Source organism: Sceloporus occidentalis, unplaced genomic scaffold, assembly GCF_023333645.1.
Source record: "Sceloporus occidentalis isolate IW3139 unplaced genomic scaffold, rSceOcc1.0.p SCAF_138, whole genome shotgun sequence".
Lineage (NCBI taxonomy): Eukaryota > Metazoa > Chordata > Lepidosauria > Squamata > Phrynosomatidae > Sceloporus > Sceloporus occidentalis.
Window position 1 is genome coordinate 1,823,861 of NW_028317118.1, and position 251,140 is coordinate 2,075,000.

A 251,140-nucleotide genomic window follows, 5' to 3' on the forward strand; every position below is an offset into this window, starting at 1 on the left:
CCTTCCTTCCTTCCTTTTTCTTTCGGTGATGGCGGGAACTACAACTGGCCACACTGGAACTCCATAAACATAATGCCTCCAAGTTCATCCACAGATATATTTGAGAGTAATTTTTCTTCAAACTCCCCATATCAGATTTTATGCAGTCCTTCTCCATTCCACTGTGATTAATAGCAAAAGAATAATAGATTTGGATGGCTCTAGAATACAACCCAGGTTTCTAGTCTTTAACACTGAGGGAAACGTTTAAGATGGGCATTGAAACCTGTGCCAGACCCTACTGCCTTGTGGCTTACAACTGTGCCAAATGCACCATGCCAGCTTAACGTGGGGACTAGTTCTGTCTGGACTATTGAAAAGAAACCTTAGTGAGTGTGTTTTTTTGTCTATTGCAACCACTGCCTTCCCCTGAGGCTGAGAGAGTGTCACCACGGGGGTTTCCATGGCTGAGTGGGGACTCAGACCCTGGTCTCTAGAGCTGTAGTCCAATGCTCAAACCACTACACCACCCTGGTTCTCCACGTACATTACCCTGGAGCTTATCAGGGGAAAGACAGGGTCGGAAAGTAAGACTGAAACAATAAACACAAATAAATAAATAAATAAATAAATAAAAATCCTGCCTCAGTGCTAAAACTGAATTTTGGAACTCTGTTGGTTTACTGTAAAGGCCTCAAGAAGATTTAAATTGCTTTTTAAATTTTTTGTGGTAAAGGTTTTTGAAAGTGTTTTTATCTTGTGACCCACCTGAGGTCCTTTTCTGGGAGAAAAGAGGCATAAAAATGAAATGAAATGAAATGAAAGAAAGAAGGTAGTCTAGAGAGGTGTACCAGAAGGCTATTATGTCTTTCCAGAATGATTCCTTCCAGATTGATGCACTGGGAGCCTAAAGCTGAACAATGTAGCCTTCTGATATCATCTGAATCCATGGAATTGTCAGGCGTCAAACCACCAGCAACTTCAAATAACTTCATAAGAAATTGCAAGCAGGACTACTCCAAGTCATGTTGCTGCCTGAGACAAAGAACTAGATGCTCCCACTCTGTTTCCATGCACAGAAAGCATTCTTACTTTAACTATGATGTCTGGACAGCACCTACCACTGCATCAGAAGTGATAGGCTGGCTTGATAGGTGTAGGTTCAGTGGTAGGACACATACCTGGTTGTAAAGGATTCCACACTACTTAGATGAGGCCAGGGGAAAAAGCATAGAAAAAAAATCAGGAAATACCATATCCCTCCTTCGTGGAGATGAGAGGAAATTTTCCTTCCATCCCTTTTTTTCCTGGGCCTTCCCATTTCTGGAAGCCTTGTGAAAGAGACGTATCTTGCTAACTGCAAACAGCCAGCAACAGGCACAGAAGCTGGGGTGGAGGAGGAGGGTTCCACAAGCCCATTCTGGCACACAATCTGTGTTGCCCACACTATGGGCAACAGACCTGCTTTTAAATTCCTGCCACCTTGCAGAGCACTGATGGATGCATACCAACTATTTAAGAAGCCACAGGTAGTTCCTGATTAGAAGGATGCCATGGAAAAGTTATTTGTAGGGGTTCCAACTTGCGGAATCCCCCACTAGTCCACAAAAGTAACTTTTCTAAGCTCCCGGCTGGTTCTAGTGGGACACTTTGAATAAGCCATGTATACTCAAGGAAGCAGCAGCAACAGAAACAGTGAGGAAGGGTGGAAAAACGATCAGTTCCACACCCCAAGCAAACAAGCACGGCTGCAAAGACTGGGTTGAGAATCGCTAACAGAGAAGGGTGAAGAATGCTTGGCCTTCTCAAGGTTGTTGAACTGCAACTCCCATCAGCCCTAGCCAGCACAGCCAAGTGTGAAGGGTCACGAGTGTTGCAGCCCAAGCTTGCAGAAGTGGTTTTTGGATTAAAACCCCCAGAATCCCCCTAATTAGCACAGCTACCTGGGGGATTCTGACAGTGGTGGTCCAAAAAAGTAACTAGCCCAATGTCTGGTTGTGGTCCAATGATGTCTGGAGGATCAAAAAAAATTTGTCCCTGTTTTGAATTTTCAGATGCTCAAATCAGGAATGTGCATCCAGGGATCCCCCACCCCACTTCCTGCTAAGACCATCAGATGCATAATAACACAGAGCTGCTGCACCTTTTGTAGCTAAACCACTAGGCATCATGGTCCCTGTTCTCTTTTCCAGCTGGACATCTGAACTCCCAGCCCACTACCATGTTGGAAACAGTTGAAATCCCTATCTCCTCTATTAAACATTTAACGGGGGAAGGGAGCAAAGAGATTCAGCAGCATTTTTCTCCAAGTGAGAAGAATAAAATAACCAAGCAAATAAATTAAATGAAAAGAAAACCCACGTCAGCTGGGGAGGGTGCTGCACACAGCTGAAAGAAACAGCGACTCTCCAAAGAAGCTCTTCAATACCTCTGCTCAAAGAGCAACCAAAGGGGACCAAAGATGAGCTGCTGCCACAAGTCTCTAATGTAGTTTGCAAAGGGCAGCATGGAGGAAGCATTCTTGCCAGATCATGTCCAAAAGCTGCTTCCAATGTTGTCCAACCTGCTCTTTGTTTGCAACCCTGACACAGAGTGGCATGCTCCTCTCGCCGTTCAGGTGTTGTGTCTCTTCTGGAGATTAACATGAGGCCGATGGACTTTTGTCGTGGGGCTTTCCCACATCGGCCATACCCCTCTAGCCTTCCATAGACCGAGGAGGAAGAGGACGTGGAAAGGGAAGAGGATGCGAAGAGAGGAAGGAAGGCATAAAAAGGCACCATCCCTCTGAGCCATCTGTCACAGCCTGAAAGAAAACAGAGAAGAGACTATTCAAAATGAAGACAAATATGGCTTTTCTTCAGACATTCACCTCCTGCCTCTTTTATCACTTTAGTCCAGGGCTATAGCATCCTCCAAATGTTTGGAATGACAAGTCACACATTGACTGGTTAGTGTCCATGGGAGTTTTGGGAACAGTGTCCTTGCTCCAGACTGTGACTGAATTGTGACTGTTCCTTTGTTCTCAACAACGGGTTGAAGGGATTCAGTGGTGGCCCCTGATCTTTGGAATTCTTTCTGAATTCCATAAAAGATTAGGCAGATACAGACTAAAATCCTGTTAGTGACCTACGTGAGGTTTCACATGCATATTCAGTCATTTTGTTTTTGCATAATGTCACCTTCTCAACCTAGGAAGCTTTCAAGCTCCATGGACTCTGCCATGGCCATTTACTGGCTGGGGAGGAGACCAGACAGCATGCAGCTACAGTTTTGCAGCTGGGGAAATTAAAAGGAGGTCTCTCTCCTTGACTCACTGGAGAGCTGCAGAATAACCTCATTTCTCTTCCTCCAGCAACAGAATTGCAGCCAGACGCTGCCCAGTCATCTCCCCTACAACCAGTAGCAATGGGGTTTAGGGGAGAAGTATGGAGCTGCATGCGCATAGCATTATGCTGTGCACGCTTGTCCAATCTCTCTCCTCTCTTTCTGGAGGGCAGAATAAAGAATGGTGATGTTGAATATGGTGGGCCTTTGGGTTTCTGCTGAAGTTTGGTTCCAGGACACTCTGTGGATATCATAATCCGTGGATGCTCAAGTCCCATTACATACAGGGGCCGAGTCAAATGGTGTCCCTTATATAAAATGGGAAAAATCAAGGTTTGCTTTTTGGAATGCGTACCTTTTTGGAATATTTTCCACATATTTTTGGAATCAATTATGATTGATTGTCTGATTTATTTTGTATTTTGTGCTTGTCTGTGCGGCTTTTTTTTGCATTGTAGTTTACTATTGTATTTTACTATTGCATTTTTAGTACTGTATTTTAGTATTGTATTCTAGTATTGTATTTTAGTATTGTATTCTAGCATTCTAGTATCTGAGAGCCAGCATAGCGTAGTGGTTTGAATGCGACTACAACTCTGGAGACCAGAGTTCGAATCCCCACTTGGCCACAGAAGCAGGGTGGCCTTGGCATGTCACACACTCTCAGCCTAAGAGGATGGGAATGGCAAACACACTCTGAAGAAACTTGCACAGAAAACCCTGTCATGGGTCCACCATAAGTCATAATTGACTTGAAAGCACACAGCACACACATGCTGGTATTGCATTTTAGTATTGTGTTCTAGTATTGCATTTTAGTATTATATAATATTGAAGTAGTAGTGGGAGGGTGGGCTGTGGGACTTCACAGATGACCATGCAAAGAATGACAGTTTCAAGTTACTTGTTCCTTCTTATGGTCTCTATGATTCAGCCACATTATCAATGGACACAGAGTGTCATGCAATTGAAAACCTAACAACTGCCTGTCCCAAGGCTGTATCTGCCCTGGAACTGGTATCTAATCTGTAATGGTGAACATGATGTTGACAGTTGAGACCATTTTCCTGCTCTACTGACACAATGCAAGGGATTCCTCCTTAGGAACACAATGCAAGCTTGTACCTCCAGTCAGATGATCTATCGTGGCCACACAAAGTGGTCTCTTGGCCATTTGGATGGCTAGGACTCTCATAAAGGTTACGTACAGAGAAAATCTCTGAAAGTATACTGGAAGACCCTCTCCAGGCTGTGAATAGCAAACAACCTCAGAGTCTTCCACAGCTCTTGATATTTGATTAGTCACAGCCACACAAACATCCAAAGTATGCAGTACACTGGCAAAATTTGAAGAAGGATTTCAGAAAGTTACGTAGCACAATATCTTGGCTGTCGTGACAAGGCTGATGCTGTGATGGACAAAAAGGATCTGACACACTGAGCAAAAACATGCCTAGCCCTGCATATTGAGCTGTGGTGGGGCTACTGCCAAAATGACCCCACAGCTCTCTACGTTTCCAAATGATGCATCCATGTATGGATGCAACAAAGGATGGGAGTATCCCAATCCACATAATAATCTGGGAATCAGCTTGATAAATGTAAACATGGGGCCACACAAAATTCTTGAGCATTCTTACTCATAATGAACGTATCACATTCTTTTTAACTACAGCGCGCCCGCGTCATATGCGGGCGCGCTTTACGCAGCTTGAGCATACGCACTCAAGCCGCGGGGCACACACGGGGCAGCACGTCCCATTCAATTGAATGGGCCGCCGTGCACGAGCCCCATTGTTTACAATGGGGCTTGAGCATAGGCAGAATTCGCCTTACGCGGAGGGATCCGGAACGGATCCCCATGTAAGGCGAGGGCCCACTGTATGAGCAACAAATGTAGAGTGTAATCCCAACTTGCTAAACTCAACTGCATTGACCTCAGTGGAGGATAGGGAGACTTGGAGATGTCTCATCCACAGGGTTGCCGTGAGTCGAGATTGACTTGAAGGTGGCTAACAACAACAACATCATCAACAACAACAAAGACCCCTGATGGGCACAGAGGGTTTTCAGTCCTAGTAAGAGAGAACACCTCCAGTTATTATCTTTCAATTGGAAAAAAGAAACAGAAGGAAAAGTACACAAGTGCAACTGTCAGGTTTGTTTGGTCCTCTGAAAAATTAATAACCAGCTCGACTATCCTACTATTGATGTGAACATAAAAAGCTGGGCATGGGGGGAAAAATTTGGGAGGAAACTGGAAGTTTTAACAAGTGCAGTTCCTGCTTGAAGGCCCCTTCCTTCCTCTCTCTTTTGAAAATCTTTGCTGGTGAAACACAGCAAGGAGCAGAAATGGCTTACAGTGTTCCCTCCAGCTGTGAGCAGACAGTTGGCTTAGCAACAGGGGAGGTGGCAGTTTCGGGGAGAGCCTCAAATTTATACCCAAGGGACATGTGTAAAGAGTCAGAGCAAAAAGAAGAACCGAAGGCAGGCTTCGGTCACCCTGGTTAGTATTTCTAAAGGCTGGTATTTTGTTGTTGTTTGGCTGCTGATAAACTCTGAGCCCTTGACCTAAATCCATGCGCATGCCGAGACTCCAGGCTTAATTGGAGCCAAATCTCCACCTTGGGAAACAGTTCGGAATGCCTGGCTCAGCAGTGGAAAATGTGAACTTTCAAAGAAAAGAGGGAACAGATCCGTAGAATGCATTTCCATCTGCCATGGCATTTGCTTTATGGAATGGCCACTCAACTGTATCTGCACCCATGCAGCTGTTGTTTTCATAGAAACACAGAGTTGGAAGAGACCACAAAGGCCATCCAGTCCCCGTTCCCAACAGCTCTGTACATTGTTGTTGTGTGCCTTCAAGTTGTTTGTGACTTATGGCAACCTTAAGGTGAATCTATCCTCGGGTTTTCTTGGCAAGATTTGTTCAGAGGAGGTTTGCCCTTGCCTTCCACAGAGGCTGACAGCATGTGACTTGCCCAAAATCACCCAATGGCTTACTTACATAATAAATCAAGCAACCATTTTATATACAAGCCCATGGCATCACAGGCACTTCAAATATAAGAAAACAGTAACAACTATGAGATTTTTGTGAACTTTGCCCATATTTATCATCTCAAATCCAGGAATGTAAGATGAACCCTGCTACATCTGACAAATTCGAGGTAGTCTCTCAGTGGCCAACCAGATGCCACGAAGAAACCTACATTGTCATTACCATGAAGGCAATGTAGCTTCTGTTGTATGTCTCTGAACATGGAAGTACCATTAATCCATCATGGCTAGTAGCTGTGGAAAGAGCAATCATACTCCCACCAGTGTGGGCTAACTGATTCCACAGGCCAATGCCAGACGCATACAAGATACCCACACTGTGCAGTCACCATAAGAACCCCCCATGCCTCCTTATCTCTCTCATGCTGCAGAGCAGAAAGCCCATCCCAGTTTAGTTCTTCATACAGTTATTGTAGTCATGAGAGTGTAGTTTGACACTGATGGCCAAGCCAAGCAATGGTGGCAAGGCCAGGCATGGAAGAAGGTCTTACTCTGCTGACTTCCAGAAGTGGCCAGGGTGGGAAAGGCGACGGTTCCGCTTTGGCAGTTTCTCCAGCATCTCCATGAGCTTTGTGAAGGTTGGTCGTTCCTCCTGTTCATAGGCCCAGCAAAAGAGTAGAATGTCCTGCAAGGCAACAGGAGAATAGGGATGCAATGAGAAAACACACTCATCTATGTAGCCAGACAGTCTTAGCAGGACTCACACCATTCACAAATTTTCAAGCTAGGTTTATGTCACTGCTATAGAAAGATGGGAAGCTCCATCTTTCTTCATCCCTTTCACTTCTTGGTTCCTGCTTTCCTTAGTCCTACGGTACATTGTATCAGGGTGCAGCAGAATAGATGGCAAGGAGGGCCATTCCTCCAGTTTGGTGAAAGTGCAGCTCAATTGGGCTCTTTCTCCAGCCATCACCTGGAAGCAGCCATTCCATCAGGCCATTTCGGGAGACTCCATCAGCTCTGGTGAGTGACCTGCTCCATCATGCTCCTCTTTGTTCTGAACTAGTTCCACTTGCTCATGATAACTCTTCTATTTGTTGTAGAAATGGTTCCCCCCCCCCCCCCCACTGCTTTTCCTTGAGTGTCATAACTGTTGGATTGTAATAGTTTGGAGACAGGGACTAACTTGCTTGAACTGATTAGGTTGATCGTAAGGCACTCTGAGAAGCTTTGCAGCTAAAAGCAAGGTCAAAATGTTCTTTAAAAAAACCCAGCAACCCAGCTGCTAAATGGCACCCACTGGTTTTTCCAAGAAACAATTCCATTTTTGCTTCCCCCTCCCATCTTCTGCCCACTAACATCAGATCCTGGAGACAGAGAACAAAGCAGAACGTTTTTATGGCGGGTTATAGACCGCCGCTTTGAGGCGGTCTGCTGCCGCCGCCGTTTGCTCCGTGTGGGAGCCGCAGCAGCCACACCGCGTGGCTCCCGCACGGAGCAAAAAAGGAGGTCCAAAATGGAGCTCCTTCTTGCGGCGCCTTTGTGACGTCGCGAGGCGCCGCTGGCGCATTCGTGACGTCATAGGCGCCGCGACATGTCTGGACGCTATGCGTCTGATACGTAAACATGGTGGCCCCCATGTGGAAGGGGCGCCGCCATGTTGTACGTATGGAATACGTACTAGGGTTAGGGGTGTGTGGAAGCACCGCCCCTTCCTAACCCTAATACGTATTCCATACGTATTTTTGGCGGTCTGTAACCCGCCTATATTACTCCATTTACTTCTCTTCTCTCTCTCTTCCCTCTCTTGTCAAAACTGAGATTGTAAACACCCTGGGACAGGGATATATTTTTTACTTACAATACATCATAACTAGTCATTGACCAAAATAAATATATGGATGTACATGTTTCAGTGTGGTAGCAAGGGGCCCAAGGCTTTGTAAGAGATATATTTTTTTTACAAAGAAAGCTTTGTCGGAAAGTAAGGATCCAAACTCAAACATCACCAGATACATTCAGTACTAGCCACCCTACTACATCTTAGAATTGTCCTTGAGGGACTGTGATGACCAATTTTTGATGGCTTTCAGTGTTTCTCTCTCTCTTTCTCCCACCCCAACCCAAAAGGGACCTACCGAGATCTCTTTCCCCATGCCAATCTGGCTGAGGTTCGGCTTCATCCCTCGGCCCACTTGCCAAATTATTGCCTCGGCTGGTTGGATCTTGAAGGGCCATTCTCGGGCATGCAGCTCATACCAAAGGGTGCTGTTGAGACAAAGCAGTACAAGGAGTGAACATACTCATGAGTTGCCATCCGTTCCTTCTTCGTCCTTATAACCCCCACTGCCAACACATTACGTACAGATCATTTTCTGCTGAAAGTCTTCTTCCCAACTTCGAAAAGAACCTCCACAAAGTGCCATCTATTCATTTATTACATGTATTCATTTTGCATGTATTTGTCATCTATTAATCCAATTCTCTGGGTGATGTGCAACAATTCAGCCAACAAAAATGAAAGTACAAATCAAATCAAACATTTAATCCAATCAACTGCATCAATACAAAAAAAAAAAAAATACATGAAAAGGGCTACCATAAACCCACACAAGTAGAACTAAAGCCATTAAATGTTGTCAAAACAGAGGTTTTAAATAATTATCAAGGACTGGTTTTAATATAAACCTTAGCTGTATAGCATTGCAAATGCTGGAAAATGTTAAGAGGCCTGAATGTCACTATATACATCAATTGAAATTGGAAAGGAAAATATTCTCAGAGTTTGGGATGATCCAAACTTAAGCACACACACACAAAAAAATGAGAAACAAGAATCAAAAGATGTGTCTATCCCTAATGCTGAAAGGTGCTGAGAATCGCCTGTGCAAGATCCCCAACACACCCACACACCTAGAAAAAGGGAACAACTGTTATATCTGCTGGAGTCTGCAGTTTTACACAGACTTGAAGGTGCTTAGAATGGCATTACTTTCTGAAAGCGGAGGGGGAAACCAGCCCAAGTCCCACCAGCTGAAGGCCTCTATACATGTTAGAGAATTTCAGGAAAAAAATGTTAGAAAATTCCTGCACAAGAAAGCACTTTTGTATAAGATCTTATGTGAAACCCATGCGTTAGTACATAATATGTGATGATTGTACGTAGGGCTTTTCTTGCGGCACATAATAAAAAGTTGCCGTAACTGTGCAGCTGCTCCTGCAGCTGTGTAATGCTTAGTATAACAGCAGATGAGAATCTTCCTCTCCCCACTTTCTTAACAGCCCCCACTTCTTAATATGCTCCTCTCTTACTATCCAGTTTAAAACAGAGGCTCCAATAAATGAATTAGCCTGGTGCAGTGTTCCTTGAATTTATCAACCTCCTGATTTTTGGGACAGCAATGCCCATCAACCTCAGCAATAGGTCATTTTGGCTGGAAATATTCCCCTTCCCAACTCGTTTTGTATCCAGTTTTTTTTTAATTGATAAAGTTTCAATTCTTAAAAAAGTTTGCTAGGGATTAGTCTGATAAAAAAAAATCCTATAATTATTTCCTCCTTTTTTGGGGTTTAAAGCACACACGAAATGAAACTGCTGCGTTTTAAGGGGGGGAGTGTTGGATGAAAACACATGATCAGATAAGGAGTCAATATAAGCTCATCACTTTAACGCTCTGCTCTTCAAGGTGCCCATCGCAGTGGCATGCAGGAAAAATTAATCCGTCAGATAAAAAGTGGAGTTGGCCATGTGCCTGAGAAAAGATACCATCCACAGGGCAATGGAGCACTTTTTAAAAGTGTTTCTTTTTCTTTTCTGTGGAGAAGGGCAATTAAAATCGGACAAGTGAAAAAGACATTAAGGGAGAACATGGGGTTCTTAAATACTTTTTTTTTCCGGTTAAAGAGATTGCTCCAAATAATTCTCCTTCTACTTGGAAATCAACTGTTCTTTCCTTGACCTGTCTTGCCCCTAGGTTTGGAGGCAGCTCCTCATATTGACACAGTATGGGGATGCTAGCTTCAAATTTAATGGACCAATGGCTGCATCTGTACTGCAGAAAGAATCCAGGTTCATACTGCTTTAACTGCCATGGTTCGATGCTATGGAATTCTGGGAATTGGGAGTTTGTTGTGGCAACAGAGCTCTTTGACAGAGAAGGCTCAATATCTTACAAAATTAAATGTTTCACAAAACAGAATTCCATAGCATCGAGCCAGGGCAGTTAAAGTGGTGTCAGCCTGGATTATTTCTGCAGTGCAGATGCAGCCAGTTAACCTTTCAGAATGGAGAGTGGGACATGAACACTTGGAGAACCCTAGAAGTCAGTTTAGAACAGACTAGTCTCAGATTTCCCACTTGAAGAATATGGATTATCAATAGTCAGCGAATTCACATTTCACATTGAACATTACCGTCTTTAGAGTGTGAATTTGCCCAACTCATAATCTTCAGTATGAACTGAGCCTTTGGGTTGACCAAGCTGTTTTGCAAGTATATTTTCAAACCATTCCCAGTCTGAAAGAGCCCTTCCTTGAATGGTGAAGCCAATCACATAGAAATCAGTGTGCTTCTGCTTTTAATCCATGTACCGATGTCACAAACTAGGAGAAATCTCTCAGGGGAAAAGGCAGGGCTTTCTTTTTTATTCTGGAAAAAAATTTGCAGAGCCAATATCAGAAACCATACCCTATCATTGTTGTCTTCTTTGCTATAGCAAAATACTTACCCAAATGCAAAGACATCTGAGTGCTTGGAGAAAGGCAGCTTGTCTTCTTCTGTATCAGGTGAGAGTTGGTGGATGATCTCTGGAGCCAAATGGCACAACCAGCCATTCTGGATCCGCAGTTTATCCTCTCTTCTGAAAAGAAAAGCAATAACCGATCAATGAGGCTGTGCTGGTCAAGGTAATTTCACATCAGAGAGAAAAATGAAGTCAAACTGGTATCTCCCCCAACCCCTACCAAACTCTCCAAGCTCCTTTATGAATTGGTACTCCTTCTCTGTAATGAGATTCAGATTAGAAAATGGAGGCAGAAAACTGGGCTCTTTTCTGGAATAATCTCTCTGGAGGTCTCTTTGTGTGTTTCACTGTAATTGTAAATTGGTCTTGGAGTCATCTAACATTTTAGCTAGCCTGACAAAAGGAAACCCAGAAGAGGGACACATAAACAATAGGAAGGTACTGTGATCAATGTTGGATGTTGACTCTATAGGGTAGGATTCACCCATAAGGGGCAAGGAGAGGGACCTGTGGTTCTCCATATGCTGTGGGACTCATACCTCTATAAGCAGTAGCTGGTATAGTCAGTGGTGAGATTCTGGGAACTGTCAGTCAGCCATACCAGAGGATCACCAGTTTCCCAACGCTGCTCTCAAGATTTAGGTTTGGCAAGGTAAAGGTGAGGGGGTGGATTCTGCTGAGGCCTTGGTTTGTTCTTTGTATTATACCAACAGAAGAGAAAGGAGCGCTGACACTTCCAAAACCTTTCCTGCCATCACAGAAGGTGCCCACAGGGTTCACTCAGCACCTGCTTGGAAGCTTTTGCCTTTCTGCAATGTGCCAGCCCCGCTTTGCTCAACTCCCACCTAAAACCATGAGCCTCCCATCTCTCCTTATACCGGCAGACAATTCCCAAATGACAGACAGGCCATTTAATTTTGCTTGTCACCTCTGTATAATTAGCTGTCCTGCTAAATCTATTTCCCAGTCACCCAGTCATTGCTATTGATCCTGTGAAAAGCCACCGTTTCCTTCCCAACTCATGCCATCCCAGTGGCTTGTTCCCGGTCTCATCTAGAAGCCCTTCCCCGCATCCTTCCAAGGTACCTCCACAGTAGACTAGTACCAGTCTTGTCTTGCTATACTGGAATCTGAAAGGATACTTTAAATATTGTTTTTAACCTGTGTTTTTGACTTTTTAAAAATTCTGTATCCCCTTTTTATTTGTGCTGGCCTATGACCATAATAAAGATCCTATGCAACGCTGAAGAGCAAAGATATAACTCTGAATACTGAAGTCAGCACTGTCCAAGTCACTGTATCAACATTGTATCACCATGTATGGATATGAGAGGTGGACAGTGAAGAAAGTGGATAGGAGCAGTCTCATGGCAATCTCTGCTGTGGCAGCAGCAAGCTCATGAAAGCTAATTTGTGGCACTGCCGTGCGCCGGGACTTTCAGAATCAGGACTGAGCAGCGCAGTCCCACTGCTGCTGTACTTTGAAGGCCAAAGGAGTGAATGCTCCTCAGCCGATGCAAATGTCAATCTCCCACCAGAGACTCCTTTTACGTTTGTGGCCGCACCATAAGGATCTTAATTGAAAGCTGCTGTTAAATTAATCACCAAGGTCAGTCGAGAGGGGCAAGGGGACTTGCCCTTTCCTTCCAACATGTTTAGTTCTCCCATATCTCTTCTCCTTGTGCAAGAGAGGAGAGAGGGAGAGAGAGAGAGAGAGAGAGAGAGAGAGAGAGAGAGAGAAGGAAAGCTCCTTGTATGTGCAGACATGCATAACCCTTGGGGGCGCACATGTGTGATTGCTAGCTACCAAAATGTTGTTTTATCTGAAACCCATGGCTGGGACAGAACCATGGGTTTATACTTGTTTGTCCGATTTATACTTACTTCCATCCTTTAAAGAATCTTCCCTTTTGAAAAAGCTTGGGCTTTTTCTTTCCCCTTTTAGGTTCTTTTTTACCGTTTGTACATTTTTGCACATTTTGTGTAACCCAAGAGTATACATTTCTTTAAATAATGAATACCTTGACTTGCATCTCAAATATTATTCCAAATTAATTTTTATGATACTCCATCTTTATGAGTGGAAGGCCAACTCTTGCTAGTGAAGAAAAGTTCACAGCCTCCATTTGCCAAAGGCTTGAAGGTCAAAGGAAGCCATGGAGAGGAAGGTTTAAGGAAACATCCAGATGAATTTTGCTAATCAAGCACATTCATGAATTTGCCATTGCTTGTGACGCCACCTACGCAAAATGTGCACAGTTCATAATATATTCTGAGTGCACAATATCCTATAAAGGAAAGGAGCCAGCTGTTGAAATGTTATAGTAATGGTTGCTTCTGCATGCTAACTTGACAATCGAGTTACTTAAGTTACTTCAAAACACACTGCCAAAATAATCCAGTTTGAGGCTGCTTTAACTGCCCTGGCTCAATGCTAGGGAATTCTGGGAACTGTAGTTTTGTGAGACATTTAGCCTTCTCTGTCAGAGAGAGCTCTGGTGCCACAGTCTCAAACGATTATTTCAGCCATGTACTTTGAGCCTAAGTCATCTACTTTTGGAGTAAATAAAATGTACTGTTTACACTTTATTCTTTAGTCAAAATGATGATGGTGGTGGTGATGATGATGATGATGATGATGCTTTTTATTTCTTTCCCACCTCTCTTCATGGCTCGAGGTGGGATGAGTCAAACTACAACAAAGTCCTAATTCTGAAGCAAGAGGATGTACTAAAAGCCGGCCGGCATCACCCCCCAAAAAGTCCTTTTCTTGCTTGTCAAGAGACAGACATCTGCATATGTGACATAATCAGGAGGACGTCTAATGAGCGTAGCAGTTGGTCAAATGGATATGAATAATTGTCACATCTACTCTCTTTCTAGCTAACAGGCTGCTCAGCACAAGACAAAGATTATCTTGCATGTACCACTTTAAAGGCGAGCAAAACCTTTAAGGTGGTGGTGGTGGGGGGAGAACAGCAGACCAATAATACGCAGCTCTAAGACGCAATGTCCCAGACTTGGGCAATGGAGCACAAAAAATTGGGGTCACCCTGCTTGCTTTCTGGTGTAAAAACCCGAGGAACCAATGAGAGTGCACTTCAGTAATTGGATTTGTTCAAGACTTCAGAAGCTTAGGAATTTAGAAGTGACAGGAGACATTCTTATAACAGAGGGGAAAGAGAAAGTGAAGAGATGGGCCTAGAATGTGTCAGCCAAAAAGGTACCCAAATCTTTGGTTTTAACTGTTGCAGCCCAGGCTGCTCCCAGACATTATTTTGGTTGTGGAGAAGGGACAGACATCTTGTTTGTTCCTGCCTCCCCCAGCCCCAAATTCTGTTGAAAGTGACCTATTGGACTGACCTGGGTCTTCAATACGGATGAAAAAACAGCCCCTCTCTGATGCCACCACAACAGAGGGCAGCAGGCTAGCTCAGGGATGCCAGGTTGTACCAGCACAGATAGATCAAACAAAATTTGACTGCCAGTACAGCTGACTTTGGCATGGGTGATGTTACTCCAAGGTCTGGTCCTCTGCACCCTACTCTTTGAGGCATGTAGGCGAGAAGACAACCCCAAATGCAAGAAACTAGCCATGCCATAGAAGGAGATCTGTGACCCTGTTCGGAGATCCAGGAGGCTCACCATGAGAGAAGCTCAAGAGTACATTGTCAAGATCAGTCAAGATAGATTAATCAATACTGGACTCTGCATAAAAAAGAAATTAAAATGGCGGCCCGATCAAGCTTCCCAGTGCTGCTTGGAGCATCCGGCCATCCAAAATAAATAAATGGGCCCATGGCAAGCAGCAGACCCTGCCAGGGCACTGGGGTAGCAGCAGTTGCCCAAGGATGCCAATTGACGGTCACTTGAAAGGCAATTCATCGGTTCTCTTAGCAAAGTTCCCTTTTCAGTTACTCCGAAGAAGGATCCCACTACCACAACCAATTAGCGCTTCTTGCTCTTCTAGGGAGAGGAACCCTGCAATTTTCTTTGTAGACTAGCAACCAGTAAAATGGGAAGGTGAGGTTTTGATGGGAGCACTAGCAGGCCTCCATTGAAGGCCAAAGCACAACAGTGCAACTCACGAGAAACACAAGACGCTGGGTTGCAGTAGTCTCTGCTGGGGCTGAGTCAGCCTAGGAGAGGGTGGGCTACACCAGGACAGACATCTGCACATTAAGGTCATGCACATTTGTAAACCTCCCTCACTGAGTCATTAAGTCTCATTCCAGAGAAAGCTGAGGGACCAAGGTTGCTCCTGAACGTTGCTTGTTTGGACCATAACTCCCAGGATGCCTGGCCATGCTGAGTGGAGGACACTGGGAGCTGGAATCTAAAAATGTAACTTGTCCAAGCTCTGTTCAGAGAATACGGCAATGGCCTTGATCTGGATTCTATTTCACAGCATATTACCATCCATCAAGAACGTGGAAAAATGAGCATGTAAGTTGTTGGTGAACTTCTTTTTTGCTTAGACTGTACCCAAATTTAGTTCCATTTCTATTTCAATCCAAACTAACGTAATTTGCATTTCTCAAAGCAAAACACAGCTATACTTTAATATTCATATTTTGTGATGCAGCTCTGCAATTAAAAACGGTTGACGTGAATATTTTGGGGTTAAGCACGCAGATGAATGCCTACTTTGGTGAAAATGATGCATTTAAAAATTTAAAAATAGCTTAGGAAAAGGCATATATTAGGAGAAATATGAAAAAAAAAAGTCTGAAACTGACATAGAAACAGGATGAAATGATCCTGATTCAGGCAAAACTGAGAGAAAACAAGTTTCTTGCCCAGAAAACAGACTATTCTGCACAGAAAATGCTGTTTTCTATGCAAACCCCTAAAAAAATGTGCATGTTTTTGCACAGAATAAATTCTGTACTGCAAACTGCCTTTGAAAGCTGTTCCGTTTTGACAACTTTCTCAGAAAGAAAAGGAGAAAAGTGAGGAAATTATTTATTCTAGCCTGCCAAAATGAAATTTATGAAGATTTAAATCTCTAATCTTCTGTCGCTCTGCTTCAGTGCCGATGCTTCAAGATAAAAAGAAGGCAGGGGAAGGGAAAAAAAAAAAGAAACGTGGTAGCACTTTCAAGACTAACTGTTTTTTATTGGAGCGTGAGCTTTCATTGCTATAAACCCTCTTCTTCGGATGCAGTACAGAGAGTTTAGATCCATGGAGGTAAAGTAAGGTAAAGCAAGATCTATGAAGGTAAAGTAAGGTTCTCATTTAGTCTTGAGAAATCTGCTGTGGCTCACTCCCCAAATGCCAAATGCTTTAGCTATAGGACAACCTGAAGCCTTTTGAATTGTTCTCGCACAACAGTCAAAGCCAAACTATTACTTATCAAAACAGAAGCCTAGTAATGTTTTTTTGGAGGAAAAAAATTGGCTCTGATGCAGACAGGAGGAGAGTGCATTTTGTACTACTGACCAACTAAAATGTAACTATTGCAATTATATTTGAGAAACAGTAACAGATGATAAACTGTAATGACAGTAGCAACTCACTACTTGGGGCATCTGAATTAAAACTGTAACTAATTATTTTTAAAGTAACTTTCCAGGCTACAGATCTCATCTACAGAAATGGGTCCCAGAAGACCAGAAATGGGTCCCAGAAGACCAGAAGTCCAAGGAACAGCCTGAGAAAACATGGAAGCGAAAAACTGGAGAGGGTATAAATAGACAACCATGTTGTGTGTATGTGTTGAGTGGAGAGGGGATAACAAAAAAATGTTAAACCCACTCAGGGTGCAGTTAACCACTTCAACATGACAACTGATACACCGGCAGAGAAGGAGGGAGAGAGAAAATAGGCAGGCCATTATCTCTTTCTTTAATCCGGTGCCTTTGACACACCATAATTACCGAAAGATTAAAATATGTGCTTTATCTCACAGGAGGCTTTGCAATAAAGCAATAATTAACTGTGCAGAAATCTTCCCAATAGCTGGAGTTTTATTTCATTTCATTTGATTCCTTTTCCAATTTGGGAAAGTACAATAAGTTATATCTAAATCAGGGACCACCGGCAGTGAAGTCTGCCTGGAAGTGGTCTCCGATTCTGAGCAAATTAATGGAGTTTCTGGAAAAGAGATCAACACGGAAAGATAAGAAAAAGATCTCCCTGGATGCAGACTTGATATGGTTTGCTCAGTTCAGACCTACAGCTACAGACAGGATGACCTTGGCATCAATTCATGAACAGTGACATAACCCCAGCCAACTTGTAGGTACTGTCCCTATTTTCATGTAGTGAAAAAACCTATCACTGGAGCAAGAAGACACAGGTTCAAATCCCTGTTTGGCACTGAAACTCATTGGGAAAATGACTGCTGTGCAACAATGCAATGGCTGGCCAACGCAACTCGCTTCACACAACAAAATGGCCAATAAGAATGATGGCCATTGCCAGGGCTTGTATAAAACAATTCATTGCCTAAAGCTGTGGTCAGTAAATATCTGCTAGCAGAAGTATGTTATACAACCTCTGCACTGAGTGACAATGTACAAAGGCGGGATATAAATAAATATTTTATTACTATTATTATTATTATTTGGATCAATGGTCAATGCACATGGCTGACAACCCATTGTGCCGTCACCATATGCAGCGTGTAAAGGCAATGCATAGACACAATATGCATTCAGACACTACTCTGTGGACCTCTTTATCAACTGATTTTTTTATCCACGGATTCAAGCATCCATGGACTGAAAATATTTTTTTAAAAAAATAAATTCCAAAAAAGCAAACTCTATCATGGTGTTTTCTTGGCAAGTTTCTTCAGAGGGGTTTTTGCCATTGCCATCCTCCGGAGCTGAGACAGTGTGCTTTGCTCCAGTGGATTTTCATGGCTGAGTGGGGATTTGAACCCTGGTCTCCAGAGTCATACGTAAACCATGACACCTTGCTACTTCCAAATAAAGCAAAAAGACTCCTAAGTGTGACAGTTCTTTAGATTTCCTCTCTCTTACACCTTGACAAAAAATTCTCTTTTATGGAGGCAAATGGCCCTTTCCAAATGTGGGGCTTGGCATGACCTTCATTGTGCTGAAGAAGATCACCATGGATGAAAAACTGGATTTAAAAAAGAATACTACATGTACATGAAATTTACAGCCGAATGAAACGGCTTTTGTAACCTACCTGCCTGCTTGCAGAACACCTGATATGCTGAAGAGGCCAAAGTCTGTGATCACCACCTTCCCGTTGTCGTAGAAAACGTTTTTAGATTTCAGATCTTTGTGGAGAATCCCCTTGGCGTGTAGATAGCCCATGCCCTGAAAACAAAGCAAGAGGGAACAAGGGGAACTGAAAGACTGGTATGGAAAAGATAGGCCTGGGTTTTCTCTAAAGACTCACACACACATATATGCATCATGTATTTGTTGTGGCCAAAGCAGATATTTAATGAAGTATAGGAAATGTAATCCGCAGTGTGTCTTGTAATTCACAGTGTGTTTTAGAATCAAAGAGTTGGAAGAGACCGCCAACATCAGTTAGTCCAACCATCAGCCTTCCCCAAATATTTTGCTGCCTGAGGTTGAGAAGTCAGAATTTCATATACAGAAACTGACTAAACTGACATCTGAATTTTATGCCAACACTGATGACAGGACAGCATTCTCCAATGCAGATGAAGGTTTCCACCTAATTTATAGGGCAGACGATTTGACACATACACTTCTTGTCTTCCAGCATCTTGCTTCTGTTTTGGTTCCCAACAGCATCTGCAGCTAGAGGTGGCTGTCTTGGGCTGGATCCGCACTGCAGAAATAATCCAGTTTGACAGTGCTTTGAAGTGCTGTGGCTCCATGCTATGGAGACGCAACAAACTGCAGTTTTCAGAATACCATAGCATGGAGCCATGGCACTTTAAATCGCTGTCAAACTGCATTATTTCTGCAGTGCGGATCCAGCCTCAATCGGCCTAAATGTAATTTGCACTTTCATCATAGGTGCCAATCTAGTCATTGTATGAAAACATCTGAAAGGGAAGCAGCTATGCTTCTGAGGCAGCCTGTTCCACTGTTGCACAGTTTGTACCATCAGGAATTTCTATCTCATGTTTAGTTGAGATCACTTTGTAATTTGTATTGGTTGGTTCAGCTCTGGAGCAAAGAGAACAAATTTGCTTTATCATTGGTATGGCAGCTCTCCAAATAGGTGAAGACAGATACCATATTGCCTTCCCAAAACCTCTGCTGCAGGCTAAACTCTTTCAAAATTTCCTTTTTCTGGAAATACACCCTAGCAGTCTGAGTGGGGACCCTTTACTAAGCAGTTGCGCTCCAATATTCACACCAATTTTTGTTCTCCAATCAAAGCACACAGAAGTGTGCACAAATATTAGTTAAAACAATGCACAAAGTGTATGGTGTTAACATGTGCATTTACTTTTATAATCTAGCTTCACTTACATGTACTACCCAGAGCATGGGAAAGTTACTTTTTAACCTATATACAACTCCTAGAACCCTCAGACAACATACATAATAGGAGACACGGTCGAAAAAGTAATTTTTTCCAAGCTCTGTATTTCAGAGGAAGGAATTGGCAAGGCCACCTCTGAGTATGTCTTGCTTAAGAAAACCTTATGGATTTCATGGGGTCACCATAAGTCAACAAGTGACCTGAAGGAGTGTGCGGGCGCACATCTTTGTGGGTTTGAGAAGAACACATATGGTTAATGATCATCGCTCGGTTCCATCCATTAGTTTAAAAAAAACCCACAAGGAAAAAAAAGACAAACAATTTATCATTAGCTCTAGGTTTGAAAAGAAAAAGAAAGAGAGGAGGAGGGGGGAAATAAAAGCAGAGAAGATGATAAAGATGAGGATGGCAGAGACCTCATCACTCAAAAAAACCTTCTATTGCCCAGGATGCCAACAATGATCGCTGCCCACTTGCCCACCCCCACAACCCCCTGGCACCTTCCCACATCTTGCATGGAGCATTGATCGGTGTGGGAGGCAAGACAAGTAGCTCTTCACCTTTTCCTCGCTGTGAAATATTCACATTGGTGCTAATTATCCCAAGTCGACTTGCAATGGACCCACTGAAAGATGAGGCATTTTACTTATGGATTAGCTGTTTTGTGCTCAGATTTCTACCCTTTTCCCAGCCATTGACATCCAGCAACCCACAAGGCCTCTTACATAGATGTTAACAATGGCAACAGATTATCCCTGCTTTGGTCACGTCCAGATTTTGTTACTAGGACTGGGGGGGGGGTTTGCATTGATATATATATATATATATATATATATATATATATATATATATGAATTTATCCAATTTGTAGTCTGCCAGACAATTAATGAAAGCAGCTGCACATCTTTTGGCTTTCAAGAGGAAAATGCAAGTACCAGATTCTCTCTTTCTTTCTCCTTTTCAAAACCCATGCAAATCGTATGCACAATAACAACATAAAAGAGAAAACGTTTGGGAAAATGGGCAGAAACCCTTATAAATGGGAGGGGGGGATTATGTAAAATATGCAAACGTTAACATGCGTCAAAAGCAGCACGCATTAGGGAAAGTGGGGACTGATATAACAGCACATTTCCCAACCTGAGATGAAAGAAGAACTGAAGAAAATTTAAGCGGAATTCAGAGAAATGCGACAAAGGTGAGAATGAGAGCGTTTCACATCCTATTCATTATTTCAGTGTTATGGAGTGGGATCAGAAAGTAACTGCAACAACAAAGAATTCTCTCTCCTTTATTCTTGGCAAACATATCCTAAATACACAAGAGAACTGATCTTAAAAAGGGGCAGGCTACATATAGACAACCAGCATAGTGTAGTGGTTTGAGTGTTGGACCATGACTCTGGAGACCAGGATTTGATTCCCAGTTCAGCCATGGAACCCATTGGGTGACCTTCGACAGGTCACACTCTCTCAGGAAGCAATGAAGTTATCCCTTGTTAAATTACAATCATAATGTAATTTAATTATCCTTTCATTACCAGAAAAAAGGGACTTAATAAGAAGATACGCATTCCTGGAGATGTCAGATCTAGTCATGGTGACACATGCCTTTGTCACATCCTCTTTGGATTATTGTAACATGCTCCACATCTGGCTGCTCTGGGACTGTGTTTGGAAATTTCAGCCATCCAAAAATGCTGCGGCCAGACCGTGGACTGGTGCTGGTTACTGGGAGCCCCTATTGCGGTGGCTAGTACAGTGGGCCCTTGGTATCCATGGGAGTTTGGGTCTGAGCTCCCCCCCCCCCCGATACCAAATTATGTGGATGTTCAGGTCCCATTAAATACAATGGCATAGTAAAATGGTGTCCTGTATATAAAATGGCAAAATCAAGGTTTGCTTTGGATGCTTGAATCCGTGGATACAGAATCTATGGATACAGAGGGCTCACTGTAGTCCATTTCTGGGCACAATTCCAAGGAGTGGAGTCTCCTTCTTCGGAGGTCTTTAAACAGAGGCTGGATGGCCATCTGTGAGGAGTGCTTTGGTTATGAGTTCCTGCATGGCAGATTGGGGTTGGACTGGGTGGCCCTTGGGGGTCTCATTCAATTCAATGATTCCCTGATTCTAAGAGAAAGAGTTGGCAGAGAAAGAGAAAGGAGGAAAGAGGATATTTGCCTGCTTTTCAGTTTGACCCCACCCACCATCTGCATTACTTGCATTTTATCCAACGTATTACCCAACAGCACTACCCAACATATTACAAATGAGGGTAAGTGGCAAAAAGAGAAAGAAAGAAAAAGTTTAAAAAGTTGCTCACTTCAATCCTAGAGTATGGGCATTTTTCATCATCTCACTATCAAGACAATATTTTAATGAATTCAGTTATTGCTGTTATGTATTCATATTCATTGATTTTCAGGCACCTCTGGCTGTGAAAAAGTGAGTTATAGTTTAAATAAATATATTTCGATAAAGAATAACAAAGCATCCACCCAACAGTGCATGGGATACATTCTGAGCTTTGTCCCCTGCCCTTGTCACCTACCTTCACAATCTCTTGAGCGATCTGCCTTGTTTTGTTGACATCCAGAATGATTTTGGCATCTCTCACCACTGAGTAGAGTGTCCGTCCTTTGCACAAGCTGAAACAAGAGAACCTGAATTGATTGCATGGATGGGATTGGGGCAGGGGAGAGAACTAATGCATCTGGACAGAGAAATGGGAGGAAGGTTACATTAAAAGGGAAGGATTTGGGTTTGGATGAGGAGGACATGGTGGTGGGCAGAGAGAGGGCAGAGTCCCTTGCATGCTCCTGGAACCTTGGCATGCTTCCTGTTAGATAGCATTCAACGTTTCCATAGATATGAGCCAGGAGGTGTTCAGAGAGAGCCTTGGGGAACTAAGGTGATTATCACATATGGCTTTTAACTTGCAATTCAAGTTGAAAAATAGTGCCTTTGGTGATACTTATTGCATGGCGTCACCTCCGACCTGTAGCTGTGGTGTCTCCAAAGCATGGTTCGGGCATCCCTTTTTATTGATGGGGAAAACCCATCAATAAACTCCCAACTGCACTGAAATCCTCAGGTGTAAAACTTCAGTGCTGTGGCAGTTACGATACTGGCAATCATCTAGTGTTAGTGAAGCTGAGAGAGTGTGACTTGCGCGAGGCCACCCAGTGTGTTTCCATGACTGAGTGGGGATTTGAATCCTAGTCTCCAGAGTCATAGTCTGAAGTTCAAATCTCTACACAACCCTAGCTCTCAGCATGCCAGTTTGTTGTTGTTAACCATCGCCAAGTTGATTCCGACCTATGGGGACCCTATGAATGAGAGATTTCCCAGTCATCCTGTCATTAACAGCCCTGTTTAGGTTTTGCAGACTCAGGGCCATGGCTTCGCTGACTCAGTCCATCCATCTGGAATGAGGTCCTCCTCTTTTCCTACTGCATTCTACCTTACCAAGCACTATCGTCTTATCTAGGAAATCATGTATTCTCATGATGTGGCTGAAATACAAGAGCCCCAATTTAGACTCCTTAGCTACTAGGGAGAGTTCAGGCTTCATTTGCTAAAGGGCCCATTTGTTTGTCTACATTCACCTTAAAAATAATGTTCCAAGCTCTCCCCGTAACACTTTCGCACTGCTCTGATCCCCCCTCCTCCGAATCTGCCACAGGAGGCATTTTCTCACTCTTCCTAATGGGAGATCTAGCCTGGACTGAGCCAGGCTCTTCAGAAAAAGCATCTATGCCAGGTAAGATTCCCCACTCTTCCTTCTTTTTATACCGATTGCTGAGAAATCTATTTGTGGAGTGTTAATTACCAAATACAGCTGCTGGAGTGGGGAGGGATGGACTGAACCCAATTAAAATTTGTATTGACATTTGAATCATGTAATGGAGTCCGTGGGTGGATTGTGCCTCAGTTCCCCCCCACACAAAAGAGGACCCCCCATACACACATACACACACACGGATTCTAATGCCCACCTACGCTCATTCCAGGCAAGCCAAGTAAGTGTGAACGAAATACATGAACCCAAATAATAAACCACCTAAAATAAAACCAGCTCAGAGGATCACAGGTATGTGATGCGATCAGGTTCAATAGCTCACAATAGAAGCGCCGCAGCTTTTACAACTGATCTGCCCACCCACCTCGGCAGCCATCTCAGCTCTTCAGCTTCTCTCTCTTGCTCCTGGTGACACCACCCTCTAGATGCCACCCACAAAGGACTGTAGGCAGTGGACACACGACAAGTGAACCAAACAACAACAGAAGAGGCAAAACATTTCAAACTTAAGTTCATTGCTTTTAGTTTCCTTTCCAAGCAATCTAGACGGGCTCCAAACCAGATACTAAAAAGCACAGCTCGGGGTGAAGGAAGTGTGGCTCTCTCAGTGTTTTGGACCATAATCCCCATACTACTTTACTAGTCATACTGGCTTGTTCATCTAGGCCAGTGGTTCCAAAATGGTCCTCCGGATATTTGGGACTTCAGCTCCAAGAATTCCTGTCTGTTGGCCAAGCTTGCTGGGGTTTCTGGGAGTTGGAAGTCTAAAAGGCACAGAGGACCAAAGTTTGGAAACCACTGTTCTAGGCATTCAAGTCCAAAAACATCCAGAGGTTCAAAGGTTTCCCCTCCTTGCCATGCATCATGAGGTATAGACCTTGACGGCATCTCATTTAAAGGAAAATCCCTTAATGTGCCCAGACGGTACTGTTATACTAATGTTTTGCTTATTTGTATTATTCTCATAGGAAAAACAGTTGATATACAGGTCCAAACTGAGACATGCTGGGACCCTAAGTAACATCATGTTGAAGAGACCCCTTTAGATTTGTTGTTGTTGTGTGCCTTCAAGTTTCTGACTTATGGCAACCCTATCATAAGGTTTTCTTAACAAGATTCTTCAGAGAGGGTTTGCCATCATCATCCTCTGAGGCTCTCTTAGGATTACACTCCCCAATGTGTGGTATTCCGAGGCCCTTCTTAATGTGAAGCCTTAGATCAGGCGGTGGCAAATTCCAAGGGTCAGGGGTTTACATTAACCCCCTTGAGATGCTGGAGGCCATATTCAGCACTCCTGCGTAGGGAGACCAGGGAACTCATAACCCAAAATAGTACCCCCAAAAGTAATTTTTCTAAGCTTTGGTCTCTACTTAGGTGGTTGTGATGATAAGAGACAGTGGCCATTGCCACAAACTCCTTGGAAGGCTCAAATGAACATATAATATAGACACAGCAGATACTACCAAGATGGCTTCGAGTGGTGCAATATATGGGTCCTCCTCTTTGGTTTGGAGTCTGATTTAGCAATTTAGATCTGTACCAAATTCAGGTCAGATTGATCCAGGCCTTGAGTCCAAATCAAGATTCAGGAATCTGGATTGCCAGTCCTCCTGCTTTAACTTTCACTGGAAAAACAGAAATGACTTATATATATATTTGCACACATCCACCTAAAATTGAGAACCATGGTAAACTCTAAAGAGGGGATTCATTCAATCCACTTTTAGACATAGCTCCAGAGGTTTTTCTGTTAGTCAAATTTGCTCTTCTTCCAACAAACAAACAAACCCAGCTCAGTGCTGACTATTGATTCCACACTGCTTTCTCTTGGCACTGTCCCCCTAGAACATCAGTCAACTAAATCTATTGAAATTTAACTAAGATATATGATAATAAGGATAATGACAGCATAATTGAGCAAAGGACACCTTTTTCGCTTTATACTAATAGCAAGCCAATTTATGAGAGTCAGTGATGCAGTATAAAGTGTGTGTGTGTGTGTGTGTGTGTATGTGTGTGTGTGTGTATAGTATGATTTATTGTAAGCAGCAATCCAAATGGTGAGAGTGTCATGGTCTCATATTGTTCACATCTCTTCCAGAGTTGCCACCTTAAGCCTCTTCACTACACTGGCTCTCCATAAAACTTAGCAAGACCAAAAACCATCCAGCCCTCACAACAGCTCTTTCACAATATGCTACTAATGTTGTATCACCTTGGCATCTTTTTTAATTTGGCCCTGTGGGAGACACACTGTCTAGGTTTTTAAAACTTATTTTTGATGGCCACCTCTCCAGAGCCATCTGTAGCACTCTGGATGCCGTTCTGCTGTGAAACAGAAATGGGTCAAATCCAACACTCTCCAGGTTTCGTACAAATCCATTTGAATCAGCCTGAGTCACTTTGTTATCTGGAATTCATCCAAATCGGCTGCACAGCCCTAGCTTAAAGTTGGCCTTCCATACTGGATAATGTGAAATTGTAAAGTATAAAAACCAAATCATTGTGAATTATTAATAAATTTTGTATTATCTCTAACTTAACAGAGCTTGGGGAAAGCAATCCCTTGTAATTAATTCCATTTTGCAATAATGAAAAGTAGGACAAAGTCACGTGATGAGTGTAACTTTAGGAAGGATGGCTTTGGTCCTTTTGTGCTTAACTACATTTTTTAAATTTAACAGTTATAGAGGTATGGGCCTCAATAAACAGTAGGAGAATACTGGCTGATGCAGTAGCTCATGCTCTGTTATGGGTGCAGAGAGGAGGAGAAGGTGGATGGGTGAATGTGTTTTGTATCATAGATTTTTAACATTGAAATTTTAATTTTTTCAAAAAAGGAACTGTTTTAGTTACTTCTGAGAAACTGGAAAGTAAACAGTTACTTATAAAAATGTCAAGAATAATACCGAGCAGGGGTCCAATGTCCATGCAGAAAATAACCTTTGCCGCCCACCCATTGCTGCTCTGTGTTCCTTGTCACAGCTCATTTTGCCAGCGATGGGACAGTCAAACCATGCCAGCAGGCTGTCTGTGAGGCCATCCCATCATCCCCTCCCCGGCCTGAAAGCCTGTTCAATTCAAGACACCCAATGAGGCGTCCGAAGGGCATTCAAACCAACTCCGAACAGAGCTGCAGCAGGAAAAAATTAATGAGACAAGTAATGGAAATGGTCCATCTTCTCCTTGTGAGGAAACTCAGAGCTCTGAACAGACTGTCTATAATAATAGTAGTAATAAAAACACCAGTGCAAAGGGTGGGGAGGGGGAAATAGGGAGCCCACCGTTTATGCTTTACATTTAAAAAGTGTCACACTTGGATAAAAAAAAACATGGACAAAGAGGAAGCAATGGCTTCACGATCAAGCGGGATAGTTAGGCAATGACATGGACATTCTTTGACAAATGATGCAGTGGAATCTATGCTACCTTTTCCTACTGAGGAAAAACCCACCTGGCCACTGGCAGAGGGAGGTTGGCTGCATTGTTCAGCTAGGGTTAAAAAGATACGCAATGTGTCCAAACTTCCTGGGAATGTCTTATATTCCCCAGCGGTGTGTGTGTTGTGGACCTTCAAGTCATTTCTGACTTATGGCGACCCCAAGACCACCCTATCCTGGGGTTTTCCTGGCAAGAGTTGTTCAGAGGAGGTTTGCCTGAGGCTGAGAGCATGTGTCTTGCCCATTTACCCTGACATGCTCTGCTTATAAATGGGAATTTGCATCCGTTAACTGAAAACAATATCCAATGGGTTTCATGGTCCAGTAGGGAATTGAACCCTGGTCTCCAGAGTCGTAGTCCAACACTCAAACCACTAGGCCATGCTAGAAGTGCTCTTTTTTTAACCTTAGCGTCAAAGGCCTCAGATCATTGGTGCACAATATTCCAACAAGGGCCACACAGGTAGAATTCAAAGCCTCACCATCCCTTCTCCTTTTGTGTCGTGTCTTTTAGCTTGTAAGCCTGAGGGCAGGGAACCGTCTATTATCCCCTCTGTTGTAAACCGCTCGGATTCCCAGTGATTGGGCGGTATATAAATAAAACCTATTATTATTATTATTATTATTGCCACGTTAGTCTGTACAATCAGTATGTAGAGAGGCCTTTGAGACCAACTGAAAGAAAGAAGTTGGCAGCATGAACCACACAGAGCCACACTGTCACTCTTTCCCATGCACCCCTCAGTTAGCTGAGTAAACCTTCTGTGAGGCTGGAATTACATGGACTTGCAGCATGCTTATACCAATATTCTGCTCACTGCAGGAGTGTTGCAAAAGGGATGGGGGTAAAATGAGGGCATTTCACCCCCTAAGTAAGAATTCTGCTCTCCTCAATGAATTTTCCCTTTTGTCTCCAACTTTCCAATATTGCAGGCGCTTAAAATGTCAGCTGAACCTTTGGAAATACAGTTTAGGCTTCCAAAGTAAAGGGGCAGACAAAGGGACCAAAGGAGTGCAAACGCAGCAGATAGAAGGGTTTGAAGTGTAAAGGATTTTCAATCCCTGACCCTCTGGAATGCTAGCAATTTTGGGAATAAATGGAAGGAACATTTCATTCTTAACTGTGGGAGCAATACTCTCATTCTAATTCTGTCCCTCCAACCCCTGTTTAATTCAACAAAAGGACTTGGGGAAGGAAGGGAGGGCTGCTTTTTTCAACCACAACATTTCTTCCTCCCACACTGTCCTTTTTGATAACATCCTAAAAGAGAAATATGGCAATAAAATATCACTCAAGGTGATATTAGTTAGGTCTCAGTGAAAGAATGCATGTAACATCCAAGGTGGCAAGATCATCGTAGCATTCGGAGGATTTTCAGCCAACAACAAACATTGCAAGGGAAGCCACAATAACCGCAACAATAAAAAGTTTGTTGGATCCAGAGGGTGCAAAAAAGAAGAGAGACAAGGGCACTGCTGATTCATCCTTCCAAGGGCTCTTCATCAGAGCATGAGTAACCTGCTGAGAAAGGATGGTGGCAAATATTGCTAGCACAGAGACTCCTTGCCGCAAAAGAAATGAGATGCTCTCGGAAATAACTGCACCGCGTCTTGTTTGCGACTCGCTGACAGCACCTGTTGCTATTGAGAAGGGCCCACCTGCAAGATCTTTTCAAGGTTTCTCTTCATTGGTTCTTTCTCTTCATCAGGTTAATTTTTTCCCCTTTAAGCGCCTAAGAAAAGGCCTCAAGGAGGGAAGAATCACAGCAATGCCTCTGCTTCCCCCAGATGAAAATGTTATTTTTCGGAGGTACTATTGACCTAGGTCTCCTTCAGCGCTCACAGTTAAAAGGCAGAACTGTGCAAAAAGAAAAGAAATGCAGACTCCCTTTTGTCAAGGCACTGCCTGATTCACTCTTGAAGTAGGCCCTTCATAATCAGATCATTTACCCTGACATGTTCTGCTTATAAATGGAAATTTGCATCTGTTAACGGAAAAAAGCCCAGCCTCAAACCCAAGTGAACTATCATGTGTTCGACAAGCACCCCATCCAAGGTGTCGACACTGTTAAATCTCCCAATTAGAAGCACCTGGGCAATGCATGCCTTTCTTTACAGCCAATCCTTTATAGACAAGGAGTGTTTGTATGCCAGGTAAGTTCTCTTTCCTCCTTTGCTGGTCCTAAATGTAGCATGCCAACATAGTTTTTTTTTTTTTTTTGTCTTGAATCTGCAGGTACTCAAGTCTGTGGAAAAAAGAGGCAACTGGACAAAATGTTTGTCACACTACAGGCAGGTAGAAAGAAGAAGGCACAAGAGGTTTGCCAAATAAAAGTCTCTGTTAAAGCCAAGGCGATGTGGTGAAGTGCAGAGCTGGAGGGAGGGGGCACCGAGAATGCAAGGGAACTGAGAAAGCATGACAGTGTTGGCTACTAAGCTCATAGAATAGATCATCCCTTCACCTGTTTCAGAGCCCAGGCAATCCAAGGTCTAAGCCAGCAGGACACCAGCACAAAGCTGGTTCAGATGAGGGCAGCCTATAGGCAGAATCCAAAGCACTCTAGGACCCGTCATAAGGGGTTCCAATGCAGAAGGTGTCATGGAACCAAAGAAGGGTTAGAGCCAGTATAAAGACATAAAATCATAGAGTTGGAAGAGACCTCAGAGGCCATGCAGTCAACAGCTTTGTGACACACTACATATATTAAGACAAGAGTCTTGGTTAGTGCACATACAACAAAAGGAATCTTCTCAGAGTTTTGAACTCAGCACTAAGTGACCACTGTAAAGATCTTAAAGGCCTGTATCACCTTATGCAACCTTTGGAAAACTTATGAGGGGGAATCATGATTTGCATCTTTTTGGATCTTATTGCATTCCACCCCACTCCCACAAATGTATAAATATGCTTTATACTGGAGTCCTTAATACCACCCAGTCCTGGATCTTAAGAAGTGGGTTTACATCCACAAAAGCTCTCACAAAAATAAAATTAAGTTAGTTTTAAAGGTGCTGCCACACTCCCTTTTTTCCTCCCCTTTCCTTCCTCCTTTTTATGCTGCAAGAGACTAACGTAGCTACTTCTTTGCAAATTGTCACTATGGCCTGTTACAGACTGCCAAAATAAAGCTGCTTTGGGTCTCTTTGGAGGCATGCTATTTAAATGATGCCTGGGTCCTAAGAGTCAGGAAGTCGCGCCAAAGCCACACTCCATTCTTAAGCACTGGAGTGCAGCTTTGGTGCAGCTTCCGGATTCTTAGGATGCATGCATCATTTAAACAGCATACCTCCAAAGAGACCCGAAGCAGCTTTATTTTGGCAGTCTGGAACAGGCCTTAGTTGTTACTGCAACTGCTTTGTAGGAACAGCTCCCTTTCCAAGCCCTGCAAAAGTGGTTTCTGCTGGACAGCTCCTCGGCTGGCGCAAGCATACAGCTCTCTGGACTCAGCTTCTCCTGGACAGATCCTTAGCAAGCTGAGGACTCCCACTAAAATACTTTTTGCATGCATGCATGTCTACATGCGCTTATGGCTTCAAATTGCCTCTGACGACCCCATGAATTACATAGTTTTCTTAGGCAAGGAATCCTCAGAGGTGGTCTTGCCAGCTACTTATGCTGAAATAGAGCCTATAGCACCTGGCATTTGTTGGTGGTCCCATCCAAGTACTAACTAGGACCGAACTACTTAGCTTCCAAGACCAGATGGGGTCTGGTGCCTTCCTTTTTCCTGATGCCATTTTCTCCTAGTGCTCAGAGTTGGTGAAACTAGGCATCAAGTCGCTAGAGACCTATGTGGGGAATTTTTGGCCCTCTAGCTGTTCTGAATTGTAACTTCCATCATTCCTCATCACGGACTATGCAGTGTGGGGCTACTGGGAGTTAACATGCAAGACATCTCAAAGATCCTGTTCTAGAGAGTGATTTGCATCTGCATGACTAAAACAGGAGGCCCATAGCTAATATTTCATTATCCCACTAACCCTATTCTAAGGTGGAGTCCTGAAAGGTATCTACTGCTAGCACAAAATTTGGAAAACCAATGGTTTCAGTCCTGTCAGAAACCATGGACGAAGCAAAATGATCCACTATGCAGACACTCCCTCTCATAGAGATAAGCCATGAAGAGATAAGCCACGAAGAGTAGTCTAAACTTCAAGACTGATCAAAGACCTGAATCCAGTGCAAACCCAACACAGTCCACTGTGCCACAGAAGATGTGCTTCAGAAAGGCTAGCCTGTAAACCAAGCAACACTGCTTTCCCAATAGCACTTATGCTACTGAAGAACTAAGCAGCACTATCAACAGACTGTAAGTATGCAATGGGAGGGGAGGGAAGCTCATTTTAGAGATGTCTGTAGCAGCCTGCTACCTCTGTTGCCTCCCCCACCTTCCAAGGGAATGGCCCATTTTGGAGGCACAGGAAATTTGCAATGAGTTTGAAGATTGTTCAGCCAAGCAAACAAAATCCCAAATTGCTTCGAGGGGAAAAAAAAGAAGAAGTTCTGCCTTCCTATGTGAGCCGGGGGTGGCAAGAAAATGAATCAAGCTACGGAGCCAACGCAACTTGTATGGGACCAAGGGGAGAGGGAGTGAGCAACCGCCCTTTGACATTTTCCAGCTTGATGCAAAGGGGGCATAATGTGGTCCATTAAATGACAGCAGAGTGTTAGTGTTTTCAAAGTAGAGTTGTTTTATCACCTATGTGTGGCAGCGTGGTTTGATTTCTAGTGGTGGCATTAGTTGCTCCTGGATGACCATTCCTTTTTTTTAGGTTGGCAATTGGCTAACAGCCCAGTCTCATTGATTAATGCTTCATTTGTGGGAGCCAAGCGTATGAGATAATTTCTTCAAAATTGGGGTACCTCTTTCAAGTGTTTGGAATGAGACATCCCACCAAACTGGAAAAGCTAACACCTTTCTTACTGAGTATAGCAGACAGGAATGTATGTGTATACATGTGAGCCAGAGGCCTGACCATTTCTTAGTTGGAGAAAACAGACAAATATTTTTTTTTCCTAATGCTAAAAATATGGTTGCTATTAAGAATCTAGATGGACTCAGAATGTATTTCACCTCCATCCAACTCAATTAGCTTTTACACCAATAGGGCAGGTAGAAAGTACTCTCCAGGCTGGGAACAGTAGTACCTATTGAATCTGTTTGGTGCAGATGGGAAAGAATTTTGTTTCAGTTCACTTTTCAAGACATTACCAAATTTGCAAACCTATTCATGTTTGGAATAGAAAGAACTTGATTTGAAGCAATCTGAATGTGGGGGGAAAGAAATCTAGTGTTTTCGCCCATCCATCCCTAGTACCAACTCCTGCTTCTGCATCATTACACCCCTCTCTTGACAGCATGTTGGTGGGAGGTTAGTCTTGCACCATTTCACTATAACATTGCAGGGGGTTGGACAGCCCTTGTGGTCTCTTCCAACTCTACTACGCATATATCCTAGTTAGTAGAACCCTGCACCTTTTCCATCAGCAGCAAAGCATTGGCTAGATTAAATTTCAAGCATCTCAAAGGCAAAAAGGGGGCTATGGGAAAAACTCATCATGTCCTTATGGACTTTCTGTGGTGGGGCTTTGACGACAGATGCTAAACTCCAGAAATAAAACAGCCTCAAAGATGATTACACTTTCCTCTTTTCCATCCCTATCTCTATGTTCTTGCTTACCCGATGAAAATGCAGTCACAGTGGATACTGTTTAAACAGTGCAATTTTCATGAGGAGAGCCTTTCCAGGTGGCATGAAAGATAAGTCCAGCTAACATTTACTACCAGCTCACAGAAGCAGGATGGGACCAGGAGAGACCAACCTACACATTGTGGTTACAGTTTCTTTTGGAGAGGCAGGCCCTTTAGGAAAAGACAGTATGCTTGGAGTGGAAGGTGTCTTGTCCTCCGCAAGGAGGCTTTCAGAGGGTGAAAGTATTGCCCCACAAGTCACTTACCCAAGAAAAACAATAGGAAAGGCAACAGGTGAGGGTAACCTTCGCTTATCTCCTTCTCATACACCACGGAGAACAAATAATGGCAGAACATTCTGGTGCTTCTGCTTCCATCTGAAAGACTATGCTTCTAATTGGCTCTGCAAGGTCTTAGTAACAAGCAAAACAGCGCTGACCCCTTCTTTGCCTTTGAAGACTCTTAATATATTCTCTGCTCTGGTTTTTCCCTGCCTTATAGGTCTTTGTTGGGAAAAGGCAGCAACAACAAAGTTGTGGGGTTTGTTTGTTGGAAGAGGCAAATCTTTTGATTAAAAAAAATAATGCTCAGTTGGAATCGGTCTCTGGCTGAAGAAAGGTTGCTTGCTTTCTCTCACTCCCTTGCCACCCTCATTCCATTGCTTCTTGACCACAGACTACACACACACACACACACACACATATACACACACACATATATCCTGCCATGTTCCCAGTTTGGGACTCAACGTGGCTTACAAGAATCGACTTAACAAGTACCTTAACATCATTAAAAGTAAGATAAAAAAAGTTAAAACCAAATTAAACCATTAGAAAAATTTAAAACCAGATAAAAACATAGATCATCACACATACACACACACACACACCAGTACAACAGTTAGCAGGATCCAGTTTGTTGTTTAGGTGAGACGGGTCTTATATAGTCACTCATCAAATGCCTGTCAAAACAAAAAAGTCTTTACTTGCATTCTCAGCCTCAAAACCTCTGGAGTACTCTGGAGGAGCCTTAGGTACTTCTTTGGTACACATTTGAAATGGCTGCTGTTGCTGCCTATGCTGAAACTGGATATATTGTGTTCGGTTTGGGGAAAGAGAAAGAAATGAGACATCCTCAGTCCTGAACTGGAGCACTCCTACTCAAGCTGCACCATTTTAATGCAGGTCTCATTTGCAAACAATACGGGATTCACTTTTAAGTGTGGCTTTTGCTGATGCTTTTGGTCCATCAGCAAATGGTACACCCTATTACTCTACGTGACAGTGAATGCAGACAGCCCCATACAAGCTTATCCCTTTCCCTCCCCGGCTGCAGCTATAGGATAAATCAGGAAACCCCACCAAATGCTTCAGCATGACACCAGCAAAACTTGCAGGCAACTCCAGTTCTGTCAAGGCTTCTCGCTCCCCTATCCAATTTTTCTCACCAACTGTCAGATTGAAATGGCATCTCCCCAGAGGTGGAAGTGTGCTCATTTAATGTATGTATTAATAAGCATATTGACTTTTTCTCCTGTTGTCAGTCTCTATCAAGATTTATGCCCCTTCATGGCCTCTTATTGACTGAGGAAAGCAGTATTCCCACAGGTCAATCAATCCTGATCCAGACCACAGATGGAAGTCAATAGCTATTTATTATATGATGTATGGGCTTCATTACTTTAAACGCCATTAAAGGAGGAACATGGTAGAAAGCATAAGGAGGAGAGCAAAGTAACATTGATAGCCAGAGAAGGCAGGGTTAGAAATCTTTTTCAAAACCCAGCCGAAAAACCCTAAGCCTACCAGATGTTTTTGACTACAATTTTCACAATCTCTTGCCACTGGAAATGCTCTCTGATGGGAAGATATTAGGATCAGGAAGATTGCCTTAAGACTGGGGAGTGGGACGGGGGCTTGGCAAAGTCCCCCCACTCCAGACACCAGAGTGATCCAGGAAAATGGCAGTCTGAAGTGAGCCTGGAGGCACAGGAACGGCTGACAATATTGACAGGATGGCATGTCAAAATGGCAGGAGAAATTGGAAGGCAGAGTGAAGGGTCAAGTCAGAAAGATAAGCCAGGTAAGAAAGGTCAAGGAAGAAGCCAGGGATCACAGCTAGTGATCAAGTCAGTACTGTTGGAGTAGTAGGTGGGCCACCCAGAAAGCCATAATTCAGGACTGAAGAATAAACAAGGATAAAGAACTGGTCAAGAATACCTTGTTGCTGGAGCAATGCTCAACTGGAGCAAGGATTCCTCTTGTGGGCCTTCTTGTCCATGAGGATTCAATAGCCAAAATGGATGAGCAGGAAAAGTCTAGGGCAGTGATTCCCAAACTTTAGTCCTCCAGGTGTTTTGGACTTCCAACTCCCAGAAGCCCCAGCCAACTTGGCCAACAGTCAGGAATTCTAGGAGCTGAAGTCCAAAACATCCGGAGTTTGGGCATCGGTGGTCTAGGGTCTGAAGGTACTTTGTCAAGAAGGTTGTTGCCTTCTGTGTAAAAGCACCATTTCTGAGGAAAGGATTGCCTGGGGCCAGGATAGTCTGTGCATTGCAACCTTTGGGGATGACAGTTCCAGGGTATTTCTTTCAGAGATCTTGTGGCTCAAGACTGGTTTCCAGATGCTAGTCTTTCCCAGCTAGGAAAAGCTAGGGATGGAACCTGAAATTTTCTTTTCCAGAGCTAAGCGTAAGCTATACCACTGAGTTGTGATCTCTGAACTGCCTTCAAACAAGTCAGATCATTGGTCTGTCTAGGCCAGCATCACTTACCACTGACTAGCAGCAGCATTCCAGGCTTTCATAGAGGAGCCTTGGCCAGCCAGACTCGAAAAGCTGGGAATTCAACTGAGAACCTTCTACAGTATATACAAAACTAATAATCTACCATAGTTCTTCCCATGCTTGGGACTTGGCAAGCATTATTCAGGAATGTTTGCTGCATTCTCTGTTCTCGGAGTTGTCTTAGAGCATGTAAGCAGAAAATTGGGGTGGGTGGTGGGTGGGGAGGAGCTGAAAGCTAGACAGGCCCTGAGCTACGAATGACTTCAAGGGTTAAAGCTGACTTTTTTACATTGCAAAATGTGCTGCGAAGAAACATGTAGCCTCAATTATATCCGAGAACACAAAGGTCAGGTGCATCATAGACTGTGTGACACCAAAGGCAGTCATTGCAGAACGTTAGGGGCCAAGTCTCCTTGCAATAGTTCACAAAAGGACCTTCTCCCAGACCTGCCACCATAAAAGTTCTCTCCTTGCACAACTGCTAATGCACAGCATATCTAATAAAATTATTTCCATGTCATTAAAACATGTTTTCCTTACAAATGGGGAGGGGGGGGGAGATAACAGAGAGGAAAGAGACGTTTCATCTTTGGCAGCCTTCTTGAGACGCTCGCTAGAAGAAACAAGCTCGTGTCTCCTGGTATTTCTTTGGCATCGCCATAATTAAATGGGCGATAGTAAGACATACAAGAGCCTAACAACTCCTCATTAAGCCTGGCTTCCCTGAGACCAGCTGCTGGAGGCTAACAACTTTCTCCAAAGGGGAACATCATTAGTGACATGAATGGGATGGGAAGCCAGCAAAACAGGATGTAGAGCAGCTTCCATATTGCCAGAGGGCCAGTTTAACAAGCCCAAGGGAAATGATGGCATTTAATATTTCATCAAAGGCCTCTGTTTAAACACTACGTTTCCTTTTATGATTGTTTAATCAACGCAATGGCAAGGACCGTGATAGAATGTTGTTTACACTTTGGGTGCCGAAGGCTGATGCCGATAGAAAGGAGCACGCCACAGACAAATCCAGAAGAGCACCCTGACTTGTCAAAAAGACAAAATGCACCGCTGGGCAACATTGGTGCCCAGCCCAAACGCCACAAGTGTTCATGTGTTGGAGTTCTCCAGAACTCTTTTTGATCAGCAAAAAAACCCCAAAAGAAAACAAGGGATGGGGGAAGAAACAGAAAGAGTCCAAAATGAAGCCACATGTTGTAGCCACAAGGCTGCAAAAAGCCATGGCCTTGTTCTGAAGAGACTAGGGACTTGGGCTCCCACTATAGAAATATTTTCTTGCTGCTACCTTTTTGCAATTTGCAGGGGTCTCTATCCTCATTTTATTTGGACTTTCCTCCTGACTGTTCTCCTGGTCACTGCCAGCATCACTCATATCAAGCTCAAACGTCCCAGATCCCAATTCTGGGTCCAGTTTCTCTTACAGCTTGCTTCCTTACTCCCTGATTTTTAGACGTCATTTAATGTACACCCCACATTTCCCCCTAGAACCGGGCTTACAAAACTAATTAATCCAGAAAGAAAATGTTGATGAAAACATACCATTGTTCAAGTGCAATGAAACTAACTATAGTATTAAAACCTTACTGAAACAAAACCAATTTGACAATTAGCCACACAAAGAAAGCAATAAAGGCAGCACAACACAAATCTATGGAAATCCTTTTCTTAGCAGTCCGTCAGTTGCTAAAATCCTGAAAGAATGGTACTAAAAAAAAAGTCCTTGCCTGCTGGGGTAAGGGAGTAAGCAGCCTAGTCTCTTTTGGAAGGGAAATCCATAGCCTGGGAGCAGCCACTGAGAAGGCCCTGTCTCACGTCACCCCCAGATGTGCCTGAAAAACGCCTTCTCTGAAGATATCACAGAATAGAGCCAAGCTGTGTAGGGACTTATGGATCATAACCGGCACTTTGCCTTGTGCATGGAAACAAAGTGGAGCTGTTTCAACAAGGGAGTTCTCTGCTCCTTGCAACTAGTGCTGGTTAACAGTCTGCCTGCACCTCTTTGGGCCCGCTGAAGTTTCTGAGCATTTTTCAAAGATACGGCTCCATACAGGATCTAACTATGACAGAAATTATTTTGCCTAGATCAGACATCTCCAGGAACTTGTACGTTAGTTCACTGGCTTTACCTGTGCAGTTGCAATGGCCAGCTCGCTTCAGTGACATTTCTAGGACCGACAGTCAAGTGACCCAGCCTGACAAGAGGAATAGAGTCTGTCCTGACCTACTGTCACCCAGTCCTTGCCATATCTTGAGCTCTTTAGCCCCTGCACCCACCTTTTCTTCCATCCTTTCCCTGCCTCTTGCCTGTCCTTTCCTTACATTCCTCCATCCTTTCTTCAGCCCCTTCATGGCGCTGAGCTCCAGGAGCACAGGAAGCAACACATCGCAGGGCGGAGAAAATCCCATCCATCTGCCAATGCAGTAAAAGTGCAACCATGTGCAAAAAGCTGCCACAGAGAAGGGCTGTATGGCTAGAGGCAAGGTCGGCTTTGCTTGGAGTTTCATGGCATCTCTTCTGCTGCACTCGGAGTGCTGAGCAAGACTTGTGATCACAGCTGTTCTTGCTGAAAACTAATTAAGATTAATGCCAAGCTTCTCCTTCGTTATTCCCCAAGGAAAAATCTACTAACCATTCTGCTGTAGTCCTGCCCTTGCCACCTTTCAGAATTCCCACTACATCACTTTGGAGGGGAAAACATCTCATCGAGACAACTGGTGTTTACAAGTTCTGTGAAATGGACAGATATCTTGCTTCCCTATTAGAGAGTGATTTTTGCATTAAGGATATTGGTAGAACAAGACCCTGAAGACGCTATCCTACCAAAGATTTCTGATAGGGGAGAAACCCCCAAGGACTAACATCACTGCCAGCTCCATAGCCTGAATTTGTTCTGCTCTCTTTCTGACACTGAAGACTTCCAAGGTATCTACACTGCAGAAATAATCCAGTTCCACACCACTTTAACTGCCATGCCTCAATGCTATGGAACTGTAGTTTGGTGAAATATTTAGCCTTTTCTGTCTGAGAGGTCTGGTGCCACAACAAACTGCAATTCCCAGGATTCCACAGAATGGAGCCATGACAGTTAAAGCAGTGTCAAAGTGCATTAATTCTGCAGTGCAGATGCAGGCTTCCTCTTTGAAGCCCCTTAGTGAGCAGGAGGTACCTGAGCTCTGCCAGAGCCAACATCTCAAGACAAAAGACTGGCTTGTTTAAGCACCAATTACTAAAAACTGACCTGTCCATATGTCTCTTTAAAAGCTGTCAAGAGATTCCACATTTGCTGGAACCACATTCTTTTTTCCTGCTCTTGGATGTCTCTATCCCTCTTGACTTTCTTTTATCCATTCACAGCTGTCCATGGTCCTGCATTTTTGCCTGAACTCTCGCTCGGCTTTCTGAGATTCCCCGCTTCCAGACTTCTCCTGGTGAGAAGCAAGCAAATTTCTCTGGATTCTTTCACTCTCAGGGATAATGGCATTAGGCCTTGGCATGGAAACAGTCCATGCCATGTTGAAGCAACACATGGTCAAGAGCAATATGCATGATGGAAGGAGCAAGGAGAAACCATAGCAGTTAGCTTATTGTGAATACTTTGCTTCAGAGTGGCTGTTCCAACTTTTAGATGTGAGCCCCATGGGAGGCTGGGGGGGGGTTGCAGGGGGGGGTTGTGCACCCGACTATGATAGATAGGTCTGAAGCTTCTAAACAAAGCAAAATGTAAAGCCTGCAAGCCAGAGGTCTGTCCACCTTGACTTAAAACATACCAAAAAGAAGAAGGAACACAATGCACTTCACAATTCATGGCTTAAAACAGCAATCAAGAAGTCTGAAGGTTTGTTTTGACAACATCATCTCACCCAGCTAGAAAAGAGGATTGATAAATAGTATGAGCATCTATGTGCATGCACAGACCCCCAACTCCCAAACCAGCACCACATGAGTGCACTCATGTTTTTTAAATGATGCAAACACAATTCAGTGGTAGCAGTCTAAGGAGGAATATCAAGTCCCAGCTGAAGAGAAGAAACACTCCACTGCCCAGCCTGCGGATGTTCCCATTACACTGGGGGAAAACTGATAACTTTGACTTCAGAAAGAAGGCAGGGAATTGGAGGAAAACAGAGCAGGAAACTGCAGAACAAAATTAAGGGACCAAGCTCCTGGCTTGCTGTCAAGAAAGAGAGCTTGGAAATGTTTAGGATCCTTCTTAGTTGAAAGAGGATTCCAAATCCTATGCAAACATGTCCAGTGGGGATTCTTGAAATACTGTTTTGCACTCTCCTTTCCTTGACAGGTGGGAAGTCAGGTCAACCTTTACAAACTCAGTGTCTTTTGGAGAAGAAAGCCCTGAAGCCTTAAAAAAATTCAGCTCCTATCTGTTTATTTTTAAAACATGCAAATTGCCCATCACTGTTGACAGGTGAGCTGTACTCATGGAGAGAAGGGCCTGTGTGTCATAGAAAACACTGGGGGTGTAATGCATCTCCATACACACATTGCATCTCCTGGCAGCGGGTGCCAGGTTTTGCAACTAGCATGATATTCCCAAACACAGAATGTTCCAATGACCTATGAGGTGACTGGTGACCATTTCCTTCTACAACAGAAATGCAAGAGACATACTGGGTGGTGCAACTGGCAGGAGTTGGGGACATGACACCTTCCCCACATCACCCCAGTAGTGAGGAACAACTGTACTGGATGAGTCAAAGGTCTACCTAGTAGTTAGTTTTAAAAAGAAATATATCCATAGTATTTAAGAACAAAAGCATAACCAAGAGCAAATCAACAGCTACTGTTGATAAAACCAGTAGCTACGTGGGTCATGGGGTTCATGGGGACATCTGGATGTTGTGGGACTGGAAGTCCCAGCAGCCCTCACTAGGATATACAATGATGAGGAACCCTGGCAATTACAGTCCAACCACATCTGGACAGCCACATGAATCCCACTCTGATTTTTGGTCTGGAGCAGGGAGACGACCCAAAGGGAAGGGAACTCAAAGAAAATATCCCCCAAAGTCTTCTGAAAAAAGACAAAGACTCAGCTCAGAATTAATAGAGCGAGGGTGCAGGGTGATTCTCCTCTTGAACTGCACTAAGTAGCTCTGCCCAAAAGAGCTGGAGCAGCACATCTGTGAAACTTCTTAAAATCTAGGCTGGCTTATTTAGAGGAAGGTATGTTTAGAGAGACAGCCAGCATGGTGTAGTAGTTTGAGCATTTGACTATGACTTTGGAGACCAGGGTTCGATTCCCTGCTCAGCCATGAAAAGTCATTGGTTGATCTTAAGTGAGTCATACACTCTCAGCCCCAGAAAACACCATGGTAAGTTCACTTTAGGGTCGCCGTATGTTGGAAACGATTTGAAGGCACACAACAGCAACAGATGTTTAGGGAATGCACCATGCGGCATGCTTGATGAACCACTACACTGATCACAGGTAAAGCTGAATGCCTGAGTGTGGACACATGAAAGGATCAGGGAACTGGTGGCACTCGAACACATATCTTACCTGGTGATGATAGCAAGATGAGGAGGGCTCATGCAAGCACCCATGAACAGTACCACATTCTCGTGTCGTGTCTGCCTATAGGCCATGACTTCCCTCTTGAAGGCTTTCAGTTGATCTTCATTGTCCCGCTCAATGTCAATGAGGCGGATGGCCACCTCACCGTGCCAGCGGCCATGAAACACCTGTCCAAAGCGGCCCTTGCCAATCAGCTCGCCAATCTCCAGCTGCTCAAAGGGGATGTCCCACTCTTGCAAGAAGATGCTGGTCTGGCTGGCTTTGCGTGGGAAATTGCGGGCAGAGAGGAGAGAGAGGTTCATCTCCTCAAAATCATCCTCTGATTCCTCATCATTTCCCTGTTCGTTCTAGAAATGAGATAAGAGAGGGACTCATTTTACATTGATAGAACTTAACCTCCCCCTATGGCCTACCCCCTTCTTCCTCTGGACATGGTCCCAGACATGCACATTAATGTACATCGGCAACACAGCATGATTAAAGCCAGTGCTGCTACCAGGTCCAATTCCAAGGTCCTACTCCATAGAACAAGCAGCAGGGATTTCCTAATGCAGCAAGGCTGGTTTATCGCACTTTTAACTAACTGAAGTCATGTGCATCATCCTCTAAAGAGGAACTCCCCCAGAAGACTATGAAGTCCTGAGTGTACAATTGTTACTCATCACAAATACACACAAACACATAACTCAGCAATCCTAGTTAGCATGTCTGAGGAACCAGCCCCATATCAACCAAAGCTTGGACAAGTCTATGGCACCATATCCCAAATCCACAAGCCACATCCCATGACTCTCCTATACCTATTTAAAACAAACCTGGTTCCAGACATGTCACAGGAATGAAGAATATGTGGCCATTTAGGTGTAGCTGAGTTGCAAATCCCAAGTGGCTCTGGGCAGTGTAACTAACAGTGAGAGAAGATACCATCCATAACATCTAGAGAGCCACAGTTGATCACTTTGCCCCACAGCCTAAGAACACTAGCTAAGAAGGTTGTTCCAAAAAGACAGTGTGCCAGTCTCTGCCCCATCCAAAGCAGTTTGAGAAGAACTCAGATTAGCACAGTTGCATTAAGGGATTTTCTGCAAAAGCCTAACGTTGTTTTTCTAAAAACACTTTTGTAAAGACCTGTGATTTGAGCTTTCTTCAGATGCAAGGAGCACATGACCTAGGGAACTGGAGCTAGAAGCTGAGTGGAAGCAATAAAGTCATAACAGGAGCTGGGATTCTATGTGAGTTCATTCAAGAGAGCAGTGTACCAGGATCTGTACAGGATACTAAAGTAAAGGGAAATCCAGAATCATGAGTGGGATCATAGGAGATAACACTGTTTGGTCCTCCTTCAAATCAGGGGAGCCTGGTAGCACAGATTCTTTCAGAACTGAAGAACTCTGAGTAACAATACTGTAATAGTCTTGGATAAAACCACCAATTCATGGACTGATGTCTCAGTAACAGACTCAGAACTGATGTCTTACTCTTCACTAGTTTAAAATCAACCTTAACACAGGAGTAACAGAGTAGACATGGTGTTCCTGAGGCATGCATGCATGCTGAAGTGTCTGAGGGGGTGATCTTTCATCCATTCCTTTCATTTATTCTTCTCTTTCTGATCTGACCTGAGATGGTCAGGCACTCTCTCTTCTGCCAGTGACTGTGCCTCTAGCAAGTGTCCCAGGTATTTCTCATGCAGAATATAAAACCTTATGGGCTGCAGAGGATGGTCCCATCAGAACCGATTGCACAGATGGTACTGACAAAGATTCAACAAGCAGGGTAAATAGTTGTTGACACTGATGGTAGCAATCTGGAGCAAATGGCAAGAGAAGTCATAAAGGCAGACTTTCTTAGCAGCAAGCTCAGCAAGTTGTAGCTTTCTTCCAGCAGAGGGCTTTTAGCCAAAGCTCTGCCCTGCTCTGCCCATGGGGCAATGATTGGCAATGGCAACAAGAACCAACCTTATGTTCTTTCCCCAGGTACAATAAAAAAATGGCCATCCGTACGGTTGAACCTGTCACCTAAAACACATATATGTCTTGAACAAACCTTTTGAGGCCTTGAGATCCCAAACAAGCTGTGCAAACACACAAATAGAAAAACCTCAAACACCTCACAAGCAAAGAAACTAAGATGACAATAAAATGAAATAAATGGGAAATAGTAAGAGAAGTAGATGGAAGCCAGAAACCACTTAGCTACTCACTTGAAAACAGAAAAGTGTTCCTCGAGATTCAACTGCTACAACAGACAGAAAGTAACTGAAGGAGCTAGGCATTGTGTGTTCAGCTAGTCCAGCAGTTTTAACAGCAAGGAGGTCACACCAAAGAGGACTCCAAACAGGACAACGCCAAACAAGCACCTTACTCTGACAATAGCCAAGATGAATGAGGCTTCTTATACTGCTGGCCCAGACTACTCTCTCCAGTTTCCACCCTTTCCTTCTTTCTCTTTTTGTGAACTATTTATTGCAACACCCAGAAACATACAAAAAACACACAATAATTTTCTGTATCTAAAAAACATACAATGAAAAGACACACCTAACTAACCCAGTTATCTAAAACTCAAAACACAAAAACACACAAAGCAGGGACACAATGGCTTCCAGCACACCTGGGGATGGTTCTTTTACATTACTTATCCAACTTCCCTTAATGTATTTAAAAGTTAATATAATACTCTCCTCTTCATCTACTCTCCAAAATAAGCACAGAGAAGACAGTGAGAAGCCAGAGCATGACTCAAAGACTCAAATTTGCCAAACAGTGACCTAAAGGGGCAGGAACATGGAAAGCTGCCTTGTTGCAAGTAAGTCCATTGGTTCATCTAGCTCTAAACCAGGGATGAGGAGCATATGGCCCACCAGATGTTGCTGGACAACAAAGCTTATGATAGTGTTGGTAGAGGCGAAAGAGGAATAGGAAAGAGCGCTGTAGCTCAGTTGTAGAGCACACACTCTCAACGCAACAGGTCCCAGGTTCAATCCTTGGCATCTCCAGGTAAGGTTGAGAAAGACTTCTATATTTTAACACAGCTGTTGCTTTTCAGACTGGGGAACATGCATCCTCTCAGATGTTTCTGAACTGTAACTGCTATCAAGTCTGCAAGCTTAGCCAATGATAAAGGATGATGAGAGTTGCAATTCAGCAACCTCTGGAAGGCCACACATTTGCCATCCCTGATCTACAGTGACTGGCAGCAGCTCTCTGGGGCTGATCATTCTAGGGGTCTTTCCAATCCCTACTTGTATGTATGTGTGCGCCTTCAAGTTGCATGTCGACTTGTGGCAACCCCCATAAATTTCATAGGGTTTGCATAGGCAAAGAATACTCAGAGGTGGATTTGCCAATTCCTTCCTCTGAAATACAGCCTAGAGCACCCTGTATTCATTGGCAGTCTCACATCCAAGTACTAACCAGAGCAGACTCTGCTTAGCTTCCAAGATCAAATGGGATCTGGTGCCTTTGGGGTGATCTGGGAACACATGTTTGCAAAGCATGTGCTTTACCACTGAGCTCTGGCCCACTTCTCACCTCACCCCACTATCCTAGAAGCCATGGGGGTTCAATCCACTCAGGCCACCAATTTGCAAAAAAAAAAAAAAAAAAAAGTAACAGAATACATTCTCCCAGATTAACCTTGTTGCAAAATTTTAAGCCAGCCGCTATGAGACGCATATACCACCATCAGCTATTAAACATAACAGAGGCAATGGGCAGCTGTAACTGCTTGCAGGAGGAGTCAAGAGATCCCCAAAGGAGCCCAAAAGTTGCTGCTGTTGGTTAGGCCTCTCTGCTGAGGTCACCATAACAAAACTCATTTCCAACAGTCTGCCTTTTATTTCAGCACAAGAACAGAAAGTCAGCAGATCTTTGCGTGCAGCTTACCTCGGAGGTTGGCTCCACTTCAATTTGAAGTAATGGATTTCCTTCCAGGCTTTAAAGAAAACAAACACTGCAAATTACTAAGACTTGAAAGCCAGAAGCAATGCTGTTTAATAATCGGCACGGACAAGACCATGAGCTTAAACCAGACATGCTCTTGTCTAGCCACCTACGGTGAGTAGGAAGCAACCCCAGGCAACCAGACAGAGGAGCTTTCATACAATGAGAGTGTTGATGCTTCCTTTCCTCTTCCTGAACATTGTAAGCATGTGTGGCCAGTTGGACCTGCACTTTTTTCTGTGCGTGAACCAGTTACTTTTATGGAAATACTTAGAAAACTGCCTTAGACTGAGGCCAATGCAATGTGGCCTTCAAAGTTGTCTTTGGCCCTCAAATTATTATATATTTATCCTGCCCCTTTTGCAAGAAATTTAAGAGAGCACATGTATTTTATCCTTGCCACAGCCCTGTGGCATAGGATAGGCTAATTTCTAATAAAAAGTTCAAAATGACTGAGTAAATGCCCATGTTTGATTTCATCTTTGAACCCAGGTATGTTTAATCCATGTCCAATTCTCTATCTGCCAGGCTAGACTAAACTGGACTTTAATGCTGGCTTCTTCTGTTCAGCAAAATCAGGATGAAGGAATACGTCTGTAACACGCAAAGTTCTCAATTACAAATGAGAAGCAGCAGGGTAGTAATTATTGTTTGTTGAATTGCAGCCAGTTCAAGTTCATTTCAGCCCATTAGTTCTGTTGCCCATGATAACTTTACATTCTGGTGGTTTTTTATCCCTATTCTTTTTTGTCAGTATATATCTACAATGGAGATCTCCCCTGAGACAGGCAGCAAGGACAGAGCAAAACAGAAGTACAAATGAGTGAGAAACTTGTTTCCGTGCATTTTTTTAAAAGTAAGAATTAACCACCATCACGTTTGCACATTTATTCATATTAAGGTTGAAATGAACTTGAGATTTTAAAACATTTAATGTGAGAGAAAATAAAACTGACAGATTGACCTATCCAGACCCTGGACTTGCTAGTGTGAATACTATCTCCAGCTCTAGGCCCTATACTTTAAGAAGGATATAGACCAACGGGTCCCAAACCTTGATCCTCCAGATGTTTTGGAGTTCAGGTCCCAGAATTCTTGTCTGTTAGCCATGCTGGCTGGGGTTTCTGGGAGCTGAAGTCCAGAACAGTTGCATAAGGAGAAACATCTTAATGGTTAGAGCTGGGATAGAAAAGAAATTTGTTAGGTTGTCATTTCCCTGAAGAAAGTTCCATTTGGCATCTCCTAAGACACGACAATGGAATGGAGCATGTCTTGGAAATTCATACATTTTTGGCACTGATTCTGTGTTTCAGTGATAAAATATTCAAACAAAACCATGCATAAATTTACAAAATGTACACGCTTTAAAAAGTGTAAGGATGAAAAGTGCATTGGAAAAAAATGTACATAAAAGTATACATTACAAAATGCTTCAAAAATGCATATACTGTATTTGGGGGCACATATGCACAAAAATTACATATGTATTTTCACGTGGAAGACAAAATCTCGCAAACCGATTTAAATTTGAACAGGATGAGAATATTAATGGATTCTGCAAGATCTACAAGGCCTTCTCCTCCATGCTGTGATTCAACCAACTTCAACATTACACCTGATCTGATTCTTCCAACCATTCTTCTTTAGTCTTCATGGCAGATGTTGTCAAACACCTTCCAAGTTTTCCTGGACAGAACTGGGGGGGGGGGGGGGGAGCCTTGGTGAAATGGTTTCAACTCCAGAAGAATTTATAATTGCTGTTTCTATAGCAAGCAATGCCAAAGAATGACAGAATTCTCAAAGTCTCAAAGGTGCTATGAGATCTCTTTGCATCTCCATCAGCAGGGTTATACTATGGATAAAATGAGATGGGGAGAACCATCTAAAGATGAGATAGAAAGGTGCTAAATAAAATAAAATAAATCAGACCAGAAGTGCCAATAAGGATTGTGATGGTGCATTAACCTATGTATTTTTTTCTACCTCTGTGCTTGTTAGTATGCTTAAGCTGTTCCCATGAGGCTGTGGCTGCTAAGTGCAACATGCTGCAGCCCAGGGGGATCTGTCATAGCTAAAATGACAGATTAAGCTTGTACGACAAGCAGGAATTCTCCAGCAAAATCTTCCATGCACTCTCCAAAAAACAAAGGGGGGGGGGGGAATGATCCAACATCAAGACTTTGGAGAAACTTCAAGAATCGAGTCCAACTCAAGCCACTCCCCAGAGAGAAAAGTCTCATACTTTGGTGGAGCAGAAAGCATTCAAAATCAATCCTCAGCCGTCAAGAGTATCTCAGAAAGGAAGCACAAGTAAGCAAGAGAGCAAACCTGGAATTCATTTGCTTGCAAATTACACAAACAGCCACAAAGTTGGAATTGGCTTCTGTAAGGACTGGATGCAGGAGAGAAACGCAATCATTTTTTTCCAAACAAGAATCAGGTTGGCAATGCATGCTAAGCCCCAAGTTCGAGCGATCAAGGATTTTTTAATCCCCTGCACATAAACGGCTGCCACGCTGAGCTTTCTCCCTTCTCAGAAGTCAATTACTCTTGCCTAAAAGCCTGGAAAGAGTCTTTCCAACAGGACTGACAGGCCTGTCACGTCCCACATCTTCCCCATTTGGTCCTCAGTTTGACCTCTGCAATGCAACAGAACCCTTTGCAAGTTCCAAGCAGAACCAAAAACCAGGGATCCATCCATGCAGCTGTGTTCTGCCACTTCTTCTCAGGACGTTTGAAAAGGAAAATTGAAACAGCATGGGGTATGTGACCGGAATTCACAAGGCAAGGTGAGAAAAGAAAAAAAAAAAAGAAAGGTCACTTACATAGGGTTAGAATTCACTGGATGGAGGACAACTTGGGGTGCTCTAGTGGGCGTCTCAGGCACAACATCTGAAAGAAGAACCCCATTCAGAACCAAAAGGCAAACGCAACACATCCACATGTTTTGTAAGAGCTAAATGTGTTAAATAGGTTTGTAGGGCAAGCACCCTGTTGTGATTTCTAACAAGCCAATGTGGTCCTGTGCCAAAGGAAAACAATCATAATCTCAGTCCGCCCCATCTTGGTCTGCGTCTGGGAACAATGAAACATGAAAGGCATTTTTAGTTCGGCTCGGCAGAGTCTCCTAATCCCCAGCTAACATATTGTCTTGAGATCATTCGCCACGGCCAGAGCCACAAAGAAATTCTGGAAAGCTGTTTGGTTCATTCATTCATTCCGTTTACATCCCACCTTCCTTCCAATAAGCCCAGAGTGGTATATGTATGGCTCTCCTCCTCCCCATTTTACAATCACAATCTCCTTGTGAAATAGGTCAAGCTGAGACAGAGTGACTGGTCCAAGTTCAGCCATGGCCTGCAACCAGGATTTCCCTGATCCCTTCCCTCAGCCAAACCTATCCCACAGAGTTGTTTGAGGATAAACGGCTGCCTTGAGTTCACTGAAGGAAAGTCAGGTGATAAATATTATTAATACCCAATATAAAAATGTGTATTTCAAACAAAAATGATTACCAAAATGTGTTGGGAATAAGGCATACAAAACTGCATGTGCCTGTGTTTGTGTTGTTTGCCTTGCAGTCGTTTCTGACGTATGGGGACCCTACGGCAAACTTATCTTGGGTTTGGCAAGTTTCTTCAGAGGGATTTTGCCATTGCCATCCCTTGAGGCTGTGACAGTATGACTTGACCAAAGTCACCCAGTGGGTTTACATGGCCAAGCAGCGATCTGAAGCCTGCTCTCAGTCATAGTTCAACACTCAAACCACTGCCTCAAGTACAAAAATAGGTACAGTTGGCTCTTCATATCCACGGATTCTTTATCCATAGATTTAAGTATCCATGGCTTGGAAATATTTAAAAAAAGATAGAAATTTCAGAAAGAAAACCTTGCTTTTGCTATTTTATATGATGGACACCATTTCACTATGTCAATGTATATCACGGGACTTCAAAATCTATGGATTTCAGTACCTACAAGTGTGTGTGTGGGGGCAAACCCCAGCAGATATCAAGGACCCACTGTATTTGAAGAAAAGATGTACAATTTAAGTGCTATTTTGGGGGTTCTGAGATATATAAACTTCAGAAAATAAAATGTATGGATGGCTAGACCCATATAAAACAGAGATTGGAAACAAACTAATCCATCCAGCCTCTGCTGCCTCTTGTCACCACATGGATAGTGGGAGCAGCTGGACAAGAAGCACCCATGTTTATCTCAAGACACATGGAGACTACAAACAAAGGTAGCCAGCACAATCCTGATGGCTCTCCCACCTTCACGCATTTACTGAACATCTGAAAAGGTCAAGAGTGAGAGGCTGCGTTTAGTGCAGTGTGACAGGACAGAAAAATCCAAAGTGCAGCCAATTATCAGAAGGTGTTTACAAGCAGAATACATTTGTATCTTTGGTTTGTCACATTGATACCCTGCCTTTCCTCCAAAGAGGCTAAAGAGGAGGACATGGGCATTTCCACTTTTGTTAATCCTCATGGCAAGCCCGAGAAGTCAAATGAGAGGCAGCAGGGATGGCTTCAAGGTCGCCCAGGGAGCTTCATAGCCAAGTGGGGATTTGACTCCATAAAAAGCTGTTCACCTCACACCAGATCTGTCAGCAGAGCTTGGGGAAGCAATAGCCATTTTAGAGAAACTTACCTGGGAAGATGAACTGCTGTTTGTACTTGTAGTACTGGGAAGCTGAAAAGGAGAAAAAGACACAACTTACAAAGTACACGGAGTAACAAAGAGGCTTGAAGCCCCTCTAAGAAGTCAGGCAGCAAGATGTCAGAGAGAGAGGTTGAGAAACCTATCTGGATTTGAAAAAGGGTTGGCTTGTATATGCAATCCATTGTTCAATATTGCCCAGACTACTGAAGAGCAGAACTGGAAATAATGCAGGTGGCCATTACTTTCATTACTTTCATTATTTTAATTATTTTAATTATTTTAATTACAGGCCAAGACGAGTCAAACATTTAGGAGCTATCAACATACAGCACTCAAACTTTGATTATTTTAGCTGAGGAATCAACAACAAGCCAAGAGCAAAAACTTCCCAAGTGATTAACTTTCGCTCCATCCAGTTGAATGTTATTCATTTCTATTGCCCTACTTCATAAAGAGCAACAAGGATCTCACTGATTCATCCTGCCAAATTTCCCTTCTCGATCTTAATAATTCCTCCTGATTTGCACAGTTAATAAGAACCTTGGGAAATAAAGATCCATGACAAGGGGGCACAGATTTCCAACACAGCAATCACATCAGTGCCCGTAATAATATATTATTCTCACAGTTCGTTCAGAGAAACTGTAACAGTTCAGCAGGTAGAAGAATGAAAAGTGCCTGCAGTGTAAATGCACCCCTGCAGTGCTTGCATCACAGATACACTGATGGATTTAACTTCACACCACAAATATTTAAAATGGGCAGGTTGAGAGAAGGTTTTGAGTCCATTCCCAGGCTCCAACAAACACTATTACAAAGCATGTCCATTGTGGGAGCTATATTAAATTAGACTCTGTGCTATTCTGAGTATTTCTGGACTAAAGAGAAGATTTCCCTTCCCTGGCTTGCCTTCACAAGGCCATCAGCCCACCAAGTGCTTCCGGACAGAGCTTCCTTTCCACTCACTGTTTCCTCCAATTGTCTATTCCAGCTCCTTAATGTGGACTTTCATGGACTAGGTAATCCAGTTGATAAAATGCATCATGTTTTATCTAGAATTTCGAGACTATACATAGTACCTCTCAGGGTGGGATTCTAAAAAGTGAGTTCAGTGGATGATTAAATGCAGAAAGTACCTATAGTGAAAATTATATTATTAACATTACCCATTCATAAAACTGTTGCTGATAAGACGAACAGCCAAGCACTGGGTATCCCAGCTGACACAGTGAGACTGGCATCCCAGTCGTGGTATACACTGACCTAAGTCCACCCTATGCCTGCACATATTTTTTTGAGGAGGGGTCTTATTGTAGAGGTTGATATTCCCCTCCATTCTCTGCAAAGATTCTGTAGGACTTGTTGATCCACTACATCCCTCCATGGCCATTCCATGGCTGTTGGAGTATGAGGAGATCAGAGAAGTAGTTGACTATGTCCCTGTAGCCAGACACATCCAATATCATCAGCTATCTCTAGAGGACCATGACAGATCTCAGCAGATGAGATAAGCATTCTGTGTCTAATTATGGAGACATAGGCCTTGTCTGTATGGGCCAAAAGGCCTGTTGTCCTCCTATTCTGGCATCATCCTGTTCAGATGATGCACAGCCCAAACCTCGGTTCTGGTGCCAACTGTCCAGACACCATGTGACACATTCAGCACCGGAACCAGGATATGACACTATTAACATGCATTAAAATAACTTGCCTCTTATTCCAGATCCAGATCTTCTAGGAAGATCTGGAGACCTTCATTTCCACAGAAGACAGCAGTCTGCATGGGCATCCCCCTAAGCTGCCTGATGCATCCGCTGCTGTCACCAGTCACTTGCCATGCCATCAGAATGAGGTGCCCAGCTATGTGATTATCTCTGGACCCCTTGTTCTGACCTCAGAAATGAGTGACCCATGGTGGTGGCAGATGCTCCAGACAGCTCAGTGGGACACCTATGCAGACAGCTGCCCTTGTGAAGAAACGGAGGGCCAGGTAATGGGGGAGAAGTCAAGGCAGCTCCAAGGCCAGAATCCTCCAGGTCCTCTCTTATTGCAATTGCCAACAAAGTGGCAGACTAGAGCCTCCTAATGAGTTGTAATTCTGTTGTCTCTCTTTAATCTTCTCTTGAAGTTACATATTTTCAGTCTACTGTAATAAACAGTTCCAAGTGCAACTGCCTGGGCAGTTCACCTGCCTGTCATTTCTTTTAGGCAAACTGCAGGCTAACCCACAAATGTCCATCACAAAATCACCTTCCCCAGACATCTGAGATTAGTACTGGTTAAGATGAGCATACCAGGAGACAAGATCACAATGACTATCAAAGGCCATGAATTATAATCCCTAAAGAACCAGACATAACAACTCATATTAACCAGTAATGCCACCAATTTCCTAGCTCAGGCTAGACATTTCTCCTGCTTGCAATGCTTAGTTCTATTGCAAATCAATAGAGTTTCCCCAAGAAGCTCATTAACACAAATCCAGCTCCAGAGTGAACTTGTGCAGCTCGTAATACTTGGCTGTACTCTGAATTGAGCATTTCCTCGAGAAGCTCGTAAATAATATCAGCCCAATTCTGAATTGAATTGATCCTGCTCATAATGCTTTGGCTGTATCACAAATACAGCAACAAGAAACTCATAAATACCCATCTAATTCTAAATCAAGCTAAAGGGAGTTTGTTTGTCCCTAGCTGTAGCTTCATGAAATGGCTCCAGGTAGCCACTCCTCCCACCAAGCTGTAAATCTAGGGTACAATTTAAAAGTGCAGAAGTGATTCAGGCTGTATTTCTTGGAGCCTTCTTGAAATGCAACCAGGCACGTCTGAAAATGGAAACTGTTTGGGGGCTTTCAAGGACACACAGGAGGGCTGGATAACTGTACAATTCCTAATGCTTCTTCTCCTGCGGGTGAAAAATTGCTGTCTTGGTTTCCAATAAAGGCCATACATTTTACTGTGTTGACTTGCTGTGGAGAAGGCTGTTGAAAGAAGAGTGATGAGAACTGCCCTCATTTTAGCATGGAGAGGCAATGGAGCCATGAAGGGCCAAGATTAATGGAAGAAACAAATAGATTTGCCCTGTCTTGTCTATGTGCAGCGATCAGAGAAGGAAGAACAAGGTGTTATGCTTTATAGGGAACATAAAAAAACTGCCTTATACTAAGTCAAGCCATTGATCCATCTAGTTCAGGACTGAGGCTGAGACTGAGGTTTCAGACAAGACCATTTCCAACCCCAACCTAATATGTTAAGACTATAGGTTGAAGCTAGGACCATCTACATGCAAAGCTCTACCTCTAATGGGAGCTATGGTCCTTCCAGAAAAGGTTTACGAATAGAGGAATCTGCCTTATTCCAAGTCTGGCTATTTGTTCCTGTCTAACCAAGTATCATCTACTTTGTGTTGTTGCTATTGCTGCTGTATGCCTTTAAGTCATTTCTGACTTCTGGCGACCCTAAGGCAACCCTATCATTGGGTTTTCTTGGCATGTTTCTTCAGAGAGGGTTTGCCATTGCCATCTCCTGAGACTGCGAGAGTGTGACTTTAAGATCTGGATAGATAAATGACTAAAAGGGACACAAAACAGCAAGAGCCGTCAAGAGAAGACATTAAATGGTGCGGCACAAACTGGCGCAAGTCACCAATCTGGAAGATTCCCCCAGGGATTTTTAATCGGCCCTAATAAAGTATTGCCACTGCTCTGGGTTGTTTAATGTATTTATTTCATTAGGAGACTTATAACCTTTTAATATGTTTGCATCACAAAGGGTGGCTTGCAAGAAACGAACCAATAAAACTGTGGCATCAATTTCTAAGCTGAAAATAATATAACAGTTAAAATCAAGGCAGTTGCAGCAGATAAAAGCAACTATAATAAGAGGTTCACCACACAAAAGCCCTGTCAGCTCAGCAGGTCAAATGCTTTCTAGCATAATAATAATAATAATACTTTAAAAAAGAGTTCAAACAGAAGAGAGAAATAGTGAAGTAAGATATTCCATTAATGCAGCACAATCACATTTAGGGGTTTCTTTATATGTTATCTTTCAAAATTACACTCAAAGCAGCTCGGAAGAATAGTAAACCAGCCACCAATATTGAAGGATATAAATGTACCTCACACATTTGATAATACAGTGCTTACACCCCTATCAAAAACCTGACAAGGGACAATTAACATTTCCCCAAATCTATGAAAAGCATTCCTTTCATAAAGAACAATTGCCACTGTTTTTTAAAAAATGCACATTTAACTAACAGGACTTTTACAAACTTATCCAAATCACTGACATACCCTTTAACTTAAAAATTAAATAAGAACACTGTCAAAATGTTACCATTTAAGGCAATGAAATTCACTAAATCAAAGCATCAGCCACTTGTGAGCTATGAAAAGAGATGACAGGGTCCCAGTAGTTACCCAGGACTCATCTCCAAAGCAGCAACTCAACAAGGGTTGCATCCGCACTGCAGAACTAATCCAGTTTGACACCACTTTAACTGCTATGTCTCAATGCTATGGAATTCTGGTAACTGTAGTTTTCTGAGACATTTAGCCTTCTCTGCCAGAGCGCTCTGCTGCCACAACAAACTACAGTTGCCAGGCAGGACCACACATCTCTTGTACAAATGAACATGGCAGTCTCAACGAATGTACCTGGCAAGTTGAACTGCTTCTGTTGCCGCGTACACTGTGGGGAAGGGTGCATGGGAGAAGGCGGTGTGGCGCTGGGTGGCAGTGGAGGAGCTGGCGAGGAAGGGGTGGATGATGTTGTCGAGGAGGGATTGCTGCTGGAATCAGGCTGATAGGGTACTGGAATGTGATCCTGCAAGAGAAGCAACAATGACCAGGCGTGCACATAAAAACAGAACATTCATTCTTTTGTATCTCCTCTCTCCGAAGACATCCTTGAGATAACAGGACGTGTCAAAAGATATGAGAGTCTTGGAAAGGAAAAGAAAGAAGAGCGAGTGGAATGGGTGTCAGAAAGGGAGAGAAGGAGAAGAAGGAAGGAAGGAAGAAAGAGAAGAGGCAGCAGAAAGAAAATAGACTAGTCTTAGGACCCACCCACCCCAGTGAGCATGATAAAGTCATGTACATTGGCATCAGTGTATAGACCTCCTTGTAAGATGGGTGCACGGCTGAGGGATCAGACCAGGATCCCAACTCAAGCAGAGGAGTGCTATATGCATAGGCATGGAGAACTCCTTCTGGCACTTGCCACACTTGCAACTTGTTAGGCTGCAACCAACATGTACAGCACTGTTCTCTTGGGTAAAATTCCAGTTCCTTGCAACGATTCCAGAGTGTGTGTCTGTACACTTGACAATTGCTATAAAATCAAGACCCCATTAAATACTGTATATACGCAGCTATAAGTTGAACTCATGTATAAATCGAGGGCGGGTTTTGGAACCAAAATTTTGAATCTGTGGATAGCTTGAGGGTAAAACCTAGGGCATGTAACAAAAATGTTAAAAATGAGGCAAAGGAAAACAATGCCAAAGAACTTACAAAATTCCAGCAGACATAACTGTTTGTGCTCATAATAAAAGCTGGATGAGAGAGTAGAGGGGGGGTGTCAGTCCTTCCAGGATAGATTACACATTTGCCTTTAACAGGGGATGGTTCCTTTTTTAAAATAAGAGTTAAAGTGCAGTATGCACACTGACCCATCAATAAGTTGACTCTGAGGGGGTTTTTTGGAGCATTTTGTTTTGGCTAAAATGTCTAGACTTATACATGAGTAGATACAGCAGTTCGTTTGAATGGGAGGCTCTTCTGTGGTGCACTTGTGGTGGTGGGTGCAACTCTAAAAGAGCTTTCCAGACTCTTGAGATCAGCCTGTTCCAAGTCAGGCTTCTCAATGTGCTGGTTTCCAGTTTCTACCCTCCTCAGTCAGCTTGGTCTGAAGCAGATTCAGCTAATCTGTCTATGCTTAAGAGTGCACTATTAAGGGCAGATATTTGTCCTTTTCGACATGCTGATAAAACTGGGGCTCCATCGCTTATACTGCACATGCCATTGTCTGGACCTTCTTAGAAATCATCCCCCTTACACAGCTTTTGTTCCCCAAGTAAAAATCTTTTAACCTTTCCCCATAAGAAATCTTTAAGAATTGTCTTTTCTAGCTATCAAAGATCCCTCTCACACCCCTTGATTTTCTGAATTGGGGTAACAGTCAGTGAATGCTCGGGCTGCCAAAGGTAAGAAACCTTGAAGTGTTCCTCCAGTGTCTAAGGGGCCAGAACCTTTCAGCTTAGCTTGCCCAGACAGAAAGAAATTCTCACTAGTGCAGCTGGCGGTTGAATAGCAAAACTCCAGCCTCTGCTATTGAATAATCCCCCTCTCATGGACAACACTGAAAACATTTGGGGCAGGGAGGAAGGGAGCAAAAAGCACCCCCTGTTCTCCAGAGAGAAAGTCCAAGTCAGCTCAAGTTACTCTCCATTGATCATTCCTCATGGGCCATTTAACTTAACGGAGGCAACAGAGGGCACTTCAGGGTAAAGCCGACAGACGGGAGTTTTGCACAACACCGCACATTCTTAACGCAGCTCCGTGGGGATTACTGCCCGCCAAATGCTCAATGCGGCTGTGCAAAGGAGCTCCTTCTAACACAGGCAAAAGACATTGACAGTGGATAGGTAGAGATCAGAGTTGACTCCAGATTGAGGGCGGGAGTGAAGCTTCTGCAAGATTTCCCTCCAAGGAACAGAAGAAGATGCTTTTTTACTGAATCAGAAAATGGGGTTTTCCACCCCAACAATGCCTACACTGATGGGCAGCAACCCTCCAGGACAGTGGTTCCCAAACTTTGGTCCTCCAGATGTTTTGGACTTCAGCTCCCAGAATTCCTGACTGCTGGCCAAGCTGGCTGGGGCTTCTGGGAGTTAAAGTCCAAAATACCTGGAGGGCCAAAGTCTGGTAATCCCTGCTCTAGGATTTCAAGCTCTTTCAGGTTCTTAGTCTAGGTCTACTTGGGGACTGAACCTGTGAGCTTCTGTATGCACAGCATGTGCTCTACCCTGGAGTTATGTGCTCTTCACGGTGTCAGGGAGTCATGGTGGAAAAGCTTTCTTTTTGCTGAGGACCACACGCTGTGGGTGGGGGGGTCCTTCCCTTCCCTTCGTCTCTTTCATCTAGTCCACTTTCTCACTTTCTCTTTTTAATATATATAGTTCTCTGCCTCTTCCTCCCTATCCAATATGCTGCAAGGGAGGGACAGATGCGCTTGTCAGAGGTCTAAATCTCAGGTGGTTTAGAATCTGTGGTTCTCTAGATGTTCATGGACTGCAAAACGCATCAGCTAAGCTGATGGGATAATGGAATCCAACAGCATCTGGGGGACACAAGTTGCTCACTCCTAGCCTACATAGTTCCCTGGCAAAGGGCTTTTGAAGTAAGACCAGCAAACAAACGTAGCCTAAGGGCCATAGGTTGACCACCTCTGTCATAACCAGTTAGTTTCCAGGTGCACACTGGAACAGTATTTCATGCCTCCATTCGAAACTTTATACACTACACAAACATACTACATCACAAATAAATTGCTTTCTTCCTTACTCTTTAGCACACAAATACATGCACACGCAATGCATACAATTAAAAAGGAAAGGCAACATCTGCACCATGCAGTCTGTTTTGTACAATCGAACTCTCTATTTCTTTTTATAAGTAAAGGATATTGTGCTGGCCAAATGGCCGTAATAAAGTTATTATTATAGTAAAGGATATATGCATCTGGGAGGGGATTGATGACTTAGAGATAGAAGGCAGGACAAAAATGTTTGGGTAAAAATTAAACAACTTAGAAATACCGGTGTGGGGGTATACTACAGACCCATAGGTCAGATTGAAAACTTCAGTGATGCCTTCCTAGAAGAAGTGACCAAACATTCAAAAAGGAGAGAGAAAATAGTAACAAAATACTGCAATCGCCCTGCTATATGTTGAAAATCAAACTCTGCCAAGAATGTAAGGTTCAACAAAACTCTCACTTGCCTTGCTTGGTAATTCCATTTTCCAGAAAATAGCAGAAGTGACCAGAGTGTCTTGGACTTGAGCTTCACCAGTGGGGAAGAACTGGTCACTGAGGTGGATGTATTGGAATCCTTGGGTGGAAATGATCATGTCCTCCTGGGTTTTGTCATATAGAGCAAAGGGAAAACCAAATGTTGTTGGATGCACTGAATTTTAAGGAAGGTTATTTCAATAAATTTAAGGATATACTGGGTAGGTTTCTATGGTCCAAAATACTCTAAGACAGTGCTACGCAAAGTGGTGATCTATGGACTGGCACCAGTCCATAAGCCCTCAGTTGTCAGACCATGGCAAGTTTCCAAAAAAGGATAAAATAGTTGTAGCCAATGGATACAAACATGGTAGCAGTTCCTTACATATTGGGAAAAATAATTGCCACTTCCCCACATAAGATAACCTAAGAAGCGCTGCTCTAAAAGAAGCAAATATATGATGGATGGGAGTTTTCTAGAGGTGAAATATGGAAAGTGCTATAACAAACAATTCCAATGTGGAAGAAAAGCGTCTAAAGAAACAGGGTGGATGAAATTTAAAAGCAGCATGTATAATGGTCCCTTGGTATCTGCTAGGGTTTGGCTTCAGGGCCCCCCATGGATACCAAAAATCTATCGATGCACAAGTCCCATGATATACAATGGCACAGTAAAATAGCGTCATATAAAATGGCAAAATCAAGGTTTGTTTTTAGAATGGGGGGGGGGTATTTTCAAGCTGTAGATGATTGAAACTGTGGATAGGGATGGCCAACTGTATAAGAAAGGGATGAAGGGTCAAATCACACAGGAAGAGTCCAAAACAAGTACCGTAGTCAGCATTTGTAGAGAAAATACGGTCAGGAAGATTAAATCTCCAAATGAGCTCAGGCTTGCTCAAGAGGTTAAAAATACTCAACAGCACTCTTTGGCTATCTTTGGCGCAAGAGGAAGAATAAGAAAGCAACAAGTCTGCTCCATGGAGATGTTATGTGCTAATGGGTGACAGAGAGAAAGCAGACTGCTCAACATCTACCTTGCCCCTGTCTTTTGCCAAAAGAAAAACAGTGCTCAACCACAGGGGTAGAGTTCAGAGACATAAACGTGTTAGTCTGGGATATCAGTAAGCAAACAGATTGTGTAGCACCTTTTTGCTTAGCTAGTCTCAAAGGTGCTAAAAGATCCCCTTGCAGTCCAATGCTCAACCAGCTGAAAACAGAACTAAACAGTGTAGTGAGAGGGATGCAGCCCAAGATAGGGGAAGATGTGGTACAGGTACAGGAATATCTTACTATTTAAATGAATTAATATCTCCAGGGCCAGATGAATTCCATCCACAGGTGCTATAGAAGGTTGCAAAATGTATTCTCAGAGCCACTGTCTATAATTTTAAGACTTCGTAGAGAACAGGTGAGTTCCCTGCAGAGTAGAAGTGGACAAATATTGTCCCTCTCTCCCAGAGAAGACCTGGGCACTAGCAACTGGTCAACTTGACACCAATACTAGGAAAGGTTCTAGAAATGATCATTAAGCAGTCAGTCTGTGAGCACTTAGAAATAAAATACTATGAGCCAGCATAGGTGTCTCAAAAGCAAGCCATGCTAGACTAACCTTATCAATTTTTTAAAAGAGTGATAAGTTTGGTAGATGAGGGGAATAATGGATGTATTGTATCTTTATTTCAGCAAGGCTTTCAATAAGATTCCCCCATGATATTATTGCAGACAAATTGATAAAATCTGGGTTAGGTGATACTACTGTTGGTTAGATTTGTAGCTGCTGGGTGGACCAAATCCAAAGAGTGTCCACCAATGGCTCCTTGTTATCTTGGAGAGATGTGACAAGTGGGTTGACACAGAGTTCTGCCATAGCATTTGTAAATGCTTTGAATGAAGAAATAGAGGAGATGCTCATCAGTTCTGCAAATGACACCAAATTAGGAGGGCTAATAGAAAAAGCAGGATTTGAGAAGACTTCAACAGAACTGGGCTAACACTAACCAAAAGAATTTCAACAGCAACAAATGTAAGGTAATACACTGAGAGAAGGAAAATCAGATGTACAAATAGAGAATGGGTGGCATCTGGCTTGACAGCACTATGTGTAAAAAGGATAGAGGGGCCTTAGTAGATCACAAGTGATGTATGAGTCAACAGTGTGGTGTGGAAACAAAACATGCAATGCAAGTCTAGGCTGCACCAACAGGAGTACACTGTTTGGGTCAAAGGAAGTAATAGTATTACTCTACACTGCATTGATCGGACTTCACCTGGAGTACTGTGTCCAGTTCAGGGTCACGCAGTTTAAGAGTAATATTTACAAACTGGAATGCACCCAGAGGGTGACCAAGATTATAATGGGTCTGGAAACTATATGAGGAACAGTTATGGGAAAGAGGAATTATTAGCCTGGAGAAGAGAAGTCTGAGAGATGATACGACAATATTCATCTTTAAATATCTGAAGGGCTGTCATGCAGAAGATGGAACAAGCTAGTTTGGGCTCATCCAGAGGAAAAGAGCCAAACCAACAGATCCAAATTATAAGAAAAAGGGATTCGTGCTAAAAATTTGGAAGAACTTTCTCACCGTAAGAGTTGTTTGATGGTGGAAAGATTACCTTGGAAGGTGCTAGACTCTTTTTTATTGTCTGTAAACAAAGGTTAGATGATCACCTTTCAGGAATGCTTCAACTGTGGGTGCCTGCACTGGCAGAAGGCTGGAGTGAATGGCCCCTGGGGTCCTTTCCAACTATATCAATACCATGATTCACCTGTGTCTTAAAGGAGCAACATATGCTACAGGGAATGGAGAGATTTTATTTAAAAACAACCCTAAATTTACTACTAAAATTATAATGATGTGAACCTAGATTTCCATAGTGGCCACGAGAGATTAAATTTTACACCTCAAACAATGACATTTGTTCTTTTATCAGCTCTGAAAAGTAAAAAACAAAACAAAACACCTTGCTAAAGCATTATATCCAAAGAGATTGTAAAGGAAGACTTGCTTCAAATATTTAAATACAGTCACTCGTTCCCATCATGTCTGAACATGTTTTCGAAATTAGAGAGAGATGGGGGAAGAGCAAATCTGCAAAATAGCCAGGGAGATGGAGGGGGGGCAGTGAGGAGAGAGCAGTTTGTATAAATGCCAAGCAGGTGGAATGCAAATATATGCAAATAAGACCTATACAATGTGTACATCAGGGGCCTCTATTTTGAGACGCTGAAGAAGCTAGCAAATGGTTTCATGGCAACTCGGATGGCTGGCAAAAGTCTGCTTCTTCTGTTCCGCCACTGTAACTTTAGTATAGTGGAAACAATTCAAGGAAATTCAAAGTCTTGATAACATCATGGCTGGAGGAATATAGGAAATACCTGTCTCCTCGTTCAGGAACTCGGGAGAATCTAGGAGCTGCCTCATACCAGGTCATTTAAGCCAATATTGTCATTGTGTGCCTTCAAGTCATTTCTGACTTCTGGTGACCCTCAGGTGAACTATCACAGGGGTTACTGAGCAGAATTTATTCAGAGGGGGTTTGCCCTTGGCCTCCTCTGAGGCTGAGAGAGTGTGATACATCCAAGGTCACCCAGTAGGTTTCCAAGGCTGAGTGGGAATTCAAGCCCTGGTCTTCCAGTATCCTAGTCAAAATATTTTAATTGCTTTCCAAAACATCTGGATGCTGGAAACTGCTGGCGTAGGATACAAAACACAGACTCTTCCTATCTGCTGTCACCTCACCACACACAACACCGAGTTCCATTTTGGGAGAAAAGTGGGATATAAATCCTATAGATAAATAAATCAATCAAACAAAACTGAGCATGAGACAACAGTACAAGACACAACATATGCAAGCACTGGAACCATGTGATATCCTTCCTCCTTCCTTGTGACAGCACACCCTCATCGCTATAAATGCAACTAAATATTCTCGTGACATTACCCTTTGTCAAATTACAATGATAAGGTAGCTTAGTTACGTTTGAGTTACTGCACGCCGGAATTAATTTTGTAATATCTGTATCTAATGGCTTCCAAATTCTGCTACACTCCCAAGCCCTGCCTCAGTGTTTGGAGCCTTTCCAGACTGAGAAACCAGCCAGAGTCCAAACATAAACTTGAGGATGCAGCTCTTAATTTTTGTTTTTACCATATAGACTTGATATTGCTCTGTTTTGACTCACCTTAGGTCAGGTTGTGACACACATCCCTGGATGAAAACCAATGCGTACAAAAAACCACAAGGCTTGCTAGGGAAGAAATGGCATGCCTTCCTCAAAGGGAAGCCGTGACACTGAAAGCCTTGAGAATTCTTGGAGGCATGTTGATGGAGTGCTCTCTTAAATATTAATAACAAAGGAAGCTGCCTTAGACAAGATCAAACTATTTGCCCATCTCGCTGGACCACTGTCTGTTCTTTCAGGGAGTGGCTTTCTAGTGTCTCAGGTAGAAAGAAGTTCCGAGCCATATCTAATACCTGATCATTTCAATTGGAGGTGCCAGGGATTGAACCTCTTACATGCAAAGCGTGTGCTCTGTGACTGGGCTCTAGATGGTCCCACCTTGAAGCCGCCAGCGCAAGAAAAGACAAATGGCAAGGCTTTTGATGGGTGATGCAGAGATGCTACTGAAAATGGGCATGGCATTCACTTCCTTCTCCAGCTCCACATGGCTGTCATTCACTTGGGTTGGAAAACATGCACGATCACATCACACAACATGGCGTTAAGGGATTATGCATCTTACAGAGAGCAGGGATCCAACACACACCTGTCCAATGGTGGCCCCATATCATATATAATACCTTCATCTGTCCTTGGGTTCCCAGTCCCTATGACTCTCTTTGTTCACCTAGTCGCTCTTCCTCTTTTTCTCTATTTGTTCCCCAAAGAGACCTTGCCAGATTCTTCTGCTGATCAACCAGCCTGCTGCACACAACTCCCCCATCCCTACCCCCAACCGCTTCCAATTTAGCGTCTACTAGATTTGCTGAAATATATACCAGCCCCTTTGAGATTTGAATTGGCATGCACGCCTGGAAACCCACAGAGCCATCTGCAAAGCTCTGGCCCAGCAGATGGCTGAACAGACCAGCAAGTAAACTGGGAGATGCTATTTCAAAGCAGGAAAAAATAATAGTAATAACTGGCCAATTTCCTCCACTCCACCCCAATTTTGTTGCACTGCTCCTGTTTCCATGGCAGGCAAGGAAGGCTCTCATTTTCACTCAATCCTCCCCCAACTCCAGTAATGGGAATAAACATGTATCCAGACTAGGGCATTGAAATGTCTCTTGGCACCTTGGGAGACTGGGATTTGGCCACTGACTAGGGCTGGATAACGTAGCCGATTTTCAGTTCACGACAGTTGCACTTATCTTGGTTCCTACATCTGTTCCTTCTCATTTCCACTTGAATTTATGTGCCATTTAAAAATCACAGGAAAGGCCATACGTATTTTATAATGAAATACTGATTTCAGCATGAAGTATACCTTTCAGCAGAAACTATGCGTTGTATGCAAATGTTATTGCGAAATACCTTCAAGTCATTTCTGACCCTATGGTGAACCTCTCATGGGGGTTTCTTGACAAGGTTTGTTCAGAAGGGGGATGCCACTGTCTTCCTCTGAGGCTGAGAGAGTGTGACTTGTTCAAGGTAGCCTAGTCGGTTTTCATGACCCAACATGGATTCAAACCCTGGTCTCCAGAGTTGTAGACCACTCATAAACCATGCTGGCTCCCATTGCAAAATACACATTTTTAAAAGCTAAAAACACCCCCACACAATTTGGAGAAGGATGAAATTAGGAAAATAATCATTCTCTGATCTACACATCTGTTTGTGAGAGGTAAATCATTTTGGTAGGCTTCAAATGAAGCCTGAATTGAACTTGCAAGTCCACCTAACACTGAACCTGACTTGCCATTTCTAGTAGAATGGATGCAACCTTCTGGGAGATCAGAAAAATTAATCACTGCTTCTAATAGGAAGTCCTTTTGTCATTTACAAGAGCTATAAGAAAGTTGTTACTAGTGAGCTATTTAGAATTGGACTGGGACCTGGGAGGTCCACATTCAAGTCCTTATTGAGCCATTAAACTCATTTGGTGATCTGGAACCAGTCACTCTCTCTTTCAGCTTGACCTACCTCCGAGGAGACCATCTAAGAAGGTCCGAGCTTCAATAAACAAAAGGTGGGATACCTGGCTACCTCCTATTCCACTTTTTATTCTCCAAACTAACTTTAAGGTAGGTAGAATTGAGAGACAATAACTAGTCCAAGGTCACCCATGGAGTTCCATTGCTCTGAGGGAGCTAGACCTGGATCTCCCAAGCCCTAGTCCAACACTCTAACAACTGCACCACACAGGCTCCCTGGTTCCTAATGCACATTCCCTTGAATTGCTTCTGAGACCAAGCCAAAAAAGTAACTTCATGGAAATCAGCTTCAGAACATCTCACCTTGTTGATTTTGTTGGTTTTGGGAAGGGTCTGGCTGATGTGCAGATCTGAATATCTGGGGGGCTTTCGTAATGGATTGTTAATATCACATGGCACAGATTCTGTCCGGACTAATCTTGCTGGATCAAAAAAGAGAGAGAAAGAGAAAGATCAAGGTTTTAATTCATCACTTAGTGCAAAAAAGAAAAGGACAGTTTTCTGTGAAACCCTGAGAACTTATTATCTCAAAACCAAACTAGTAACAGAAGTTCTCATCTGCTTAGCTGTATAGACAAATCTATAAATCTGTAAAGCTGCACACCAGTAGATTTCAAAGCCTCTTTTTTGGGCTACATCCCCTAGAATCTCTCAGTCAGAATAAAAAGTGACATTTTCATGTGCTAGCATACTTTGGGTCTACTCGCCCTGCCCCCCCCAGATGTTGCTGGACTGCAGTTCCCATATTCCTTTACCATTTACTATTTTAGCTAGGGGCTGATGACTGCTGCAGTCCAACAACACCTGGAGAGCTATATGTTCCCATTCCAGCTCAGGGTAATGGTGGTTATCTAGTTTCAAGCTGGATTATTTCTCAACCATAACACATGACATCCTTTTAATTGGAGATACTGGGAATTGAACTGCAGACCTTCTGCAAGCAAGATATGTTTTGGTATCACAGAATAAGAGTCCTTCTTTCCCTCCAACTTGTCCCACTGCTATGTTAGACCAAAACAAGCCCTAGCTGTATTTCTAAACCCATCATGCGTCAATCAACATGTGCTGGGGGGCAACTTTCTTGAGGCTTGTACATTTCATCTGAAATTAGACACAAGATCTCTTTAAAGAACTGTAAACATAGCCTGGAGCCACACAGCAATGTCATCGCAATAGTCCCTGCAGCCACAACCCCAAGGCAAGTCCAAAAATCCAGGCAGCTGTGTTGGCCCATATAAACAAACAGTTCTAGCAATTTTCACGTCCATAAGGAGTCAAATTGTTTTGTTTAAGCTAATGGATCTGAATTGCCTATTCAAGACCAATGTACCACAAAATCATTTGCATTACAGCAAGGACAGCTTACAATATACTGTCACTCAGAAAATTAATTCCCCCTGCCCTCAACTATTGTGAGGATTGCAGCAAAGCTGAGAGAGAACAGAAAACTCAGGCCAGGAAGAGCAAAGCAGAAACAGAAGATATTCTGTTACCCCAGTTCCTCAACACTTAGCTCCACCGTAACATTGGATCAATGCCTCAGTGCAGACTTGCCCAAACCTGAATCCCTGATATTGTTTTGAATACAGCTCTCATTATCCTTGGCAACTGGGTCATGCCAACTGGAGATGACTGGAATTATAGTCCAAGGATTGAGCTTCCATGATTGAAAAGGCTGGCCTAGTAAGTACTAAGGCATAACTCTCTGATCAGTTTGGTTCCTGAGAAAAGGGCATATATAAACTGAGATCATTCATTTGCAAGGACCTGACAAAGAAAGAAGTGGGATTTTCATGGTGCTAGCTTATAGTGTGAGCCACAAGATCTAGAGGCTGTAGTACTTCTTGGACAGCACAAGGACCCTATACTAATCCCAATCTCTCATGAATTTAAGCAGCTACATGTAAACTAATGCAGACTATAACAAACATTGTAAATAAGCACTGAAAATATGTGTAGGAGGAGGAGATAATCTCCCTCTTTTACCTCCTCCAGAGAAGGATAAGCATTTTGGATTGTATCCATTGCACATGCATATTTTGGACGCTTTTCACCCGATGTTTTCTTTCTTTGCCCTTTATCAGTGCAGAACCAAATTCCCTCTACCATTTGGTTGCTATACCATAGTTGCACAAGATTCCTTTTTTTAAACATTGTTGTTGTAATATTTTTGCAGTTTGTTATGACCTTACCCGTCACAAATCGTTTTTTTGCCAACTGTTTGTTGGCTGCCCTTTCCAGATGGTTAATTAATATGTTGAATGATCAGGTCATAATACAGGCTGTTGGAGTGCTCCAGGCTTCACTGTGAAACTGACTCTAGATGCCAGCTATTTGCTTCTCTGTCTTTTCAGCCAAATTCATGCTGGAACCTGGTTTCTTCTCCTATGGCTTGTATAGTTGCACATGAGATAGTTTTACCCCTGCTTGAGCCTGGCCTCCCTTTAGAGATCTTGCCATTCAGGGATGGGAGACTTGCAAACCTCTACAGCAGACTCTGTCCACCTAAGCCTAACCTTTGGCTTACCCTAAAAATCAAAGGCACAGAAAAGTTTGTGTTCAAACTGGATCTTTGTGTGAGCAATGACAAACTCACTGGGCATTCCATGGTTCCCTATACCTCAAGGCAGACATTTGGGGAGCTGCAGCAATTCTGGGACTCCAACCATCTGCAAGAGCCTCTCCACTGTCATTATGGCTAACTGCTGCCCTTCTGCAACCAAGGAGCAGGCCAGCAGCAACAAATGCCAGCCACTGAAGAACAAACCTGTCTCCTCTTTGTATTTTAAATCTTATCACTGATGGCATCTGATTAGACACAATAAGCAGCTCATTAAAAGCATTTAGCAAATACAAGTATTCTCAGTGAAGGTGTATTTAGCAAGCAGAAAACAGTGGCAGCCTCATTAGAGATAAATGAAATGCATATTTCTGAGTCTAGATTTTCAAGCATCCTCCCTCCAGGTAATCATTTTGGCTTGGGGAACACTTTAATGAAAAGGCAAAGCTGTTCCTGGTGAGAGAAGCCTCTCTTCTGGGGCCTATAAGTCTTCCTCTCCATATGCATGAAGTGCTCTCCTGCAGAGAAGGGAGCACAAGCAGAAATCCACCTGCCTGGCACTTGTTCTTCAGTGTGGTGAGAAGAAATGTTTCATGCCCCAGGAGCAATGAGAACTTGGTGAGATCTCCTTGGAGGATTCAACTGCTGTCATGAGTCCAGGGTCCAACACCCTGTCTTTAGGAGATAGACTCGGTTGGGAGAGGAACGTTTCTCCTAGAGTCAACCCCAGACAAAAAATGGCGGTCAAACTAATCTTTATGTTCTGCAATTTGTGAAAAACCCAGTACAAATGGGAAGCCACACATGAAAACAGACAAGAAAAAGAAGCAAAATAAGACCTTCAGACTATAGAGGATGCTGCTCTTACCTCCACGGTGGATGATCAACAGGTGACAAGGTGGGGCCTCTTTGGTGCATTTGTTGTGGCACTTTAGCCTAAAAGATGTGAGACAGGAACACTTTGAGAGACAATATGGGGATGTAGCTGTTACGAGTTTTAGAGCAGAAAACGAGAGATCTGAATTCATAGCTCAGCCATCAAGATCCCCAGTTGACCTCAGAACAGGCTACAGAATAGAGTCTTCCAGATCAAAATAGGATATTGCCTGTGCAGAAATAGTACCTTGTGACTCTAGAATTGACTGAAGTCCAGCACTGGACAACACCAGTGGAAGCAAGATCTAAAATTCAACTTGGAGAACTGAAGAGAACTCAGTTCTCAAAATTCAAGTTTTTCCACAGCGCAGTCTATGGGCTTTTCTGTGTTATCTTGAATACAAACCTAATTGTTTAGTTTTTGTAAATATATCCTTGCCTCATTTACCCAAATAGTAGTCTATCCTGCATAAATCCAACTCCTCTTTCTTCTCTTTGGAAATCTTGGGGAGTGGGGGGGGGGGGGAATCATACTCCGCATGTCATACCCCTGAGCTGTGGTTGGGCCATTGGAATAGTAAGGACAACTACTAATGGCCAAAGAAAAACAGAACCCAGCTGCAGCTATTAGCTATAGTGGCTCGGTGAGGAGGAATAAAACCTACAGAAAAGGAGACATACTTGCAGTTTTTACATTTCAGTCCAAACAACATTCCTTTCCCACAAACGGTACATGTCTGAGACATCCAATACTTGGTGGAAAACCTGCAGTGAGAGAGAGATTGACCTCTGCTAAGTCCTAAGCAAAATTATTTCCCCCAGAATGGCAGCATTTTGTTATTTAATCTATCAGATTGCTCTTTGCTCTCCCCACTCCTTGTATCCCAGTTGCCAAGACCATGAGCCCTAGAATTGCTTATTGATTCAGGCTCAGTAAGCCAATGCAAACGGATGATATAAGCACTTGCCATTCTTCTGTAATCCAAGTGGGACTTTTGAATGTGTACAGTATGTTGCGATGCCTAGCTTGCTCATGGCAAACAAGAACACTGGAAATTCAGTCAGTCAATCAACTTTAGGCCATTTGACAAAGCTTATATCCAACCAGAAGGTCAACTAAACTATCAATAGGAATGGAAAAGGTATTCATACTGAGCAAGATTTTTTTAACAAATGTACTCGGTTCATGGGCTGTAAGACTATTAACAAAAGACTTTTAACAAAATATTTCAGTTTCCCATTGTAAAAAGGAAATTAAGAACTTCACCCTTTTCTCCCTTTCCTTTTCAATTATATGGAAGTAAATACACATCACTAAAATACATATAACGTTATTATTTAAAATGTGCCCTAGCACACTTTCATAAATACAGGAAATGTGTTAAAGTATGAATACATCCAGAAAAATACATTAAAATCCATACATGAGGAAAAGCGTGTACCAAGATACATAGTAATGTCAATGGAACTTGGGACAGGATGAGAATGGGATTCTGAGGAATGCAATGAAATTAAACCTGACAAATTTTCACATTCCTAGCTGTTATTACAATGTGAATACAAAACAGGTGGTTATTCCTGTTACACTACTCTTCCCAGAGTAAACCTCTGATCTTGTGTGAACATTTTCCAAATGCTCATGCTGGACGATAAGAATTTTCTGCTACCTCCATTTATCCATCCATATGAGACAGCCAAAAGTAATGATATGTGAGCATCCAGGCATTGTGCTTTATTTAATAAAATAAATGCCTCTTAAATGTTGTCGAGGAGGGACACACAAACCTTGCTTCTCACATCCACAACCTCTCATTGTCAAGAAGGAAAGGCTGTGGTGGAGGAGGCTTCTAGTCACGTTTGTCTGAGCACTGGCAGAAGCCTACAGGCAACTAGGAATTTTCTTTTATCACACAAAGGTTCCCAATCATACAACGGAAAGTACTTGTACTGAAACAAATGGGAATAGAAGCCAGGGCCAGCCCTGCTAGTGGGCAGGCTGAACACTCACTTTCAGCATGAAGCTGAAGGGGTATTGAGCTGAGGTTAGTAGTCACTTCACTACAAATACATACACAAAGTTGGCATTCTCATTAGAAATAGTTTGGATCCACGTCAGAAGCACTGAAGGCGCTAACCTCTCCAAGCCTGGCAGCACAACCTCCCTTAACATTAACATTATTCTTACACATTTAAAAGCGTATCTTGGCTTTTACTACCTCATACCTGTGTTTGATTGAGTTGCCTAGATCCCGTCGGGGAATTTGGGGGGACCAGCGAGGTACTGAGAGTGTATCTGCAAGACAGAAATCAAGAAGGAAAAAAGGGAGATGAGTAAGGGAGGGATTCAATATTTTTCTGACGTGGAATGGTTTAGCTTTTTATGTGTCAATGATGTTGTTTCAGCATATCTCTCTCTCTCTCTCTCTCTCTCTCTATATATATATATATATACACACACACACACACACACACACACAGTGGGGCAAAAAAGTATTTAGTCAGCCACCAATTGTGCAAGTTCTCCCACTTAAAAAGATGAGAGAGGCCTGTAATTGACATCATAGGTAGACCTCAACTGTGAGAGACAAAATGAGAAAACAAATCCAGACAATCACATTGTCTTGATTTGGAAAGAATTTATTTGCAAATTATGGTGGAAAATAAGTATTTGGTCACCAACAAACAAGCAAGATTTCTGGCTCTCACAGACCTGTAACTTCTTCTTTAAGAGGCTCCTCTTTCCTCCACTCATTACCTGTATTAATGGCACCTGTTTGAACCCGTTATCAGTATAAAAGACCCCTGTCCACAACCTCAAACAGTCACACGCCAAACTCTACTATGGTGAAGACCAAAGAGCTGTTGAAGGACACCAGAAACAAAACTGTAGACCTGCACCAGGCTGAGAAGACTGAATCTGCAATAGGTGAGCAGCTTGGTGTGAAGAAATCAACTGTGGGAGCAATAATTAGAAAATGGAAGACATACAAGACCACTGATCAACGCCCTCGATCTGGGACTCCATGCAGGATCTCACCCCATGGGGTCAAAATGATCACAAGAACGGTGAGCAAAAATCCCAGAACCACATGGGGGGACCTAGTGAATGACCTGCGGAGAGCTGGGACCAACGTAACAAAGGCTACCATCAGTAACATGCTACGCCGCCAGGGACTCAGATCCTGCAGTGCCAGACGTGTCTCCTTGCTTAAGCCAATACATGTCCAGGTCCGTCTGAAGTTTGCTAGAGAGCATTTGGATGATCCAGAAGAGGACTGGGAGAATGTCATATGGTCAGATGAAACCAAAGTAGAACTGTTTGGTAGAAACACAACTCATCGTGTTTGGAGGAGAGAGAATGCCGAGTTGCATCCAAATCCGAGTTGCACACCGTACCTACTGTGAAGCATAGGGGTGGCAACACCATGCTTTGGGGCCGTTTCTCTGCAAAGGGATCAGGACAACTGATCCGTGTACAGGAAAGAATGAATGGGGCCATGTATCGTGAGATTTTGAGTGCAAACCTCCTTCCATCAGCAAGGGCATTGAAGATGAAACGTGGCTGGGTCTTTCAGCATGAGGGTCTGGATATGTAAATAGAGCAAACACTGCCTGGGCAAAGAAGGAGTGGCTTTGTAAGATACATTTCAAGGTCCTGGAGTGACCTAGCCAGTGTCCAAATCTCAACCCCATAGAAAACCTTTGGAGGGAGTTGAAAGTCTGTGTTGTCCAGCGACAGCCCCAAAACATCGCTGCTCTAGAGGAGATCTGCCTGGAGTAATGGGCCAACTTACCAGCAACAGTGTGTGCCAACCTTGTGAAGACTTACAGGAAATGTTTGATCTCTGTCATGACCAACAAAGGACATATAACAAAGTATTGAGATGAACTTTTGATATTGACCAAATACTTATTTTCCACTATAATTTGCAAATAAATTCTTTCCAAATCAAGACAATGTGATTGTATGGATTTGTTTTCTCATTTTTTCTCTCATAGTTGAGGTCTACCTATGATGTCAATTACAGGCCTCTCTCATCTTTTTAAGTGGGAAAATTTGCACAATTGGTGGCTGACTAAATACTTTTTTGCCCCACTGTATATAAATTCAAAGGCTGAAATCCAGGTGTTAGTCTCAACTAGAACAGGCCCAGTTCCAAGACTCCTGTTGGCCACTACACCAACGTAAGGATCTACTAGGCTAGCAAAAGCTGCATCCACACTGCAGAAATAATGGTTTGATAATGCTTTAACTGCCATGGCACCATGTTATGGAATCCTGTGATCTGTAGTCTGTTGTAGCACCAGCGCTCTCTGACAGAGAAGGCTAAACTTCTCACAATACTACACATCCCAGAATTCCATAGCATTGTGCCATGGCAGTTAAAGTGACTGGTCACCATTGAAACCTGGGCCTCCAGGTTCAGAGCTGAATCCAGGAGTAATGTGAAATTGCAAGCCTGTGTTTTCACAGGGACATACCTAAATAAACTCTGGTGTAACTCATTGTGTCCAGAAATCGCATATGTATCTGTATGGAATCTATCTGAATGCAATTCCAGTGCCATATGACAGACAGAATACAGCTGTTTTTGGAAGGCCCTAGAATTTGTTGGAGAACGTATCTAAACATGCAGCATCATGAGGATTAAGGAGCTATTAAAATAAGAACAGAGGAAAGCTGTGCAGAGGCTTGTCAGACCACAAAGTATTGAAAAGTCAAAGGGGGTGAATAATTAAGGCACTGTATTTGCAATTTCACACAGACAGGCTCATGTACCTATATTCAGGAACTAGATAACGGGGCTGGTCAAAGACATCTTGCAACCCAAAGCAAAGGACAGTGTGATGCCCTGCTCCATTCCATGTACAAAATCCAATTGGACCTACAGAGGATAATTGTAGGTGGCCTTTGTCATTCCTGGGAGGGCTCAGTGATTGCTTAATATTTCTTAAGTGCTTGATCACGTAATACACTTCTTATTGATAGTTCCTTTGGCTGTTCAACTACATAGGAGAAATCTTGATGGCCCAGTTTTCCCAGATCATTCCAAGGGGGCTTAGCTCTCAGTCCCCCCCCCCCCCTGTTCTGGGGTCTATGCACACCCAGCTGTCCCCAGTATCACCCTTTCTGCAGGGTGACCAGATGTCCTCCTTTTCTGGGACATGTCCTACACTTCAGCCTTCTGTCCAGGAGGAATTCCCTAGTGTCCTCCCTTTTCAGAATGACTAAGATGCATGGCTTTGGTCATGCCCTCCATTTTTCTTGCAAGTTCTACATTTTGCAGCGCTTTGTCCTCCTTTGCAGTTAGGACATCTAGTCCCCCTGCCCTTCTGTGATGGCTGCCTTATTCTGCTGAATGGCAAGATCAGTGTTGCTGAATAATATGCAGGCACCGCAGAATCAAAATAATGCCAGTAAAGGTTGGCTATTCAAAAACAACACAGTGCCTTTTGGAAGCATCCCAAGTTTTACTTCAGCTCTTCCAAGCCCCTCTCATGGGTTTGCTCTAAGTCTGTCCATATTTAGACAGAGATTGGAACACGCAAATGAGAATGGTTAAGCTGGGGAAACAGTGCATCTCCCTTCAAATACACAGAGGTCTTTGGCCTAAAACAGACTCTTCCTGTGCTGTGGCAGAACAACCGCTAGTGTTAGTCTCATGTTTTTATTCCATTGCAACAAAACCTCTAGATGCCCAGATGCTCGACATTTCTTCCTACCCGCTTTGCTTGGGACCAACTGGAATAAAGCCTTCTGTGATGTTCTTTTCTGCATGCAATAATGAACAAAATGTATTACTTGCTCTAGAGACTGCCTACTTATAAAAAGACAACCAGACACAGCAGAGAGAGATTCATAATTATTAATAAGAAATCAGTATGACTTTCCTGGGCCAAAATACCACATAGTAGGGATATAAGCCTGGGCCATTGAAATCTGGCCACCTGTAGCCACCAAGCAGGCTCTACTGATGACCCCAGGGTTTATTAGGTATATCTATCAATCCTTCTGCAAACAGACTCCCGAGTATTTTTTTTATATAGGCTGTGAAAATGCCTCTGTTTGCTTTCATATCCTATTTTAATATTGCCAGTTGAGGTGTTTTTAATTGTGTGCCATTTCGGAAGGTTACATTTGCATGCGCCTTCCTGTGTGGAAACTGGCTCTCCCTTTGCTGCTTAGAAGGAGCAACTCAGAGAACATCTCCCACATGAGCTTGAACAAAAAGAGCTGCTGGCAGAAAGGATTGCCAAAGACCTGCTTAGCTGGTCTCACTTTTTAATAACTAATATGAAGGAGATGACATAAATACAGTTTAGAAAGGGCACACAACACTTTCAGGACACTCTCCCTCCCCATTCTCTCGCTCTCTCATACACACACACAAGTGCACATACACCACATCTTGCAGGCATTCACATGCTTCCCTTTCCTACCCATTGAAATCTAGAAATCATGGGGTGGAAGGAGTGGACATACTCTACTCTTCACTAGTGACACCAAAACAGCAAACCTGATGAAGGCTGTGACAAGGTTTTACCTCCTCTGCTGCCCCATACTAGGGATAATCCTGCTCAAGACTGTGGTCTTGGTGTAGGTAATAGGCAGGACCAGCTCTACCATTAGACCGAGTGAGGCAGCTGCCTCAGGTATTGCAAGCTGAGCCCTTCTACAGGACCTTTCCTTCTGCTGGGCAATACATTAGTGTATGTCACCCAACTCTTCTTGAGGCCTCTAAACTAGCCTGCTGCCTCAGGTGTGGGAGAGAAATCTATCTCATTCGGAGCACTGCCAGAAAGTTCAGCTGCCAGCCCATCCACAGCTCCCAGATGTGGAATGTTGGGGGGGAACGCCATTGTGTCTTTTGCCTCAGACAGCAAAATGTCTTGGGCAAGTCACATGCTTTCAGCCTCCAGGGACAGTAATGGCAAGCCCCTCTGAACAAATCTTGCCAAGAAACCACCAAGATAGGTTCATGGCCTTAAGGTTGCCATAAGTTGAAAAAAACATGAAGGCAACAGTGCTAAAAGTGATGGCCAAGAGGAGGAGGGGGAAGAAAAAAACTATATAAAGTGGTGGGGGGAGAAGAAAGAGAAATAATCAAGCAAAGTCAGTTATATCCACCTCAAAAAAGTGGAGTGGTCTCCTGACCAATGTCAAGCACTGGAAAGAGAGTGTGATGTAGTAGTCTGAGTGCTGGACTGGAACCTAAGAGATCTGGGTCCCCACGGGGCTAGTGAATTTTCAGTCTGACAGAAGAAAATCATATATGCCATCTCAAACCTACTGAAGGAAAGATGGGATATAAATATAACTAATACATAAATAACTAATTCCCCATTTAAGGCCATCTGAACCAGCAGCCATCACCACATCTTTCAGCAGTAACTTCCACAAATTAATTATATATTGTGTGAACATGAAACTCTTGTTTCCCCTGGGAAACTGAAGAGCATTACGTCCATTGGAAAATCAATGCTTCAAAAGCCAGGAGTTGAATAAATGTTATTTGCTGAAAGCTCTGGGAAAAGGACAATTTACACCACTCAGGATCTGGTTTGAACAAGTACAATGGGAACCTTTTATTTTCAGAAATGCCATTTGCTCATCACTAAATCACATTATACAAATGAGACACCCTTTCCCTTTTCTCCCCATCATCCTTTGTGAACCAAACACATGGATAATTACCGTTACTTACCTGAAGTTAAATTAAAACCTCTGCTTTATCATCCACGATTTATTTCCACTAACTTTTGGCTGGCCTCAATTAAATCCTGCTATTTTACAGAGCAGGGAGTATGGCTACGGCATTTAATTACTTTCTATAACATGCTCATTGCCAAAAAATTATTATTAAACTGTATCAGGAATCATAACCTCCGAACAAAGCAGTGAGAGACCCTCCGTGATTTGCAGGTAATTATTTTCATTACAAAGATGATGGATGAAAGATCTCAGATATTAACAATACCCCTACTGTTTGCGGTGCAGTGCCAAGAGAGGGAGGAGAAGGCAAGGCTGGAATGGATGAGCCCCGATGGGTTTCAGAGAGATTTTTCAAGTTAATTTGTGACTCTCCTTTCTAAGCCACAAGGAATGGAGCTATAGCCATTGTAGATTATCACACTACACTTTTAAGGCGTCCATTTTCCTCGTATGAATAAGGAAATCTGTCACAAAGGAAACCAGTCATATCCCAAGAGGTGAACAGAGGGAGGTCTAAATCTATTTGTGATTTACTATAGTTCAAACAGGATTTCCATTTTTAATAACAGCATCAACAAAATGTCTTCACCCCCACTCAGAACTAGATGGTTGAAATGAAGATAGCATGGGAGACTTTTGAGCACTCCATTCAGTTGTTGGACTCAAAACAAATCCCCGTGGTGCAAAATGCCTTGATTCTAAGTGCATGCCTTTTGCATGAAGTTTTCATTGGTGGATCTCAGGGTTCTAAGGGAAAGTATAGTAATTCCAGGGATTCTAGGCTGCTCAGTCCTGAACTTTAATGAACATCTAGCAATGAAGGTACAGTGAAAGCACCAATGGATAATGCCACACTGCCAACATTCAAACCACTATGCCATGATGGCTCTATTCCTGAATTAATGGAAAGGCTTCCCTGAAGCCAGATACCTCCCTGGCATTTTTTGGGAAGGAAGAAACTCAAACTCTGATGCCCTCCAATTTTAGAACTGTAAACCCCATGTTTTGAACAGCAGCAGCAAAAGTATAAGAATCTCAGCAGTGAGGCCAAAGGCTGAGACAGAGTTCCAGGCTCTGCACATTACAGTTTTCTCTTTAGAGTCAAAAAGATTTCCTTGACAGAAGCAGCGGCAGAGAAAATGAGCAGCCTGGCAGAAGGGAGAAGGTGACCAAAGGAGGGTCACGCATTTCCCTCTTCTCCTTTGACAGAAGACACACCAGTAAGCCCTGCAAGCCACGGCTGTCGCCCATTGATAGACAGGTGCAAAAACAAGGCCTGAGACCTGAACGGCACCCATGCTCCTTGAAAGTGAGCAGGGCCAAGTAGGTGACGTGAGCGGCACAAACAAACAGCCGGGGCTGTGACACAGACACCGTACCAGAGAGCCCTCCGTTTCTCCCTGCCATCGTGCTGCAATGAAAGTCTGTCTAGGAAAGCCTCTCACTCTGCAGCCCAACAATCCTCATCCCGTGCAATTACAAAACAGGCTCCAATCCATTCGGCAGGACAGATCAGTCTTGGTTGTGAATTGGGAAAGAGTGGGATGTACTTGGAATGAAGCCACACAGAAAAGTGTTTTCTGTGGCCAGCAATTCAACTACACAATCCCCATGCGAGGTGCAGCTAGAGGCTCCCCAAACGCAAGCCAGACCCCGTTGGATCAGATCAAAGCTCCACCTTGCAGATGAAGACCGTTCCATCTGCAAGCTATATGTGTCCTATAGGGGTTCCCCATTTTCGCTGAAAGTTTCTGCTGTTATCTCCAGTCGGCAGATGTAAGGCTGCATCTGGATTGCAGAAATAATCTGGTTTGACACCAAAAGCTCTGGTGCCAAATCAAACTACCACTTCCAGAATTCTATAGCATTGAGCCATGGCAGTTAAAGTAGGGTCAAACCAGATTATTTCTGCAGTGCAGATGCAGCCTAAGACAAGCAGGTACTGAAAGGCAGTTAAATTTGAAATAGGACTCATCTACACATAAGTGTAATATGAGATTTGGTAATACTGATGCTTAATTGTCTTCACTTTTCTATAAGTGCATCCTTTTATATTTCTGGGCAGGCCAGGGTCAAACACAGACACCAGTTCATAACATTATACAGTTGTCCCTCCATATTTGCTAGGGTTAGGGGAACAAGAGCCCCATGAATATGGAAAAGCCGCAAATAACAAAAACACCGTTTTTACCTGAGAGGACACCTCTCTAGGAATCTCTAGGTCCTCCAGTGCAACTCTGTGGTCAATGTCCAACATACACTGACCATAGAATGGCATTGGAGTAGCTACAAATGGTCTTTCAGTGCAACTTTTAGTTAAAGTTGACCACAGAGTTGCACTGGAGGACCTAGACAGTCCTAGAGAGAACATATTAATGCAATCCGTGAATAATCAAATCCGCAAATATCAAAGCCGCAAATATGGAGGGATGACTGTATGTACCTTATAATGAACCACCCAAGGTGATAGGTTCACTTTAGGGTCACCACAAGTCAGAAATGACTTGAAGGTACACCGCCACAATCTTTGGCAATAAAATTTGTATGCAAGGCATAGTTTCTGATAAAAGGTACACTTCATGATGCAATCAATATTTCATAAGTCAAATTATAACTTGGAGGCATGCAAAAACAACATTGGCTAAATCAATGGTTCCCAAACTCTGCTCCTTCTGATGTTTTTGACTTCAGCTCCCAAAATTCCTGGCTGTTGATCAAGCTAGCTAGGGCTTCTGGAGGTTGAAGTCCAAAAATCTCGAGCATCAAAGTTTGGAAACTACTGAGCTAGAAGGGATGGGCATCTTTATCCAGTGACTCTCTGTTAGCTGGTGTAAGCTGGACTGCCTGCATGTTTTACTGGAAGTTGACTTCCCGAGTTCCAGTAAAGCAGGAAACCACTTAGACAAAAGAATCAAAGGGAAAGCCAACCAAATCCACCAGGGATCTGGGAAAGAGTCAGATAGATCCATGCGGGAGTGTGTTGTCTAGCCATTAAGCAAAGCACCTCACCCTGATGTTTCATACACACCCAGCTCTTAACCTACTGATCTGTTGTTCCAGGCTGCAACAAAACAGTTTATCTCAGACAACTTGGTGTCTCCTTGAAGTTGATGTTCAGAGAAGGGTCAAAGGAGGTGAACACAGCAGCAACAACAACAACATGAAACAAACAAACATACATCGGTGTTATTTCTGAAATCAAGCCCTTAAAAAAACAAATAGATAATTTGATAGGAATGTAATAATTTAGTACAACACGACACAGATCAAAATGGAGTTGGACTATAGAAAAAATCTGCAAATTTTCCAGTCCTTGATGAGAAAGGGTACCTTGACCTGTAGAGACACCACGTGAAAAATTGTAAGATATTTTTGTCCTTGAATGACATGTTTCTCCTTCATTCTTCCATTTTCAGTATTTTTTTAACACTTAAAACATTGGCCAAGGTTGCATAGAGCTTATCCAGACCGGGGGTGGGGGTGGGGTGGGGGGGAGAAGCCCCTGGAAGTACTGAGACTTTCCCATTCTTTCTGCTTTGATTTTATCTGCACATTCATGGTTTTGCATGCAATTTTCTTTCGTGAAACATCCCAGGTTTCCCTCCCTCCATGCCTTGAATTCTCCCTTCTCTCCCTCCCACTGTCACATCTAGACTCCGGCAAGGTTTCAGAAGCTGACTCTCACCAATTTTCACAGAGCCCTTTTTAAGCTCTTCAGGAAAGATAGTCAAAGCACTTTAGCAACATTACACTAGTTAAGCATTGGGATAATGTTCTTTTATTCCTAGCATTCCTCTTTCCTTCATTTGAGCTCTGTTGAATTTGCTGTCCTGTGAACAGTCTCTATGTTTCTTGGTGGCCATCATAGCTAGCTCCAGGATAACATAGCAAACAAGTTAAGGAGAGGGACATTTCATTTCAGGAAATACAGGGTTAACTTCAACTGACTTGAGGAGTGGGAATCAGAAGTCCTTGGCTGCATTCACACTGCAGAAATAATCTGGTTTGACCCCCACTTTAACTGCCATGGCTTAACGCTAGGGAATTCTAGGAATGGTAATTTGTTGTGGCACAAGTACTAAGCTGGATAGGATTTCTGGGACTTGAAGTCCAAAACAGCTGGAGGACCAAAGTTTGGGAACCACATCCTGTATGGAGGGGTTTTGATCTGACGGCTCATAAAAAGACCAATGGGCAAGATAGCTACCCTTTCCTTTATGGGGGAATGGGGATACTCTTTCAGGTGCTTCCAGTAAAGATTCCCACCCCTTTTTTGGCCATGGCTGATCCTTAGGATCAGTTAGTCTAAAACAAATCTGCTAGAAGACTTGAAACTTGGGTCATCGGAACAGGGTTCTTCCTCCATGTCAGATGTCCTGCATAGAGGCTCGAGACTGGTCTTCATTCTCAGTTAGGTCAAACATGACGCCCTGTGTATGTGTCGTACGTTTGATGAACTAATTTATTTTTACAACGCTCGCATCCTGCCAGTGGGTCGGAAAAGATTTACAAGACAGCTTACACCATTTTAAAAAATCATAATTCAAACACAGACAACAATCAAGACCAAGACAGTTTTTTTAAAAAAAGAACAATGGTAATGGGGCAAAGAACAGAACGCAACAGGAAACTGAAAACTAATTAAATTCAGCAGCAGGAAAAAACCAAAGGAGAAGAGCAAAGAAGCATATAGAAAAAGAAAAAAATGCCAAATTTAGACAGTCGCAGAAGTCTGCTGGGGGGGGGGGGGGAAGCACCAGTGTCTTAAGATCAGAGAGAGAAGGGAGTGAAATTCCCTACCCACTAGAAGGGAGTGCTCTAACCTCAGAGCCACTGCCAAAAAGGCCACTTTAATTGTAGCAAAAAAGTCATAACAAAGAAAACCTGGCCTTATGGTCCTCCATTCAAATGTTAAATTCAGTGCCTTGGGCCCAGCCATAAATGGCCATATCATGTGACAGATGGTGAGTGATGGACTACCTAAATCACTCTGCTACCCTTGGGACTGGTGAAAAAGACTTGCCCATCGCTAATGTTGCTGTAAGATTCAGTTACTAGATAGCTAGTTTGTGAAGTGGGCAAGGGCTTCCATGTTGGAGGTTGCACTGAATAGGCACCAGGCTTTCTTCCAGTTTTAAAGGAGCTAGCCAAGATGCTGAACCTATTTTGTGGCTAGGATTTGACATCTTAGACAGTTCTTTTAAAACCTGGAATAAAACCCACTGCAGATTCCATGCACCTTGGGCTTGGAAACCAGTGGTTGCCGCTAGCTAGTCTGGTATGCATCTGAGTTGGAATTGGAGGGAGTCATCTTTTCCTTTCCCTCAGGCAGCAAAATGTCTTAGGCTAGCTGTAGGCACCGCAGGAAAAGGAGCAAGGAAGCTACAATGCAAACAAACTTCTCTCATGCCCACAAATATAGCAACAGCCTCTGGGAGAAGAGGAGGCCAGTGCTGCCTGGCTGCTCGCTTCTGGAGAGATTTCAACAGACAACAACCAAAAGGCCCCCAAGCGTTATGTTTTTAGGACTGCTATTTAGCTGGGGAGTGAAAGCCTGTCCCTGGCACTGAGTTGGAGCTTTGCTTGGCAATTCAGGGCATGCCGTGTCACAAACAACGTCAATGAAAGAGCTGGGAGGAAAACCTTAGTATTGATGGCAGACAGCGACGCTGACGTCCTGACCCCCTTCCATCTGGACATCCACTCCTGTTAGTTGGCATTTGCTGCATGGCTGTTTTTCTCTCCGACAAATTGACAAGGAAAGATACAAGGATGACACATGTATTGCAGAAGCCAGACAACACTGACAGAGGCCACACGTGCAAGTACACATCCCGGCATGCCATATTAATTAATGCCACTACCACTAGGCTTCGTAGCCAGTGGCAAGAGTGCCATATGCAAAGGGAGGGTGGATTGGTCAACATTCTGAAAATGCCCCACTCTGATGGAGGGTGGCATGACGTGTGAGAAAGGAGTCACCATTCAGCCTGTTTCATATTCTTTTCTTCTCCCCTGCCCCCCAAGAACAAATCTGTAGCTTTATAATGGTGTTGCTTTCATTCCACCAAGCGGAATGAAGTGAGCAAGACCTGAAATTGAAGATGCCACAGCTGCTAAACCTCTGCTGCAATCATTCCTCTCCATCTTCATTCCAGAGCTAGGCAAAGTTACCTTTTGGATTAGACCTCCTAGAATTCCTGAGGCAACATAGCCTTGCTAGCTTGCAGATTTGGGGAGTTACAGTACCCCCTCCAAAAGTAATATTTTAAAATTCAGCTTCCTTCCATCCCAGCAAACCCCCCTGGCTTACTTGTTGAGAAGGTGCCATCTGTGTGGACAGGAGGGGTAGAAGGAAGGAAAGGTGGATGTCCAACAAAGAAAGATCGCAGAGACCGTTCTGAAAGGAGAGGAGAGCGCTGGGCAGGAATGTTTTCGCAGCTCCCCACGCTGTTGTGGATCTTGAGGTTCAGAGGCTTGTTTTTTTTCTTCGTTCTGCAAGACAGAGAGAAAAACAGAGTTGTAAGGGACAACAGATACTAGAAGACATGGTCATCTTACCACAAGTGTGCAAGCAAAATCCAATACAAGATATAAGAACAGAAAAGCACCTGTCTTGCACCAGTCCATGAATCCACTTTTATTTTAAAACTTTTTTAAAAATGTCACATCTTACCACAAGTTCACTTTAATGACATGAAACTATGGTACATGCAAATACATTTAGACAGTGTGCATGATATTGTAATTTAATGGTATAATTTCAATTTGGTAGTTGTTTACATCACAGTTATTGCCATTACATTTGATGATGATGATGATGATGATGATGATGATGATGATGATGATATTTGTATCCCGCCCCCCCCCCCAAACTGGAACTCAGAATAGCTTACAATTTAAAAGAACAGTACCATTAAAAACAAACAAAGCGATTTACAGTAATAACAATTTTGAGTAACATTAGCACAAAAAACATTCCTAAGGAATGGTGTAGTATAGGAGGAGGCCAATGGGGGTGTGACACCATGAGTTACTGGACCGCGTGACGCTAACCTTAGTGGTGCCACTGGGTATACTACCAACAATTTCAATTTCAAAAGCAATTTCAAGGAAGGTTGCATCACCAGGCTATTTCTGGAAGCCCGCCAAAGCCCAGTTTTGAACTACAAGCTCATTCTTATAAGATCTGTGTAGTATTCTGAACTGGTCAGTGGCAGACGGTAGCTTCCATGTCAGCAGGGTGGTAAATTCACTCTGGGGTTTTGTGCAGATTTCAATGAGCCATCCAAGGTGCCAATCCTATTTTGGGGATAGGCTTCAGAGCCTTTGATAGCACTTTTAAAATTCATACTAAAGTCATGAGTGGGTGTACTGTCCCATTGACACAGACAGTCAGTACCAGTTTCTTGTTTTCCTTTCCAAACAGTGCCTGTTTCTTCTTTCTCCTTTCCAATGAGAGGTAGTGTACAATTGACAAAAAATGACTATGCCACTCTTATCTCCTTCCAAATCACATTCCTTTTATAGGTTCTTGAAAACACCACAAGTAGTCTTTAGGGAACATGTCCTTTCAAACTGTCTAGATAAGTACAAAGCATGCATGCTCCATACCCACAGAAAATGTATGTGTCCCTGGGCCTTCAAGTCACCTGTCGACTTACAGCAACCCCATGGATTTCATAGAGTTTTCTTAGGCAAGAATTATTGAGAAATGGTTTTGCCAAACCCTTCCTTTGAAATAGAGCCTACAGCACCTGGGATTTGTTGGTGGATTTCCTTTCAAGTAGTAACCAGGACTATACCTGCTTATCTTTCAAGATCAAAGGGGACCTCGTACCTTTAGGGTATTTAGGCCTTGTTGTGGTCTGCCTCCAAGTCATTTTTGACTTATGGTGACCTTAAGGTGAATCTATTATAGGGTTTTCCTGGCAAGTTTCTTCAGAGGGGGTTTGCCATTGCCATCCACTAAGGCTGAAAGAGTGTGACTTGCCCGTTGGAGCTTTTTTTAAAATGCTCCAGTGGGGAATCTAGCCCTGATCTGCAGGGTTGTAGTCCAACGTTCAAACCATTATGCCATGCTGGGCCTACAAAGTGGAAAACCAGGAAGAGTGAAGGAACAGAGGATGGAATGGGGTATGACATGGTTGAAGGAATGCAGTCCTGGAAGAAGGACTCCACACTGGTATGTTTAATTGCAGGTCTCACTTGTTCTGTAAAATGCTCACCAAAGTTGACAACAGTGGAAAGGAGAATTTCTGGGAGCAATGGTGGCGTTGTTTCAGCGAAACCTTGGCCTATGCTCCTTTCACCAGAACGAAGGGACCATCATTCACCCGTGGAGAGCCTAATGGTCTCTCTTTTACATGCAGTGCATTCTGCCCTCGTGTGGCGGAAAGGAAACATGGAGACACCTCGATCCCCATGGTAGGCAGAAACTGGCCATCTCTCCCTGGCTACTTCTCCATTAACTCTTCCCAATTTATCTTGCCTAGGCAGCAATTCCTGATTTATGTCAAGCCTGGAACAATACATCTTCAGGCCTTCCCTTGCCCGATACCCAAGTGACACGTGTTTTAGGAACTACTGCCCAATCCATCTCTGTCTCCCACACAATTCCTTTCCTTTCTTGCAAAGAGCTCCCTGCCTTCCTTCCACGGTGCAGTTCAGCCAAGCAGCAACACTGAACTTTGAGCAAAAACCTTGTTAGCTTTCTTGATTGAGGGAGCATGTTGCTGAAAGCAAAATGTGATGGAACACACTATTAAATGCTTCACTGAAATAGGATCTCTTGAAGCGAAGGCTGGTTAAGAGATGGACTCCCTACCCCCAAATGGGTTATTTCCTCTGGTGTGGAAGAGCCTGCAAGAGGCCCTTGTTGTGATATAGTGGAGCCAAGGCTCAAAGGGCCACAGCCCCCGGATTCTTTGGCTTAACAGTACCTTGTAGCATATTTTACTTCATGATTTATAACCAAGGAGACTCATTTGGTAGCACTCTTATTTTTGACAAGTTCTGGAAAACTACAAGCATGGGAAAAGTTGATAAAAGAACTTTCCTCCAATGTACTACAAAGGCGGGGAGGGATTAGACTTACCCTCTAGAAATAAACACAAACAAACATGGCAACCCATTGGAAAAGGAGACTTATCCTTAAGCTTAGGCAATTTGGAAGAGTGCAGAGGTGGAAGACTGCGTTATAGACCAGGCTAACAAATAAAAGCATTAGGAACTGTGCAGAATGCTCAAACTTTAAGTAGATATCATGCAATCTGCCTCAACTAACTGGAAGATTTAGATTGCAGTCCCTCGCACAGTTAACTGAGAATGAATCTGGCTCAGCTCATTTCGGAGTGAATCCATGAAAACGTTTGCTGCAAAATACTAACATGGCTTTGTTGTTACTGTATTTGTCATCAAGTTGACTTGGAGATTTGGAAGCCTTATGAGTGAGAAACCTCCAAGAGCCCCAGCCATCAACTGCCCTACTCAAATCTTCCCTGACTGAACCAATCCACTTGGGCACAGTCTTCCTCTTTTCCTATGGTTGATTGCACCATTTGAGCCATTTTTGATGCTGTTTGTGTGTATGCATGTGAAAAACAGGACAAAACATGTGACATTCTGTGGTGACCCCTTGGTATGTAGTACCAATGTGTCTCTTTTCTCCACTTCCTTTGTAAAGCTTTGAAAAGTTACATTTTGCACTAGAACGTCCATGTACCCACAACCAACATGGCTTCTGTCCATGCTTGGCTGGCAGATTCTGGAAACTGTCATCCCAAAAGGTAACCTTCTCCATCTCACCACTGTTTGTTACTCCTAATTTTCTCATCTAGATTTAGAATGCAAACACGTTTCTTTTATAAGCACTGAGGAGAAAGAGTGTCCCCCGCTCAGGAGGTCACGCAAGGGGAAGATAACAGTGCCAGGGACAGGCATTTGGCTCTCCTGACCAACAACAGACATCCTTCCTGCACGCCTGTTTGAAGCACATGCCCTTCAGCACTGTGGGCATCTGGAGAAAGCCCTGGATAGGAAATGACTGCATTGCAGCACCTCCAGTGCCTGCCAGGCCTTACAAAACAATGCAGCTTGCAAAGGTGGGGGGGGGGGGAAGAAAGAGGAAAAACAATTAAGCAACCTCTTTTTAATGTGCTAATTGTTTCCTAGCACAGGAAAAAGTGGCATTCATTTCTTCATCTTGCGCAGGACAGGGAACGTACAGGAGCTGATTGCTTTTTTTTAACAGAAAGGGCAATTGAATCAAAGCAGGGTTGCATGATCTCAGGACTCTATGGCTAGTGCCCCCCCACCCCTCCATGACCCTCTGCTGGCTGGCATATGGCCATTCATGTGGTCATACAAGAACCACACTACAGCCAAGTAACAATCTCTCCTCTGACCTTGTCTTGGCATCACACCTCCAGGAAGTAAGTCCTGCTGCCATTGACTCCCTTCCCTATAAAGGAAGACCAGAGAACTACTAAGCAGCTGGGAGGCAGAGGAGACACTTTCCTTGCTGAAGGACCCAGGTTCCAGTGTCATGTTCCAGGCAAGGCTAAGGCTGGATGAGCCCTAGAAGTAGGTTCAACATCAAGACAGTCTGAGTGTCTACACTGGCAGAGTTGGAAGAAGAGTGAGGAATCCAGCTGAGAGCAAAGTGGCAAGGTTCATCCCTCTTGCCATACAAGAGCTTTTAGAACCACCACGGTCATATTTCTCATTCTCCCCTCTTCCATCATCCATCACAGGGACTAGAGGTCATACAGTGGGCCCATGATATCTGCTGGGGGTTGGTTCTAGGACACCCCCCCCCCCGCCATGGATACCGAAATCCATGGGTGTGCAAGCCAAATACAGTGGGTAGTAAAATGGTGTCTCTTATATAAAATGGCAAAATCAAAGTTTGCTTTTGGGAATTTAGACATTTCAAAACATATTTTCAAGCTGTAGATGTTTGAATCCATGGTTAAAGCATATGTGGAAATGGAGGGCCAACTGTACACTCTCGTTTGTCTTCCAATGAGGATTCCTCTATTCAGTTAAAGGAGGAACAAGCATGAGGATTCGGAGAAGACTCTTGCAAGAGAATGCAAGAGTCCCTTCCAACTCCATAGGTCTATGAGTCAATGAAACCTATTAGGAAAATGCAGGTTTTGCCATAGCTGTAGTGTGATTCCAGAGGTATTTCAGGTGAGGAAAAGAGTGACCACAATCTGACAGGCACTGAGACTTTCCCTTATTCCGCCAGCACCAGAGGCAACACCAAAGCTACATTTTTCCCAGGCAAAGTTGTTGTTATTGTTCTTAAGAGGAAACTGGAATCCATTTTGGCCCCCTCTTCCCAAATAATTAAAATTTCTTCCTGGACCCATTATCTGTGAATGGGTTTGCAAATTTCAAGGGCCATTTCATATCAGCTCTACTTTACTGTTAGCCATGGAGAGAACATTTTCAAAAATGGGGTATAATTATATAATAGCATCAGAGGAGGAGCTGTGATGGCCACCTAGTATTTGTGGGCCTTGACCCACCCACCCCTTTTCATTTCCTACCATTGGTCTGAATAAGCCCTTCACTTTCATCCTGCACAATTCCTGTTTCAGTCTGACGCTTTTATGCAGCACTCATTCTACAAGCAAGAGTCTGCAGAAACCTTTCCTTTACATATCACCATCTATCATTCAGTTTGGGATCATTAGCACCAACAATTCCAACATTCGCACAAACATGCCATAAAAAATGAACAACAACAAAAAGCAAGTGCCATACTTTCAGCAAATCTAGCATTTCAACAACTCCTTATCAGCTTTTCACTGGCTTAGCCTTACAAGTCAGAGTCAGTTCCTCATCCATGCCTAACTGTCCTCTGGCCTTCCAACTCCTATGGCACTGGGCCCTAGAGGGCTACCTTGGCAGCGATAAGATACAATACCAATATTATCAAGCAAAGAAGCATGGCATCCCTGTTTTAATTTTTCACAATGCTTCCAACATTATGATCTCCCACGGCATTGTGGGAAGTTTAAATAATGTTTTAACAATGGCATGGGGGCAAGACAATTGTCAGTACATCAGTGACTTGACTCGGATACTGGGCTCCCTGGCAGGTGCTTGATAACACCATCTTCTGGTGCTGACGTCTGTCCTGGCCGTTGCTGACTGTGGAATTCTGGGAGTTGTAGTCCAAAAAAGTACTTTCTCCAGGCTCAAAGGATGACTTTCTAAGCTCTGCCATTAGGCAATGGATTTTGGTTTCCCACCCCACACCTATAAATCAGCCACAGATGAAACATTTACTGAGAAAATCATTTCCTAGTGAGCAGCACTGATGACAGCTCTCATTATTAGAAAGGATGAGTGATTCTCAACAGAGATTTCCCCCAGAACCCCCTCCCTCACCTTTCTCTGGAAAATAAATTTATAGGAGGAAAGAACAAAAAAGATGAATGATGTTCAGTATATGACATCATTCATCTCCCTCTAATGCCTAAATAAGTAAATAAATAAAAAGCTGGCCAAAAGCCTGGGGAAAGAACAGAGTAGGTGAAGGGAAGGTCTAGTTACTTGTGAACTGACCCTCTCAGACTCCTATCCAAATATGAAGCTGTGAATTCAGACATCCTGATTACTATGAACGTATCTGTTGCCGTTGTAATTTTTGGAGGGAAGATAAAGAAGAGGACAGCTGGGAAATCTCACCTTCCAGCCCTTGGAATGTAATACCTGTCAGAGGTAGAGGTAAGGAAGGATGAAGAATTTGATATTTGCCATTTCTGATACAGGTGGACCATTTCTTGCCACTGTCTTGATAAAAATCCTCCTTCCCTTTGCTCTACTGCTGCTGTTGGTTAGTACTGGAGAACCTCCCTATTCCTAAAGAGGTGTTCTCTCAGTTAAAAGAATAGTGTTTTTTTATCTGCGGTTTTTCCACGTTCATGGGGGTCCTTCACCCCTAACCACAGTGAATGTGGAGGGACCACTGTACAATGCAGGAGTGAAAGGTCAATTCTCTCTGTACATGTCTCCATCCTGATGGGGCCTTCCCTGTTACGTACTCACCCTGCGTGCTTTCACTGAAATCTGTCTGCACTATTTCAACAGGTATCTGCAGAGGTATGGCCCAAACCACGACCCCTGGATGGTGTCCTAAATATGCATGTCCCACCTCTTTGATGCCTGTCTTTGATGCTGGAGCTCATCAAGGCTTATTAATGCCTCCAATTATAGGCTTGAAGGACTTAGCGCTTATCTCCTACTGAGTGGCCAAATGGAATGCACACTTTTGAACTTTTAACTTGCTCCGTGTTAAATCGAGTTATTTAATCTTTTCCACATTTCCCTTTACACACAAAACCCCAATCAATTAAGCAGACTGGTGCCTCTGTGCCAAGGCTAAGCCCCTTTGTGTCTTGATGCTTGGGAAGAGGATGAAACTAGCTAGCAACTAACTAGTAAGACCAATAAAATTAGCTTACACATTGTAAACTGCTTAGGGAGTGCTTAGGTGCACTGATAAGTGGTATAGAAATGTACTTGCTATTGCCACTTGCTATTGCTGGCTGTACCACAAGCCCAGAGAAAGACATGTGCCACTTCCTGGGTGCAATCTAACATTGTTCTATCATTGACATTTGTTGCAACAACAAACTCCAGTGCAAGATGAGCCATGCCTCAAAATTCTCTATTTTCCCAACTGGTCCTCTCCAGCTGTATTGGACTACAACTGTTACCACCTGCAGTTATTACGACCATGTTGGCTGAGGAGAATGGGAGATGTAGTCCAGAGCAACAGGTTGGGGCAGGCTACTGTTTGAGTGTGGGCACCAAGTGTGGAACCTCTGGAGGACAGGATATGGCTCCAGTGCTTGGGGTTTCTCACCCCAAGGGATCATAGCTAGGAATAACCTCTAGTGCAATGATGGTAAACCTTTTAGAGGCTGAGTGCCCAAATTGCAACCCAAAACCCACTTATTTATTGCAAAGTGCCATGTCCCTCTGGCTTTCCAGTAACAAACTCTGGCAAACTCTGTGCTTGGGCGACGGCACATGTGCCCACAGAGAGGGCTCTGAGTGCCACCTCTGGCACGTGTGCCAGAGGTTCGCCATCACTGCTCTAGTGAGATCTTCTGAAGCTGGTGTCTAGACTAGCCCTTGCTCAACCTGGTGCCCCTTAAATGTTATGGATTTCAGTCAGGATGACCAATGGTTGGATTTGATGGGAGGTGTGTCACAAAACATCTGAAGGGTGTTGGGGAATAGTGGCCTTGACAACACTGAGCACAGACACACATCAGACTGATTCTGGGAGTTGCAGTCCAAAAAGCAACTTTACCAAGGTCTCCCTCACACCTGTGATCTCACTTTGGTAGGTGGCAGATTTATATGCTGGATGGAGAGCTGTTGCTCACTGACAGACAGAACTATCTTTGAATGCAGAACATTACAGGTTTAGGTCTATACATCTCCAGATAAACAGATCACAAGCAGCTGTCCTTACAAGTCCTGCCTGAGCCTTTAGTGAAATGCTGCTATTCCTGCTAATTCTTAAGCTACATCAGATTTCCTCCAATGCCAGCCAGGTGCAAGGATTTATTTGAATGCTATGACAAACATCTTAATAGGAAGAACAGTTTGGCAATTGGATCAGTTATCTAAAGCATCAAAATTGTACTTCTTCTAAGGTGTAACATTGCCTTCATTAATTCTCACCTTGAATGTTCTGTAATGAAGGCATTGCCGTGTTACTCTGTTTCAGCATAAAGAGCAATAAAGAAACCTGGTTGCACCTTTGAGATAGAGAAAAATAATTTTCTAGCACAAACCTTTGTGTTGTGATGAAGCGAATTGGATTCCACAAAAGCTTATGCTACAAAATAGCTTTTCTCAGTTTCAGAGATGTGCCAGGATGCCTTCATCCCTCTTCATTCTAAAATGAACTTCATGTTCCTTTTCATATTTCTCTTTTGGGATGGACTACGGGTCCTTCCATTTTTACTGTTCTGTTTCTACATATCCTATTTCAATGTTATGGGGCAGGGAATGTGTAGCCTTGCAGAAGCTGTTGGACTGCAACTCCTATCCTTCCTGGGCTGCATACACACTGGAGCAATAACCCAATTTGGCACTGCTTTAACCGCCCTGGCTCAAGGCTATGGAATTCTGGGAGTTGGAGTTTGTTGTGGGCCCAGAGCAGAGCTCTGCTTTGGGCCCACAAAAAACTCCAACTCCCAGAATTCCATAGCCTTGAGCCAGGGCGGTTAAAGCAGTGCCAAACTGTGTTATTGCTCCAGTGTGGCTGGAGCCCTGGCTGTGCTGGATAGGGCTGATGACAGTTGCAATCCAGTTTCTGAAGATACAGGATTGCACTAAGAGCTCCAATTCTTTTTGACCCATTTCCGAAGACATTCACAAAGGCGGGTAAATTTCTGTGAAAAACACAAAGGCAAGTCCTTGGCCTACTCCAAGAAATCGGAACAGTGCAGAGTAAACTGCAACTATTACGACTGTGGCATGTCTTACCCGTTAATATTCTGCAAGCCAGGAGGAAGTACTCTGGCCTATGCCCTTCAAAGATATCTGTCGCCCATCAATCAGCCCCATCATAATTTCTCAAAGAGAGCCTTCCAGAACCTGATCTGACATTCACTCATCATTTGAGACAAGAGATGCCATTGATCTGTGGCATTTCACAGCTTCCCTGCCTTGGCCTCCGATTCTGCATGAGCAATCATTTAGCACTTGCTGTCAGGGACAAAACATCTATAGACAACCAGGTTGCCTATAGTTGATTCTGTCCAACTTCCTGCTCAACGCTGGATCCACAGTGAAAGACACAGCTGCGAAAACCTTGCCAAATAGCTATCTAGCCTCTGTTTAAAACACTTCCAGCAAAGAAAGGGCCACTGTCTTCCTTGGTTGTCTGTTCCACCATTTAGTTAGGATGTTTCTCCTGGTGTTCAGCTAATGTTCCTTTTGTCCCTCCTGAATCTCTCATCTCTTCTGAACTCGCTCCAACTTCACGGGAACTTTGGGAAAATATTGCACCCAGGTGTGCGATTTTGTAGGTGAAAAAAGAAATTTAATAGGAGTTTTCCACATCAGTACATCCAAGTCACCAAACCCAATGATCTCAAAAGTCTCCTCCAGGCAACAGCCTGTTTGTTTTTCAATCTATTATTAACAAGTCCCACTTTGCTCCAGAGCCAGCTGCTATACAAGGCAAGTAGGTATGCGCAAGGATTCTGCTTTACTGCGCACACACCTGCACTAAACAGCATTTTTGGTCAATTTTGAAGAATGGCAACTATCCAAGTTTCTGAGTTAAGAAAAAAACACCCTCCCTAGTTTGATAAAACCCAAGAAGTTATGAAAGATGGCTATAGAGCAGGGATGGGTAACTTGTGGTTCTCCTGATGTTGTTGGACTGCAGTTCCCATCATCCTTCACCACTGTCCTAAGCAGTCCTATGCTGGCTATTACAAAAGGGAATTCCAGCAATCTATGAAGATCCACAGAGTGCTCAGTCTCTCAGCCTCAGAGGACAGCAATGGCAAACCGCTTCTGAAGAAACTGGCCTCAAAGACCATGGGATTGGCTCGCCTTAGGGTCGCCATAAGTTGGCAACGACTTGAGGGCACTTAACAACAAAATAGAAATGTAAGAGAAACTACAGAAAGGGAATCAGTCTGCAAAGGAATCTTGTAGCACCTTTGAGACTAAAAAGGAGTTGGTAGCCTGAACTTTTGTAGACCTGCGCCTACTTCCTCAGAAATCCTGTGAATGATTTGTTGCTGTTTATTGCTTGTTTATTCCCGGGGATAATGGCACTTTAATCGCGATGTCGCGTGAAAATGTTAATCGCGATTGCACAATTTTCACTCAACTTTCACGTGATTTTCGCTGTTTAAACCCCTGATTTTCCCTGTGTAATGAAGTCCTATGCCTCTGGTTCGACTCGAGGGTGGCTAACAACAACAGGTTCAGAGAAACCAGTAAAAGGCCACTAAGTAGAACTGAAACTTCCTGGCCCAATAATAGCAGGGAACCAAGTATGGAAGAAATGTCCTTTAAGAAAATCTTTCCCACTCTTTTCAAAGTCTATAAACTTTGATTGCCTTTACTAAAACTTTTTTTAGGTTTCTGCCAGCTTTATGGCTTCATTATACACTCAGTCGGCTGAACCCAAGCTGTTTTGCAGCCTGAAGCAGAGAGGCAAATGGCACCCCCTCCCCAACTTAAGGTGTTTAGTATTCAAAACCAGGCAAGTTGGCAGGTGAGGTGTAAAAAAAAAAGGGAGGGGACCCACAGGGACATTTGCTCCCTCCTGGATGTAAAATAATAATAGTAACCACAATATGTTAAACAGTGAGGCAGTGTGGCACAGTGGTTTGAGCGTTGGGCTATGACTCAGGGTTCAAATTCAAGCTTGGCCATGTAAACTCACCTTGGGCAAGTCACATGCTCTCAGCCTCAAGGGATGACAATGGCAAGCCCCCTCTGAACAAACGTTGCCAAGAAAACCCCATGACAGGTTCACTTTTGGGTTGTCGTAAGTTGGAATCAACTTGAAAGCTCACAAGAACAATACCAGAGTTAAACAACTAACTATTTTCTGCCCTTTCAGGACACTCCAGGGCGCTGCACTAGTTTTAACTATTTTACCGTATCATTTATAAAACACTGTCCTCTCAAGCAGACCTATGGCAAACTCACATTTCCATTCTGCAGCCAGAGGACTTCAGCAGATTGATGGAGGAAAACCTACAGTAAATCACACAACAGACCAACAGCAGAGTAGAGAATTATGCACATGATGCAGTGATTCAGGGCAGACAAGGTGAGAACAGAGCACCAGGAGCTCTTGAATCCTCTCTATGGTTAGCTGCAATCTTCATAGTAAATGAGGTCGAAATGACTCTTCCCAGCAACAATGTGAGCTATTCCTTGTATAATGATAGCATTTTGGCTGCCTTGGTCTTTGAATGGCAATTAAAACCCATAAGTTTACAAAATTCTTGCTCCTAGAAATGTAAATGTCTAGAACTGATGATCTGGTTAGACTCCAATGTCAGCGTATTTGAATTCTTCAAGCTATCAGGATTGCCATGACAAGCATGAACACTTCAAAATTTACCACTCCATCCATACTTACTCCCACAATAACTAATTGGGTCTAAGAGTAGCTTACGGCTATGGCTCTCTATGAAACGTGCATCCCTTACCAAGGAATCTGAACAGATGGCTTTGGATTTTGGACTCTTTTGCTTTTGGCTGCAACCACTATCCTCCTGCCACTCTTTCACATTCCAAGTAGGATAAAAAGAGTCACTGCTCCACATAGGATCAAAGATCGCTTCAGGTGGAAAGAATTTACAACCTCTCAATAGGCTTGCAACAGAAATCTGGAGCCAGAGCCACTGAACAAGGCAGTGACAGGGATATCTGTTTCTGCAGCATCCTTGGCTTGCTCATTTATTACTTTCCCTACATGGCCTTTTAAGAGCCATTCTCCATATTTACCTCCATTCACATGACAATGCTCCCAATGACCTAGGTATGATGAATTCTCTTTCCTCCTACCCATCAAAAAGGCATTTGCAAAGAAACGGTCACTGCATATCCATTTTCTAATTCAAATGGCTTGTGCATGGAAACCTTTTCATCACATAGAAGCCCTGACATTTCTTACTGAGGGGAAACTAAAGAAAAAGGCAGGCAGGGGTAAATACACTTTGCAAACTCTATTACACAAATTACTAAACCAGCAAAACTCTTACTAGCCTGCCCACCACCACTGAATATATGATGTAAAAAAACAAACAAACTGGAATTGGAATTGGAATTCTCACTAGGACTGGGAAATACCCCACCATTCACACACTTGCCTTTCCCTGAGGCTGAGAGTATGTGACTTGCCCAAGGTCAGCCAGTGGGTTTAATGGATGAGCCGGAACTCGAATCCAAACACTGGCTTTTACCATTTACAATTATGACAAGGTTAACAATAATAAGCAAATCACAAGAGCAACCCAGGCTAGATTTTTCCCAGCCAGTCGGCAACTATACTCCAAATGAACGAACAGCTAATCGAAGCCTTGGACTGTCCGCATGTTTTCTTTTCTCCTCTGCCCCCTTATGAAATATTTCCTCTTGCTTCACCTATGCAGTGTGTGGTTGAGTAAGGGCCTCTTTGTTCAATAAAAGATGGAAGCAGCATACCAAAAAAACGTATTTGCCCTTCAGGCATGTTGTTCCCAAATTAATGTTATGTGGTAAGAAAAATAATAATAATTTTAAAAGATATGATTTAATGGATGGGGGAGGAAAGTTAAACAGCAAGGTTGACTGGTTTGTGCTGTTTAATTTAGTGGCGTGTTGCCTTCCAATACCCTGTGGATTCTATTAAAAAGCTTACTGGAGGGGAGACAATTCATAATCCCATAAGTACTTCTCCCCCAAACAAATCTGTTTTTTGATAAACACAAGGAAAGGTACAGACGCTTTGATGGAGCAATTTCAAAAGAGTCTTAAACCAAGAAGCGGTGGCAGGGGGTCTCCTTGGCTTAAACCAGTAAGGGAGGCATTTGCCCTGAATACCTTGACTTATGGCTAGACTCCCCCGCACCTCTGTCCTCATTATATTTATTTCTATGTCATAAATTTTATTGATTTGTGTATGGATACGGGTGAGCTTTTTTAAAATGTCTACCCTTGTAGCCAAAAGTTGCACCAAAGACCTTTGAGCAGAAGAAAATATGGATCAATAGGAAATTTTCGTTGAGACGTAAATGAAATTCATGAAAAGCAAACCAAGACAACACAAACAAACAACATGCAACCAGTTAAAAATCCCTTCAGCAACAAAAGATGTCCAATGTCAATGGTCTGAATAAAAATAAAATAAAATGCCTTTGCCTGACAACAGTAGGATGAGAAAGAAGGAGTCAAATGGGGCTCCCTTGGCAAGGAAATGAAGACTCGGCTGGCAGAGCATGGCCTGAAGCCTGATCCTAATGTACAATGGTCCCTCCACATTTGCTGGGGGCTAGGGGTGAAGAGCCCCATGAATGTGGGAAAAACACAAATAAAAAAACACTATTCTTTTTACCTGAGGGAACACCTCTCTAGAGATCTCCAGATCCTCCAGTGCAATGCTATGGTCAACTTCTGGCAGAGTTGCATTGGAGGACCTAGAGATTCCTAGAGAGAACATATGATTCAAAACTGCAAATAATTAAATCCGCAAAAGTAAAAGCTGCAAATATGGAGGGCTAACTGTATTTTGTATTGGTGGGTACATGCCATACCTAGGCATAGATCTTTCAGTTCCACTAGCTGAAGTATCATCATAATGCCTTTTTGGATCAAGAAGTACGGGGTGGGGGGGAGTGTCAGTAAACTATCTAAGGCAAGGAGCTCTCCTTCCTAACCTTAGAGCAGAGGGGTGCAAACTCCAAGGTGCCACAGACCAGTTTTGATCTTGGGCTACAGTACCATTCTCAAATAAACCGGCAAAGGATGGTTCCACCTTGCTTTTAAAAAGCATTGCTATTTCCTGCAGGCTTCCAGGAGTAATAATTGGAGGAGAGTTGGGCATCATATGTTGGCATGAAACTGCATGTTGCCCACAGGTCACAGGCTGCCCATCTCTGCCGAAGCATTATTCATACCAAGTGCACGCTGAGCAGAAAAAATCCCAGCTATAAGCTTGAGGTTAAATAAGCACGGGAGTGATAAAAGCCACTGAGAACACCGTCGAGTTCTGTCCTTTTCTTGTGCTTCAGTGGGACAAGACCAAAAGTGGAGAAATTGCCCTCCGAAGCTCAGGAAAAGGAGGTGCTTCATATCAAAGGCTCCTTGGTTAATTATTGAATCGTTTGCTTGTCCTATCTCCCCCAGGGCGGCTGAATTTCAAGGTGGAAGTCTTACTGATCTATTATTCTCTTTTCTGTTGCACAAAGTGTAACTTCTTAACACACTTCATATTAGAAAAACTCAGGAATTCTTTGAAGGGAACAGTAACAAACCCAACCAAACTTTTTCTCCTCCCTCTTCCACCAAATACATAGGCAGACCGAAGGAAAGGCACATAGCACCCAACTCTAGAATCTTAGGGGTATCTGGGGAAAATTAGGACTTGGAGTAACAACAACAACAAAAAAGATGAAATGATAGACCAAGCAAGAACCACATGTCAAAGGTGGGAGACTTCACCTTGGCAGGGAGGAATCAACAAGCAATCTGTCATATTGCATGAAAAGTAATTAACATGGTTTTCCACATCATTTGCATGAATGTTTCAGAGCTCCTTGGTATCTGCTGGGGTTTGGTTCCTGGACCCTCTGTAGATATCAAAATCTGGAGATGCTCAAGTCTCATTAAATACAGTGTTGTACTAAAATGGTGCCTCTTATACAAAATGGCAAAATCAAAATCTGCTTTAGGAATTTATATATTTTTTGAATATTTTTCAAATCGTGGATGGTTGACTCCATGGATAAGGAATCCAGGGATATGGACAGCCAACTGGACTGTGCTGTTATACCACAGGGCAGTTGCTCCTAAGCTAGGGTCCCCAGATGCTGCTGGACTTCAGTTGCCAGAAGCCTCTGATAGTATGGTCAAGGTCTGGGCATTCTGGCAGCAGTAGTCCAAACATCCAGGCACCAAAGTTACCTGTAGAAGCTGTCCTTCATGAGGATTGTTTCCGCAAGTACAGTCAGCCCTTGATTTTGCCATTAGGGACACCATTTTACTATGGCATTGTGCTTAATGGGACTTGAGCATCCATGGATTTTGGTATCCATGGGGAGTCCTGGAAGTGAACCACTGCAGATACCAAGGGCCCAGTGAGACATTCTTTACTAAGCAGTCAGTCAGCTGGGGCTAGGTGGCTTCTCACCATCCCTGACCAATTCAGAGAGGGCACTACCAGTTTCTTTAAGAAAGTTCTGCAGATGTTTTGGGCTTCAGCTCCCAGAATTCCTGACTGTTGGCCAAGCTAGTTGGGGCTTCTGGGGACTGAAGTCCAAAACACTTGGAGAGCCGAAGTCTGGGAATCACTGCTTTAGGGCAAGGTTCAACCATCTATACACATATATCCATACACAAATACACCGTCATACACCTTGAGAGTCTCTGATCAACAATGCCCTGTTCCTCCTTCAAGATGCTTGGTTTAAGAAGATCCTGGTCCTCCTCCAATAAGATAGTGGCATGACACCCCATGAAAGCTAAATTAGAAGGTGGTTAAAAATCATGTGGAGATATGTTCAGCATAGAGGCTTCATTCCACTTTCATGGAAAAGTGCAAGAATTAAAGTGGCATTAGAGCAGCATTAGCATTTGCAGAAAGGAACTATTTAACATTCAAATGCCAATGGTGCCCATTGCTTCCATGGGGCCCCTATGCCAAGCTCAGCTCCAGCTGTCTCCACCTCTGCCTGGCACATGCAGAGCTAGTGGGCAGTGTAAACAGATCTGTACCCGATCACCATGGAGATGTAAATTCCCATCTAAATTCGCAATCATGCCTTCCCTCTTTAAAGTGGGGAAAGAAGGCCCAACTTCTCACCAGGGGACCCAACAGAAACGCTTCTTCCCACAATCTCTGCTCCTTGTGGCAGAAATGCCACAGTAGTAATTAACATTAATTACATCTACCTGTGGAGCGCAAAGGGCCAAAGCTCTTGAATAATTGCAGCAAAAGCACAGTCGCATTTACTAAGTGGGCAATGGCAGAAGGGCAGGCGGAGAATGCAGAAGATATTCTAAACCATATTAAAAAAAAAATCCTTCTAACACTGTCCTTCCCAGATATTGAACATAAACCTGGGAAATCCATGGATTTTGATATCCACAGGGCATCATGGAACAAAACCCCAGCAGATACCAAGGACCCACTTGGTACATACATGCGGTACTGGGTCTCAAACTACATATTCCTCTTCCCCATATCTACTGACTAGAGCAGCGTTTCCCAAACTTTGGTCCTACAGGTGTTTTAAATTTCATCTCCCAGAAGCTCTAGCCAGTTTGGCCAACAATCAGGAATTCTGGGGGCTGAAGTCCAAAACATCTGGAGGACCAAAGTTTGGGAAACAATGGACTAGAGGAAGCAGTCAGACACACCCCAGTTTTAAACTAAGTCCCCTGCTATGTTCAGACTTGGGGACCTCTGGCTAGTTCAAACCTGATTAGTCCAAACAAGCCAGGATCTCAAACCATGGTTTGACTTGTTTGGATTAACCAGAGTTTAAAACAAACATCCGAACTGGCTGCTGTGTCATTTCCCACTGCTTATTTTGCAAAAAGCAGGGGAACAGAACTGAAGGTAATGGCCTGGAGTTTACAACAATAAAATGCCTAGATTCCAGCTGTTAGTCATAATGCCAAAGTCTGGAACATTAGTCCAAGAAAGAATCTCTAGGCTTTTTGAATTCCATGGTCTGTAATCGTCAACAGAATGGCAGTCTGGAAAACAGATGAGCCCGAGAGGAAGCACTGGTAATAGAAAAAGTGCCTTATGACTTCCTTGGGTCTTTTTAAGCATTACATGGGCACTTAGTTAGCAATCACCAACCAGCATCAAGCCAGAAACACAAATACTAATTGGAAGGTCCTGGCGCATGTTGCTCCAAAGACCCAGCACTGGGCCATTTAGAAATAAACCAAAGGACTTCAGTTTGTAAAAGTGTAATTAAATCGTCATCTCTGCTGAAAAAGAAATCAGATGAAGTGGTTGTGAAGACATTTGAATACACATACACCAAAAGGTGCACACAAAATAAACCCTTGCTTATAATTCAATAAGCAAGTATATTCATCGCTCCTGGCCTGGTTTTCTGCTGGAGAACAAACAGCACATGGGCAGATTCGGGTACCATCTTTAAGAACGCCACTGAAATGGGAAAAAAGAAGCAGGAAAACCACTAGTCAATCTATGAGTAACATGTGTAGTGGTTTGAGCTATGACTTGAGATCAGGGTTCAAATCCCCGCTCGGCTATGGAAACCTACTTGACCTTGGGCAAATCACAATTTCTCAGCTTCAGGGGATGGCATTAAGCAAACAATAAAAATATGACCACAGATGATTTACCTAGTTTTAAAGTAGACAATGAAGACACTGAAATAGTTCAAGATTTTCTATATCTTGGGTCAGTCATTAATGGAGACTGCAGACAAGAAATCCTAAGGAAGCTAGGATGTGGAAGAGCACCTATGAAGGAACCAGGCAAGCTCCTGAAGTATAAAGGTATGCCATTGAATACTGACGTTAGGATTGTCCGTGCCATCATATTTCCCATTTCTATGTATGACCTTGAAAGCTGGACAGTGAAGGAAGCTGACAGGAAGAAAATAAACTCTTTTGAAATGTGGTGCTGGAGAAGAGTTCTACGGATACCCTGGACTACTAAAAAGACAAATATAGTGGGCCCTTGGTATCCGCTGAGGTTTGGTTCCAGGGATACCAAAATCTGTGGATGCTCAAGTCCCATTAAATAAAATGGCATAGCAAAAATGTGTTCCTTATACAAAATGGCAAAATCAATTCTATTTGGAAATTATATTTTTGAGTATTTTCAAGCCATGGATGGTTGACTCTGTGAATAAAGAATAGGCCCTAGAGCAAATCAAGCCTGAACTCTCCCTAGAAGCCAAGATGACTGAACAGAGGCTGTCATACTTTGGCCACATCATGAGAAGACACGACTCCCTAGAAAACACAATAATGCTTGGTAAAGCAGAAGGCAGTAGGGAAAGAGGAAGATCTCATTCCAGATGGATAGATTCAGTCAAGGAATCTGCAAGACCTGAGCAGGGCTGTTGTTGACATGACTTGGAGGTCTTTCATTCATGGGGTCGCCAGAAACCAAAGTCAACTTGATGGCAGTTAACAACAACAAATAACCTCTACCAGCTTAGAACCCATTCTGAGTAATGGCTTCAGACCAAGGGTATTCCTTGCTCTAGCGTCTTCCACACCTCTAACTCCCGGTTTTGCCCTTAACTCCTTAATCTCAAATTCTGGCTCCAGATTCCTGTTCCCCCTCCAAATGCTGCCTATGGCTTGAAGTCCCAAATCTTTTGGTAGTACACCAGGCATGGGGTCTCACTCACATTAAATACTGCCTCCCCTTGAATTTTTCTCTGTACTCAAATTAGAGTACACAATGGGAAGCAGGCAAAACAGCAATGAGAGCATCTGCATAACTCTGTGTGCGCACACACAGAGACACACACTCCAACAAATCCTCTCCTTATAATGTGGAAATTATGATCCTGAAACACTAATGGATTCAAGAAAGTTTCGGTGGCTGCCTCCTGAAAATCATTAAGTCCTATTAGAGTAAATTAACCTCCACTCTTCCACCAAGTAGCTTCTGGGTCCTTTCCAGACCTCTTTCCTTTCTGTATAGCAAGCAATGAGTGCTCAGTTGGACGCTGGAGAGTCAAAATGCACCTCAGTATTTGTTTTCTCTTCTCTCGATTAATTTAGCTTAATAAACTCCACGGCCTAGAGGGGATTCTCCTCTCGCAACTGTTGGTGCCATGGGCTCGCCTCACACTCATTGTAAATTAAGGTAGCCTGACCTAAAGTGTCAGTGTCCCACTGGAAGTAGGGAGTAGAGATGTCTCGCCAAACGGAAGAGAAGCAAGAGGGCTCAAAGGCCCCCTCTTGCAATTAGCAGCTGGAAATGCTTGATCACCTTCCGCCCAAAGTGGCACTCCTAGCGCTTCACTTGAATGCACCTGAAACGTTTAATTACAGAGAAGAAAAAGACAACAAGAGTTGGAGAGAGAAGACGTAAGACTCTTTCCACAGGCACATGGACGCCCAAGCCTCTAATTAAAAGGTGGCATCACATCGGGCCCCGGGGATAAGCCACAAGGGGAGAAAAGACAATCCAAATCGTACAGAGAGACAAGGGGAGAGGAATCTCTGTTAGGAATTATGCCAGGATTTCGTGCTTTGTGGAAGGATTGAGTGCTTTGCTGTCCCTTGGGAGTCCTGAAGCCACACTGTGATAGGTTCCTCCTGGGGTTTCCAGAATCAGAAAGAACTTGAAGGCATACAACAATAAACAACAATGAGCATTAAGATACAGAAGGAAAGATTTTCCAGGTCAGGCCAACAATCCATTTAGGTTACAACCCTGCTTCTTGCAGAAAAAGGTATTCGGAGTGGATGAAAGCAAACAGTCTGATTTTTGTGTCCCCGCCCCTTCTTGCAAATGATGTTCAGGGGCAGAACTTACTCTCAAAGGGGGGTTATAACTCCTTCCCCATGGAGAACAAGATAGATGGATAGATCCTTGCAACAAGATGCAAGGGAAATATAAAAGAAAACAGATTGCTAGCTTTCAGAAATGATTGTCAGAAGGAAAAGAAAAATAATGGCTGGGGAGGATGGGGCTGGAGTAGCTGTAAGGTGTTCAGCCTTCTCCTCATTGTACAATAGATCATTACAAGGACTGGAACCCGTCTCCTTCAAGGTGCCACATTTTGGACTTAATGAGCTGGCAACCCTATCAAATGTACCCAAGTGTGCAGCACTGCCACACACTCACACGTGGCTAATGTGCTGCTGCTTTTCTTCTCATTAGAGACAAAGCGATTCGTGAAATTGAAGGCAAGGACTTCATTGCCTTGGATCCCATCTTGAGATAATGGCGCAGGAACTGAGAAAGAAAAGACCATAGGACGATTCTCAAGGTGCGACTCAGATTTATAATAGCACCATGGGGATGGGGTGCTTTCCCATTTGGATCCCCATGACTTCCAAACTTTGCACCTTCTGTTGCAATAGCAAGATCACTTCAAACAGGAGGAGTTGCATCTCTGTGGTTACAGCATGCACATTTCTTTAGCAGTTGCCTTTAATGTCCCTAACTCAAGGTAACTCAGTGAGCTGGTGTGGTGCAGCGGATTAAAGTTGGAACAATTATTAAGGAAGGTCAAAGTAGAAAGTGCAAAGGCAGGCTTAACGCTGAAGAAAGCATTAAGAAGTACCATTTTCTTTCTTTTTCTTTTTTTGAAAAAAAACAAAACAAAAATAAGGATCACAGAGGAACCACATACATTCAACCTAGACAATGAGGAAACAGAAATAGTCAAAGAGTTTCCATATCTTGGATCAAACATCAGGTCAGGAAAGAGACTGCAGTCAAGAAATCAGAAGAAGACTAGGAATCGGAAGGGTAACCATGAAAGAACTAGAAAAGATCCTAAAGAATAAAGATATGCAACTGAGCACCAAAGTTAGAATTGTACAAGCCATTGCATTTCCCCATCACCACATACGGGTGCAAGCGCTAGACAGTGAAGACAGTGGATAAGAAGAAAACCAACTAATTTGAGATGTGGTGCTGGAGAAGAGTTCTGAGGATACCATGGACATCCAAAAAGACAAACAAAAGAGTCCTTGAACAGATTACACATGAAATTTCCTTGGAAGCCAAGATGATGAAGTTGAGGTTGTCATACTTCGGCCACATCATGAGAAGGCACGACTCATTACAAAAGGCAAGGATGCTAGGAAATTTGGAGGGAAATGGAAAGTGAGGAAGACCACATGCTAGATGAATGGACTCCATTGGATGGGTATGGATTTACAGACCTAAGCAGAGCAGTGAAGAATAGGGGGGCTTAGAGATATCTCATCCACAGGATCACCATGAATCGGGGTCAACTCTAAGGCAGTTAAGAACAACAAAACAACTTGGGAGATAAAGAAACAAGGCCACACTGAACTATCAAATTCATTGACTGATCTTGGGCCAATCATTCACTATCTGCTGGCTTCCCTTACATGGTTGATATTGTCATCCACTGTTGCTGTCCTCCAGCCATAGGTATTCAGAGGTACACTAGGCTGAAACCTGGAAGCTGTTCCCTTTAAATTTAGCTTTTATTTATTTGCTTATAGAATGTGTCTTCTGCTCTTGAACTGTCAGAGCAGCTTATGTATCAGTAAAAACCAAGAGAAGATAGCCATTGCCCTAAGGCTATGTTTACAGTATTTATATTTTTTTTGGGGGGGGGGGGGGATACATGATACGAAAGAAAAAGGGAATGAAGTGGGGAAAGGAAAAAAAGAAAGCTCAGGCACAAGTTGTTAATGTTCTGAGTAGTGATTGGCAGCTAAATGGAATCTATGTTCAGAGGATGAAAAGCTCTTGCTGTGATGGGTTTTGTGTCATTGGTGTTTTTGGCAGACTTCGAAGAAGTGAAGTCAAGGGTAACCTGAGTCAGACTTTTAAAGAGAGGTCAGCTACACCACTTAGGTACAATGGCCTCAGGTAAGCAGTTAGCATTTTATGTGTATCTGAAGAACCAGATATTTTGTGATTTGTCTGCAGTCTGAAGAGAGAGAACTGGCACAGCCGCATTGCTGGGACTCTTTGAATTTTTGGAAATAACCTTGCACTCTCTTTGACAGAGTTCTACGCATACCCTTCTCTGGACAGGGCTATATTCCTATGTACTTTGGATTCCTTTAAAGAAAGCAAGGGGGAAAAAACTCAAAAGCGTAAGGCACAAATACCCCCAAGCTGATTTTTCAAGGTATAATGAAGCCAGTAGAAATCAGAAGGGAACCAAAGGCTGAAAGGAGGGAGGGAAAAACAAAGCTGCAATCTATACGTAGCCCAACCATTCTTGTCAGCAGAAGAGACAACTATAGCAAAACCCATGTGGGGATATAAGTGGAAAATATATAAAACCCACAACTCTGTAAGCAAACACAATGCCGGATACATCCTGATAACTATACTTGGAGAACAGGGGTGGAGAACATGTGGCCCTTTGGATCTTTTTGGACTCCAACATCCATCAGCCCTACTCCATCATAGCTAATGATGAGGGCTGATGGGAGCTGCAGTCCTACAACATTTGGAAGGTCACACATTCCCCTCTCAGGTGCTGTACAGGAGGTTTTGTTCCTGCTTCGTAAGAGTTAAGAGCTCCTCTGCTTCTCATTTCTGTATTCCATTATTGCTCTAGCCAGAGGCCATTAAAAAACAGTTTAAGTATGATCATCATAGTGCCACAATGCTAATAATATAGTTTAATATACCATGTCAGACACAGACACCATTCCATTAATTAAGACAAAAGTATAGCTCATAAGCTGAGCTAGGTCCTGCACAGCCCATAGTATACTTTATTGATTGAAAATATTTGTCTTACCTTCAAGGGCAGCCCAAGACAGTTTGATGTCTAAGGAAAAGGTCAGAAACATCCCCCTCTCCTTCCCACATCATGAAGCCAACTGGGATGGGACCCTAATCTTAGTGTAACACTGGTAAAGGGACAATGTCCTCTTCTGGCCCCAGAGCCAGCCAGCTAAAATAAGGGTGAAGGAGAGGACAGGCAATAGACAGAGCTGTTTTCTGCCAGGAAGTAACTTCAGATCCCAGTATTCTTGACCATTGGTCATGGGGCTTTTGGAATTTGAAGCCCAAAACAGCTGGAGGGCCAAAGGTTGAGAACCACTGGTGTAGATATTGACCTAGATGGACCAATGATCTCAATATCAATCTCAATTTATACCATGTAGCTTCCCAAATTTAGAAGATAGACTGTGTGTATAAATTGAGGAGGAAAAGGAAGAGGAGAGACCCAGGGAAATTCTCGTCTCCATTTCATCTGAGAGAGCAAGAGAGATCTCTTCAGTTACTTCCTTGTTACGATGCAAAATATATACATTTATACATATGCACTATACTAATGATATCTAATTGATAGACAATACACCAACAAATTCATATAACATACAACTACTTACAGCATTTCTGTGATTCATGATGCCTACACCACCAAGACTACAGCATGAAATGGCATGCAACTAAACCCAGAACAAGAGGTAAATAAGTGCCTGTGATAATTGATAATGCTTGCCATCTGTTAAGCATGGAAATTAGGCAGGAAAGGCAAAGTGTTCCATTAAAGCAAAACTTCTACATTCACACAGATATTCTTAACAAACTTTTAAGATCTTGTTATACATTCATACATGTTCTTAAAGAAAACAACTAAAATCTTGTTTTGTCATTTAGGCCATAAGGAAAGGTGGTATTCCTTATGGCCTGAATGACAAATAAGAGAGTAGAATTTCCTGGGGTCTCCAGTCCTACTATTCCTCATCCTTGATTTATACACACCGTTTATCTTCTACATGATAAATCCAGCAAGCAGGGATTTGTAGCTTTACAATAAGGGGAGACTTATCTGTTTAAGAATTCTCGGACTCCCCAAGACAGCTTCCCATTTGGACATTGTTATTGGGTACCTCCCACAGACTTGTTACAAGTTGGACTTTTTATTGTTCACTGTTTGGTTTAATAACTATATTGGCAATTTATGTTCCCTATATATGTTCTCTAACATAGAGCCTTGCTACTTGCTCATGTAAAAGCATACCTTTTATAGCTGTATATGTTGCTTACCTGTTTCATGTTTTGTCACACTCTCCGACCAACACCAAAACAGACTTATGAGGAAACTATATCCTTCCTATGTACACATGCTGGGCCACAAAGTTTGCACCATTTCTCCCTCTTACAAAACAGAGAAAGGGAAATGATGCAACCTGAGTACTCAATGGTATGAAGAGTTATCAGTGGGGCAAGCTATTATTATGGTGGAGGTCCAATAGTCACCAGTTTTATACTGGTAAATTTTCAAGGGTCAGCACTCATTGTGATGATCCAAACAGCTACACCTCCAAGGAAAAACCAAATTGGAAGCCGATCTTTCTTCGACCATATCAACCAACAAATTCTAGCAGTTTTCATCTCCACTAGAAGCAGGTTAAGTTAACAACTTAACTTCCCATTCAAGTCCAAACCACTTCCAAATACTTTCTGTTTTAATGGAAATAGACCAGACTACACTGTTACCAGGAAAATCCATCCGACTCCCCCACATACTGTGAAGATCACAAGTAAGCCTAAGAGGGAGATGGAAAGTTTTTGGAGGGATGATAGATGGCATCATTCTCATATAGTCCCTGCTTTTTGACCCTGTGATCCCTTGCTTCACTAACCATCTGATTCACATACAGCTTGTCTGCTTATTTCAACACCACCGACACTGTGGCTGTAGGCACTGGGGCTCAATATTCCTTATAATAACTGTATATCACGCCTATCTTATCTCTGTTTTACAGCCAGTGGGTTGAAGCTCAGTGATAGCAGCTTTGATAACAGAACCTCAATCCATTCCAGGTTGAGTCACTTCTCAGTTTATGAACTTCTACTGGATCTCAGATCCACTCATTGCACATGTTTGAGACCTACAAGGTTTCCTCATCTCTGCAATACACGTTTCCACTTACTTAGGTGTGTGAGCCTCCTCCACCCGATTGCCTAGCTGGAATTCATGGGATTTGCTGCGATGTAAAGCCGTGAAGCCTGGGAACAGGTGGATCAGTTTTCGAGATGAGGGCGGTGGTGTGCCTGGTGGTTTCACCTTGTTCCTCCTCCGGATTGGTGGGGTGCCAGGTGGAGTCATGGTGGTGACAATATTTGGGGTGCGTGGTGGAGTACGGGCAGCATGCCTCTGACGTGGGGAGGGGGGCAAGGAACGGTGGCCAGATTCCAGTGGGGGACACAGCCCTGGAAAGCCTTCCACAGTCAGTCTCTCCACATGAGTATACGCCGGTCCATGTGACAAGGTCGGGTGGCAGTAATGCTGAATGCACTTTGACTGAGCTTTGGGGCTTGGAGAAAGATGAGTTCGGATCCACTGCATGGTTTCCGTTTGGCACATGGGGTTATTCTCCTTGCCGGTCTCAGTTGTTGTTGGCCACTGAATGGTCCAGTCTTGCTTGGAAAGACTACCTCCTGTTAAAAACAAGAACAATCAGATATTGGAAACAAAGCTTGTAGAAGTGACTATGTGCTACCAGGACAAGGGTGAGCAACTCTGGTGTTCCCCACTACCAACCTACAATTTCCGTTGCCACCGCCAAGTCTTTCTAAAATTCAGGAGCAGATATACTTTTAGGCTGCTTTTCGGGTTTAAAAAAAGATTGTATGGTTTGTTTCAAAAGAAACCTGTATTTTCTGTAGGCTTCTGGAGTAAGAGTCTCCTTCAGAACAAGACCCATGCTACCTGGACAGCTTGTTCTGAGCAAAAAATATAGATTAAGAGTACTTCTGTTGCCAAACTGGATAGCAGCAGGAGGTCTGTGTAGCATGGTTGGGGGATACATGAGTTCTGTGGGCCATTTGCTTACCACTAGGGATCCACAGACCTGTTTGTGTGTTTGTTCTTCAAGTATTTCTGTATCCCTTCTCATCCTACCTATTGTACCTATTGGTACAATGGGTAAAACATTTAAAGCATGAAATAAAAACTGTCAAAAACAGTTTAAAACCACTCCTTCAAATAATTTCCTTGAGAGGGAGCTCCACAGTCAAGAGTGCTGCCACAGAAGCCTGCTTTTCACCACCATGACAGTCACTCTGTAGTCCCAGTCTAGACCAGAGTCCCTTCATCTGTTATCTCCTTTTGTAAAGCCATAGCAATCAGCCACTGTATTACAGAAAATGCATTTTCACTCAGCACCTCTGAGTCCATCAGACATTTTCAAAAGAACAGAAGAAGAATGGTGATGGACCAAATCCAAAGGCTAATCTATCATCATCCTGATTCCCCCAGTGGCCAGCCAAATGTCTCTGGGAAACCTACAAGCAGGACACAAGTGCAATAATTCTCTCCTACTTCTACTCCCTACCAACTGGTGTGCACTGCCTCTAATCCTGGAGGTGAAATATAGCCATCATGACTAGGAGTCACTGATAGCTTTATCCTCTTGCATCAATCTGTCCAATGCTGCTTCAGAGTTCTCCTAAACAACATCCCGAGGTTTCTAATGAGGACTCTATTCTCCTTCCAAGTCCTTCATTTTGCCTATGGGTCCCCCACCACCACCACCACCAGTGACAAAGGCAAGAACTCTAATGGCATCCTTGCCAGCATCCTCCATAATATCCTAGACCTAGTCGTGTTCCTGAACATTATCTTAGGGGGGAAGTAGAAGTGTCCTGGTACAAGAAAATAAATAAATGCCTGCTTTTTTGTTGTTGTTGAAAATCTTACAGAGCAGCCTTTCTTTTTTCTGGAGTGGGGAAGTGGAAGAGAGAAGAAAAGGTTGGGAAAGTTTATCAGAAGAAAAAATATCTGGGGGAAAATTTTGTCCTCCCTTCACCCTTTCTTTCTCTTGCCATCTCTTCTCTTCTTTCTCTCAATGCACCCATTCGTAGACACACTCACTGCTACTCTGGTGTCTGGTAAGGAAAGGAACATAGGGAGTTTCACTTCATTACCAAAAATGTTATTTGATGCAGTTAATAGAACTCGCCTCTCCACACATATAGAGGATCCAAGCTCTTCACTCCTGACGCTTTTGATCTGACTTTTCTAACAACTCATGAATGTTAAAAAAAAAAAAGAAGACGATGAAGAAGTAATATTTGCCTTCTAAAAAGAAGCTGGTAACTACCCCGACTCCTCCTTTTTATCCCATTTTGGGTTATTAATTGATAGCCTAGTTATCTCGGCATCCTTTTCAAGGAAATCAATTTATTTCCACCTCTTGAGAAGGGTGAGGAAAGGAAAGAGTATGAGCTGCAGAACAGAAAGGGAGAGAAGTTGATTAAAATGAGGTTTCTTTTTTAAAAAAAGAAAGAAAGAAATGTGAGGGGAGGAAGTATCTTCCAAATTGTTCCCTCTAAAGCTGATGAAAGGAGGGGGAAATCAGCCCAAAGGAGAAATGTCTGGCTCATACATTTTGGTGCCGTCAAGACAGAACTTTGAGGTAAAAGGCCAGGGCTCTATTCAGCAACAGGGGTAAGGAGAGAGGGCAGAAATGCAGCAGGGTTGCTTTACCACATTTTGAAAGGAGTGAAAAAATAATATCTAAGGAGCCATTGCACCAACATCATTGCCCAGAGTCTAAAATGATCTAACCTCTCTTTGTCTCAAGTGCAAAATATGGAGAGAAGGAGTTCCCCAAAAGACAGCAGAGGCCTGGTTTGAAAAGGCAGAAACAGAACACATGGAGAGCTGGAAGGAAGAGATGTGAAAGATTTAACAGATCAGTGACTGCCCCAAAGGAAAAGACATAGCAGCCATGAGAGAAAATCTTGAAAAGAAGTTGTAATTAATTTGTTCAGGAAGGTGACAGACATCCTCAGAACTGGACATTCTCACAGCCCTGTAACCCACAGATCAGAAGAAATTGGGAAGCAAACCTAGGCCTCTAGCATGGAACATGGGGATAGCTAATGGTTGACTTGTGGAAATATACATTTTTGTATGCTCTTCAAACTCTTTGCAAACTGCTTGGTGAGTTGTTTCCTCCTGTTTCCAGATTGTGTATGTATATATATGTATAGTGTGTGTGTGTATGAGAGAGCTATACACCAGAGTACAAAGGTGGTCACAGACAGTCTTACAGAACCTTGGATATTTCAGGGAACAGATGACTTATTACAACAATCAACCACTTATTGCAAGGATAAACAATCTGGTGCTCTCCAGATGCTTTCGATTACAATTCCCATCAAGCTGCCCAGTGGTCAGGGAGATGGAAAGGTGCCTGCCTCTCCTTTATTGCATCGGTTGTCATGTGCCTCTTCTAATGAATTCACGAAGACATCTATTCCGATCATAGAAGACAAACTATTCTGTTTATATTGCATGCCTGACAGTACAATGCGACAATTCCTTCTGCACCGGGGAATGTAATGAACCATATTTGTGGACTTCATGGTTTCAGGATAATGGTAGGGAAGATGGAATTAAGGTAAGATAAGATAGATGGAAAAAAGAGTTGAAGGGAGCATGTAATGACAGTTTGAGGGAATGGGAATTGTCTCCATTGAAAACTGAAAGAAGAAGAGGGAAGGAGGGATTTGGTGGGAATGGATTTAGGGCAGAAATGGGGAGAAGGAAGACCAGGATCTGCTTGGTTACATTTAGAGCAAGAATGTGAAGGGAGCTGCTCTCCATGGCACATAGGACCTTCCCAGTGATCCATCAGACCACAGAAAGCAACCAGAAGGAGAAGAGATGGAGTAGAAGGAGGAAGATTGTGATGTAATAACCTGATAAACAATCCCAAAAGAGAAACACTCAGGTAGTTATGGGTCAACAGCATATGTTCCTCTCAGGAAAATGCCATCCAGCCCTGAAAGTGGTAATTACCACTATTCCATTTTACTAATTAATTATGATTGATGGGTTACTAAACATAGCAACTGAGTGGAATGTGTCCAACCAAGCAACCAGGATGGGCCTCTCTAACATTACTGTCCAATCTGGGGCTATTAAGTCCCTCAATCCAGGCTCCAGGCATGTCCTTGCTGTTCCCTGTATCCATCTATCCGCTATTTATTTTGATGACTATGTCATTAGATGATTGATGAGCCCCTTCATAAGAATCACTTGATGCTTATCCTGGTGCGTCATGCCTAAAAATATCCAGGTAGAGTCTGGGAAGCCCATTTTAAAACTGACATAAAATTCACACAAAAGCATGCATGATGCCTTTCAGAGACTTGGCAGCAGTGGTATTGTTGAGGCGTCACCTTGCCAGAGTTGCTGCATTCAGATTTGGCATCATACTATGGTTTCCTGTCAAACCACTTTTGCAGATGTTCTCAATGCTTCTTGCTATATCCTTGAAAAGCCAAAGCAAACAGTAAAAGACAGATGTGTCTGCTTTGGTGTGACCGTTGTGGAGGCCTAACCAACATTATTCACGACAATAACAAGGGTGGGAAAATTTTGGACTTCTGCTCCTGGAAACACCAGCCAGCACGGCTAATGATATGAGACTTTGAGAGTTGTAGATCAAAACAACAGGTAAACTAAAAATTCCCCACTCTTGCTGTATGCCATGAACAATGTTGGATAGGCCACATGTCCAGCTTGTACTATCCTTCTCTCTTAAGGGAGATGTGGCTCAGTAGTGGAGCATACATTTTGCCCACAAAAGGCCCCAGGTTCAATTTCCCCTGAAAGTATAATCAGCTTTCCTATTTAATTTATTTATTTGATTAATTAGATCAAATGAGCTTTACATAACTGTAATTGCTTATTATGGTTGTCTGGGGAAGGGATGAAGAAGCAGGTTTCCTTAACATGTTCCTGTGAAATGTATTTTACAAAACTGAGAAATGAAGATTTTTCTTCTAAGAAAAGAAGCCTCTTCCAGCAGGACTGTCTAGGAAAGCTTCAATCTGAAATGCTGGAGAGCTGCTGACAGTTCCTAGGCTAGATAGACCTACAGTGTTATATTTAATAAGACACTCTTAATTGTTTATATGCTTTATTGGGAAGGAATGTACTGTAGTTCAGTGACAGAGCAGAGGCTCTGCATGCAGAAGGTCCCAGGTTCTATTCCTATTTTCCCCCCCAGTAGGACTGGAAAGGTTTCCAGTTTGAAAGCTTGAACAGTCTCTTCAAGCTAGAGGAGACAAGGCTAAACTTAATGGACCGGAGGTTTAGCTCAGTACGAGGCTGCTTCTGAAGTTTCTTACTGAAAAGAAGAACCATAGCTCAGTGGCAAGAAACATACTTTGCAAGAAGAAGGACACAGGTTTTCACATTCTCCAGCCACCCTCCTCCTGCCACAACCATTATAGCTTGTGACTGCTGGTAAAATTTTAATTTACTTGTTGACTTTCCCCTATTAAGCATGTTAAAGGATTTCTCTCTCTCTTCCCCCAGAGACTAGAGAAGCCAGGACTACTAAGTGAATCTTACTGACAGTAGAATGGAGGCAGATAAGAGAAAGTCCATCTTCAGAGAGTGTAGAATTCCATTTATGGGAGTCACTGCCACAAAACCAGTGCTATATGGCTTTAGACTATACAAATCAATTTGTGAAGGGGAAGGAAAGTCTATCATAGATGCTAAACAGGACCTTCATATTTAGCAGTTCATTTCATCTTTCCTCCAAAGAGGTCAAAACAATGTACGTGGCTTTTCTTCCTCCATCTTATTCTCACTACAGTCACCAAGTGAGTTTCATGGCTGAGTGGAGATGACAATGCAGGTCTTCCTATTCCTAGTCTATCAGTTTACCCTCTCCGCCATGCCACTTCTCTTAGGTCAGAGGCATAAGACAGATCAGGAGGGCTATTTTTTTCATGCTTTAAGTTTTAGTATCAGTGCTTTACTTGTCCTCCAAGCTTGTGTCCAGCTCTGTGCGGAGAGACCTTCCTAGCTGGTGGCCATTGCTGCATACTTTCCTTCTCATGCAAGTTGCAACCCATAAGTGTTTACAGTGATCCTCTTGTAGGCTTATCCAAATTCCTCAGGTAGCCAGAATAAGATCTTTCAAGGTAACACTCTTGCCCCCCCACACACACCCTTTTATACAACATTGTGACAAGTCTCCAAGCACTTTTTAGCTTTCTTCCCTGACAACAAACACAATGTTACTAGGGCAACCTGGAATTTTAAAGGAAAGGAAAAGTAGAAAATGTCATGAAATGGCTGCTGCTCACTGCAACTTCCAAGCTGCATCCAACCTTCAGGGAAGGAAAAATGTCTTAGCTCTTGCCGGTCAATAGACCTTGAACGGGGAGCCGGGCAGCTTCTGTGTAACAGACAAGATAGCTAGGCTCCATCCATCAACTCAAATGGAATATGGTAGGAGAGAGAAATCTGTTTTCCATATTTTAATATGTTCCAAATAAAGATTTGTAATAATGAAACAACCAGTAATAACTTGCTCATGGAAAACTGCACAGAATGTCATGTTAAGACATTGGCTGGACAAAGTTTGGTGATCAGTGCTAACTGAGAACCTAACCTTCTGAGCTAGTTTTGGCAAGGGTCAAAATAAAAGAAGATACTTTTGCTGAAATCTGGTCGCCGTTGCTATTGTCATCTTCTCAGGGACCTCCAATAAATTAAGTAAAGTTTTCGAAGAGTATCTGGCAATAATTTCCACATGTTCATCCTTATTTTGCTTTTTTAAAAATAATCAAGCTTAAGCAAATTGTACTGTTTTAGATAGAACTTCTCATCCTCTTTTTTTCTGTTTCCTTTTCCTAGTTTTCTGTTTCCTGTTTTCTTTCATTTTGGATTTTTTTCTCTTTATTCAAATGTTTATTATAACATTACTTTTTAGAATTTGCAGAAATGTTATGTGTGTAAAGAAGGACTGAGCTCACTACTCTTATGTTAGTTTGCTTTATTTGTGCTTGCATATTCATATTAAAGGGTTTTCAAATAAAAGCCATTTGAATATGAGCCAGCCTAATTTACACTTCGCAAACTAATACACAAAGTAGAACAAATTAAATCCTATGGCTTTTTGTACATAAGAACATAGGGAGAGCTGTGCTGGATCAAACCACAGACGTATCTATGCCAGGTTTCTATTCCTAAGTGGCCAATGAGATGCCTATGGGAAGCCTACAAGCTGGGCATGAGTAACTGCACCCTTCTGCTCATGTTCCCCTTCAAGTGATGTACAGGGACACTGCCTCTGGTATTGGAGGGAATAAATCATGTCTAATAGCTATTGATAGTCCCATCTGCTATGGTTTTGTCCAATCGTCTTCTAAAACCATCCAATCTGCTGGATGCTACCGCATCTTATGGTCACAGTTCTCACAGTTTAACTGTGCCCTTCCCTGAGAAGAGGACAGATTTTGGCTGAACGTTAGGAGAAACTTTTCGTTTTGATTGCTTTCTTTTATTTACACTCCAATTTATTTATTTTCTGCCCCCTTCCAAAAAAAAGCAAAGGCACTTGAGAAGCTAACGATAATAAAATATAGAAAAGAAATCTCCATTACAACAGTGCATAAAAGAAAGTGTGCTGAAAGCAGTTTGAAACACAACTATAAAAGCCATTGCCAACAACCAAGCAAGTAGACCACCTCCAAAAGAGATCAGCTTACACTCCAAAGGTCTACCGCAGTAAAATGTCTCGGCCTAAAAGCAGGGGTGTCACTAGGAGGGTGTGAGGATCGAACCGGATGATACCTCAGAGGGGACTCAACACCTGATGGGGTGGTCACTCACTGGCCGTCCCAAGACACACACACACACCCGCCATCCTCCTCCATCACTGTCACAATTGCCTCTCTTTCCTTTCTGGCCAACAGCCCTGCCTAATCTAGAAGGGACTGCCAGGCAACAGCAGCACTTTTCCCAGATGCTTGCCACACCATTGCTCACTTTGTCCTCCTGCTGCCTTGCCCTGCACAGGGCAAGGCAGTGGGTAGGAATGGAGGGCAAGGCAGTCCACTGTGGCTGCTGGTAGGGGTGGGGTACTGCTGCCACCACCTAAAAGCTCTTTCTGGGTCTGGCAAAACTGCTGACCAGATGGTAAAGGGAGGTGATGATGGCAGTGGCTGCCATGCACTCTTTACCTTCTGGGGGAAGAATCCTTGGCCGCCATTTCTGCCGCCACCACTAGTACCTCCCTTTCCTTGTCTGGCCAGCAGCCCTCTCAGACCCTAAAGGGGGTGCCAGGTGGCAACAGCACCTCCCCACCCCACCCCCACTGGCAGCAGCAGTTAGACAGCTGAGGTGCCCTGGTTGGCACATGGGTAGTTGTGAGGTATGCCAGAGAGTTTGGCTGGGGCAGGGAGAGTGGGTAAGGTGGTCAGGAGGAAGAGGGTGGGTGGCAAGCAGCCCTCCCTGCCTCCTATTGCTTCTCCTTCCACTGCCCTCCCATCCCATTCTCTCCCATGTGATACTGTTCAGGACATCAGGACAAGTGGAACTGCGGCAATGGCAGTGTCAGCGTTCTCCTCCTCTTCCATATCCTTCCCTCCCCGCATCTGCAGGGCTGGTGGGCATCCCTGGAGGCCTGAGTCCAGGCCCCTCTCACCCTAATCTTTGCTCCATGTGAAGAAGGAGGCAACCAAGACCGGATTCCTCCCTCTGCCAGCAGGTCCAACTCAATGGAACTGTGGGGTGGCTGCCTGCCCGGGATTGACAACACAAGTTACCACACTAGGGTGACACCAACTCCCAAAAGACAGACGAAAAGAGAGGCTCAAGCTTCATTTCCCTTTCCAATACATTTGGGACCCAGGAGTTGCCACTGAGGAGGATCTCTCTCAGATCCCAGCTTAACATACTTTCAATGGCAACAGGACCAAAAGAACAGATTTAATAGCCCCCGCCCCCCCTTGCTGCTGAATTTTAGTGGAAATGTTCATGGCTGTATATGAGGGGTACAGCAGTTTTCTGAAATAGTTTTCTACCCCTACTTTAAAGTGTTCAAACAGCAATTATTACTGAAGGTGGGGAAATGTGGTATAACAACTTGTGCAGATGTACATAGGATGTGGCATTCGTGATCTGGCTTGTGCAGCCTATGTGGAGCTATTGAACATTTTCAAAATGAAAACCGAGGGGTGGGGGCATTGTAGATCATGATAAGCCTTGAGCCCAATCTTCCTGATGGTCTCATGCTATCTCTTTCAGGAGCTGGTCATGTACCTCCTAATGAAGAGGCATTAGCTATTACATAAAACTGACAAATGGAAACCCATCCATTTCATCCATCACATCTTCTGGAGTGATAATGGATTTTTCCCTCCCTCATTCCTGGATATTTGTCTGACACTGGCATTCATGAGCTAAAACTGATTAATTGCCCGGTGCTGCTATTGCAATATGCTTCCCTTGTGATTAATATTCACCATCTAAACAACGTTTAGAAAGTGTTGGATACCCTGAAACATTGCTGTTTGCTAAATCTACCCCTTCTCCCCAACAGCTAAGCATTGTGCAGGGATGAGTACCAGCAGCCCTCTCCATCCCAGTGATTTATGGAGTGGAGAAATGGTAACAGAGCAGGAGGGACCTCATTTCCTTTCCCCATCAACAACACACTCCCCTCAATGACAATGAGGAGAGGAGGACACTTTTTGAACAGAATTCACGCTTTTACATATAGACAAGGATACTGAAGCAGCCAGCTAAAGATAAGGAAGAATTCCTCTTGGTAAGAGCTGTTCAGCAGTGAAACAGTCTGCCACAGAAGATGGTGGACTCTCTTTCTTTGGAGACTTTTAAAGATTAAATGGTCGTCTGTTAAGGATGTTTTAGCTGTGGATTCTGGCACTGGCAGGGAGTTGAACTGGATGATCCTTGGAGAAACTTTCAACTCTACAGTTCTACAACTCGGTGAGTTTATGTGATAGGGTTAGGGGACCTGCACCCCACAGGCTGAATTCAGCCTGCCTGCCCCATAATCTGGTCCGCTATAGGGTCTCAGGCAAGGTCTTGAACCCTCCGACATGTGGAACCTGGTTGAGAATATTTGCCTTCTTCTAGCCTTCCTGAATCAAGGAAAGGTAAGGAGTAGGCGCATCATGTAGAGGTGTGAACAGTGGACTATGACTCTGCAGTCCAGGGTTCAAATGCCAGCTCAGCCATGCAAACCCACTGGGTGACCTTGGGCAAGTCACAGTCTCTCGGCCTCAGAGGATGGCAATGGCAAGCCCCCTCCAGAAAAAAAAAAAAAAAAACTTGCCAAGAAAACCCCATGATAGGTTTGCCTTGGGGTCACCATAAGTCAGAAACAACTTGAAGGCACACAACAACAAACAACAAAGGCAGCTAAGAGGCCTCCTATTATGAACTATTGGGAAAGGGCTGCCCTTCTCACAACACAGCAGAGAAGTCAAGATACCTGGGCACAGAGAGGAAAAGATACTTAGGTTACCCAAAGTTTAAACACACATACATGTTGGACTATGACTCTGGAGACAAGGATTCAATTCCCAGCTCAGCCATGAAACCTACTGGGTGACCTTGGGCAAGCAAGTCACACTTTCTCAGCCTCAGGGGAAGGCAAGTGGCAAACCTCCTCTGAACAAATCCTGCCAAGAAAACCCCTGATAGCTTTGCCTTAGGGTCACTGTAAGTCAGAAATGACTGGACGGCACACAACAACAAATGTATATATGTATGTCTCAGTTGTCCATCATCAGAGAAAAAATAAAGGCATCAGATTTTTTCATTATTTCCCAAATTATATACAATCGAAAGTGCGCAACTAAAAACTAATTTGTTTGAAAACTGCACAGAAACATGCTTTCTCCAACAGGGAAAATGTGTTTAAAATGTTTACACTAGAGAAAATGGTTACCAATTTACAAATGTTTCTGTGCAGGAAAGCAAAGCAAAGTCTTCCAATTTCATATGGAACTCAGATAGGACAAGAATGCTGGTGGGCTTCTGATAAATCATGCAGAGTTTGAACATTTTGCTTTTTTGGACTACAACTCCCAGCATCTCTAATTTGGGGGTTCTGGGAACTGTAAGCCAAAAATTCTCGATGAATGCAATAGAAACAAAACTGACAGGTTTTCACAGACATCCAGGAATGGCTGTGGAGAGTAGCTTCTTTTTCCACGTTCAGACTTCAATAGCCTTTCTCCTATGTCTAGATTGCTGGGCTTTTTGATAGATGGTGAGAAAAGGAAGCCACCTCCATGCAGCACAGAAACTCAGCAATCTGTCTATAGGAAAGGGAAAAATTCAGCAGACATGCGGGCACCTGCCCACTGACAGCCGTCCTCTTTCTAAACCCCCAGACATCCATCACTGGTGCCAGCGTGGAAAGCTCATCTGCCAGACAGCCATCCTGAGGAAGTGACGGCGTGGTGACACAGGTGACCTTTTATCCGTGACACAGAACCGTGAAGCTTCTGAACGTGGCGCAGAGTCAATACATTTCCCCTCGTTGTTTATTAAGTAGCCCATTGCCCATCTCCTGTCTCGCTTGTCCATCTTCACAGGCACATCTATTTAATTAGCAAGAAGAGAAACAGCCCCAGCAAGCCAGGCTTTATTTTATTTTGTTTTAAAAAGAAAGCTTCTGCATTAATGATTCGTCTGCACTTGAAGAATCCTTCCGGATGATCACATCATCTGTACACATAAAATGTAAAGTCACAACTCCACGGTTGTGTAGATGGGTCTTCTGATGCTACAAGAATATCATAGGGATATTTTTGTAGGAGGGATCTTCTGGTGCTACAAGAATATTGTAGGGATGTTCTTATAGTAGGGATCTTCTGACGGCACAAGAATATCATAGGGATATTCTGATAGCAAGGATCTTTACTTTACAAACACTTTGACTATTTAATCAATCAGACATCGCATTACATGGGGAGGGGGGCAACTTGTGACCCTCCATATTTTGGTGGACTGCAGCTCCCAGCCAGGATAGCCCTAGGTGAAGGATGCTAGGAACTGGAACTCAACAGCCTGTGGAGGGCCATACATCCACCATATCTCCTCTAACTCAATTTTATCAACTTTCACATATGTGCAACCTCCATCATCCTCAACCAGAAGGGTTGCTGTCTGTGGATGATGGGAGTTGCAGTCCAGCACATCTGAAAGTAGCTGAATCAGGGAAGGCTGCTCCAACCACTGCTGCAATATGGAAAGTCTGTTCTGTCTTCAAAGCTGTGCTAAAACCCAGGGATGGGGAATGTAGTTTGCACTTCAAGGGTAAGGCATGTGATAAGGCCCTGGTTCCCTCCCCCCCCCCCCCATCCTAGCTCTCTTGCAGCACATTAGCTTCATGGAGATACATCCTAGGAAATTGGATGGCTCTAATTAATGACTCATTAACCAACATTGACATTGTCCCTTACCCTAATTTATTAATATCAATCTGGGCTCTTCCATCTCATGCACTTGCAACTAAAAAGGCAGACACTATACTTTAAAGGGACAGCATTCAATTTCCTAGACTGCATTCAGAATGCTTTGACAGCTTAAACTTCTCATTGCCTGTCAAGTGTTCAGTACTTCCCTTCTTCCCTTCACTGCCTTAAGATCTAGGAACTTGATGAAAAGAGAAAAGACAGAGGAAGGGAGGAAGGTTGGTTGGTTATCGGTAAATAGGCACGGATGGAGTATATGCATTCAGCTCAAGCCAACACATGTGCGTCTTTTAAAAGTGGCAAATTTAATGTCATGCATGAAGGAAGACGAGAAGGAAAGTCAGCCGGGGAAGAGATGGATGCAAGTGAAACGGTAATTACAGAAGGAGGGGTGGAGTAAATTCTCTGCTTTTTAAACAGAAAAAAAAAAGACTCCAAAAGTCCACTTCCGTCCTGGGCAAAGAAAATTCAAAGCATGAAATTGTAACAGGTTTTCCCAGGACACATTACAACTGGCATGCTTCCATCTAGCCACCTCCATAGTGTGAAATCAATATCACTATGAAGCATTTAATTTCTTCCGCTCCCGCATGCCCATCTACATAGCCACCCCCCACTTGCAAACAAAAGAGGGGAAGGGATTCAGTGTTTATCTAATAATTCGTTTTCCTCTCATCATAGGCTATGCAAGAATTTTTGCCACAAGCCTCTTACTGGGATTTTTCTCAACCTCCATTAAGATTAGAGCTGTTGTCGTTGTGTGCTTTTAAGTTGTGTCTGATTTATGGCGACCCTAAGGCAAACCTATTTTTCTCAGCAAGATTTGTTCAGAGGAGGTTTGCCATTGCCTTCCTCTGAGGTTGAGAATATGTGACTTGCCCAAGGTCACCCAATGGGTTTTATGGCCAAGTGGGGATTTGAACCCTGTTCTCCAGAGTCATAGTCCAATGCTGAAACCACTACACCACATTGGCTCCCTCGAGAACAAAGAATGAACGTACAGCTGTTCTTCAGGGAACTCTTGGGAATCCCAGTGTCCTCCCAGCCCAACCACTGGAAATTGTCTAGGGTTTGCCAGTTGGAAGTCCCTGGAGAAACCCTAAGAAAGGAGCAATACAACTACACTCACACTGCGCCCACTTTTCTCTCAATATCACAACAAAGTGGAACAAGACATCTGCATCCAAAGTAGTTACAAAACCATAGCAAGATATGGGGTCATTAATGGATTATTTCAAATGAGAAAAGAATCAGTTTCCAAATGATCCCAAAAAGGGGTCACGGTATAGTATAGCACCAGGAGAACCACGACATCGTGCAATAAATTCCAGACAAAGATGGGACTAATGTTAAGGGCAATTGTGGTATCACAGTGTTGTGTGATAAACTTCTGGAAGTGTTTGGAGAGATATTAAGGTTCACATAGCACTCCTCTCTGTAGACAGAAAAGACAGGGCACCCCAAGATGTGCCCACTGGCCAGGGCACACTGGCCCCCTGAATGGACTTGGAACGGAAGCATGAAGACAACATGGTATTCTTTGCATCATGTTTCCTGGCAGATGAAGTGCTCCCACTCATGTACACCACAAGGGAACCCGTGTGTAGCACCCATGCTTGGATTTGGCATTATCAGGTCCCTGTTGTAGACTGCAGTCCGATATGGAACTTACTGCTGGCATCCAGAATCTCTTGGTCCTGCTTCTCTTCCTCCTTGCTGTTGATGCCCATTTGCCTATCCTCACTGAACAAGTGAGAAGTGATAAGAAGAAGAAGGAGAAGCAAGAGACTCTACTACTTTTTCCCTCTCCTGTTGGCCAATGATGCAGATTGGGAACAGGGAGAATGAGCAACAGTTATGTTATACACAACCATACAGTCTTAAATCCATAGACCATACCCAAAGCTATTGTGAAGCTACAGCTAAACTCATATGAAACAGAAAAGGCAGGTAATACCACGGTCCCTGCTCTCCATAAGGCTCCAGCCCTTGAACCCAATAAGCCCTTCTTCCACCACACTACTGGTTGGCAAGTGACTGGGCATTGCTGACAATGGCTTTCTTGGGAGGGTAAGTGTCTACTGAGAGCATCTTGCCCAAAGGTCCCTCCTCCACCCTCCAAAAATCCAGAGCTGATACTGGAACTACTGCAATCTCAGACCATGAAAGAAGGCCAAATTTACTGCCCCCACAGCAGAAATGTGAAGAAGTGGAACAAAACAAAAATTCACCAGTCTGCTCTGGCAGACAGAACAGGAAAAACAACCTGACACCAACATGGGTGCAGTCACCCACCTGTTGAGAATATACAGGCAGCCACTATATCTCACAAAGCAACGTAAAGTTCATTTCTTGGCTACTTCTCCAACTAACTCTTCAGCTGAGTCAATTCACAAGGCTTACATTATTCCACAGTGCCCTCTGCCGTTTGAAAAAAGACAAATAAGCAGGGGCCCTATGTACAAACGAGAAAAATCGGGAGAATGAAAGTAGATGAGAACCTGGTGACAGATTTCTAGGTGAATTTAGAGGAAATTTACAAACGTTTTTGAGTCCTGAACAACAGCATCAACAACACACTGCTCCCTTACACACTCCTGTACATATCAGGCTGCGGAAAGTAAGTACATTTAGCGTCCCCCATGGCTAATGAGTAATTGTCTGTGTGTTGGAGGAGAGAAATTGCACTAGGGCACCATCCAGAAGCCATAGTATAGCCTGGCATCCAGCCTGGTATCCAGCACCCATAGCACAGACACTGCATTAGGGGGTACAGGATACCCCCTACCGAGTATCGGTACCGAGGATGTGGACAAGATCCTTAGAAGCGTTAGGAAGACAACCTGCTCACTCGATCCCTGTCCCTCATGGCTAGCGGCTCAGGGGGGAGTAGGTGTAATTACCTTATTACACCAAATTATTAATACATCATTCAGGGATGGGCAATTTCCAACCAGCCTGGAATTGGCCACAGTAAAACCGCTGATTAAAAAGCCCTCCCTTGACCCCCTGATGCATAGTAATTATCGGCCCGTTTCGCTATTGCCATTTTTAGGGAAGGTGATCAAGAAAGCGGTGGCACTCCAGCTTCAATCGATATTGGATGATACGGATTATCTAGACCCATTTCAAACTGGGTTCTGAGCGGGCTATGGAGTTGAGACTGCCATGGTCGCCCTGGTCGATGATCTCCGTCTGGGCATAGACAGGGGTAGCGTGTCCCTGTTGGTGCTCTTGGACATCTCAGCGGCTTTCGATACCATTGACCATGGTATCCTTCTGGAGCGCCGGAGAGAGTTAGGAATTGGGGGCACTGCGCTCCAGTGGTTCCGATCCTACCTCTCGGGAAGGTTCCAGATGGTGCAGCTGGGAGACGTGTGCTCTGATAAGAGGGCACTTACATCTGGTGTCCCTCAGGGAGCCATTCTATCTCCCATGCTATTTAACATTTACATGAAACCGCTGGGAGAGATCATCCGGAGGCACGGGGCGCAGTGTTATCAGTACGCTGATGACACCCAAATAGTCTTCTCTGTGTCTCCGACCGATGCAGTGACCAGGGATGGCATCTCTCCTCTAGATGCCTGTCTGGAGTCAGTAATGGGATGGATGAGGGAAAACAGACTCAGGCTGAATCCAGAGAGAACGGAAGTACTTGTGATAGGTTCCCCAGGTCCAGGTTTGGAGATTTGTCCACCTGTCCTTGACGGGGTCACGCTTCCCCTGAAGGACTCTGTTCGCAGTCTGGGGGTGCTCTTGGACTCGTCGCTCCACCTTACATCTCAGGTGGATGCGACGGTCAGGAGTACCTATTATCAGCTTCGGTTGATACGCCAGCTGCGACCCTACCTGGGCCGGGGGGACCTTGAAACTGTAGTACACGCTCTGGTAACCTCTCGTTTGGATTTCTGTAATGCGCTCTACATGGGGCAACCCTTGTACCATACCCGGAAGCTTCAGTTGGTTCAGAACATGGCAGCAAAGCTGGTCACTGGATCTTCCAGGGCTAGCCACATAACACCGGTACTTGAAGATCTGGTGGCGCAGTGGTTAAATGCCTGTACTGCAGCCATTCACTCGAAACCACAAGGTTGCGAGTTCAAGACCAGCAAAAGGGCCCAGGCTCGACTCAGGCTTGCATCCTTCCGAGGTCGCTAAAATGAGTACCCAGACTGTTGGGGGCAAATTAGCTTACTTGCTAATTAGCTTACTTGCTGTTCACCGCTATGATCTTTGGAATAGCGGTATATAAATAAAACAAATTATTAATTATTATTATTATTCATTGGCTGCCCATTTGCTTCCAGGCGCAATACAAGGTGTTGGTTGTTACCTATAAAGCCCTAAATGGCTTGGGCCCAGGGTACTTAGAGGACCGCCTCTCTCCATATAATCCGCCCCGCACTCTCAGATCTGGGGATAAACATCTCTTAAAGGTTCCAGATGCGAGACGATCTGTCACCACGCAGGGCCTTCTCAATTGCGGCCCCTAAGCTCTGGAACTCAATCCCCAACGACCTCCGCTCAACCCCCTCCCTAGCCCAATTTAAAAAAGGGCTGAAAACGTATTTGTTCAAACAGGCTTACCCCCAATAGCCCTATTATGTTCCCCTCCCCCCATTGTTAGCTTGGAAGTCTTATTATGTATTGCTGTTGTTTTTATGCTGATATTGTAATGTTTTTATTGTATTTTTATCTGTTATTGGGACAATAAATCCCACTATTGTACGCCGCATTGATCCCTGGAAAGGCGGGATAGAAATAAAATTATTATTATTATTATTATTATTATACCTACTTACTTTTTTCCAACTTCTGCAAACCTTGAGTATGCTAAAAACTTCCATTTTCCTTCTCAGTGGTTCCCTTTGGGACAATCAACTACCTGAGTTCAATATTAGTATTCCTTCTTTTTCTGGAATCATTTTCTACCAATTCTGTCACTCCCATCAATGCCATTATGGACTGGTTCTTTGCTTTTGCAATTCTATGCCTAGGGGTATCAGAAGGGCAGAAAAAGAGAGACAACAGGAGCAGCTTAGGCTTTCCAAAGATGCTCTCTTGAATAGGCATACCCATTCTCACTCATGATCACTAGGAAGAAGAGAAAGCATGCAGTCGCACCTGATTTATGGACACTCCTGAGGCAGGAGAGGGAGGCATTGAGTCGAGCACATTCCTCCCTGTTGGCCCCAAATTTCTCCACTGTCTCACAGACCTGTTCATCCGTCATTTCCAGAAGGTCCTCAAGGCTCAAATGGCCAGGAGTGATTTCCTAGGAGGAAGGAAGGAAATAAAGGAAGACATGATGTTATAAGAAGAGCACCTGGTCCTGCCAAATTAATGCAGAGATGGTCAACAACCAGTGGCAGACTAAAAATTGTGCCTCTTGAGCAAGATAATTTATTACAGATTTGTTCAACCAAACGTCTCTCAGACATTCCTTCCAACAAAAGTACAAGAAATCTTTGTTGGGGACCATGATACGAGTCATCGAGGAATAAATAATATTCTATATTTGTGTTGCCTGCCACTGCCACACCAGTTCAATTACTGACTATTCCAGGTTTATTAACACTCATCAGATATGCATGGGAATCACAGACAATAGAAGAACATTTTAACAATGATTTAGAAGCATTACCAGGACTGATTCTCAACAAAGGTATGTACAGTTGTCTCTCTGCATTTGCGGCTTTAACTCTTACGAATTTGATCATTCGTGGATTTGATTAATTTCTAGGGCCTTTGGCACAACTCTATGGTCAGTGTCCACCGGAAGTCATGCTGGAGGACCTCCAATGCAATTATATGGTCAGCTTCTGGCAGATGTTGACCATATTGTTGCTCTGGAGGACCCAGAGATTCGTAGAGAGGTGTTCTCTCAGGTTAAAAAAAAATAGTGGGTTTTTTTATTTGTGGTTTTTCCACTTTCATGGGAATCCTGTGCCCTTAACCCAGCAAATGTTGAGAGGCTGCTGTAACTCTTTTTTCCTCTAGGCTGCCCCCTTATTCTTCTCAGAGAAGTTCTTTCAACCTTCTGTCCTATGCAAGTCCAAACAGCATACAGGTGGACTAGAAGACCCCCACCCCTAGATTTGAAGAAGGTGTCTTCTCTCTGTGCCAATATACCCCTTGATCAAGTCCAGGTAAGATAAAAAAAAACCCCTCGCTTGCCCAAATTGTTCCAGCAGGTTGCCTACATTGGCATAAGATGGCCCAAATCCTATTGATAATCTCAGCTAGAGTAGAGCCATTAAATCAATGAGATTTAGATAAATCTTGGCTCATTCATGACATCTATCAATTGCCACTGTAAGGCATATATTTCCAGAGGAGTGTTCTGGTTCTATTCATGGGGGGCGGCGGGGGGGGGGGGGGATAAGAAATGCAGATAAAATGTGTGACAAAGAAAATATCCTAAATCATTATAACCACAGTCGCTTTCAGGAACTCTTAGAGAACAGCTGGAGAGACTTATTACTGCTTTCTAATTACTGAATAAACTATCTTTGCCTAAACTTTTTGAAAGTGAGCTCTGTTTTGAAGACTCAGTTATTTGCTAATGATTAAAGGAATTCAGCTTAGCTACGAGATTTTCGCATTGCATATTTGAAATCAAGCATTACATAGAGGTTTGAGCGTTGAACGACAACTGGAGAGCAGGGTTCGATTCCCCACTCAGCCATGGAAAACCACTGGGTGACCTTGGGTAAGTCACATACTCTCAGCCCCAGAAAACCCTGTGATAGGTTTGCTGTAGGGCCGCCATAAGTTAGAAATGACTTTAAGGCACACAGTAACAACATAAGTAAGCCATGACCAGAAGGCATACAGCAACAACAGGTGATAGATTATGTCTTGATATGCCTAGTTAAATGTATAGATTTGTATAGACTCACCTAGAGAAAACTAACCAGTTATTGTTACCACTCAAGAATGGAAAAGGGGCTGGAAAATCAGATAAAGAGGAGGATGTACAGAGAGCAATGTTAACAGAAAATTTTAAAACTTTCATAACTAAAGAATTGAAAGATACAAAGTCTGAAAAAACTCATATACTGTAGCTCCAAATGCTGCACAAGTGTTAATTGGGGATTAAGGTATTAGATAGCACCATTCAAAGTTTTGACGTTAAAAAGAAAAGGGATGTACGCAGGAAGAGGCACTTGGTAAGACAGAATGGGGGGGGGGGGGAAACAAACTGTGCAAACCTAGAAGATTATTAAAGATACATGATCACAAAAATGAGACAAGACAGATTGAAGGGAAGAACTGAAGATCTGGAAATTTTGCTAACAAAATGTAATTGAAAATTCAGAGATATCGGATACTGAGGGACATGACGTTGTTGGTTTTCTAGAGAGAGAAAACAGGATTTCTTTAAAATTCCATCAGAATTGTACTGTTGGAGCAGAAGGTACCTCCCAAATAAATTCATTCTTGACTATACCCAAGAGATTGTTTTTGTCATTTAATACATTTCAGAATAAAAGAAGCAATCCAAGGAACAATCTGGGTTGAATTGGCCAACCACTGGGAAATGAAGAAAGATCTATTCAAGCTTTTTTTGTATTTACATACCAGTATTTTTAAAAGGAGAGATTTGCAGTTTTGTATTGTATGTTTGCAGGAAAGGAAAACTAAGGTGTCAACTTAATTATGTTAACTGAAAAAGAATGGTTTGTGGAACATAAAAATGAGGATGACCAGCAAGTACTTGAAAATGTAAATCCAGGGAGGGACTCATGCCACCCTCCAGAGTTTGTTGGACTACAACTCCCAGCAGCCCTAACCTGTACAGCCAATGGGGATGACTGCTGGAAGCTGCACTCCACCAACATCTGGAGGTTTGCATGAGTCCCACCTCTGTTGCAAATATATCTAATGATGATGAAGAGTCCTCTAAAAACGAACAAAGAAAGGAGAGGAGGAAGGGAAGAGTTAAGGAGTCAGAAGAGGAATACAGAAGGAAGAGAGGTAGAAAATAATAATGAAAGCGTATCTTTCTTTGAATATGGAATTGATACAAAAATATTTTTATTTGGTGTAAAGCAACTGAAAAGTGAGTGATCAGCATCTGCCAGGTTGTTGAAGATGGAGAATGTACGGATCTATTTGTTCCTGGCGACGCATGTAAAATAAAGGTGGTAAACAATATTTGGAATGAAATTTATTTGGTAGAACTTCTTGCTGCTGATGCAAGTGTTGGACAAAAGAGAGACGTGGCACTAAAGGATTTTCCCTCTCAAGCTGGATGAAAGGTCCAAATAGATGATACATCTTCAGATTTGGTTTCTTAGAAAAGAAGCCTTTTATGTTATGTTGTATTTATGCCCCAAATACCAATTAAACGATGTTCTTTGAAGAAATTCCTGTACTCATAAAGGACAATCTGGGAAAAGAAATAATAATTGGGGATTGCTTTTGATGGGTATCTTTCACAGAAAGTAAACAGAATGAAAAAGATGAGAGGTAACTTGATTGTATTGCAAGAAACCTTTTAAAGTTTTTTAATTGAGACTAGGTGTCATTTTCACCATAAAAGGGGGATTGTACGTACTTTCCCCCCTCATCTGTACATAAAACTAATTCTACAATAGATCTGTTGTGGCTTTTTTAGTGGAATAAATCTGGCAAACTACTAGAAGGCAAGTTAAAAGGAAAACAGAGAAAACAAGAAAAATCATACAGAGGAGAATGATGGTGTAGCAATTCAGACTGATGAGGCAGCCACTTTGTTCAGCAAATATTAGAAATATGCATAAGTCAGCCTTCAAATGACTTATTATTTTCTGAAAAAGGTAGGCCTACCTCATCTTACCGTGGCAGATCGTAAGGTATTAGAAAATATAGATGGGCTGACTGAGAATGTTATTAAAATTACAATTTCATTATATTCCAAAGAATAGAAAATTTGTTAGTAAATGTTTAACGAAATTATGAAACCTGATGTTGACTACAGTTTTTTGTGCGTCTTTCAGGCTCTGTGGCCATGTTCTAGAAGAGTTTATTCCTGACGTTTCACCTGCATCTGTGGCTGGCATCTTCAGAGAATGCATTATTAAACATATCTTAGTTGGATCAGATATCAGCCATTAAAATGAATGTGCTACCCTGAATACTATCTGTCTGTCTGTCTGTCTATCTATTGTATTTAGACCTTGCCTTTCTTCCAGAATGGGATTCTAATGGAATATTTTGTAAGTATCCTATGGCAAATGTGTGTGTGTGTAACAAATTATTGTGAATTTCTATTTTTAAATATTAGGGTTAAAGCATTTTTTCTGAACAATATTTCAGAATGGCTTGGCATTTCCAAACCTAGAATATTATTGAACAGCCATGCTGCATCACTGAAAGAAGACAGTCTCAGAAGTCCTGCATTAATTATCTTTCGACAAGCTAGCAAAAATGTGAGAATTGTATTTGTCAAGGTTTGTCGTCCATACTGACTAGAGTTCGAATCCTGGCTCAGCCATGTAAACCCTGGGCAACTCATATTCTCTCAGCCTCAGAGAAAAGAAAGCAAAGGCAAACTCTATCTGAACAAATCTGGCCAAGAAAACCCCATGATAGGTTCATCTTAGGGGCGCCATAAATCGGAAACAACGGTTTGACCTCTTTTTCTTTTGTATGTTTGTAATCAGATCAAATGCATGCAGGCAGGGTTTGAACCATATTTAATCCAACTCCCTGGTTGCTATTTGCTCTTTTTTGTGGATCAGAGTCCTGAGGCTGCTCTTGCTCCAAAATAAAGGTCGCCAAGTTAACCACGCTTAAAACCCAAGCTAATTTTGCACCTAGCCTGGTCCTCATTGTTCATTCATTTTAATTGTAACAGTTATATTCCACTTTTCTAGTAAAATAACATTCAAGGTGGCGAACAATAACATGCAAGGAGAAATGATGAAGTCACAATGGAAAGACTGTCAGAACCCATCCATTAGGAAGGCACCCAATTAAAACACACACACGAAATAAAAACCAAATCTTGCTTTTCAGATTTCTCCTGGAAAAGTGACTAATCTACATAGAAATCCAATTAGGAGATGCCTAATCCCATTTGTTACTTTCCTGCCTTTAATCCTAAAAAAGGAGAGACCACTGGGAAATTAGATAGACAGATGCAAAATCCCAACTAAGCATATGTGTATTAGATGGATTTGAAGGACATAGCAGAGCTAACTCGATTATGCTATCTTCTAGATCCCTGTGCACAGGCAGACTAGCAACTGATTGTTCAAGCAGTGCCTAAGGCAAGGAACCATTTGGATCTGCAGAAATCAGCAAACCATTCTTTTGCTACCAAAGCTTTTACAGGGTGAAGCAGTGCTGCCATCCTGTGGTTCTCCTGCAGAAGTGCATCAAAGAAGGGAACCCTTTTTGTGGATTTCATAGGCATCCAAAGAAGACAGTGATTCCTAAAGAAGATAGGGATTTAACACAAGTCAAGAATTTCAGACCTAGTTCCCTGTTAAACAATGATTATAAATTATTCGCAAGTATCCTTGCTGAAAGAATGAAAAAAAAATAACATCACTGATATATAAAGACCAAAGGGGATTTATCCCTAAAAGATACATTAAAGATAATATCAGATGTTATTTAGATTTGGTTGAATTCCACAAAGTTCATATAGATAAGAAAATGGTAGCTTTCTTTTTTGATATTGAGAAAGCGTTCGATAATGTATCTTGGAAAACTGTTATTCTGTGTTATGGAAGAGCTGGGAGCGGGAAATAACTTTTTGGAATGGGGGAAAGCTATATATCAGAAACAATATGCTAGATTAAATATAAATGGCGAGAGAACTGACTTGATAAATATTTGTAAAGGGACAAGACAAGGATGCCCCTTGTCACTCTTACTTTTTGTACTAATCATGGAAGTTCTATTCCAGAATTTAAGAAATAATTCCAATAGTAAGGGGATAAAAGTTAAAGGAAATGAACATAAAACAAGGGCTTTGGCCGATGATTTATTAGTAACGCTTAGTGATCCCATCCATGATGCTCGAGAATTAGTAAAAGAATTTAAGGATTTTGAATCTATCTCAGGACTGAAAATAAATAAGGATACAACAGCAATAACTAAAAATATGACTATATTTGAGAAAAAAGATTTGGAATCAATCACTGGGTTTAGTCTTTAAAAAAAGTAAAATATTTAGGTATTACAGTTACAGATAAGAATTCGGATCTTTTTGTTAACAACGATGAGAAATTATGGAATAACATCAAAAAGGATCTAGAGAATTGGAAAAATTTGAATCTATCATTGTTGGGTAGGATTGCTGTGTTAAAAATGAATATCTTGCCAAAATTTCTTTTATGTTTCAGACAATTCCAATTATTAAAAAGGACTTACCATTTAAAGAATGGCAAAATGGGATTTTGAAATTTGTTTGGAAGGGGAGGAAGCTGAGAATAAGAATGATGTACCTTCAAGATGCAAAGGAGAGAGGCGGGCTTGCCATGCCAAATCTCAGGTTGTATTACAAAGCAGCATGCTTGATTTGGATAAAAGATTGGCTTACTCTAAAAAATGAAGATCTTCTGAACCTGGAAAGTGTGAACCTGAGATTTGGCTGCCACGTCCATTTGTTTTATGATAAGATTAAAGTAAATCAAGACTTTAACAATCACTTTGCAGGGTACTCCTTAATGAGAGTGTGGAAGACATATAAAAGGTTGATCTGTATTAGAATTCCCCTCTGGGTATCTATACATAAGGCTTTCTTTAAATATAATCCAAAAAAGGACGCAAACTGGCTTACCTACAAGGCTCTAACCCATCTAGAGGGCACAAGCAATAAGATAAGAACTTGTCAGTGTATAATAATTCTAATAATGTTTGCCGGAAATGTGAGAAAGAGCAGGGCTCACTGTACCATATGTGGTGGACATGTGAGAAAGCAAAGCAATTTTGGAAATTGATATTTATTTATTTTTTGAGATTAACAAAGTTATATCTATATCTCTAAAGCTCTCACCTGAAATCTTCTTATTGAATATAGTAGAGCAATCTTTGGGGGAAAAGCATGGTAAAATATTATTTTATATGTTGTCAGCCGCAAGAATAGTATACGCCCAAAGGTGGAAATAAAAAGAAATACCTTCCAAAGAAGATTGGATATTCAAATTAATGGACATGATGGAACTAGACAAACTATCAAGAGGAATTAGGAACGAACCGTCGAATCTGGAATAACTTAATAGTATATCTCCGGAAATGTTGGGGAAATAAAGCAGCACTGGGGACAGATATAGATTAATTGGCGTTATTGTGGTTTATCCAAAAAGTCATAACAGTTGTGAACCAGAAATAAGAGAAGAGATACAAACTCCAGCGATGTTTAGTTTAGTTTATTTAAGGCGATTTTGTATTATTTATCTGACTTAGATGAGGTCTGACGGATTGAGTAACAGGCGTACTGAGATTAGTATAGGTTGAACAACAAATATGCATTAACTAACAGGTGTTTGAAAGTATATGAGATAGATATAAGAGCTAGTTTGATAGTTTGGAAGTAACAAATGGAGAATGTCAGAAATTTGTTTTTGTTACTGTTTTTATTGTTTGTGATATTGTCGTGTATTTTATGTGATGTGTGTTATTTGGAGTGACTGAGAAATGTTTTTTATTCATGTGTTTTAAAACTAATAAGCATTATCATTTAAAAAAAAAGATAATGACCACCAAGAAACTACATACATTCAACCTAGTCAACGAGGAAATCGAAATTGTCAGAGAATTCCCGTACCTTGGATCAAGTATCGATCAGAACAGAAGCTGATGTCAAGAAATCAAAAGAAGACTAGGGTCTGTTACAGACAGCCAAAATAAAGTTGCTTTGAGTCACAGTGGAGGTATGGTGTTTCAATGATGCATGTGTCCTAAGAGTCCAGAAGTTGCACCAAAGCCATGCTCCAGCCCTAAGGACTGGAGCGTGGCTTTGGTGTGGCTTCTGGACTCTTAGGACACATGCATCATTGAAATACCATACCTCCACTGTGACTCGAAGCAGCTTTATTTTGGCAGTCTGTAACAGGCCTAGGAATAGGAAATGGAGGCACCTTTGAAACTAACTGAAAGAAAGAAGTTGGCAGTATGAGCTTTCCTAGACATAAGTCTCCTTCCTCAGATGCATCTGAGAGTATGCATGAGAGATCTTGTAGCCCGTTTGAGACTAACTAAAGAAAGACGTTGGCAGCATGAGCTTTTGTAGACTTCGGTCTACTTCCTCCGATATTTTTAGGAATGGGAAGAGCAGCCATGAAAGAGCTGGAAAAGATACTAAACTGGAAAGATATACAACTGAGTACTAAAGTTAGAATTGTACATGCCATTACATTCTGCATCACTACATACAGATGCGAGAGCTGAATGGTGAAGGAGGAGAACAAGAAGAAAATCAGTTCATTTGAGATGTGGTGCTGAGGATACCGTGGACAGCCAAGAAGACAGAAATGGGTCCTTGAACAGATCAAGCCTGAAATCTCCTTGGAAGCCAAGATGATAAAGTTGAGGTTATCGTACTTCAGCCACATCATGAGAAGGCATGGCTCACTGGAAAAGACAATAATGCTAGGAAAGGTGAAGAGAAGTGTAAAAAGAGAGGAAAACTGCATGCTGGAAGGATGGACTCCATTAAGGAGGTCATGGGTATGAATTTACAGGACCTAAACAGTGCAATGGAGGACAGGGTTTTTTGGAGATGTCTCATCCACAGGGCTGCCATGAGTTGGGATCAACTCGAAGGCGGTTAACAACAACTTAGGGATCTTGTAGTACCTTTGAGACTAACTGAGTGAAAGAAGTTGTAGCATAAGCTTTTGCAGACTTGATATAGTCTATGCAAGCTTACTCTACAACTTCTTTTGCTCAATCAGTCAGTCACAAAGGTGCTACAAGATCTATTTGCCTACTAATACTGCAGTCTAACATAGCTAGGTCTCTGACATCTACGTGTGTGTGTGTGTGTGTGTGTGTGTGTTTCTTGCCTTCTCTTCTTTCCCTAAACTTGATTTTGCCATTTTATGTAACAGAAACCATTTTACTACCCCATTGTAGTTAATGGGACTTGAACATCTGCAGATTTTGGTATTCATGTCAGGTCCTGGAACCAAATACCAATGGATACCAAAGGTCCACTGTAAGACAAGCCAGGAAAAGAAATGGACAACTATGTGGCAATGTAAAGAAGAGGTTGCAATCGTGAACCAAAGGGATAAGAAAGTAGAAGAAGAATAGTGCAGAAGGAGGCAGGAGCAGATCATGACCAGGGTGACCAGATGGTCTCCTCTTCCAGGACATGTCTTACATTTCAGCATTCTGCCCAGGAGGAATTCCCAAATGTCCTCCATTTTGAGCATGACTAAGAAGCATGGATTTCCATCTATATGAGTGCCTTTATTGGGTCATGTCCTACACTTTTTTAAATGCCCTCCATTTTGTGGTGCCTTATCCTCCTTTGCAGTTAGGATATCTGGTCACCCTGACCAGGATAACATTCAGAGAACCAGTGTATTGTGGTTGGAACATTGGACTGTGATTGGGAAACTCAGGCTCAAGCTCCCAGGGAGCAATTAAACTAACTCATGGGTCTGGAAGCACACTCTCTCTTAACCTGACCAACCTTATAAGCTGGTTGTTGTAAGGATACATTGGAAAGTAAGGGAACTATGTATGCAGCCTTTTCAGAAAAGTGGAAAGAAAGGTCACTAAATAATAAATAGGGACTTCCATGCATCACTCACCTCCATGACCTCCTTTCGGATGTTGACAATGCGGAACCAGTGCAGAAGCTGCGGGAAACCCTCCAGCTTGGCATTGCGTTCCTGCAGGGCCACCTTCCGTTTACAAGAGAGCTGACGGCTGAAATATTTCACCAGCTTGCTCTAGAGAGAAAAAGAGAAAAGGTATGTTCATACATTACATACAACACAGGGAGAGTCCAAATATAGCAATAGGAAGTACATGTCTATACTGCTTATCAGTGAACTAAGCACTCCCTATGCGGTTTACAATGTGTAAGCTAATTGCTCCCAACAAGCTGGGTAGTCATTTTAGTGAACTACGGAAGGATGGAAGACTGAGTCAATCTTGGAGCCTTGCCTGGGTTCGCACTCACAACCTTGTGGCTGCACTATAGGCATTTAACCATTGCGCCACCAGGGGCTCCCTATACCCACCTTGAGTCCCAGGATTGACAAAGGGCAAGACAGAGATGAATAAATAATAGTAATAAAATAATAATACACAGATTGTTGATCTGTACACTCGTTCACAAGAAACATTCACCATATGTACACCATGTAGGATTGCTGATACTTACACCTGTACTGTTATACCTCATATAATGTCATCCATATGTGTTCTTAGAGGACTTTCTGGCCAGAACACAGTCGCTATCTCCACTAAAATATACCATTTGAATCAATAAAGAGCCAGGGTGGGGTAGTGGTTTGAGTATTGGATTATGACTCTGGAGGCCAGGGTTCGATTTCCAGCTCGGTCATGAAACCCACTTGGGCAAGTCATACTCTCTCAGCCTCAGGGGAGGCAATGACAAACCTCCTCTGAACAAACCTTGCCAAGACAACCCCATGGCCTTAGAGTTGCCCTAAGTCAGAAATGACTTGAAGGCACACTAGCAGCAGCAACGTCAACTTACCAAGTGTTGATTTACGAAGTTACCATTGATTCAATAGGTCTACTTAAGTTGGGACTAGCAAATGGACTGAGACATGTGGGTGCTTTGATTCTTGAAATCAGGAATTTTGCTGAAAAAAATATGTCCTATACAGCCTGCAAAACATGGCTTACTATTTCTACCTAAACCTTTATATATAAACATGTTTTGAACCAAGAGAAATGCTAATGGTTACGTTCAAGCAGTATTGGTTTCCAGGAATCATTTGGACTGCTTGCACCAAGCACTTTAGACTGGAGTTCTGGTGCTATCTGTGGCATTGTATCTTTAAATGTACCAATATTGAAACCACTTGGGTTTGAAATAAATGGCCTGAGAAGCACCAAACCTATCACAGGGTTAGAAGTTTGAAAGGGTCTTCCTTTCAGATACTTAAGGCTACAGCACTCAGAAATCTTCAGCCAACATGCCCTATGAAGAGCGACTTAGGAAGCTGGGGATGTTTTGCCTGAAGAAGAGATGCTTAAGAGGTGATATGATAGCCCTGTTTAAGTATTTGAAGGGATGTCATGTTGAGGATGGAGCCAGCTTGTTTTCTGCTGCTCCAGAGGCTAGGACCCAGAGCAATGGATACAAACTACAGGAAAAGAGATTCCACATAAATATTAGGAAGAACTTCCTGACAGTAAAGGTTGTTCAATGGTGGAAGACACTGCCTAAGAGAGTGTTGGAGTCTCTGCAGGTTTTTAAACAGAGACTGTAAAAGAAGCTACAAACTGCTGGGGGTGCTTTGATTGTGAGTTCCTGCATGGCGGGGGGGTTGGACTGGATGGCCCTTGAGGTCCCTTTGATTTCTATGGTTCTATGAACATAGTTGGGAGTGGGTTAGTCTAGTACCACACAATATACATCTAGTACCGTACTTGTGATTTGCTGAGGCAGAAAAGTCCAATTGTTGGCCAGGCCCTTTCAGACTATGCAGTTATACCAGTATGATTCTCCTCACTTGCTGGAAGGAGCAGGTTAGATATGTCATCCTCAACACTCTAGTCACTAGTGCCACAGAACTCCATCTCTTGCGATGGCTGACTGGCTTTTAAGGTGGGTTTCAGGGGTCACATCAGGAGATGGAGCATAGCTATGATCTCAGCCTCTGGTTTAGATCCAGGCTTACTAGCTTATCCATTTATTATTTTTTGTGCTACCTTTCTCCTGGGTTAGGACTGAAGGCAGCTCACAAAAGAATATGTTAAAAAACAGCAACAACAACACCATTTTAAAACACAAGTAAAATCGTCACATTAAAATGACATTTGAAAAACACATATAAAATCATTTAAAAGCATTCAAAAGGAAACAAAAATAAAGCACCCTGCCCTCCCATAAGAAGCCTCCCTGCCAGCAATTACTTACTAAAAGCCTGCTTAAACAGAAAATTCTTTGCTTGCTGACAGGAGAGCAAAGAGTGGGCTTAGTCACAGTGCAGACCCACTGAGATCAACAGGACCTGTTAGGCATGACTAACTTAAATCACATTATTTTTAGTGTGTCTGCTCTGACCATGATGGTGATGGTGGTGATGAGGAGGGTGTTTATTTATATACTACCTTTGCACCCAAAACCAGGATTAAAGAAAATTTACAAATTAAAATACAATACAGAGTGGGCCCTTGGTATCCACTGGGGTATCCAGTGGATACCAAAATCCGTGGATGCTCAAGTCCCATTAAATATATTTGTGTAGTAGACTGGTGCTCCTTATATAAAATGGCAAAATCAAGGTTTGCATTTTGGAATTTATATTTTTCCCATATTTTCAAACCATGGATGGTTGAATCCGTGGATAAAGAATCCATGGAGAGCCAATTGTCATTAAAAACATACGACGGGTGAATCTGATTGTCTGGATCCAACCCATTTGGCACTTACAGAACCACTGCTAGCATACAGCCTATGCATCTTGACCCATTCACAGACAGAAGAGCATCTTCACACTGTGTCATACCGGAGGCTCCCACTAATCTAAGGGGTTACGGATCAGAGCACTATCAGAAAGTGGGATCAGTTCAAAAGTGGAACCCAAGCTTTTTAAGCTTAAAAATGCATTTTGGCTGCCATGGGCTCACTATGCAGATTGAAGAAGCACGGCCCACTGTCTCAGAAGGACCATGGACTGAATGCAGGTGGGGTGAAAGGTGCCAAGCAGCACTCACTTTGGCCTGTTACAGAGACTCACTTTGGACTGCTCACATGTCTGCATGTGCACTGCTTGCAAAGTGACCTAAGAGGGAAAATCTGTGCTAAGCAACCATAGTTGGCTTGGCGCCTTTTCTTAGCCTTTCCCTCTCATCTTACTTTGCAAGCAACACAAGCATGCAAGCAGTCCAAAGCAAGCCACTATAGGAAGAACTGGTGCAAGCCTGCTCTTTCCATGCTTGCACACTACACAGACAAGTTCCATTAATTCATGAAGGAGTCCACTCTTTCCATAGGCAAGCCTTGGGGCCATGTGTATGCCTGCAGGCAAGCTGTATTGGGCCTCATAGGCAAGTAAAGCTGGTGAAAGAGTGGACTGCTCCTCGAATTAATGGAACATGTCTGTAGTTTGCACGCGTCAAAAGAGTGAGGCGTCAAAAGAGCGAGGTGTTGAAAAAACAAGGCATCAAAAAGCAGGGCCTTCCTATATAGAACGCACAGTGTTGCAGCACTGACTGGTCACCTGTTGTCTCTGTTCGAGTACAGCTCACTATTCCTAACACAAGGTGGCACTGCAGAATGAAGTCAAAATTTACATTTTCACACCTTTATCATATTAATTTTCCAGAAGGGGATTGTTCTTGTTAGTCTGCCGCAGCAGAAACAAAAACAAAACACGCACACACTGCAGCTTACTTGCTGTTCACCACTATGATCTTTGGAATAGCGGTATATAAATAAAAAAAAACAAAACAAAAAACAAACTGTAAGACCAAAAGATTATCAGCAGCACAAACAGCGTTAAAATTAATTCTGCGTTAGAATTAACATATTGAGGGGGGGGGGAGTTCTTTTCCATAGTAGGCAGATGAATATGGGTCCTGTCCTGCTTCAGTACAGAAAATCCCTAGACATTTTAGGCTTATACTTGAAAGCACAACCTGATTGCTTAGGCAAGTCACATGCTCTCAGCCTCAGAGGATGGCAATGGCACCCAACACACACACAACTCACACACACATAAAGTTCAAACACCCAGAAGGAATGAACCAAGTGAAGCCTCCCTCCCCATCTGAGGTCAAAACTTACATTTATATCAGGATCAATTGACAAAAACCTGCAAAGTATAAACCTCTATACTGGGTTTGGGCAACTGTGGCAATTCAAGAGGCTAGTTATCTGCCCCTTCGATCCTCTGAGATTTGCCCCCCCCCAAAAAAAAACCCCTGAAAAATGGGTATAGTGCAAAGGGTCCTTGTAAACTCTTTAAAATTCTCCTTTGTTAAAGCTAGAAAAAGAGCCAGGTGAGGAGGGGTCAAGGGCTTTGGGATGAACTTGGCCCCCCTCTCCTCTGTATTTAACCAGGGGAACTATATGCTCTCATAATGAGGAAGCATGATTCATTACAAAAGGCAATCATGCCATGAAAGGCAGAGGATATTAGAAAGAAAGAAAGCGAGGTCTGACATATGAATTGGAAGGATCTAAGGAGAGCAGTGGAGGACAAGGGATCTTGGAGATGTCTCATCCGCAGGGCTGCCATGAGTCGGGTGGACTTGAGGGCAGTTAATAACAACCACAACAAAAACAACAGGACTTGAATGAAAGTTTCTCATAGGGTTTTTAAAGCCCAGGGCCTGGCCTCTCTTCTCCAGTCCTCAAGGCAAGACAGAGGAATCTCAGGGTGAGAGTGATGCCTTGAAAAGTGTGTGTATATTTCTCTCATTCGTCAGACATGGAAGCCGTACAGACAGTCCAAAATAAAGCTGCTTCAGGTCACTTTGGAGGTATGCTGTTTAAATGATGCGTGCATCCTAAGAGTCCAGAAGCCGCACCAAAGCCACACTCCAGTCCTAAGGAGTGGAGGGCAGCTTTGGCGCAGCTTCTTGCCTCTTAGGATGCGTGTGTCATTTAAACAGCATACCTCCAAAGTGACCCAAACAGCTTTATTTTGGCCTGTCTGTACAGGCACACAGTGGTTTTATCTGAATGGCACACTGTGTACAAATGTGGTTGATATAGGCATTGGCCAAATGATTCTGATATAAATTTATGTTTTGACCTCAGATGGGGAGGGAGGCTTCACTTGGTTGTGCGCGTTGTGTGTGTGTTGTGTCCAAAACACACTGCAGAAAACATCCAGTTTGAGACCACTTTCACTCCGTGGCTCAGTGCTAGGAAGTCCTGGGAATTCTAGTTCATTGTGGCCCCAGAGCTCTCTGACAGAGAAGGCTCAGTGTCTCACAAAATTCCCAGAATTCCCTAGCACTGAGCCAGGGCAGTTGAAGTGGTCTCAAATGGGATTATTTCTGAAGTTGATTTTGGACCCTAGTCTCTAGAGTCATAGTCCAATGCTCAAATCGCTACCCCACGCTGGCTCTCGGGGACAGATTACAACTCCCAGAACCCCCAGAACTGACAGCAGAAGGATACTGGGAGTTGCAGTCCTAACAGTTCCTTTGCCAAGTCAACTCTGCAGCTTGTGAAGGGGACTGGTCCCAGGCAAGTCGGTTGCTGAGCTCTCGGGGCCACGTTGTGAGAAATTCCCAGAAGCCAGGCGAGCGAGGATGGAGAGAAACCTGGTCTCCAGGGAGAAGGATGACAGCTGCACCTCTTTCCCAGCGCCTAGTGTCAGCTAATTGACAGAGCCTCACTGACGTCAACCAGGCTGGAAAATGCTCCCCTGCCTTGCCCTGCTGGGAGATTAAGATCTTACCAAAACAAAAGGGAGGCGGGGTGGGTTGAAAACCTGGCTGGAAAAAAAGAAAAGAAAAAGAAAACACAGACAAGATGTTGCCAAGATAAACCACAGGAGAAGGACAGAGAGGACCCCCAGGAGAGGCCTCCTCTCCCCTGCAAACGAAAGATTCACTCAGAGCCTTCAAGAGGAGGTGGAGAAACCCAATCCACCTTGGACAGCGCCTCTTGGCCAGGCTGCGAGCCACCTCTGAAAGTTTAATGAGTGCATATTTTCAACATTAGTCCAGAGAGACGGATGAGAACAACAGTTGATCCCCGGGAAGGAGGCTGGCCTGAGCCATCGGCCTCTGGAAAAGACAACCAATTGTGCAGACCTCATGGCATTGAAAGAATGGCAATGTGTAGGGTTGCCATATTCCACTCCTTCATAGCCGGACATCTAATTTGTACATTGTGCACATTATTCTAAGCATGCATATTACTAATTTGCATTCAGATTGTGCAAAGTCAACACAATCCTTGCACTTTTCTTACCATTATGTTTCAACCTCAGGACCAGGACCAAACTAAGAGCTCCTTTTTATCCTTCTTCCCCCGAGCCCAGCTGGAGTGAAGAGAGGAAGGCTTCCAAGCGGCCCCAGAAAGTAAAGGGACTTCCTTCACTCTCTCAAGGCTGTTTGGAAGCAAAGTTCCACCAAGCTACCTAGCCCCAGATTCAAGCCCCCGACACATTCACCACACGACACAAGGCCGTCTCCGCTTGTCTCCTTTCCTTTCCTGTCTTCTCGGCCTGTTGGGGAAACAGAGCAAGGAATGGAAGAAGAAGGTGGCAATGCTATGCCTATGCAGTAACAATGGATGATGCTCCCATCAGTGCCAGTCTTTTTGCACACTTTCCTGCTTCATCACCACTGCCACATTTTAACCTACCCATTGACCTGTTACAAAGGAGAAATTCAGGATTTATTGCTTCAACTGACATTTTTAGTTCCTCCAAGCTGGGAATTCCCAGGTTTTCCAGGACAAATGGCGACCCTACCCGTGCTGTGTGGCTGGACTGCAACTCCCATCAGACCCGATCAACAGAGCTGTTTGGTGTGGAACTTTGGGAGTTACTGTCCTACCACATCTGAAGGGTCATGGGTTGCTCACCGATCTGGTTAAGATGGAAGGAGCAAAAAAAAAAGAAAAACATGAAGCTCCATACCTTGATCGGCAGCAGCTCTCCAGAATTGCAGACAAGAGTTAGCTCGATGCTACCTGGAAATGTTGGGAATTGAATCTAGGATCTTCCAACTGCAAAGCAGGGAGCTACAGTTTCCCCCAAGACAGCAGTGAGCAACTGCAGCCAATTTCCATCTCCAGATTTGCTGTTTCTTAACCCAAAATGTATCATTCCAGAAGTGGAAGTGACCAGACATTCACTTTTCTCTGCACCCCATACTCAAGCAAGGTCCAATATGTTATATTTTTGGCCAAGGATTGGGTGAGATCCCAGTAGGGTCTGTGGGCCACAAAAACTGGTGAAGGTGTAATATTGCCCAACCCTGTCCTAGGAAGGTGGCATGTACTGAATCAAGCCAGTAGCTCATCTAGTTCAGTACTGTCTACATTAACTGGCAGTAGCTTTCTAGAGTTTCAAATAAAAGTCTTTTCCAAGCTACCTGAAGATGCCAGGGATTGAACTTGGCACCTTTTGCATGCAAAGTACAGGTGGAGAGCTCCACCTATTGGTATCTGTGTCAGCGTGTCCGTTCCAAAATTTGCATCCACTGGGCATTTTTTAAAAAGAGCGTGAAAATGGCACTACCTCGGAATGTATTTTTCCTCAGAGGACACACATGTGCATTTTTATTTTCCTGTCTATGTGTGCACACTTTTGCATAGTGGGCCCTTACTATTTGCTAAGGGTTATTGCTTGTTAAATTGCAATCTTAATGTAACTTAGTTATATCTTTCTTTTTACTAGGGAAAGAGGATTATGGTGGGCCATCCACATTCACTGGAGTTAGGGGCGCAGAACCCACATGAAAGTGGAAAAACCACAAATAATAATAATAATAATAATAATAAATTAACCTGAGATAACACCTCCCTAGGAATCTTTAGGTCTTCCAATATCTGCCAGAGGCTGACCACAGATAGAATCATACTGGAGGGCCTACAAATGCTTAAAGAAGTATTTTCTCTAGGAATTTCTAGGTCCTCCAGTGCAATTTTATAGTCAGCTGCCAGCAGAATTGCACAAATCTGCAAACAGTGAAATCTTCAGAAGTCAAAGCCATAAATATGGAGGGCCAACTGCAATTGCAAATATGTTGTTGGTGCAATTATTTGTTGTTGCAACTAGTAACTAGTTACAAATATATTGTTATTTATAACTAGATACTTCTAGCCAAAGGATGTGGGAATGACAGGTGAAGTGGGGGGAAATGCTAATCACAGTTTTAACTTCTGCTAGTTACTCTGAGGGGTTGTAAAACCCAGATGGCTGGTCTGTAACCTTTTCTAATAAATAAGTGGAAAGAAATAAACAGAGGTGTGTGGGGAGTGAAAATTCCCAAATGAACACCAAGGGCTCTTGAAAAATGCACCTTCAGTTTTTGCTGCAGCTCCGGTTGCAACAGGCTGCTGTCCCAGGTTCTGATATTAAAGCAGTGGCCATCTCTACTGTTCCACCTAAGAGCTCTAATGTGCTGGAGACAAATGGCAAGGCAAATTTATCTGCTTTCCCCCTTTCTCTCCATTCTGCTGTACATATATGCTCAGAAAGAGCTTCTAGAGGCAGCTGCTGTCTTGTTGTTGTTGCTGTTGTTATTTCTATCCCACCTTTTCCCCAGATTTGGACTCAAAGCAGCATACAATTTTCACTGTTAAAAACCCACAAAATACAAGGGGCTCTTGGTATCCATCGGGGTTTGGTTCCAGGGTCTCCCTGGATACCAAAATCCATGGATGCTCAACTCCCATTAAATACAATGGCATAGTCTTATATAAAAGGGCAAAAAGCAAGGTTTACTCTTTGAAATTTTTATATTTTTAACAATATTTTCAGGCCCTGGATGCTTGGATCTGTGGATGAGGAAGCCGTGGATAAGGAGGGCTGACCATGCACAAGTTAAAACACAATTAAACAATCAGAATAAAATAAAATAAAATTGTGTTAAAACATAGGCAGGCACACACAGCTGCAGTAAAGTCAGGAGGCTAGAATCCCGTTATTTCCCAGCTCAAGTTATTTCATTGTTTAGTGCAGATATGCTGGAGCAACCCAACACCCAAAATATGTGTTTCTCCAGCCCTCCTTCACCATCCTCCCAATGCCAATGTTGCTTTAAAACGCTTCCACCTAGGCAGAGGCAAAGGGGGGGGGGGCATTAAAAGGCTTCATAAAAAAGGAACTTCTTTGTTAGAGGCTTTCTTAACTGAGGCATACTTATATGGAGGCAGACAACCAGGCCATCCTTTGGTATGGCCTACTCTATGTGGACATGCAGCAGCTCAATTTGGCTTCAGTCGATCCTTCCCATCCTTACCTAGAAAAGCTGGGAACTGAAGCTAGGGCCATCTGCATGCAAAAGAGGTGCTCTGCAACTAAGCTATAGCCCCTCCCAAACCAAGTTAGAGGCCAAGAGGCATTTCCCCCTCCATTTGCAAGGCAGATTTTCAGTGCAACGTATGTAGCTTTGCAACATTTGCATTTCTCCCCATAGGACGGAGAAGCAAATCGTGTGTGTTAACTTTTGTCTAGGGATGGAGGGGGCGGAATCTATCTGTTTTGCTTCCTCCACTGCTTACATTTCTTCACATGTTAATTTGTTCTTTTTGTACACCATTTTGGGGAGAAAGGTGGTATATTAATAATAATAATAGTGGCAAAATCTTGTCACACTTTTGAGACTAACTGAAAGAAAGAAGTTGGCAGCATGAATTCTGAGGAAGTAGACTGAAGTCTAGGAAAGCTAATGCTGCCAACTTCTTTCTTTCAGTTAGTCTCAAAAGTGTGACAAGATCTCTCTACATACTGATTCTACAGACTAACACGGCTATGTAACTGAATAATAAGTTGTTCAAAGAATTGCGCTACAAAATTTGGAGAAGTATGAAAACCAGCAGGTAACTGCATTCCGGTTCAAGTATTAGTTTCTGAAATGCAAATTAATTCAGTTTGTCTTAAAATATGAAGCTAAACCATTAATAACATCTGCCCTATCAGGTAGGCTTAGCAGGGACTTGATTCAGGATCTCCCATATCCCAGTTCATAATCCAATCCATCACAAGACACAGACTCTCTGGGACAAGCACACTGAGAATTAATAGGTTTTCCTGGCTCAGTCGAAGACCACTACATCACCCTGAACGCCCTGAACTCATCTGCCTATGGAAGCTAAACAGGGCTGGGTTTGTACTTGGATGGGAAACTACCAGAGAAAACCAGGGATTCTGTCTGAAAGCTCAGAGAGCACCTGCCCAACAGAGATGGCAATACTGAGCTGGATGGGCCAATGGTCTGACCTAGTATGAAGTAGCTTCCTACAGTGGGCCCTTGGTATTCACTGTGGTTTGGTCCCAAGACCCCTGTGGATACAATGGGGTATCCATAGTCATGGGGTAATGGGATTTTCTTGGCAAGAGTTGTTCAGAGGAGGTTTGCCAGAACCTTCCTCTGAGGCTGAGAGGGTGAGACTTCCCCAAAGTGGTTTTTCACAGTCAAACCGGGATTCAAACTCTGCTCTCCAAAGTCACAGCCCAACGCTCAAACCAGTACACCACTGGACTGCAACTCCCAGCATTCCTAGCAAGGGCAGCCGGAGGAACGTGCAGTCCAGCATTCAAAGGACCAATTGGTTTCCTTTCAAAACCAGCTATTAACTACATGCTTGGCGGGGTGTATATGGGGGGGGGGGGCTCCTATTACAGGTTCCCTGACACCTTCTTAGGGATTTCTAGCATCAATTAGTAGCTTGCAAAAAGATCAAATATCCTCACTCCATGGTGTCATGCCTCCCGCAAGGATTCTTCATCAGATGAGAAACAAGTATCATCTTGGTGGCAGCAAAGGGAGAAGATCCAGCATCCACCCTGGGAAGGGAGCTGGAGGGGGTCAGAGTAGAAGAAACCTCAGAGCCCCCCACTCCCATCCCAGGAGAGGTGCTGACAAAAGATACTAGCTATGACCGTCTGTCCCCAAAACACTGCCTGGTTACAAGTACTTCTTGAGAATTTCTCAACGATTGAGAAAAACTTGACGGATAAATTCGGGCAAGCTGCGTGAGGCCGACAGACATTGCCTTTTATAAGTTTAAATTAAATTTTGCCATGCTTGTACGTCATCCTGAGATGCCCTGCTCTAACGGGGATAGAAATATTTTACTATAGAAATAAAATAGATAAGCCATGCGGTTACTCTGATTGGTACTTGAGACAAGATCCTTTTCTGGCTCTTAAGTTCTCCTCTATCTCTCCTCAAAACCAATTCCCTGCATTCTTTCTGGCCTGAACCACTTTATAACCTCATTTATTGCTGAACCCCTTGAAATTCCAGCCCTGAATGATTACTTGGTACTTGACCTCGGGTTGCTGCCGGCAACCTCCGCTCTTCAGTTTGCTGGCCTTCAGTACATCTGGCTTGGTAATTGCTTGGCTTTCTTAGAACTCTTGCTTGCTCTCATTTTGACTCCATCTGGCAGAGTTTGGTAGTGACCAAGGATGAACTAATGTCAGGTCAGGACAAATTGTTTCCAATCCCATTACTAGCGGTACACAGCAGGAGAACCAGGACTGAGTGAACCTCAGTAGCGGCACTGCAGTCTTAGCTCCAACATGGAACACCTCTATCACAACTGCCATACCCCCCCCCCCCTTTAATGGAAATGTGTCATTGCCCCATCTCAAAAATATGCTGTGGCTTCAGATAAATTTCCAGCATTTTTTAAGCTCAATGTTAACTATACAGTCGGCCCTCGACATTATTATTCTTTATTCTTTATTTATATAGTGCTGTACATTTGCACAGCGCTGTACATAAAAACAATAAATATACAAGAGTAAACCTGGCTAAGGCGTACAATCTAAGAAATAATAGGATAATACATATAAAATACATAGCAATACACTTGTGGCTTTGACTTCTGCAGATTTGATTAGTCACGGATTTGATGGATATGTTCTCTCTAGGAATCTCTACTTCCTCAAGCATGACTCTATGGTCAACATCAGGCAGATGTCTTGCTGGAGGACCTAGAGCTTTTCAGACAGAATACTTCTCTAGGCAGTTGTAGGCCCTCCACGGCAATTCTATGGTCAACCTTTTGCAGACGTTGACCATAGAGTTGTGCTGGAGGTCCAAGAGATTCCTAGAGAGGTGTTCTCTCAAGTTAAAAAATTGTGCTTTTGTTATTTGAGGTTTTCCCACTTTGAAGGGGGTCCTGCACTCATGCAACTATACCCTGAGGACTTCCCCAGGGGTCCAGATGGCCTTCATGGCATTTGCTCATTGGCCCTGCAGCAAAATGGGCTGCTCAAGGATGTGGGTTTGTGGTTCCGTATCTTGGCTCAGTCATAAATCAGAATAGAGACCTCAGTGAAGAAATCAGAAGAGGACTTGGAAGGGCAGGTGTGAAGGAACTAGGCAAGATCCTGAAAGTGTAAAGATATATCATTGAACACCAAAGTTAGGATTGTCCACGCCACTGTATTTCCCATTTCTATGTATGGTTGTGAAAGCTGGACAATGAAGGAAGTGGATAGGAAGAAAACCAACTCTTTCTGAAATGTGGTGCTGGAGAAGAGTTCTACAGATACCACAGGCAGCTAAAAAGGCAAATCAATGGCAAACCAAGCCTGAACCCTCCCTAGAAGGCAAGATAACTCAACTGAGACTGTCATACTTTGTCCATATCATGAGAAGACATGACTCCCTAGAAAACAAACAACAAGAAGGAAGTAGGAAAAGAGAAAGACTACCTTCCAAATGGATAGACTCAGTCAAGGAAGCCACAGTAGGCCTGCAAGACCTGAGCAGGGCTGTTGATCATAATCTGACTTGGAGGTCTCTCATTCATAGAGTTGCCATAAGTTGAAGTCAACTTGACAGCAGTTAACAACCACCATCCCTGGCTAAAGAACTAATCTGGATACCTAATACTGACTCTGATGCTATTAACCAGGGACTTATAAAATCAGAGCGGCATCCCTCACAAATGCATCTTCTCCTAGCCTAGAAAGTCAAGTACCTTCCACTCCATCTCCCTGGTGAATGGGTTTAGGGCCACACTAGGCAGGAAGCCACAGCAAGGGCAAACGCATGCCTCCATGCCTAGAAAGTTGGTCCTTTAATATATCAGTCTTGAGGAGATGGTGAGCTTGGGAGAAGTAGATGATAGGGGAGTGAAAGGGCCAAAATCTGTGGTATCTCCCTGGAAGTAGCATTACGTCATGAGGACTTCCAGCACCAGATCTGGGGTGAGTTCAACATTTCCCCCCACTATAGACACCTGATCTACCTCACATGGTTGTGGTTGTTGTTATGAAGGGCAAAGACAAAGCCATGCACTCCACTATGTGCTCACTGGATGAAAAAATGGATATAAATGCAGCTAAGAAATATATGTGTAGACATATTAGAGTAACAGAACAAAAGTATTTAGGATCTCCGTAAGTCAGAAATGATTTGAAGGCACACAACAACAATGAAGGAATTAATAGAAATTCACACTCTTTAGAATTCTAAAGATCTCACCAAACTATAAGTCCCAGTATAGGAGAGAGCAATGTCAGTTAAAATATGTGTGTCTTATACAGCTATGTAATGCAGCTACACTCACATCCCCTGTGTCCACCTTCAGCATTTATTTGAGCAAGTTACTCCCTTGGAGCTTTCCATGGTACTGCAACTTACCTGGCTTCACAAGTTCCTGCAATGATCACATTGGGTCCATCTACGCTGTAGAAATGATGCAGTTTGACATTACTTTAAGTTCTGTAGCTACATCCTATGGAATCCTGGGATTTGTAGTTTTACAATGACTTTAGCCTGTCTGTCAAAAGGTTCTGGTGCCTCACAAAACTACAAAATCCCAGGATTCTGTAGGATGGCACCATGGCAATTAAAGTGGTCGCAAATTGCATTATTTCTACAGTGTAAATGCACCTATCATCTCTATATTCCCTTCCTGTTAGGTGGCCCATGGCAAAACAAATTTCTAAAATGAGATCATGGAGCCCTGCTTAGACAGGAATGCTTTCCTACTCTGAGCAGCTTCAGCGCAACCCAGAAGTGGGAACTTTGCAGGCTCCCATAACATACATGCAACATTTTTGCAGGGCTCCATGTGTTCCCTCTATTTCTGATGTTCAGGCCTGAGTGCCCATGCTTTTATGTAGTCCAAACAATACTGTATGCACAAAAAAGGCCAGGAGAAGTACGTAAAAAATGTTAGGAGTAACTAAAAGGGGGTTAAATGTAAACACATACCCATAAGGAATGAATGACCCACTGACTGACTAGCAAAGAGGACAGAACATTGGAAATGAATGGAAATGGAAATGAAACTGTAAGACCAGGCTGACTGACTAGAACAGTGAACAGAAGCATCCCATGCTGCAACATTTTGTTGCAGGTCCCACTTACACCAGACCAGGAGTAGGGAGTAAGGAGTCTCCAGTTCCCATTATTCCTAATCTTCTACAATGCTGATGGTAGTTCCCCAACCCTATAACAGTCTGTCTCTGTGACAAAGTAGAGCAGTTGATACCACAGAGGCCAGAATCAGGAACCAAACCGACTTTAAAAGATTGGAGAGTTGGGCAAAGCTGGCAATATGAATTTCAGTAAGGTACTGCATTTGAGAAGGGACTATGAACATGAAATGCACAAATATGGGACTGGAGGCACCTGGCTTGACAGCAGTACATGTGAAAAAGAACTGGGAATTTTAGTTGTTGTTGTTATGTGCCTTCAAGTCATTTCCAACCCTAAGGTGAACCCATCATGAGGTTTTCTCAGCAAGATTTGTTCAGAGGTGGTTTGCCATTGCCTTTCCTTGAGGTTGAGAACATGTGACTTGCTCAAGTCAATGCTCCCTGGCTCAGTGCTAGGGAATCCTGGGAATTGTAGTTTGTCGTGGCCCATGTCTCACAAAACTACAGTTCCCAAAATTCCCTAGCATTGAGCCAGGGCAATTAAAGCAGTCTCAAACTGGATTATTTCTGAGGGGGGTGTTGGACCCATGGCAAGCTGGGTGTAGCTGAGGTAGATGCTGCTACCTGGCTGGCTACTACAGACAGACCTAATATCAAGAAATAGGTGTTGGAGGGAGTGCTAGGGTTGTTGCCCAAGAAGAATGGGGGCAGCAGCCCAAAAAACTTTGGGGACCACTATCCTAGAAGAACTACCGCAATGCATTTCTCATAAGCCTGCCTTTGAAGATGCTTTGAAAAGTTCAATTGGTGTGAAATGAAGCTCTCCCAATGCAAATGGAAAAGATGTCAGAAAGCCTGAACGCGTATTGTCATGTTTTGTGCAGGTTGCATTGACTACTGAAACATTTCCAGGTCCGGTTGAAAGAATTTGTTTCAGGCTTTCAAGGTCTAAATGGCTTGGGAATCACATTACTGTCAAACCCACCTTTACCTGCGTGGTCCTCTTTGTGTGTGCACTAGTAAAATAAGTTAGATTGTCAAACAGAAGAACAGAGACCTTCTTAGTGGTGGCTTCACGGTTCTAAAGCTCTTTGAAATGTGATTTACACTTGGCCTCTTCAGTACAGGTCTTTAAGGAGGCCTTGAAAACATCTCTTCCCTAAAGTCTTTATGAATGATTTAGGTGAGTCACAGCAGTCTCCTTTTAGTAACTGTACACCTGACTGATTCATTTCTCTATAGCATTCTTTGGAGGGCTTGCCCTTAAAAACATAGAAATACTCTGAATTGAACTCAATTGAGTAATAGCTTTAGCTACATTTTGACCACACACACACACACACACAGCTCCAGAACTCAGAAAATGTACCTTTGGGACTACAACGTCCTGAATTCCCAAGACAACATCTAGAAATGCAAATTATTGGAGCCTGTCAGTGGCCATACTGGTTGAAGATTCTGGGAACCGTTGTCAAAACATGGACTTTTCCAAGCTCCCCGTGGCTCCATATGGCTGGCCATTGCCCCATAAATTTGTGTGCTTTTTACATAAGAATTGCCTGCACGAATCCCAGAAGGGAAATGTTACAAAATGATTAGCCGTGAAAGCGGGACACAAATTTGTGTCAACAATTTCCATGCACCCGTAACTTCTTAGAGGCCCTCTTGCAAGGCTGGATTTATGGCTTTCCTTGACAAAGCCAATGACACCATTTTTTCCTTCTTCTTTCCAAAAGTCAAGGCTGTTTTGTCCATCAATTTAACCCCTCAATACTAGGTTGGCCTTGGTAAAAAATTTTGCATGGTGGCCTTTAAAAGTCTCTGGCCCACCAAGATTTGGTGACTTCTCTTGCTGGGATAGGCACCTTGCTGCCCTCCAGATGTTCTGGACTACAACTCCCATAATGCCTTACTAATGGCTACTGACAACCACTGTCTTAGGACAGGGCCAGCTGCCTGATCAGAATATATATATTATTAGTTTACACTTATATTCCACTTGTATTTATGTTTCTAAATGAAACATTACACCATATACACTAGTCTTTAGTATGATCCAATCTCTTCACAAGGAGACACATCCAGAAACTCTTGGTCTCAGCTTTTAAATAATATAACAAGACATAAGAGAGCAGTGTGGTGTAATGGTTAGAGTGTTGGACTAGGACTCCAGGAGACCAAGGTTTGAATCCTCACTCAGCCATGGAAACCAAGCGTGTGTCCTTGGGCAAGCCTCAATGGAAGGCAAACACCCTTGAAACAAATCTTGCCCAGAAAATCCCAGGGTCGCTTCAGGGTTTCCATAAGTCAGAAATGACTTGAAGGCACACAACAATAACAACCAGACGTAAACATGTGTAGTTCCAGGGAGAAAATGTGCAGCTCCAAGATGTATAACATTTGTGCAGTTCAAAAACGCATGTCAGACAAAAGTTGTATTTCTGCTGGCAAGTTCTCAGTGCTGAAGATTTTCTCCCACTCTGTGTAGGCTCTGAAACATCATGAAATATGACTCCAAGCAACAACGCATGTGGGTGCCCACAAGTGAAATGCATCAGTGTGATGCCATGCGGTGCATGTTACATATACACATGCAAACTGCATTCCACTGTGTACTTCCAAATGTACCTTTTAAAATGTCTGGCACCTTGCCCCTCTTACAGCTGAGGAAAGTGGGTGCGTATAATAATATTGTCCTTCTTTCTCACGTTTATCACTGAATGTGTGCTTGAAGTATCATTCCTAATTTAAAAAGGGGCCTTGGCCAATGAACCCCAGCTGACAATGACCCAAATAAGATACAGAATGCTGTGCTATTTTAACAGCATCTCTTCTAGATTTGGACAGGACCAAAAGTCCAACCTGTTGCCATTGAAGGAGTCCATAGCTAAACCATCCCTGAACAGGCATGTAATTCTTCACCAGCTTTCTTCTCAAAGGAAGCAGTGAGTAATCTGAGCTCCCCCCCCCCCCCCCCCCACTAGGAGAAAGCCTTCCAAACCTGTGCAGTTTTTGAAGGCTGTCTGCAAGTCAGGCTTTATGTAGCACAAAATGCACAGAGGGTATTTTTGCTCAGAGAAAAAGCATTTTCTATGCAAGAAAGAACGTTTCCACACAGAGAATAATTCTTTGCCATGGAATAATATTTTCTGCACAGAAAACAATTTTCCAGCACAGAAAAACCTTTTTTTCTGCACAAAACAACAATATCTGTAATTTTACACAGAGGAGGTCCCAAACTTAAAGAATTTCATCATTCCAGGTTTCTTCTCATCAGGGTTCATTGATAAGAAACATATTTTTTTTGACCAATTTTCAATTATTCCTCCCATTCTTATCCACTTTAATAACCTATCAGCACCATTGCTGTCGTCACTGTCATCCTTGTTGTTCTTTTTAATTGTTGCTATTACACTTCCACATGGTCAAAAAAGAGGAAATGCATCGTCAAAAGAAAAGACAAAAGAAGACACAAACTTTCATCCTCTCAACTCTGAAAGGAGTCTCAGAAACCTCAACTGCAAGTGCAAAGCAGCAGCAAGCTGACTGCACTGAGAATATGGGGAGTTTGGTTCACACATGCATTTCTTCACATGTCGCAGAGACAATCTGTTTCTTTCAAAGCTAGATTTGACGGAGTGATTCCCAAACTTTGGTCTTCCAGGTGTTTGGGACTTCAATTCCCAGAAGCCCCAGCCAATTGGCCAACAGTCAGGGAGCTGAAGTCCAAAACATCCGGAGATCACTCAGAGCAGATTTGGGCTAAACCTGCCAGCCAACATCTGATACAAAGAAGAGCTTTTTAAAAGAAAAATGTAAGACTTACTTTTGCTGTGCCTGGCTTCTGGATATCAGTTGTTGGTCAGCAAACCATGTGGGAATGCTTGTCTTCATGTCCTAGCTTTCAGCATTCTAGGAGCAAACTGATTAGTGACCGCTAGAACTCAGGAAACTGTCACATCTCAGGGTCAGACCACCGGACCACTTGAACCTGGTGACGTGGTACCATTCACCACTTTGGATCACTCCTTTCACATTTGCACTACAGAGCCACAAGCTACCCTTGATTCATTACCTGGGAGAGTGACTTTTAGGGACAAAATCTCCCAGAATCCATCTAGCCATCCAGCCAGCCAGCCAGCATGGCAAACAGCTGGGATGCTGGGAGCTGTTATCTATAAAAGTCACTCTCCCAGGTTCTGGGCTCTTTTCTTCTGGAACCATCAATCTGACAGTAGTGGCTCTCTTGCATGGCTTTCTCCCACCACATCCTACCTGATCCTTTCAACGAGAAATTCCAGGATTTCTTTTGGGCCTTTCTCCCTCAAAGCGTGAAAAGCTCTTTACAGGTAATCAGTTACAGTTATAACCCAAAGAGTTCCCATTGGTTAATTACCATTATCGTTTCAATTTTTAAAGTCATTCTTTCCTTGCCAATTATCAAAAGGAATGAAGGGAGATACTTTTAGGCTGCATCCGCACTGCCTAAATAATTCAGTTTGACACGACTTATCAACAAACGACAGTTCCCAGTTCCCAGAATCCCACAGCATTGATCCCATGGCACAAAATCCACCTTAGTGAGGCCACAACCCCACTGCAACTTCAAAAGTACTACATGTTGCAGTTACACTGCAAAAGGAGTGAAGCTACATTGTTTTGCAATTGTAATGCCGTGTACGTATGCCTTCGTAATTGCAAAACAACATCAATAACAGGCATTTCTCATTTATTTATTAATGCTTAGACCAAAGGCCATCCGCATACAAAGTGATAAAAAACAATATCAATCACAAGTAACTTGTTGTTGGTAACTAGCTGCTTTCATATACTGATCCTCAAGCAAACTGGCCCTGAATATGGAAGCTGAAGTCCAACACAACTGATAACCAGAAAATTCATAATCCACGCTAATGTCAGAATAAACCCATCTGCATATAAGTCCTCTAAAGGATAGAACCATTTACTTAAGTAATAAGATTAACACGTAGCACAGAAAAAAATGAGCAAGATGAATGACCAAAACAGGATTTGGCCCAAGCAGTATTTCAATGGAATGAATGCTGCATCTGAAAAGTTTTGATTCACAAAAGGAACACAGAAAGACAGAACACAGAAAACACAGAAAGACCAGGTCAGATTATTTGTCCATTTAGCCCCTATAGTTTCCTCTGTCCAACACTGTTCCTCCAGAGAGTGGCAGAGACAGTGGTGTTTCTCATCCCAGTTACCTGGTCCTTTTAAACTGGAGATGCCAGGGATGAAATCTAGGCCCTTCTGAATGCAAAGAATGCACTCTGCCACTGAACTATAGGGTCTCCATGGTCTTCAAATTCAGTAGATCTGTAAAGTAAAGGCTCTTTTTTGTCTGAAAGGCATTACCATTGGGCCCAAACAGACAGGCCAAAATAAAGCTGCTTCGGGTCACTTTGGAGGTATGTTGTTTAAATGATGCATGCGTTCTAAGAGGTTTGAAGCCACACCTAAGGACTGGAGTGCAGCTTTGGCATAGTTTCTGGCCTCTTAAGATGCCTGTCATTTAAACAGCATACTCCAAAGGGACCCAAAGCAGCTTTATTTTGGCCTGTCTCTTTGGGCTCATTGATTTCCAAAAGAACACTTTCCCGAGCTGAACTACGGAGCCTTCCTCAACCTGAGCACCTAGAACTTTGATTTGCCCCAGCTAGCACAGTTATTGTTTCCACAGAAGGATGGGGGACGTAGTCGAAAACATCACAATGAGGACACCACAATGGAGAATAATGCCAGGTGGACACAAACAGAACTCATGTCAAGGGCATGCATGTTTCTCTCAAGTTTCAAGCGTGTAAATCATTTGGGGTGCTTCTCAAGTTTTCCACTTGGAACGAAGAGATTTTGGTGTTGGCACATCTGCACACATCCCAACTGAGAGCTACTTAGGTCAACCTGCACCACCCAACTCCAGATCTCAGTTGTCTCATGTTATCAACTCAATAGCATTTCACTGCAATTTATAGCATGTCTCCCGGGTTGAAGAGCCACTTCACCTATGACAAATGTGCAGGCATCCACTACTGGGGGTGTAATAGCGCAGGTGAACATTTAACATGTGGCTGCAACAAATAATAACTTTTTGAAGTCCTGTATTCAGCAGACAAGAACGAACTGCAGGAAATTCCCTGTCAAAGAAATACACACTTGGCAAACTTATTTTTGGTGCTGTGTAGAGTACAATATAATAAGAACCAGCATGGTGAAGTGGTTTGAGCATTGGACAACTTGGGAGATCAGGGTTTGATTCCCCAGTCGAACATAAAAACTCACTGGATAACGTTAGGCAAGTCCCACTCTCTCAGCCTCAGAGGATGGCAATGGCAAACCCCCCTCCTCTGAAGTAACTTGCCAAGAAAATCCTACGATAGGTTTGTCTTAGAGTCAGCATTAGTCAAAAATTATTTGGAGGTACACAACAACAGCGTCATCAACAACAAAGTATAATATGGCTCCCATGCAAAAATGTGTTTTTCTGATCCCAGTGCCCATTATCCTTTTTGTATCTGGTGATACCAGAGATCATCAGACTTACAAAGCATGTAATGTAGTACTGAGCAAGGGACCCACAGATGGAGCAGCATCCTTGTCAAAGCCGAATAAAGCAGAGATATGTCAATGCTCAACTAGGAGAATGCCTGGGAACCCTGTATGTCCCATTTAAAGTTTTGTAGTAGATGAAAGTTGAGGACGAAGGTGTAAGAAGCTATAGGCGGGTGGCGTAGTGGAACCAGGACCTGCAGGGTCAGCACACCAGGACATCTTCACTTGTAGAGACAATTACACCATCAGTCTCCCACTTTTACCTCTGAGCTGAGCTACACTTCTCACTATAGCTGGGGCATGGATTTTCCTGGCAACGATACATTGTTGCAAGCAAATCTTGTAGTAATGCACGGTACTTAGGTGGACCTGGTCTTGAGAAAGCGATTAAGATCCATAAGCTTTTCCAAAGACCTGCCGCTGGTGGAGATGAAAACTGGTTCCTTGACTTGGACCAATGCAGCTGCCTGTACTTTTGGGTTCTCTTTTGGGACTGTGGCTACAGAGGATTGTCACAATGTGCTCCCCACATTACAGTGCACCACTACACACAAGTATTTCTTTAAGCTACAGTGCTGCTTCTTTGCTTCGTCCTATAGCATCTCAAGCAAGGGATGTACTGTATACCTTAAGCCTGTTAGAATAGAACATATATTCAGGCCAGAGTAGTGCGGTGGCAGACATGGAGAACGAGGATGAATGTAGTTTCCCCTGGCCATTGGAACCTGGATAGACCAGCCAACAAATCAAGCACTGTGCTTCCCATAGCAGTCCAATAAATTGGTGTCCCCTACTATTTCTCACAGGATCTAGTATTAAGGGATCAATTGTGCCTTAACCTGAAAGATTCATTAAGTTATCATACCCCATTAGCTGCTTTTATGAAAGCTTTCTAAAGCAGCAGTCCAGGCCAACCAAAGGTATTTTGAAGCCTGAGGCAAAGGATGAGAAGACATCCCTGTCCATTCCATGTACAGAAGCAGACTAACCTGGCTATTCAATCTTCCTTCAATCCTTCCAGAGTCTTGCACCAGACCTATAGGTTGCAGATCAGTTTAGGGGATGCAGAACAGGCTATGCAGCACAGACAGATCTATCGTTCAAGGGAAGGAAATGGTTTGAGGGCTCAGGTGGAACCAATGGGAGGCTGTTACTGCTGACCCACAACATCAGCTACCTGAGGCAGTTGCTGCACTCTGCCTCATAGTAGAGCTGAATCCAGTCGTCACCAAATTGAACTTCACTTTTGTACTTCAGTTGACATAAATGCATGACAAATGTTTGCCAGACTGTAAACAGATCACTAAGCACTCAGAACATGCTAGAGAACAAACAAAGAGTAAAGTACAGAGGGCCTTGGCATCTGCTGAGGTTTGGTCCCAGCCTCCCCCTGTGGATAGCAAAATCTGTGGATCCTCAAGTCCCATTTTATACAATGGCAAAATCAAGGTTTGCTTTTTGCAATTTATATATTTTTGGAATATTTGCAAGCCGTGAATAGTTAAATCCATGGCTAAAGAATCCATGGATCTGGAGGCACGTGCCTCTTCTGACCCTTCTGACCATTGACTCTCCCCCCCCCCCCAGAACCTCCTCTGAGGTCAACCCACCTCTGAGTGGACGCTTACATCTTCAAAGGTGAGGAATCTGTGGCCCTCCAGATGTTCGGTTGCAACTCCCATCAGTCCTAACCATCACTGTCAATTACACGGGAATTTGGGGCTCTGGACCAACAACACCTGGAAGGCTATGGGTTAGCCACCCCTCCTTTAGGAATGGAATGCGTTTTGTGAGGTGTGGAATCTCACCAGTACAAGCCCTGGTGTCAGGAGAAGCTGCAGTTGGCAGAATTAACCTTTCTCTGCAGCTCTTTCAGATACAAGGCCTACTCGACTCCAGATGGTTTGCAAAAGCAGGACGTACACTAGGAGCAGCTCTGTCATTTGAGATCAGCATCACCGGGGTTGTGCCAAGGGCCCAGCCTTTATGGAGTCTCACACTTCGCACTCACACCCAAACTCACTCACTCACACATATATGCAGCTTCATCATACTGCACCTTCTCCTCCTCTTTCTCTTTGCCACTACACCTGCCCTATATGAGCTTGCAAATAATGCTGCTACGCCTGCCCTATATGCCGCTATATCTGCCCTGTATGAATTTGTAAATAATGCCACTATGCTTGACCTATATGAGTTTGTAAATAATGCTACTACACCTGCCCTACATGAGCTTGCAAAGAATTCAAATGTTAGTGGAAGAGCCCTGGTGACTCAAGCCAAGACCTGCGTAGTCTAACATCTATCTAGTCCCACATCTTATTCTCACAACCAGATGTCTCTGGGAAGCTCACAAGGAGGACGTGGGTGCAACAACACCTCCCACTCATGTTACCCCATGACTGGCACACAGAAGGGTATTGCCTCTAGTGCTGGAGATGATATTTAGCCAGCATGACTAGTAGCCATTGATTATCCTCCATGAATTGATCCTTTTAAAGGAAGGAGCTACTTTGCCCCATGGAGAGGGGGGCTGAGCTCCACCAAGACTATACTGGGGGCTGATCCACTCCCTCAAAGGATCTGGCACAATTTGACCACCAAGACTCCTATGCAGTCGAACCTTCTTATGTATTTAGGGATCAGAAATATTGTGGCAGCAATTGTCCCAGAGCCCTCCCCATAATAACAAGAGGCTGCCTGCAATCTATCCTGTGCACACTTACTGGGGACTAAGAGACACTTGACAACACACAGAGGGCACTTCTGGGGACATACTGGGCTTTTTCAGAGTCGTTGTGTTTAAGGAGGTTTCAAGGAGAATGGATGGGAGAAGCGACTTGCCCTCTTATTGCAAGTAGGCAACTTCCAGGGCCCCTGCATGCCAATCCCAAGCAGGAGGAGATGGCATCCCTGCCACCCATCCAAACTAGAAGGACACTTTTGGGCAGGTCCTGGTATGGGGACTTTGCTTTGGGTTTCCGGCCTCCCATTATGACTTGATGCAAACTTTGCAAATCCTAGCAAAAAGAACTGGGGCAGAGGGAGATAGAGAAGCAAAGACTTCCAGACAAAGCTTTGGCACAAAAGAAGACACAATTGCCTGCTTGAAGCTTTGGACTGCCCATACCCATCTGCCTGACTCTTGGCCCTCAGGGCTGGGACTGAGATGCCACCAGGAATGGGGCAGAGGCTGGGGAAGGGGAAGAAGGGGGAGGAAGGGGCCGTGGGATGCCTCCCTGGGATCCAAACATGGCATGGGCCCTCAATGCCTGTGGCACACATGTGTGCCTGGTTCCTCCTTGCCCCCCTGCCAGGCCTCAGCTAAGCACAAACATCCCCACTCCCACGGGCAAGGGCTCCCCACAGGGTTGGCATGATGGCGCGCAATTTGGAGCCTTTCCATCTTCTCTCTGGTACCTTCCACTCTCTTTTTTCTCCGCCTCCCTCCTTAAAAAAGAATATGAGCTTAAGGAGGCCAAGAGTTGCTTTTGCATCCTTTTTGTGTGAGCAAAAGGAGGCCATTAGGAATTACTATTGGGGAGGGCAGACAGTTTAGAGGAGGAGCAACGACAAGGACTGTATCTTCGCTGCAGGAGTAATCTAGTTTGACACTGCTTTAACTGCCAGGGCTCCATGCTCTGGAATTCTGGGGATTGTAGTTTGGCGGGGCACCGGTGCCCCGCCAAACTACAATCCCCAGAATTCCAGTGCATGGAGCTGTGGCAGTTAAAACAGTGTCAAGTCAGATTACTCCTGAAGTGAGGATGAAGTCAAGGATGCCAACCCTCAGGGTGACCAGCTGCCCTCACCACCAAGGAAGACCAGCCACCCCAAAATGGAGGACCTTCCAGGAAAGCAAAAGCTCCAACCCCTCCTAGAAGTAGTCAGTCCCTGCTTCTGAGGGATGCTCCAGAGGGAGGACATTTGGGGATTCTTCCTGGACAGACATGGAGGACAGGAGCTGAGGAAAGGAGGTCCTGTCTGGTCACCTTGCCCTTGCTCCCAGGGTGAGCAGAGGTCCTCAGGGTCAAGGAGGCCAAGGGACTGCCCAAATGGAGGCCCTTCCCTGGGGATGGGGGGAAGATGGAGGACGTGGCACTATTAATATTAACAAAGGTCCATCCCTGCTTGGGAGTCCTGTTCCAAATGGAGGTGGTTTGGAGCAGAAACCTGAAATGGGGGGCAGGTGTTGGGCAAAGGAGGGTACAGTGCCTGGTGCCCCTGAATGGAGGACCTTTGGGGTTCCTCCTGGACAAAAGGTGGAAATGGAGGACAGGTGCTGGGGGATGGAGGACAGTGCCTGGTCCCCCTCAATGGAGGACCTTAACGGGGGGGGGGGGGTTCCTCTTGGATAGAAGACTGCAATGGAGAGCAGGTGCTGCGAGCGAGAGGGCCGTGGGAAATGGAGGCCCTTTGGGGTTCTTTCTCGAGAGGAGGTGGCGATGGAGGACGTGCCTGGTGCCCCGGAATGGAGGCTCTTTGGTGGGAAATGGCATTGCAAGCGGGTGGCGATGGAGGGCAGGGGCTGGGCAAGGGAGGCGGGGGCCTGCCTGCCTGGCTGGCTGCCTGGGGGAGTCTTGGGGATCCCGGCCCCCCTCCCGCCGCCGCCGCTGCCGCTCACCTCCAAGGTGCGGATCTCCTTCTGGGTGAGGTCGTTGGAGGTGGCGCATTTGGTGCGGAGCCCCTCCAGGTTGGAGATGCTGATGTCGATCATGTTTTGGACCAGCTCGCACTGCTGCAGCGCTTTCTGGAGGCTCAGCGGCGGTGGCGGAGGAAGAGGAGGAGGAGGAGGAGGAGGCGGAGGAGGCGGAGGCGAAGCGAGGAGCTCCTCGGCGCCCGGCCCGGTGCCTCCTTCCTCCATCGCGTCCCCCTCGGCCTCCGCCTCCCCGTCCCCCTCCTTCTCCTCCTGGATCAGGGGGATGGAGGAGCCACCGCCGCCGCCGCCGCCGCCGCTGCTGCCCCCGGCTCTTTCCTCCCAGGCAGCGGCAGCAGCAGCAGCAGCAGCGGCAGCCCCCCGGCCGCCTCTCCCTCCTCCGCCTCTCGCTCGCCGTCCCCACCGCGCCAGAGCGGCCCCAGGCGAGCGGGTCCAGGAGCCCCCCGCCTTGCCCTTGCCTTGCCTTCCCCCGATCCTGCCTCCTCGCCTGCCTCCTCCTCCTCCTCCTTCGCCGCCGCCGCCGCCTGCCTTGCGCTCCTCTCGGGCTCGCTCGCGCCTGGCCTCGCGCCTCCTCCTCTTGCTGCTGCTGCCGCCGCCGGGGAGGGGTCCCGATCGGGGCGGGGCGAGGCGGCGCGGGCTTCGGCCCCTCGCTCCGGCAGCCCCGGCAGCAGCAGCAGCAGCAGGCGGCCAGCCCAGGCTGGGAAGGGCAGGGGCCCGGAGGGCAGGGACCCGGGACAAGATCCCAGGGGGGACCTAGCAGGGAGCCCAACAGGGGCCCCGCGGGACAAGAGCCCGGAGGGGAGCCTGGGCAAGAGCCTGCAAGGGACCCTAGAATGGACCCCGCGGGAGGGAGATCCTGGCCAAGATCCCCAGAAGGGGAGCCTAGCAGGGAGCCTAACAGGAACCCCGCGGGAGGGAGATCCGAGGGGGGCCCAGAAGAGACCCCTGGGGAGCTCCTGGACAAGATCAAGTTGGAGGGGAGTCGGGAGAAGAGTTTAGAAGGGAGCCTGCGGGGGGGGGGGATCCTGGAAGGGACCCTGGAGGGGAGTCTAGAGGAGATCAGGAGAAGCCCCAGCCGGGGAGGGAGGGCAGGGTCGGGGCGCTGGGGGCTCCTGGTCGGTCAGGCAGACCCCCCGCCGGCCCCAAGTCCCTACTCTGTAGGTGTCGTCCAGGGAAGACTTTCTCTGACCATGTGCGAAGCGCCCTTCCCGCCCACTTGTTCGCTAAAGGGAAGAAGGACTAGGGATTGGGGTCCAGGCAGGAGAAGCGGGGCTCCCTCTTCCCCTTCTGGGCCCTTGGCAGCCTCGCCTGCCTTGCCCTTTCCCTTGGGGCTGAGCCCCCCGACGAGGAACAGCCCCGAGCCCTTCCGGAGCCTAAGGAGCCCGCTGTCTTCCCCTGGAGGCTCTGCAGGGAAGGAGCCTGGCCCTGGCCTCTCTTCGGGCGGCCTTTTATAGCCCAAGGGGCCCGGGGACCAAGGCCGGAGGCGCCGCGGCCAATGGGGGCTCTCTGGGTGGAGCCCCGGCTGGCAACTCCCCCCCAGAGACCTAAGAAGAGCCTGCCCCTGCCGACCCCCCTCCAAGCCGGGCCCCCTCCTCCTCCTCCTCCATCGGGGCTGCAGCCACACGGCAGACAGAGCCCCCTTTGGCACCCCTTTCACTCTTCTCCGGACAGGAGTTAAGCCTTGAACTATGGACTCCACAACAAGCTCCTACTCCCAGAATTCCATAGTCATGAGCTGGACAAGAGTGAAAGCGGGGCCAAACCAGGGTATTTCTATTCCATAGCATGGAGCCTTGGCCATTAGAGTGTTCCGGTGCCATAACAAACTACACATCCCAGGTTTCCATAGCGTGGAGCCCTGAGCGTTAAAGAGTGTTCCAGTGCCACCACAGACTACACATCCCAGGATTCCATAGCATAGTGCCTTGGCAGTAAAAGTGCTTGTTAAAGGCATATGGCAGCCAGTGTGGCTTAGTGGTTTGAGTGTTGGACTATGGTTCGAATCCCAGCTCCGCCATGAAACCCATTGGGTGACTTTGTGCATAGCCTCAGGGGAAGGCAATGGCGAATCTCCTCTGAACAAATCTGGCCAAGAAAACCTCATGATAGCCCAAGCAAGCCTTGGGGTCGCCATAAGTTGGAAATGATTTGAAAGCACACAACAACAACAACAATAACAACAACAACATCCCAAGCAGCTGAAAGAGTGTGACTTGCCCAAGGTTACTCAGTGGGTTTCCATGGCCGATCCAGGATTCAAACCCCAGTCTCAAGTCCGACTTCAACGCTCAAATCACTAGGCCACATTTTTCTGGACACATGTACTCTGGTGCCACAACTACCATCCCCAGCATTCCATACCTTTGATCCATGGCAGTTAAAGCGGTGTCAAACTGGATTATTCCCACAGTTCGGATGCAGCCTCTGATCTATTCCTTTCAAAAGATGGAGGTTTGCTTAACTCAACCCAGGACCAAACTCTTGCTGGTCACTGGGTTGGAGTCTATGCCAGACTTGTACATAAGCCCACTGCAGGCACTGGCCGACTAACATAACATAAAATAAAGCTATTATAGCTTGTTAAGGTAGCTGTCCACATTTCCACGCAGGCTATTCATCTGGAGCCGGCATGACTGAAACGCAGGCTAGGAGAGCAAACATAAAAATGACTTCTTTCAAGCAAGCTGGCAGAGGGAAAACTCAGCATTTGTCTCCATTTCCGATTGCATTTCCATTAGGAGTGTGCAGGGGATTCGGATAAATCACAAAACAGCATCAGGCAGATTCAGATGAATTCAAGATCGATATGTGAATGCCCACTTCTTATGGAATTAGTGCTTTATGTCTGCTTGGCACTACAGAAGACTCAAAATGTCAAACTAATTTTCTGTTTTATCAGTGTTGAAGCAAGGAGGTTCTTTATCATTCAGGGGTTCCTTACAGTCCTGGACCTTGTAGCTCCAGTTGTTAACAGAATAAAGAAAGACACAAAAGTAACATTTTGAAAAGGAGGTGTGATTTGTTGTTGGGTTGTTTGGCAAAAGCCTGTACGTTTAATGTCAAAGGTGACACTTTTAGGCCACATCATAATGCATTTTATGTTCCAAAAGTAACAAAGTCACTTTTAATCTGTAAAGGATTTGGCTTAAATTTACAATCCGCCCCCCCAAAAAATGTGAGGAATTTTTTTTTTGCCATGGCCTCAAAATTTCCAGAAATGTTCCATTTCTAGTTCAGAATATGTCCAAGGAAAATCAAGCATCCTCCAGATTGTCTTGAAGTAGATCTGAGACTTCTTGAAGCTTACTGAATAAATCAGTTTAAATAAGTCAGAGCTCCGTTCTGGTGCCACAACAAACTGCAGTTCTCAGAATTCCATAGCACAGAGTCATGGCAGTCAAAGTGGTGCCAAACCGGATTATTTCTGCCATGCGGATGGAGCCTCAATTGACTGGAAGCCCAGAAGCTAAGCATCTTCCAGTCCGATGTTAACTGTGCTCCTGACCAGGAAACAAAGGACATGTCCACAAAAAAATTGGCAGCTCCCTTTATAAAACAAACAAACAAACAAAGGCACTTTGCCAAAAACATAACTTCCCTACAAATAGTAGCAAGTTGTCAAGTTTTGGATTTCCCAGACCAGTATTCCATTTCTGTAGACTCAAGTGGGCAACTCCAAAGTCACCAATTCAGACAGTGAAAAGAATCCTGGTAGAATGTGGGTTGAATCTTTGCTGTTCACATGCATTTCAAATGCATCCCATTAAGTTTGTTTGTGGGGCCACCAAATAAGCCACTTAACCCAGGATAATCAATCTTGTGGCCTCCTCCTGAGTTTTCCTAAAAGATTCGCATTGTTGGCTGTGTGAATAACAGATGCAAACAGAGCTGGGATAAACTGGGATAAAACTCTGCATGCCTCCGCATCATCGCCTCCATCTTTAGTCACAGTGCTAACAGGTGTGGGCAACCAAACTTGCAGAGATGGGCCGAGATGTGGTTCTGATAAAAAAAATAGTGTGAACAACAAATTGGGAATGTGCGAGTGAGATTATTCGGATATTCGGATGAGATGGCCTTCCTCCCAGAAGCCACTGGCGCACTGGCACAAAATTCCATATCCTTGCCTCCATGGTATTCCTAGTCATCTGTTCTAACCTGCTGTCGTTGTGTGCCTTCAAGCTGACTGTGACATACATTGATTCTATTGTAAGGTTTTCTTGGCCAGACTTCTTCAAAGTGGGCTTGCCACTATTGCTTTCTTCTAAGGCTGAGAGAGTGTGACTTGCCCTAGGTCACCCAGTGGTTGCAATGGATGTGGCGATTTCAGCTGGTCTCCCAAAGTCCTAGTCCAGCGCTTCAACCATCATACTGTGCTGGCTCTCAGAGACATGACAGTCATTTTCAAATTCTGAAATACTAAGATGGCAATGGGGCTGACCTTACAGTAAGCCCTGTGAAGGTTACGTCTACATGTGTGGCTGCACTGCATGGGCTTTAGTTCTTTTTCTTGGATGTAAAACCTATTAAGTTTCTTTGGACTTAACGTGTGAGTAAAAGCACACACAAGCAAGCTGTGCAATAGTTTCATCAAGAAATGCAGATCTGGAAAGAAAAAAATCCTCTGTCCTCCCCGCTTGCGTCGAGAACATTTTGATTTGCAGAATTTGAGAGAGGGGATTTTGTTGCATGGAAATAAGGCCAAGAAAGCTCCAAGAGACAAGGCCTGAGATGCAACCCTAAACTAAGCCCATTCCTAAGACCCAAGACTGGAGTTGCTACCACTGGCTACAAAAACAAATCATGTAAGAGGTTTTTGTTTTAGTTTATTTTGTCTGCCATGTAGATAACAGCCAGGCTACACTGGGGCTTGCAAAAGGTGAAGTGATACTCTTGGTCTCCCCTTGAAATATCTTTTATCTTCCATGTGGGTAGGTATGGCTACAGTTGCATAGTATTTAAGACGGTGACCTACAAGTTACAACACATCCTTCCCAAGTTCTCGGGCTTACAGGACCTGCTTTATTTCCCCCCTCTCCCCCTAGGAGCATGAGGTCCATCAGCCAGGGGTGAAAGAGCTGTTTAGCCAGGTAGACATTTGCTCTTTTTCACATGTGGAGGAATTAAAGGAGAAGGTGCCTCTGGACACATGCTTGGTCTGGGATGTTCCAGACCAAAACATCAGGAGGGCTGCATGTCCACGTCGCATGTTCCAGCACTAAACTCACTAGACACTAAATTTGAAACCAGGTTTTCTGACTGGGCCCCAGCTCACATGAAGGCCTCCTGCTTCGGCTGCAGTGAGTAAGTTGAACCAAGCTGAGTTTTGCTTCTACAGAGCTTCAAAGGCGTTGGTTGCAAGAGACTGCCTCTGAATTTTAAATACTACAGTACAATTATAATTGGTTTGAGAAATCACTTTGGGTCTGCAGTTCTGTGCATTGAGATTAGTGGAAAGTAAATATCCATCAGACTACAGTCATAGAGCTGGAAGAGACCCACAAAGGCCACCCAGTCTGACCTCCTGCCTTCTCAACTCCAGAGGGTTCCTGGATGAGGAGGATTATCTAGCTCCATTTCAGTCTGGTTTGAGGCCTGGTTATGGGACAGAGACAGCTTTGTTCACTTTGGTGGATGACCTACACAGGGAACTGGACAAAGGGAGTGTGTCCCTCTTGGTTCTGCTGGGCTTCTTACTGGCTTTCAGTACCATCAACCATGGTATTCCTCTGGGATGGGACTTGGAGGTACTGTTCTACAGGGGCTCTGGTCTTTCTTGGAGGGGTATTTTCAGAGGGTGGTGTTGGGCGATACCTGCTCTACTCCTTGTGGGGTCCCTCAGGGTTCAGTCTTGTCCTCTAGGCTATTTAACACTTACTTTAAACCACAAGGAGAGGTGGTCTGTAGTTTTGGAGTCAGGTGTCACCAGTATGTTGATGATACCCAACTCTATCACTCCTTTCCTCCTAATTCCAAGGAAGTTCCTCCTGTCCTAAACTGGTGTCTGTCAGCTTTGAAGGTCTGGATGGGGGCAAACACAGAATCAGAGTTGGAAGAGACCGCAAGGGCCATCCAGTCCAACCCTCTGCCATGTAGGAACTCACAATCAAAGCACCCCAACCGATGGCCACCCAGCCTCTGCTTAAAGACCTCCAAAGAAGGAGATCCCACCACTCTTCAAGGGACTGCCTTCCACTGTGGAACTGCTCTTACTGTCAGGAAGTTCCTTCTAAGGTTGAGGTGGAATCTCTTTTCTTGTGGCTTGTATCCATTGTTCTGGGTCCTAGTCTCTGGAGCAGGAGAAAACAAGCTGGCTCCATCCTCAACATGACATCCCTTCAAATACTTAAACAGGGCTATCATATCACCTCTCCACCTTCTCTTCTCCAGGCTAAACATCCCCAGCTCACTTAATCACTCCTCATAAGGCATGGTTTTCAGATCTTTCACCATTTTGGTCATCCTCTCCTGAACATGCTCCAGTTTCTCAACTTCCTTTTTGAATTGTGGTGCCCAGAACTGGACACAGTATTCCAGGTGAGGCCTGACCAGAACAGAATAGAGTGGCACTATGACTTCTCTTGATCTAGATGCTATACTTCTATTGATAAACTGAACTTTAATCCAGACAAGACAGAAGTGCTCCTGAGAATACATGACTCCCTAGAAAATAAAATGATCCTTGGTAACATAGAAGGCAGTAAGAAAAGGGGAAGAGCACAGTCCAGATGGATAGATTTAGTCAAGGAGTCCCTATGTTTACAAGACCTGAGCAGGGCTGTTGAAGGGTGTGAAGTCGAAAGCTTTCATGGCCAGCATCCATAGTTTTTTGTGGGTTTTTCAGGCTCTGTGGCCATGTTCTAGAAGAGTTTATTCCTGACGTTTCGCCAGCATCTGTGGCTGACATTCTCTGAAGATGCCAGCCACAGATGCTGGCAAAAATCAGGAATAAACTCTTCTAGAAGATGGCCACAGAGCCCAAAAAACCCACAAAAAACTATCTTGAAGGGTGATTTGGAAGTCTCTCATCTATGTGGTCGCCTCATGTCGAAGTTGGCTTGATGGTAGTTAACAATAACCAAGTGTACTGGGAACCTTTGAAGCCCCTCACAAAGTTGATGTAGGCCATATGTACCTCACAAGCTATATGTTGCCCACTCCTGATATATATATGGGCATATATGTAAATATAGGCTAGGAGCCTGTTGGGGGTCTACATCAGTGTAATTCACAATTGTGTGTTCATGTTTTTTTTTACAGGCTTGCATAAGGGCGGTATCCAATACCATCTTATGAAAGAAGTTCCCTATCAACACACAACAGAATATGTTAACTTCAAGACTGGCTGGCTGCACATAAGTACTCCAGTGGCACATTACACTTTATATTTTAAATAGGATCACATTGTTACCCAAAAAGGTAGAGGGGGGAACACTGGGAAATCCCCTCCAACTGTGTCAGCACCTTTAAATACTGCTGGCTCTCCTTATCCACAGATTTTTTATCTATGGATTCAAGCATCCACAGCTTGAACATATTTTTAAAACGTACCAATTCCAGATAGCAAACTTTGATTTTCCATTTTATGTAAGGGATACTTTTGAAGATGATAGATGACTGGGGAAGAGATGCAAATCAAAGAGAAGTATTTGTTTTTGCATGTACAAATGCACACAGGTAGCTTCATATTAATAAAAGAAAATGAGTTCTTTTTTGTGTACTTTTTCCCACCAGACAAACAAACCACCTTTGCTTTGAAATCAGTGAAGGGGGAATATATATAAAACATTGTAGCACATTTCATACAATATTGAGCCTTTAGCTATTTTTTCATAACATAGTAAAGAGCTGTGCTTGTAATTGTTGACACTGAGAATATGGCTGTTACAAGCACTGAGTGTACTATGCTTTGTTTGGTGTTCAGATTAATAAGAGAGCGAGGAGTGACAGGCCCCTTTAATTTCGAGAGACCCTTCTTACTTAATACAGTATTTTTGAAAACTACAGGAGTGGGCATGCATTGCTTCAAACTGGAGCAAATGAGATGGAAGGGGGGAGAAAATGCAGGCTTAACTTTTCCTCTATAACTCAAGCTCAGGTTTTGCTCCACGTGAGCCTTTTCCAACCTGGTGTCCTCCAAAGGTGTTGGACTACAGCTCCCATCAGTCACTAGCTATGCCGGCCAGCAATAATGGAATTTGTAGTCCAATGCATCTGGAGAGTATAGGCGAGAGAGGACCGATCAAACCTCTCTTAAAATCTTAGGAACAACCCAGGCTGGTTTTTGGTTTGTTTTTAGCTGGTAGACCAAGGGAGGGAACAAAAATGAATGCGAGGTTTGCAAGCCCAGTCTTTCTCTCTCTCACACACACAATTATTTCTAATAGTATTTGTTGAAACTAATACATATGTCAACATCACCAAAGATAAAAATGTTGGAGGTAGAGGGCAGAATAACACATACTCCATATTCCTTTGTGATTAAGACTATATATGTATCATTCCACCCCCAACCTACCACCCCCACCTCAAAAACACATATGTCTCTGCAGCCATGTAGTCCATGGCTTTCTTTATTAGTTGCCATTGAAAACAGAACAATGAGACGCCCAAGGATGGATTTACTAGAAGACAGGGAAGATTTCCCAGATTCAAGAGGGACTGTGCCACAGTGAGGGATGTACTAAAACAAATGAAAGTACAGTACTTACCCATAGGGAAACCATACTTGCCCATAGGGAAACATTGGGGAATACTTGCCTATAGAGAATCATTGGAGAATACATGCCCATAGAGAATCATTGGAGAATACTTGCCCATAGGGTTACATTGGGAAATACTTGCCTTTAGGGAAACACTGGAGAATATTTTATAGGGATACATTGGGGGATACTTGCCCATAGAGAAGCATTGCAAATACTTGCCCATAGGGAATCATTGGAGAATACTTGCCCATAGACATAGAGAGTCATTGGAGAATACTTGCCCATAGGGAAACATTGAAGAATAGTTGCCCACAGAGAATCATTGGAGAATACTTGCCCATAGGGAATCATTGCAAATACTTGCCCATAGGGAAACACTGAAGAATACTTGCCCATATAGAATCATTGGAGAATACTTGCCCATATAGAATCATTGGAGAATACTTGCCCATATAGAATCATTGGAGAATACTTGCCCATATAGAATCATTGGAGAATACTTGCCTATAGAGGGTCATTGGAGAATACTTGCCCATATAGAATCATTGGAGAATACTTGCCCATATAGAATCATTGGAGAATACTTGCCCATATAGAATCATTGGAGAATACTTGCCCATAGAGAATCATTGGAGAATACTTGCCTATAGAGGGTCATTGGAGAATACTTGCCCATAGAGAGTCATTGGAGAATAGTTGCCTATAGGGAAACATTGGGGAATATTTGCCCATAGGGGTACATTGGGGAATACCTGCATATAGGGACAAAATGGAGAATGCTTGTCTACTCTTCAATGTTTCCCTATGGGCAAGTATGGGTTCTCTGTGAGCATGTACTGTCATTTGTTTTAGTATGTCCTCACAGTGAGGACTTCCATTGCCTCACACCACCAAGTAGCACAGTTTGGCTTCCGTTGACTTTAAAACGAACAAACCCAAAACCTAGTGTACCACCTAAATTTAGTCTGCTGCTCGGATGATATAGAGACTTACATGTTTCGCAGTGAAGTCAAGGCAGACCTGTGTGCTTCAAAACTGACCAGGAACCATTGTTTGAATCTCAGCCAGCAATGGTTGGCAGGGATGGTGAGCGACCATTCCCCGTGCGTCCCAGCAAACTGAAAGCAGGGACGTCTTTGGATACAATTCCTGTTCACATGCGCGACTTTATTACTGCCAAGGACCTGCAAATCAGAAACAAAGATAGCAAGTATGACAAGCTACCCAGTTAAGAAACAAAACAAGGCAGTCGGGATCTTAGCAGATTCAAATGACTACATGCATACAGCACTACTACATGTATCATGCAAATAAAATCGCAAAACAGCAAGGGCATTCATTGCTATAGTTTTTTGTGGGTTTTTTGGGCTATGTGGCCATGTTCTAGAAGAGTTTAGACGTTTCGCTAGCATCTGTGGCTGGCATCTTCAGAGAATGCTGGCATCGTCTTTCTCTGAAGATGCCAGGCACAGATGCTGGCGAAACGTCAGGAATAAACTCTTCTAGAACATGGCCACATACCCCAAAACCCCCCACAAAAAACGATGAATGCCGGCCATGAAAACCTTTGACTTCACATTTGCATTCATTGTGTCTGAGTCTGTCTAACATTGACCCTCCTGTGTCATTAGGTTTCTGGTGACGTTGTGTTTTTAAAAACCCCATCGCCGCATCCAGTTGTGTTAAAAAACCACTGCTTGGCCTTTCTGTTCTCACAACTTAATCCGGAATAACAGGCAGGCAGCAAAAATTAAAGCAAGCCAGGCCACCATGGTCTCCATTTTAGCTACATTCACAAATATCTTGCACAGTGTACACACATGCTCACAAACACAGCCACACAAAAAAGCATCTGTAGCGTTTAAATACAGTATTGCATCCATGTGGCAGCTGTATAAAGACATGTCTTTTCCGACAGGCCTAGCCAGCCCATTTGAAACCATGGCATTTATTTATATATGTGCTCCTATAAGTGGATTTGAATGGTTTTATGCTATTTTAACTCTGTGTGTGTGTGTGTTTGTGTTTTGTATTTTAAGGTGTTGTATCTCCCCTTGAGAAAAGGTGGGAAAGAAATAAAAATGTGTGGTTATTGTTATTGTTGGCAGTGGTTATTGTTATATATTGTTCGTTATTTGTTGTTTCTTGTTATAGTTTGCTATTATTACATTATTTTGTTATTGTTATTATTCTGTTGTTATTACTGTCATTGTTATTATTATATTGCTATTATTATTATATGGTGAAGTCAAAGGCTTTCATGGCCACACAGTATAAAAAAAAACATAAAATTATTTATATTGTTTCTTGTTATATTATTATTATATCGTTGCTATTGTTATTACTACAATGTATTGTTATTGTTGTCGTTATTGCTATATTGTTATTATTATTATGTTGTTCGTTGTTGTGTTGTTGTAGTTATATTGTAACTGTTGCCCTTGATTTCTTGTTGTTGTTGTTGCTATTATTACACATTCTGTAGTGTATACAAACACGTACAAAGCTTCAAGAACGCGTCTGAGCGGGGGGACCAAAATCTCCTCAGGGCCAACCATAAGCGCCAAACGCTTTCTGAGGGAGAAGCGGGAGCGCGCGCCAAAAAAAGGCGGGCCCAGCTCGCCTCACAGCAAGAGAAAGAGCGCGCGCGCGCGCGTGAGGGAGAATGCACCTGCTCAGCGCGCAAGCTCCGCCCACTGGTTACCAGAAGCGGCCGCGGTGGAGGCCTTAGCAACGCCGCGGGGGGCGGGGCGGAAGAGGGGGCGGAGCCACGGCGGGGGAGAAGCAGAATGTTGTTGCCACCGCCGCCGCTTCCCAAGTCTCGCGAGAGGCGGGCTTTGGCGCCAGCGGCAAAAAGGAGAGCCATGGCGAGCCCCGAGGAGCGGACGGGGGCTGCGAGGAGCGCGAACTTGCCTTGGTATAACGGGGAAGGGGCGCCCCGCGGGGTGGGTTCACGGCCTTTGCCCCTTCCTTGAGAAGCAAAGGGCGGCGGGGTTACTGCTTCTCCCCCGGAGTAGGCTGCAAAGGGAGCCCCCGAGCATGTGCAGAGCGCCCTCCTCGCTTCACCGGGGAAAAAGGACGATTTCGAGCGCTTGTCGTGGCTGCTTTGAGCCCAAAGCCACTGCAGGCAGCCTCCAGATTGAGGCTGCATCCACACTGGGGAAATAAACCGGTTTGGCCCCGCTTTAACTTGTCTGGCTCAAGGCTATGGAATTCTGGGAGTTGGAGCCCCGCTCGGGGCCCCACAACAAACTCCAACTCCCAGAATTCCATAGCCTTGAGCCAGACAAGTTAAAGCGGGGCCAAAGCGGGTTCAAGTCCCTCCTTGGCTTTAAGATTTAAAGCAAACTTTGGTCCTCCAAGGGTTTTTGGACTTCACCTCCCAGAAGCCCCAGCTAGTTTGGCACAACGGTCAGGGATTCTGGGAGGCGAAGTCCGAAACACCTGGAGGACCCAAGTTTGGGAAGCACTGATTTAAAGCATGGCCCTGGCCCAGCGATTCTGACTCTGAGAATCAAAAGGGCTCCGTCCAGTTTGCCATTTTCTTACCCCACAACTTTTCAAATGCCTTTCATTGTTTTGTCCGTTCGGCTATCGCAGGTATGAATGACAACGTTTGTGAGTGGTCAACACTCTTTATTTTATCTCTTTATCGCCAGGGTAGAAAAATACCGGCCTCAGACGCTAAATGATCTGATCTCTCATCAGGACATTCTGAGTACCAGTAAGTATTCAAAGGTTTGCAGTGGCGCTTTCTGGTTGATCTTGTTAAAACCATTGAGCCCATGGCCTTCAGAGGATTTCTGATAATGAATGTTCTTTTAAGCGAAAGGTAAGGTATTTGGACTTCTCCAAAAGTAGCAAGGAAATGAAGGGCTATTTAGCTTATGGTACCTGTTGTCATAAGATGTGCCTGCAAGCAAACAAAGGCCACATACAGACAGGCCAAAATAAAGCTGCTTTGGGTCACTTTGGAGATGTGCTGTTTAAATGATGCATGGGTCTTAAGAGTCCAGAAGCTGCGCCAAGGCTGTGCTCCACTCCTTAGGACTGGAATGTGGCTTTGGCGCAGCTTCCGGACTCTTAGGATGCATGCATCATTTAAATAGCATACCTCCAAAGTGACCCAAAGCAGCTTTATTTTGGCCTGTCTGTATGGGGCCAAAGTATGTAGGGGCGTATCCAAAGGAGGGCAACTAAAATGGTGAAGAGCCTGGAAACCGTGCCCTATGAGGAATGCCTTAGGGAGCTGGGGATGTTTAGCCTGGAGAAGAGAAGGTTAAGAGGTGATATGACAGCTCTGTTTAAATATTTGAAGGGATGTATATTAAGGATGGAGCAAGCTTGTTTTCTGCTGCTCCAGAGAATAGGATACAGAACAATGGTTCAAACTACAAGAAAAGGGATTCCACCTCAACGTTAGGAGGAACGTCCTGATGGTAAGGGCTGTTTAGCAGTGGAACACACTCCCTCAGAGAGTGATAGAGTCTCCTTTGGAGGTCTTTAAACAGAGGCTGGATGGCCATCTATCGGGATGCTTTGATTGAGAGTTCCTGCATGGCAGAATGGGGTTGGACTGGATGGCCCTTGCGGTCTGTTCTGACTCTATGATTCTCTGTGTGTGGTGGGGCGAACCTAGATACAAAGCCAAAGGCAGAGTGACATGGTCCATGAAAGGTGGGAAGCATCCCATTTCTGTTCTGTTATCTGTCACTGCATTATAGTCAAGATGCCCCAAAGGAGTAACAACCTTGGATGCTGTGATAAACATTTAGCTGTGTTCACAAAGCACAATCAATCCACATTTTTGCTCATTTTGAACAGCTAGGCTTATTGATGTATGCTGCTCGGTGGCGCCTATTTGACTTCTGTGAGCAGGAGCAGCGAAACAAACCATCAACCTTCTGCCCATCTCTGGTTTCTTGCAATGTCTGAGCATTAGCTTCTGTGGGGAGAGGCAAGGCAGAAGCACAAGTCGTGGTTTGTTTTTGGCTTTTGTCTGGCTAGTCTGGGGCGTTCTTACCTGAGGTACCACAAGAAGAAAATCGTGAATAAAAGTCCCGTATTTCATTTAGCAGCTCTACTTTCCAGCAGGAGCAAGTGGGTAGCACGTGCTAGTTCTCTGGTTCAGTCATGATAAGGCAGATTTTTCCCCTGTTGGTCTTGGACAGCTCATCACTTGAACCTTCAAGTACTTTTTTCTTTACAGCTTTGTATTTAAGATTTAGCTTGGAAGTCCATGTCAGCAAGTTAGAAGGCTGGTAGAGACGTGATGCAGTGTTGTATCTTGAGGGTAAAACTAGGTGGGCACCCAGATGAGGGAAGCAGCCCCCTCTCCCCACCCAACATAGAAAAGCAGTGGGCTGCTGCATCCCTCCTCTGCTCGCCCCAGCAGGCTGGTAAGTGTGTGTGCTAGTGCCTTTTGTGGATTTGTTTGTAAGGCTGTAACATTATATAAGGCAGCCAACCCTAGCCTAGCACCCTCTAGAGCACATCTGAAGGGTGTTGAATTAGGGAAGGGCTGATAACCTGCTTATTTGCTTCCTTCCTTCCTTCTTTCCTTCCTTACTTATTCCTTTTGGCTTTTGTATCATGCTTACTGGATTGTAAGCCATTATTTTCAATGGTGAACATTGAAAAATTCTTTTCTAGAAAGGACTCATTTTGTGGCTCATTAGAAGCACTATTGAAAGTGACTTGTTGTCACAGTTGGGAAAATTTTGCAACTTGTGTATATTACTCATTACTTTAAAAAAAGGCTGGGGAATGGGGGGAGAGGATGAAGAAAGTCAGCTTTCTATATCTACACTGTATATCTCTAAATCCTTTCTCCCTCTCTCTCAGACACACACAAAACTGTGGGAGAATTGCTCTAGCCAGTCTGCTTTTGATGTTCACAGAACAAGAGCTGCTCCCATTGCAGAGGTTGACCAAGTTCCACTTTCCCAGATATACTCCAGGGAGCAAGTGCAGTGCTTAAACTGGCACAACCACACAATGGGCTTCTGCTAGGAGGGGAAGAGGCAGATTATGTCAAATGGGCTGGCGGTCAACCCCCCTCTCATAACTGGTCAAGGAGGAAAAACAAGGGAGCAGAAAAAGTGTGGTGTAGGATGCCACTGGCAGGTAATGCTGTCTCAGAGTAAGATGGCAAACCGAGCTAGTGTCTTGCCCCTTTCTATCATAGCATGGCTAGTTCTGCTGTATTGTGTACTACAACCACCCTCCTGTACCTTGGCTCCATTGGCCTACAAGAACCTGGCATTTCCATTGTCATCTCTGTTTCCAGGAGCAATAGCTACAGATTCCTTAATACTGTGCCATTGCAGGCAGCAGCAGTAGTGGCAGCTGGGTAGCTGAATGGCATTGAGGAAGAAAGTTTGCATGCTTGGCTTCAGCTCTACTTCCAGTTTTGTCTTAAGCAGATAGTAGGGCAAGCTGTGGGGCTTCTGTTCCTTGGTAGCTTTTTAGGCAGCAGAAGTGGTCATGGCTCAGAGGCTGTACCAGGTGGGGTGGTGTAGTATGGAGACAGCACTGAACCTTCCTTGGAGATTTTGAAACATTTGAGTGTGTTGATTGTGTGTTCCTGCATGGCAAGGGGCTGGTCTGGATGGCCCTTGTGGTCTCTTCTCATCACCACCACCACTTCTACACCACAAAAGGAGTAGTTAGTCCACTTCTATACCACAAAAGTAGTTAATCCTCCATTATATAAATAAATAAATAAAGAACCAAAACAATGGCATTCTGCGTTGTTACCAAGTAATGAATTGCTTCTAATTTGTTACTTCCAAGCTCTGCTTGAGTTTACTAGCTGAAAAGGTGCATATAAATACATTTGCAAATGATGCCGAAATGTCATTTCAATTTTCCAACCAGTTCAGAAGTTCATCAGTGAAGATCGGTTGCCTCATCTTCTCTTCTATGGGCCTCCAGGAACTGGCAAGACTTCCACCATTTTGGCTTGTGCTAAACAACTTTACAAAGAAAAGGAATTCAACTCTATGGTTCTGGAGGTAAATGAAAACATTGGCCGGTTACAAACCGGCACTTGGGACGTCCGCAAGACATCCCATTTTAAAAAAGGGGCGTCTCTTCTAGACGCCCCTGGGTCTAATACGGACTCTGTCCGTACAATATGGCGCCGGCCGTTCCACACGGCCGGCGCCATCTTTACGTATCGGACACTGTGCGTCCGAACGTGTCGCGGCGCCTGTGATGTCGCGAATGCGCCCCTGGTGCCTTGTGATGTCACAGAGGCGCCGCAGAAAGAAGTTCCATTTTGGAGCTTCTTTTTTGCTCCGTAAGGGAGCCGCGCGGTGTGGCTGCGACGGCTCCCTTACGGAGCAAACGGCGGCGGCGGTCTATAACCCGCCTTTATTTTATAAAGTAGGTTTGGAGGACCTGTGCCTTGCTAGATTGTAGATCCCACCAATGCTAGCTAGTAAGGTCAGGGATTAGAGTGATAGGAATTGTTCTGAAAAGCCACCTGTTCCCTGCTTATACTCTGCTCTTTTGCTCATTTTTCATATGGGGAAAATGAAGAAAGCTTTCTGAGCTTCTTACTTATTCCTCATACTCTAATAACTTCTGGACTTAACTACTTAAATGCATAGGGATTAACCTTGAAGATGGTATGGATGTTTCATGTGGTTCAAAATATAGCTATTACATACAGAGTTTTGTCTGGAACTAGTAAAGTGGATATTATTACACGTACATAGTACCAGCTTCTCTGGTTACCAGCTTGTTTTTAAGCCCAAATGATCTCGGATCAAATTATTCCAAGGTTTTCTTTCCATCATATGAATTTGCGTAACAGGTTTGCTATTTCATTCTCCCCCCCCCCCCCCCCCTTCCACAGTCAGGAAAAATGTGATAGGTAGGTACCAAGAAAGGGCTTTCTTGGCTGTGGAGCCCAGAATGTGGAACAGTCTCTTGAAGGAGGCCAGCTTGTCCCTAATCCTGCTTGTTTTTTGATGGGCAGTAGCAGTTTTCTTAAAAACAAGTTTTGTGCACTTTTGTTGTAAATGTGCTTTTAAAGACACAGGAAGAGCCCTGCTGGATCCAGTCTAAGATTTATCTAGTTCAGTGTCCAGTGTCCCTCAGTGGCTAACCAGTTGCTCACAGGAAACCTGCAACAGAACAAGAAGGCAATAGCAGTGGTGTTGCAACTCATAATCAGTTGGATACTGCCCTAAACCTGAAGGTTACATGCTTGATGTGCCGAGCTAATACTTAAATACAAGGCTGATTTAGGAATCAGCTATATATGCATCTCTTCTGCGTGTCTGCAGATATTTCCATTGTGTTTGTTAGAAGAAGACTATAGCCTGTCCTCTGCTTCTGCACCTGCTCTCCATTCGTCTTACAATATTTGTTCTTGTGTCTGCACAGCCATGTCTTAATGCTGCTTGCCTCTCTCTTCAGCTAAATGCTTCAGATGATCGAGGTATTGACATTGTCAGAGGGCCTATCCTGAACTTTGCCAGCACAAGGACCATCTTTAAGTAAGTGCCCCAAAGAGCTTTCCAAGCTCCTTCCTTCAGAAGGTGGTGCAAGGAGAATTCCTCTGTTTTTGTTTGTACCAAATCATGAAAAGTAACTATTGGGCTACTGATATTCAGCACATGGCTTGAAATGGTGGAGCAGGGGAAACAATGTTTTCCCAAAGAAAGCTTGCTTTTGAAGTGCCAGTGTGGTTTAGGCATTGGAGTTTATTCACCATCCATCTCAGTGAATATAGAACAGGGCAGAACTAGATAGTAGGTTAGTCTCTACCTGTAAATATGCAATATAATGAAAACAAAACTTAAGAATATCACTTTCCCAAATAGGTATTGAAAAACAAACTATAAAAAGGGAATCGTCAAATGCCTTGGCATTTTTATCTTTTAAAAATGATGAAGCATTAATAGACTGAGAACCACCTATTGGATTTCAACCGCATTCATGTAAACTAGACAAAAACCACAATTACATTATGCAGAGCATACAGTATTATGAAAGAGACTCTCAGTTAACTTGTAATCATATAGCAAAGTACAAAAACTCTTTCCTTGTTTTGACAGTGAATGGAATAAAGTCATCATTTAGTCTCTTGTTTTAAAAGATGCAAGCAGGTTGATGATATTCTTGCCCCATCATCACCCAAGTGCCCCAGATACCTGTTGCAAGTTCTACTGGGACTAGTCCAAATTTGCTGTGTAGACTTGTCTGAGGCTAGCTTTCATTGAATTATGTTATCTCTTGTACCTATTTTTGTTGTAGCTAGATTGCTTTTGATGGTGGCTGAGTTTTTCAAGCTCTGTGTGAATTTTAAAGGCTTCAGTTCCCTTGTCTCTTTCTCTTTCCTATTAGGAAAGGCTTTAAGCTGGTGATTCTGGATGAAGCAGATGCCATGACGCAGGAAGCACAGAATGCCCTCAGGCGTGGTAAGTTTACCACATGCCAAGGGAATCATGGTACAAAGACACAACAGCTCCTGCGGGCAGCTGTTTGCCAGGCTGGTCCTGTTTGACTACAGAATATTGCTGTTTGGTGTCCCTGCTAACCTGAACTGCTTTTTGGTCCTGGCATCATTAAGCATCTTGTTAAGCGAGATGTCCATGAAGACTTCACTCTTATAATCTTCCTCAATCCAGCATTTGTGTCTGTGTTGTATTGCCTTTTCAGTGTATTTTTTAAACTGTTCTTAACCTGTGTGTTTAAAAATAGAACAGTGGCCTGTTACAGACTGCCAAAATAAAGCTGCTTTGGGTCTCTTTGGAGGTATGCTATTTAAATGATGCATGGGTCCTAAGAGTCCGGAGGTCGCGCCAAAGCCACACTCCATTCCTAAGCACTGGAGTGCAGCTTTTGTTGCAGCTTCCGGATTCTTAGGATGCATGCATCATTTAAATAGCATACCTCCAAAGAGACCCGAAGCAGCTTTATTTTGGCAGTCTGTAACAGGCCAGTGATTTGTTTTTTTAACTTCTGTGTATTTATTTATTAATTTTTAGTTGTACAGTTGCCCCTCCAAGTCCACGGACTTGCGATCCATGGACTTGGAAATCTGCGGAGAGGCAACTGCCATTAACGTGAATGGGGTGCACACCCATGGCACACGCCCCATTCAAGCCTATGGGGCTTGAATATTCGCACATTTTGGAATTTGCGGGCTCGCACGGGGGGGGGGGGGGGTCCGGAATGGATCCCCTGCAATGTTTGTAGCCTGCCTTGAATCCTGTGGTGGGAGAAAGGCAGGGTAGAAATTAAATAAATGTTTATTGCTTGTTTAGAAATGTGGCTATTATTAGGGTTAGGATTTAATAAGCAAGCTCCTGTTTTCTGGGAGAGATGCGGCCCATCTTACAGAATGGACCAAAGTATTTTTTTGCGGCCCATCTAAGGAACAGAAAGTGCAGGCTTTGATTCTCTGGAAGTTCTCATTTATATGTAATTCGATCTATTTTATCATTCTGTGTTTTTATGTCTATGCTGTTTTCATAGATTTTGCTGCCTTTCGTGTATGTTTCTTTCCTAACTTGTTTTTGTTTTGTTTATTTAGTAAATATACCTTATATACCACCTTATTTTCAAGGATCTCAATGAATGTAGAAGAATCAATAGTGGTTACTTAAAAGATTAAAAATAAATCATCACTTAAAACCATGCAATTTAGAACCAGTTAAAACAATTTAAAGCAATGCTGCCCATAACACGTGAGCACATTGGATCAAATCAGCTCCCAAAGGCCTTAGGTGACTTTAGCATTCTCACAATTGTACATTGCCTCTCCAGTAATAGAAAAATTCACAGAGAACACCCGATTTTGCCTGATCTGCAACTATCTCTCCAAGATCATCCCAGCCTTGCAGTCTAGGTGCACCAGATTTCGCTTTGGTCCTCTCACACCAGAGCTCATGGTTCCTCGGTTGCAGCATGTCATTGAGAAGGAGAAGTGAGTAGAAAGCGCTGTTGGATGACATTATTACTCTTCTGACCTTTTTTTATATTGTGTCTGGCACCTGTCTCCTTTTCTCTGTGCACATGCAGTATCCATTCCAAACATGTGCTGTTGGGAATTTCAGTCATACTCTGCTCAGTTATGGTGAGTTATTATCCTGACAAGTATATGGTTGGGGCGCTTTGAGTTTTATGGCACGGAATGGGCTGACTTGTATAGGTAGATACAATCCTTTACAGATTGTTACATTAGCCAGTTAGTACTGATGTGTGAAAGCAAAAAATCTGCTTTCCAAGTCAGTTTCTCTTGGGTTCAAAATTCTGAGAAGATTCCATTTGTTGTATGTGCAGTAGTGAGACTCTTATACTAATGTGAGGCCTCCAACATAACTGTTGAAATTTTAATCTCACTACTGAAATTGAGTAGCAAACTTGTAGAAGCCCTTGAAAAGAAGTATTCAATGCCCTGAAGGATGACTTCACGGAAACAGTATTATTCTTGGTTGGCTCCATAAGCCTGTCTTTTTATCTTTCAGAGTCGATGTAAGTGATGATGGAATGAAGGCACTGGTGACACTGTCAAACGGTGATATGCGCAGATCTCTGAACATTTTACAGGTTTGTATGATTTCATTTTTCTGACAAAAATCCTATCTGGCAGGGATGGGGAATGTATGTCATTGTAAATGTTGTTGGGACTGTTATCACCCATCATCCCTCACAATGATTTGTGCTTACTCGGGCTGAAGGAGTGTTGCAGTCTAGCAGTCACTAGTGGCCATAGATTTTTCCTCTATAACCTGGCAACTGATTCTAGGGCCTGTAGTCATTTAGTAGCTTAGGTGAAACAGGTGTTCCTCTCCTCTTTCCCTACCAGAGCACAAACATGGCTTTTGGAAAGGTGACCGAGGAGACAGTGTACACCTGCACTGGGCAGCCACTCAGATCTGACATTGCCAACATCCTTGACTGGATGCTGAACCAAGACTTCACCACTGCCTACCACAGTATCCTTTGGAGTTCTGTTTTTGAGTTAGCATAGGAAACTGTCTGCAACCATTGGATACAAATAGTTGGCGTGTGCTCCTGACATCCTGTTCCTTGGCCACCTCATGGTAGCAAAGCCTTTAGACTGTCATCTAAAAGAAATCCTATTGAGTCACAACTAGAATTGGTACATTGAGTCAGTAGGGCTTACCTAGGTGTTGACTCACCATTCAACAATTAATTTAATAAGTCTAGTCGGGACTGATCAGCCTTCTGAATCTTCTGCAAACGTCAGGGTTTCCCTCAGCCATCTTGTGTATGGGTGTTCGGTTTTGGCTTTCTTAGCAATGGAACTTGCAGACTGATCTCAGAAATGGAAGAATGCTCATTTCCTAGCATTTCTGCCTCCTTAAGAACAGTTTGTCAGAACTCTATCTTTAGAAGAGTATCACAAATTACGAAACTCTGCCTACTAGGTTTGTATAATGGGCATGGAGGTTTCATCATTCGGAAACAAAGTCCTGTGTCAAGAAAACTACTTGGTTGGTAAACTCAGTCAAACCTGTTCCTGCATGGCAGATTATTAAGATCAGTAGAACCTCTATAGGAAAATGTGCTAGTCGTTAATGCCTCTAGTTATGAGAGTTGTCTTTGTTGCCCTCGATGGGCTTCCTTTATATCCATTACCTAAGGCAGTCCTATGCATGGGAGTGTCTCATTATCCTAAGACAGTGATAGTGATGGCTAGCAGTGGTTTAAAAGCAGGATCACTTGGAATGGGTAGGAAGGGTGAAGTCCCTATGAAACAACACATGGGTCACCTGTCTTTTCTAACTTGCTGTAGCATGGGATAGAGAATTTTAAGTGGTAGTGGGGGGTAAATTCTGATTTAGGAAGGATCCCAGAAGCCCTTATTCAGCAGTGGGTGAGGTGGAAAGCAGAAGGTGGCGGGGTGGGCCAGTGTGAGTTGGACCAGATGTAATACTTACCAGTTTGGACCCTTTACGACCAAGTATATATAACCCATAACTCAGTTCTATGCACATCTGCTCAGGGGTACAGTTAGTCCCAGTACAACAGCTTTCAGACCCAGTAGCACATTGAATTTGCTGTTCTCCTTCTGCAGCCTTTAGGGCTAGAAATTTGAATCTACTTTCGGAACAGCTGAAGTAGACTTTTTTGTCTGTAAATGGTTCCTCTCTGCTCATCCTGCCAGTAATATCAATGTGTAAGTCACTGAAAGCTGTTTCTCTTAACAGCTGTTCCTCTTGCGTTTATCACAGGGAGAGGTGACACAGTGAGGTCTGCTACATCAGCCTGGCTGGGACTAACTAATATTTGGTTCCTTGTCTCCTAGAACTGCCTCCTGCAGTCCCATTATATAACTTCATTATGTAAGAGCCTGAAAGAGTTGGTACCTTGAACTTGCTTAGTTCCCCCCCCCCTTTTTTTTTTATTATCTTTTCTCAGATTCCAGTTCGATCAACTCGCTTTTAAAAAATCTATTTTAAACTGCAAATTGCTTGGTGTTTTGGCAGAGAGGTGGTATATAAATGTAGGGGGAAAGTGCATTCTTGGGAGGTGGCCTCAGAGAAGCTGTTTTCTCTCCATCTCTGGCTCTGCAGTTCTTTTCTCCTCCAGATGTGGTAGTGGCCTTTGCTTTCAGAAAATGCTTTCTCCTTGAAGGCAATGCGGGTTACCATAGGCACCCCACTTCCATAAGCTGCAAAAGGCATTCAATTAGTAGCTGACTGCATTAGCAAGCATCCTCTTGGCACATATCTCACCTTGATGCTGTGCTCAGATATCATGGAACTGAAGACATTGAAGGGGCTGGCACTGCATGATATCCTGACAGAAATTCACCTGTTTGTCCACCGAGGTAAAAGTATTTTTCAGTTTGAAGTACACCATTTGCTGTGTTCTTTTGTGGCTCTTGCCAAATGTTTTGCTTTTAAGAAAAAACTTAAGGAGTGCAGGGTGGGGGTGGATGCTTGGGTGCTAAGTAGGACCAAAATCTTTGCTTCCATAGTCAAGATCTACTGCAGAGATGCACACTGTGTTGCAGAGACTGAGGGAAACCCACGTGTGGATATGTCTAGAGTTTCTGGGTAGGGAGGAGAAACATGCAGTAGTCCAGTTTTATATTTTTATTATTCATTCCTTCCGTGTGTGTGTGTGTGTACATATATTTTAAATTGTACACCTTTGGCAGGGTCTGTTGTTTTTCCTTGCTTTACTTGTAAAGCACCATTTACATTGATGGCGCTACATAAATAAATGATGATGATGATAATGATAAATAATGGGAGTGGTTCTCTAGCAAAAGGTGCAAAATAATAACACCAAAATTACCTTCAGACCTTTGTTTATACACTGTTGAGCAAGATTTATAGACCCTTCGTAAGAATAAAAGCAAATTGTGTGTGTCTACATGTGGCTGTCATAATGCATCAGGACGCTATGCTAGATGCCTCAAAATTGGACAGTGTTTTTGGTTGTAATCCAAGTTGCAGTGCTGGGATTCAAGTCAAAATTCCCAACTGAGGGTTTCCTAGATGCAAATAAAGGGGGACAGCCATAATTCATCAGATGTCTTGTAAAACAGGAGAGAGCTTTCTGAGGAATCGCTGCTAAGATTGCTAAAGCAGGGAATAAAAGGCAGGAAAACAAGGCTAAGGCACAGTTGCTAAGATTCATAAGGTTAAAAAAAATCTTGGTATATGGCTCTCTGAAAAGAATTTAAATTTATTTGAAGATAATTATAAAAACCTGTGGAAACAAATAAGCAATGATTTAGTCTTATGGAATAATTATGACTTATCGTTACTGGGTAGAGTCGCAGTCATCAAAATGAGTATATTGCCGAGATTTATGTTTTTATTTACAAATTTGCCAATTATTACTAATGACAAAATATTTAAGGTATGGGAAAACACATGAACTAAATTTGTCTGGAAAGGAAAAAGAGCAAGAATACAGAGGAACATTTTAAAGAAGGATAAAGCCTTAGGTGGCTGTGCCCTACCAGACTTAAAAATCTATTACAGAGCCTGCAGTATTGTTTGGATCCAAGATTGGGTGACCCTAACAAATAAACACTTACTAAATCTAGAGGCAACAAACACAAGATTCGGTTGGCATGTGTACCTTTGGTACAGCAAAGAGAATGTAAATTAAAAAAAATTACAATCATATACTTAGAAAAGCTTTGCTAAGAATATGGAAGATAGTAAAGAAAATGTTTTACTTTGGTATGCCTCAATGGGTTTCAGTGCAGGATGCCTTTTTTGGTCGATGGGAAGAGGGAGAAGAATGGCTTAGGTATAAAAATCTCATAAAGTTTAATTCGGCTGGAAAACCTGAAATGATGTCAAAAGAGGAGTTAACAGAAAAGGGGACAAAAATAAATTGGTTTGGATATATGCAACTAGAACCAAAAATCAGAGAAGATATAAAGACTTTAGAATTTGAAAAGGATATGAATGAATGAGTTGGATAAACTTTTGGAAAAAAGACAAAGGCAAAATTTCAAAATAATATAAATTGTTGTTAAGCAGAGATTTGGAACAGGAAATAATCACAACAAATATGACTAAATGGTCCCAAGAGATAGGACATACCATAGCGCTATAAGATTGGGAAAATGCTTGGAGAAAAACGAATAAGTTTACTCTTGCAGAGAACCTCAGGGAAAATTACTTAAAAGTCTCCAACAGGTGGTATTATACACCATACAAACTTGCAAAAATCTATAAATTAAGCAACAACATATGTTGGAAATGTCAGAGGACACAGGACTGTATTTACATATGTGGTGGTCATGTCCTAAAATTAAAAGATTTTGGTACAAAATTCTTAATAAAATACAAGAAATATTCAAAATAGCTTATCCTTGTGTACCAGAATTATATATTTTGAATATGACATTGTTTCTATGTGTATCAATTGAACAAAAATTTTGGAGACCTATTTTATATCTAATCACGGCAGCCAGGTTACTCCTGGCAAGCAATTGGAAGAAAAAAACAATACCTACAATAGATGAATGGCTTCAGAAAGAAATGGAAATAAAAGAACTAGATAAACTAACAATATTGATCAAGAATGAACAAAAAGAAAAGCTATTGAAGAATTGGGAGCCGATAGAGAAATATTGGTTTAAGAAATGTAAGATAAAGGAAGAACTAATCTAATCGGCTACCAAATAGGAAATAGAAGGAGAAAGGACACGAAAGATTAGAGGAAGGATAAGATATTCAACAAAGATAAGAAAAGAAGGGAAAGGATGTAGTCTATAAATAACATAAAGCTATGATTTCTACAATATCAAGGTTATTACTAACTGGCAGAAACTCAAAAAGTCTGTTACGTTTTTTCTATCATTATTTTGGCCGTTATGAATGACTAAGGAGTTGATTGCAAAGAGAAAGAGGGAAATAACCAATACAGAACCACTGTACTACCTTATTCTGACGAAATGTTAGTACAATGTCGATGTTGTGTACGTTTCAGCAAGATGATGTACTGTACTCGCGATAAAAGAAATGGAATATGAATTGTGATGTACATAGCAAATAAATCCCAATAAAAATAAAAAGGGAAAAAAATCAGGGGGCAATGCCAGGTATACTTCTCCTAGTTCCAAGTAGGTGTAGAATAATTAGAAAAATTATTATAGTCCTCTGTAAAGCATTGCTGTTGTTGTCTTTACTACCCTGCAGTTGACTTTCCATCATCAGTTCGAATCCAGTTGCTGATCAAGATGGCAGATATTGAGTAAGTGTCTTTGGGGAGAAGGCTACGAATTGGAGGCACAGCTTTCCCTTACACCAAAAAGCATTAGATATAGCTGCTGTGGAGCTATGGGACTTCATATGTATTTTTCTTGGATCTGAAATTCCCGCTCTTCTCTCCTTTTAAATTGAACATTTAGGATAATGTGGATATGGTTAGGTTCTATTTTAACGGGTATATTGTTTTACAGTTCTAAACCTAAGAGGCATTTACAAGTATGTGGCATTTTTGTTGTAGGGAGCTTTGCACAATCTGGAAGAAGAAAGCAGAGGCAGGGATGAGTCAGGCAAGGGATGAGGTTCAACTTCAGAATGCTTGTCTGTTCCATGAGGAACTACCTAAACTGAAAAGCAAGATTGGTCTGGGACTGCAGGAAGTGACTACATAGTCAAAAGTCCGTGGCTGAACTACTTTTAGAAGGCCTGTCCTTAACAACGCTTCCTCCAACCCAAAATTGCTTTAGCATCTTAGTAGGCTGTTTTTATTTATCAAGCAGATTTTTAAAGCAAATGCCTGTCAGCTAGGGAACTCATCCTCCATTCTCTTCTCTTTCAGGCATCATCTAGCTGTGGGGACAAGTGAGAAGATCCAGCTGGGGGCTCTTGTTGGTGCCTTCCAGGTCACCAGAGACCTCATTGCAGCTGAAGCTTAATGAAGCTGTTTTTAGTGTTTTGGCCACTTCTTTAGAACCCCAGCTGTTGTTGGACTGCAACTTCCAGCATTCTCCATAGGCAGTGCTGATGAAGGCTGAAATTCAACCATCTGTGGCCTGTAGTGATCAGTGACTTTCCTTCTGGTGTTACTAGAGTGGACTGAATGGAATGGCAGACGAGTGTTAACACCGCTGTACGAAGCAGAATGAATTTTTAAACTCTGCTTGTCAAGAGTGCAGAGTAAAAAAGCCCTTACTACTTTGTACATGGCTACGGCTCCTGTTCCTTTGGCCTCATCTCTCTTAAGACTTGGATAAGTTGCTTTTAAATAACCCCTACAAGCCCTATGCTGTCTGAGGAGTTAGGGGAACTGTAGTCAACATAACATTTTCAACCTCTACTATTTGTCTTCACTTTTAGTGGAAGGCTCTTGAACAAAACCAAAATGGACTCCTACCTTGAGGAAAGATTGCTAATCAGAATTGTCATTTTATATTTTGATATAGGCTGCTATGCTAGAATAGAAGAATTTTTTGATGGGAGACCTTTAGCAGAGGGAATTATTTTCCCCTATGAGGTTTGACCAAAGCAGAATAGAGCAGTTTAGTTCCCTCAGTCTAGACGATATACTCCTATTGATGCAGCCTAGAATTGCATTGGGTTTCTTAGCTGCCACATCACATTGCTGTTGCATGTTTCAGCCTGTGGTCCACTAAGTCTCCTAGATCCCTTGCATCTCACATGCTTCATTGGGCAAAGATTACATCTTTTTAAAAAAAACATGTAGGGGAAGAAAAATGACAGTGTTAGTCATATAACCTGCAAGGAGCTTCTTTGAGATGGAAGGGTCTGTATAGACTAAAAGTAGGCCACAGCTCCAGTGGCCATGACCTGACTGGTAGCAAAGACAGTAAGAAATAATAAAAGTTAGGTTTTTCTGTTGGAAAGTGTGAAGTATTTGAAATGTGTTGTAAATGCCAGAAGGGGCAGGCATTGGAGGCTTTTGGGTATTGCATTAATCCTTTCAAAAACATCTTAATTTTAGGGAAGCTGGTTTCTGGGGGCTAGTAACGCTTGTGACAGAATGATTACAAAGTGCTGTAGAAGAGAAAGGCTTTGCATTCAATTCCCATATTTTTACTTGACCACAGATTTGTGTTACTGAAGTATTTCCCCCCCAAAAAATCCATATTTCACTAGGAAACATGGCATTTGTGTTTTCCAAAATGCCATTTTTATTGGACTCTGCCAGTGCAAACATTCCAAGGTGAAAAAAGAGAAAGAACAGCTAGTTCAGTCTAAGCACTTTATTGCAGTTTGGCTAGAGGGACTATTGAAGCATATTTTAAAAACAAGTTTTTTGCCTCCAGAAGCCATATAAGTTTCCACCTACTGTATCCTGAAAAAACAGTTGATCATTTATTTTTAACATTATATTCACCAGCACCTTCTCAAATACACTTTGCATCCTGATGCATGTTCAGTAGTGTAATTTCAAAAGTGACATACAACAGTACCAGAATATAGTTGTATAGCCCACTGAAAGCAAGGGTATGGTATAAAGCAAAAAAGTCCACACTGGGCTGCAGGGGTGATATATGACTACTGTAAAATGGCAGGTGATAATTCTCCACATCCACACCCCATGGAGAGCCAACATGGTGTAGTTGAGTGTTAGACTAGGACTGGGAGAGTTGGGGTCAAATACCAGTTAGCCATAGTAACCCACTGGGTGTCCCTGGGAACGTCACTCTCTCAGCCTCAGAAGGTGGCAATACCAAATTTCTGAGGAGATCTTACCAAGAAAACTCTGCCATAGGGTTAACTTGAAGGCACACAACATTTCCCCCATGATTATCAGAAAATTCAGACTGCCTTAACTAGTCTCTACGTAATACAGTACTTCATATCAGTGTTCATAAAAGTCTGGAATGAAAGCCCTGCTTCCATCCAACCTGAACATGATTGGATTCTTAAAATCTCAGGACCCTTAAAATGAAAGTAAATCCATGTTGGGATGCTGAGATGTAATAGCCTGACCTCTCTATGCTGAAGAGGACTGCTTCCATGTAAAGGACTGTCTGGCCTTCCAGGCCATTTTTGAATATGCCCAAAAGGCACAGTAGCATTTGCCAAAGATTTTGGACGTGAAACCAGCTATTTTGTTGTATTTGGAAACCTCTGAGGAGGGCTGACCTTCCTTAGCTCTGGGCGGGGCTTTTTCTTCCAAAGAGGAATAAAATAATTGGCCACCACCCACTTAGAAATAAAGCCAGCCGAGGCTTAGAACAGCTATAGGGAATGTAAAAAAGGCCTCCAGAACACAGCAAAGTGGCCATTAGTACGTCCAACAAGCTGTGAAGGGGCACTACTGGCCAATTAGAGAGCAAAAGAAAAGATCTTCAAACTTTTGCAGGGGAAAGGGACTTGAAAACGGGTGTAGCCCTCCAGAGGGGCCAACATATACTTTAAGAGGATTTTGTTCGGGATCCTCCTTGCTTGCAAATATGGATTTGGAGGCGGGGGTACATACTGCCTTGCCTCATCTCTGAACCCAGTGGGAGAAGTGTTATCCAGAGCTTCAGCAAGTGTTGCTGTGACTAGCTTGAAAGCTACCCCAATAGTTCTATGCAATCAGGTATGTTGCAATATGCCCTCCAACTCTGAAGCCAACACCTGATAAAATCCAAGATCCTTGTAAGATCCATGAAAGAAGTCCAGAGTGAACAGCTTTGATCACCAGTCCTCCCATGTGAAAGCTAAATTATCAGGTGCACTTGTTGAAAATGTCAAAGTAGAAAGTATGAAATAGTTTCATCTTCGTTCAGCTTAAAGGAAATGATACACAGCCAGTTTCTCTTAAACCCAAAGCAGCCTCTTCACTATCAAATAATAGTAATCCAAATCCATAGAGCATGTGTGTTAAATACAGAAGAGTCCTGGAGAAACTTGTAGCCTATGGACGGGAATTTCCAAGTGAAACATGCTGAAAACCAATCCATTTTTTCCTTGGGGCTCGTGCAAATGAGACCTGGGTTTTTCTGTAGCCAACAAGTGTAGCCACATCCCTGGATATAAAAGGTACCTTACCACAGAAGTCCTCACACCTTTGCCCTCTCTATGTTGCAGAGCACAAGGCTACTGCATGAGTCTTGGCAAGGCCACTCTGCTGAAAAGCAGTCAGCAGCTGACAGGACACCTTCATCAAACCAGTTAACCTCACAAAGTCCTGTAGGTGAGAAATTCCTTCATTTTCTTTGGAATGGGAAGTGCCAGGACTTGATACGTTGTGTAGCATCCCCGGAGAACTTTGCGGCACAGGTGTTTAAGGGAGGAAAGCACCTGGGGAGCTGTCCAAAACTGGATATGGCCATCTCTTGTCCTGTAATAAGAAATGGGGAGCAGAGGATGCAGAAGCTATTCTCTGAAGTAAAAGCAGAGTTATTTCAAGATATTTTGCTGCCTAAGGCTGAGGTGCTTAGTACCCCTGAACCAGTTTTAAAGCAGAGAAGCACAACCAGAGGACCATGGTCAGTCCCATTGTATCTGGTCAACCTGTAGATGGGAAACCAATTGGGAAGCCGATACACCAGCTTGGACACCATAAAATTAGGAAAGTGTATACATGTACTGAATAAATTTAAAGTTACTCACATATCCGGAAGGCCTGTAAATTCACCAGTCCGGTACACCTCTTCCCACAATTGATGCAGATCACAACTATTTCACACTGTCATTGTGTGGACAGTGGCTATGGCTAATTCATCACCTAGTGGCCAGCCTTCTGGTAATGAGCTTCTTTGTACTAGTCCTCAGATGGTAGCCATGCAGTCCGGCAGTGCCTAAAGGCTTATCAGCTTGGCAAAATCAGCTAGATTTTATGCTGCACTGACAAAGCCTTTGAAAGCACTACACTAAAATGAGATTACAAACTCCAAACTTTGTACACAAGGTAGACTAAAGGGGGTGGGAGTGGCAAGCAATAGGTCCATAGACTTAATGTAACAATAACTGAACTATGTAGTACTTGGCTGCTTGGCCCAGAACATACCCTGTGGCAATGATCCCACCATGTGGATAATAGGTGCAACACAGACCATTCTTCACCGGGGCAAAGGCAACTGGGCTGCCAAGCTCTAAAGCCCAGATCCTCAGAAGTCTAAAAAAAAAATAAAGGAGGTTTGGATAGCCAGTTACACCATTTGGAGAACTTACATTTTTAATACCACAAGTCTCAGAATTCCGTGGCTAGCATGTTTTACCTGTCATCTGCCACAGTTGCAAGATAGAGGCCTTCAGGTGAGAAGCACACGGATCGCAGGGAGCTGGCGTGGAAGTCGCTGTTGTGGTCCAGAGGGGGCTGTAATGGAATGTGGCTAGGAAGGAAGAAGGGCAGGCAGAGAGGTTGGGCCATTTTCTGCCACAGGTCTCAAAATAACATGAAGACTCTTGGATACTAGGCTCTTGACTGGGGTACTAGGTTGCCATTTGTTTGTCCGCCTCAGGCTGACCTTGCATAAATGGTATTCCCTCTCCCTGACATGTCAGCTTCACTGGCAAGGCCAGATCTGTAGCACTTCCCCAAGCCCTCTAGTAGACTGCTGCCTCACTTACCAGAGGGATCTCAGCTGCTCCCCCGTACAGGGGTCCCAGAGTATCACAAATGTGTCATATGAGGCAGTTGCTAGAAGAGCCGAGTCTGGTGAAAAGTCGCAGGACACAACACAGCCCTGGTGCCCTTCTAATCGTCGGAGGAGGCTGTATGAACGCATACTCCAGAGCAGGGCCTACCAAGAGCAGAAAGCACAAAAAGAACAGAAGTATGAATCAAAGTAGGTGAACTTTGGTAGAATGGGAGAAGAGGCTGATCCACACTTGAATATACATCATGGAAACTACTGGACCTCTCAACTATAGGGGCAGCAAAAAGGAAATTGTTCTGCTCCAGATCTGATCTAGAACTAGGGACAGGATGGAAGGATAGCTGAGGAATGTGTGTGAAAGTTCAAAATTAGGTTACTTGTGTCATGGCCAGTCAAGAGCAGGTCTCAGAGGATGAGGATGGGGCTCCTCCAGTGCAAGGGGTAATTGAGGCTACACCAGGTGCTAATCCTGTTCTGCCAGAGCCCAGCCCTGATCTCCCAGCCCCAGAGGAGGAGGTCCAGCCAGGTCCTAGTGCTGATGGGATTCCTCTAGTGGTACAGCAGCCTAGTGGTGACTCTGGGGAGGAACCAGGCCTGGAGGTTCCCTCCTTTATGCAACGCAGGGCTGAGAGTGCTGGCAGACGCAGGTCCAGGAGGATTGCTGAGAGACAATTGGCAAACAAGCCTCAGCTGGCACCAAGGAGAGAATTTCCTACTTAACCACCTGTGAGATGCTAACTCAGTGCCAGAGTTTACTGCATGATCCTTTGGTGTGATTGCTGCCGGCACTGGCTCTGTGTATCCTGAGTCCTTGTTGCCTTGACTCTTGACCTTGGAACGGACTGGACTCTTGCTACTTCTGGCTACCCTGACCCTGGACTGGACTGACTACTCTGACCTCTGTTTTCCTGACTTTGGCTCTGGCTTTCGGCTTGCTCTTTAACTCTCACTCCTTGCAGGTTTGTGGACTGTTTCCAGTTGCTTGCTAATTACCTTGCTGAGCCATCTTTATCAGCATTGTTTGTGTGTGCTGGCCGCAGTCCAGGACAACTTGGCATTAAAATGGGAACCATACAAATTTCTTCCCTATCCGTGGTCTAGTTCCAATGCAGGTTCCCTAAGCATTGCTGGTCACAGTTGCTGTCACTATGGGATCCAATGGCCATACCTGTTCCCTTTCCCTTTTGCCCTTCTAGAAAACAGACTCACAGATTTCTCTCCAGCAGCAGAGCACAACATCTGACCATCGGGAGAGATGCGGCAACAGTAGACCCACTGCACATGTCCAGACAGCACCTTCAGTTGCTTCCCTGTGTAAAATAGTGAAAGAGGGGGCAGGCATGAGCACAGCTTGTAGAGCAGTATCATTTTCACAAAGCCAGCATAGAAATTGCACTAGCACAGCAAGCCATGATTGAGCCCAGCACTAGGCAATCTGTGGCTCTCCAGATGTTGTTGAACTTCAGTTTTCATCAGCCCAGCCAGCCTGGCCAATAGTGGGGCATGTTGGAAGTAGGACTTTTGTAGGGTATTTGGAAAGTGGCAAGGTATCTTGAGAGGAGAGGGAGTGAGTATAATTCTTTGGTGAAGAGTCACACAAGGTATCTTGGGAACTGTAGTTTAAAGGAATGGATGGGAACTCTGTAGCAGGGAATTCTCAAACTGCAAATCCCAGGAGTCTTCATTAGGATGTAGCCATGGCAATTAAAGTGGTACGAAACCACTAACAGCATAGTGTAGATATACCTTATGATTCTAGCCTTACCAGAAACTATTTTACACTATTCTGACCATTACACCTGTCAGTGTGTTCAGTCACAGCTGGAGGATTCTGAGAGCTGTAGTCTGAAATATTTTCACACTTTTGTGGGGGAATACAAAACACTTTTCTTCAGTAATCCTGACTGTAGCCCCGAATCAGTATGCTTGTCCCCATTTTTAGAGAGAGAATGTTAGCATGAGTGAGCACAGGTACCATTAGGCCATTTTAAATCTCGCAAGTAGTATTCCAAACGTTATGGAACCCCTACTCTTGAGAATGCTATACTTGTAGGATCCCTACATCTCCTGCAGCTATTAAAGGCATAGAAGCTTGGTCAGGAGAAAAGGTGGTGAAGAATGGTCACTGGGTGTACAAAACACTGTGAGCTAAAAGGAGCACACCTCTGTATTATATGAAAAAAGTTAAGAAATATCTTTTGTTTCTTATCTATTAAGCTTTTGAGTGGGAAAATAGGGTGTGTGCTGGTCAACCTTTTTACTATCCACTACATAATTTGCACAATGAACAAATAATCTGTAAATAATCTGCAAATGTGGCTGTCTGGATTTGGGAATCTGGGAAAGAGCAAGGGAGAAATACCCTCCAGGTGTCCGGTAATCGTGGGGTGGAGAGTTAGGAGTGATGAAAACTGAATCAGCAGGGGGAAGACCAAGAAAAACTGACAAAGAAAAAAGAGGTTGGGAGGAAGAAGAAAGTGCATAGAAGATAAGAGAAAAAGCATAAGGACTGGCTGTTCACGAGATAACTAAACACATGAACATAGTCCAAAGGCACCAGCTCTTGAAATATGATTCATGTCATGAGACCTGACCTTTAATTCTATAGATTTGTCTGCTTGCAGTCTTTTGCACCTGGCTACAGCTGTAGATTTCTATGCTCTGAGGGGAAATCATATTTCGCAAGTTTCAACAGTCTTCTGGTTACCAGTGGTTTCTTAGCAGCCTGTAAATTTCTTACCTGCACACATGTGCCTGAAGAAGCCTAGTCAAAGAATATCTAGTCTTCCCAAGCAAAAGCAATCTGGGTGTTAGGAGACTGCCACGAGAAACTTCATGTCCATCTCTACGCAAAGGCTTGAGGCCTTTATCCTCTTGACTGTTTACTTTGACTCAATGTAGTTGCCCAGAACATAAAGTGAAAAAGGACCTTTTCACTTTGTCCATGCGCTTTGCTAATACTAAAGCTTTCCCTATGTTATGTGTAACTAAACCCATCTGTCTAATTTGGTGTTAAGTCTGCAGTTGCCTCAGTACTAAATCCAGTCTTGGCCATTTCTTCACATGCTGCTCTTTCTGGTTTTGTTTCAAAGGCTCTGGACCAGTGGGTGCATGTTTGGCCCTTGGCTCTAAGAATCTCAGATTGTCGAGTGTAGGTTTGGGTTTTTCTTGACTCAGGCTCAGTGAATATAAAGAGTGTCAGCAGTCTACCTTAGTGGATCAGTGTTGATGTGGGTAAGCTGTCAGATGACTCAGCCCCCCACCCTCACCTCCTAATGTACCATTAAAATGCTGGGCTGCTCTGTCTCCCCAACTAACCAATCCTGACTTGAGAAGTAAACAACGTCCGCTTTGCATCCCAAAAGTGTCCGTTCTTTGGTCAAAGACCACATTACTTGCTCCTACCATTTTGACTCAGGTCCCAGATGCACAAGGTTTTGTCACGGGATGCAGAGACCAGGATTGAGCCACTCTCGCCAGGTACGAAGCTTAGGTCCCTCACCACATCTTGATGCCCTGAGAGGCTGAACAACAAGCGACCTACAAATGACAACAAACAGCCATCACCTCCCGAACAAAACAAATCTAAACTGGAGATATATTATGATAACTCTTTAGGATAGTTGTCCTAATTGCTTGTGATAGGTGCAGGAGAATCAACCTAAGACCTCCCTTTTGTTCCCTATAATTTGGCAGCAATTTGAGGTAGCCTGTTGTGGAAGGTCTAGAACTGCCACTACCCATTTTAAGACACCACTGGGCACCTGACGGACACACTTAGCCATTTTTAAAAATTGCGATTTCGAGTCCTTTTGAGGTGCAGGGGGGAGGGAGACAAAATTAATGGAAAATCGCAGCCCCTGGAGGCTTCTGAAATACAATTCTGGTTTTGCCCAGAATTAAAAAACAGAGAGGCTGTGTATGCAAACAGCTGTAGGAATCACTCTTAGCTGCATGTGGATGTGGGCTGCACAACTCTCGCCCCAGTTCAAACTCTTGTGCCTGTTGATTCGTTTAACTTTTGTAATCTCTGATGTACTTTATAGCAGGAAGGCAGAATGTAGATCTGTATCTACTGGTAGTTTTCCAAGTGATTTCCCATAAATCAACAGATTTCTATCTCCAGTGGTTTAACAAGAACTAAAACAAATTGCTCCCTCTCTCAAGACAATGAAAGGTGGGAGTGGATAAATGAGTCAATTTGTCTCCAAAAGGGTTTGCTGTGCACATCCCAGTATTGCACTGAAAATTAATTGTTGAACTGAGTTAGTGGATGGCCAAATTATGGATGGTTCAGATTATGGTTCCCAGAATTCCCTTGTCATCTTGATCAATGGCCATGGTGCTGGAGGATTCTGCAACACAAAAAGGTAACTTCCCAGCAGTGGACTCAGCATGTGCTTGCAGGGACCCTGACCTTTAATTCTAAGGATTCATCTGCTTTCAAACTTTTGCATATGGCTATGGTTATAGATTTCTACCCTCTGAGGGAAAAGGTAGGTCCTGCAAGCCAGAAATCTGCCTGTGCAATGATGGGGAAAAGATTCTTCTGACTTGCAGAAAGCTTTGGTAAAGGACAAATAGAGCCTTGCTGTTTCTATTCCTTCTAAAGCTTCATGAATGGAAGAGAGATCTTTGCCAATCCTTCCAGCAAGCACACAAGGCTTCAAAGGGACACAAAGTCTTTCAGAAAGCTTTGGAAAAGGACAGCAGGGGTTTCTCCCAGCAGGTGAGCTTCTTGCAAAGAAGAGAAGACCCCACCTCTCCACTGAGTAAGCAGGAAGAGCTAGAGGAGAGAGGTTTGGATGCAGAGAAACAACAGGGGAGCCCCTCCATCCTGGTTTGTGTTATCTAAGCAGCGTACTGAGGAGAGACTGCCACAGGCTTTGTGAGCTGCTCTCAGTAGGGAGCAAAGAATGACTGTTTTTGGAGGCGTTAACTAGCTGCACTGCCAGTATATTAAAGGAGGGGAAATGACCTTCAGAAGTTGTCTGTCCAGCCCACTGATCTGTCTGTCCTTATCTATGATCAAAAATAAGAAGGTATTTAAAAGCATTAGAAACATTTTGCCAAGAACAAAAGCTCTGGTTTGGGTTAGGATTTGTTCTGGGACTTACTCCTGAGAAGACATCATAGAACAGATCATCATAGAATCATAGAACTGGAAGAGACCGTAAGGGCCACCCATTCCAACCCCATTCTACCATGCAGGAATACACAACCAAAGCATCCCCGACAGATGGCCATCCAGCCTATGTTTAAAGACCTCCAAAGAAGGAGGCTGCACCACAATCCAAGAGAGCATCTTCCACTGTCAAACATCTCTTACTGTCAGGACGTCCTTCCTAATGTTTAGATGAAATATCTTTTCTTAGAGTTTGGATCCACTGCTCCAGGTCCTATTGCTCCATCCTCAATATGACACCACATTATGACACACATACAGAAACAAACTATGCTTTCTACACCTTAAAGCTCTTACACGAGAGCACACTGATAAGATACACATCTATTTCATTTCCCACCCATCTTGCTTTGGCTTCACGCCATGCCCTTAGTGCCATCCGATGCTAGAATGCCCCCCCCAATCTTTCCCCAATTAGAATTCAGCCCTGGGCCAAAGAAGGGCCTCTGCTCCTGCATTACAAGTTTTCATACTCTTTGAATAGTTCAAGATTAGCGTTTAACAATAACATGCCAGGTCCACAGTGGACAATGATCTTTCCAGTCTCTTTTAGTAACAGATTACAGGATTAAAAGACACAGCAGATTACACTGGAACAAATTCTGGAACTATCCCGGTTTCCCAGCAAATGACAACAAAACCAATTTACCTGTCTGCACCTCCCAGATTTTAATCTGGCCATCGTTCAGTCCTGTGGCAAGGACCAAACATGTAGTACTCGGCCCCCGTAGGATGCGCTTCCTTGAGTGGGTAGGGAGCCATGAGCTGAAAGCCAAACCCCAGACAATCTTCCCACATTCCAGTGTCTTCTCCTTGGACCCACCTCGCCCCCTGGACTCTGATTTTGTGTATTGGTTCTTGCACTCTAAAGCTTTGCAGTTCCTGTGTGAAGCAGATGGGAGGGAATATCAGTGAACTCAAAAGAATGTTGTCTCATTTTCTCCACATCTAAAGGGAAATGCTCCTTCTCACTGATCAGCCCACACTATCAAGAACACACTATGCCACACTGGTGATGCAAAATCCAACCCGTTGCCACAGTGCAACGATCTGGGCAAGCAGTTCATGCTCCCCTTCAATGCCCTGTCTGGAAAATGGGAACAATCACACCCAGTCTCACTGAGTGATAAGGTAGATCATTTTGCAGAGAGCCTAGGGCAGTCCAAGGAAGATATCAACTACCCTTGTTCAATTCCTGGTTCAAAAATCATGAACTGCGAGTGGCTCAAAGCAAACTGCTGTGTAAAAGCTTGACCAATGTGAAGTTGAAGGCTTTCATGGCCAGCATCTATCGTTTTTTGTGGGTTTTTCGGACTCTGTGGCCTTGTTCTAGAAGAGTTTCTTCCTGACATTTCACCAGCATCTATGGCTGGCATGATGTAACATCAGGAAGAAACTCTTCTAGAACATGGCCACAGAGCCCGAAAAACCCACCAAAAAAAGCTTGACCGTTTGAAGCAGACCACTGATCCATCTAGAATCACATTTAGCTTAGCACAGCTGCTGTATAAAGCTATGGGTTCAGCTTGTGCAACCAAATCAAAGCAAGAGCTACAAACATTCAATACCACCACTTCCCTTCACTCTCAGAAATCTACAAAACATGTTATGGGCAGGTCAGGATCTAACTGTCTTGGTACCAAGGTAACTAACATCTACTTTCTCCCATATGAATCTGTCTGGAATACAGTTCTGTGTTCAACCACTCCAAAAGGCTATACTGGTGAGCCAAGAGACAGCAAACTCAATTGCAGAGCTAGCTCTCCAGAGAAACCAAGCAGGTTCCGTCCTTGTTCAACTCCTAACAGACAGAACGGCTTTATTCTGTCTGGCCTTGGGTTTTAAAACTGGCTTTTAACCCATTTCTAAAGAATCTTTAAATATACAATATATTATTGCACATATTTTGGGATCCTGATTAATAAACACTTTACATCATTCAATCTCTGGGTAGTTTACAGCACAGCAGCAGTATTTCTGATTCTCTTGGTTCAACAGTAACAGCAACAAGGTTCCCGTGAATGTCTTCCAGAGCCTATCTAAAAGGAAAGAAGGAGAAGGCGAAACTTCTCTCATTTGAGAAGCAATTTCACAAATGGGAAACCACCATAGAGAAGGCCCTGCTACCCATTTTGTCTGGATTAAGCTTCGGTTTGTCAGCCCTGATCAAGCCCATTCTCACCTCCTCCAGGTGGAGAATCCCAACAACTCCCTACACGCTGGAAGATCAGGTTGATCTGACAGGAGGTGGCAATGCAGATGAGAGCCAGTGTGGTGTAGTGGTTTGAGCCTTGGACTATGAGTCTGGAGACCAGGGTTCAATTCCCGCTCAGCCATAGAAACCCATTGGGTGACCGTGGGCAAGTCGCACCCTCTCAGCCCTAGAAAACCCCGTAACAGGTCTGCATTGGGGTTGCCATAAGTCAAAAATGACTTGAAGGCCCACAACAACAACAACAACAAGCCAATGCAGATACTCACTGCTCAATCCCTTCCAATGGCCAAGGAAGCAACTTGACAATGCAGTGGCCCTGAGACCAGGCAAACCAGGCGCCGTCTGGGGAGAAGGCCACGCTCCACGTCTCACAGCTTGATTTCCAGTCGTATTGCTGAGGCCGCCCTGGTTTCAGCTCAGCCACAAGGAATGGCTCCCCTGGGGAAGGAGATAGGCAGACCATCAGCATTTCCAAGCCACACATTGAGCCTAGAAATCTTCCTTTTTGGTGGTGGTGGTGGGAGATTGTTTCCCAGAATCCCCAAGGAATATGGTCAATGGCTACGGTGGCTGTGTACAGGCAATACCGGATTGAATTACATACTGGGAACATAACATAACAAATGCCTGGCCCATTTTCTTCAAGGCACAAATCCACACGTAGCTGTGAGAACTGCTAAACTACAAATGATAGTGGTCCACAACATGGAGCCAGGGCAGTTAAAGCAGTGTCAAACTGCAGTGCGAACCCAGCCTAAATCACAGGATGCTTCTGAGGCCAGGTGGAAGTCAGGCTGCGTCTGCACACTGGAGAAATCACCCAGTCTGAGACTGTTTCAACTGCCCTGGCTCAAGGCTAGGGAATCCTGGGAAGTGTCGCTTTGTAAACGACTGAGCCCTTCTCTGTCAGAGAGCTCTGGTGCGCCAACCAACTACAAATCCTAGCATGGATCCGTGGCGGTGAAAGCATCATCATCCTGGAGATGGCTTCAACTGCCCTGGCTGAGTGCTTGGGATTCCTGGGAATGGTAGTTTGTGGTGGCACTAGAGCTCTCTCTGAAAGGCTCAATGTCTCACAAAATTATTATTTATTTACTGTGAAGTCATGGCTGGCTTCCATAGTTTTTTATGGGTTTTTGGGGCTCTGTGGCCATGTTCTAGAAGAGTTTATTCCTGACGTTTTGCCAGCATCTGTGGCTGGCATCTTCAGAGAATGCTGGCATGGAAGAGAGTGGGGTATATCTACCTACCTACTGTGTGACTCTAGGTTGAGAGGGTCTTGGCCTTACCATTCAACAACAGAGCAACACACAGATTAACATGGAACTCACTCCCTCTCAACCAAGGGTCACACAGTGTGTGTGTGTGTGTGTGTGTGTGTGTGTGTATATATATACACATACACATACACCCCACTCTCTTCCATGCCAGCATTCTCTGAAGATGCCAGCCACAGATGGCTGGAGTAAGCTCTTCTAGAACATGGCCACACAGCCCAACCTCCCCCCCCCCCAACCCCATTTATCTGTTTCTCTCTGGGCTTCCTAGCCCGCCTTTCTCCCGAGGGAACCTGAGGCGGCTGGCAAATCAACTCCAACTCCCAGAATGCCCTAGGCTGGAGCCAGGGCGGTTCAAGCGGTCTCCAAGTGGCCTCTTTCGGCCGTGGCTTTGGGACCTGGCTTCCTTCGGGCCGGGCTGGCTAGCGGCCTCCCTCTCCTCAGTCAGTCAAGGGGGAGAAGCGGAGGGGAGGCGCCGGTTGCCCCCTCTGCTGCGGGGCTGAAAGCCGGCCGAGAAGGCAGGCAGGAAGGAAGGCAGGCCGGCCCCGCGCCCAGCCTGGCTCACCCTCCTCGTCTCCCTCCTCCCAGCCTTGGGAGGGAAGCTGCCGATGTTCCTGCTGCTGCTGCTGCTGCTGCTGCTGCCGCCGGCGAGGCTCCCCCAGAGTCCCCTCCATCCAGCCTTCATCGGAAACTGAGGCCAAGCCGGCCGTCCTCCGCGGGGGCCTTCCTTCGCCTCGCCCCGCCCTCCTCACGTGACCTTTTCGCCACGGGGCGGGGCAAGAGGAGCGAGGGGCGGGGCTTGAGAAAAGAGGGCCCTGCCTTTAGGCCGCTCGGCCTCCTCAGTGTGTCTCTTGGGCCCTCAGGCCTCTGCCCCCTGCTTCCTTGTAGTCAGCCTCAAAGGGGCTGCGAGAGCGCGCTCTCCACAATGAGGAATACTTGCCCAATGCTTCCCTATGGGCAAATATTCCCCAATGGTTCCCTATGGACAAGCATGGCTTCCCTGTGGCCAAGTGCAGCCATTTTCAATCACTCACACGACCCAAAAAGAAGAAAAGGGGGCGTTAGGAAACAAAGGCAAAAAAGAGCGGGAAAGTGACAGGACTCGAAGAAAATACCAAGATGACTTTCAACTCTTTTACTGTTACACATTTAGAGATGCTATTCCAACCTCGCTCACCCTTTAAAGTACTTTAAACCACTTTTTAGGTCCCTTCAAGTCATTTCCAACTTATGGCAACCCTAAGGCCTATTGTGGGGTTTCATGGGGGCCTTACAGGGTTTTCTTGGCAAGACTTGTTCAGAGGAGGTTTTCTATTGCCTTCCTCTGAAGAGGCTGGGAGAGTGTGACTTCTTGCCAAGGTCACCTTGGGTTTAGAACTAATCTGGGCTTGCAAAAGTGTGATATTTGAGTATTATTTTTATGTTAGCTACAAATGACTTGAAGGCAGTGAAAAGGCTGTGGGAACCACACAGATTAAACTATATGCCCATTTGACTTCACTATTTATTTTGTTTTGCAACAACCCAGACAACCGTTGTGAAGGCATTCATGCACAATGGTGTGTAACAGGCAAGACAGTTGTGAAGGTATTTGCGCACAATGGCACTGGTTGCACAAGTCTATGACTTTAAACAGAACGTGACTGTTACCCACCAGACAAAAATACTGTATTCATCTCCTTCCATGGAGAAGTTACTTATAGATAGAATACCAACAGGCCTCTCTATTATTTTATAGATGCATTTTTAACATATATCTGTTTTCCTTTCTGTAGGCTACTTTCAATCCCTGAGCGCAAGACAGCATGCAACTAACAACAGACGCGGAAAATAACGCTGTTGCTAGTCAGTCATTAATATGATATATATTAATTTACTTCCATAGTTACTAGTTACACTCTTATAGCTCAGTTACTGTGGAATATAAGGGGACTGTTGAACCCTGATCCTCCCAAGCTGAACAGGAATCGTTTTAACATTAACAGAGCTGAGAATGAACCAGAAACAAGCAGTTATCTCTCAGGTTTGGGAAGGGACACCCACCTCAACTGCAACGCATAAACAGCAGACATGAAAATCATCATCCAAAACACACATTTTTATTCTGTAAGTGAAAGACCACCGCCACAGTTGCATAATTTACAGGAAAATAATCTCCATCGCAATAGCCCTTTGGAAAAATGCTTGCCTTAAGAGAACATTTCTTCCAGGCCAGTCGCTCCGTGTCCCAAGACTGTTTACAGCATCAGACAGTGCTTCCCAAGTTATCTAAGCTGGGAGACAGGCAATTAGTTTTCCTCAATGCACCAGGGACTGGCGCCGTATTTATGCCTACTGGGTACAATTGTGTGTTTTCCTTTTTCTTTCCTGCAAGCTTGCCAGGGACCAATGATCGAGGGACCAGCACTTTGAGTAACACTGGCCTAAGACATACATGGGTGGGCTGCATAAACTGCAGGGATCTGTGTAAAATCTGGGAAAACTAAGGTGAAAAGATCCACACTCTGAAAAGTCTGCTCTTCATTTCCATGGAGCATAATGCAAACCTGGATGATGGTGTCGAGTAAGCTGCTTTCTTACTCATTTGCAATATTGCCCAATAGTGATCGGATGCAGTATTTATTTCACATTAGCTACAGATTTTGCTTGACTAACCATAACACACCAGGACAAGGAAAACAACAAACCTTGTACTCAATGAGTTGGTGGTTATTTTCTAGCCCCATTATAATCCCTTCGTACCAGCAGCGGGGCTAACATAGCTTTCATGTTTTTCCCCCAATCTTCTGAAAACTCGTAATTCCCACCCATGGAGCCAACATTCTGACAATCCAAGTCTGTCACTTCCACGTCTCAGTAGCATGGTCTGCTGAAAAATTGCCCAGGGCGTATTTTGTCCCAGTACATTACATGGGCAGGGACAAAAACTGCTTCCCCATAGCAAAAAGCAATAGATCTCTTCAGACCATTTTTGCCCTAGCCATTTATGTTTGTAAAAAGTCCATATATGGGGCCAATGACGGAAATGTGGGGACACTGTTTGTAACGGTGCAGGTGTTTTTGTCATCAAATGCACACAGTGTAGGCTTAGTTCTGGGTGGATTTTTTGCAGCAAAATATACTCCAGCCTGGTGCACATTTCATTCACTGGATGGGGACAAGTCACATGTATTAACTTACTCCTGTGCCTTCATTTTCAGCTAAGGTTAGTTATTCAAAAGCAATCTGAAACCTACTGAGGTAGATCAGGATTTACTGGTCAACGTCTTGTGGATATTTCACAGATTGGCCAAGCTTTCTCACTACTGATAATGTAACAATAATAATTAAATTTTATCTTGAAATAACCCTGTTCACAGCCAGAGCTGGCTCATTATGACCTGCTAGTGGTGCAGGAGTGGCGTTCCTCCCTTACATAATGCAAGTATAACATGATAGGGCTTGAGCAGGGACACCTGTAGATGAAGTGCATTAAGTTCTCTAACTCACAGAATTTTACAAGGTGGGAGTAAACATCGTCCATTTGTAATCCTCCCATGCTTTCCTATTAGTTATGGGGTGGGGGGTGGGGGGCAGAAAGAGAGAGTCCAGAACTGAAGTTTACCTAACAGATTTCTGTGCAGCATGTGCTTGAAAAATTCCAGCAAGAAAAAGCTACCTTCCTTTTAGACAAAGTGTTCCATCCTCAGTCTGCTCTCACCCTCAAGAGGTTTTTCCCAATGTTCACTCCAAATCTCTCTTCTCTAATGGCCATTAGATCTAGTCCTGCCCTCTTGGACACTACTTCAAGTATTAGAAGAGGGCCACTGAGAAGAGGGTCTCTCTACTCCCTTTTCATCTTTCCAAGCTAAAAAGCTGGTTTCTTCAACCTTCCTTCAGAGGATTTGCTTTCCATCCCCCAACCATCTTGGCTGTTCTGTTCTGAACCCACTCCAAGTTGTCCTCATTCTTTTTAAACTGTGGTACCCAGAACTGGATCCAATATGCCAATTGAGGATGGATAGGAGAATGGAGGAACTTGGGAATGAATTGTCCCTAGATAGGACTTCATAGCAGACTATCCACGTGTTTCCTAGGTAGTTGAAGAGAGCTAGCATTGGTCTCTTCTCTAGGCTAAACCATACTAAACCCCACTTCCTTCCAAAATTTGTCTTCCTGCATCACTCTAGCAGCTTAGTCCCATTATTATTTTGGGCACCCCATTATCCTGACATTCATCTAGTGCTGAGGATCCCAGAAGAGAGGAAATTGCTTAAGGTCACAGCAGAAACAGTCCTTCTGGCCACTTCCACTTATCTGCAGATACACAAGCTGATGCTCAACCTGGGGCTCAACCTGGGATACAATGGACAGGAAAGCATCAACTACAGTTCGCAAGGAAGATCCCAATGGGACAAATGGAACTGTGGTCCAGATAGATAATCCCACCCTCTCTTTCTCCAGCCCTTCCTGATGCTCAAGGTCCTTCTTGCTCATTGAAGCTCATTCCTAAAATGATCTTGATCTGACATCATGCTTCAGCTGAAGAAACCACTGTACTCCTGTCCTACATCTGTTTCCTACATTGTGGCTGTTAAGTTGCAAACACCCTCTCCAGCAAGGAAACAGAGGGAAGAATTAACATGTAGGAGAACCACAACATGTAGGAAAGACAAGCAAAGGATCAAAAAATGACTGAGAGTTGCATAAGCTGGATGCCAATAGTACTAGTCCATTCCTCCTGGACCAGTTTTGGATGGAACCATCTTGTGAGGCTGCTTTGGTTATTAGCATGTATGATGGAGAACTCCCTTACACTGTGGGTTTTGAATCCCTTTTTATTTCTTCCAGTGAGATTTCGGTGGGCACTTTCGCATGGGAATCTGAAAGAAAAGCACAAAAGAACAAGGTTATATCCAGAGTGTGGTGAATGAACACACTGTGCCACCAAGGTTATTGCTTTTTTGGTGACTGTGGAGGTTGGAATTCTGTTCCAACTGTGTGACAACCAAAATCCACCTCCTCCCCAGCAATAACATCCTCAGAGATCCTCAGGAAGTCCATGAGGATGCCATTATTGCTGTATATTAAGGTAAAGGACAATATCTGGATGCACTTCTGCTCCTGCTCTTCACTGACAGAGAAACTGCTATCTTTGAGGGGATGCTGCCCCACGGAAACGCTGGGTTGGAGGCTGTAGCATCTGGAGATGTATGATAGCTATGCCTTAGAGATAAACATCCCAATGCAGAACCTTAGCCTGGGATTTAAATATGTGTTAGTGATTTTCCTTTAAAGCACAGGTGGAAGACAAGTGGCCCTCCAAGTGTGTTGGACTACAACACCTATTGTTCCTCTCCAGTAGCTAGGGCTGATAAAAGCTGCAGTCTCACAATATCTAGAGAGTCACACATTTCAAATAGCTTTTTCAAGCAATGAGGACAGTTCAGTTTTCCAAAACAGTCAGTGATGGTGATGGTGCCCCCTAAAACAATGGTTTGCAAACTTTTGTCCTCCAAATGTTTGGGATTTCAGCTTCCAGAATTCCTGACCATTGCCCACTTAAGGCTGGGACTCGGAGGAGTTGAAAGCCAAAACATCTGGATGATCAAAGACTGAGCAGCATGGCTCTAAAAGTACTGTACTCCAAACTAGGAAATGGGAGAGAAATTCTTTCACTTAGTATTTTAATGCAAACTTAGGAAATATGTACTTCCCAAAAGACCGCATAAACCCAACTGTGATGCTACTTCAACACACACACTTTTCCACATTGAGCAACATAGTTGTCTGATGAACAAATGTATACAGCTGCAAAGATATTGGAGAAAATACATTACAAAGACAAAACCATGGGATCTGGAGCTGTTTATGTTTACTACAGTTTTTTTTTTTTTTTTTTTTGTACTTCTGCAAATGTATGGTTCCTCCATTCCCAGCAACATCCCAACTCCTCCTCTCTTGTTTCTCTGTGGGCCAATTTTGGCTCCAGTTTTACTGACCCTCACCACAACTACTGCAGGAGCAAGCCCCAAAGATGTAACTTGAGTGCCAAAAGGCTTACTTTCACAAGGCCTGGGAAAACAGCCATTTGCCACTGCTTGATGCAAAGCAGGCTCCCCAGTTGTTTCCATGGGTAGATCTTCTTCCTCTGAGTCCATCAGTACAAGGATGTCACTTGCATCTCGATTCCTGCAGTCAGGAGGACAGTGAGACTGAAGAATGACCAAAAAGAGATCTTTCCCTGCCTTTTCTTGCCACAGCCAAATCTGAGAGGGAAAACATAGGGCCTTCCAGGTGTTGTTGGACTACAGCTTCTATCATTTCATTCAACCGAGCCTAGCCATGCTGGCTAGGACTGAAGGATTCTGCAGTCCCACCGCATCTAGAAATTTATTTGATCTCCACACTTGTTGGAACAGGAGACTGCCAGAGTTTGTACCTGGGGTCTTTATGCACAGATCCTTGCTTTACCACTGAGCTACATGCTCCCTGCACTACTGAAAACACTTGCCTCAAATTGCCATCTAAACATCTTTTAAGAATCTAGGTGGCCAAACCAAGCTTTTGTCTATCTAGCTCACTTGTTGCCTGTTCTCTGCAGGAGTGGCTCTCTGTGGTCTTGGGCAGAGATTTTCCTCACTGAACCTGTTAAGTTGCAAAACATGCACTCTGTCACCACTGGACCATGCATGAAGCTGGATCTTTTCAATTCAAGAAAAGTACAGACTTACCTGAGCATGTGGCCTGGAAGGGAGAAAGAGAGAAGGAAATTTAACTGACAATGAAACATTTGCTTCTTTGAACACAAAGCCAACTCAAGACCTATTACTGCCTGAAGCAATGAACAAGATAGCATTTCCCTCTGTTACATGTGCAGAGGTTGAGTGGGCTGGCAACTGAAATTAATGTTGGCCAATGGACAGGCTACAAGCTAGTTTAAAGTGTGCCTGTGTGGCACACATAGCTCGCCCTCAAGGCTGAGGGGCTCAAGAGAAGCAGCTTGGAGGTCACCATTGTTGTCCAACATTGTTTGCCAAAGGTGGATGCCTCATTGTGCCTCCAGACTGTACAACAAGCATGTGATGCAGTTTTAAAAGATGTCTGGCCTTAATCTCCTTTTCCATTATATTTAAGAGACCAGTTTTGTGATGTTTCAACACTTCTGCCCAAAGTCTGACTGGAGATCAGATTTTGGCAAGCTATGTGAATAGATCTTGCCATCTGCAATAGTCAAAGATGGCTGTCAGACTGTCTCTACTCGCTTCTTTTACATTTCTTCTTAGAACTTAGTCCTTTATTTTTTATCTTCCTCATGCCTGTAATTTTATATCTATTTCAATGTCTCACAAAACTACACATCCCAATATTCCATGGCATTGAGGTGTGGCACTTAAAGTGGTATCAAACTGGATTCTTTCTGTAGGGTGGATGCAGCCACTTGGGCTGCTCCCCAGAGAAAACACTGCTTTACTGTTTTTCTGGGTGCTCCCCATCCCACTTCCATTTCTTCTAATAGACCAACCTGCATTCCTAGAATATGCTTTCCCTAGAAAAATTCTCTAAGCTCCTCTTACCTTTGGGGCATAAACGGGGTCCAGTGTACAAGATGACTCCAGAAAGGATCAGAATACCCAGAAGCAACAGGATGACAACTGCTCCCACAATGCCTGCAATGTTCACTGGCTCTGCGGGGGGAAAGAAACCATGACACAATGACAAATTTGGGATATCTGAAGTCAGCTTAGTTTTTCCCAACCTGCCCCCCTCTGGATGTGTGGCATTGTAACTCCCAGCATCTCCACCCAGCATGACTGGGAACAATGGGAACTGTATTCTGACATATCCAGAGATGCGGGGTCAAGTTAGGGAAGTCTGGCATATCCGTTTATTTTAAAATATATGCTGCCAATTCAGTTAAATATTCTCAGGATAGCTTACGAAGCAAGAACAGCTAAAATGAGACAGCAACACTTTTATTAAAAAAATGAAAAAGTGTTCTCTTTATCGCAACTAGAACCTGCAATGAGAATGATGCAGTGCTGCATGCTTCTACAGGGAGCCAGCCAGCCAACCATGCCCATTTGCAAGTTAGGAGGCCTCGTTTTCCTTTATCCACACATGCCTGCTACATACCACTGCTGGCCAGGCTTGAACCTCCTATATTTCATGGACTTTGGGCCCCCCTTTTATATTTTGCTTTCTTGTTCGCCATAGCCAAGGCAAGGACGTAGACTTCAGGTTAGGGCCAGCATGGTGTAATGGTTTGAGCATTTGAGTTTGAGTCCTGGAACCAAACCCCAGCAAATACAAAGGGCCTTGTGTAGTACATTTGGTGTCACAGCATGTATACCAGTTTGAACTCACTCAAAGATGCTAGAAACCAATCCCTTTCACACATTTAAGGAAGCTCATAGCCCATGGCAGAGGGATAGTGGGTCACCAGAAGGTCAGAGGCAGAAACGTCATTTTCTTACCAGCAAACTGTAGTGGCTGGCAATATACGTGGTGCTTGGAGAGCATCCAAAAGAATTCATGCAAATACTGTCACTACTCATTTCCGTGGCATGCCAGCACACTGCAGTTCCAACGTCTGTCTCTTACCGGTCACAGTGAGTTGGACATACACCTCCTTCAGCCCCAGGGGGTTCTCGGCTTTGCAGACGTAGTAACCCTGCTCAGTGCCATGGGAGCAGTTCCGGATGACAAGGGTGGAGACACTGCCGTTTTGGCTGATGAGAAACTTCCCACCAGACCGGATCACTGTCTTTGGCTGGGAGGCATTACGTAACCAGGTGATCTGGGCTGGCGGGTTGCCAGCTGTTGACTGGCAGGTCAGAATGGCAGTTCTCCCTGTAAAACAGCTCCGCATTGGGTCAGATGTGACCGAAGGGCTCTCTAAACCAGGAAGAAAGCAAACAGATTAAAAAGCAGTGCAGAGATTAGGGTCGGCCCCATCTTGAGACAAAATGAGGCAGTCACCTCTGGTGGCAGATTGGGGAGGGGGGACTGGATGGTAAAAAGCTGTTGAAAGCCTAGGCTATGTGTGCCTGGCAGTCAGTCCAGTGCCCCTAGCCTTGCCACCCTTCTTGGCTAGAAGGAGATATTACACAAGGTTTTGCATTTCAAAAGAGCAGCTTTTGAATTTGTAAACTACCTTCAGTGCCCCTTTTTTGTGGGGGATGCAAGGTATAAATAAAGTTAACAGCAACAATAGCAGCATGGGGAATATCAACAACGCTAGGGTATTAAATGCCCTAAAGACAGCAGATCCCATCTGGTCTTGGAACTGATTAGTACTTGAATAGGGAGCTGCCATTGAATCCCAGGGGTTGTAGGCTCTATTTCAGAAGAAGGAACTGGCAAAACCACCTCTGAGGATTCCTTGCCTAAGAAAACCCTATGAAGTTCATGGGTCACCATAAGTCAACAGGTGACTTGAAAGCACATACACACATAACAATAACAACAACTTCAGGGAATAGACCAGGGACAGACTATGGCTTAGTGGGAGAGTATCTACTTCATGAGGAAGATGTTCTGAGTTGAATCCCTGGCATCCCTATAGAAGGGCCAGGAACCATTCCTGTCTGAAATTTTGGACAGCCACCACAAGTCAGGCCTGAGGAACACATGGCTTTCCCAGTGGTAGTGAACACAACTCCCATCAGCCCTATCCAATATATCCAGTGGCAAAGGATGAGGAGAATTATGGTCCAATAAATATCTGGAAGGCCCTACATCCTTGATAAAAATTAAGGATGTAGTTGGGAGGATTTCTCCTGGGTTATTTTCCACATTGAAAAGCAGTCCTTTCCCCACTTGCTTGTTGTCACTCAGAGCTGCAGTAGGGAGATCTTGCATAAAATAACCAGAGTTGGGGAATCTTCCTGTTTAAATTACAACTCCCAGAATCCCCCCACCAGCATAGTCACTGACCAGGCTAACTGGGGAATGCGAGGAGTTCTTATCTAAACCTTTCTAAGCTCTGAAAGTAAACATATTTAACTTTTAATCCTTCACACCCATTTAACCCACAACAACAAAAACAATTGGTGTGAGGAAGGGCAGGCCAACATGGCCAGTTTCTACCTAGTCTTTTCTGTATCAATTGTCTTTCCTCTCCCATTCTCCAGCTGCCATTGTTAAAACAAGAGTCACTTGGCTGAAGGACATGATCTCTAGCAAAAAGTGCCAACTATTCTCTGCATTCCCTGGCCCACTACTTTGGATGGCCTCTGCTTACTCTCTATCATTCTATAAGCACATATCCCAACAAGATGAGGTGTGGTTTGTTGATATCTGACTTGTTGTAATGTTTAAGCCCAATTGTGCTAACAAGCCATGTTTTTTTTTACCTACCACAAATCACAATCAGGTTTATTGTTGGTTTATGAACTTTGGCTTGTTGAGATACTCAAAATTACAACCTGGCTTGACACTGGCTTATCTGCCCATGCTGAAACTGAAAGTGACAAAAGGGAAGGGAAGAGAAACAAACCAGGAATAGGAAAGATAAACCTAAGTTTGCTTAAGGGTCATCTGGGTAATTAGGGGCTGAAGCAGGAAACTATGATTGACATCAACCATAACTTTATCGTGACATGTGAGCATGCTCCATGACCAGAGCTTACTGTTTAGAATATAGCTCTGCAGCTTTGTTGGCTGGTGAATTATGGAAATGATAGGTCAAGAAAGTTACTTTTCTAAGTTCTGCCTGCAACTCACCCAACTGGATGGTACAAGTTTGGTCCTCCTGATTTAGGATATGGCTTCCATGACACACAAACATCTTCCTGTACAGCAGGTGTGTGTTCAGTGTCACCACAATGGTGTCTGCTCTATCAGTTGTGTTGATAGCCAAACTCAGGTTCTCATGGTCTGTCCATTGGAGTGTGGGATGAGGGTAACCCCCAGGCCAGCTGCAGAACAGCTGCACCCCTCCAGACCCTTCTTTGGAAGTCTGAGCCCAACATTGGGGCAACGATGGTGGAGGATCTGAAGGGAGAAGTTCACAGTATTAACTGGACGAAGAGAAGGATACCCTGCAACCTTCAGAGCCCTGTGCGGAAAGCCATCAACAATTAATACAATTAAATATGCACATCAGAAGACAAACCAGGTTTGTGGGTTTCTATGGAAAGCTTTCCTTCAATCATACTTGACAGTTCATTCAACCCGGTTCCTATACTTTGAGTTAAGCTTAAACAAATTTCCCATCTAGCCTTGCTAGCATTTCTTCTAAATCACTTGATCTTTCTAAAACAATAATTACCTTCGTGTTCTTGCTACTTTTTGGAGTTTTAATAACTCTCTCCTTTGTTCTTCCCCTATTTTTTCTGCTAATATCCCTCTTGATGTCACCTTTATAGTTGTGTGGGGAAAGATACAGTCCTCATAATATAATTATCCATTGGCAAATACTCTGCCTCAGTTTTAAAGGTGTATAAAATAAAAGGGGAAAAAACATGCCTCTTTTGCAAACAAGACCTGCATATGAACTTCTCTCAGCCTCACTTTTATCAGCAAAAGGCGAGCCTGGACAAATGCGGGGACAATCTTTCAAATAAGAGAGAACAGTCAGTGCAATTTGCCAAATCAAACAGCCAACTGCAAATTGGGGGGGGGGGGGGAATATGACTCATTGGAAAAGATGATAATGCTGGGGAAAATGGAAGGCAGTAGGAAATGAGGCTGACCACATTACAGATGAATTGATTCAATCAAGGAAGCCATGGCTGCCGTGAGTCTGCAAGACCTGAGCTGGGCTGCTGATAACTGAGGCTTTTGGAGGTCTCTCATTCATTCCCAGGGTTGCCAGAAGCCAAAGCTGAATTGATGGCAAGTAACAACAAATCATCTACAGTGCTGCTGGATTCTCGTGGGGGGAAAAGATCCAGACTTTAGCTGCTTTTGCACAAAGCTCTGAGCTGCAACTAGTCTGGGATCTTGACAATCCATCAGCATTTTTATCTGCTTTTTGATCCCTTTGTTTAACTCTGCTATCGGTTGGGCCCTTCTTTGTCGTTCTGTTTAACCATATTGTTGCGTGTGTGTTGTGGGTCTTCAAATCGTTCCCAAAGATCTACCAGTTAGGTCCAGATCCAACTGCAAAAAAGCTTCTCCTTTCTCTCTGCTTCTTTACATCACTTTCTCTCTGCTTCTCTACATCAAAGAAAGCTTTCTGGGAGGAAATCAGTAGATTTTCCCTGATACCCAAAACATATCAACTGCTTGGTGAGTAGTTAATGTTTTCAGAACAAGTTCCTAGAGTATCTCCAATGACCACAGTATGCCTTAAGGGCCAGGACAGTAGAGAGATTAGAGCAGAAGGAGGCAGCTACCACATGTTGGGGGGCTGCATTGCCCTGCTGCTGGATTTTAAAATTATTTTTTAAAATTAAGAACTCTCCCCCCACCCCATCCCAGGAGCAATACTGTGGACCTCAGTCTGAACTCCTTGGAGGAAGGATAGGATATAAATGGGTCAAATAAATGCATTAGCATTGCTCAGCATACGTACAATAGATCAAGAGTTCACGGGTCACAGTCTGTCGACGGCCACTGAGCGGGTTGGTTACCAAACACGAGTAATTCCCTTGGTACCTGGGTGAAATGTTATAGAGGACAAAGTAGCCCAGGGTGTCATTGACTTCCGTGAATGGCTCCTGCAGGGAAGTGTACGGGTTGAAATCCCATTTGGTTATGGGTACAGGCCAGGAGTCACTGGTGCAGGTGAAGTTGAGGATGTCATGTCTCTTTGCATACAGTGTCCCATTCAGCAATGCTGTGGTGGGGTAGATGTTGACATTGACTTGGCCAGGTCCACCTGGAAGGGAGACAGAAGTAGCATTGTTGACTCAGATGCAGCTTTCCAATCTAGGGTCCCAAAGCAGCTTGTAAATATAAAACCAAGAAACAAGCCACCAAGTTAGTCCAGTTTAGAAAAACAACAAAACAACTAACATCATTCTGTTCAGAATCTTGATCTCTAAGGAAGCATATCAGAGCAGATTACAAAGTGCATATCTTTAGCATTATTGCCACGGAGGCCTCATTCCCATAGGATATGAACTCTGTAATTCTTAGTATGCTTAGAAGAAGCTCTATGAACTATGAGATGCACTTAGGATTGGGCTGCAAGCTTTTTTTAAGGATAACATGACAGCACCTTAGCCTAGGAACATGGAACTATTTGCCTGTCAGATATTCTTTGACTGCAACTTCTATCAAAACTAACAAGCCCAGCCAATGGTGAAGAGTCATGGGAGTTGAAATTGTACAACATCTGGAAGGCTATCAGTTCCTCACTCCTACTGCAGCAACTCCCAGAGTGATGGTCTGAAACAGGAATGACAATCCAGGTGTTTCAGACAATTCCTTACCAGTGGTCATGCTGAATGGAGCTGATGGAAGTTGCAGGCCAAAACATCTAGAGTGTCAAATGTTCTCAGCCCTGGTTTGAAGGCCTACAACACAGTAACCCTAAGGAAGCTAAACAGATCTGAATGTAGTTTGTGCCTGGATAGGAGATGACCTGGAAACTTCACATATGCTGCCTTAAGCTTCACAGTGGAGGAAAAGACAAAATATAAATGCTGTAAGTGACTTTTAAAAAGATTAACCTGCTTTCAAATTACAAGATCATGTTCCATCTCCTTGAAAATCCTCATGCTCATGACATAAATGAAGAAGAGTTCATGAAGTCTCCTGCGCATTCCCACTGAGAGATTCTCTGTAACAACTGTCCCTTTAGGACCTCTGAAACACAGGGATCCCATCCAAGGGCTCCTTCACCATCAATTGACACCACAATGAATCAACAACTCCAATTGTGGCATACAGCAAGAGTAAGCACAAGAAGCTGCCCTTTGGAACTTTCACATAATAGAGACAGGGAACTTGTGTCTCAAATATTGTACACAGAAAGCAGGTGCTCTAAGCCTGAAGCTAAGGGCTCTCTCCTAAAAAAGGAAGGTGCTTTTATCCAAGCTCATCTCATCGATTCCCAGTTCGGCCATGGAAAACCTCTGGGTGACCTTGGGCAAGTCTCCTAATGGGAAGGGGAGGGCAAACCTCCTCCGAAGCAATCTTGCCAAGAAAATTATAGGAGAGGGTCACTGTAAGTCAGTTGACCTGAAAGCACACAGCAAGATGATAAGGAGGCCTGCTCCTCCCAGGTTGGCAGATGCCTGTGTACTTATTCAGCTCTAGTAGAGGGACCCCACAGCTTTACGGTTACACCTTTTCTGGTGCTGTTTGGAGAAAGTGGGTGTAACTCACTGCTCAGGACATGCTTGCCGCATAACTGCCAGCCTACCACACCTTCAAAGCAAATAGGAAACTATACTGGGAATAGAGCCAGAAAGCAGGTGTGGGGAACAAGAGAGGCCATCTGATTTGTAAAAAAAACACCAGAGCTCCTATAGACAGGGGGACAAGAAGAACAAAAAGAAGAAGTTGAAAACACTGATTTCCAGTATTGGGCCAGGCAAACAAATAGTGGCCAAGATCCTATATCACTTCAGTGTAGTGTAAATATCTGCTGGTGGAATTGCATTACACCGTCAATGTCCTGAATAAGAACACAGTGCAATGTATATGGATCAATGGCCAACACTCAGGGCTGACAATCCACTGTGCAACTGCAATGCACAATATATAGAGAGGCATTGTGCAGTCACACACTACCCTGTTGACTTTAATGCACTGCCGCAAGTGCAACGGTCTCACATGTACAACTCTGCTTACAATAGAAAGCAACTTCTTATGTTCCTCTGCTGTATTTGTTCACCAAGCAAACTGTCTCTATGCATCCTCAAGCTACAGAGTAAAAAGGGCGGCTGACAACTTACTGGCTATGAGCAACTGGATCCTGTGCAGGCTGGCTGTTGCATTCAGTGTTTCCTTGCAGGTGTAGTTGCCTTCATCCTCCAGGCGCAACCCTGAGATGTGCAAGGAACTGTTTGCCACCAAAGAGAAGCGAGCATCGGAAGGGAGCTTGCCATCTGATGAGAAGAGGATGGGGATGGCACCTGGTTCGCCATGAAACCAGTCCACCTGGACCGCTTGCCAAGATGCATTCCGGCATGTCAGGGTCACTTCCCCTCCAACTTCCCCAACCACCTGTTCTTTGGTTCCTGCAAAGTGGAGAGAGGAAGGTCAGCACCCACACAGACTGGCAATTCATTACGACACAAAGGCATTGGAATTCTCCAGGATGCAGCATAATTAATCTTGAGAAAGATTATTTTTGGACTACAACTCCCAGAATCTGGCTTAGTGGGACCTGTAGTCCATAAAGTGACTTTCCATATCCCTTGCATCCCCTCACCAACTCTTCTCTGGCAAGTACTGACAGGCTGGTAGTCAGCATAAGGCCACTGAGAAACAAGTGGAAAGTTCCATTGGGGGGTTCCATCAGAATTTCAGTAACGTTCACCCTACCATCAATCTAAACTTAGAAGAGTTTTCACAATGGGCATCTAAGCACCATGTTATATCTAAAGCCAAAGAATACTAAAGGCACTTATATGGCTCCAGCTTCCACTCTGCCACTTTGTGTTGCTATGTTGGGAGAAAGGTGGGATATAAGAAAATCAAATAAAATAATAAATGAAGACAAGGACTCAAAATTCATGGATTTGCCGTAGGCATTTCTCATACTACAATAATCATTCAATGATGGGGCAATAAACCAGCTGGGCAAGGCAAGTCTGGGACCCAGGCACAATCTACTACCATTCTACATCTACACAGGAGAAGAAACAGACAGAAATCTGAATTCAGAAATGGCAATACCCTCAGACCAGTGTCAGTAACACTTCATTCTCCCAGGATACTCAGTCTCTGACCTGAGGGTAAGCACCGTGTAACAAAAGAATTTCAAGGGAAAGTTAGAAAGGGAAACCAGCTGAATTGGGATACATTCACAAAAATTGATCAATTAGCAGAGATTTTAACAGAATTAATGGCTTCTTGAGAGCCAGAGTGGTGCAGTGGTTTCAGTGTTGGATTACAACTCTTAAGAACAGGGTTTGAATGCCAGCTCGGCCATGGAAACCCACTGGCTGACTTTGGGCAAGTCACATTCTCTCAGCCTCAGAGGAAGACAAAGGGAAAAAAAACCCTCTGAACGAATCTTGCCAAGAAAATCCTGTGATCGGTTCGCCTGAGCGTTGCCATAAGCTGGAAATGACTTGAAGGCACACAACAACAACACACACCATGTACTAATGGGCTGTTTTCCATTATACTTGTGTGTATAGCAAAAACATCTTTTGCCAAAGAAAGGCTGTCTTCAGCAGAACAAACCTTCCTGAAAGCAGAATGGGTTGCTTACACACTTTACCAACTGGCAGATCTGTGTGTTAACTTACAGATCCCACAGCTGTTTAAGATAAACCAGTGTTTTGAACCAGTCTTTTTGAGCGGCGAGAGAACTGTCCTTTTCTGGACCCCATTTTGCTATTATTCCGATTCCCGCACACGCTTCCATCTCAAGCTGAACTATTCGTTCTATCAATGTACCTCGGGAAGTGGACCCTGTTTTCCAAAAGTTCACGCTAAAAATAACTGGGTGGCCTTAAACCTGCCACATGATTCACCTTCTCTCCTTTTCTGTTCTCCAACTAGGAAACCCAAAAACTGCAAAGCTCAGGGAGGTGGACCAAACCATGCACTGCAGAGGAAGGCTTTGGCTGGTTGTCGGCCACCCAAAACAGGAGACAATTATGCAAGGAAGTAAGAAGACACTGCAACATTTTGCAGCTATTATTAAGCATTTGTATGCTCCTCTCCAGAGAACTCAGGATATTGCTGATGGCTATTAAGGGCCAATTGTTATGGCTTTTTCCTAGGCTGAAGCTCAGCTCTGCTTAGAAGCCTTGCCTTTATTTATTTATGAAGCTTAGGCTGCAACCTTCTACATATTTGCTTGGGAGGAAACCTGAATTCAATAGAATTTTTGTGGATGTTGTTGTGTGCCATCAAGTTGGCTTCAACTGACAGCAGCCCTACCGAATGAGAGACCTCCAACAGGAGTGTCTTCTAAGTGAATATGTCCATGAGTGCACTGGGTGCAACGTCTTGGATAAATCTCCAAAGCAAGATTCAACGTTGAAACAAAAGCCGTGTCTCCAACTACAGAAGGAAAGCTATGGTTGCTCATCAGGCAAGCGAATATGCTCCCAGCACACCTATAATTTTGACAAATAAATATGTCACATGTCTCAGAATTGAGTCACGGCATCCAAAAGTCCAGCAAGATCTGGTTAGTCCTCGGCAGATCTTGGAAAAGCTTCTTCTTGGATTGCTGTTGCGTGCCTTCAAGTCGTTTCTGACTTATGGTGACCCGAAGGCCAACCTATCATGGGGTTTTCTGGGCAAGGTTTCTTCAGAGGTGGTTTGCCATTGCTTTCTTCTGAGGCTGGGAGAGTGGGACTTGCCTAAAGTCACCCAGTGGACTTCCATGAACCCTGGTCTTCGGAGTCCTAGTCCAACACTCAAACCATTACGCCACGCTTGGAACTATAGGTATATATTAGAGGGCCAGCGTGATATAGCGGTTTGAGCGTTGAACTAGGACTCTAGAGCAACGGTTCCCAAACTTGGGTCCTCCAAGAAGCTCCCAGAAGTCCCAGCCAGTTTGGCCAGGAGTTGGGAAGTCTGGGAGCCGAAGTCCAAACCATCTGGATGATCCAAGGTTTGCAAACCACTGGATCTAGAGCAATGGTTCCCAAACTTGGGTCCTGCAGCTGTTTTGGACTTCAGCTCCCAGAAGTCCCAGCCAGGTTAGCCAATAGCCAGGAATTCTGGGAGCTGAAGTCCAAAAGAGCTGCAGGACCAAGGTTTGCAAACCACTGGGTCTAGAGCAATGGTTCCCAAACTTGGGTCCCCTCTAGATGTTTTGGACTTCAGCTCCCAGAATTCCCGACACTGGAGGACCAAACTTTGAGAATCCCAGGGTCTCGAGAGCCTGCTCTGCCTGGAAGAGGCCCGGGCCCCCCAGCCAACTACAACTCCCAGGCGCCTGCGGGAGGGAGCCAGGGCAGTGCAAGCGATGTCAAGCAGACTGTCTGCAGTCCATTCCCACGGGCCTCCCCGCCCGATCGCGTGTACCTGCTCCGGCGGCCTTGCAAGCCCAGATCAGGGCCAAGAGGAGGGCCAAGGGCCCCACCGTCCCGATCGCCATCCCGGCTCCGAGTGGAGGAGCCCCGCGGGGAAAGCCAGGCAGGGAGCCGGGGAGGAGGATCCCCGCCCCGACGGAGGTGGAGCTGCGGAGGAGGACGAGGCCCGGCCCCGCTCTCCGAAGGCGCCATCCGCACGGGAGCCATCATCCCCCGCTTCCAACCCGCTTGAACTCCCAGGGCTCCAGGCCCCTCTGGGCTGCAGGCGCTGAAAACTTCGCTCCCAAACTTGGTTCCTCCAGTTGTTTTGGACTTCAGCTCCCAGAAGCCCCAGCCACCTTGGCCAACAGCCAGGAATGCTGGGAGCTACAGTCCAAAGCCAGTCTGGAGGGCACCAACAGTTTGGGCGCTGCTGGTCCTAGCAGGGATTCCCTAACTTCAGGTCTTTTGGACTTCAACTCCCAGAAGCCCCCTTCTAACCAGCTCCCCCAAACAAAACTTGTCCCAAACACCTGGAGGACCCCAAAGTCTGGGAGCCACAAGCCAGGCCTCCCCAGCGAAGGAGATGGCCAAGGAAAGAGAAGCCTTTGGGGGACCCTGGGTGAGTCACACTCTCTCAGCCTCAGAGGAAGGCAATGGCCAACCCAGGATAGGTTCACTGCCTTAGGGCCACCCTCAGTCAGAATGAGAAGACGGACTTGAAGGTGCACAACAGCGATGTTTCGGAAGGCGCCTAAATACCCGAAAGGTGCCAGGTAAGCAGGGTCAGCTCTGGTAAGTCCTTGGATGGGAGACTGCCAACGAAGACCGGGTGCTGGAGGTTGTATTTCGGAGGAAGGGACTCTGGCGGTCTCCCATCCAAGCATTAACCAAAGCCAACCCTGCTTACCTTCCCAGATCCAACATGATCTGGCGCCTGTTGGGTATTTAGGTGCCATAAGACGACAGGGAGCTTCCCATCTGATCTTGGGAGCTAAGCAGGGTCAACTCTGGTTAGGGCTTGGATGGGAGACCACCAATGAATCCCAAGGTGCTCAGAGAACTGGCAAAACCACCTCTGAAGAACCATTGCCTAAGAAAACCCTCTGAAATCCATGGGGTCACCATACGTCGACAGGCGACTTCAATACACACATTTGGGAAGGCCTCTCAAGAGAAGACTGAGTACCTTCTCCAGAAACCAAAGGAGAATAAACATCTCAGCAATAGGCCCAACCAAATCCATCATTCACTCCTTGCCCCAAGAGAGAGGAAAGAGACCAAAACAATCACACAGGTCCCCAGAGCCATCATCTTACAAGCCCCTGGGGACAAGAAACAAACCAAGCTGAGAACAAGAAGATGATGCAAGGTAACCAGGAAGCCAAAGGGATGCCAAAGTCCTAAAGAAAAGAAAGAACAGGATCTGAAAGGGAGAAAGAAAAAAGAAAGGAGGACGATTCCAAATTCTGGGCAGTCTTGAAGATGGCAGATCAAGCCCACCAATAAAGGGAGGAAAAAGGGGTGAAGAAAGAAAGACACACACACACACACACCAAGGAAAGTCAAACCACAGAGAGGACAACTAGGAAATGATTCCAGGTACAAAAGGTACCAGAGCCAGCATGGCACAGCGGTTTGATTGTTGGCGAGGACTTTGAGACGTGGGTTCGAATCCCAGCTGAGCCATGTACCCTGCCCCCTGGGTGACTTTGGCCAAGTCCCACTCTCTCAGCCTCTGAGGATGGCAAGGGCCCAACTCCGCTTGGGAGAAACCAGCCAAGAAACCAGAAGTCAGAAGCGACTTGACAGCATGCAAGGGCTTCTGGAGTTGAGATTTCATGTTTGAACAGTTCTGTGGCACCTTCTAGACTGGTTCCAAACACAAGGTTCTTAGTGCTGTCAGACTAAAGGCCCTCTGTGGCTCCTTTTCTCTTTCCCTCTTAACGGATTTTATTTCCGAATCGGCCCAAAAGATGGAAGGAGCGGCTTATAAATGGAAGCCTGAGGCCTGTTACAGACAGCCAAAATAAAGCTGCTTCAAGTCACAGTGGAGGTATGGTGTTTCAATGATGCATGTGTCCTAAGAGTCCAGAAGTCACACCAAAGCCATGCTCCAGGCTGGAACGTGGCTTTGGTGCGACTTCTGGACTCTTAGGACGCATGCATCATTGAAACACCATACCTCCACTGTGACTTGAAGCAGCTTTATTTTGGCTGTCTGTAACAGGCCTGAGTCTCTTAGCAACAACAACTTTCTATCTCCCCCCATTTCTAAAATTCACTTGGTGATTGCACTTTAAAAGTCTTGTTTGGAAGTCGCCGCCATCCCCCCCCCTCCAGTTGTGTTAAAAGTTGCTGCGTTTGATTTGCAAAACTAGGGAAACAGAAGTCTGATTCACTTGCCACATCTGAGTTGAGACAGATCTCAGGACGGTTCCTTCCTGAAACAACCATTTTGTATAATTGTTAGCCTTCCGACAGGTTGGAAAGGTGGAAAATTATAGTTCCATAAAGGAACCTTTTGCAATCTCCGGTTCTGTCTTCATGCTGGGCAGCGGAGAGCAGGCTTGCTGTGTCTGTCCATAAAGCAGCATGTGAAGAAAGGGGTCAGGAGCATACCTTTGTAACCCCAGCGTTTACTTGTTCTCCTCCTGGAGTGCGGAGATTGTAGACCATGTGCTTCCGGCATGGAGGTCTTTTGAGAACACCTGACCCTCCTCCTCCTCCTCTGCACCTAAACTCTTTGGTTGCAAACATGGGAACTGTAGCCTCACATCCCAATCCAATGCATGTCCCTGCAAAGGGCAGTCTTGTTGAGTGCAAGGAAGTTTGTAGCCAGGATGTTTTAGATGGGATTATGCAAGGCAAAGTTTGCCTCCATGGCGGTAACACCAAAAATGTTACTCATTTCTTTCCAACGTTTCCAAGAACACAGCAAGAACCTACAGTGGCATTGTACATGGGCAGGAATCGTAGAAGTTTATCACGCTGGGGCTAATTTCAGCATTAAAGAGAGATTAAAGTCCATTTAAAGCATCCCGCAAATAAAGCAAATATGGCGCGAATGATTACCACACGCAGTTGTGCAGAGGAAGTGATATCAGAAATGCACTGTCGCTGAAAGATGCACATTAATGCTGATTTGTGACCGCTTTAATGGCGGGTTTTGTGTGACGTCATGTGACACAAAATGACACAATTTTTCTGGGATATTCGCGGGATTAACTCAGTGGGTAACTTTTATGGCCAAGCTGGGAATCAAACCCTGGTCTCCAGACTTGTAGTCCAACGCTCAAACCGGTACGCCATCCTGGCTCTCGTATGTCTTCAACAAGTCGAAATTCAATGAATGAGGAGTAATTTGTAGCATGGGGAAGATAGCATGCAATCATAGGAAGAGCGTCACCAAGGACAAGTGATGCAGAGTCCCCTGGATCTTGCTGGAATCCCCTTGAGCTAGGAAGCCATCTCATCCATTTTGTGCCCCTTTCTCTCCAGCTCCACCGGCCCATAGGTTGCTTGGCTAAGGCTGTTGTAAGTCAGAACACTTGGCTTGCTTACCTGATCCTCTTTCAGCCGATATCACCTTACCAGTGTCATAGGCAGCTCAGTTGCATGGCCAGCGCAGTTCCCTAGAAAGATAATACGTTTTTGTATTCAAGACAATCTTGCTGGGTCTATAATTTAATAACAACATAGACTTGATGCGCAGCCTGTAATACCCTCTATATGAACCCATGAGTTATGGTATTGCAGCAGAGTCAACTCAAAAAGGCACATAACTAGCAAAGCAAGCCTGCCTAGCTTGGCTGAGGCTGATGGGAGTTGTCATCCAAAGCCACCTGGAAAGGACCACTGGGGAAAGCTGCTTTTGAGTGCTGTCACACTCAAGGTGTATTTGCTGCTATACAGAAATGTAGTGCATACATCCCTCCATATTTGCAGCTTTCATATTTGCAGACTTGATTATTCATGGGTTTGTTCTCTCTAGGAATATCTAGGTCCTCCAGTGCAACTCTATGGTCAACTAAAAGTTGCAATGAAAGACCCAGAGGTTCCTAGAGAGGACACTCCACTAGGCCTTTGTAGCTCCTCCAGCACAGTACTATGGTCAGTGTCTGTCAGACGTTGGCCACAGACTTGCCCTGGAGGACCTAGAGGTTCCTAGACAGAACGCCTCTCTGGGCATTTGTAGGCCCTCCTGGGCAATTCTATGGTCAACTTCTGCACCTTGGGTCCCTTTTGGGGAGAAAGGCGGCGTATTATTATTATTATTATTATTATTATTATTATTATTATTATGCTTTATTTATGTAGTGCTGTAGATTTGCACAGCACTGTACATACAAAGAATAAAATAGATAAGAGTAAACATAAATAATATAAAATTATATATATATATAGCTTTGTGTGGCCTGTCTGTGTCTTTGGAAGGGTCGTTGTGTGAGCCACTGGGACAGCTCCGTCAGAGCTCTGGTGTCCCAGCAAGCTACAAATCCCAGAAGGCCACAGCAGGGAGCTGTGACAGCTCAAGCGGCCTCAAAGTGCGTGGAGGCTGCAGTTGGAGGACAAAAGCGATTTCCTTTTGTCTACAAAGGACTAGCCCCTTGACTGCCCTCAAAGGGTGCCTGCCAGCCTTCCAAAGCCTCGTCCTTTTCTCTGTCAGGCCCAAAGGACAGGGTTAAGGAGTGAAAACCCACGTCGGAAACCAACCCAGCTCCATTTCGGAGGCGGCCCTCTGCAGGCGCTCAGAAACCAGCCTGAACGAGGCTGGCGGGCCAGCGGCCCCACCCCGCCCCTGACGCGGGCCAATAAGAACGCGGAGCAGAAGGGTGGCGTCCCTGGGATTGGGAGAGGGAGCTGTCACTCAGGGGAAAGGCTCTCCTCCCGCCTGGCCCTGAGACTGAGCGCTAGTGTGACAGAGCGAGAGCGGCGGCCTCGGGGCTTGTTGGCGCGCGAGGGCTCAGGCGTCTGCGTTGTTGGGGGCGATGCCGGTGGACCTGTCGGCCTGGGGAGGGCCGCTGAGCCTTTCGGAGGTGGAGGAGAAGCCCAGCCTGCCGCTCAAGGTCTCCTATGGGCCGGTGGAGCTGGACGAACTGGGCAAAGTCCTCACGCCCAGCCAGGTGAAGGAGGAGGAGGGAGGCCCCCGGCGGAGGGGGAGGAGGCCGGGAGGGGAAGCGGCGCTGAGGGCCCCCGAAGCCCAGCCACAAAGAAGGCCGCCTTCCCAGGCCCCAGAAGCAGAGCACGACCACAGCTCGCTCTCGCTCTCGCTCGCTCTCGAATATGTGTGTGCCTGTATGCCTTATATATATATAGATGTGTGTGTGTGTGTGTGTGTGTCTATATATATATATAGACACACACACACACATATATTATAGTATATACATATATATAATAGAGAGAGTATATAAGTACATACAGTCACGTGTGTGTGTGTGTATATATATATATAGTTTATGCATACAGGCACACACACATATATATATGTGTGTGTGTGCGCACCCACCCAGATGTGTATATGTGTGTGTGTGTGTGTATATATATATATGAGAGAGAGAGACATACACACATATATATGTCCCCACCCATATATATATATATATATACATACACACACACACACACACACACACATATATATATATATAAACAGAGAGAGAGACTCCCAGTTTCCTTGGGCCAATACAGTCCTCCTCTTTTGCTCTCTCAGCCTGGTCCGCCCAACAGGGTTGTTGTGGCTGAGATTAAAAATAGGGAAGAGGAACACCTTTCTCTGCAGATGCCATCCACAGATGCTGCTGGCGAAACGTCAGGAATAAACCCTTCTAGAAGATGGCCCCAGAGCCCCCCAAACCCACAGAAATCTATCCCCTGAGTTTGGGTCTCCTTGGGCTTGGTTTTCAAATTGGTTCAGAGACTTGGTTTTCAAACTGACTTTCAAGGTTCTTTTCTTTTGAGCCCAATGTTTTGACTTGCAGGCTGTTATCTTAAAGCGTGTCCTTAACCTTCCTAGCAGCCCCTCCATCCAGATCCTCATTTTCAAAGGTTCGGTGAGGACAGTGCAGAAGAACACTTTGATCAGGGATTTTTGTTTTTTCATGGTCAGTTACAGTCCAGGAAACTGGAATGGTCTCTCTGTGCCAACAACAGCCCTGGGCTCTACAAATTGCTGTCTTAAAAATCCCACAGAAACAGTCCAAATCAAAGTATAGTGTTGTTCTGGGACGTTGTGGGAAACTGCAGTGTTGGCTTATATAGCTTCTAGGTAAGCCTGCAGCTGGGGTTTACCAGCTTAGGAGGAGGTATAACTGTGGGACACTTCCCTGGAGGAGGCCCTCTCTGATAAGCCCTTGGAAGGGACAGTTTGCAAATACACTTGTCCTTCCATATTCACTAGGGTTAGGGGCACAGGACCCCCGTGAATATGGAAAAAACATAAGCAACAAAGGCCTGTTACAGACTGCCAAAATAAAGCTGCTTCAGGTCTCTTTGGAGGTATGCTGTTTAAATGATGCATGCATCCTAAGAATCCAGAAGCTGCACCAAAAGCTGCACTCCAGTGCTTAGGAATTGAGTGTGGCTTTGGTGCAACCTCTGGACTCTTAGGACCCATGCATCATTTAAATAGCATATCTCCAAAGAGACCCGAAGCAGCTTTATTTTGGCAGTCTGTAACAGGCCAAAAACACCATGTTTTTACCTGAGGGGGCACCTCTCCAGGAATCTCGAGGTCCTCCAGTGCAGACACTGACCATAGATTTGCACTAGAGGAGCTACAAAGGCCTAGTAGTAGAGTATTCTCTAGGAATCTCTAGGCCTTTCAGTGCAACATTTAGTTAAAGTTGACCATAGAGTTGCACTGGAGGACCTAGAGATTCCTAGAGAGAACATATTAATCAAATCCATGAATAATCATATTTGCGAATATGGAGGGACAAGTGTACTGACCCTTTGGGCAGCTACCAAAAGCTGCTGGGGGAGGGAGTGGGCAACTTGATCCCTTTCTCTGGATGATGGAGAAAGTTGTGTCTTTTCCCTTTATACAGTGAATAATGAATGCCTTGCCATTTTGTTTTGGCAGGTGAAGAATCGCCCGACAAGCATTGGATGGGAAACTTGTAACCCGGAGAAATTCTATTCTTTGGTTCTTACTGACCCTGATGCACCTAGCAGGAAAAACCCCAAGTTCAGGTGAGGGAGGCAGGGAGGGTTTGAATCATGTGGTACCATCTAGAATTTCTATGCTGTGCTTGATCCAGTAAGAAAACTAGATGTTGCATGTGAGGAGTGTCACATGCACTGACAGCATGGCAAAAGAGTCGAGAATGCGCCTGCCAGCGTCTAAAGATCCTCAAGGCTTTGTTAACTATACTAGAAAAACAAAACTGCACCAGCTTTAGCTTGCAGAAATATTTATAGATGCCCTCTGGTGCAGGTACTGGTAACTGGCTGGTGCAGTCTTTTACTCTGAGCTGTGTTTGAGTCTCTATCGGTCAAGGCTGCCTCAGTCCAAATTTCACCTAGAACATCTCCGTCTAGTTCAGCGGTGGCGAACCTATGGCACGCGTGCCAGAGGTGGCACTCAGAGGCCTCTCTGTGGGCACACATGCTGTCAGCCTAGCACAGCGTTTGCCAGAGTTTCTTACTAGAAAGCCAGAGGGACGTGGCATTTTGCAATAAATAAGTGAGGTCTGGGTTGCATTTTGGGCACTCGATCTATAAAAGGTTCTCCATCACTGGTCTAGTTCATAGTGTTACTACAAGATTTCATTTGGGAAAATTGAGGCAGATTTTTTTCTTCTTTAGGGAATGGCATCACTTCCTGGTGGCCAACATGAAAGGGAATGACATCAACAGTGGTTGTGTCCTGTCAGACTACATTGGGTCTGCCCCTCCAAAAGGTTCAGGTAGGTAACCTGTCACTACCTTGCTTGCTGTTTAGTAGGGTCAGAACACCGCTTGGGAGGAATGTTTGTTCACTCTCTGACTCTGTTGAGCTGCTTCTCCAGGTAGAAACCCCAGGTCTTTCAGTCAAAATATGCTCAAAATGAGAAGCAAAAGAAAACGGTCAAGTAGAACAGCTCAGTTTCAGTGTTCTGCACCATTGCCTTCACCCTATGCATCAAGGAGTTAAAAATTTGAAAGCTTTTAAAAGTTCATGTCAATTATTTCTTCATTGGCTGCTCCAGTGAATCATAGTTTGGCTCAGTTCTGCCTCCTAAGCAGTGGTTTATGCCCTACCATTGTGTTTTGGCTTTATATAAAATATAGTGTATTTATAGTACCAGACAACCGTGGTTTGGTGCTGGGATTGTATCTGTTGAAAGAAAATAAATGCTCTGGGAGATGGTAATTAGAAAAGGGAAACCTGCCTTTCATTTTTTTGCTAGAAATTTATTCAGGGTTAGATCAGAAAAGAAATCTTGATATTGTTTACAAAAACCCCAGAGCTGGCTTTCTCGAGCACAGGTCTGCATGCAAGTAGCACAGGTCTGTGGTTGCCTCCTTCTAGGACAAAGAAAGAACAACATCTAACTTCTTGGGGAAGAAGTATGACTAGTGTAGAACCTAAGAGAAAGACAAGAAGGGATCTGGATATCTTTCTTGCTTTCATCTGGCCACACTGGTTCAGATGACTGGTTACAAGTATTAGTGGCCTGTTTGCAACAGTCTTGGATGCTGTATGACAGCCTGTCCTGCAATGTTTCCCTCCAAAGAGATGAAACTGCAACCCCCATGAGTTCTAGTCATCATGGCCAGTGGTGAAGGATGATAGGAGCTGTTGTCCAAATCATCTAGTGGGTACTCACCTGCTGTAGCACCCTCCGTATACATTTTATAGTGAACACAAAGAGCATACTCTTCTTAAGATAAGTTTGGAGATGGCTGAAGATGGTTTTGAATTGCCTGGTTACATTGGAATGTGCAAATGGATTTTATTCTGCTTTCTTGTCTGATAGGGCTTCATCGCTATGTGTGGCTGGTGTATGAACAGCCCCAGCAACTGACATGCGACGAGCCCATCCTCGGCAACCGTTCTGCAGATCAACGCAGCAATTTCAAAGTGGCTTATTTCCGCAAGAAGTATAAGCTGTCAGCTCCCGTGGCGGGCACATGCTACCAGGCCGAGTGGGATGACTATGTGCCAAAGATCTATGAGCAATTATCTGGAAAGTAAAGCTTTTGTCCTGTTCCAATCCCTGTTCTCCTATACCATCCCTTCCGTGTAGTGTTATATAAATTACTGGAACAATAGTTGAGATCCCAGACTGCTCCTGGTGCTTGCATGGGGGCATGTCCTTTCACTTTCCTTGGCTGATTGGTAATGTGGCCATCACAAATCTATTCATTTAATCCGTTATAACGAGATGTGTCTGTGTGGTCCTCCACATGTTGATGGACTGCATCATTCCTCAGCATCGGCTAAGCTGGATGGGAGCTGCAGCCCAGCAGCCTGTGGAGGGCGACATGTTGGCTTGCCTTTGAGGAAGGGCTGTAGCAAACTTCCCTTTCACAACTTTGCTCACAGGCTCTGAAAGTATTGGGGGTGTATTTGGACTCTTGCAGGATTGAAGGTAAACATGTGAATGGAGGCACAAAGCTTATTGGCTGTCCCTGAGATCCTTCTGTTTTGCTGGTGTATTTAGTTTCCCATCAGAACTATGCTCTATTGTGGATTTAAATGTGCTGAGCATCAGGGAGGTGCTAGGTGGACCTGCCATGGAATTTTTCAACACTCCATGAAATGCAAAGAAAGGAGGGGTAGTCCCCTGCTTCCTGCTTTCCACTCTTTGCAAAACGTATGTCAAACATCCAAATATTTACAAGTTAGTCAGCCCTGTAATGAAAGAGACACCTTCTTGGAACAGTCTAGTATCCTCCTGCTTTGAATTTCCAGCAGGCACTGCAAATGCAATTTGGAGAAGTGGCATTTTCTCAAACTGGAATTTCTGTCTATGTTGTTTGTTTGTAATCTAAACTTCCAAACACCAGTTTCCTCCCTTTTAAATTTGAGGATTAAAGCTAAGATTGGGGGGCCCTTTTCTTGGAGAGAGAAAAAAATGTTCCTTTGAAACTGGTGGGACACCATGCCACAAAGCTGCTTTACCCACAATTGCCTCTTATGCCACTTTGGTAATACACAGATGTGTCAGTATTTGTTCTCAATATATTCAGGTTAGCTAATTTGGGAATTACCCATGTGTCCAACCAATGTGCTATACCTTTCTGTTACTAGTGAGACACGGAGACCAAGTAAGGGAACCGAATGTAGTCTCACTAACCACACCACAGAGGCAGTATATGAAATAGACACAGTGTTTTGGGTCACGACTGTAATTGTGTGACTTCTCCATTTTGTCTTTACCGGCACACAGCATCTCTAGGAGTCACCTAGTATCTCTCTTATTTCAGACTGATGGTCAGGCTCAATAAGGGTGGGGAACCTCTTGTTGTCCAGTTTTTATTGTACTGCAACTCAGTCCTAGCCAAGGGATTGCTGGGAGTTGCAGTTTAACATCTGGGCAGCCATACATTCCCCATCCTTGAGATAACAGAAGGTCCAAGCTAGGTGGTCTCCTTGGGTAGAGTAGTGCTTTCCCAAAGAGCCTTCCAGAAAATCTGTTCAGTGGTGATCATCCTATTAGACAGGAGTAGAGTTGCTGGTTTGATATGCTTGCCTCTCATTTTTTCTCTGTTTCGGTTCATCTTCTCTTTGATTGCCTCCATGTTTCAACAAGATTTTAGAGTTCCCACATCCTGTTAGAACCTTGTTATTGGATTGTTAGAGAAGCCCTTTCTTTAACAGTGTTGGATTCTTGTCCCCTCCCTCCACGCTTATAGCTGGAGGCAGAAGTTAAGGGAAGATGTGTGCCTGCTCTTGTTTCTGTTTGGAACTTTCAATTAAACCTTTAGAATTGAGAGTTGTGTTTTGCATTTATTGCTGTTCCTTGGTAGGGTCATCTCTCTCTCTCTCTCTCTCTCTGGCTTTACTTTGCGAACGAAGATTCAGGAAGGACTCATCCCACGTTTTCTATCCTTCGAGCCTGTGCAATGGATTTTTCTGGTGGAGCGCAGCGTGCACAGAACTGGCCTCACCCTTTAAACCAGAGGTTCAACTGCTGAGGCCTTGACAAGCATGGACAGTGGCAGCGAGGTTCTCGGGTCATAGGTTTGATTAGAGTTTCCTTCTCTGAGATGGTTGACCTTGCAGGGTTAGATGAGCACCATCTGCCCGGGTTTGGGATTAGAGTTTTCCTTCTCCTAGGATGGTTGCCATAAGGCTAGAGAGCCCATCCTGCCCTTTGGTGCTCTTGGTCAGACCCTTCGGTTGTGACCTGTCTGGCATGGGAGGCTATCATACCACCACCAGCATAGCTCACAACATCATTAGAGTGCGCTAGCCTCTCCCCCACGACAAGGGGGCCTCAATGGAGAGGAGGTAGGGTCATATTTGCTTATTAATTGCATTTATACCCCACCTTTCCTTTCATGGGCTCAAGGCAGCTTACGTGGCTCTTCATCTCCCCGCTTTATCCTCAAAACAACCCTGTGAGGTTGGTCACAATGAGACCGAGTCAGTGGCTCATACTTAAACGGTGTGTTTCCTGGCTCTGTGGAGAATCTTCCTCATCCCAGTTGAGCACCCTGAATACCTGGTGAGTCTTCTGCCCAAAAAGCCCAAAGTGGCCAGATGTCCACTGACCTAGGCTGCATCTGCAGTGCAGAACAAATGCAGTTTGACACCTCTTGAACTGCCACGGCTCCATTCCATGGCATTCTGGGATTTGTAGTTGCATGAGACATTTAGCCTCTGCCAAGGAGCTCTGGTGCCATGACACATTCCAAATCCCAGGATTCCGTAGGATGGAGCTTTGATGGTTAAAGCAGTGTCAAACTGCATTAATCCTGCAGTGTGAATTAGATCTTAGAAACGTGGGTTTCTAATGTTGAATAATGAGGGGATCTGTGATCTGTTTAAAAGATGCATTACCACTTTGGGGACTTCTAGTAGAGACAAGTTGTCTCTTCTGTTTGGCAAGAGAGGAGGAATCTGAAAGGACCAAGGGCAACAGAAACAGTCTTTGGGGAGACCTACCAGTTCTTTGCAAATCACTATCCCATATTATTATTATTAATAATAATAATAATAATAATAAAAATAACATAGTTTATTACTATTTTCCCGCCTCTCCCTCAGCTGCCATTTTGCCCACTCTGGACTAGGCTCCCAAAGTGACCGCAAGTGTCCATCTGTAGTCACAATAATCGCCCCTCTATAGACCTCTATAAAAGCCTCCGTCGAGACTCCCAGCTTCCGGAAAGCTCTAGAAAGCGGAAGTCTGCGGAGACCATAGAGCTATGAACATCGGAAGAGAGGTCCTTGCCAAGCCTTGGGATGTCTGTTCACAACAGGCCAGAGACACACGAGGCAGTGAAAGCGGGCTCAAAAGTTGCAGTCGCTCTACAAGTTCTTAGCTCTAGGGCAGCAGTGTCCAAACTCTGGCCCTCCAGTTGTTTAGGACTTCAGCTCCCAGAAGCCTCCGCCGCCTTGGCCAATGGTTTGGGATTGTGGGAGCTGAAGTCTAGGGCAACCAACTGGGCCAAGAGCGAGGGTCACCGACGGCGAGAGAAGGCTGCGGCTTCCCTTCCTGCGCCTGCGCAGAGGCGGCGCTCTGATTGGACCGGAGGTCACGTGGCGTCTCTCCTTGAAATTAACGACGCAGCGCTGGAGCTCAAGGAGAGTCGGTTTGGCCTTCGGTCGGTGAGGAGAGCGCCGCCGTTGCTGTCGTCATGCCCCGGGGCAGCCGAAGTGTCGGAGCCCGGACTCCGGCCAGGTAGGAGCAGGAACACTCCCGGGTCACACTCTCTCAGCCTCAGCCTTGCCTCCCTCAGTCTAGAAAAGACTCCTCCCAGCTCTTGTCTCCAACTGAGAGGGAAGGGAAATCTCTCTGTACATGCTCAGGGGCACTCTCCTCTTTAGGGCGGCCTTTTCAGAGTATTCTTTGTGTTTTATTGTTGTGCTTCTGTGCTTCCGAGTCATTTGTGAGCTAGGGTTTATTTTTCTGGGGCTGAGAGAGTGTGACTGGCTCAAGGTCACCTAGTAGGGTGCCATGACTGAGCTGAGATTTGAACCCTGGTTTGCCAAGTCCAGCGCTGAAACCACTCCACCACACTGCCTCTCTGCCCCAGGGTTTGCTCTGAGGCCGAGAGAGTGTGACTTGCCCAAGGTCACCCAGTGGGTTGCCATGACTCAAACCCTGGTCTGCAAAGTCCAGTGCTCCACGCCGGCTCTATTAGGGTTTTTGTTTTTCCTGGGGCTGAGAGAGTGTGGCTTGTCCTTGCTGTCGAGGTGCCCCGAAATGGAGGACATTCCCACCAACAAGTTAAAAACACTGGTAGAAATACATATTCGTGTCACTTAGTCCTGCTCAACATGGAGGCCTGCGTGGGACTCCTCCTGGGCAGAAGGTTGAAATGGAGGACGCCTGGTCATCCTGGCCTTGGTCCCGGTCCACCCAGTGGCTTTGCAGGGCATTTGAACCCTGGCCTCCAGAGGCCAATGCTCCAACCGCTACACCACAGGGCCTCTCTCTGAGGGGGTGGCCTTTGCCTTCCCCTGAGGCTGAGAGAGTGTGACTCACCCAAGGCTTGGGAGCTCAGACGGTCTGCAAAGTCCAGTGCTCAAACCACTACCCCACAGGTCTCCATTGGGGTTTTCCGGGGGGCTGAGAGCATGTGACTTGCCCAAGGTGACCAGGTGTCCTCACCGCCAAGGACAAGGCACCACAAAATGGAGGACAGGACATTCGAGGCCTCACCTGGAATATTGTGTCCAGTTCTGGGCTCCAGAAGATGTTGAGAAGCTGGAGCAACCAAACCGGAGAAGGGTCTGGAAACCATAAAGCCCTATGTGGAGAGACTTTGGGAATTGGGTCTGTTTAGCCTGGAGAAGAGAAGGTTAAGAGGTGATATGAGAGCCCTGTTTCAATATTTGAAGGGATGTCATATTGAGGAGGGAGCAAGCTTGTTTTCTGCAGCTCCAGAGAACAAGACCCAATGGAGCAATGGATGCAAGCTCCAGGAAAAGAGATTCCAGCTCAACATTAGGAGGACCTTCCTGACAGTAAGAGTGGTTCGACAGTATTGCCTAGCATTGAGCCAGACCAGTTCAAGCAAACTCTGCAGTGTGTTTTGGACCTCCAAATCCTGTAAAAGGCTTTTGTGTGCCTCTCCGATTCTTTGAGGATGCTGGGGGGGAAATTCAAACAAAGATTTAGGACTGGTATCCTAGTGCTACACGTGAAGAGATTTGGTCCTGTTCCTTCTGTCTTGGATGCGCCAAGGACGGCTGGCCATCTCAAGGTGACGCACAGGTTCAGCCAGCCTTTGCTAAACATGTTTGGCAAGAAAGGGGACTCTGTCCCTGATGAGTTGTAAAGCAATAGAAGATTGTGTTTGTAAATGTACCTTGCTTGCTGCTGACCAGTCTCAGTGGTCCAGCGGGGGAAAAAAAACCCGGGAAGTCAATTCCCTGGCAGAGACCTTGGAGGATCTCCCCCCCCCAACTGGAAATGCCAAGGATCTAACTGAGGTTTTGGGTACGAAACACATTTGTCACAGAGCTGTGGCCTTTGCCAAAGCTGTTGGAGCAGGGAGGGTAGAGACTGAGGCAGGTGGATTTTATCGTAAGCTTGCCCAGCTGCTCTCCTGGCATAGAAACTTACATCTGATTGAAGCAGAGGTGGGCAAAGTGTGTTTCTGTACCTCCCAGCATTCTTCACCATTGGTTAGGCTGGCAAAGGCTCACAGGACTTGCGCAGCATAAAATGCTTGAGAATAAATTTCTGGAGACTCTGGCATAGTGGCTTGAGTTTTGGAGTAGGACTCTGGAGACCAGGGTTCGATTCCTAACTCGGCAATGAAACCCACCTTGGGCAAGTCATACCCTCTCAGCCTCAGGAGAAGGCAATGCCAAACCTCCTGTGAACCAAACTTGCCAAGAAAACCCTAGGATAAGTTCACCTTAGGGTTGCCTTAAGTCGGAAACGACTTAAAGGCATACAGCAGCAGCAGCAACAAAATCCGGATCTTTATGTTACACAACTCAGATGCTGATTCAAAGAGCCTGGGTCCCTAACCACTACACCACTTTGACTTTGTAAAATGCTATTTCTTATCCTTATTAGCTATTCATCAAGAATCGCCTCCAGCCTGAGAATTTTCTCTGACAGGTGTAGAATAGCCCAGCTTGTTCCAAATATATTTATTAAATGTGTTTCTTCAATACAGCTTGAAAAACCATGAATCCAAAGACATAGATTGAAAAATTGCAAGTTCCCAATAGTTAAAAAGAGGCCACATCGTCCTGTTTCCCCCCCAAAACCTGTTCTCCATGTCCTTTTCTTCTTCTCTTCTAAGTGGACTCTTGGGTGTAGCTTCCCAAAATGATCACTTAATTCTCCGAAACATTTAAGCGCGTTTCTTATTTTTGGTCAAATCAGATTCAAGCCATGTAATCCATTTAACAACGGACCCATGGCCAAAATGCATGTGCAAACTCGGCCGCAAAGGGGATTTTCCTGGATTCAGTGAAGGCTCACATGCAGGAAGCAGAAGACTCTAGAAAATCGCCTCTGGTGGCAGCATCAATGTTACTTTCATATGTGGTGGAACTGTGTGACCTTTTCCCTATTTTGGAAAGAAAACTTTCTGGCGTTAGGTAATATTATTATTAAATAAAGATCCCACCTTGCTTGATCTTTATTTTATTGTATTTTTTTCTGAACCAAATGCTAATTTATCTCAGAAAGATCTCATTACAGTTTTATTATGAGAAGCTTGGCAGTTAATTGCTTATCATTGGAAAACTGGTGTTCGTTGAAATGCTAACAAATAGTACACGAAAGTCAGAGATCCTTCTGTACATGTACTGGAAAAACTAACACAAGAATATTAAAGAACTGAATGCACACACAGACTTCTTTACAGAAATGTGGTTTCTTTTTATTAACTTATATAACCATGGGGATTGTATAAACTCCCACGACCTGAGGAAACATTTGGCATCTTGGATTTGGAGGCAGAAAATGATGTTTGTGGGTGGTTTATTTTTTCATATGTGGGTGTTATGGTGTCCTCTGTGACCATCAATATTGATTTTATGCTATCTGTTGCTCATTTTTGTGTTTGAACTTTTTGCGTGGCCTAGCAGTTTGAACTTTGGGCTACAACTCTGGAGACCAGGGTTCGATTCCCAACTTGGCCACGAAACCCACTGGGTGACCTGAGGCAAGTTGCATCCTCTCAGCCTCAAGGGAAAGCAATGGCAAACCACCTCTGAACAAATCTTGCGAAGCAAAAACCCTGATAGATTTGCCATAGGGTTGCCGTAAGTCAGAAATGACTTGCTGGCACACAGCAACAAAGCTAGCATAAGAAATTCTCCTTTCCCCGGTACTTCAACTCTCAGGAACCTGAGCCAGGATAGCTATGGTCAGAAGTTGTAGATATGGAAATCAAAAAGATCTGGAAGGAGTAAAGGTTCTTTACCCCTGCAGGTTTGAAAGTATGAGCCCTGTTGTGCCTTTACATATGTGCAACTGCCTTTCAAATGTTCTCTCTTTTGCAGCAGTCCAGCTCCATCTCATGCCCACCCACCAGCTCATCCTCCTCCATCTGCGGTGGCTACCCCAGGTCAGCCCCAGCAGCCTGGATTGATGGCCCAAATGGCTACTACTGCAGCAGGAGTGGCTGTTGGCTCTGCCGTGGGGCATGTGGTTGGCAGCGCTCTGACTGGGGCATTTAGTGGAAGCTCAGAGCCAGCAAAACCAGCTAGCAGCCCAGCTCAGGTATAGCTGTCATTGCTCAACTGTGTATATATGTGTTCGGAGTGGGAGGACAACTGCTAGTCTCGTGAGTAAATGTAATGTAGGTCCAAAACACACTGCAGAAATAATCCAGTTTGAGACTGCTTGAACTGCCCTGGCTCAGTGTTAGGGAATCCTAGAAATTGTAGTTTATTATGGCACTAGCCGCTCTGACAAAGAAGGCTAAATGTCTCACAGAACTACAACTTCCAGGCTTCCCCAGCATTGAGCCAAGGCAGTTCAAGCGGTCTCCAACTGGATTATTTCTGCAGTGTGTTTTGGACCATAGATTTCTTATTAGTTAATTACTATTCATATTTATTATCCATATGTATTTTGTCAAGCACCATGCAAGAGGATAAATCCTCCCCTCAGGCATCATAGATTCTAAAATTCAACCCAGGAGGAACAGCAAAGGCTCAGTTTTGAGTGATCTTCTTTGATATTTAATGGTTTGGTTTCAAAAATGGATTGAGTTCCATAGATTAATCACATTTTAGCTGCAACGTCTTGCATGTCCCAGGATGTGTATTTATTTGTATTTGTTTTAATTTTTGGAAGCGCCGTGTGTCCCAGTTTTGGGGGAAAGGCAGGCTATACAAATAATAGCACTAGTTATTTTTATTAATACATTTTTGAATGTCATCGGTTAGTTCAAGGATGGGGAACATCTAGATGCTGTTGGACTGCTGGCCGCTTTAGCCAGCTGTGAGGAATGATGCAGCTGTAGTCCAACATCATCTCCTCCCCAACATGGAAAAATTCTCTTTGCATGCAGAGTGAGCTTGAGTTCAAGCTACACGAGGCCTGCAGGAGGAGGGTTAAGGTACACAGACTCATATGTCCTCTGGTCAAGTCTGCTGTTTTTAAAGGTAAAGCAATCTGGAAAATCTATAATAATAGTATTACACATAGCAGGTAGTTGAGTCTTTATAGAAGCAGGGAGTTTGGTTTTCTTTTACTGCAGCTGAGTCCTGCAGTGAACTCTGCCTAGAGAGCCAGCTAAAAGTAGAAATGGATGAAACACCATTTAGCAATGGCTTTGATTAGTACAGTAGGGCTGTTGTTGCTTCAGCAGGCTGGCATCACAGTCAGAGGGCATTTGCCTACAAAATTTGCACCACCAACCTAGAAATGAATGGCATTGCTTCCCAAAAGATGCTCCATTGTGGTTGACTTGATGTCTTACATAACCATCCAAGAGAGGGTATCGTGCCAGCTCTGTCTCTGTCTTGAGTTGAATTTAGCAGTGTTCTGTATTGGTATTTATACCTTAGTTTCCCCCCAGAATCGGGACTCAAAGCAGCTTACAAAATAAATTTCAAGTAAAAACATATGTTTTGGACTACACCTCTCACCATCCTGGTCACTGTAAACCACAACAGTTGGAAAGGTTGGGTGAGAAGAGGCTACATGAACTCTTGAGTCTGTTCTGACACAGTACAACTCCCTGTATTGAAATAATTGTGCCAGCTCTGCCTGGCATCACTTAAGCTGATGTTTCCTTTTCCTAGGAGCCTAGGCAGCAGCCAGCCTATCAGCAACCCCAGTATGGACCCTGCCACTATGAGATGAAGCAATTCCTTGACTGTGCTACAAACCAGAGTGACTTGACCCTGTGTGAGGGCTTTAATGAGGCCCTGAAGCAGTGCAAGTATAGTAATGGTGAGTTTTGACATGGGGGAAGCACTTCATAAACTTACCCGCAGTTGGGTGGTAGGGCAGTGAAGAGGCATACGTGGGATGCAATAGTTGAGAAAGGCTCTCCTTTGGCTCTGTCCGCCATCGCCATATGGCCCCAGAACATTACCTAGAGGAGATGTGGTCTCTGACAGAAAACAGGTTGTCTGTTCCTGGTCTACAAACTTAAAGATGAGGGTCTTTTCTAACCTTGCCTGAAGATGCTAGGGATTGAACCTGGGACATTTGGTGTGAAAGTCAGGTGTTCTGCCTCTTAGCCCATTCCTGTGGTCAATGGTAGACAATAATGTCTTCTTGTGTGTTGAGAATGAGCCTGTCTTTCCTTCTCTGCAGGTGTTGCTTCCCTCTTGTGAAGACAATTTCGTACCAATGCACTAAGATCAGAGGAATGTGGAAAGGAGCCATAAACTTGAAAAGACTGGAAGGGCAAGTGACCAGTGGATGAGAAAGGATCTGACCAGCTTGATCAAATCTTTTTAGTGCCATTCTCAGCTGTAGGTATTAAGGGAGGAGACCTCAGGTCGAAATCTGTAGTCACGGAGCTCTTAGGATCCAGATCTCAACTGACCTCTTACAGAGTAATGTAAAATAAAAGGAGATGGTTTATTTTAATCTAGAACGTGCTTGTATGTTTCCATTGATTAAATATGCATGCGTGCACCAGAGCTTGGAAAAGTTCCCCTTTTTTATTACAACTCACCGCATCCCCCAACCACTGGGGCCACTTTCCCAAGCCCTGGTGGCCCTACAGCCAACCTTATTTACTAAAGTGTAAGACTTACTGGGTACAGTAGAGCTCCTACTTTGGAGCAAACAGGCTTAGGGTTCTACTGCTGGTTACTGGGACCGACCAATTGATATGGGCAGAGACAAGCGCTCTTTAGCTTGCAAGTTACATCTGCTTTTAAAAACTTTAAAAGTAAATTGGTGTAAACTCGTGATGGGTGGAAGTATTCACACAGATCAGAGCTTGAAAGTTACTTTTTGGATTGCAGCATCAGTGGCCATACTAGTTGGGAGATTGCAAGAAGTTGTCCTCATTTGGTATCCTCTGAGGATCATGTCCTGGTTGGAGGCCCACTGTTGACCACCACTGCTTCCTTGGCCACTGTTTCCATCTTTTTCCAGCTGTCCTAAACATTATTGGTGACACTGCGGATAGCTCTTTAGCCTCTTTGGACTTGTCAGGGTTTGTAGTGCTTAGCTGCCCAAAATTCAGCAAGCCTGCCTGCAGAGCTCAGCAAAAGATCAAAATGAAACATACAGAGTCAGGGCTTGCTTTTCCTCCAGTGTGCCTCTAAGTCAGCAATGAGCAAACCTCAGGTTTCTGGAAGCAGTATGTATTTCCTTGAGAATTAGTTGCAAAATAAATCCCTGGTGGAATTAAGGAACAAGATCCAGAATCAGGCTCAGATTAAGAATTTGCTTTCAGGATGAGAATTACCTTTAATAGACATTTTCACACAGGCAGCAGATGCTGGAGGAGGAAGCTGTGCCCTAATAAACCTGCACTGGATTCCCAAAGGTAGGCTGCTATCTTCAGGTGTATTGGAGGATCGTGTCCCGTTGCCACGGTTGATAGAGCGGGCAGCTTTGGGGCATGGAAGAGAAGGAAGAGCACTTTGCTCTTCCCCTGAAGCAGCCAAATGTCTTGAATTGGTCACAGTGGTCTGGCGGAGTCTGGATATCTGGATTAAGAAGTCAACAACAACAATTTATTTTGGTCATTTCCCAAGATAAAAACAAGTACAGTAATTAAAACAAGGAACAAAGTTAACCTTGGTCATCTCTAACATCGATGACTGTTAACCATTTGAAGACTTATCTTATACATAATGCAGCAGATGTTTGCTCCTTTGCGGCCCTCCATATCCACAGACTCTTTATCCACAGATTCAACCATCTTAAAAAAATAAATTCCAAAAGACTAACCTTGACTTGGGGATTTTTATACAAGGGACACCATGTTACCATGCCTTTGTATTTAATGGGATTTGAGCATCCCTGGATTTTGGTATTCGCAAGGGGTCTTGGAACCAAATCCCTGTGGATGCGAAAGGTCCATCGTATAACAATTTGGTTCTGATTATCCAACAAATAGAAAACATCAGAGTGTCCCAGAAATTTAGTTAAAAGAGTGTGTATGCGTGTTTGTGTTTAATCAGTTGGTGGCAAATGTCCTTATAAAATTGACAGTACAAAAGGACGAGCTGTAGTTTCTATAACACCAGTGTTGCAGGGACAGAATCAGAATTCATCGGGAATGGAAATGTGATCGATGCAATTACCCGACTTCTTGTCTGTCTTATTTTAGATCTTAGCAGCTTACATAAGATGCTGAAGGTCATTCACATTGGGTTGAGTTCGCTGGTGCTCATGCGGTGCTTGGAGATTAAATTAGAGGAGGCTTGGGTTGCTAGAAACAGATGCAGCCAGTCAGTTACTGATACTGACTCAGGAAGAAAAGTTTCTTTTCTTGGAATGCTAGTGGTTAGTTGGCAGATTCAACAAGGTGATGGGCCCCTTTCAATGTCCTGAAATCTATGTTTGTGGGCAAGCTTATTTAATTAGTAATGTGTTGCTTCTATTTTCAATTTCTTCAAGCTTTGTGGCTCAAATAATATGACAGGTATAAATGTGGGTACCTTTTTCAAAGCTGCACTAAAAGAGGTAAGAACTATAGGACAACAGGGAGAGCAAGTGTGGTGTAGTGGTTTGAGCATTGGACTATGACTCTGGACAGCTGGGTTCAAATCCCAGCTGAGCCATGGAAACACACTGGGTGGCCTTGGGCAAGTCACACTCTCTCAGCCTTAGAGGATGGCAATGGTAAACCCTCTCTGAAGATATTTTTTTACACATAGTTCCTCACAAAAGCATTTTGGGGTGCTTTTCCCCCAAAGCATAGTGTGCTGTTTTTCCCCCCCAGCTGTGTGCATTTATAGCCTTTCACATCATGCATGCGTTCTTTGGTACGTGTTCATTTCTGCAGTTTCTCAAGTGCTGCACATTTCTGAGGCCCAGTGTGCTTTGTCACCCAAGGTATCTGGGGTGGAACGGGGTGCAAAATAGTTTTGCTGAGAAAATGGGATTCGAAATACTGTAAATTCTTTCCCACTCCTTCCATAGAGAAAGTGAATTCCTCGCAGTAGCGTCAACTCCTGCTTTCCCCTCTAAACTACACATGGCAATGACAACAGTGCCACCCAGTTGCCATTTTGTGCATTGCACAGCATAGACAAAATACAGCCAGCTGATAGTGAGACATCCCACAAAAATATCTGTCTTGTGCCAAACAGCACAGAATGGTAAATTTCTAATAGACCAAACCAACCAAATTCCCACTTACACCTTTGTGGTCGTTGTGTGCATTCAAGTCATTTCCGACTTATAGTGAGAGGGGAAAGCTAGCGTGGGGTTTTCTTGGCAAGATTTGTTCGGCGGAGGTTTGCTGTTGCCTTCCCCTGAGGCTGAGAGAGTGTGACTTACTCAAGGCCTCCCAGTAGGTTTCACAGATGCTACCCTTTATTAAGACAAAAATGTTGAGACAAAATGGCAAGAGCAAGCCTATTTTTAACTGACCAGTTTGACACACGCAGCGCCAAACCAACCCAAACTGCATCAAATAGTACTGTGGCCATTTTGATAAGATGGTCTCTAAAGCCACTCCAGCAGCAATATTATCTGTTCTATTCCTGTCTGAGAACACTGTGTTCAGGAAGCTGGTTTTCAATGACTGCAATGCAATTATAAAACAAATTATATATAGCTGGAGACTCAATTAGACATTGCTGATTTTCAGAGGTCACAATGAACAAATGACAAAACGCACACGCCTGAATTTTGCTGGCATCTTACAGATGTGTAAGTTCTCCTATGGTCTTCCCGGGTCTTACCTTTCCTTCTTCCTCCCTGCAAGACCAAACTACATTTCTTTGCAAGGACAACTGTGGCAAAGTGCAGGTCATACATCTTCCTCACATCGTCTGCTCATTATTCCTGGCTGTGAATGATATAACCCATCGTCCCGCATTGTTACACATATGCTCAAGCACGGCAGTTAAGCATGGCAGGACCGTGCCTGGAGCATCATCCCCGCAGCATGCGGAAACTTCAATCTTTTCTAGCGTACAGGTCACTCATTTTAAGTCACTTTTAAATAACAAGGCAATGGTTACTTTAAACATATAACTGGAGGGAACTACTTTGGGGGACTTTGGAATTGTAATTGCAATTAATATATATACTTATCTCCATTTTTCCAAGCTGGGATCGGAACACATCTGATACTCTTTTTCTTTGATTGTTTCTCCCTCTCTCTTTTAAACACCCCAAGTTTTCCTGGATGGCTGTTTTGAAGAACATCAGTTACTATAGAAACATTTTTGCACTTCGGTGTGGAAAAAAAGTATTTGCGTATCCCAACCATCTTATATAATGGCTGGGAATTTATACGGCTGGGTTGTAAACATTGGCACTTTCTGCGGTTGCCATGGCCACCTCTGTCATTAATGTATTTATAGCCGTTTTAGATTATCATTGGTAATTATTCATTAAGGATGCGGATAACATCCTGGTGTGTCATTCGAATCCCCAAACAGAGTGCTTTGGGGGGAGATCTGCCAGCGATCCAAGACCAGCTTTAGCTCACTGCAAGTGACTGACAAATATTTTGCTCACCATCCCTGTGTCACAGCTAATTCCTCCAGCGATTCATCTTCATTTAGCAGGCATGACTAAACGGCAGATGGATATTTTTTAGAGCCACTGGGCCCTGCGACAACTCCACAAGGCCGACCAAACCTGAGAGGAACAAAACAGAAGCAAGTCATTTCTGGAATGAAGCTCAAATGCAAACAAGAAGCTTCCGCATCTTATGAGACTGTTTGATACCCGGCTCTGTTTGGGCACCAAGGTGAACAAAGTAGATAGACACAAACTTGGGTTGCGTCCACATTGCAGAAATAATCTGGTTTGACCTTACTTTAACTGCAATGGCTCAATGATATGGAATTCTAGGAATGGTAGTTGGTTGAAGCACTAGAGCAAAGCTTCGATTCCCCACTTGGCTATGGAAACTCACTGGGTGGCCTTGGGCAAGTCACATGCTCTCAGCCTCAGAGGAAGGCAAGGGCAAACCTCTGAACCAATCTGTGGGTATGGAGGGTTCGTATGCCCATCCTATAATGTGGGTACAACCCACATCTAAATGGCGGGTTTCTTCCAAGATTGCAGAGGGCACCCATTGTAGACTCTAGTATGTACCAGTGAAGGTACAGTGGGCCCTTGGTATTTACTGGATTTTGGTTCTAGGACCCCCCATGGATACTAAAATCCATGGATACTCAAGTCCCATTAAATACAATGGCACAGTAAGATGGGTTCACTTTTGGGAATTTATATACTTTTAAGATGTTTGCAAACTGTGGCTGCCTGAATCTGTGGATAAAAAAGAAAATCTGGATATGGAAGGCAGACTGGACTGGTCTTTTTGTTCTTGCAGTGCTCCTTTTGGGGATGGGCCTGAAAATGTGGAATTCAAAGCTATAGCCGTGTTAGTCTAGGATCAGTCTGTAGAGAGATCTTGTCGCACCTTTGAGACTCGCCAAAGGGAAGAAGTTGGTAGCAAGAGCTTTCATAGACTTCAATCTACTTCCTCAGATGTGTTTGGTCCTTGAAGAGGTTGATGGATTTCCACTCCATTCAGCTAAATTTGGTGTTTCTCATAGTGGTAGAATTCAAAGTTATAGCCGTGTTAGTCTGCAGAATCAGTATGTAGAGAGATCTTGTTGCACCTTTGAGACTCAGTAAAAGACAGGAGTTGGCAGCAGGAGCTTTCCAAGACTTGAGTCTACTTCCAAACGCATCTGAGGAAGGAGGCTCAAGCTTAGGAAAGCTCCTGCTGCCAACTTCTTTCTTTCAGGTAGTCTCAAAGAGGCGACAAGATCTCTCTCTATGCCTGAAAATGTGGCAGTTCACCATGGGGCCTCTAAACTGGAAAACGAAAGAAACAAAAACTTGCTGGAAGTCTAGGAAGTCAAGTGACTTAGATAGGATGTTTATTTGTTTTAGTGCTGCATAGATCTGCTTTGGCGTATATATTAATGGCCTTGTATGCCTGCAAAGCATTTGCAGTGAATTAAGACACTAAATTGGGACATTAAATAAATGTAGTTCAGTGGCCTATCACACTGCAACCACTAGGTGGCAGTGCAGAACAAAATGGTACAGCCGCATCCTCCATAGAGTAACCCAGCCAAGGTGGGATGAGAGCTAGGTGACCCTTGGGGTACCTTCCAAATCGGCCATTTTATGATCTGACATTTATTAATATACATATATATATATATTATATATATATAACAAAACCTATGTATAATGAACTTTTGCATGGCAACTGCTTGATAGATGGCTCCATTTTTCCAAATAAAGTGTGATTGTTCATTGCTGCCAAGTCAGCTTCGACACGGTGGCCCTAAGGAGGAGACCCCGCCAAGGCTGCATCCACACTGCAGAAATAATCTGGTCTGACCCCACTTTAACTGCCACGGCTCAGTGCCGTGGAATCCTGGGAACCGTAGTTTGTTGTGGCACCAGAGCTCCAGCACCACACTTTCAAATGAGTTGATTTGCCTCCTATCAGATTTCTTCACTGCAGCCTTGCCTGACCCTCCCCCTCGAGAATTGGAAACCATTCTGTTTTTCTATTTTCTGTCCTGACAGTGACCTCTTGTCCCGAGTATAAGTTATGCATCAATAAACTGTACCCAATATAAGCTTTATGGCTTTGTAGCCATAACTGGGTCCAAGAAAAACTAGCAAGAGCATGTTATGAGGAATCCTAAAGTTGCAAGAAAACCACCACCACAAGCCTTTACTGTGGGCCCTTGCTATCTGCCGGGGTTTGGTTCCAGGACCTGCCATGGATAACAAAATCCATGGAAGCTCACGTCCCATTATATACAACGGGATTGTCAAATGGTGTCCCTGATATAGAGTGGCAACATCAAGGTTTGCTTTGGGGAATTAGGAATATTTTCAAGCTGTGGACAGTTGAATCCGCAGATAAAGAATCTGTGGATATGGAGGGCTGACAGCAGTTGAAATCTTTTAATAAAACAAACCAACGGGGGCAAAACAAAAATGAAACAGACCATTATTCTCATTAGAGCTCCTGTTTTTTAAACCAAGAATACTTTAGAATACCTATAATGTGTTTTTTCGTCTTCTCTGAACAAAAAGAAGCACTTCCATGCAGTGGTTTAATTTGGGGTTTTGGCTTCTTTGCTAAATCTACCACGAATCAATTGTTCAGAATGTATGTTTTTATGCCTGAATGGTCTCACACATAGCGGTTGAGCCCCAATTGCTACCAAAGTATGTCTAAATGGAGGGCTGGGGCTGAGCGGTTCCCAGAGCCAGCGGGAACTGCACTGGGCCACCCACCCTTTAAAAAAACATTCGGCCTTATTAAACGTGATATTGCATGTGCATAAATTATTGCAGAGGACCGCAGGCTGGGAGAAGGCAAAGGGGTGTTCAGATCAATATGTTCCTGGAACACCCGAGACCCAACCTGTACTTGCCTGACAGCAACATCGAAGAAGATATTTGTCTCCTGGAATTCTCATTATAGAGTGGGAAGTGTTTTCTCCTTCTGACATCTCCCAAAGTCAGTTATCTGCATAAGGATCAAGAGCAAAGCAAGAAATACAGTGATAGATTGATCGGAAATGATAAACTGCAGATGATGGTGATGATGCAGAGAAGAAAATAAGTGTCAACAACCTGCTGGTGGAAATCCAGCAGCAAATTGAATGTTAATTTCATCTCCCTCTTCCAAGAGAACGGCCTGCCCATGTCTGTCGTTTTGGAAAAACAACAGCATGGCTATCCAAGAAGATCTGGCACCTGAAAATAGGAAGACGTCAAGCCTCTCCTCATGTAGGAAATCTTGGACTCGGCTCATTGCATTCTGTTCAGAATACAGTCATAGCCACGGACCCTGCACCCACAAATTCAACCATCCACAGCTTGACAATATCTCTGATTTTCCATTTGACTTGTTGTTGTGTGCCTTCAAGTCATTTCTGATCTCCAGCAGTCCTATTATAGGGTTTTCTTGGCAAGTTTCTTCTTTGTTCACATTGGGACACTGGTGTGCCCAGTAAAACACTGGTAAGTCACAATCATGGAGCCCCCCCCCCTTCAACTCTCCTTCACTCCATGGCCCTTCTTGGACTGTCCACTTTGTGCATGTTGCAATTACATCCATTGGAGGTGCCACACTTTCAGTTTTTTGCATCGCCACCCCAAATGCTTGGGTACAGTGGCTCCATCCATCCATTTTTAATGCGCACCTGCACTGGTGCATTTATATGCAGCTTTAAGGTTAGGATAGATTGCTCCTTCGGAAGCGCTCTGGCATTGGGGCGTTTATATGCACAGTCGAAGGTGTGCATTTTCTGGCTTCTTTTTGTTCTGTTTTTTAGCCCCGGAGCACAGCTTCAATTTGGTTTCTATGTGCGTCATCTAAACACCCCACCTTCAAAGCGGTTTGAAACCGCTTTATGTGGCTTGTGTGTTTCACCCCAAAGACAATGTTAGTTCCCCCCCCCCCCCTTTCTCTATTACAGCAGAGCCCTGGAATAACCTAGACTTTCAAATCCACATATAAGCATAACCTCAATTTTTCAGCCACCAAATGTTTTCTCATCATCTTCCAACCAAAGTACTCTTGATTAATTACAGCCTATATCCATTCTTGTTTTATTTGACTTCTATATTACTATTGTAAGTTCAAACATTACCTTCGCATTGTGCAGGATAAAGGCCATCAAAGAAACACGCCTGCAGAGCAAAAGCAGCAATTAAAATACCCAGCTGAATTCTGACACTGAATTCCGGCTGTTTTGCAAACGGCCTCGTCTCGCCAATGTTTTCTTATCTTGCTTTTGTCCCTCTTCCTTGCAAATTCTTTCTTGGCCTTGCCTGCAAAGCAGCTTCGAAATGATGTGGACATAGCTATTCTGAAGAGGGCTAGAATATTTCTCTCCAGAAACACTTCACTGAAATTAGACGCTGAAGCATGTCGACTGATTGCATCCCATGCGCCTCCCCAAGTGCTGCTTTTTTCTGACAGATTCCATTAAAGAGTGTCACGGAGAATAAAAGGAGGGAGGCCGGGTCAGACAAGGTTAAGCAGGTCAGGTCATGTTTCTCTTTCTTCCCTATTTCCCAAAGCCTCAGGATCATTGCATAGAAATTATGCCATTTAATCAGCTGTTAGCAATTTGAGCTTGGCACGGGAGTCAGCAAAATCAAAGGAAGGGATGTCTCACAAAGGAAAAGAGGAAAGGACAAGAAGAACAGTTGCATTCAGAGCAACACAGGTGGTTAGCCTGTCACAGAGCAACATGACAGACCCAGACCAGAAACCTATTACAATTGGACCTCCCTTTTATATAAGGGACACCATGTTACTTTAATGCTTACTTCAGGTAAGTAGAGTGAAGCAGTGGTTCCCAATCTTTGGCTTTTCGTATGCTCTAGACTTCACTAGGATTACTTATGTAATTTAAAAAATTATTATTAGACTTTTGGATGTACACTTATCCCTCCCAATTTGTGAGGGATCTGTTCCGGACCCCCATGCGTATCAGAAATATTGCAGATATTCAAGCCCATTAGTTATAATGGCGGTCCGCCATTTTGTCCCTCTTTCCTTGCTGTCCGCGAAGGACCAAAACCGTGGACTCCTAGTCCGCGAATGGGGAGGGAGGAGCGTACTTTGTTTTAATCTATGTTATAAGCCACCTTGGTTCCCATGCTGGGAGAAAGGCAAAGAATAGAATGAATAATTCCATAGAGTGGAGCAATGGGAGATACAATGGTATCAAACTGCTAGAACTGTACCTGTGCAGTATGTCATAGCTCTGCCCCATCAATAACTGGGAAGGCTGCACATCAGCAGCCACATGTAATACACACTGATGTGGACAACCTACTATGTATCAATATTGATGTCACTGGCAGTTCTATTCAATAGGACCCTCCTTCCCACTGCACTGTTGGAGTCAGTAAGCTCTTTGGACATACTTTCCAGCACTGCTCAAAATCTACCTCAAATCTCCCCATTTGAACAGTCAGATCTGTTGGTACATTCCAATGCTAGCGGGAGAGAAATTGAAATACTCTTGGGGCCCTTTGGCCTGATACTTTTGATGCTAGCAAGAAAAAAACAGGAATGGTGTGACTGAGGGATGAAAAGATCCTTGGTAGCAGCATCTCATGATCTTCCACACTGAGCAATAGGACGATTTTTGAAAGGAAGCCAAGCAGAAGACACATGCTTTGCTTCAGTACGGGCACATTTCAATATGGGCTTTCAGCAGATCCTCCAATTCGCCAAGAACAGGCAGTATCTCTCTGTAGTAGCTTAAAGACGTAGAAAGTAGGTCGTGGAAATTAATCCTGCTGGTTCCAGCAATTAGAGTATACAATTGGGTCGAAAGTTCACGCTGCGCCTGGGAATGCAGACAGAGATGGAGTTTCTGTTTCCTTAGGAGCAGATGCAGTTTAGTCTCTGCGTGGCTACTGGGCAAAGATCTAATTTACATTTGGAAACGGTTGTTTTCTTGCATTATTTCAGAGATGCAGGGGTGCAAAAGAAGTATGATACAACTTAAGGGTGCAAGAGGTTCTTCGAAGATTAATCTACAAGAGCTTGAGTTGATGAAGAGGTCAAAGCCCAGACTACAAACAGGGTTGTAATGTTGCGCCCCGCAAACCAATGAAATGGAAGGCGTTTGTTAGCAAAAGAAAAATCCAGAGAGAAACGCATTTGCAAAGTGCCTGAGTTACTTACTATACACTCAGTGGCCAACTGTTGGGAGCAGCAACCAATATTGGATGTTTTGAATTTGCAATAGAACAGTACAGTTAATAATAATAATAATAATAATAATAATAATAATAATAATAATAAACGTGTTGGGGAGTGCTAGGGTTATTGCCCAAGTGGAAAGGGGGAAGTAGCCCACAAAAGTTTGGCGACCACCACATTAAATGGAAAGGAGCCCTCTCCAATTTTCACTCTGTCAACCCTACGCGTACCCGACCTAGCATGCTTGGTGAAGGCTCAGCTATGCCAAGGGGAGAGCTGAATCGCCTCCTCCCTTGTATTTGCCACCATTGCCTCCATATCCTCTACCCAGCTCTGCTGAGGCTTCACCAACTGTGCCAAGTGGCAGAGCCACAAGGAACTGGTGGCAGCAGGCACAGGTCTACAACAAACTCAGCAAAGTTGTGAGGACTGCCTTGAGGAGCTGCCAATGCTGGTTTCCTTCTGGTGCCAAGCCAAAACATGGCTTTTTAAATTAAAGCCTTTGGGAACCAATTTATCTCCAAGTGTACATTTACATGGTTTTAAATTGCGGCAATGTTGCTTTAACTGCCAGTCCGTATGTTTTCATCTTGTTTCAATTACTGATGGTTTTAATCTGGAAGTATTTAAAATTGTTTGTGTCGTACGCTGCCCTGTGAGAGTATAGGATAGAAATATTTGAATGGCATAAAAAATTTAATAACTTTTGAACTCCCTACACTCGTCATGGGAGACAAGGTGAGCCAAAACCTTTGTTTTACTTCTGGACCCGTGTCCGCCTTACCTTGTATTCAGGCTGTATATGCTGTGTCCTTCCTCCCGCCCTCTGCTTGCTTTTGCTACAAGTTGAGCTTGGTGTATTGTTGAAAGGCCACAATGAACAGTCTTGAACTCCAGAGGAAGCTGCCAATAAACGGTGGTGTCTATAAAAAGAAACATGTGGTCAGGAAATGGTTTCCTACACGAAGGCAAGGCAGAACAGGCGTGGACTCCAACCAGAGAGGTCAGAAAATGCTTCCAAGATGACAACCATATGGGGAGCAGTCCTGCCCCTCCTTTCCAACAAAAAGAAATAACACCATCTTTCTGGCTGGGCTATTTGATACCACTTTCTCCCAATTGCATACCATCCTTTGCACTGCACTACATTCAAGAGAGTGAAAATGACTCAAGAAAAGAGACCTTGCTCAAGTCATTCGGATAGGAATGATCAGTTCATTGATGTGCTGCATCATCTGGCACAAACTTTGGAGAACAAGACTGTTCCTTCCCTTGCCTATTTTGAGACAATGCTCTGGGATACTCAGAGGCTGGAACCTGCCATCCCTCCCACTGTCAGCACTCTTAACTACTATGAGGTTATTCAGATGGTGAAAATAATCTGGGTTGAATCTTTGTTGTTCAGATGCATTTCGAATGCACCCGATTAAGTATTCTGGGAGACTGCCAACCCCCCCTCCCCACGTAACCCAGTATAATTGATATTGTCCCCCCCCCCCGGGTGTTTAAAAAACATTTGCATTGTTGGCAGTGTGAATAACCAATGTAAATAGACCCAGGATATACCAGGATAAACTCTGCATGTCTTGAACGTGTTTCAAATACATTCGCATCATCGACTCCATCTTTATGCGAGTGCTGGCACATGTGAGCAACAGAACTCACAGAAATGTAGTACCATAGTGTGAATAACAAACCTTGAGTGAGATTATTCACACAGTGTTCACAAAACAACTATTATTGTTATTATAAATTCATTTATAGCCTGCTTTCCTCCTGATCTAGGACTCAGTATGGCCTACAAAAATGAAAACAGATAGCAAAGTAATTCCACTGTTGTCTCTAGCAGTGACAAGACAAAGGCCTTACTCAGTGTGGCAGTTTAAGCTTCTTTGGTTGCAATTCCCAAGAAATTCCCAAGGATGTCTGTCTGGTATGCAAAAGTGAAGTTGCTCTCCCTAAAATACCACTAGCCTATTTAGTCCTGAACTCTCTTCAATACTATATTGGCAGTGACCCTTTCAAATTCCCTAAAGAGCCTGGACACAATGAAGGGAGGGAGGGCCAAGAAGTGCTCTTTGTTGGCCATTGCACTGCGTAGCTCATTAGTAATGCAGGTCTAGCAAATTACCTACACGCCACATTCCCCAAAGTAACCCCGCTGTTCTGAGTTCTTTCAGCTGGAGATACTCAGACCTTTTGCACGCAGACATGACAACTGAGTTTATAGCCTTTCTCATGGAAGAGGCTATGGGCTAGGCAGCGGGGAGGATCCTTACGAATATTTTCCTAGTCACAATCTGGAGGTGGTTGTGAGAAGAATCAGAGCCCTTCCATCACACCTTTGCATTGCAATTCAAGTATTTTACTCTCATCCTATTCCTGATATTCAGGAAGAGTGGAGAGAAAAATGCCCGGAGCGTAATTAGATAAAAGGAAGTTGAGCTGAATTTTTAGGAAGAGGATTTTCAGAGAACGCTCTTTCAAGACCAAATAAATTCCGTTAACGGTACTGAATCAATGCTCCAACATTGTTCTCTAATCACACATCAACAATAATTTGGGTATATTTAGCTAGCTGGAAAAAGTGTGTTATAGGCTGTTTGAGGTGTTGTTTGTTTGTTGTTGTTGTGGTGTGCCTTCAAGTCATTTCTGACATCATGACCCAATGCTTTTGATATAAAATCCTCTGATAAAGGCTATGTTCTGGCTCATTTTATTCTGGGTTTTACCCCAGTCTCCTGGTATCATGGCACATAAATATAAAGAATCACAGCAGACAATTGCAAAACATTTTGTTGCTTGCATCTTAATCTTACGTCTAATCAAGAGTAGAAATTTTAGACCCTGCTGAATCTGCCACCCTCCTTCTCCAAAATGTCCAATCCTCTGTACCATCCTATCTCCGCTGGAGACTAAAACAGTACCTTACCATGTCTTTGACTGACAGCTTGTATATCTGTCTGACTAAATTTCCATTATTACTCTCATCTAGAGCTTCTTTATGTTAAAATTAGTTGACTAGTGTTTTCAAAAGTAAAGGTGGCTGTTTGAAGTGTGGGACAAACATATTAACATGGAGTTGGCCTTTCTATACTGAGAATGGCACCTGTTGCATTTTTGCATCTCTGTAGCCCTGAGCATGCTACACCTACTTATTTGTATTTATGCTTTTTGCATTTTTATGCTGGGAGCAAAGCTGCACCTTGTTGCGTTTCTCCCTGCTGCACAGGACCTTTCGGTCCCGGAAGAAATCTGGTTTTTGTTTGTTTGCTTTGACATATCAATACTGGGAGAAATATATACCTGGTACCATTCTGCCTCTCCCTACTGGAAGTAGCTGCACCAGTTGAAATTCCACATTGTACTGGGAAAGCTGTGTCCGTTCAATGCCTGTCGCCACACAGTTGTTGTTACAAGAAAAAGAAAAAAGAACACATTCTCAACTTGGTTTGCTCCTTTTGTTGGCATGCAAAAGTGCTTTGGCGGGGGCATCCTCTCATGCCCGCTGTGCCAGTGAATGCAGGCGGAGACTGATGGAGCACGTGGACCAGATGGAATGAGACAGACATAAAGAAAGAAAAGTATTTTGCATGAGGGAAGTTGGCAGGGAGGCTGGAATTGTGGGTTGGGGGAGTGGGAAGCAGGAGTAAGGCCAGGAGGAGGCGTATAATAACACTTGGAACAGTCATTTTGTTGAGTGGCAGAGAGCCTAGCGATCTGTTCTTAACCCAACGAAACACAGTGTGTAAATCTGCTTTTGACCTGTCCCCGGGTCATTGGCAATGTTGTCTAGGGCAGGGACCCCTTAAAGGTGGTGGTCCCTGGACCAGTCTGTGGTTCCCGAGTCCTCAGACAGAAAGGAAGGAGTTGAAGTCAGTGGGAGACAAATATAGTCCAAGGCCCTGGCACATTGGGGGGAAAAGTTGCCAGTTCCCCACATCAGAGAAGGAATGTTCTAGACAACAAGCAACAGTTGGACCCTTCATTGGCCACCGAAGACCACGACTATTCCAGTACTTTGCACAATAGCAGAGGCAGATGAGAAAAGCTAACTCCAGCTCTTCTGAGGGTTTGGAAGCAAACTCGGAGGAGTCTGTTTGTATGTGTTTCTGCCCATGGCAATGGCGGATGAAGCAACTGTTCCTCCGGATCAAAATGCCCCAGCACACTGGCGCTGCAAGCTCTGGTTCCATTGCACAGCCACTGGAGGGATGTACCTCTTCGCTAATTTTCTTCTCCAAGGAAGCAATTGGTAATTTTAGCAATTTCCTTCCTGCTGTAAGTTCTGAATCCACAGTTCAGGACTTATAATGTGCAAAATGTGCATGTAGTATTTTTGCACACAGATCCCCATTTTTTGTGCAGGAAACACCAGAATGCTGTGCTTTGGTATTTCTACTGAAGATACATGTGGTATTTTTGCATAGGAAAGAATATTTTGTTCTGCTTTTGTTTCTTGCACAAAAACACCCCATATGAATTTTGGGCAGAATAAGTCCCAAACTGTAAAGATCCTCATCCATCCAGGATTCTTTTGGCCAGGGTTTCAAATCGTCGATAAACACATTTTTGAAAACCATTCTTTGCATGTCTCCCCATGCAATGTTGATACCCAAATGTTTTCCTTTGGCAAAAAACATCCCTGCAAAGGCCTAAAGATAAATGCAGGGTTGATAGTCTCAGTTCATCCCCCCCCCCCAGGTATTCACTTTTCCCTTATGAGAGGCTCACTGTCTTGAAACCTAAGAGAAATCTGTCAATGTTGGGGCCTTGCCAATCGCTGGAGTGTGAACTGACATCCTTTCCAGGTTGGAAGGTTTGGAAAGAAAAAGCAAATACATTTCAAGTCACTACTAGTTTCTTTAAAAATTAAATTGCAAGTACTTTCACTTGATTTAATTCTTCCTTAGACTAACATACGAAATTGGCTGCGCCAGCATGTGCTAATGAAATCTCCCCCGCTCCTTCAAAGCTGAGGCTTGTGAAGGCTTGAAGGCCTGAGAAAGAACATTCCATTTATTGGAACAGGAAAACTCTAGAGTCAGCCCAGGGCACCGATGGAAAAATTTCTTCTTCTCCAGCCATGCAAAATCCCAAGACTCCAGGTTCATCAACAGTTGATGAATCACTGGCAGGCTTTCCCATCAAAGAGCACTTTTCTTCAAGGCTATCCAGCCAATTCTTTTCATGGGAGAGTGGGTGTTCGGCTTTACATACCCTCGAGAATTAGCTTTTGGTATTTTGGCTTTTGCTATTTGGTATTTTGGCTGGCTTTCATGTGCATGTATGTGCCTTCATGTTGCCTGTCAGGTTATGGTGATCCCGTGAATTTCATTGGGTTTTCTT

At 44.0% G+C, this 251,140-nt stretch overlaps 6 protein-coding genes and 1 long non-coding RNA gene across 7 annotated transcripts; 3 read left to right on the forward strand and 4 right to left on the reverse strand.

Moving 5' to 3' along the window:
• Positions 1-1,799: 1,799 nt before the first annotated feature.
• On the reverse strand, positions 1,800-170,404 carry LOC149281166 (kinase suppressor of Ras 2-like). The gene is made up of 22 exons (XM_089499589.1): positions 170,243-170,404; positions 158,801-159,586; positions 133,165-133,305; positions 123,527-123,677; positions 106,063-106,570; positions 81,029-81,210; positions 69,225-69,294; positions 67,683-67,766; positions 66,994-67,061; positions 63,869-63,987; positions 57,388-57,522; positions 54,040-54,208; positions 49,368-49,409; positions 47,534-47,600; positions 44,652-44,700; positions 40,750-41,111; positions 22,047-22,143; positions 18,210-18,343; positions 11,034-11,165; positions 8,445-8,574; positions 6,858-6,991; positions 1,800-2,782 (listed from the first exon to the last, which is right to left on the reverse strand). The coding sequence occupies exons 1-22, from the start codon at positions 170,402-170,404 to the stop codon at positions 2,776-2,778; spliced, it is 3,729 nt and encodes a 1,242-aa protein (XP_089355715.1). The 3' UTR covers positions 1,800-2,775.
• Positions 170,346-185,188, forward strand: LOC149281167 (replication factor C subunit 5). Its single transcript, XM_089499730.1, has 11 exons — positions 170,346-170,455; positions 171,198-171,262; positions 174,418-174,554; positions 175,969-176,048; positions 176,899-176,972; positions 178,324-178,483; positions 179,025-179,106; positions 179,366-179,495; positions 181,280-181,357; positions 184,200-184,254; positions 184,828-185,188. The coding sequence occupies exons 1-11, from the start codon at positions 170,403-170,405 to the stop codon at positions 184,922-184,924; spliced, it is 1,011 nt and encodes a 336-aa protein (XP_089355856.1). The 5' UTR covers positions 170,346-170,402; the 3' UTR covers positions 184,925-185,188.
• Positions 185,189-188,144: 2,956 nt separating this feature from the next.
• On the reverse strand, positions 188,145-192,318 carry LOC149281168 (WD repeat and SOCS box-containing protein 2-like). The gene is made up of 6 exons (XM_089499590.1): positions 192,309-192,318; positions 190,778-190,878; positions 189,540-189,712; positions 189,188-189,301; positions 188,977-189,084; positions 188,145-188,307 (listed from the first exon to the last, which is right to left on the reverse strand). Exons 1-6 carry the CDS (start codon positions 192,316-192,318, stop codon positions 188,145-188,147), a joined length of 669 nt encoding a protein of 222 aa, XP_089355716.1.
• A 4,984-nt stretch (positions 192,319-197,302) lies between these two features.
• VSIG10 (V-set and immunoglobulin domain containing 10) lies at positions 197,303-216,417 on the reverse strand. Its single transcript, XM_089499591.1, has 10 exons — positions 216,345-216,417; positions 213,080-213,364; positions 210,748-211,053; positions 208,953-209,222; positions 206,829-207,122; positions 205,802-205,912; positions 204,959-204,971; positions 204,289-204,416; positions 203,041-203,107; positions 197,303-197,406 (listed from the first exon to the last, which is right to left on the reverse strand). The coding sequence occupies exons 1-10, from the start codon at positions 216,415-216,417 to the stop codon at positions 197,385-197,387; spliced, it is 1,569 nt and encodes a 522-aa protein (XP_089355717.1). The 3' UTR covers positions 197,303-197,384.
• Positions 216,418-221,250: 4,833 nt separating this feature from the next.
• On the forward strand, positions 221,251-227,257 carry LOC149281170 (phosphatidylethanolamine-binding protein 1-like). The gene is made up of 4 exons (XM_089499654.1): positions 221,251-221,457; positions 223,419-223,528; positions 224,144-224,244; positions 225,298-227,257. Exons 1-4 carry the CDS (start codon positions 221,323-221,325, stop codon positions 225,513-225,515), a joined length of 564 nt encoding a protein of 187 aa, XP_089355780.1. The 5' UTR covers positions 221,251-221,322; the 3' UTR covers positions 225,516-227,257.
• Positions 227,258-229,035: 1,778 nt separating this feature from the next.
• Positions 229,036-235,518, forward strand: LOC149281171 (coiled-coil-helix-coiled-coil-helix domain-containing protein 2-like). The gene is made up of 4 exons (XM_089499646.1): positions 229,036-229,173; positions 232,968-233,187; positions 234,720-234,870; positions 235,240-235,518. The coding sequence occupies exons 1-4, from the start codon at positions 229,130-229,132 to the stop codon at positions 235,257-235,259; spliced, it is 435 nt and encodes a 144-aa protein (XP_089355772.1). The 5' UTR covers positions 229,036-229,129; the 3' UTR covers positions 235,260-235,518.
• Positions 235,519-239,189: 3,671 nt separating this feature from the next.
• LOC149281172 (uncharacterized) lies at positions 239,190-246,682 on the reverse strand. Its single transcript, XR_016278068.1, has 3 exons — positions 246,576-246,682; positions 239,587-239,709; positions 239,190-239,255 (listed from the first exon to the last, which is right to left on the reverse strand). It is a non-coding gene; the product is annotated as an uncharacterized LOC149281172 (long non-coding RNA).
• Between the last annotated feature and the right edge of the window lie 4,458 nt (positions 246,683-251,140).

What these genes read in the sequence shown, in the direction of transcription:
- VSIG10 (XM_089499591.1), bottom strand. Translation starts at nt 216,417, where the DNA reads ATGGCGATCGGGACGGTGGGGCCCTTGGCCCTCCTCTTGGCCCTGATC. An exon ending in GATCCAGTTGCTCATAGCCA is followed by an intron (nt 211,054 to 213,079) that starts GTAAGTTGTCAG and finishes TCTCCCTTCCAG; the next exon opens with GTGGACCTGGCCAAGTCAAT. An exon ending in TTTTCCCAGGCCTTGTGAAA is followed by an intron (nt 203,108 to 204,288) that starts GTAAGCCTTTTG and finishes CTTTTCTTTCAG; the next exon opens with ATTCCCATGCGAAAGTGCCC.
- LOC149281168 (XM_089499590.1), bottom strand. An exon ending in GAGCAGCTGAGATCCCTCTG is followed by an intron (nt 189,302 to 189,539) that starts GTAAGTGAGGCA and finishes CTTCCTTCCTAG; the next exon opens with CCACATTCCATTACAGCCCC. An exon ending in GCAACTGTGGCAGATGACAG is followed by an intron (nt 189,085 to 189,187) that starts GTAAAACATGCT and finishes TTTTTTTTTTAG; the next exon opens with ACTTCTGAGGATCTGGGCTT.
- LOC149281166 (XM_089499589.1), bottom strand. Translation starts at nt 170,404, where the DNA reads ATGGCTCTCCTTTTTGCCGCTGGCGCCAAAGCCCGCCTCTCGCGAGAC. An exon ending in CATCTTGCTATCATCACCAG is followed by an intron (nt 22,144 to 40,749) that starts GTAAGATATGTG and finishes CTCTTGTTTCAG; the next exon opens with CTTGTGCAAAGGACGGACAC. An exon ending in TCAGATGTCTTTGCATTTGG is followed by an intron (nt 8,575 to 11,033) that starts GTAAGTATTTTG and finishes TTGTCTCAACAG; the next exon opens with CACCCTTTGGTATGAGCTGC.
- LOC149281171 (XM_089499646.1), top strand. Translation starts at nt 229,130, where the DNA reads ATGCCCCGGGGCAGCCGAAGTGTCGGAGCCCGGACTCCGGCCAG. An exon ending in CAGCTAGCAGCCCAGCTCAG is followed by an intron (nt 233,188 to 234,719) that starts GTATAGCTGTCA and finishes TCCTTTTCCTAG; the next exon opens with GAGCCTAGGCAGCAGCCAGC. An exon ending in GCAGTGCAAGTATAGTAATG is followed by an intron (nt 234,871 to 235,239) that starts GTGAGTTTTGAC and finishes CCTTCTCTGCAG; the next exon opens with GTGTTGCTTCCCTCTTGTGA.
- LOC149281167 (XM_089499730.1), top strand. Translation starts at nt 170,403, where the DNA reads ATGGCGAGCCCCGAGGAGCGGACGGGGGCTGCGAGGAGCGCGAACTTG. An exon ending in TCAGGACATTCTGAGTACCA is followed by an intron (nt 171,263 to 174,417) that starts GTAAGTATTCAA and finishes TTTTCCAACCAG; the next exon opens with TTCAGAAGTTCATCAGTGAA. An exon ending in TCACCTGTTTGTCCACCGAG is followed by an intron (nt 181,358 to 184,199) that starts GTAAAAGTATTT and finishes ACTACCCTGCAG; the next exon opens with TTGACTTTCCATCATCAGTT.
- LOC149281170 (XM_089499654.1), top strand. Translation starts at nt 221,323, where the DNA reads ATGCCGGTGGACCTGTCGGCCTGGGGAGGGCCGCTGAGCCTTTCGGAG. An exon ending in AGGAAAAACCCCAAGTTCAG is followed by an intron (nt 223,529 to 224,143) that starts GTGAGGGAGGCA and finishes TTTCTTCTTTAG; the next exon opens with GGAATGGCATCACTTCCTGG. An exon ending in TGCCCCTCCAAAAGGTTCAG is followed by an intron (nt 224,245 to 225,297) that starts GTAGGTAACCTG and finishes CTTGTCTGATAG; the next exon opens with GGCTTCATCGCTATGTGTGG.